Source organism: Schistocerca serialis, chromosome 2 (genome assembly GCF_023864345.2).
Source record: "Schistocerca serialis cubense isolate TAMUIC-IGC-003099 chromosome 2, iqSchSeri2.2, whole genome shotgun sequence".
Lineage (NCBI taxonomy): Eukaryota > Metazoa > Arthropoda > Insecta > Orthoptera > Acrididae > Schistocerca > Schistocerca serialis.
The window spans coordinates 230,424,083-230,684,167 of record NC_064639.1 but is presented as its reverse complement, the minus strand read 5'-3'; the positions used below and the strand labels follow the sequence as shown (position 1 = coordinate 230,684,167).

General features: G+C 41.8%; 2 protein-coding genes and 1 pseudogene across 3 annotated transcripts; 1 reads left to right on the top strand and 2 right to left on the bottom strand.

Moving 5' to 3' along the window:
* Window positions 1-7,127: 7,127 nt before the first annotated feature.
* Window positions 7,128-7,245, bottom strand: LOC126459653 (5S ribosomal RNA; annotated as a pseudogene).
* Window positions 7,246-34,785: 27,540 nt separating this feature from the next.
* Window positions 34,786-108,170, top strand: LOC126456981 (N-acetylglucosamine-6-sulfatase-like). Of its 2 annotated transcripts, none has more exons than XM_050092936.1 (9): window positions 34,786-35,151; window positions 70,211-70,270; window positions 86,647-86,850; window positions 94,595-94,753; window positions 102,912-103,082; window positions 103,536-103,737; window positions 104,070-104,383; window positions 104,619-104,735; window positions 107,675-108,170. In XM_050092936.1, the coding sequence occupies exons 1-9, from the start codon at window positions 35,017-35,019 to the stop codon at window positions 107,828-107,830; spliced, it is 1,518 nt and encodes a 505-aa protein (XP_049948893.1). In that variant the 5' UTR covers window positions 34,786-35,016; the 3' UTR covers window positions 107,831-108,170. The 2 variants fall into 2 exon arrangements, with proteins under 2 accessions (XP_049948893.1, XP_049948894.1); XM_050092937.1 differs by having other exon boundaries at window positions 35,027-35,155.
* Window positions 108,171-115,836: 7,666 nt separating this feature from the next.
* Window positions 115,837-238,063, bottom strand: LOC126455859 (N-acetylglucosamine-6-sulfatase-like). Its single transcript, XM_050091620.1, has 9 exons — window positions 237,932-238,063; window positions 179,031-179,090; window positions 167,025-167,228; window positions 163,782-163,940; window positions 159,537-159,710; window positions 137,767-137,968; window positions 131,778-132,088; window positions 123,027-123,143; window positions 115,837-115,993 (listed from the first exon to the last, which is right to left on the bottom strand). The coding sequence occupies exons 1-9, from the start codon at window positions 238,061-238,063 to the stop codon at window positions 115,838-115,840; spliced, it is 1,515 nt and encodes a 504-aa protein (XP_049947577.1). The 3' UTR covers window position 115,837.
* Between the last annotated feature and the right edge of the window lie 22,022 nt (window positions 238,064-260,085).

Sequence of the window (260,085 nt, the reverse complement as noted above, 5' to 3'; positions counted from 1 at the left end):
GTTTTTTTTTTTATTTTTTTCAAATACTTAGCTGTTGGGTACGTTGACACGCCATTGTTGCTGACAAATGGATGTTGTGGCACACCCGTTTCCTGTATTTTCGGGAGTCCATAGAGTGTAGGTGTAAATGGCAGTGTGGGTCATATTTCTTTGATGATCTTGTGAGACATGTCTGCTGCGTTCAATAGAGCCCTGATCTTGTTTGCTCTGCCCGGAATGTCATATTCCTAAAGTCTGTAGCTGGTCCTCCAGAAGTTGACGAACTTTCTGATCATTTTCGATCTGTTGAATAACGACTGTGGAGTTCCTTTTTTCTGCTGACAGAACCGCAATGCTGCTGCCTTCCCAGATCTTCTTGATATGCCAGACTGCCAGCTTCTCGGTAGTGGAAATGTTCGATTTTGGAGGTTTCGTCGTGGTGATCGCGCTGCATGTCTCCTGGCTGATTTCTTCTACCGTTTCTGGCTGTACTGCGAAGAAGGGGAGCAGATGGGTCGTTTGGTGACAGCCACTCATTTATACTCGAAAGCTGGCAGCTGTCGTCACCCAGCACAGAAGAATGAAGTTCTTAAGACATTCGTCCACATGACGCACACTTTGTCAGATCAAGATAGTTTGACTTCATAAACAGAGCATCTAAGATCAGTTTTCTACAATGATGGATACATGGTCAAACAGATTCAACCACGCATTCTGCCACATGATGGAAAGGAAGAACAAGATGAAGATGAAGATGGATTATCTGCCGTATGTGGGATCTATTTCTGGCAAGTTCAGCAGAAGTCTCAAGAAGCGTAACATGACCTGTGTTCTGTCCACCTAACAAAATTAGTCTACTGATAAATGTGAAAGATGACCTAGGCTTACGAAAACCGGGAATTTGTAATATACCTAGCCAGTGTGGCGTGTCGTACGTTGGCAAACAACTAGGACAGTGGACATCAGACGCCAAGACTGTCATTGGCACACCTGTCTGAGACAGGCAGCTAAATTAACCTTTATCGAACACTGTCGGAAGTTATAATATTCTTCTCGGGTGTGTAGCCGTATCATGAAGTCATCTTGACACAATATTTCTGAAGCCCATCTGGCCGCCATCTTCAGGTGAGTAAGCTGTTCCACAAACTCGCTGGAACTGAATACATACTGCGAACGGCAGTTCCTTTATACGCCGGAGAAGGCAAAGAGCGCATGCACAAGAAATCGTCATAACTGCCCTCTAGCGCAAGTGGGAGCTGGTGAAACTGATAAATCGCTATGAAAAAAAATACTATTTTGATAGCTGACTCTCCGCAGCTCGTGGTCGTACTGTAGCGTTCTCGCTTCCCACGCCCGGGTTCCCGGGTTCGATTCCCGGCGGTGTCAGGGATTTTCTCTGCCTCGTGATGACTGGGTGTTGTGTGTTGTCCTTAGGTTAGTTAGGTTTAAGTAGTTCTGAGTTCTAGGGGACTGATGACCATAGATGTTAAGTCCTATAGTGCTCAGAGCCATTTGAACCATTTGATAGCTGACTCAAAGACCGCTATTCCTCAATCTCTGACAAAACAGGTTCCAAATCTTACTTACTGGATAACGCTTGTTTGTCAGGCACTCGAATTTCAATGGATTCTTTTAAAATACAGTCCCAAGAGCGAGGCAGGGCAACCATTTGTGGCTCTTCACACAATGTTTTGTGTTCTTCGGGAAGACAGTGTTCTGCCACCGCAGATTTCTCAGGCTGAAACAAATCTGAAATCTGCAGCGGCAGAGCACTGTCTTTCCAAGTGATATAAAACGTTGCACGAAGAGATACAAACGGTTGCCCCTTCGTCTCGCTAATGGGACTGCGTTTTAAAAGAACCCATTGAAATTCGACTATCTGACAGTTTTAGAGACAGGGGTTGCCCTTTAAGTAAGTTTGGAACCCAGTTTTATCAAACAAAAAACGGTCTTTGATTAAGCCATCAGAATATTTTTCGATTTCGATTTGTCGATTTCGCCAGCTTCCATCACTGGGGCGCTATATGTTCACTTGCATTAGAGGGCAGTTACAATGATTTCTTGCGCATGCACTATTGGCCTTCTGCAGTTCATAAAGGAGCCGCCGCTAGCAGTCTGAATTCAGTACCGGTGAGTTCATAAAACAGTTTACTAACCTGAAGATGGCGGCCAGAAGGACTGCAGATATATTGTGTCCAGATGACTTCATAAACCGGTTGCAGACCGGAGAATAATATCAGCAGTTATTACGCTGGGAAAGCCTGCATAGTCACTACCTGAACTTATATATACCGTGATCTATGAAGGAACGAAGGTTCTGGCAAGACCCTAGATACTGGGACAGAGTTATAAGAGAGTCAACAGAGATAAAGATGGCTGAAAACCTCTTGAATCGTGAGACTGGCTACCAACTAAGCAAAGGACAGGACCTTGCAATGGAGTTGCTTATAACGCAAGTTTCAGCAGCAAAACTCAACAAGAAGGAGAAATGAGAGTCTGGACATGGGGCACGATTGCCAGACAGAGCTTCAGGTACAATGTACCGAGAACACAGCACCACATTCCACTGAGGCACACCAAACCGAAAACGGAACACCAGCTCCAAGCCAGGGGCACCGGACTGCCGACGGTGTGCCTAAAACCGTCCATGGAGGGGGAAGGCGGTAGGCATAAATACTGCCCCCGTCCCACTCAACGTAGAGGAGGACGCCGTTCAGCACCAGCCTGGTGAAGCTGTCCCAAGTCACTGGCGATATGGCGCAGTAGAGGGCGTAAAGGCAACGCATGCGTTGCCGCTCTGAATTCCTTTGTTACAGGGACGAAGCCACCGCAGCAGGCCCAGGAGAATCCACACGAGCCCAGCACGTACTACAGCACACCCAACTGCAGCACCGTTTAGGACTGATTTCTTATGACGAAACTTGGCATGACACGGTATCCGATTGCATGATACCTGCTTCTAACATAACCTACCCTTGCATGACCTATCGCAGTCAGCAAGACATCCGCTACTGCTCTTACTATCCGACCTAACTATCGCAGAGGTTTTTTCTCCCTTGGCGCTTGCCTTGTTACTTTTTGCCCTCTGCCCTTAAAGCCGCTACCCTTCGTTCGACTTTCGACGTAATCTATCTCCAGATGAGCGCGTATAAATGGCTAACCTTAGCCAGACGTACGCAAACATGGCAGTACCCACATCCTGCGACACCTCACTTTAGTAAACACTAACCCTTTATGCAGAGATGGCAGTAGACCTTTTGAGTTGGCCATCATACTGGTGTGGGCATGGAGGGGCTCCACCCCTTATTGTAGAGGGACTCAATTAGCAGCCAGATAAATTCGCGCAAGTAATTGTACTAGTGAAAGCCGCCATGTCGCTACTAGATAATGACCCTTAGTTGTAGAAACATCTGCATCTTAAATTGGAATGTATAACATTATGTGATTGCCTTATCATTTTAAATCATTCACTAATCGAGCAGTCGCTCGGCAACAGCTACAGTTAGCAAATAATGTTGCGAGAATGTAAAAGGTGAACGACCTGTGACGTAACTTGTTTATTGTCGAAGCGCCGTCAGAGATGCTGTGAGTTATTGACTTTGAAAACCGCGGCGCGAAAAACGGACAGAAGAAGAACACTTTTTTACACTTTTTTTTTTTTTGATGTACGAGATATTCTCGATGAACAGCGACTCATTCTTCTCTTGTCTCCTGTAACGTGTGTCGGACGCGCATGTCTTGCCGCCGTATTATTATTGTTAAAAATAATATTGTTCTAGTGTAAAGTAAATGTGTAATACTAAAAGTGCCTAGCAGTAGATTTATTGTGCGACGTCTATGTGAAAACGTCAAAGGAATTGTTTTCATTACGAGAAGTGCCAGTCAAAACGGCATCCATGTTAAATCCTTCATTGCAGTGTAAGTTCGTCTATTAATTGCCATAAATTCAGATTTAAATGGAACTGGTGTATGGACTATTTATTTAATATAGAATCTATGTCTCACTCCTTCATGAAGTTATTTAATTTTCTTTATGTTTCTGCCAAATATAGAGTTCACAGTCACGAATTCTTTCGTCGAAATCGGACGGAAGTTGTATGCGGCGAAATATTTTCTCCGCGCCATATTCTATTGGTAAATGCATGATAAACTGCGGTCCCTTAGGAAATTCATGTTGAGCTATCCAAAAATAATTATATTTTGAATAGGCATTTACTCTCTTCCGCAATGCAACTTCCGACTGACCAGACGATCCAACAAGAAACAGCCGCACACGGTCGGCGTTCGCAAATACGTTTCCACCGCTGATTATAGCTATATGTTACAGCACAAAAGTAAACATATTGTTATAATTAGCGGCTACGAACGGAGACATTTATAACTGTATGTTTATGTATACACATTACGTAAACATATCGTTATAAATGCCAACATCGTTTCTGATAAGACAACACAGTTACTGTCCTGTGTTGGCTGGCGTGCTATAGATGTCGCTTGCATTATGGAGACTCATAAATTACTGACCGATCGATTCAAGGTGAGCAACTACACTGACCTCAGGGTGGATAAGTTTCACTGTCACCACCACAGTTGAAGGGGCGACCGTCCTTGTGAATCGGAAAATCTGCCTCCAGACTGTCAATATAATGAATCTACTGACGGTTGAGGCTGCTAGTGTAGAGTTCAAAATAGGTAATCATGTCCTCACGATAGTTTCAACTTATAACCCTCCCCACAGTTACATAACCGCACAGGACCTTCAGGTTCGACAGGCAGTTTCAAGGTTGCAAAATAGCAGAGACTCTAAATGCCAAACATGGCGGGTTGCAGTTCTGTAAAAGCAAGTGGAAGGAGACTGAGACGGTTTGTCTAAAGCGATCCCTCCTTGATGATAGTCATTCCTGAGGAGCCTACACACATCTCCTACCAAGTTCAGTTCAGTCGAGATACCCTAGATATTTTCCCGTCCAAGGGCCTGCTGTGGAGGGCTGCATCCAAAGTCACTGTGATCTGGACTCAGCTACAGTCCAATTATTCTGGAATATGCCAATGCCGAAGAACCAGGCAGGAGGATGTCAAACATAACGTACATTACTAACTTGGGACAACACAACACCATGGGTGGGACATCATATGGAGAACCCACCGCCAATGTGGAGCGAAAGATAGATGGATGTGGCAGCTGAGTATTTTCAATTGTCCTCCAGACCTGTGTTTGAGAAACAAGGACCAAGCTGACCATCTAATCTGGAGATAGGGACCTCCATCCTTACACCTGCAATCTGACAAAGTGGCGCATGAGAAGGAACTGGCAATGCTAATGTGATCCCACCAATCGTCATTTACTTAGTCAGTTATGAGGCCAGGTGAAAGAAAAACTACAAGAGCGCAGTGGCCTCTGCTGGGAAGAAAAACTCAGAGATGGGGATCATAACATGAGCAATGTGTGGAAGATTACGAAATTGCAGAAGGCTATACCCAGGGCTTCTGAGCTCATGTTATCAAGCATGATGAGAGTGATAGGCAGGAAAGGGAAATGGCTCTGAGACAGATAAGATCAGAGACAGAGTTTATACCTGTTTCCGATCACTTTGTGTGTGACTGTATCAGATGTATAGAAAACAACAGAGCTCCTGATATCCAAAGGGATCACGTTCCCTTACTAAAACACCTATCTCCTTCTATAATTACCTACCTCGCCACAGCCTATTACCAGTGCCTCTTCCTAACCCACTTGTCAACCGTTTAGATAAGTGTTCAGATCATAACATTACTTAAATCCAAGAAAAACTTCCTCCTTCCCCAAAGCTTCATAGCCATTAAACTCCTGTGCTTTCTAGAGAAAGTACTGGAGTGTCTTATCCACAGATCTCTCACCCAGTCCCAAGACAAGTTCCAGAAGACAACAGCTTAATTGGCCCTGAGCAGTTTGGCTTCCATGCAGAGCACAGCATCATCCTCCAATCCCTGTGTCTGGTGGAACACATATGCAGGGCGAGAAACTGGAAACACATCACAGGAACAGTGTTTATCGGCATTAAGAAAGCATTTGATAGAGTCTGGCATTATGGCTTAATTTCCAAACTGTCCCAGTCAGACATTCCACGACACATTATCAGCGTGATTGATTCGTTGGGCCCCTTGAAAGTTTTTGGTACATCTCCTCCTCCAGCATCAACCGGATCTTCGCGTCATAGTCCGATCTTTTCATAATGACGGCTGCATTGCCCTGCCCTGCTGGTAAAACTACGATGAGAGGATCATTGGGGAGCTCATGAAGACCATTACACTCAGCTCTTGTAAAGTTCGAGGCTGGTGGCTTGGATGTTGAAAGAATACGACTCATTTCATGATGGATTTCTTCTGCAGTTTCACTGGGACACAACATGTAGAATAATTAACAAGCCGTCGAAGCTTCTAAAGTGGTCTTCACTAGAAGGGAATGTCATTAAAAAGCTGATTACTCAGGTATCTCGTCCACCTACTTTGTATTTCCTTCCCAAGGTTCATAAGGAGCACACTCCTCTGTGCCCCATCGTAAGCATAATTGGATCACCAATGTACCGACTAGCTAAACATCTGGCCAGCCTCCTTACTCCACACGTTGGTCCTTGTGAGCACCACATCAAGAATACGGCCGACTTCATCAGTCGAATTAAATGCTTAGATCTTGGAGAAGGAGATATGTCGGTTAGCTTTGAGGTGGTATCATTGTTCACTTGGGTTCCCATCAAAGACTCTTTATGTTTGCTCTCCCAGTTATTTGATGACACTGTTGTGGATTTATTTAAGCACACTCTGACTTGATAGTATTTTTTGTGTGACGAAGATTTTTTAACCAGATGGACGGATTCGCGATAGGAAGCCCATTAGCTCCAGTTATAGCCAATCTAGTGATGGAGTACTTTGAGAACATAGCCCTGGACATGGCTCTTGTAAAGCATTAAAGCACTCCGTCTTCAGGCCACGAGTGGCTACCGGGACCATCCGACCGCCGTGTCAACCTCAGTGGAGGATGCGGATAGGAGGGGCGTGGGGTCAGCACACCGCTCTCCCGGACGTTATGATGATATTCTTGACCGAATCAGCTACTATTCGGTCGAGTAGCTCCTCAGTTGGCATCACGAGGCTGAGTGCACCCCGAAAAATGGCAACAGCGCATGGCGGCCTGGACGGTCACCCATCCAAGTACCGACCACGCCCGACAGCGCTTAACTTCGGTGAACTCACGGGAACCGGTGTATCCACTGCGGCAAGGCCGTTGCCCCTGTAAAGCCTAGTCGCTTTTATCGTTACATCAACGACACATTCGTTGTATGGCCTCATGGGCGTGAAAAACTGAGAGAATTTTTCAGTCACATCAAAAGCATCCATGATAACATCAGATTCACTATGGAAGCAGAGACTGATGGTGCCTTGCCTTTTCTAGACATCCTCGTCCGCCGGAAATAAAATGGGTGTCTCAGCCACAGTGTTTATTGGAAACTCACTCACACAGACCAATATCTGCATACTACCAGCTGTTCTCAGGGCATTGGTGCAACGAGCGGAATACGCTTCAGACACTGAAAGCCTTCCAAAGAAACTGAGCCACTTACGGAAAGTCTTCAAAGAAAATGGCTACAACAAGTGCCAGGGTTCACAAGCCATGTTGCCAAAGAAACATAAATCAGGACACCCCTGAGGAGGGCACGAAGAAGCTTGCGTTTTTAGCCTTCTGTGGCTCAATGATTGGAAAGATTGGAAATTTGTAGTAAGTTCTTATGGGACCAAACTGCTGTGATCATCGATCCCTAGGCTTACACACTACGTAATCTAACTTAAACTAACTTACCCTAAGGACAACACACACCCATGGGCGAGGGACGACTCGAACCGAGCCTCACAAACTGTGGCAAGGCGTTTCGACAGCGCAGCTACCCCACGCGGCAGGAAAGGTTAGCTGTCTTCTAAAGAAGCACAAAATTGATACGGTTTTTAGGGCACCATCTGAAATTCGACATCTAATGAGACCTGTGAAAGACGGTGTTGGTCTCAGAATGCCAGGAGTATATAAATTGCCATGTGGGTGTGGACAGCTCTATATCAGACAGGCTGTACATACTATTGAACAGCGCCATGTGGAGCACAAGAGCTATTTTCACTTACAATATCCTTAGAAATCAGCTGTGGTCGGTCATGCTTTAAAGAATGGACAACGAATTGCATTTTCCAAGTCATAAGTTATTATGCGGACTGCTAATTTTTGGGACAATGTTACAAAAGAAGCCATCGAGTTAAAATTTTCTGGCAACACCCTCAATAAAGGCGGCGCCCTGCAGCTAAGAACAGCTTGGAACCCAGCCATCGGAAAGTTGAAGCGGGCGCGGCAAGCATGCAATAAAGATATTGCCATATATGGCGCTCGAGCGAGCACCAGTGACATCACTGAAGAGAGTGAGACTCTGTAAGGACAGCAACAGCAGTCATTCGACAGTCACCACTTTACAATGGCTGAGGACTACTCAGCCGAAAGCTTGTCGATTTTAAACCGCTGGATGCGGCTGGTAGCCCGAAAAAATTTTATCTGTATATAGCACAGTGAAACTATGCATTCGTATACAGCATAAACTTTTTGGTGGGGTTTCCAGGATCCTCCCTTCCTTTAAATATTTGGCAAATTGGGAATCCATATTTGTGTGTCTTAATACAACCCCTAAGTGCCAACGTTTTTGGGTTCATAACACGTAATTTCAGTAACTGACTACGAGGTTGAGATGTGGCAGGAGCCGCCTCTCATATTTCTATCTTACTCTGAGTAATTCGATTTGCCTCTCTGATTGCATGCCATGAAAAGTTGCTATTCCTTCACACGCGGACTTCCCACACAGCGTCTCTCGTCACCCAGGTGGTCTGGTGACAGGCGAGTTCTCCTGAGCTTGAAAGGGTTAAGCCTACGGGTGTGAGGGAGTCGAGTGGATGCTTTCCAGACATTGTCATAAGAGCGGGAGCGACACGCCCAGATGGGCCGGAAAGGGCGGCTGGGCTAGAGATTCCGTTACTTCGCAGAAACTTAGTGAAAACCGTTTCTGGCGGGCTACCAGCGAGGTGTGAGAATGACTTGTGTTCCCAGGCAGTCTTGGCGGGCAAATTCCCGCGTTTTCTGCAAAATCGTAACTTTGATTGGCTTGTTCAGGGCATAGTTCCGTGACGTAGCAAAATCGGTGCAGAAATTGGCGCCAAGAATCTCCATTGGTGGAATGGTAGTGCTTCGGCAATAGAGTGGAACTTTCCGCCGGTTTTCGAGTTGCTGATTGGAACGTTTAACCACGGCCACTGTCTTGGGGGCAGGAATGTGCTGCGTTCGGCTTGAGCGGGTGCTCTTGAAGGAGCGGCTCTCGTCTTTCGGTCGGAGTAGGCTACAAGTCTGAGCTCTCGCTGCTCTGAACAGCCTGCCTTCCGTTGGCTGTCTAATATACTTTTATTTAATTGTAACTGTTTGACGAAGTTGCTTAAGTTTAGACTTCAACGTAACTTTCGCAGTACAGTTGGCAATTGAGCGTTCTGTGTACAAGCGGCCTATGTTGTCTGTCTTGAGCGGTTTTGGCTAAAGTTGACTGTATCGGGGTTACTGTGTGACTTCGCTTGTTAAAATCAATCACTGTACCGTCAGTGATTGTGTGGCGAGCCCTCTTCATCTCCCTCAGAGGCGCATTTGTATTGCTAGGAAGTCTTTAATCTGGAACAACCAGACCAGGATAATTTGTTTCGGGCTATACTCGAAACATTATCACCATGACGGGACGTCGAAGCAATCAGCCATTGCCTCCGGTACGCCAGTTAAGAGGACAGCCTGGTAATGTATGTCCGCAGCACCGGCAGATTAGGGATTTTCCTAGGTGATAATCAGAGCTCAGCAGAGCGCGCCTATTGATCTTTTTCTAACTTTGTTATGTCTTGGGTGTTGGGTTGGCTGTGTGTTTCTCTTAAGATTTGAGTTGCAAGGAATTGGCTACACATACCATTTCGTCATAAATGTCACAATCTAGTTTAGGGACAACTTCACCTTCACAGCATTTATTTGAGTATCCAGTTTGAGTCAATTTGATGTATTGTAAATGTTTCATGTGTTTTGTTTATTATTTTAAGTTTAGTCATAATAAATCATATTGTTATTTTGGACAGAACTTTCATTCTGTTAATTGGTCGAGAACCCTTTCATTTCTCACTACATTAATGAAACTTTCCTTAATTTAATTAATTTATATCAAATTAAATTATTGCAGGTGACAAACTCTTGTCTACTCCACTTGCAGGGCCGATTACAGTGAGTTCGTGTTTCTTTTTAATCCATGTGCAAAAGCAAAAGTCGGAGTTAGAATAGGGGGGGGGGGGCTTAGAGCATCATTTACATATGAAGATTCTAGAAGAATTTAGTGTTAAATACACTGCTAGCCCCGGCACATCGCATAAAATCGGATCTTTCCTGTGAATCACTGATGAGCAAACAGTATTCTCAGTAGGAACATTCAAATTTTTTTTCTCTGCTTCTTTTTAATGATTAATAACCAAGTTCTTTTTCTTGTAGTTCCGTGATTAGTTTTAAGTAGCGGCACATGATTACTGTTTTTGTTTTCAGCGTATATATTTGTTGGTCTGTTCATTGTTTTATGTGTTTCTTTGATGTGGTGTCCGTACCACATCACACTTTGTCGGCTTTGTGTGCACTTTCTGTACCACAACAAATCGTGCATGTAATTACAACTTTAGAACGGTGTTGTTGAAATTTTATGTCTATGTGGAAAAATATATGGAGTAGATTATTTTTACTGTGCATTTTAGATAAATTTATTTTTCATGAATGACCACGAGAAGTAAGGCACAACTATTATCGAACGAAGCTGAAACAAAAGAGGATAGCATAACGGATAAGAGGCAGTTTACTGACGGGGATAGGTTCGGAGATGAGATGGGCACATTTTTAGCAGGACAGGACGACAGGGTCATTGATGAGGAATGTGATTTGGACGCGATCTTAGAGCAACGTCGCGGCCGTGATTATGATAGTGAGGTAGAGGATGAAACAGAGACAGGCACACAGGTCGAGACGGTAGCAGATGTTTATAATCAAACGAACGAGAGCAGACAGGGGCCAGCTCGGTCACGTCAGAGCTCTAGCGCACAGGTGTCCTGAGTTACATCGCCATGTGTGACGAGGATCAAAAAGATGACATAAACCCAATACTGAGCTTCATACGATCAATGAAAGAAGAAGCTGACGAAAAACGCAAGAAGGAGAAGGAAGAAGATGAGAAACAGCGTAAGAAGGAGAAGGAAGAAGATGAGAAACAACGTAAGAAGGAGAAGGAAGAAGATGAGAAACAACGTAAGAAGGAGAAGGAAGGAGCTGACAAACAGCGTAAGAAAGACACTTAGGCAATAATTTCGCATATAGGGGAAATTCGTGGGGAATTACTAACAATAAAGAAAGAATGTGGAGAAGCAAAACAAATGTCAATGGTAGCACAAAAAGTAGCAGGCCTAGCCAAAACGGCAGCAACAAGGGCAATGAAAATCGCAAAAGCAACTTCTCAACTCGAAGAGCGCTTGCGACGTGCGACACAAGCCCGCTCAAAATCCCTAGCGTTCTTAAAAACTCAAGGTAATATCGCGGTTACGAACATCACGAAACGAATCAAAGAAGTAGAGAGTCGGCTAGCAAAACTAGAGCGATACGGGCACACGAGCACTGCACGTTCGGATACCAATGATGGAGTACACAGAATTGTGTCTCCAAGGAAAAGCTCGCCGTGCTCTAGCCCAATGACAGAGTGCGGAACTAACAATGCATACGCAGAAACAGCGAGTAATAGCTCCAATAATTGCAGCCCACTTAGAAGAGTGAATGCTGAATGCCACTTCCAATGTGATCCAGAGGTAGCACATCACAGTTATCAAGAAGATAGATCAGGACACTCAGCAGACGTGCAAGTATCGGAAACGAGTGACAAAACCAGTGCGAGGATCGGACAGGATTTTGAATAGAATCACTTCCTGTCGATACTAATATTCCAGAAGTTCAAAGATAATTACCGTCGTCATGTCAACCCAGGCAAAATTAGAATTCATGTGTGGACACATCGAAGGCCAAGCCGCGGAAAAGATGCGGGGTGTGGCAGCGACGTGTCGGACTTATCAGGAATTTGTTGGTGCATTCCTGCGCACCTACTGGTCAAAGGAAACGCAAGACAGGATTAAAGAGGAAATAATATTTTGTCCTGAACTGGAAGTGCCCGGTCATAGGAGCGCAACCAAATTTTTTGATGATTTACTCAAGAAAAATCAGTTTTTAGATAGTCCATATAGCAACGGAGAAATCATTAAATTTTGCTTTTCCAAATTGCCATTTAGGTATCAACAGACACTTGTCGGGAAGTGTGGATCTGACATAGAAGCGTTCAAGAGTCTATTGCGCAAACTCGAAGTAGTCTTTGATAAACAAGACGCAAAGGACAGGAAGAAGGCGCAAAATAACAAATACCACGGGCCAACAAGGAAGACGACAACAGATCGCATAATCACACTGGTCAGTTAGGAAACCAGGGTTACGGAAATCAAGGTTACGCTATTCAAGGTTATGGAAACCAGAGACACGGAAACCAGAACGCCAGGGAACAGGGTCAATCTAGACAAGGAATCTGGGACAGGAGGAATAACGAACGGCAAAGCGACCGTAATTGGAGAGAGCGAAACCAAGGACAACAGGAGAACCAGGAGATTGAAATTAGACCTGCAAATCTTAATGCACGTTAGAGGAGGGGGAGTCTGACAAGGGATTGGCGCTAGTCCACAGGACTTCACCACATCTCTCACACAAAGAAGTTCGTGGAATAATAGTAGTTTAAGTGGTGTACACAGTAGAATAGGCAAATATATGAACCTTTCTTCGGGGAACAATAATCGTTGCATTAATAGATTAAGATTGTTAAAGTATTAACACGCTGCTTTTTCTCGCATAAGAATTTACTGCTGCTAACTTTTTGTTTTGTTTATGTTCGCGACTTCCAATGTCGATGGAGTAGGAGACACTACCTTTTCATGAGCAATGTTTTTGTCCTTTCTTGTCTGGTGTCCATGTTGAGGGATAATGATGAGTGAGGAGATGTAGCACAAACGGGCGCATACAAGAACGTGCTCTTAGAAGCGTTCTGAGAAGTCGAGATATGCTCCATAGCGGCCACAACCAGTTCGTGAGACGTTCATACCAATGCTTGCAGGCACGCAAGATTGTGGTATATTGCGTGATTTCGAGGATGAATATGGGCAGTATAGTTTTTACAGAGATGTGCCAGCATCGTTGTCTTGCAAGTCGGGGTGAACCTGTGAGCGTTTGACTCCAATGGTGCCCTAGACGGTAGAATTGCGGGCATAAAGCCTACCATGCCAATGTCCTAGTTGGGGATTTAGTGTGCTGCTCGTGACTGTCACAGATGAATAACCAAGGAATTATACTTGGAGATTCGTGACATACTGTGTAGCTGGCGTGCGGTGGGTGACGGAATCCTCAACAGGAACCAGTCCTGGCTCGGTCATATTACATCGCCTCTGGAAAGGTGCCCTTTGATCGCTAAAACAGCATCACATAGAAAAAAGAAGTTGCAACTATAAATTTATTGTCTTGTATAGCCATGGCTATCCCAGTCTCTGGAGTTTGTGAGGCGTAGTGAGAACTCGGAGGCCGTGTCGTACGGCGCTCACATCACTGTCGTCGTCAATAGCGGCGAGCAGCGAGACATCTCAGCGTAACAGGAATTATGTAAGACTATTGTATAAGGTAAAAAAAAAGGAGAATACCATATACTAGGATAAGTTAAACTTTAGGATTTAACAATAACTATATCATTAATATTGTGGGGGTTTTCTACCACAAGTGTTTGGCGCGCGCCTGTTCGGATGCTATTTTTCAGGTCTCCAAACCACAGACCCCGAGATGGAGGTACGACGGGCGAGGGAACGTAGAATAGTTGCATGTTCTTTATAACTCAGTAAAACTTCCACCTGCATAATAACATAATTTATTCAAAAGACATAGAATGTAGATCGTTGGCAAATGGTAGTTAACTCTTGAGCATGTCTACTGTCGCTCTACATAAGTAATAGTAATATTAGTGCGGGCCCGCACATTTAGTTGTTCATCCAATATAGCGTCACACACCATGTACAGTACTGAAATCAGTCTCTACACAAATATCAAGATAAATTATTTCCATGTCTAGATTAGATAGACCAAGATTTTTTTATAATGATAGCCATAGATTGATAACTATAAAATTAAAATAAGAGTGTCTGAAATGACAGACCATCAATGTATCGTTATGTAAATTTATTATAACATAGAAGGTCATGGCAAAATGTTAGGCATAAGATTTTTGTCAGAACTGTGCAGATGACGGGAATCGTGGCAACGCAGAAGCCAGCCCGAGCAAAAACAAGAGGTCATCGGCTATCTGCAAGAAGGGGAGCGTCAGCGCGCCACCTGACGAGAAGAGCGCGGGAGCATCCGGTCCTACAAGCTGACGGTCACCGGACCGTATACCTGAGGGATTAGGCGGCAGACAACCCTCGCCGGGCCACAAGTGAAAGTGAGCCTGGCCGTTGACACTGACATGCGACCAGGACGCAATAGCCAGCTAGCTCTCCGGACGTGGCAGCCGTTTGGAGGGATTCCCTGCGGCAGACCACGTTGTCGTGAGTACACAAAGAAGATCACGTACAGTGTCAGAACCTGCGCCTCATGTGCCTCAGGACAGAAAGGGACGCTATATACTCACCTGTTTGAGTTTTTACAACTCACTAGCATTGGCCGATCTGCATACACAATGCAGTATCATGCCACAAACTCTAGCAAATGAATTGTCTCATTTCTAACTTCTCCTCTCTATTAGAGAGCAGTTGTAGCAATTGTCGCTCCTAGTTAGATCATGTATGGATGACCTCACACACTTGTGGAGTCACTCCTCGTGCCATCATCCCTCGTCGAACTTCAATATTGGGAAATGTAAAGTACTGCCCAGGGAGAGAAGAGATCTGGACTAGTGATGCATCCCAACTAGTAGACCTCAGAGACAATTAATCAACGTGAGGGGAGCCTATCACTATGTCTTCCTACCGTACTGCCATGATCATATGCATGGGTCTTGCTGCAATCTCAAAAGTGTACTGCAGATGCTCCAGCACACCCTATTGCTGTTGCAACAACGTAGCAACAACACCCGACGTTTAGCCCTATGTGATGTCAATACTGTGGCCCCATCCCAAAGGCCCCCTCCAATGCCCAAGACATGGAACCACGTGCATCAATGCATATGACTCAACATACCAAGCCCCTCAGAGAAACTAACGAATTTGTGAAGTGCAGCCGGCCGGTGTGGCCGTGCGGTTAAAGGCGTTTCAGTCTGGAACCGCGTGGCTGCTACGGTCGCAGGTTCGAATCCTGCCTTGGGCATGGATGTGTGTGATGTCCTTAGGTTAGTTAGGTTTAATTAGTTCTAAGTTCTAGGGGACTGATGACCACAGCTGTTAAGTCCCGTAGTGCTCGGAGCCATTTTTTTGTGAAGTGCTTCGAATATTTCTAACAATGTGATTTAGTGCCTCATTCTCAGCACAGTTGTGAACATTGTGCAATGTGCAAGCACAACTTGACACCCCATGAACCTTGTTTTTTTTTTAATTTCTTTCTCTAGTGATGTTTTTGTAATGTATGTTATACCTTGTATGTGTTTGTGAATTTGCACTGTAATTCTTATGTAAGTGATACAGTATGGCACACAAATTACAAATTACTGTATTGTTCTCTACACCGTGTTTTTTTGTATTCAGTATTTATTGTTGTGTGTATGCAAACAGTGTGCCTAAAGTCACCATAAAATGAAGCAGATACCACCACTGTCATTGTGAATTGACCATCAAAAAATGGCTCTGAGCACTATGGGATTTAACATCTGTGGTCATCAGTCCCCTAGAACTTAGAACTACTTAAACCTAACTAACCTATAGACATCACACACATCCATGCCCGAGGCAGGATTCGAACCTGCGACCATAACAGTCGCGCGGTTCTGGACTGAGCGCCTAGAACCACGAGACCACCGCGGCCGGCTAATTGACCATCAGTTCAGGGAACATTTTGTAAAGGTTATTCTTACTGCATGGAGACAGAATGAATCGGGGGTTGTAATTAAAATCTGAAAGCTCACAAAGAGATTGTTAACTCAAATAGTACCATGTGTGATTGAGTTCAGACGCCGACATTGCCATAAGAGCGGGAGCGACACGCCCAGATGGGCCAGAAGGGGCGGCTGGGCTAGAGATTCCGTTACTTCGCAGAAACTTAGTGAAAACCGTTTCTGGCGGGCTACCAGCGAGGTGTGGGAATTACTTGTGTTCCCAGGCAGTCTTGGCGGGCAAATTCGCGTGTTTTCTGCAAAATCGTAACTGTGATTGGCTTGCTCAGGGCATAGCTCCGTGACGTAGCAAAACTGGTGCAGAGATTGGAGCCAAGAATCTCCATTGGTGGAATGGTAGTGCTTTGGCAATGGAGCGGAATTTTCCACCGGTTTTCGAGTTGCTGATTGGAACGTTTAACCACAGCCACTGTCGTGGGGGCGGGAATGTGCAGTGTTCGGCTTGTACGGGTGCTCTTGAAGGAGTCGGCTCTCGTCTTTCGGTCGGAGTAGGCTACAAGTCTGAGCTCTCACTGCTCTGGACAGCTTGCCTTCCATTGGCTGTCTAATATACTTTTATTTAATTGTAACTGTTTGACGAAGTTGCTTAAGTTTAGACTTCAACGTAACTTTCCCAGTACAGTTGGCAATTGAGCGTTCTGCGTACAAGCGGCCTATGTTGTCTGTCTTGATCAGGTTTGGCTAAAGTTGACTGTATCAGGGTTACTGTGTGACTTCGCTTGTTAAAATCAATCACTGTACCGTCAGTGATTGTATGGCGAACCTTCTTCATCTCCCTCAGAGGTGCATTTGTATTGCTAGGAAGTCTTTAGTCTGGAACAACCAGACCAGGATAATTTGTTTCGGGCTATACTCGCGACATTATCATCCCCACAATGGGACATCGAAACAACCAGCCATCACCTCCGGTACGCCAGATCGTGTTCTTGCAGTTAAGAAGACAGCTTGGTAACGTATGTCCGCAGCACCGGCAGATTAGGGATATTCCTAGGTGACAATCAGAGCTCAGCAGAGAGCGCCTGTTCGTCTTTTTCTAACTTTGTTATGTCTTGGGTGTTCATTGTCTGAGTTTTCACTACTGTAGCAGCAATTAATGTTGGGTTGGCTGTGTGTTTCTCTTAAGATTTGAGTTGCAAGGAATTGGCTACACATACCACTTCGTCATAAATGTCACAATCTAGTTTAGGGACAACTTCACCTTCACAGCATTTATTTGAGTATCTAGTTTGAGCCAATTTGATGTATTGTAAATGTTTCATGTGTTTTGTTTATTATTTTGAGTTTAGTCATAATAAATCATATTGTTATTTTGGACAGAACTTTCATTCTGTTACTCGGTCGAGAACCCTTTCATTTCTCACTACGTTAATGAAACTTTCCATTATTTAATTAATTTATATCAAATTAAATTATTGCAGGTGCCAAACTCTTTTCTACTCCACTTGCAGGGTCGATTACAATCAGTTCGTGTTTCTTTTTAATTCATGTGCAACAGCAAAAGTCGGAGTTAGAATGGGGGGGGGGGGGGCTTAGAGCATCATTTGCATATGAAGATTCTAGAAGAATTTAGTGTTAAGTACACTGCTAGCCCCGGCGCCTCGCAAGGTATGATATACAAGCACCTGACTAAGCAAGACCTCAGCTCCCTCACATAGACAGCCAAGCGATCTTGGTCTAATCTTTGTATGTCATTCTCTGCAAAAACAGACAGTACTTTGTCAATATACTTATTACGGTATTTTCTATAGAGTCATTATTACCTGATTGCCTCTGAGTAGCTTTAGCAATAATATCACTCTCTTAACATGTATCTTTTCGACTTTCCTCTTTGTTAGGGCCACATTTGTCTACTGCTATCTTCAAGTCAGCTGTCGATGCTGTAATGATTTTATCATCTCATTGAGCCTGATATTACTCTTTAACCCTTTCTCAAGTAATTTTGTTTCTTTATTGTTAAAGGAGGTTACAGTAAGGGTGACCAGCTTTGTCGCAAATGTAAACACACCTTTACCAGAGTGTGGGGGCAGCCTGTTGGGCCAAGTGTACGGTTGTGTAAGACCTTCTAGTTTATGTTTGTGCCCCTGTTCGATCATCTGGCCTTCCTCCCAAACAATGACATTAATAAACTGTATCATAACATCAAAAGTAATGGCATTAAGTAATGAAGCTGTGGAAAAATATGCATTGTAACCTATGACATTTGAACTAACATTCTTTACACACAATTGTCTGATTTAATTGGCAATTATAGTCTTAGCACATTTAAACATAATATGACTTGGGAATTGGTTCCTTTTTTATTCTAATAGACTTGTGCACATACACCGGAATTAGCTTTTTCTCCAGGCATTGTTTGTTAAATTTGATGTTCAGTGGTGCCTTCATAGTTTTGTATTTCAAGTTTTGTAGTTACGACACTCCCCCTATCTCTGCCCAACTAGACAGATTATTGTGAAACTTTTTTCCGTTCATCATGGGGTTGGCTCAGCAGCCAGTGTGTATGATATGAAAAAACAAGCAGTCTTGGTGTTAAAAGTTTTATTATTTCCCAATGATGCATTTCACCTTTATTGAAGCATCTTCGGATTGTCCTACAGAAGAAAAACAGAATTTCATAATAGTGGTGTGATCCGTTGTAGTGAGATTGGATCACCAAGGAAATAAAAAAGAACTTATTGACATTTGGTAGCGATCAGTACACGAGGTCATCATCAGTTTTCTGCTATAATAGCAGGGCCTTTGCCTCTCCATTTTCTGCGATCCATTGCTTCCTTCTTAAGTTTGCTGTATGTTGTACTGCCCATCACGTCATCCTGTATCTGTAATCTCTTCCTTCCTCGCTTCCTTTTTCCCTTCTACATGACCTTCTAAAACTGTCATTCTTTCTTCACATATTCCCAATCCAATTTCTTTTTCTTCTTTTTATTACATCTAGTAACTGTTTTTTCTCTCCCACTCTTCTCAGTACCTCTTCATTTTTTACTCTGTCCATTCAACCCATTCTTTCCATCCTCTGCCATGTCCACATCTCAAAAGCCTCGAGCCTTTCTCTGTCTTTCTTTCACAAAGTCCATGTTTCAGTGTCATACAGAAGAACACACCAAACAAAACATTTTATGAGTCTTTTCCTTAGTTCTCTGTCCACACTGCTGCAGAAAATTCTCCTTTTCTTATAAAGGGCCTCTTTTGCCATTGCTAGCCTTGTTTTAATTTCTGTGCTGCACTTCCAAGATTCCTAAAATTTTGTAGCTGTTCCAATATTTCTTCGTTCAGCATAATTTTTATTTCTTTATTTCCTCCTAGTACCAATACTTTTGTTTTCTTTGTGTTAATTTTCATTCCACAATTTTTTTCCATTATATTCATAGGTGTCCACTAAACCTGTAATTCTTTTTCCCCTGTGGCTAGAAGGAGCATGTCATCAGCAAACCTCAAACAGCTTACTCTCCTTCTTCCAATTTCTACTCCTTTATCATCTAATGAGCATTGGTCAATCATATTTTCCAAGTAGAGGTTGCAAAGGGCAGGTGATAGACAGAATCCTTGTCTTACTCCTTTTCCTAGTCCGATCCAGCCTTATTAAAGTAATGGTTGGCTGGGTTCTACAGGTACCTCTTAGTGACGCAGGCATCAGCGTAGAACTTAAAAACCTCAAACACTTTGCTATTAAGAGTGGCTACAGCGCTCCCATGTAAACAAACTCTATGAAGCAAAGAGGGTAAAGATCACGTTAGTTCTCCTGACAGCCCATCTGTTGGAAGCACTAACTATGTATGCTTGCCCTTTTTAGGCAACATTTGATATGATCCAGCTAAACTTTTCAGGAGAACAGACATTCATGGAGGTACCAATATTCAGAGTATGTACATACAAAATTAGACACCTACCAGAGATAAATTCCTGAGTTCAGGCATCTACTTGCTCGAATGTGATGAATGTCAAGCTGCATACATCGGCCAAACTGAAAAAACACTTAAATCTATATTTCAAGAACACCTTCTAAGTAAGGAAGGCCAAGTTAAGAAAAACTCAACCTTCACAAATCATGTAAAGTCCAGTGACCATCACCCTCCCACTCTGCAAAATTCAAAAATTCTCCACTGTGCTGAGAAAGACAAAAACTCAACATCATGGAAGAAATAAAAATAGCCAAGCACAAAGCGAACGCAGACAGGTGCTTCCTAAACCATCAGCTGGCTAGAAGGTACCAAATGAACTTCGACAGTAGGAGATTTTGTTTAATGTTTAAGAGCTAAGCCTTGGATGCTATGTAATTGAATCATGCCACCCACTACATTTTTCAAAAATTTATCCTTTTAAATGTCTTATTTTTAAAGTTTACTGATTTTTATTTTTAGTTCTTGCACCCTTTAGTGGATGTTCTATTATTATGCACACGGTGACATATAGCTGCCACTGGCTCTCTTCCACTGATGTAGCTCTTACATTTTTAACAAGAAGGTTCATTATTGTCTGAAAGTGGGATTTTTAAGATTAATTTCTGCTATCAGCTTTTGCTCTGAGAGGTCTCTGTGTTTTGTGCTGGGTGCCATATAGACAACCACAGCAGTTTTTTTTTTTTTTTTTTTTTTACATTGATGTGACTATATATTATATTTCATGTTGGTATTTGCATTTATCAGCATTCCACTGAAGTATATTTTACGACTTAGATGCCACACTTGTTTGGCACGTGGACAAGGCATTGACAATGTTAGTCAGTAGTGACAGATTTATGGAGATTCAGGTATGAACAATGTTGTTGGCTATAATACTAGTTGGGACACTCAAAACTGGTACTCGGAGATACCTATGTACCTTTATGCTTTCCCATTACAGCAATGTATTTTTTATTTGTGATATACATTAGTTTTTCATTGTTATTCACCCTCATTTCTAGCTATTAATTTAAGCATTTTATCAGAAATTTTAGAGCACCAGTCGTCGATAATAACTGTCATAGTTTGCTGTTATGACAAGATTTAGCAACTGAACACCATCGTAACTCCCAGCCAGCAGGTTTCACCTGCTGAGAGCTGCATACAGTAGTCTTAAGACTCTTGCATGTTTTCATTGAGTGTGATGTGTGCAGTCAGATTATGCACCTCTAGTATATTTCTGACGTACAGATTTACTGTAAGACCGAGCTTGCTTGGTTTGCACTGGAATGCACCACATGTTGTAAAAAGGTAATCTGCTGTTTCCTTTTTATTTCTAGTGTGCGATGCCAACGTAAGGACAAAGCAGGTTACATATTTTTTTAAATACTTTTTCGGCCATCTTCTGTTTTATTACACTTTACAAGACACCGTCCAGTGTTTTCAAAGCTTTGACAAGGGACATTTACCTGCTGGGATATTTTATGCACCAAATATCAGTTCTTTTAGATTTTTTTAGTAATCCACTCTCACTAAATGGGGTCACACAGCTATTATGAAATTTTGTATTTCTTCTGTAGGCCTGTCAGAAGATGCCTAAAGAGAGCATAAGGGAAATAATAAAAAAATTTAACACTGTGATCAACACTACTTGTTTCTTCACACGTAATGTGTTTGTAAACTGTTAATGGAAAATTTTGCATCCAATGCAATAGTTTTGAACTGACAACTATACTGTAGAAATTTCGGTAGAAGGTAAACAAATGAGTAAAACAAGCAGAATATAATGGTACACTACAACCGAGAAACATTGTTGTTGTATCCGAATGCCGCTCCAGCGACCGCTTGGTCTGAGTTGTTACTATGGATTGTGGCAATGTTAGTTTCAGAGGGTGGCCAGATGCCCTTCCTGTCGCCACCTCATACCCCCTGGGATGGAAGTAGTGTACCCCAGATTGCGTCTAGTGCAAAACTTTGAAATAGTGCAAAGGTGTTACAAATGTCTGCGAGTCGTGTAACTGAGGTGGGATGTGGGGACCAGCCCAGTTTTCACTAGTGGTATGTGGAAAACCACCTAAAAACCACATCCAGGCAGGCCAGCACACCGGCTCTATGTCGTTAATCCTTCGGACGGATTTGATACAGGGCCAGTGCGCCTACCCAAGTCCAGGAAGCAGCACATTAGCGCTCTTGGCTAGCCTGGTGGGTTATTCTCGCACTATACGAAAGAGGACCTGCACATTTCTTAATTTCGTATATACCAGAATTTTCAGATAAATCTACAAGATCACTGGTGCAATAAAAATTTCTTGCTACTGCCAGTACAAGGGCCTCAACACACACAGTTAAAATAGTGCAAGGCAACCTGAAATATACATATCTGAAAGGCCTGGAGGAAAGTAAGTAGATGTACACATCTCAGTACTGTAGATAAAAGTTGTGTGATAGGCTGCTACAGCTGAATATAATTTAGTAAAGATAGGTGATGTAAAACAGCAGCACAAAACATAACTGCAGCTCAAATCCAAGGATACAATTTTTACATCTACGCAGATACGCATGGTGGAGGGTACCCGGTGCCACTACTAGTCATTTCCTTTCATGCTCCACTCACAAATAGAGCGAGGGGAAAACGATAGTCTATATGCCTCTGTATGAACCCTAATTTCTCATATTTTATCATCAAGGTCCTTAGGTGCTATGTATGTTGACAGCAGTAGAACCGTTCGGCAGTCAGCTTTAAATGATGGTTCTCAAAATTTGCTTAACAGCATTCCTCAAAACATAGTCTTCCCTCCAGGGACTCCCATTTGAATTTCTTAAGCATATATGGAGCACTTTTGAACCTACTAGTAACATATCTAGCAGTCTGCCTCTGAACTGTTTCAATGTCTTCCTTCAATCCAACTTGGCATATATTCCAAACACTCAAGAAGTACTCAAGAATAGGTTGCACCAGGGTCCTATGTGCAGTCCCCTTTACAGATGAACCACATTTTCCTAATATTCTCCCAATAAACCTAAGTCGCCCATTCACCTTCCCTACCACAGACCTCACATGCTTGTTCGATTTCATGTCACTTTGCAATGTTATGCCCACACATTTGAATGATGTGACTGTGTAAAGCAGAACACTATTAATGCTGTATCTGAAAATTACAGGTTTGTTTTTCCTATACATCTGCATTAACGTTCATTGTTGTACATTTAGATCTAGTTGCCATTCATCACACCAACTAGAAATTTGTGTAAGCCATTTTGCATCCACCTACAGCCACTCAACTTCAACACCTTACTGTGCACCACAGCATCATCAGCAAAAGACAACCGTAGATTGCTGTCCACCCAGTCTGTCACATCATTTATGTATATAGAGAACAACAACAGTTCTAACACACTTCCCTGGAGCACTTCTCATGACAATCTTGCCTGCGATGAACGCTCGCCATTGCGGACAACGTGCTGGGTTCTATAACTTAAGAAGTCTTCGAGCCTATTCCATACGGTCATGCTTTCGTTAACAGCCTGAAAAAGGAGCTCCATGTCAAATGCTTTCTGGAAATCTAGAAATATTGAATCTGCCTATTGCCCTTCATCCACAGTTCGCAGTATATCGTTTGAGAAAAGAGCAAGCTGAGTTTCGCACAAGCGAAGATTTCTAAAACTAAGCTGATTCATGAACGTAAGCTTCTCAGTCTCAAGACAGTTTGTTATATTTGAAATGACAATTTGTTCAACAATTCTGCAGCAAACCAAAGTTAGGTATATTGGTCTGTAATTTTGTGGGTCCCTTCTTTTACCCTTGTTGTATACGGGAGGCACCTGCACCTTTTTTGAGCCAGTTGGGACATTCTGCTAGGTGAGAGATTTGCAATAAATGCAATACAGGTAAGGGGCCAATGCCCTAGAATACTCTGTAAAACTGAATTGGGATTCCATCCAGATCTGGTGACTTACTTACTTTCAAGTCTGTCAGTTGTTTCTCTGCACCAGGGATGCTTATTACTATATCGTTCATGCAGGAGTCTGTCCGATGTTCAAATGAGGGTATATTTATAGGATTCTCCTGCATGAACAATTTCATAAATGTGAAATTTAAAGCTTCAGCTTTCATTTTGCTATCTTCAGCTACCACACCAGATTTGTCAACAAGGAACAGGATGGAAGCCTTAGACCCGCTTAGTGATTCTAACAGGACCTCAATTTTTTCGGGTTCTCTGCAAGATCTTTTGCTAAGGTTGACAGTGGTAGCTGTTGTATGCTTCGCGACTAGGTCTTTTCACAGATGCATGAACCTCTACTAAACTTTGCTTGTCGTCATTTGTGCCTTCTCTTTTGAAACAAGAGTGCAACAGCCTCTGCTTCCTCAGCATTTTCCGAATTCCATTATGAAATCATGGTGGGTCTTTCCTATCTTTAATCCACTTACTATGCACATAACTCACCAGATGATGATTAACAATCTACTTAAACTTTCCACATAATTCCCCTGTGTCGATCTTACTGGAATCAAGTGATGTCAGTTCACTGCCTAAGTGAGACGCTAACAACTGCTTATCTACTCTTTCTTGAATAAACACTCTCGTAGCCTTCTTGATTTATTAACTTTCATAATCATAGTTGTTAAAATGACATCATGATTGCTAATCCCTGGTTCTACTCTGACACTGTTGATAAGGATTGGCCTATTTGTAGCTAAGATATCCCCATTACGTGTGGGCTGCCAAACTAGCTCCTCAAGACAATTTTCAAAAAATGTGCTCAAAAGCACTTTGTATGATGGTCTGTAGGTATCCTCTGCAATAGATCCATAGACATCCCAATCTGTACTCAGCAGGTTAAAGTCGCCTCCAACTAGTAATGCATGATTTCGGTATTTACAAGTTACTGACCGCAAACTTTCTTTGAATGACTCTAGAACTGTCACAGTGAGATCAGGTGGCTGTTAAAAACATCCAACAAGTGTGACCAGGTAACTTCACTGTCACACTCAACTTAGACCTCAGTAGGAACAATAAGTTTGTCAACTGCCATGAATATTTCCCCTCCTATAGCCTCTAATCTGCCTTTTCATTATACATTCCATGTCCTGCTAAATATTTCAGAGCTTTCCACTTCAAGTTTCAGCCACCTCTCTGTCACAAGAATAATTTCGGCGCAAGAATTTTCCTGGAGGGTAGTAAATTTGGGAACTTTGTTATGAATACTTTGACAACCTACTGATAAAATTTTGACAGTTTAGGTATCTTCACTCTAAATGCAGTCTGACTTCCCCTGCTGTGTATCGACTGACCAGTGTTCATCCGAGTATCTTAAACTACCACCTACACTAAAAATCCCGCCACAAGTACTCTGGTACCCAAGTAGCTGCTTCCTTTGCATAGTGCAACCCTGACCTATCAAGATCGATCGATACCCGGTAACACAGACCTATAAATCTGCAGCCATGACTGCCACAGAGTCAACGAAGCCTTTGTTTGAGACCCTCCACTAGATTCCAAATCAAAAAGACCCCAATCAACTCTGGGAACAATGACGCAAAATGCAAGCTCTGCTTGCACCTCACACGCAAGGTTAGCAGCCTTTACCACCTCCGCCAGCGACCTGTCAAACTGAGGGTGGCCTCAGAAACCATGCAACAGACGTGTTTGGTGCCAACATGAGCCACAACTTGCAGATGATTGCTCCCTGCACACTCAACAGGCACAGGCAGAGCTGCCTGTACATCTCAGATGAAGCCCCCTGCAGACATACTGAGTGCACACTGGCTTTCTTTCCAGCCCTGAACACTACATATCTAATGGGCTCCATAATATGTCTAACGTTGGAGCTCCCTGTAACTAGTGAACTCCTCTCCCCATTTTCCTGCTGGAACCTGCTGAAGCAGCAGCCACATGTCCACTCACAGGATGAAGGGACAAAGCCAGATGGCTAGTCTTCACATTCGCCCTCTGCTCCGAGCATCGTGAACGTGTTACCATCCGCCACTGTGTCAGGTACACTAGGACGTACCTTGGCAGCAGATCCCTTGGGCAAAACAAGCAGTATCTGAGCTGTCCCATGTGATGTGACAGATTCTTTGCCACCTCTACACCCCTAGGCAGTGGCTTGAAGGTGGCTGACCATAGCCAAAAGTGCTTTCAGTTGTTCACGAACTGTGCCTAGTTCCTCCTGCGTTTGCACAGTACGCACACATCCTACCCATCCTACCAAGTCTAAGTGCAAGACAAAATTGCAAAAGCAGACAGAATACTAGATGTGCAACTTGCTACGCTCCTGACGTGGCACCAAGGGATTCTGATGCATTAATGAGCTATTTAGGACTACAGAACGAATGAATTTACATGTATAAAAATGTGATTTGTGGAGATGGAGACTGTAAAGTACCACCTAGAAACATTGAGAAGGATGTTAGTCGCCAGAGTTCCAAATATTTTCAACTAATTTACAGAGTTACTGCTTGAATGTCATCAGTGGCTCTGAAACCTCAAGTTGTGACTTAACTACCGACAACACAGACACTCAGGATGACTTTGAAGCTATGAGAATAAATCGGTCTTTTCTCATGTCCTTAGCAACAAGTCTTGTTCAACTTTACTTGCACTTTTATCCAGAAAATACCCTAAATGCGATCCTCAGGAAGAAACAAAATGAAAGAAGAAAACAAATACACACAATCTGGACAAACACACACATCACGGATGACACATTGCCACAGCCCAAGAGTTGAGAAAAATGCAGATATGGACGAAAAGAAAGTGTAGAATATTGGCTCACAAAAATGCATCCAGGTTGGATTCCAAATGTTATGTCTTTTAGGATTGCTGATCCCGATTGTTTTCTTGCCACTATGTTTTCTGGTGCAATTGCAACACAGATCAATCCAAACAAATGTTGGAAGATAATGGACTAAAAAAAACGAAAATTATCAACAGGATTTATTACTTTTGCAAAAAGCCCCATTTTTTACCCTGCCAGTGCTGCATTCACTGAGAAAATGTCCTCCAACTAAGAACTTGTTTGATCAAAATGAAGAAATAATTTTGGGAGAGACAAGAGCTGAGGAATTAATTAAAATCTATAAATATCTGCATGATTCCAGAACGGGCTAATTTGTACTTTACAGCCATTACAATTCTGTATCAAGTTTTTTTTTCTTCCATTTTTTTCTGGAAGTATAAATGTTATTTAATCGTGTTTCTTATATTGCAAGACATGATACAACGCAATATTAGTAAAATAATTCTTGTGACAGTTAACAGTTGCCTTCAATAAAGGTGATCACTCTTTTTAATTTGTATAATGCTATCTATGTAATTTTCATAATCAAATACAGCTTCTTCTCTTAAAAAAACTCACTCATGGTTTTTTTGGGTCAGGTTAAACTGCAACACACATTAATCATACATCACAGTTCTAGAGCCAGTAAACCAACCACTACCACCGCCAGCAGCACAACCAGGTGAAGCGGCCACAGTTCGTGGCCTGCAGCCAATTATCCATGCCTCCTCGCAGCTGAACTGCAGTGCTGGAGAGTGACAACAGCAGCAAATCTTGGCATTGAAGACGTGAAGGACCTGACTGCAAAGTGGGCATAAATTACTGCTTTATCATCCATCTTCGTGTATTGACAGTAGTCTGGTGACAATATTTTTCCTTTCTGAGGTGTCAGGCTTCATTATACACAAACATGTCATCTCACATTTCCTTTTGATGGCTACATATCTTTTCTGAGGTTCACATTTAGAACCTTTACTCGACAAAAGTTTAGGTAAAGTTGACAAAGATTCCACTGGGCATTAGAGAGAACAGACATTTCCTGATGGCTTCATATGGCTCTTCAGATTTTTCTTCATTCAGACAGAGTTCAAATTGTTGCAAAAGCTGTTCTCGCATGTCTTCCAGGATTCCACACTGTCCTGCAGCTCCTTTGTTATGATGTGCTGATTATCACCGCTACATGACTCTCAGATAATCAACTCAGTGTCTGAGGACTCAGATTCATTCAACTTTTTCAGCTATAAATCTGCAAATGAAATGAATATATTTACAGACGTTGAATTTTATGGCTGAATCGATACAGCTACAGATGTATTTATGAATGCAGGCTTTGCAGTCTGAACAACATAGTTCACACGTGCAGGAACTGCCTTGTAACTTTTTTCACAATCTATGTCTCCATATTGGTTGGTACTGCTACTTTCCATACCATCTCCACAAATGACATGTTCAGGCTTAAGCTCCTCTGATGACTCACGCTGCTGCCTTATGGCTGACGTTTTGGATGTCACTTTTCCTCATTCAAATGTAAAGTGTCATACAAGTAGAGCACAAGCTCATGAACGGTCATGCCCAGTCACATTTTGGCTTCTGTCCCTTCAGACAAATATGTTTTATTACATAATGCATCCTTCCTAAGCGCATGTTGATGTTAAGGCCGTTGTGTTGTCTGTAACAACATATGCAATTTGCAATTGTGGCCTTGTAGTTTTTTTTTTTTTTCAAAATATATGCCGAATCTGGGTCTGTCTTCATGTAAAGTATGGTCTCTTCTAACATTTCCTGGAAACTTTCTCGGTCATTCATTCCACGAACACCCTGCTAAGCTTATAAACCTATACTTGATTTTCACGTCTCTATATCTCTAACACACATTTTTTCACCACACATTGTCAATGTACAGTGAACAAAACAATCAGTGCTGTGATGGAGTTGTGGGTTTTCTGGCTATAGCGACTAATCGCACACAGAAAACTCAAACCTATTACAGTCAGGCACTTTTATTAAGGTTCGTGTAGTCATACAAAACACGAGAAAAGCACTACAGAAAATCACAACACACAAACTGTAATCAAAGTCCATAAGACCGAACCCAAAGAACAGCGAGTCCCCAAAGACCGTTTACTCTGCACTTCGTAAGTGGCAGTTACTGGTAATCGATGGCCGCCACAGAGCCCCCCCCCCCCCCCCCCCCCGGGCATCTTCCTGTGTAGTGGTGTTGTGGAATGCTCGCTGGTTGATAGAGGTGTGTGTGGAGAATCCATGCTCTCTGTGCAGGGTGGACTTGCGCTGGTAGAGTCCCCCATCCAGTTTAGTGGCGGACTGGTCAACCTGCACGTGTGAACTGGACTGGCACAGAAGATGTCAGTGTTGCAGTACAGGCAGAGAGGGGGATGTGAATCTTGAGCATCCCGTCAGTGCTGAACGTTGCAGCTGTGCCAGCCATATCCACCCCTTGGTGATATTTGATGTGAGAGTGCACTCACGTGAAGTGTCCCCCATGCGAAGGATGAAGATGGATCCCTCGTGCAGCTGCAAGGAAAGCTCATCATGTGGGCACTCAGAGGCACTGATTGAGATACAAATCTCGTTGACAGTGGACATAGGGGGCACTAGGGGAGGTAGTGGGGAAAAATAACGTAGTTCAGAAGAAACACTGGAACACTCTGTGGGCGCATTGGGTGCTGACACTTGCGACGGTGTTATGTGACACGCAACATATGGTTGAGCCTGAAGTTGTGAATTGTCACACACAGTGCCCGAGTGAAATGAGGGTAGAGTATTGTCACATGCAACAATTGAGCTGCCCACAGGTGTAGGCTCACTGCAGGTATGATCATGGCAGGGCGCAGGGAGTAATAGGTCTGTGTGAGATCAGAGTCATCATCTGACACAGGAACACTCAAGATGGTGTGGTACAGATTCCTTGATCATCCTGACTGGTTTCACGTGTTGAAGGGAAGCTGTCTGCCAATGGCCACTGATGAGAATGTCCATAGTATTGTCCGTGTGAGCTACTACTCGATGTGGGCCAGAATAAGGTGGCTGTAATGCCAGTTTGACTGTGTCATCCCGTAACATAACAATCTCGCAAGAGTCTAGTGCCGAATGCAGAAAGACCCGAGTATGGATATGTGGTCATGGAAGGGGCATGCGGATTGCAGCTATGTGTGTCCAGACAAGCTCAACTAGAGTAGGGAGGCTGGACAGGTCGACGTCCCTTTCGTCATTGACAAACTCTGTGGGGAGAAGTAGGGTCTCACCATACATGAGCTCTGCAAGTGAAGCCTGGAGGTCTGTCTTACAAGCCTTATGTATTCCTAACATAACCCAGGGAAGGGCATTGGACCACTCACCACCGTGGCACATGAAAAATGAGTATGTCATCGAGGTATGTGTAACAATATGTGCAGTTAAACAGAAGTGAATCTATAAAACGTTGCCAAATTTTGGCCGTGTTTTGAGGCCGAAAGATGTGATCAACACTGTCTGGTATGTCACTCTGTTCAATGGGTATCTGCAAATATGCCTTGTGGCAGTCCAAGACACTGAAGATGCATGCTCTGCTAAGTACTTGCACGAAGTCTTGTATATGAGGTATCGGCTAATTGTCTAATACGGTGTGCACTTTGAGGCAGCGATAGTCGCTGCAGAGGTGCACTGTGCCATCCTTCGTGGGAAGTAAATGTACGAACAAAGACCAGTTGCTGTCCAACAGGCGAACAATACCTGCCATCAGAAGTTCCTCTGCTGCGGCCTTAGCAAGGTGTAGTTAGCAGTGGCAGCAGTCAGTGCACTTTATGACCCATCTGTTGTGACAGTTTTGTGTTGTGCAATTCGTGATAAGGTTCAGCTGGGCTGGCGAACCTGCTCGTGGGTTGTCACGAACGGGAATCAGTGGCATGTAACAGTCACTAACCTGATGTGCCAGGGAAGCTGTTCGTGTCGGCAGTGACAAAGTTCCACGAGGTGGATCTATGGTGTTGGGGGCAGCAGCATCAAAGACCCACATGGTGGGTCACCAGTGTTGGAGGGTGGTGGCATTGACAGGCATTGTACGAGGCATCATGCCTCAGTGAGAGTTTGCGTAGCCTACGATATGGTGCGGTTCAATTTGGTGTTGCAGTTGCGGAAATCACCAACTGCAGAGTGCTCAGACTGAAGCTGGGCGATGGAAGTTGCGAGGCTGTCCGTCAGTAGCTGGGCGATGGAAGTTGCGAGGCTGTCTGTCAGTGAAGAACACTCGATGAGAGCCGTGTCAAAATCGTCAATAAGCTGAGGGAGAGGGGGGCCGAGGAGCTGAATTAACAGACAATATGAGTGGATGAGGTGTGGTGCAATAATGCAACCGACTAGAAGTCTGGCAACAGTCCAAAATGAAAAAGGAAGTCAATGCCTAGTACTGGGTCTTCTATGTCAGCCATGTAGAAGGACCAAGTAAACTGTTTGCCAGGTATAAGTTCAATAGGTAACTTGGCCAAATTGTCGACACGAAATGGCAGTTTATTTGCTGCTTGAAGATACAGTTTGGCTAGTTTCATGTTCTTTACGGTAAATGTGGGAGCTATGACACTAATGTCTGCTCCGGTATCGACGAGAAAATACCGGCACGAACCTAAATCCAAGGCATACAGATGTCCTTGTGAGGTGGGGGATCTGACAGAATGCAATGTCTGTGGGCACCCTTGCATGTATCCAGGAGCCGTGGGGCCTACTGTGGCCCGTGTGCAGTATTTGGGAATGCACAGGGCAGGTGGTAGTTGTGAACAGCGTCCCTGTAAGTGGAGTGGAACCAGCATATGCATGAGTCAGCTGTACTCGCCCCACCTACTGAAGTGTCAGGCAAGGGGAAGGCTGAGGTGGGGAGGGGCTGGTGCTGGCCTGCTTGCGATGCCCTGTCTTGGCCACTAGATGTCTGCTGTTCCTTGTGCTGTCCACAATACGCACGCACCTGGCCTCTACCACCCAATGGTGGAAGTATATTCACAGGATTACTTACCTAGGCACTGTACTGCGTGGAGGGAGGTGACAGTGCTCAATAATGGCGTATGCCTGGTCTGCCAGTTGTAGTTTATCTGTGAGGAACACTGCAGTATGTGGATGCAAATGTAATTGTAGTTCTTGCAGCAGCTCTACAACTGCAATGCCCAAAGCACTAAGTACGGCCAGATCTCAGTACTGACTTGCGCACGCAAGCGTCGCCACCACAGTGAGGGGTTTCTGTCACCTAAAGTCTCGTCATACATAATTTTGTGAATTGTATTGGCTGTCAGATGAGAAAGGCATTCAATGAGTAGTGCGTGAGCAGAGGCATATTTCTTGCTCCTGGGTGGGTTCCACAACAAGTCACTGATGAGATCAAGGTGGCCCATGCAGGTGGTTCACTAAACACACAAAACGAGTGCTGTCATCTGCAATACCATGTATGTCCAACACGTTGTCCATGGTAAACCACATCACTGGGTTGTCTGGTTGTGACGGCGGCAGCTTCGGAAGACGACGGGGCACCAGTGCTTGTGGGGGTGTAGGGAAGGCACAAATTATACGGGGATTCTGCACGGTGTTTACTGATGCAAACTTTACCTCAGTGGCGGGCGATGTGTTGCATTGAACATCCGTTAGCTGTGCAGGTGAGAAGTGATATCCAGTCCTTGTAGGCAGGAAATCTGTATTACCACACGACGAGCACGGCACGGCAGGTGTGGAAGTATCAATGTCCGATGCAGACAAAATCTTGAGCAGAGGCAGGAAATCGTGACTGATCGCTGAGTGACAGGGTGGAACCACGGCAGGAGTGTCACCCGACGTGTGGGTGGGGTGGCAGGACGGGTAGGCATACACATGCCAACATGCAGTTGCACGAATGTCCTTTTGACTGGCACAGAGGGGGATACATTAAACGGTAGACCACTCTGAGGAGGGGGCGGCCATGTGTGTGGACCCCGAAACTGGACAGCTGCATGGTCCATGTGCAGTAGAAACTCGGGCTAGGGGTTTCCATGATCTTGTCTTGGAGGAGCATTCTGTCGAGTGTAGAATACCAAAGAATGTGGCCACACCAATGTGTACAGTGGCTGGTGTGGTGTGCCGATGAGGGTTAGCATCACTTGTCCAGTCGAAACAAACACCGGACATACGAACTTTCCTGGTGTATTAGTAGCACATGGGGTAAAGCATTGTGCTTCATAGTCGAATGTCCTTTCTGCAGTCATGGTGTCCTGCACTGCCGGAAAGACTGGAGTTTGTGACATTGTCTATTGGCACGAAACCAGTGGTACACAGCGAGTGAATACAATGTATTTTCGCGACTCAGGGTGACCAATGTGGTTTTTCTGGCTATAGCGACTGACCACACACAGAAAACTCCAAGCTATTATGATCAGGCACTTTTATTAAAGTGCATGTAATTACACAAACCACAAGAAAAACACTACAGAAAATCATAACACGCACACCGTAACCCAAGTCCACAAGACCAAACCCAAAGAACAACGAGCCCCCGAAGACCGTTTACTCTGCAGTTCGTAGGTGGCAGTTACTGGCAGTCAATGGAGTCATTCTTTTGCACCAAGCTTTGAAAAATACTTCTGTCATGTCAGACATCAGTTACATCTGTCTGCACTCGTACTTAAAAAGTATTTTTATGATACTTAAAAAAACTTCCATAACTTGACGATCTCGTGTATTCAAAAACATGAGTGAACATGGAAATCCCGGCAGTAATTCATCTAAAAAGTAAAGTTGTTAGTCAAACCCATATTCATTTAAATTGTAGGTGTTACCTATACAAAGAAAGTTACTTCCAAATTTGTTTAAGATGTTTTTTTGCATTTCATTCATTATTATAATTACAATGAAACCTTCATTTCGTAGATCATATGTTTCTGGCACAACACCTTGTGCTTTCGGAACTGGACTGTGAAACTGTTTCCTCCAAGTCCCTCACCTAAGATTTACACTAGTGCAATAGTCTAAGTGTCTTGTTGCCTCACAGTTTAAGTAGTAACTTTGTACTTCATTTTGTATATCTTTTCTTGACAACAAGTTAGGATGTTGCTAACTATTGTCTTGACCCAGATACCTAAAACAGTCACGAATGTGGTCAAATGTAATTTTTGATGCTGTTTTCCTGGATATTTCGTTTCTTTTACATTTCAAGGGTCTTAAATTGATTATCTCCCAATAATGATCCACACGTGTACCACAGAAGGTAACTTTAACTTCACAAGATGGGTAAAATGTACGTCCATTCTGGTTGAGCAGACCACCAATATAAATATTGGCCAACATTTTTTGTGACGTACATTACTTCCACAGAACTTGAACACCCCATCATAGTGTCACATAAAATATAACTTCGTGCTTTCATCTGCACTTTTAACTCACTGTCCTTACATCTATACAAACACACTCGGAGTTTCTTTTTCAACTTCGTGCTTCGTTTCATAAAACTGAGTTTCATGCCAAAATTCGTGAATATCTTCACAGATAGTTTGCTTATGTATCAAATGCTGAAACATTTCTTTACGTCGGGGCTACTAAATTGACAAAGCATACTGCACTTTACCCTCCCGATCCGTTTGGTGTAGTGTTCTCATGTTGCTCGAGAGAGTCTGCACAAAACACAAGTAAATTTTTCATCATGGGTAACTGGATGCTTGCAGCAGATGTGGCGATTCAAGTTTTGTTGCTGCCACATGTAGCAGTGTACCAGTTCCAACTATATTCCTCCATTCTCCAAATGAGACTGTAGCGATGTGGCTGTACAAATACAGACAACAGCCTATCAAATGCGCGCGAAGACAACAAACGTTACAGTACTGTGACTATTGCCGGTAGACTTTCGCTGTCTGCTACCAGAATGCGCTGCAAGCTGCATGCCCGAGCACAACCGATTGGCGCCGAGTTTTGCTGTCCGTAGTGTTTGTAAACATAAACACCTGTTGTGGCGGGTAATGCGAGGTGTCTAGAAGAGAACTTTTGGCATAATTCCGCTTCATTTGCTTTACGTTGTCAGTGACGTCGGTTTTAGGTTTAGCTTTCTGGAATGAGAACTCGCGAAAGTGTCGATAGTATTTAATTTTTTCTGACAATCGTGACGTGAAAGGATGAAGTAATCAGATTAATCAAGGTGAAGGACAAAGCATAGGATCGCAATGACAGCTTCAACCATTAAATTTTTCCTACAACTTACAGTAGTTGTAGCAATTTCACGATGCAGCAGCGAATCGACCAAGCCAAATTTCGTTGTTATTCTTACGGATGATCAAGACATAACCATTGGCGGAATGGTGCGTAAGTAGACGATACAACCTTTACGTCTTCCATCGCTTTTTCGTGCCCTCAGATACAAAATTGCTTACGCGTTCTTTAAACTGATGTTGTCATTAATCCCTTGAGACGTGAATAGTTAAAACGAGCGTATGAATGGCGTGATAGAACAGCAGTATGTTTTGTATATCTCTTTCTGTACGAAAACGTTAAATTATGTGAATAATTCTTCAGTTTCCAAAGAGAAAAGAATAATAAATTATATTATTCGGGCAACGAATGTTTTGAAACCGTTTGACTGTTGCCCCTCCTTTAGTAAACTCTGTTATGTTTCTGAGAATGTATTTCTTATAAAAATGGCAAAGTTCAGGCCCCGAACAACCATTTGTACTCCCTACAGCATTCCAGTGGTGGGTATCGAAACGTGGACAACAGCATAAGTGATTTTGAAATAAAATGTTGCTCATAAGTATGTAACTGTTCGTATGTTAAAACGAAGGTATGATCAGTGTATTTAAAATTTATCAATGCCCTGAAGATGTTTAAAACAACAACAACATGTGTCACTCCATTAAAAGCTTCAACTACATCTACATCACTTAGAAAGCTCACCTCCTGCAATTAACATTTATTTAATTACATGATTCTGCACAGTTCTGTATTTGTTTATGCTTTAAAGAATCATACAGTTATAAAGAAAACAACATAATTTTCGGATAGGCCTGACACACATTTATTTTGTTGATGGAGTCATTTGTAAAAGCGTGAATATGTAAGAAAGACTATAAGGCACTGCAGACAGAAATATTACATAACTGAGAATGTTATCCCAATTATGCAATGGGTATAACTCTATCCTTGTTGACACTTAGCAGTAAAGATTATCTGTGGAACGGGTGTTAATCTAATCTAGATGGCAAACCATTATTATAGTTATATTCTGAACATACAGTGGCACTCTTGAGTTTCTCTTTTTCTCTCAAAATATTTTGGCCACAGGCCAATAGTTCCCCAATTGACAGCTATTCACTATATTACACCTAGAAATTTCCAGACATGTATTTCATTACTAAGTACCACTGTCTTCCAGAGGGAGTTCTATTATTACTTTTTTTTCTGTGCATCTTGAAACTCACAGATCTGTGCTTATATATCACATGTAGCCTATATCTCATTCCTATCCTCATTTTCATGTAAGATTGTCAGTTTCTTTACTAGAAAACGTAAGTACCAGATTTACTATCACATCTACTTGGTGTAAAATGTAATATACATGTATCTCCTACATTTGTGCAACTGATCTCAAATTATTAACTCTCCATTGCTGATGTTTACAGTGAACAACATTATCAGTCAAAAATTTGCTTATTGGGAAGGTATAAGATTTGACAAATGCTTGAAAACTTCTCTTTTGTTACTATTTAATGAGAGAACATAAGCTACCCCAGAAATGCCCCTAGTGTTTCATTCAAAAGACCACCTCTGTGGTTTTCCCTCTAGGATGGAGAACTGTCAGAAAATGGTTGCACTCATGGCCAGGTGAAACTCAGATTTTGTGAAGAATGCAACACAGTAGTTTATTCTTTGAAGTGGGAGATCACATGTGTTCGGTGTTTATTGTGTTTCAGTTGTGGATATTGTTCGTGAGCTATATTTGCAGTGAGCTGTTTAGTTCTCATGGGTGCAGGCTTAGATTTTGTTGTTTATTAGGTTTAAATAAGCCTAGTGACGATAGTAAATGCATTGAAGTTCATGGTAATGTTGTTCTGCTTTGACCAGTGTTATTATTATTGTGTATCGTGGCAGTTGGCCCTGACCATAAACAAACGAGAACTTAGATTGTCCGAGGGGTGAGGAGCAGTGCAGGGGGATAAGCCCCGCCTTCCTGTCGAAGGGCTATCAGCCTATGCCCATGTTCTAGGCTTCCATGAAAGCAGAAGCATCCAATTCCACCCATCTGATTTGACCCATGATGTCATCAATATGAGAGAAATGGTTACTTCCAGCATATACAAAATGGCGACAATGATGCCACTACGTACACATGCCAACAAATGCGAACAAAAATAAAAATTAAACAGTAACATATCAATCCAAAAATAAAATAAAACTAACTGGACAACTGCAGAAAATTGGGGGTTTAGGTTGGGAACAAGCTAAATATACAACAATAAAAAAAACATTGCACCATTCCAAAACAAAAAGTATAAATTAAATTACAGCATTCCGCTACGCCAAAAAACCACAGGACTAGGACACTGACCTATATAGCTCAACTGCAGCTATCAATACCAAAAAATTAATACCTACAACACCGAAAAGTATAACCAAAATACCAACAGCTCAATTACCCGACAGTCACGACAACAATTAACACACATCCAACTTACCGTAAATATACAGCAGCAGGCAAAACATCACAATTACCAGGGAATAAAACCAAAACAAAAATTACTTACCAACAAAAGCCTCTGACAGTACCACTGTTGGGCACCACACGTGCACGCAGACACACACATACACACACACACACACACACACACACACACACACACACATGCACACAGAAAACAAAAAAAAAAAAAAAAAAAAAAAAAAAGAATCTCCTAAATCACCCACAACCTGCCACCCATAAATCTACCCCAATCCATCCGTTATCACCTTCGAAAAAAACACCACCAACAAAGAAAAAATACAATCAGTCACACCTTACAAAAAACAAAAACTGCAACCAAACTGGTCCTCTCCAACATAATTTCTAAACACCCTCCCCCAACCTATAACATATCCCATTAACCTCACAACCAATACTCACAGCTCCTCCATCCCTTACACACACATACCCAGCCCTCTCAACTCACCACCCTTGGCCTATATATCCTCGCCACAGCCCTCTAAAAGGTACAAAAAGTATACAAATTCTTAAGGATGATACTCATCTAAATGAGACTGTAGGTTGGAGAGTGCCTTTTCCCCCTCTCTATAACTGATTTAATCCCCCCCCCCCCAATCTGTCTATCATGTTAGTACAAGCACCAGTGTCATAATCCTTAAACTCAATTCTGTAGTTTACTATTCAATGATTATAGCCGCTCGTCTCATGAAAATGCGTCATAAATTATAGTACTACCTCTTCAATATATTGCTCAATCAGACCCACTAGTTCCCTTACACTTTGCCCCTGCAAAACCCTAAAAACACGATCAGCATACCCCCCCCCCCCCCCCAAAAAAAAAAAATATCAGCCCTCCCCCCCACCCTCAAACCAACCCAAGAACTGCCCCTCCCATACTTCTTCTTACCGAACTGTGATTCGTCAGTTTCAACAATCACCCCCAGCCCAGCTAATTTCCCTCTACACTTCATGTACTCCAAACAAACCTCTCAGCTAAATGAAAACTAATCCAAAACAGCCCTCTCATTCACACCAGTCTCATGTGCTCAATAACTTATAGAGGACCAATAACAAAATCAATAAGGAAGCAAGACAGTCTCCCTCATGGCCAACATAGTTTCTTGAACCAAGTACCACATCTTATCAACCACCTAATACTGTAACACCAATAATGCCACATATACATGTCACTGGTCTGAGCCGCCAGAAATTTCGTCAACCTCATGTTACCACAAATGTGACACTTAACATATTCAGCAATAAGATTGAACATCTACAGCAATTGTATGACAGACATCGTGTCATCACCCATCACAGAACGTAATGATACACTCGTGTACTTCACTGCCATATCCATACCTAACAAAAAAGCAATAAAAAAATTAGGCTTCCTTCTACACAACAAACACCAAACGAATCAGAGCATACGAAAATGGCAAAAACATTAAAGAAATAAAGAAAAACCCTTAATAACTCACTGAAATCACTTCCACAACCCTTGTTACTGCATCAACAATATAAACTCAAAACTAAGTTAGCAAGATGACAATCAGAACTCAAATGAACCCAATACTATGCATTAAACACCACTTGTCTACATCCACGACCAGAGGACACCATCAAGTACAACACAACATCTACAAAGTACGCCATAGTGACCTCACACACAACACCACCATTACGCCACAGGTCAAAGCAGACAGGTGGAATCAGACACTTCCATAGACTGACGTAACTGTCATAGGGATTGGTGATTCCTTTTGCTGTGGTGAGAGTCGCTTTCAAATCCCTTTATTCATCAGGATTAATCTCTTCACGCATTTCAAAAAAGAAAAACAAAAAGTCAGCTTTATGTGGGAGCATTAGTTAATGTTGCAATTATATAAGCATTGTTGTCAATCTGAGCAAAGAAGCGTCAACAGGGAAAATAATAAATGATAGTTTGTTAAAGTTGTTAAGTGGGTTTCTGAAATGTGCCAGCTGTAATGTTGGCAAAAAACTCATCCAGTTTCATACTGTCAATAATTCCCCACCTCCTGTTAATGTAGTGTACCAACAGAAAATAATAAACACAGTAAAAGGCACTAAGTTCTCAGGTGTCCATATTGGTGAAAACAGATGAGAACAGATAGTAGACCTACTAAAACATTTTGGTACAGCAGCTTTTGCCAGAAGGCAAATTGCCATCTGTAGGGCACAGAAATAAGTAAGTTAACATATTTTCGTATAGTGGCGGTCTATGGAGTAATATTCTTGAGTAAATTCTCACTTAGCAAAAAAGTATTCAGTGCAGAAAAGAAAGAAATGACAAGTGTGGGAGTTGTCATGTGCACATCTTTCAGGCGTCTGTTTAAGCATTCAGGAATATTAATCAAAGTACACATAACCACCCCCCCCCCCCCCCCCCGAGGGGGCTCGCCACTCTTTGCCGGGTTCGTGCTTGGCTACCACGGGGCCTCAGCCTTTGCAGCTTCTTTTCCCTTGTGTGCTGCATGTCTATCCTCTTGCTATTCTTTTTCCCATCCCTTGGGGAACGTGTCTGGGGTGTTATTAGGAATGTTCTGCATTGTCTGTCGCTGACATAAGAACAGTCTCACCACTGTTTTTCATTCCCTTTTCCTTTCTTTGCTTCCCTTCTGCTCTTGTTCCTCCGCTTCGGCATTTGAGGTTTCTCTTTTTCTTCTTCCTCCCTGTCTGCTCCTGAAGACCGGCTCACAAGTCTGATGTGTAACAGGTGACGGGGTTACGGTAAATTCCCAACCCCAGGTCAACAGGTAGGGTTCGCACATACACCCTGGTACAGGTCAGGCCCTGGGAGGGGTGATTGCCTGAGCTGCAACCCTCCCAAATTGCTGATTGGTCACTCTGTCAGGTGTTTGGGAGGTGTGACCTGAGATGTGAATGATCACCTAAGGCAGGTGTGCCCCCTTGTGAAGGGGGCCCCCAGTTCGAAGGAGTGCGCCATTGGAGATGCTGGCAATCATGGGGGATTTTCCCGCCAATCATCTTCCCACTCAATGTCTACGAAACATAAACATAATGAGGCTAATGATTCAAAGATCATTCCTGCTGCACCATGGTTCCTCGTGGTCTCAAGTACTGAAGACGGTCAGTCGTTTGCCACAGTGGATCCGTTTATTATTCAGAAAGGTGTTGATGCAATTGCTGGCCCTGTGAAATCCTGCTCTTGCTTATGGAATGGCACTTTGCATTTGGAGACTACTTCTGATTATCAAGCACAACAACTGCTTGCCGCCTCACTTCTCCACCGCTACCCTGTTTCTGTCGAGGCTCATAGAACTCTGAATTCTTCCTGGGGTGTTGTTTACACTAGGCTGCTCAACGGTCTAACCAAGGCCGAAATCCAATCTTACATCTCTGATCAGGGTGTCATTGCTGTCCATTGGGTGATGAAAAAGCTAGATTCCTCCTTGGTGCCCACCCACACTCTTTTCCTCACCTTTGATAGAGTGGTGCTTCTGTCCAAGATCAAAGCAGGCTATGAAATTATCACAGTCCCGACCATGCATTCCGAACCTGATATGCTGCTACCATTGTCATCATTTCAACCACACTAGAATGTCTTGTCGACACCCAGCCAATTGTGTAACCTGTGGTAGGGATGCACACGAGGGCGATTGTCTGCCTCCTTCTCCACACTGTATCAACTGCAAAGGCGGCCATGCCACCTCCTCTGGAGATTGTCCTGCGTATCTTGATGAGGGGGCTGTCCAAGAGATCCGGGTAAAGGAAAAAGTGCCTTACCCAGTTGCTCGGAGGTTATTGGCAAGTCGCAAACCCTGTGTTCTCCCATCTGGCACCTGTAGTTCTATTCTTGTTAACCCTTGCTCCATGAAGGACATGGCCATGCGGACATGTGATCTCAAATTCAGCTCTCAGGTTGTAAAATCGCCCAGTGTCAAGGTAGCATCACCATCCCCCCATCCAGCTATGCAACAAGCCACCAAACTCTCACCTCAAGAGGCGAAACCACCAGCTACACAACCGATAGACTGGAAAGGACAGAAGGAGTACTCCTGTGCAGACTTCGTACATCCCTCCAGCCAAACAACACCTGAGTCTTCCTCTGCTAACCGGAAAGGCTCGAAGAAGTCCACTAAAGGCAAACAGTCTTCTCCTTTGCCGACTTGAAGATCCTCTTCAACGGTGTTGCCATGTGATACCTTAGCTTGACCGACCTCTGTGTCGCCAGTGCGCATGACAAACCGTTTTTCAGCGCTGGACTCGCAGACTGACAGCACGCGCAAGCCAATGCTTCTGTGGATCCCATGGAGTATGATCCTCCTCCTTCTATGCCCTGTGGCAGCAACTCTTCACAGGCTCTCACTCAGCAACTGCTGAGATGACATCCCTTCATTTCTTTCCTCATCATGACCTTCCTCCAATGGAACGTTTGCGACCTTTGGTCCCACAAAGTGGATTTACAGCTTCTTTTAGCATAGCAGTGCCCCCTTGTACTCTGCCTTCAGGAAACGAAATTGCGTCCTAACGATCACTTTGAGCTTTCACAGACTTCCTTCAGCTTATTGGGCAGCGATCTCCCGCATTTTTGCTACTTGGTAACTTGAATGCGCATCATCCCCTTTGGGGTTCTCCCAGGACCTGTCAGAGAGGTGCCCTCGTGGCTGATTTTAACCAACTTAACCTCTTCTGCCTTAACGTTGGGGCACCCACTTTCCTTTCCAACTCCTCACACACCTATTCCCATTTGGACCTATCCTTCTGTGCTGCCCAGCTTGTCCATCGTCTTGAGTGGTCCGTTCTTTCTGACACCTACTCGATCGACCATTTCCCATGTACTATCCGTTTGCCAACTCCTACCCCACCAGCATGCACACCCAAATGGCCGCTTACTAAGGCTGACTGGCAGCTTTACTCCTCCCTGGCGACCTTCGAAGAACAAGATTTCCCCAGTTGTGATGACAAGGTGGAATATCTCACAAATGTTATCCTTACTGCTGTAGAACATTCCATTCTTCACACTTCCTCTTTACCACATTGTGTCCCAGTCCCTTGGTGGACTGAGGCATGCTGCAACACAATTCAGGCACAAAGACATACTCTCTGCATTTTTAACCGTCATCTTATGATGCAAACTGCATTCATTATGAACATATGCATGCAAAGTGTCATCGCATTCTTTGGGATAGCAAAAGAGCTAGCTGGATTTTATTCACTAGTTCTTTTAACAGTTCCACCCCTTCCTCTGTCGTGCAGACCAACCACCGATGGCTCTCTGTGATCAATATCCATTCCCCAATTTCCAGCCTGACAGAAGAAGACAATGTCATCATGGACACTATTCCTATCTCCAACATCTTGGACCACCATTTTGTGGACATTTCGAGCTCTTCCCACTATCACCCTGCCTTCCTCCAACGGAAATGAGTCGATACCCATCTCTTCTCTGAATCGTGAGTGCTACAATGCTGTCTTTAGTATGAGGGAGCTAGATCATGCTCTCAGTTCATCTTGATCCTCCACCCCAGGGCCAGACGCCATCCACATTCAGATGCTGCAGCACCTTTCTCTTGCGGGCATACACTTTCTGCTTAACATGTACAACTGCATCTGGGCAGAGGACACATTTCCCAGATGTTGGTGTGAAGCCACCATCATACTTATACCTGAGCCTGGTAAGGACAAAAACCTTCCTTCTTCTACCACCCCATCTCTCTCACCCTCTGCGTTTGCAAGGTGATGGAACATATGATTCATGCCCAGCTGGTATGGTGGCTCGAGTCTCACAATTTACTGACGAATGCACAGTGTGGATTTAGAGCGCAGTGTTCTGCAGTTGACCATCTCATTACTTCTCCCACCCATGTCATGAATGGTTTTCTGTGGAAATCCCAGACTGTGGCCGTGTTTTTTGATTTGTAGAAGGCCTGCTGGAGAACTGGTATCCTCTGTACTCTTTACACGTGGGGCTTCTGTGGCTGCCTGTCTGTTTTATTCAGCAATTTTTAAAAGACCAAGTTTTCAAGGTGCATGTAGGTTCCACCGTGTCGAACACCTTTATCTAGGAATTGTCCTCTTTGCCATTGTCATTAACCTTATAATGGCCTGTCTCCCGCCGGGCACCTTTGCCTCCCTTTTGTTGATGATTTTGCCATTTATTGCAGTTCTACATGGACCTGTCTCTCTGAGCGGCATCTTCAGCAATGTCTTGATCGTCTTTACTCCTGAAGCATCGACAATGACTATCCCTTTTCCACTGACAAAAACATCTGTATGAATTTCTGGCAGCGCAGTTGGTTTTTCCCACCATCTTTACATCTTGGGCTTGTTGCCCTTCCATTCTTTGAAACTATGAAATTCCTGGGGCTCATGCTCGATGGGAAACTCTCTTGGTCCTCCGACGTGTCTTACCTGGCAGCCCACTGTATGCGGTTCCTCAGTGTCCTGCATGTCCTCAATGGTACTTCCTGGGGTGCCGATCGAACCACCCTTCCCCATTTGTATTGGTCCCTTGTCCATTCGAAAGTTGACTATGGGTGCTTTGTTTATGCGTCTGCACGTCCATCCCTCTTACGCCATCTCAACACTATCCACCATTGTGGCATCCATTTGGTCACTGGTGCCGTTTACCATAGCCTGGTTGAGAGTCTGTATGCTGAAGCTGCTGAACTAGCACCGTCTGACTTTCTCCTCAGCAGTTATGCATGCCGTTTGTCTGCCATGCATGGCCACCCGTCCTATGCCTCTTTCTTTAATGATTCCTTTGGTTGCCAGCTTGGGGCGCGTCCCTCTTCTGTTACCTCCTGGATTCCGCTTTCGGCAATTGCTACAGCGGCTTAACTTCACACTACTGCAACTTTCCCAGTGGGTGTGAACCCCTGACCACCTTGGCTTCGTGAAGCAGCCCGTGTTAACTTTGGTCTTCATTCGCTTCCTGAGGACACTACTCCAGCCTTGCTCTATTGCCTTCAGTTTCATGACCTTTGCATGGAACTTCGCAATAGTGCCTTTGTATACACTGATGGCTCTTGGACTGACCGTGGGGTCAGGTGCACCTTCATCCTTGGCACCTGTGTCTTTTGGTATCAGTTTCTGGTATACTGCTCAATATTTTCAGCTGAGCTCTTCACCTGTATCAGGCCACGGAGTACATCCGGCGACACAGGCTTTTCAATTGTGTCCTCTGCTGAGGCTCACTCAGCGCTGTTCAAAGTCTATGTGCACTGTACATCACCCATCCCTTACTGCAGCGGGTCCAGGAAAACTGTCACTTGCTCACTCTTGGTGTAGCCAGTGTGATGTTTATGTGGGTTCCTGGTCATGTCGGTCTGTCAGGAAATGAGGCTGCTGACACTGCTGCCAAGGCTGCAGTCCTCGTACCTTGGCTTCCTAGTTCCTATATTCCCTTTGATGATCTCTGTGTTGCCGTCTGTCAGGAGGTGGTGTCTCTTCGGCATCGCCAATGGCCCCCTCTTCACGGTAATAAGCTCTGACTTATTAACCCTTTAATTGCCCTGGATGTGTTAACGCGCGCACCTTTGTACCTGCGTAGACACGTTCAGAGTACCAGGTAGGACTGGTGGTGCATGTAAACACATTCAGAGCACACAGGGACAGGTACAAAGGCACACGAGTTAACACATCCAGAGCAGTTAAAGGGTTAAGCCTCTCCCAGCGGCTTGGACGACCTCCTCTCGGTATGGTGTCTTTTTTCAGGCCTTTCTCCACATGCTTGTTTTTAGCTGTCTTCTCTTATGTCAATTGGGACTGACGTATAGCCATTTTTTAACTCCTCTCTGTCTTTGTGTTCTATAGTTTTGACTTGGGTGCATATGACTCCAGTTGGGTTTCACACCCTAAAGCAAAACAAAACCAAACAGTACATGTATTCACAGGTGAAATTTGTTACCCGCAACCCAGTGCAGTTTGAGGGCAATAGAGGTATTCGCAAATACAGTACTCAGAAGAATAATGATTTGCACTACCTTCAAGTGAACCTGCCTTTGGTTCCAGAAGGGAGTAAATTACACAGTTGTAAAACTTTGACAACACACAAGATACAAGGTATATAATCTATTTAAATGAAAGAGGAGCTTTTTAAATGCAAGAAGAATAAAACATTGTAAAAATTTGATCATGGTAGTCATATGAAACAACAAACAGAACTGTGTGTTAAGGTGTTAAATGATTATAAAGTATTTTTATACACAAATTATTTTAGCTTGATTATGTGCTGATATACTTTTTCCCCCCTCTACCGGGGATTCACTTTTGTCTTCCTCCCTATGCAGCTACCACACCACATCTGAAAATTGATAGGCCAGTACTGTCTTGCTACCATTAATGAAAGTGTGGACAATTTTATTGCTGTTTTTTCTTCTATTTGCTTACTTTCTCCATTGACAAAGAACGCACAAGAATGGGATTACCATATTTACTCGAATCTAAGCCGCACTTTTTTCCGGTTTTTGTAATCCAAAAAACTGCCTGCGGCTTAGAATCGAGTGCAAAGTAAGCGGAAGTTCTAAAAAATGTTGCTAAGTGCCGCCACAACTATATGTAGCGCTACATGGGCATGCTTTTCAGGCACAAAGATATACTGGTGCCAAAACCTCCGCGTCAGTAAATAAATTAAAAAAAAAACTGTGGAAGACGACCTTTCTTCTCCGCCCCGAGTTTCGACCACTGCATTTTATACATTATCCAACGAAGTAAATACAAATTCCATATTGTTCATCTTCGAATGTAACAGCATTTCAATGTACTATGAAAATCCAACTGGCAAGACTGTTTGGGATGTTTGTCAATATGGCCAACTCTACGTTCTGAGTTTTTTCCTACCTGTGAGAAGAGATGGTTGCTAATAGAAACTTTTATGAATTGTGAATCACATGCAGTATTCTCTTCGCCATAAGAATAATACGAATATAAACATTTTGCCATGTATTCTTTCGTGTTTGCTGCTATCTCATTTAAATCCTGTCTGCCTAATAAACTACGAAACTAGGATGACAGAGCAGCAAACGCGGAAGAATATACGTATCATGTCATGTTTATATTCATATTATTCTTATGCCTAATAGTGATACAGTTAGAAATGACGCACGGCAATTGACTAGATTTTTAAATCTAAGATGACCCTAATGTCTGTGCAGAATGTAATGTACTAAAGAGGCGCCTGCAAAGATTTTCAAACCGAGAAAATTTTTCGCTAAACTCTCGTTCAGAACGTCTTCTATCATAAGCAGTCTATTATTTGGTTCTTGTTGATCATTATCAAAGAAAGGAGCAGTGTAAGTAAAAACAAATAGCAGTCTCTTGCCATTGTTTTGCTAATGAGACGATTCCTCTCTTTTTTTATTGTAAGCGGCGGTAGTGCGCACAAAAGCAAGCCATGCAGCGAGCGGCGACAGGCTGTAAACACTCATTATCAGAAAACGACAAACAATGCATGGCCCAGTACAGTAATGCATTTTCAGCTTAGAGTGACGTAAACACCGATGACAAAGAGATCGGCACTTACCAGATCTAAGCAAAATAAACAATCAATTCAAACCAGACGAAGCACGTGAAAAAGGAAAAGTACCTGTATAAATACGGATGGAGCGCATGGCGCATAGCAATGGCTACCTAGTAAAGCTTAATTGCTAAGCTTACGACTCGAACCTACTGTAGCTGTATCTTCATTCATTCCACCTAAATTGTCTCTCATATTACAATCCCCCCATGAACCATGGACCTTGCTGTTGGCGGGGAGGCTTGCGTGCCTCAGCGATACAGATAGCCGTACCGTAGGTGCAACCACAACGGAGGGGTATCTGTTGAGAGGCCAGACAAACGCGTGGTTCCTGAAGAGGGGCAGCAGCCTTTTCAGTAGTTGCAGGGGCAACAGTCTGGATGATTGACTGATCTGGCCTTGTAACACTAACCAAAACGACCTTGCTGTGCTGGTACTGTGAACGGTTGAAAGCAAGGGGAAACTACATCCATAATTTTTCCGAGGGCATGCAGCTTTACTGTATGGTTAATGATGATGGCGTCCTCTTGGGTAAAATATTCCGGAGGTAAAATAGTTCCCCATTCGGATCTCCGGGCGGGGACTACTCAAGAGGACGTCATTATCAGGAGAAAGAAAACTGGCATTCTATGGATCGGAGAGTGGAATGTCAGATCCCTTAATCGGGCAGGTAGGTTAGAAAATTTAAAAAGGGAAATGGATAGGTTAAAGTTAGATATAGTGGGAATTAGTGAAGTTTGGTGGCAGGAGGAACAAGACTTTTGGTCAGGCGAATACAGGGTTATAAATACAAAGTCAAATAGGGGTAATGCAGGAGTAGGTTTAATAATGAATAAAAAAATAGAAATGCGGGTAAGCTACTACAAACAGCATAGTGAACGCATTATTGTGGCCAAGATAGACACGAAGCCCACGCCTACTACAGTAGTACAAGTTCATATGCCAACTAGCTCTGCAGATGACGAAGAAATTGAAGAAATGTATGATGAAATAAAAGAAATTATTCAGATAGTGAAGGGAGATGAAAATTTAATAGTCATGGGTGACTGGAATTCGGTAGTAGGAAAAGGGAGACGAGGAAACATAGTAGGTGAATATGGATTGGGGGTAAGAAATGAAAGAGGAAGCCGCCTGGTAGAATTTTGTGCAGAGCATAACGTAATCATAGCTAACACTTGGTTCAAGAATCATGAAAGAAGGTTGTATACATGGAGGAAACCTGGAGATACTAAAAGGTATCAGATAGATTATATAATGGTAAGACAGAGATTTAGGAACCAGTTTTTAAGATGTAAGACATTTCCAGGGGCAGATGTGGACTCTGACCACAATCTATTGATTATGAACTGTAGATTAAAACTGAAGAAACTGCAAAAAGGTGGGAATTTAAGGAGATGGGACCTGGATAAACTGACTAAACCAGAGGTTGTACAGAGATTCAGGGAGAGCGTAAGGGAACAAATGGCAGGAATGGGGGAAAGAAATACAGTAGAAGAAGAAAAGAAGAATGTGTAGCTTTGAGGGATGAAGTAGTGAAGGCAGCAGAGGATCAAGTAGGTAAAAAGATGACGGCTAGTTGAAATCCGTGGGTAACAGAAGAAATATTGAATTTAGTTGATGAAAGGAGAAAATATAAAAACGCAGTAAATGAAGCAAGCACAAAGGAATGCAAACGTCTCAAAAATGAGATCGACAGGAAGTGCAAAATGGTTAAGCAGGGATGGCTAGAGCACAAATTTAACGATGTAGAGGCTTATCTCACTAGGGGTAAGATAGATACAGCCTACAGGAAAATTAAGGAGGCCTTTGGAGGAAAGAGAACCACTTGTATGAATATCAAGAGCTCAGATGGAAACCCAGTTCTAAGCAAAGAAGGGAAAGCATAAAGGTGGAAGGAGTACATAGAGGGTCTATACAAGGGCGATGTAAAAAAAAAAAATGGCTCTGAGCACTATGGGGCTTAACATCTTAGGTCATCAGTCCCCTAGAACTTAGAACTACTTAAACCTAACTAATTTAAGGACATCACACACATCCATGCCCGAGGCAGGATTCGAACCTGCGACCGCAGCGAAGGGCGATGTGCTTGAGGACAATATTATGGAAATGGAAGAGGATGTAGATGAAGATGAAATGGGAGATAAGATACTGCGTGAAGGTTCGACAGAGCACTGAAAGACCTGAGTCGAAACAAAGCCCCCGGAGTAGACAACATTCCATTAGAACTACTGACGGCCTTGGGAGAGCCAGTCCTGACAAAACTCTACCATCTGGTGAGCAAGATGTATGAGATAGGCGAAATACCCTCAGACTTCAAGAAGAATATAATAATCCCAATCCCAAAGGAAGCAGGTGTTAACAGATGTGAAAATTACCGAACTATCAGTTTAATAAGTCACAGCTGCAAAACTAACGCGAATTCTTTACAGACGAATGGAAAAACTAGTAGAAGCCGACCTTGGGGAAGATCAGTTTGGATTCCGTAGAAATATTGGAACACGTTAGGCAATACTGACCCTACGTCTTATCTTAGAAGCTAGATTAAGGAAAGGCAAACCTACGTTTCTAGCATTTGTAGACTTAGAGAAAGCTTTTGACAATCTTGACTGGAATACTCTCTTTCAAATTCTGAAGGTGGCAGGGGTAAAATATAGGGAGCGAAAGGTTATTTACAATTTGTATAGAAACCAAATGGCAGTTATAAGAGTTGAGGGGCATGAAAGGGAAGCAGTGGTTGGGAAGGGAGTGGGGCAGGGTTGTAGCCTCTCCCCGATGTTATTCAATCTGTATATTGAGCAAGCCGTGAAGGAAACAAAAGAAAAATTCGGTGTAGGTATTAAAATCCATGGAGAAGAAATAAAAACTTTGAGGTTCGCCGATGACATAGTAATTCTGTCAGAGACAGCAAAGGACTTGGAAGAGCTTTTGTACGGAATGGACAGTGTCTTGAAAGGAGGGTATAAGATGAACATCAACAAAAGCAAAACGAGGATAATGGAATGTAGTCTAATTAAGTCGGGTGATGCTGAGGGAATTAGATTAGGAAATGAGACACTTAAAGTAGTAAAGGAGTTTTGCTATTTGGGGAGCAAAATAACTCACGATGGTCGAAGTAGAGAGGATATAAAATGTAGACTGGCAATGGGAAGGAAAGCGTTTCTGAAGAAGAGAAATTTGTTAACATCGAGTATAGATTTAAGTGTCAGGAATTCGTTTCTGAAAGTATTTGTATGGAGTGTAGCCATGTATGGAAGTGAAACAAGGACGATAAATAGTTTAGACAAGAAGAGAATAGAAGCTTTCAAAATGTGGTGCTACAGAAGAATGCTGAAGATTAGATGGGTAGATCACATAACTAATGAGGAAGTATTGAATAGGATTGGGGAGAAGAGAAGTTTGTGGCACAACTAGACTAGAAGAAGGGATCGGTTGGTAGGAAATATTCTGAGGCATTAAGGGATCACCAATTTAGTATTGGGGGGCAGCGTGGAGGGTAAAAATCATAGAGGGAAACCAAGAGATGAATACACCAAGCAGATACAGAAGGATTTAGGTTGCAGTAGGTACTGGGAGATGAAGCAGCTTGCACAGGATAGAGTAGCATGGAGAGCTGCATCAAACCAGTCTCAGGACTGAAGACCACAACAACATTACAATGGACCAACTTTGTTTCGATTTGGTGGTGCGGCCTAAAACTTTTCTCTCCCCTTGAATTTCAAGTCTCAAATTTCTTGTGCGGCTTAGATTCGGGAAAAATTTTTTTCCTTGATTTCGAGTCTCATTTTTCAGGTGCGGCTTAGATTCAAGTGCGGCTTAGATTTGAGTAAATACGGTATAAGTTAAGAATAGTAAGACCAGCGACTTCTGTTGAAATTATCATAATGTGCAAAAGCCTCTAGATTTGAAATCCACATTATTCTTCGTATGACTTATCATATTGTTAACAATTCATGATCTTCACTAGAACTTCTTTGTTGCATAACATTCACTTCACGTTGGTTTCATTTATGATTCTCCTATCATTTTAATTGGATGACTTCCTCCAAACAATGGAAGATCCAGGACAGAGTGTAACAATACAATGAAAAGGATAGTTGCTACTCACTATATAGTGGAGAATCTGAGTTGCAGAAAGGCACAACAAAAAGACTGTTGAAAAGTTAGCTTTCAGCCGACAAGGCCTTTGTCAAAAATAGACAACATACATACACGCACACACTCACGCAAACACAACTTGCGCGCACATGATCAGTGTCTGGCAGCTGGGCATTATGGAAGGGGCAACCGGGTGGGAGTAAGGTGGACGCTGCGGCAAGGAGGGGGAGGGATAACAGGGTAGGGATGGGGAATGATAAAGAGCTGCTGGCAGCCTGCAGGGATGAGGTGGAGAGTGGGACAGCTAGATGCAGTTGGAAGTTTAGATGGAGGGCGGCGGATAGAGGAAGGGGGTTAGTGGGAAAGGAGAGAAGTAAAAAGACTGGGTGTATTGATGGAATAGAGGGCTGTGTAGTGCTAGAATGGGAACAGGGCAGGGTCAAGATGGGTAAAGACAATGACTAATAAAGGTTGAGGCCAGGATGGTTACGGGAATGTAGGTTACATTGCAGGGAGAGTCCCTACTGCACAATTCAGAAAAACTGGTGTTGTTGGTAAGGATCCATGACTGTGAAGCAATCATTGAAATTAAGAATGTCACGTTGTGCAGTGTGTTCAGCAACAGGGTGGTTCAGTTGTTTTTTGGCCATTCACACAGAGAGACAGCGTGTTGGTTGTCATGCCCACGTAGAATGCAGCATAGTGGTTGCAGCTTAGCTTATAGATCAGATGACTTGTTTCACAGGTAGCTCTGCATTTGATATATGATGTTTTATACAGGACTGGAGTAGATGGTGGTGGGAGGATGTATGGGACAGGTGTTGCACTAGGTCTATTGGAGGGATATGAGCCATGAGGCAAGGGGTTGGGAGCTGGAGTTGTTTGGCGATGGACGAGGATGTTGTGTAGGTTCAGTGGGTGGTGGAATACCACTATGGGAGGTGTGGGAAGGATAGTGGGTAGGACATTTCTCATTTCAGGGCACGACGATAGGTAGTCGAAACCGTGGCAGAGAATGTAATTCAGTTGCTCCAATCCTGGGTGGTGCTGAGTCATGAGGGAAATGCTCCTCTGTGGCTGGACGGTGGAGCTGTGGGAGGTTTTGGGTGGCTGGAAAGATAATTCATGGGAGATCTGTTTTTGTACAAGGTTGGGAGTGTAATTATTATCTATAAATGCCTCAGTGAGATCCTCAATATATTTTGAGAGGGACCACTCATCATTACAGATGCGACGTCCATGGATGGCTGGGCTGTATGGAAGGAAAGTCTTGGTATGTGATGTGTGGCAGCTGTCAAAGGGCAAGTATTGCTGGTGGTTGATGGTACCTGCAGCTCAGGCCAGAATGCATCTATGAAGAGGGATGGCAGCAGCAGTCTGGAGGGGACAGGGAGAGGGAAGGGATAGTAGTGTATGGGGGCACAGAGGAACACTGTCTGGCAGCATGTGCAGGGACTAGAATACCAACAAGTGCAGGATCAGAAGGTTGTAGGGCAGGAAGGTGGGGCTACAGGAACGAAAAGGAGGGGAGTGGGGAAAAATGGGCAAGTGTGTTGGCAGATGGTGGCAAACAAAGAGGCTGGTAGACAGGAATAGGGAGGAGATGATAGGATGATAGGCATTGGAAACTGTTGGGTGGAGGGTGTGGGGGCAGTATGTTACCGTTGCTTGAGGCTGGGATGGTTACAGGAGTGGAGAATATGTTGTAAGGATAACTCCCATCTGCACAGTTCAGAAAATCTGGTAGTGGAGGGGAGTATCCAGATGGCTCGGAAAGTGAAACAGCCATTGAAATCGAGCATGTTATGCTCACTCGCATGTGCTACAGGGTGGTCTACTTTGGTCTTGGCCACAGGTTGGTGATGGCCATTCATCGTGGGACAGTTGGTTAGTACTCATGTCAATATAAAAGGCTGTGCAATTAATGCAACAGAGCTAGTAAATGACATGGCTGCTTTCACAGATGACCTGGCCCATGACGAGGTAGGATAAACCTGTGAGAGGACTGGAATAAGAAGTGCTCAGTGGGGTACTAGGCATATCTTGCACCTAGGTCTCTCTCAGGGATATGATCCTTGTTGGAGGGGGTTGGGATTGGGAGCATCACAGGGATGGACTTGGATGTTGTGGAGGTTGGATGGACAATGACACTACACTTTAGGAGAGGTGGAATGGGTCTCGAGTAGTGTGTCCCTCATTTCAGGGCATAGTGATAGGTAATCAAAGCACTGGCAAAGGATATGATTCAGTTGACCGAGTTTGGGGTGGTACTGGGTGACAAAGGGGACACTCCTTTGTTTCCGGTACATGGGAGCATCACATTCTGGCCCAAGCTACCGCAATTGGCAGTTGTGTGTATGAATGGTGTGTGTTTCTCTTTTGCTGATGAAGTCTGTGGCCACAAGCTTTGTGTAAGTCTTCACGTCTTCATTATAGTAATTAGCAATCTATCTGTCCGCCCCTGGTAGCTGAGTGGTCAGCACGACAGAATGTCAATCCTAAGGGCCCGGGTTCGATTTCTGGCTGGGTTGGAGATTTTCTCCACTCACGGACTGTGTGTTGTGTTGTCCTAATCATCATCATTTCATCCCCATCGATGCGCAAGTCGCCGAAATGGCGTCAAATCGGAAGACTTGCACCTGGCAAATGGTCTACCCAACGGGAGGCCCTAGTTACATGACATTTATTTTAGCAATCTGTCTTTTCCTACTTTGTTGATACTCCTACGTGAAGTTTCCATTGTTTGTATAAGTAAATGAATTATGCAAGGTGCCTAAATTGCAGCTGAATTCTTCAGCATTACGGTGAAATCTGTTACAGTTTGCTCTTTTCTTTTTCTTTTGGCTCTTCTCTGTTCCTTATATCAAATATAAACTGTCTTCCACTCACAGGTTCTAAGGTTCTTTTCCAAATATAAATAATAGCCACAAATTCACCATAACAGTGCAGACAGCCAAAATACAGACTTGATGGCTGGCAGACCATGACTGACAACATTTCTCCAAAAATTACTTCTATGCTTTCCTTATCAGGCACAGCCGTGAAATTCCTGTGGAGAGTGTTTTCATCAGTTTCCATAATTCATTTGGAAAAAATACAGCAAAATAGGTCATTTGCCACTACATCAAACCAAGAAACACTGCCTGAATTGTTACAAAAATGCTTCTAAGAGGATAAATACCTGTGACAATGTCATATCAGAAGGTGACACAAGCCTCGGCTTTTCATATTGTTTCATCTTCCGTACGGGGTAATGTTTTCAGGATGAGACCATTTTCAGCATTTGTTTTTCAGATTCTTTCTACAGTGACTCTAGTGTCAGAAACTCTCTCACATAACGATCTAGAAGAGTTATATCATTATTATTATGTGCTGATCAAAGCAAATTGAGAGAGTGCATCAAATTATGAAGCACACATTATGCTGAAGAAAATGCCTTCTCAGTGTTGCGGAACTTATCCAATGCCTTTCACAATCATTAATAACCTTAAGGTCAGGGTGGATAAATTACATTATCAAAACATAATTACACCAGTTACATCCACCCAGTAGGCTATACCCCGAGAGATCGTCATCTAAGAAAACGAGACTAGATGCCGTAAGGAATTGCAAGCTTTATTGAGAAAAGTAATTTATTAATGGGAAAGTTATCTTTAATGTAGCACTATTCCATGCCTTGAAATGAACTCAGAAACAAAGGAATAAAATTTGATTGGTAATAAAATGTAATTGACCTTGGAATTTCATGGAAGTGAGAGTATAGTCAGCACTACATTTCCCAACCTGTATGTCAGAGAGTCATTCGGTCTTAGCAATAATGCCTTTCAAAATGGTGGTAATGCAGTTCTTCGCCAGAAGAATTCAGACAGGCCTGCACAAAACAACCTATACTTTTGTCTCGGAGCTGTTAAATGTAGCACAGACTATTTTCAGTTTTGGAAGAAGTGTTAACAATAATTTATGCAGTGAAAAAAATTTAAATTTTTTTTCTGCAACACATGAAATTATTGATTTATTCAATGCAGATTTAAGATTGCATGAGACAGCTGCCCAAAAGCAGCAGTAATGGCAGATGTTCCTAAATAATTATAAAATATATTTCTGATGCTAGTAAGTATGTTGACACTTTATTGAGATTATCCACAGGTCCCACCCCAAACAGGCCAGAAATGTTTCCAATTAGACACAGACTTGCAAAATACTAGTCACCTTGGATGGCCCTCGTAGTAGCACAGTCAACAGCCACTGAGTTCCTACTAAATTCTGTAATAAAATGCATACAGTTTGGCCACAATAAGTTGATGATTTTTACTGGTGTGGCTTGTAGCAGAAAAAAATTGGCACTAGTTGTAAGATATTCATTTGCCTCCCAGTGCTGCTAGTATTTCTGTGTTTGTCATGTCTGGCTTTGTCTCATTACAGTACATGGGTAATAGAGCCAGCACTGTGGTAAGGAGATGAAGCTGCTTTGCCCTCACTGCTCCTCTCCTCTTGCCAATCATGATGTGTGGGCAAGGTGTGACTCGTACCATTCCTGATAGCCACCATGCGAATTGTCAACTTACTGTGGTCAATGTGCACAAGATGATCACAGGATCCTCCAGCTGACAGTCCAGTAGCTGAAACATTTTTTTCTTTAATGTAGATCCATCACACTGTATCTGTTTTTGCCAGGGATTATGGAAAGTCTATGAAATTCAAGTTTGTTGCTGATAAGACCAAGTGTAATAGTATATGAGATCTGTAACATCAGTCGAGAACTGGACAAGAGTACATCGAGAAGTTAAAGATGTAATGAATGGTTAAATAAACTATACACTGATCTTCTCAAAAGCTGAGAAGTGATTTCTTGTTTTCATTTTTAACCACCCTGGACCCTCACCTCAATATCCTATCATCTGGGATTGTGTGTGACTCCAGTGATTACATAATCTGTTACAAAGTGCTGTTGTGACCTGTTGAACTTGACTACTGATAGGCTGCACTACTAAAGCTCTATTGGCACAGTGCTAGAATAAAACAGACTTAAATCAATTTTACTATGTAGATATATTCTTAAAGTGCAGTTGAACTAGACTGCTGCAGTCTATTCAGCTGCACTTTATGAATACATCTACAATGAGAAATTAATCTGACATTCCATGTGACTGTGTATTATGCGTGTATTACCTACATCTGGATTGATTGTTGCCTGGTGAAGCACTATTAGGACTTTAGTACACCTGGCTTGAAAGTGAACTTAGCCACCAGAATTTACAACTTTTGGCCATCACCAGTATAATCCACACTCTAGAAAAACACTCCAACCTACAGTTTCTTCCCACAAGTAGAACAATGGATACTGTGGCCAAAGGAGTCTCTGTGCATTGAAATGTTGGCCTTGGAGCAAAACTACCAATTCCACCGAAAGCCATCTCATTGTCACTCACCCACTTGTGGTAGGGGCACACCTTTCATCATGGAACCACTGACAAATGCGATCTGAAGTTTTCCCGCCATACCAAATTACGCCAGGCCACTAAATCAGCCGTGGCTGACCATTGTATAAAGACTGGCCATACTATGGACTATGAAAAAACAAAAATACTCTGTCAATCCTCCTACTTCTGGGACTGCGTTACTAAAGAGGCCATTGAAATCCGACTACAGGACGATCTAATTAATAAAGACAGCGGCCTTCAACTTAGTCAGACTTGGAACCCTGCAGTCAGCCTGGAGAGAAAGATGCGGTCCCACCAGAGATCGAGGACCGCCCCCCCCCCCCCACCCCCCTCTGTCAGCGGCAGCAGGGAGACTGCAGACCCCAGTTCAAACCCAGGTGCCGCTTCCCCTACCACCTCCAGTAGCCGCCGCGCCGGCCGCACCAAAGACACCAGGAGAGGAACAGTGGAGGGGGTAACGGCTAGTATATATAGGGCACTGAGAGGAACAGCACAGCATTCGTCAGGAACCGCCTGAAGATGGCAGCATTTATGTCTCCCGAAATATTGTGGAGAAATTACAATGCTACCCTGTTGGATACCCAAAACTGTTCACATTGACAAATGTTCAAATAGTGTAGTCACATCTATCTCACCAGCCCTGTCACACAAATTTTTGGAATCTGCTCTGTGCAGTGCTTACAGAAAATACCCAATGACCAGACTAAGATTTGGCTGCAGCCCTACCTACTGTCGGCATTGCTTCAGTATACTTCCAGAGCTTCATAACCATGCCTCATGGTGGCCATTCAGCTGGTGGTGTGTCTGCATAAAAGAGAAGCCACAACTACCTACTATCAGTTTCTGGAGTGAAACACTTCCATTTTCTAGTAAGCAAGATTACGTTGGATGGCCGAAGGAAGAAGGTATCGAAACTAGATTTTCACAGGCGAAGAAAGGTTTCTTCAGTAAAACAGTGTTTCTGGTATCTAATATAGATCTGTAAATGATGTAGAAGTCAGAGAAAGTGTATGTCTGGAGCACAGCACTGTAGGGATGTGAAACATGGACTACAAAATATCCGAAGAAGAAGAATTGAGACATTTGAAATATGAGCCAATGAAAGGATGTTAATAACTAAGTGGACAGATAAAAATCAAAATTAACTGCTAGAATGAATAGGTGAGGAAGATATGGAAGACAGTTGTCAGAAGAAGGGACAGCTGCAGCATCCAGGAACACTTGACTTGTTGCTGGAAGAATTGGCAGATGGAAAAAAAATAGCAGGGATGGCCAAAGGGGCTGAGTATGAAAAACAGCTTGTAAGTGAAATTTAGTGCAAAAGTTGCATGAAGTTGAAAATAATAGCCCCAAAGGAAAAATTGGATAGCGTTAATCCATTCAGCATGCACCAGTTCTTGACCTACCTGAATGATTTATTGGAGACACTGAAGGATATTAATAAACACTTTTTTTTATTATCCTTTCTTTTCTTTTTCAACTGTTCCATTATATGATCAGCTGAAATCTACATTGGTTATTAAAGTGAGACTGTGTGTGTGTGTGTGTGTGTGTGTGTGTGTGTGTGTGTGTGAGAGAGAGAGAGAGAGAGAGAGAGAGAGAGAGAGAGAGAGAGAGAGTTTACCTGTAGTTAGAATTGTAAACACGCTTGAGACAAAGTGTCTTACTTCAATAACCACTGCAGACACTGTTGTCTATTTTGCAATTTGAAGATGGCCATTTAACTGGTCAAAACTAATAATTGTATCCTTCCTTGAGATCTTGGTAAATAAAAAATTTTCCAAAAGAACACTGCAAAACTTTGTTTAAGATAACCTCCTGCAAACTTTTAATGTCAGGCAGTTACATTGATGGAAAAAAATCTCACACCAAAAAATAATTAACATGGAGTAATAAAATTCCAGGAAGATGTTTGTGTAGGTAACATATTGAAGTGACTAATGTTTCAAAATCGCAGGTTAGTTTAAGTGTGAGATAAGCCAATGCAAATTTTAAATGCTGATACATTAATAACCAGTGTAACAGCCAGAATGTTCAATGCAAATGTGCATACATTGTGTTGTACAGGTGCCCGACGTGAGATTGTGGGATAGATTTCCATGCCTGTTGCACTTGGTCGGTCAATGCAGGGATAGTTAATGCCAGTTGTGGATGATGCTGAAATCACCATCCAATGATGTCCCATTTGTGCTGGATTGGTTACAGATCTCATAATCAAGCAGACCAAGGCAATATGTCAACACTCTACAGCATGTTGAGTTACAATGGCGGTATGTGGGCGAGTGTTAACCTGTTGGAAAACACCCCATGGAATGCTTTTCATGAATGGCAGCACAACAGGTCAAATCCCCAGAATGATGCATAAATTTGTAGTCAGGGTGCGTGAGTTAACCACGAGAATGCTCCTGCTGTCATACAAAATTACACCCCAGATCATAATTCCAGGTGTAGGTCCATTGTATGTAGCACACAGGCAATGTGGTTGCAGGCCCTCAACTGGCCTCTTTGTAACCAATACACGGCCATCACTGGGACCGAGGCAGAACCAGCTTTCATCAGAAAACACAACAGACCTCCAACCTCCCCTCCAATGAGCTCTTGCTTGACACCACTGAAGTTGAACATGGCAGTGGTTTGAGATCGGTGGAAAGCACACTACAGAGCATCTGACTTGGAGCTGTTGGTGAGGTAACATATTTATAATAGTTTCTTGTGTCACTGTGGTGCCGGTTGTTGCTCAGATTGCTGCTGCAGACACTGTACAATGTGTCAGTACCATGCACCAAACATGATGATCTTCCTTCTCAGTAGTGCCACCTGGCCATCCGGACCCCTATCTTCTTGTGACCATATTTTTGTGACCAACGCCACCATCAATCATGTACAGTGGCTAAATTCCTGTCAGGTCTTCCTGCAATATCACAGAAGGAACAACCAGCTTCTTGTAACCTGATTGCACAATCTCAGTCAAACTCAGTAAAGTGTTAATAATTGTGTTTTTGTCACTTAAACATATTCATGATTAACATCAACTCACCACATCAAATCTCAAAGGTAACTAACACTCATGACAGTTTCAGCGTGTATATCAGGCAAACCTGATTTGCATCCTCAAAGAGGCATTTCTGATACAACTCTTACGCGACTAGTGCGAAGTTTGAATAGACATCTTTCACTTGTAGAAACATGCTTACCAATTTTCGTTTGTCCCACAGTTCCTTCTTCGTGTTGTGTTTTGTTTTCCCGTCAGTGTATGTTAAAGTAGTGGTTGTAAGTACCTGTCTAAGTAGATTTTGTTGTTACAGTAGAGTCAAATAAATAAATAAATAAAAAAAGGTTGCAACACTCTACTTTCTTTTTTTACTGACGTGATAAATAATGAAAACATCATTGCAAAAGATAGTTAGGGGAGAGTACAGCTCAGTGACAAAGCAAACAACAATGCAATCAACACCGACGATTAGCTCGCTGCCCTGTTGCATGAACATCTGTTGTCAGTATGGCACTAAATACCCCGACTGCTGCTGGCTGCTACTGATCAAAACTGGGGAGTTCATAAGCTGCTGTAGTTCCCAGTACCTGTACTGTACAGCGTTGTGTGTCATTTTGTTTGTTGACTGTGCGTTCCATTGTACACCTTACAAAGATGAGTGCTGTAACAAAAAAGAGGAAATTTGTGCCTTTGCATCTAAAATTAGAAGCACTAAGACAACTTGACAAAGGAGAAACAATAAAAAAACTTGCTCTCGAATATGGTGTCGGTGAAGTTACTGTTGGTGACTGGCGAAGAAACCAACTTAAATTGGAACAGTTTTCTTCAAAGAAATGCTCACAGGAATCTCTCAGTCGAAGAAGTGTAAAGAAGCCAGACTTCGAAAAAACAAGTGAGGCATTGTTCATGTGGTTTACCCAACAGAGACAGAAGGGTGCTCCGATTTCTGGCCCAATCTGGCCCAATCTTGCAAGCAAAAGCTTTATTTTTCAGAAACCAGCTGCAGGAAGGAGCTAGTGTGGGCTGGCTCGACAAGTGGAAGATGAGGTATGGAGTGTGTCAACTAGACGTATGTGGAGAAAAACACTCTGGTGATGCTCAGGCCGTTTCAAAATTTATCGTCGAGTTTAAAAAAAAATCATAACTGATGAAAATTTGTCTAATGAAAAAATATATAACTGTGACGAAACTGGGTTAAATTTTAAAATGTTACCAGCGAGACCACATGCTTCGTGTGAAGTAAAAAGTGCTCCTGGGCACAAAAAAAGCAAAGAGTGGCTCACAGTTATGGCACCTTCAAATGCAACTGGAAACCACAAACTAAAACTAGTTGTGATTGGGAAGTCTGCCCAGCCAAGAGGATTCAGGAATGTATCCATCTCAGCTCTTATGGTTGTCTATACACATCAGAATAATGCCTGGATGAATCAGGAAATCTTCAAGAACTCATTTGTACCTGACTGCAAGAATTTTTTAAAAGAAAGGGGACTGCCATGTAAAGCAATTTTGCTCATGGATAATGCATCCTCACATCCAAGTGCAGGAGAACTGCAGTGCGACAGTATCCGCACCTTGTTTTTCCCACCAAACATTACCTATCTCATTCAGCCCATGGATCAGGGCGTTCTGGAATGTCTAAAAAAAAAGTATCGACGGCGATTGCTACTGTCAATCCTGCATTCCAAAGACAACGAAAGCATTGTAGGAGCTTTGAAGAAAGTGACTTTGAACGACGTCGTGTACTAGATTAGCGAATCTTGGAGCGAAATAAAATCGGACACAATTTCTAAGTCATGGAGGAAAATTCTACAGGAAAGTATGCCAGACACAGAGACTGAAGATTGAGCAGATGAGGCCGATCAACTATTGTGTAATTTAATCAGAAGATTGCGAGGGTGTGAAGAGGCAGAAGAGGTGGAAGTAGGCGAGTGGTTAAATTCTGACGAACAGTTGGAAGTGACAGACTCTTCTATAATTGACATGGTTAACATTCCATCACAGTGTGAGAGTGACGAGGCAGAGGTTGCACTGATGATGAGTCACACCGATGGTTACGCTGCTCTCGAGGCCGCCATATGCTATGTGGAACAACAGCCTGAGGCAACACCAGCTGACCTACTGCTCCTGAGACGGTGGCATGACTTTGCCACGAGGAAACATTGCAACTTCGCCAGACAAAAGACCTTCACTATTACTTGTCTAAATAAATAATTATTGTTATTCTGCCAATGCAAATGCATGTGTAAATACTTTTATTTTGATAAAGTTCATATTTTGACCCTTATTACTTACAATATCATAATATTTCTTTTTCCCATTTAAATTTCGATAGTCCAAGTTTTCGATGGTTCGAGGTGGTTCCGGTCCCATTCACCTCCAACTATTGAGACTCTACTGTACCATCCTTCAAAGAAGTTGGTATTAGTATATGCTTCTGTCTGTCAATGTATACAGTATCTCATTCCACACTACTGAAAGCTCTTCTCAATGTTGGGACTTGCAGAATACAGTGTGTGAATGAATAAATGAATGAGTTTGTAGAAACAGTCAGGACCAATGGAGAAAGCAAAAAGAACACTTAATGAAAAAAGAAACTGAATGGAAATAAAATAAAAACCAGAGGCTATAGAACACAATGACAGTGGGAGACTGAATCAGACGAACCACAAAGTCAGATGGTGCTGGCTGTGCACAGTAGACAACATGAGGAAAGTTCATTTTGTACAAAAACATATTCTCATGTATAGCATAAACCATATCTACTTCTAAGTTAAGTGAATGTCCGTTATCGAGGAACCAGTAATTTTACTGAAATTTTATTTACCATTCTTTCCATTCATGAATCCTTTGGTGGAAAAGACTATGACATTCTTATCTGCATCATTTTATTTATTTTTATCATATGACATACATCATTATAGTCCACCTTTGTAGCTGAGGTGTTGGTGTGCCTAGCTGTTGTGCGGAAGATCCGACTACTAGGTCAAGAAAGCCGACAATGGCTGAGAGATAGGTGTACTGACCGCATGGCCATCGAAATGATGCCACTGCCAGAGTATGATACGGTGGTTGGTTGGTTACGTTGGCCCCTCTGGGCTGGAATGTGGTGCTTTGCTTGCTATTTTTACGTAATATACATGTATATTCATATAAAAATAAATTCAACATAGTTCATGTTTATGTGTGCGTATTATGTAGCAAACTTGGTCACAAATTAACATCGAATCATTGGATATAATTGATCGCCTCATCTTCTCCTGCAAGGAAATCAATGAAGGGCCCATTTCAGAATTGTAAAAAATCAGACGGATACTTTCCATCTCTTATATTTTTCTCCCCCCCTCCCCCCCCCCTCCCCCCTGCCCTAGAATTATTATTAATTACTGTTGTTATTATTATTATTTCTTTCCTTTCTCAGATGTTATGTCTGGTTAAAAATGGAAAGTGACGCGGACCTTGATCACGCATGACTTCCTTTTAACTGTACGGTATATGTTACATTGCATTTAGGAACTTTCAGGAAATTGAACACGTATCAATAATTACAGATTTCTGTAGTTTTATATATATGTTTGGATGTAGCTGTATTGCGTTGATGTACTGGTGGATATTGTGTGGTATGATTCCTGTAGTTGATAGTATAATTGGTATAATGTCAACTTTATCCTGATGCCACATGTCCTTGACTTCCTCAGCCAGTTGGATGTATTTTTCAATTTTTTCTCCTGTTTTCTTCTGTATATTTGTTGTATTGGGTATGGATATTTCGATTAGTTGTGTTAATTTCTTCTTTTTATTGGTGAGTATGATGTCAGGTTTGTTATGTGGTGTTGTTTTATCTGTCATAATGGATCTGTTCCAGTATAATTTGTATTCATCATTCTTGTATGTGGGAACGTGTTGTTTTATTAGTTTATGTTGTATGGCAAGTTGTTGATGTATTATTTTTGCTACATTGTCATGTCTTCTGGGGTATTCTGTATTTGCTAGTATTGTACATCCACTTGTGATGTGATCTACTGTTTCTATTTGTTGTTTGCAAAGTCTGCATTTATCTGTTGTGATATTGGGATCTTTAATAATATGCTTGCTGTAATATCTGGTGTTTATTGTTTGATCCTGTATTATTATTATTATTATTATTATTATTATTATTTACTTTTTAATTTTTCTCCAAATATTTTAAGTATTGTCATTTATATGGAATGTGCATAGTACATAAAAATATCTGATATTAACCCAGGATCTAGCCAACTTAACTTTAGTACCTATTACAGTCTGTTTATTATTTAGAATCCATAAGTGCAATTAGTTTACCTAAAAACTGTGCTACTTACAAAATACCAGTAATCTAAAACTTCATTATCATTGTTCATATGTAAATATATATATCCAATTACCACCTTCCTGATAGAGTAGATGCAAAAGGTATGTAAGTAACAGCAGCAATTGTACAGCTAATTATGAAAACATGTTTGTGAGATTTTCCCTCATTTAGTGTCAGTGTAATTAGCTTCTTTAGTTAAAACTGTTACTGGAATAGAATTCCACAACTAAGCAAACTAGTCAGCTTAATTCAATAGAGATTATTATTTTATCTAAAAGTCCTCATTCAGAAGAATATTCCTCTACTGTTCATTTGCTCAGAAACATAAACCTTTAATTTTAATTTGGGAAAACTTAGCAAACATCAATAGCTGAATTTTCAAATTATTGCAGACTTATAGAAAAGTCAAGGTGGAAACCATTTTCGTCAGTCTCCAGAAGGTTGTGATATCAGCAAGAGCTGTGCCCAAAATTACTGGACAATGTACCACAGACAATTTAGTACAGTTTACAAGTCAGAAAATGTACCACAATTTATTCAAATTTAGAGTCTGAGAGTTCGCTCCATGGGTCCAGTGACCATTTTTTGGCGACTGATTGTGAACTAGTAATTTTTGTCATCAGTGGCGTTAATCTTCAGTAATGATCATCATCTACTGTGACAATTGGGTCAGACTGTGAATTGAGTTATTTCCAAAGTATTTTTACTGTGCACATCATTTTTATATTGATTTGACTGTTAGATTTCAAGGACAGTGAAGAAATGGCTTCAGTGACTGCATTAATAATATACATTTGCCACATGAGTACTATTGTGAATAATCATGTCAGTGTTAGGTTAGTGTGCTCGAACAATCACATCACAGATCATCAACCGAGAGTAGTATGTGGCTAGTCAATTATCTGTGCATAATTTAAGTAAATGAGACTCGGTCAGGCCATAAACATTAGTTTCTTTAGTAATCAAAGTGTAGTTAAAATGTTTGAACTGTAACCTTTGTTTGGAACATATCATTTAATATAGCCTATTTTCAAACACCAACTTTTGAGCTAGATTTGACGGAGGCAAATTTGTACAGACAAATATGGTTACACTGCAGGCTTGATTTGTACGTTCTTTCACCCTGTGTCAGGTAATTTGCTTTTTGGAGATGGTATCTCCTCCCATTTATGGAAGACATCGGCACTTCTGGTGTGGCCAGTGGATATTCAGTTTGGTGTTGTCTGCACTTTACATGATTGGTTGAAACCAGGGGGCTTTTGTGTGACTGCAAAACTCTGACACTGTGGTGGGCAGTGCTCATGTTATTGTTGTTTACAGACATTGTGAATGTCGGAATTTGAGCTTGTCTTTTCTTAGTAATGACTAATGACTAACGTTGGCCACCTTGATTTTAGTTATTTGCAATCCAGGGCAGTTATGCGTTATGCATGTGTAGGTGTCACTTATTATTAATCTTGTGGTACTCTCTAAGAAGAACATTGTTACACCTTATCTCCAGTGGTGGAATACAGCTCTAGGAGAGCAGCCATGCAGTAGGGGTGGATTTTGTTGTCTTTCTGATAGTGTCATTTAGCTCCACGTCAGTCTTTTTCAAGTGTGATCTAATGATCCGTATATAGGCACAGTGTTTCAATACCAAATAGACAAGCCCAATTGCTGATGTATGAAGTGTATTTTTTGTGAAGCCCGAAGAGGTGACACACCAAAGAGAACTATACTGAGGACCAAAAGTCATGGCAAGTTACTGGGTGTGATGTTAATAGGGATTGGTTCCTTTACGAGCCCTCAAAACTGCAGTAACGGACTGACGTATGGACTTTATAAGGTGATGGATTTGTTCTGAACTGTTTATCAAGCCACCTGCATGCATTCACTCAGCATTTCTGTCAGGTTACTCTAATTCCAGAAAAGGATGTAGATGACCTGCAAGAATGTTCACATAATGTGCATCTGTCAGTGATTCTTACTACAAGACAGTGGGCCTAATTGTGACTATGCGAACACACCCTGGGCCAGAACTGAGCCACCTCCTGCCTGGACACAGCGTTGTTGAGAAGCATGGTCCATAACTTCATGATTTATATGCCACACTTTCATAAATATATTATTTCAATGTCATTGAGACTAAGATTGGTATCTCAAAACAGTTGAGACTAAGGTTGGACCATGCCACATGCTGCCACCATGAGATTACCAAAATATTTTATCAGTCGAACCACAAAATTGTGTTTGGCAAAACTAAAATTTTATGGTATGAATCACACCCCTTTTGTTTGGATGGAGTTTTACCTTAGTAACAGAAAGCAAAGAATCACATTAACAAAGTCCACCCCAGAAATAAAGTCAAATTTGAAATGGTGCGAAAATAAAATATGAAATCCCACAAAGTTTGTCAGTGAGGCCATTCCTGATGCATTCATCATGTTCAGTAGGTTCTTTCATGAGGGAAAGTGAAATGAAATGAGATCTGCTTTAACAAAATGAAGCAGGGAAACATGAATGAGTTAATGAATCAACATAAAGCTACTTCATGTGGGCTGAGAGAGAGATATGCACACATAAAAAAATAAATTTCAAGCCAATTAGGAATGCACACTGGGTATTTTTGATACAGTTCCTTTCTGTTCATATAGTCCCTTCCTTCCTTCCTTCCTTCCATTTGGGTGGCTTATTAGTAATCCAGCCATGAATGCTGCAGCTGTTGCGAAATACATTCAGATGAAATAGTGCCTCTTCTGTAAGAAAACATTCCACCAAGGAACATCCTCACTATTATAATACATTTTGGCAGGAATATTGCGTACTCAGCTATAAGTACCATCATAATACTATCACTGTCTCTCAAGCAACAGGGGCAGTATGGATGATCAGTGGTTTATATCATGTGAGGCTAATATCAGGTAGTGACAGCCAGTCAAGTTAGAGGACTGACTTACTTACAGCACCACATGCAAATCCAAAATTCAAGAAACTGCTGTATATGAGGGAATCAAATATAAATTGGAATTTTAGTTTTGTAAAACTTCTCGTAAGTAGAGAGCAGTGCGATCTCTGCTCATTGTTGCTTTCATTCCCAGTGATTGTTCTCCACAGCTAGAGCATTGTCATACCGTTTCTTTACTCATAAACATAGTGTCAGAGCAAGAGGTACCAATCTCTCTCTCTCTCTCTCTCTCTCTCTCTCTCTCTCTCTCTCTCTCTCTCTCTCTCTCTGTCTCTTTTCAGATGCACATCACCATTTGACTGTGTATTACTGTAATTTTTCTTCTGTATAAGCTAGATTTTGGCTTTTACGTCATTATTGTGTACATTTTGCCTGATAGCAACGTAAAATCCGAAATCTAGATTTACAGAAGAAAAATGCAGTAATATACAGACAAATGCCAGTGCATTCTTTCAAAAAATGCTTTATGACTGGGGTCAGCACCATCAAAAACTTTTTATGCATCATCTGTTACATGATGCATTAAAATCAATTTTATCACAACAAAGGTCATTAAACTGTCCAAAATTTTGGAAATTTGTAGCAAAGTTGAGGGACAACTCTCTGAAAAAGACTGAAGGACAGTTGGTACAAACACTTTTTATGAGATCCAGAAACTATTGAGAAAGCAGCTTACTGATGTTGCCCAAGGACTAGCGTGACTCAGGAGAATATTCACACTGTTAGCTAGCTTATTGAAGATGATCACCAAATAACAGTTGCTGAAATAGCTATTGAGGTTGGCGTAAGCTACAGTAGTGCTCAGGTGATCATTACTGATAGCCTTAGATTTCAAAAAATGGCCGCAGGGTGGGTGCCTTGTCTTTTCACTGCAGAGCACAAAGTGTGTCATCTTTAGGTGTGCAAACAGCTACTGACACACTACCAAACTGAAAGGGAACAGTTTTTGTACCATATAGTGACTTGCGGTGAAACATGGGTGCACCATTCATCTACATCTACATTTACATGGTGACTCTGCAATTCACACTTAAGTGCGTGGCAGAGGGTTCATCGAACCATTTTCATACTACTTCTCTATCATTCCACACTCGAATGGCGCATGGGAAAAAGGAACACCAAAATCTTTCCGTTCGAGCTCTGATTTCTCTTATTTTATTACGATGATCATTTTTCCATGTGTAGGTGGGTGTCAACAAAATATTTTCACATTCAGAAGAGAAAGTTGGTGATTGAAATTTCGTAAATAGATCTTGCCACAAAGAAGACCGCCTTTGTTTCAGTGACTGCCACCCCAACTCGCGTATCATATCAGTGACACTCTCACCCCTATTGTGCAATAACACAAAATGAGCTGCCGTTCTTTGCACTTTTTCGATGTCCTCCATCGATCCTACCTGGTAAGGCTCCCACACTGTGCAGCAGTATTCCAGCAGAGGATGGACAAGTGTAATACAGGCTGTCTCTTTAGTGGGTTTGTCACATCTTCTAAGTGTTCTGCCAACAAAGCGCAGTCTTTGTTTCACCTTCTCCACAATATTATGTATGTGGTCTTTCCAATTTAAGTTGCTTGTAATTGTAATTCCTAGGTATTTAATCAAATTGACAGCCCTTAGATTTGTGCAATATATTGTATACCCAAAATTTATCAGATCTCTTTTAGTACGCATGTGGATGATCTTGCACTTTTCTGTGTTTAGTGCCAATTGCCAGTTTTCGCACCATACAGAAATTCTCTCTAGATCATTGTGTAATTGGAATTGATTGTCTTATGATTTTACTGGATGGTAAATTACAGTGTCATCTACAAACAATCTAAGGGGGTTGCTCAGATTATCACCTAGATCATTTATGTAAATCAGGAACAGCAGAGGGCCTATGAAACTACCTTGCAGAACGCCAGATATCACTTCTGTTGTACTCGATGATTTACCGTCTATCACTACGAACTGTGACCTCTCTGAGATGAAATCACAAATCCAGTCACACAACTGAGACAATACTCCATATGCGCTCAATTTGGTTAATAGTCACTTGTGAGGTACGGTATCAGAAGCCTTCTGGAAATCTAGGAATATGGAATTGATCTGAGATCCCTTGTTGACAGCACTCATTACTTACACCCTGAAATAAAAAAATAGCAGCATGGTGTGACACAAAAACGACAAATCTACACCTGCCAAAGCCAAAAGCTGTCTCTTTGCTGGGAAAGTTCTCTCAACATTCTTCTTGGGTTTTAAAGGTTTTCTTTGGATCATTTTTTTCCATGAACACCATACTGTGAACACTGTGTACTGTTGTCAACTTTTTGACCATACAAAACATGCATATCTTTTGAAAAGACATCTATTTCCAATCTGGGATGTGATGGTGCACGTAACAAAAAGTTCAGTAGCTGTTGTGGACCACACTATAACATCCTCCCAAGGATCTGGAGTATCACCCTGTGATTTTCATTTACTTGGACCACTAAATGAAGCAGTCAGAGGACACAGATTTGATGATGATGATGGCGCTGTCGATGTGTTCATGTGCAACTGGCTGCTCTAACAGCCTTGTTCATTTTACAAAAGCAGGACCAAGAAACTCCCTATCCTCTGGGAAAAATGTGTTTCCTGTTAAGGAGACAATGTGAAAAAAAAAAAGTTCATGTGTATAAATTTTTGTTAAGATTACGTAAACTTATTGAAAACATTCCAGTTTATGTTTGAGTCACTCTTGTAATTCCTTTTTTGAACTGTGTGGTTACTTTTCACATACTGTGTGTTATATCTATTTGTTACTGCATTTATCTTCATTCCAGTGGTTCTATCTGTGTTCTTCAATTGAATTTAACCTAACAGTGTTCTTATATGTAACTTATCTGTGTTTATGTGCCCTTTCTGCCCTGAATATCATAAGACGGATTCACCTGGAATGACCTGACTACTTGTCAACAGATTCTCCAAATTTCCTCTGGTCTCTCCCTCTCCCTATCTTCCCCACCTCCTCACTGTTCCTAAAAGTGAAGCATTGTTTTCTTAAGCAAATGATACAGTTTTCATTTATTAGATGTTCATGTGGTTGTGAGAAAAAATTTACTCGTACTGAATAGATGAGAAAAAAGATTGTATTCAGCACTGTAAATAAGAAAAAAGGTCTTATTTCTGCAAAGATGTGCAGACAGTTGTTCAAAGTTCCATTGCACATGCATTAGGTGAAACATGTCACGCAAATAATAAAGTATGAAGCACTTTCTTGTCAATGGAAATAAGTTATTTGTCTTCTTTTTTCTTATTTCATTGGTCAAATAATGACTGGTGGCATGTGATTTAAAATTGTATTTGTGCAGTATAACATGAAAAAAATCCGAGTCACTCAAGCTGATTTTGTTTTATTTTCAGACTCCCATGAAGAAAACACAGAAACTTATAGCCAACGAGGGAATTACCTTCCCTAATGCGGTAAGACTTCTAAGAACAGCTAGGTAAAAAAGAAGTTATAAAATTTGATATATATACACACAAAATTCAAGCTTTCGCAACCAACGGTTGCTTCATCAGGAAAGAGGGAAGGAGAGGGAAAGACGAAAGGATGTGGGTTTTAAGGGAGAGGGTAAGGAGTCATTCCAATCCCAGGAGCGGAAAGACTTACCTTAGGGGGAGAAAAGGACAGGTATACATTCGCACACACACACATATCCATCCGCACATACACAGACACAAGCAGACATTTGTAAAGGCAAAGAGTTTGGCCAGAGATGTCAGTCGAGGCGGAAGTACAGAGGCAAAGATGTTGTTGAAAGACAGGTGAGGTATGAGCGGCGGCAACTTGAAATTAGCGGAGGTTGAGGCCTGGCGGATGACGAGAAGAGAGGATATACTGAAGGGCAAGTTCCCATCTCCGGAGTTCTGACAGGTTGGTGTTAGTGGGAAGTATCCAGATAACCCGGACGGTGTAACACTGTGCCAAGATGTGCTGGCCGTGCACCAAGGCATGTTTAGCCACAGGGTGATCCTCATTACCAACAAACACTGTCTGCCTGTGTCCATTCATGCGAATGGACAGTTTGTTGCTGGTCATTCCCACATAGAAAGCTTCACAGTGTAGGCAGGTCAGTTGGTAAATCACGTGGGTGCTTTCACACGTGGCTCTGCCTTTGATCGTGTACACCTTCCGGGTTACAGGACTGGAGTAGGTGGTGGTGGGAGGGTGCATGGGACAGGTTTTACACCGGGGGCGGTTACAAGGGTAGGAGCCAGAGGGTAGGGAAGGTGGTTTGGGGATTTCATTGGGATGAACTAAGAGGTTACAAAGGTTAGGTGGACGGCGGAAAGACACTCTTGGTGGAGTGGGGAGGATTTCATGAAGGATGAATCTCATTTCAGGGCAGGATTTGAGGAAGTCGTATCCCTGCTGGAGAACCACATTCAGAGTCTGATCCAGTCCCGGAGAGTATCCTGTCACAAGTGGGACACTTTTGTGGTTCTTCTGTGGGAGGTTCTGGGTTTGAGGAGATGAGGAAGTGGCTCTGGTTATTTGCTTCTGTACCAGGTCGGGAGGGTAGTTGCGGGATGCGAAAGCTGTTTTCAGGTTGTTGGTGTAATGGTTCAGGGATTCCGGACTGGAGCAGATTCGTTTGCCATGAAGACCTAGGCTGTAGGGAAGGGACCGTTTGATGTGGAATGGGTGGCAACTGTCATAATGGAGGTACTGTTGCTTGTTGGTGGGTTTGATGTGGACGGATGTGTGAAGCTGGCCATTGGACAGATGGAGGTCAATGTCAAGGAAAGTGGCATGGGATTTGGAGTAGGACCAGGTGAATCTGATGGAACCAAAGGAGTTGAGGTTGGAGAGGATATTCTGGAGTTCTTCTTCACTGTGAGTCCAGATCATGAAGATGTCATTGTTGTGGACTGGCAAGACAGTCAATCCACTATGACAGGAAGCCGATAGGCACGCGTTTAAGCTCACACAGGCTGGCGTGAGGTCTGGAACAGGACAAGGAATTGAGACTAGCAAAAATAGTACGTATCTGTTGGAATACTTAACTTTAATCCATAATTGGTGAACATCTCTCTTGACGGTACATGTTTTACAGCATCAATAGTAACTGGTAATGGCGCCTTGCTAGGTCGTAGCAAATGACGTAGCTGAAGGCTATGCTATCGTCTCGGCAAATGAGAGCGTATTTTGTCATTGAACCATCACTAGCAAAGTCGGCTGTACAACTGGGGCGAGTGCTAGGAAGTCTCTCTAGACCTGCCGTGTGGCGGCGCTCGGTCTGCAATCACTGATAGTGGCGACACGCGGGTCCGACGTATACTAACGGACTGCGGCCGATTTAAAGGCTACCACCTAGCAAGTGTGGTGTCTGGCGGTGACACCACAGTCATCAATAAATCTGTACCAAACTTTGGGTTGGCAGGCCTGGGTAACCAAGAAGGCTTCCTCTAAGAGACCCATGAATAGGTTGGCATACGAGGGGGCCATCCTGGTACCCATGGCTGTTCCCTTTAATTGTTGGTATGTCTGGTCTTCAAAAGTGAAGAAGTTGTGGGTCAGGATGAAGCTGGCTAAGGGAATGAGGAAAGAGGTTTTAGGTTGGGTGGCAGGTGATCGGCGTGAAAGGAAGTGCTCCATCGCAGCGAGGCCCTGGACCACCGGATCAACATAGACCAGCTTTAACCAACACTTTTTCGCCTTTTTTCACACCAGATCTCCAGTTGCTTTCTAGTTCACCTTTATCTCTCCCCATATATTTTTATTTTCATTTTCATTTCAGCCTCATGTTACACTTTCCACCTTCTAATACCATGTCACCCTCACAACACCCCCACAACGGCCCCATTAAGTTTTATTTACATTCCCTCCGCAAACATGCCTTCGCCCTAGCCAGATTACGGTCCCATATTTTATTTTCTCAGGCTTGTCTGACATTTGGCATTACCCCCAAAGGCCTCACACTTAAAGTTCCCATCTCTGGCTGCAACCCTTCTTTCCATCAGTCCCTATACCAGTTCCAAACTGAACAATCCATTGCCCTCACCCACCTAATCCTTCACCTACACATCAACTCAGCCAATGAACACACCCGTCAGCTCCTATCCCTAATAAAAGTCCTCAATCTTTCCTCTCCCACGTCCACACCGGCTGTTCAGAGCATCCTCCTAGAGGCCAACCGCAAATTAGAACAGCATGTCACCCTCCACCTCAAAAAACTATCCAATCTCCTGGTTTCCCACCTCTGGAAAGATAACTCACTCACCCTTCACAACCTTTCCAGCGAACCTCAACCTCCTCTCATTGCACACAAATCCAGTCTCTCCCATCTACTCAATCTCCCACTTCCAGCTCCACTCCCTCCAAAATCTCAAAATTCCAATCAACACAATCTGGAACCACAACACCCTAATTCAGTAGTTAACCTTTCCTCCAAACCTCTCTCCCAATCCGAAACCTCTGTCCTATCCAAAGGCCTCACCTTCAGCCCCACTCCCAGATTCAATCAAACAGCCCTCGTCAAAGATTTACTGTCCTACACTCGTACTCTCTGCTGGAAATATCACTTTGCCACAAATGATTCTAATCCTACTCCTAATGATCCAACTCCCCAAGACACTATCCAAATTGAACCCTGCCTGGAACAGTTCCATCCTCTGTCAGAGCGGGACCCACCTCCTCTTCCTCAAAATCACCCTCTCCAAACCTTCCAGGAATTTCTGACTTCCAGCCTTGCCTCTCAATCCTTTTTAAAAAAACCTTAATCCTACTCCCAACATCACCACTGCTGAAGCCCAGGCTATCCGTGATCTGAAGGCTGACCAATCCATCGTCATTCTTCCGGCGGACAAGGGTTCCACGACCGTGGTACTTGATCATCGGGAGTACGTGGCTGAGGGACTGCGTCAGCTTTCAGACAACACCACATACAAAGTTTGCCAGGGTAATCCCATTCTTGATGTCCAGGTGGAGCTTCAAGGAATCCTCAGAACCTTAGGCCCCCAACAAAACCCTTCACCTGACTCCATTAACCTCCTGACCCCACCGACACCCCGCACCCCTACCTTCTACATTCTTCCTAAAATTCACAAACCCAATCATCCCGGCCGCCCCATTGTAGCTGGTTACCAAGCCCCCACAGAACGTATCTCTGCCTACGTAGATCAACACCTTCAACCCATTACATGCAGTCTCCCATCCTTCATCAAAGACACCAACCACTTTCTCGAACACTTGGAGTCCTTACCCAATCTGTTACCCCCGGAAACCATCCTTGTAACCATTGATGCCACTTTCTTATACACAAATATTCTGCACGTCCAGGGCCTCACTGCGATGGAGCACTTCCTTTCACGCCGATCACCTGCCATCCTACCTAAAACCTCTTTCCTCATTACCTTAGCCAGCTTCACCCTGACCCACAACTTCTTCACTTTTGAAGGCCAGACATACCAACAATTAAAGGGAACAGCCATGGGTACCAGGATGGCCCCCTCGTATGCCAATCTATTCATGTGTTGAAACTTCCTGGCAGATTAAAACTGTGTGCCCGACCGAGACTCGAACTCGGGACCTTTGCCTTTCGTGGGCAAGTGCTCTACCATATGAGCTACCGAAGCATGACTCACGCCCGGTACTCACAGCTTTACTTCTGCCAGTATCTCATCTCCTACCTTCCAAACTTTACAGAAGCTCTGGAAACATCCCGTAGGCTGTGGCTAAGCCATGTCTCCGCTGTATCCTTTCTTTCAGGAGTGCTAGTTCTGCAAGGTCCGCAGGAGAGCTTCTGTAAAGTTTGGAAGGTAGGAGACGAGATACTGGCAGAAGTAAAACTGTGAGTACCGGGCGTGAGTCGTGCTTCGGTAGCTCAGATGGTAGAGCACTTGCCCGCGAAAGGCAACGGTCCCGAGTTCGAGTCTAGGTCGGGCACACAGTTTTAATCTGCCAGGAAGTTTCATATCAGCGCACACTCCACTGCAGAGTGAAAATGCATTCTGGTATTCATGGGTCGCTTAGACGAAGCCTTCTTGGTTACCCATGCCTGCCAACCCAAAGTTTGGTACAGATTTATTGATGAAATCTTCATGATCTGGACTCGCACTGAAGAAGAACTCCAGAATTTCCTCTCCAACCTCAACTCCTTTGGTTCCATCAGATTCACCTGGTCCTACTCCAAATCCCATGCCACTTTCCTTGACATTGACCTCCATCTGTCCAATGGCCAGCTTCACACCTCCGTCCACATCAAACCCACCAACAAGCAACAGTACCTCCATTATGACAGTTGCCACCCATTCCACATCAAACGGTCCCTTCCCTACAGCCTAGGTCTTCATGGCAAACGAATCTGCTCCAGTCCGGAATCCCTGAACCATTACACCAACAACCTGAAAACAGCTTTCGCATCCCGCAACTACCCTCCTGACCTGGTAGAGAAGCAAATAACCAGAGCCACTTCCTCATCCCCTCAAACCCAGAACCTCCCACAGAAGAACCACAAAAGTGTCCCACTTGTGGCAGGATACTCTCCGGGACTGGATCAGACTCTGAATGTGGTTCTCCAGCAGGGATACGACTTCCTCAAATCCTGCCCTGAAATGAGATCCATCCTTCATGAAATCCTCCCCACTCCACCAAGAGTGTCTTTCCGCCGTCCACCTAACCTTTGTAACCTCTTAGTTCATCCCAATGAAATCCCCAAACCACCTTCCCTACCCTCTGGCTCCTACCCTTGTAACCACCCCCGGTGTAAAACCTGTCCCATGCACCCTCCCACCACCACCTACTCCAGTCCTGTAACCCGGAAGGTGTACACGATCAAAGGCAGAGCCACGTGTGAAAGCACTCACGTGATTTACCAGCTGACCTGCCTACACTGTGAAGCTTTCTATGTGGGAATGACCAGCAACAAACTGTCCATTCGCATGAATGGACACAGGCAGACAGTGTTTGTTGGTAATGAGGATCACCCTGTGGCTAAACATGCCTTGGTGCACGGCCAGCACATCTTGGCACAGTGTTACACCGTCCGGGTTATCTGGATACTTCCCACTAACACCAACCTGTCAGAACTCCGGAGATGGGAACTTGCCCTTCAGTATATCCTCTCTTCTCGTCATCCGCCAGGCCTCAACCTCCGCTAATTTCAAGTTGCCGCCGCTCATACCTCACCTGTCTTTCAACAACATCTTTGCCTCTGTACTTCCACCTCGACTGACATCTCTGGCCAAACTCTTTGCCTTTACAAATGTCTGCTTGTGTCTGTGTATGTGCGGATGGATATGTGTGTGTGTGCGAATGTATACCTGTCCTTTTCTCCCCCTAAGGTAAGTCTTTCCGCTCCTGGGATTGGAATGACTCCCTACCCTCTCCCTTAAAACCCACATCCTTTCGTCTTTCCCTCTCCTTCCCTCTTTCCTGATGAAGCAACCGTTGGTTGCGAAAGCTTGAATTTTGTGTGTATGTTTGTGTTTGTTTGCGTGTCTATCAACCTGCCAGAGCCTTCGTTTGGTAAGTCACATCATCTTTGTTTTTAGATATATTTTTCCCACGTGGAATGTTTCTCTGTGCATGCGTTTGTGTGTTTTCTTATTGTGTCTATCTACAGACACAATAAGAAAACACACAAACGCACGCACACACACACACAAATTTCAAGCTTTCGCAACCCACGCTTGCTTCATCAGGAAAGAGGGAAGGAGAGGGAAAGACAAAAGGATGTGGGTTTTAAGGGAGGGGGTAAGGAGTCATTCCAATCCCGGGAGCGGAAAGACTTACCTCAGGGGGAAAAAGGGACAGGTATACACTCGCGGGCGCGCGCGCGCGCACACACACACACACACACACACACACACACACACACACACACACACACACATATATATCCATCCGCACATATTGGTATGTGTGGGGATGGATATGTGCGTGTGTGCGCGAGTGTATACATGTCCCTTTTTCCCCCTACGGTAAGTCTTTCCACTCCCGGGATTGGAATGACTGCTTACCCTCTCCCTTAAAACCCACATCGTTTCGTATTTCCCTCTCCTTCCCTCTTTCCTGATGAAGCAACCGTGGGTTGCGAAAGCTTGAAATTTGTGTGTGTGTGAACATTAAAACCGCTAGTGGTTCTTACTCCCCCCCCCCCCCCCCCCCCCTCTTCCCAAAAAAAGTCATCATCAGACTTATGACTGGTTTAAGGCAGTCAACCATAAATTCCTCTCCTGTGTCAACCTTTTCATCTCAGAGTAGCAAATGCAACATACATCTTCAATTATTTGCTAGATGCATTCAAATCTCTGGCTTCCTGTACAGTTTTTACCTTCTGCAGCTCCCTTTAGTACCACTGAAGTTATTCCCTGATATCTTACCACATGTACTATCATCTTGTCAATGTTTTACAAATGTTCCTTTCTGTGCTGATTACTGTGGAGAACCTAATCTTTTCTTTCTACCTGATTTTCAACATTCTTTTGTAGCACTGCTTATCAAAATGCTTGATTCTCCTCTGTTCCAGTTTTCTCACAGTCCATGTTTCACTACCATATAATGTCATTCTTCAAATGTACATTGTCCGAAATTTCTTCCTCTAATTAAGGCTGATGGTTGATAATAGTAGACTTCTAATGGCCAGGAATGCCATTTTTGCCAGTGATAGTCTGCTTATTATGTCCTTAATGCTCCATCCATCATGGGTTAATTTGCTGCCAAAGTAGCAGAATTCCTTTGCTTCATCTACTCTGTGATCCCAATTTTGATGTTCAGGTTCTTACTGTTCTCATTTCTGCTACTTCTCATTATTTTCATCTCTCTTCAATTTACTCTGTCTGTATTCTGTACTCATTAGGCTGTTCATTCCATTCAAAAGCTCCTGTAATACATCTTCACTTTCACTGGGGATAGCAGTGTCATCAGTGAATCTTATGACTGATACCCTTTAATCCTGAATTTTAATCCCACTCTTGAACCTTTCTTTTAGTTCCATCATTGCTTCTTCAATATACAGATTGAACAGTAGTGGTGGAAGATTACATCCTTGTCTTACACCCTTTTTAATATGAGCAGTTTGTTCTTTGTCTTCCATCCCCTCTTGGTTCTTGCGCATATTGTGTATTACCTATCTTTCCCTGTAGCTTACATCTATTTTTCTCAGAATTTGGAACATGTTGCACCACTGGAATGAATAATGGTATGGCATTGATGGCCAGGAGTCACCACATGGGTAAGTCCAGCTGCCAGGTTGCAAGTCTTTTCAGTTGACACCACATTGGATGACTTGCATGTCAGTGCTGAAATAATGATGAGGACAACACAACACAACACCCAGTCCCCAAGTTGTGAAAATCTCCAACTCAGCCGAGAATCAAACCCTGACCCACTGCATGGCAGTTAGACATCGAAGGGAGTGGACTTGCACAATTTTATGCTGTTGAATACTTTTTGTCTTGATTTTTCTTTAGTCTTGCTTCCATTGTCAGCTGCAATGTCAGAATTGCCAATCTGGTGCCTTTACCTTTCCTAAAGCCAAACTGATCATCTAACTGATTCTCAATTTTTTTGTCCATTCTTCTGTTTACTATTCTTGTCAGCAACTTGGATGCATGAGCTGCTAAGCTGATTGTGCAATAATTCTCGTACTGATAGCTCTTGCTATCTTTGAAACCAACATGAATAGTGGTTTTGTTGTCACTTCCCCAATTATTTCAGAAATTCTGGTGAAATGTTGTCTATTCGTTCTGCCTTATTTGATCTTCAGTCATCCAAAACTATCTTAATTTCTGATTCTAATATTGGATTCCCTACCTCACCCCTGTCGACTCCTGTTTCTTCTTCTATCACATCACATGACAAGTCCTTCCTCTCATAGAGGTCTTGAGTGTACTTTTTCCACCTATCTGCTCTCTCCTCTGTATTTAACAGTGGAATTCCCATTGGATTCATTATGTTGCTGCCCTTATTTTAATTTCACTGAAGCTTGTCTTGACTTTTTTATATGTTGAGTCAGTCTTTCTGACAATCATTTCTTTTTCAATTTCTTTACATTTTTCAAGCAGCCGCTATGCCTGAGATTCCCTGCACTTCCTGTTTATTTAATTCCTAAGTGACTTGTATTTCTGTATTCCTAAATTTGCTGTAACATTTTCATACTTCCTTCTTTCATCGATCAACTGAAGTATTTCTTCTGTTTCTTCACAGTTACCTTCCTTGTGCCTATGTGTCTCTTTCCAACTTCTTTGATTGCCCTTTTTAGAGAGGTCAATTCCTCTTCAACTGAATTGCCTACCCAGCTATTCATTATTGCAGTATCTATAGCCTCATAGAACTTCAAATGTACAAAGGACATTAAAAAAGTTGTCTCTAATTTTTTTATTTTTTCCAGGAGAAGAATGAGTGTTTTTGTGAACATACTTGGAACATTTAGCTATACATTGAGCTTACTCAATTTAGCCTCCATCAGCTGTCACACATCTGACCCAACGTTCTTTCCATGATGTAAATGCACTTCGGTAAAATTCTATGGATTGACTTTTACACCATCGCTTGACACAGGAAAGAAGGTCTTTCTCACTATCAAATGTTTTACCACACAGGTAGGCCCTGAGATGACCAAAGAGGTAAAAATCATACGGAGCCAAGTCCGGACTAAGGAGGATGAGGACCAATTTTCCATCCCATTTTCCTCATTTTCTCATGCATCATAAGGGCTGTATGGGGTTTGGCCTTGTCGTGGTGTAGTCTGATGAACTGATTCTGAAGCTGTGGTCTGTGGGTCTTGATGGCACGTCGCAGCTTGTCCGATGAGAAACAGTAACGGTCCCAGTTAATTTTGAAGCCAGGTTTCAAAAAGTCAGTGAAAATGACACCACACTGATCCCAGAAGAAGGAGGCTATCACCTTTCAGCCTGCTGTTTGTGAAAGTCTTGGTTTCTTCTTCTGGGGAACCCAGATGACATCACTCCATGGATTGGGTTTTGCTCTTGGGTTTGGACAAAAAATGACCATGTTTCATCCTGAGTAATGACGCCGTCAAAACACTGTTTCCACTCTTGAGTAAAGGTCTTCATGAGACCCTCGCACACATTCTGCCTCATTGTTTTCATTTCTCTTGTCAGTTATCTAGGCACCCAGCATGCACAGATTTTTCTGTACCAGTGATATCATACTACCCAATGACAAACGAGTCATTTCAGCAAGCTGTCACGTTGTCACACATCTGTCATTTTGGATGATTTGATCAGTGGTCTCCTTATTCACATCACTCACTGCCGTCAATGGTCTACGGCATCGTGGATTGTCCAGTAGAGGGAAATCACTTTCTTTAAACCTCTGCAACCACTGCTGGATACTGCTGCGATCCACTGTATCCTCCCCATGAATAGGGAGCAACTTCCTGTGAATCGATGTGGCAGAGTCATCGCCGGTCTTGAAGAGGAACACCATCACCGACCATTGTTGCAACCTGACATCTACTTCACGGTCCATTATGGCTCAGCTGTAAATAAATAAAATACTTTTATATACCAAGTTATAGCTAAATGTTCCAAGTATGTTCACAAAAAATTTCATTCTCCTCCTGCAAAAAATATAAAAATTACAGAAGACTGTGCAAAACTTTTTGAATGCCCTTTGTATCTCTTCATTACTTAGCATTTCTGTATCCTGTTTCTTTGTTCATTGGTTCTTCCTGACTAGTTTGTTAAACTTCAGCCTACTCTTCATCATTACTGAATTGTGATCTGAGTCTATATCTGCTCCTGGGTGTGCCTTACAATCAAACATTTGATTTCATAATCTCTTACTGACCATGATGTAATCCAACTGGAACCTTCTTGCATCTACCGACCTTTTCCAAGTATACCTCCCTCTCTTGTGTTTCTTGAACAGAGTGTTTACTATTATTAACAGATATTTAATGCAGAACTAAGCTAGTCTTTCACCCCTATCATTCCTGTGATGAACATCACCTGCAACCCATTCTTCTAGTCCTTCCCCTAGAGCCACATTCCAGTCCCCAGTGACTATTACATTTTCCTCTCCCTTTACTTACTGAATTACCCTTTCAGTATCCTCATATACTTTCTCTGTCTTTTCATCCTCTGCTAGTGATATCAGCATGTATACCTGCACTATGGTAGTTGGTGTTGGTCTGCTGTCGATACTGATGATAACAAACCTATTACTGAACTGTTCAGCGTAACTCACTCACTGCCCTGTTTTCCTATTCATAGCAAATTTCACTCCTGTTATACCATTTTCTGCTTATGTTGATGTTACCCTGTACTTGCCTGACCATAAATTCTTGTCTTCTTTCCAGTTCTCTTCATGGACCCCACCGTATCTAGATTGAGCCTTTGCATTTCCTTTTTCAGATTTTCTGTCTTTTCTACCACGTTCAAACTTGTGACTTTCTGTGTCCCTACTTGTATAAAGTTATCCTTTTGGTGGTTATTCGGTCTCCTTCTCATGGTCATCTTCCCCTTGGCAGCCCATTCCCCAAGGTCTGAAGGAGAGCTAGTGTGGAATCTTTGCCAGCGGAGAGATCATCATGACATTTTTTCAGACACATGCTTTCTGCATTCTCAGCCATTGATCATTGCTGATTCTTCTTCCTTTTAGGGGCAGTTTCCCACCCCAAGGGCAAGAAAGTGCCCTGAACTGAGTGCGTTCAGTCGTGGAGAGACAGATGGGCCTCCTGTATTTACCTGCAGAAGGCAGTACTCCAAGTACTGCTATACATGAAAATAAACAGTAGCTCTCCATGTATCTTTCAATCACAAGCTCTTTCTCCTAGAAGAAGAGAGGGAGAGGTCAAGTGAGATCAGACCGGGTGGTGGTGGTGGTGGAGGTGGAGGTGGTGGAGCAGCTGTAGGTTTCTCAGAACTCCACCTAAGATGGCTTTCGGGATGTGAAAGAGTACAAAGATCTCATACAAGATGGGTAACAATGAGCCAGGACCAAGTTACAAAATAATAATAATAATAATAATAAATCCATAAATTCATCTTAAAACGTACTTGTTCTTAATTGGGTAAAAATATAAATTTTCTCTGTGGATAATGATGTAAGGAGAATTTAGTATTTTGCACAACACGTATAGTTCATGTGAGAGTGAGAAGCGGAGTTATTTATAATTTATCTTGATTGGGGTGGCCGAGCAGTTCTAGGCGCTACAGTCTGGAACTGCGTGACCGCTACGGTCGCAGGTTCGAATCCTGCATCGGGCATGGATGTGTGTGATATCCTTAGGTTATTTATGTAATAAGTACAAAACATCATTTTCTGATTCCTTTTACTCGAAACATTTGATTCACAAATTGCACTTTAATCAAACTGCATACTGCTCAGCAGTTCCAACTATCCTACTCTTACAACATGCTGTATGACATGGGCACAAATTACTGTAACTGTGCTCCTTGACAATGTTAGTGCCAAAACTTGTTCAGGTCATTGTCTTATTTCAATGCTAATTTTTGAAATTTACAAATGTTTTCCGGTTTTCTGTGTTTGTATTTTACAACTCTTTATTTAGTTGCTTATCAACTGATGTTATGATCTTATTATGTGTGTATTCAGTTTTACATTAATTTCAACAAATTGGGACCCATATGTCCATATATTTTATGAATTTTATTCTAACTCTTATAAAAAACACAGTTTATAGATTGTATTCCATAAATTATACCAAAAGTCACCAGCTGCATAAGAAACAGCAAAACATAAGTGTTTTGTTATAAAATCTGCTACATATATAAATTTGGGATAGCTTCTCCATTTTCAAAGAAAACACCACCCCCACTGTCATAGAGATGAATGTTGTTATACTAATGAACATCTGCTGATGTATAACTTCCATATGACAGTTCGGACAAATAATTCACACTCTGTCTTTTGTTCATCTTCTTCCAGCAAGTTCTTTGCAAGCATTTCTGTTAGCTCTTGCGGTAGTTGCACCTCATGAATGTAAGCTGTGGTCAAGAAATTTGTCAAATAAATTTAACAAAATTATTTGTGCAGCTTAATTAATTTAGTATAGTGTACTTATTTTATGGGGCCAGAGAGCAGTTCTCAATGAGGGTAAGGGAGCATGAATTGGGAGGATGTGATAGGACAGAAGGGATGGAAACTGTAGAGTGGAGGGTGTGGGGACAGTAGATTACTATACGTTGAGGCCAGGATAATTTCAGGAGCAGAGAATGTGTGCAGTTCAAAAAAGATGGTGGTGGAGAGGAGAATCCAGATAGACCAGGCTATGAAGCAGCTATTAAAATCAAGCCATGTTATATTCAGCTGCATGTTGTTCCAAAAGGTGCTCCACTTCACTTGTGGCCACAGTTTGGCAGTGGCCATTCACCCCAGTGACAGCTGGTCAGTAGTCATATCTGTATAGAAAACCTGTGCAATCATTGCAGCTCGGCTGCTATATGACATAGCTACTTGCACAAGTGGCCTGACTTCTGATGGGATAGGATAAGCTTGTGACAGGGCTGGAATAGGAAGAGCTGGGTGTGTGGATTGGGCAGGTCTTGCATGGGTCTTCCCTATAGCAAGGGGTTGGGTTTGGGAGTGGCATAGGTGTGGTCTAGGATGCTGTGGAGGCTTGGGTGGAAGACAGAATAATTCTTTAGGAGGGCTGGGAAGAACCTTGGATTAGGATGTCCCTCATTTCAGTGCATGATGAAGATGATAATAATAATAATAATAATAAAGCCATGATTAAGGACATGGAGCAGTTATTCCAGTCTGGGTGGTATTCAGTGTCAAAAGAGGTGCTCCTTTGTATCTGGTTCTTTGGGGGGGGGGGGGGGGGGGAGGATTTATATGTAACAGGAAATCTGTTTGAGGACTAGGTCTGGGGGTAGAACCTGTCTGTAAAGCCTTTGTCATATATTCAGCATACTGAGCAAGGGAGTTTTTGTCACTGCAGATATGCTGTCCCAGAGTGGTCAGGCTGTATGGGAGAGTTTATTTTGGTATGGAAAGGATAGCAGCTGTTGAAATGCAGGTACTGTTGGTGGGTCGTGGGTTTAATGTGGTCAGAGGCATGGATGAAGCCATCAAAGAGGACCTGGCCAACGTCAAGGAAGGTGAGGAGGACCAGGTGAAGCTGATGGAAGAGAAGGTGTTGAGGTTGTGAAGGAATGAGGATAGGGTATCCTGGCACTGAGTTCAGATCATGAAGATGTCATCAATGGACATGAACCACAGCAGGGATTTAGGAGGCTAGAAAGGTTTCCTCTAGATGGCCCATAGACAGAATGACATAGAATGGTGTCATTGCTGTGCTGCGGATTTGTTTATATACCTTCCCTTAATAGCAAAAGTAATTATGTGATAAAGTAAAGGTGTATATGGAATGAGGTAGAGGATTTGGAGTCAAAGGGACTTTTGGAGAGTTAGTGTTCATTAGCGGGAAACTATGAGCATGAGGGATGTTTGTGTATAGGAAAGTGATGTCAACAGTGACGTGTAAGGGTCCAAGAGGTAAAGGTGTGGGGATGGTGGGAGTCAGTGAAGGAACTGGTTGGTATCTTTGACATGGGAGGCTCGATTGACTGGAAGTGTTGGTCAATGGGGGTCAAAATTCTTTTAGTGGGAGTACAGTAACCAGCTACATTGTGTCATCCAGGATTGTTGGGTTTGTAGATTTTGGGGAGCATGTAAAAGGTGGATGTGTGGGGTGTCATAGGGGTGAGAAGGGAAATGAATTTGGGGGATAGGTTCCGGGGGGGGGGGGGGGGGGGACACCTAAGGCTTTAAACGAGGGTTGGATGTTACGTGAGACTTCTGGGATTGGATGACTATAGCAGAGTGTATAGGTGGAGGAGTCAGACAATTGGCAGAGGTCTTACACCATGTAGTTACTGTGATTCTGCAATTCATAATGTCTTGCCACCATCAGCCCCTCCATGCTCTGCCAAGCATTGCTCACTGCTACCCTTTCACCCTTCCCCTTCCATTATACATTGCTATCCTTCCTCTTTCTCCAACCACACTCCGAGTTCCTGCTTCGGTTCAGATAGTGGTCATGTGTGTGTGAGGTGTGCTTGTGCAAATTTGTGTGTTTGCTTTCTGGAGAAGGCTCAGGCTGAAAGCTCAATGTGTAACAATCTTTTTGTTGTACCTGTCTGTGACTTAACATGTCATCTTTATGGTGAGTAGCAATATATCCTTTTCATAATATTTTTGATATTCCTACTTGGACTTTCCACTGTCTGTACTCTTAATATACTTGATAAAGGGAGCTTTCAGACAACATATTGTCATTTCTGCATGTGCAAAGAAACTGAAAAAGTGATTATTGACATACATTTCTGATGTGTCATTTTGAAACATACACTCATCTGGAGGACAAAGTAAATTTTTAAAGTAGGGCACTTTACAAGAAACTCTGTTTTTGTAGTCTTATTACAAACACATACGTATTCATTCTGTTTGGGAAAGCATTTGGCACACATGTCAGAAATGTCATTTTTGAAGATGCAAATATAGTTTATAAAGAAGTGAACAGAATGTGAGACTGGCTGAGTGCTGAATTTCTATCGCTACAGTATATTTCTATGCCCAACTGTGTGAGCTAAGTAACACCTTGTGATAGTTTAACTAGCACTTCTCCTTCCATCATACAGTACATTTAACAAAACCAATTTATGGAAAGTACTTGTCTGAACATGTTAACATACACTGATGAGCCAAAACAATACGACCATTGTCCAAAAAAGAGACTGAATGCTGGTGAAGTGACTATGACAAATTGCAGATTGTTATTACCCAGCATTTGTAAACCAAACTTTCAGAAACAGCAGAGGTGGTCATCTGTTCGCATGCTGCTGTGGTGAGCATCTATGGAAACTGTTTGAAAGCTGTTAAAACCACGAGTAGGTGACAAGGTGTTGGTTGTCAACACATCAGACTGATTGTGAAGGTTGGAGGCTTGCCTGCACTGTAAAGCAGGATAGATGGTTAACTGAGGCAGACCTGATCACAAATTACAATTCTAATGCAGGCAAAAGAATTTCAGAGTGCATATTTTTGAACATGCGGCTCCGCAGCATGTGCCTATGTTCACCCAGCAATATCATCAATTAAGACTTCAGTGGGCATGGTATCATTGAGTTTGGACCATTGCTCAATGGGAATGTGTTGCCTGGTCAAGTGAATCATGTTTCTTGTTACGCCAGGTTGGCCACTGGAGACTGTATTGTACTGTGGGGGGCATTCACCTGCCCTTCCATGAGACCTATGATAGTAATCGGAGTCACCATCACAGCTGTGGATTATGTGACCATTATTGCAAACCGGCTGCATTCCTTCATGTTTGATTTTATTCCCAATGATGGTGGCATCTTCTAACAGGAAAACTGTCTGAATCATGTTAGACTGGTTTGAGCATCCTGATGGTGAACTCGTGTTGGTGTCTTGGCCACCAAATGTGCCTGATCTGAACTCACTGGAACACATTTGGTACTTTATCAACTGATAGCTCCATGCTTGCAAACCATCATCATATACTTTAAGGGAATTGCATGACCTGTGGATAGAAATCTGGTGCCACATAGTTCCGCAAACCTACCAAGGACTTGTCAAATCCATGCCATGCAGAATCATGGACCAACACATTAATAGGCAATTGGTCATAATGTTTTGGTGCATCATACCTTTAGATTGAAATTATGTTTGTAACACAGAACATAAGAAAAGTTTAAATAAGTGTAAGAGAAGCTTGTAAATAGCAACTATGTTTCACTGCTTGTATAGATAGGACTGAAGGACTCATTGTAACCTGCCACTGTTTTGACATTTACTGTTGCCTGCAATGAAATGACCTGTTGAGTTCTTACAGTTCGTTACGACACCTATATGCTGTCCCAGCAGAACATCTATTTTAACGGGCCTTTACCAGCATAATCATCGCACTGTGAACAATTCATTTGAAGGGAATTGTTTTGGGAGGAAATGGCAAAATGAACTGGAACCATATGCTTTACCAGTTCCTCTGAGATCTCTTGGTTATAAAACATTTTATGCTGGAAAATACCTCAATCAGGTCAGTAAGTTATCTGTTCTCTTTCAAGAACATACTCATTCTCATTTGTGTCTAGGAAATCAAGATAAATAACAATAATATGGAAATTTTACTAAGTTGTTTTTAAATTAGCCTGATACTAACACTGTTCATCGTAAGTGTAGCATAATAAATACTTAATCTTAATGGATTTGGTTAACTAATATTAAAAGTACTTTCAATTTCGTTATGACTCTATTCTGCTGAGAATTACATACATGTTTGACTGAACATAGATTTGCATAAAAGAAACATACTTGGATTGCAGTATGATAAAAATATTTTGACAGGCAAATTGCTGTTCAATGTACTAGCAGTAGCGCTATTAGAGAGAGTATGAGCTTAGATAGGACATGCATGGCACATGAAACTGACTGTTGCTTTTTGCAAGGTATCATGCTGTCAGTCAACTTTAGTGATTTGGGGAAAGCATTAGAGACATTACTGTGGGTGGCTAGACAGGGAGTAGAATAATATTCTGCCCATTTAAGTGTCTGATGCGTCACCTAGTTTGTGATACCAAAAATTGTGTTTGGACTCTTGTCATTCTCTGTTGTATTATTTATGATACCCACCAGTTTATAAGTTTGAAAATGATTTATAAACTATTTCTTTTTGTGGTAATGTTGAATTAGTAAAAGTACATGAAGAACCAAATACTGAGAGAATGCCATCGTTTTGGATTAGTTATCATTAAGAATTATCAGTAAACTCATATTGGGTTAATGTACTGGCCAGTAAATGTTTTATCAACCATTGTGTATTGAGCACCTGCCATCATACAACATTGGAAGCACATGTGGTGTTGAACATGGGATACTTGTGCAAAACAATGCTTACAGACTTATAAATGTCACTGTCTGTTGTGTGACATCCATTGTCATATACAGGCCTTCTCTGTACTTCCCCATACATTAAGTCTTCAGCTGTATGCATTCATGTTTCTTCTGCCCATCTTCTGTCACATACTCACTTTCCATTAATATTGTTACCTCGATTTTATCTTGTAGAATTTCATGTAGATACTTACCTTGTCCACCTCAATTTCATTTTCAGTTCACTGTCCTAGGAATTCCTTCCGTGTATCCCTCCATTGTTTACTCAGCCAACCCTCAGTTCTTGTATTCTTTCATTGTGAAACACAACTATCTGTTTATTCATATGAAGTGTTGAGTGCTAATGATAAGGGATTTCAAATCGATTCCATATTTCTGGATTTCCGGAAGGCTTTTGACACTGTACCACACAAGCGGCTTGTTGTGAAATTGCGTGCTTATGGAATATCGTCTCAGTTATGTTACTGGATTTGTGATTTCCTGTCAGAGAGGTCACAGTTCATAGTAATTGACGGAAAGTCATCGAATAAAACAGAAGTGATTTCTGGTGTTCCCCAAGGTAGTGTTATAGGCCCTTTGCTGTTTGTTATTTATATAACCCCCATCCCCCATGAACCATGGACCTTGCCGTTGGTGGGGAGGCTTGCGTGCCTCAACGATACAGATAGCCATACCGTAGGTGCAACCACAACGGAGGGGTATCTGTTGAGAGGCCAGACAAACGTGTGGTTCCTGAAGAGGGGCAGCAGCCTTTTCAGTAGTTGCAGGGGCAACAGTCTGGATGATTGACTGATCTGGCCTTGTAATGCTAACCAAAATGGCATTGCTGTTGTGGAACTGCGAACGGCTGAAAGCAAGGGGAAACTACAGCCATAATTTTTCACGAGGGCATGCAGCTTTACTGTATGATTAAATGATGATGGCATCCTCTTGGGTAAAATATTCCGGAGGTAAAATAGTCCCCCATTCGGATCTCTGGGCGGGGACTACTCAATAGTACATCGTTATCAGGAGAAAGAAAACTGGAGTTCTACGGATCGGAGCGTGGAATGTCAGATCCCTTAATCCGGCAGGTAGGTTAGAAAATTTAAAAAGGGAAATGGATGGGTTAAAGTTAGATATAGTGGGAATTAGTGAAGTTCAGTGGCAGGAGGAACAAGACTTTTGGTCAGGAGAATACAGGGTTATAAATACAAAATCAAGTAGGGGTAATGCAGGAGTAGGTTTAATAATGAATAAAAAAAATAGGACTGAGCGTAAGCTACTACAAACAGCATAGTGAACGCATTATTGCGGCCAAGATAGAGACAAAGCCCATGCCTACTACAGTAGTACAAGTTTAGATGCCAACTAGCTCTGCAGATGATGAAAAAATTGATGAAATGTATGATGAGATAAAAGAAATTATTCAGGTAGTGAAGGGAAATGAAAATTTAATAGTCATGGGTGACTGGAATTCAACAGTAGGAAAAGGAAGAGAAGGAAAAACATAGTAGGTGAATATGGATTAGGGCTAAGAAATGAAAGAGGAAGCCGCCTGGTAGAATTTTGCACAGAGCATAACTTAACCATAGCTAACACTTGGTTCAAGAATCATGAAAGAAGGTTGTATACATGGAAGAGCCCTGGAGATAGTAGAAGGTATCAGATAGATTATATTATGGTAAGACAGAGATTTAGGAACCAGGTTTTAAATTGTAAGACATCTCCAGGGGCAGATGTGGACTCAGACCACAATCTATTGGTTATGAACTGTAGATTAAAACTGAAGGAAGTGCAAAAAGGTGGGAATTTAAGGAGATGGGACCTGGATAAACTGACTAAACCAGAGGTTGTACAGAGTTTCAGGGAGAGCATAAGGGAACAATTGACAGAAATGGGGGAAAGAAATACAGTAGAAGAAGAATGAGTGGCTTTGAGGGATGAAATAGTGAAGGCAGCAGAGGATCAAGTAGGTAAAAAGACAAGGGCTAGTAGAAATCATTGGGTAACAGAAGAGATACTGAATTTAAATGATGAAAGGAGAAAACATAAAAATGCAGTAAATGAAGCAGGCAAAAAGGAATACAAATGTCTCAAAAATGAGATTGACAGGAAGTGCAAAATGGCTAAGCAGGCATGGCTATGGCTAGAGGACAAATGTAGGGATTTAGAGTCTTATCTCACTAGGGGTAAGATAGATACTGCCTACAGAAAAATTAGAGAGACCTTTGGAGAAAAGAGAACCGCTTGCATGAATATCAAGAGCTCAGATGGAAACCTAGTTCTAAGCAAAGAAGGAAACAGGAAGGTGGAAGGAGTATATAGAGGGTCTATACAGGGGCGATGTTCTTGAGGACAATATTATGGAAATGGAAGAGGCTGTAGATGAAGATGAAATGGGAGATATGATACTGCGTGAAGAGTTTGACAGAGCACTGAAAGACCTGAGTCAAAACGAGGCCCCCGGAGTAGACAACATTCCATTGGAACTATTGACAGCCTTGGGAGAGCCAGTCCTGACAAAACTACCATCTGGTGAGCAAGATGTATGAGACAGGCGAAATTACCTCAGACTACAAGAAGAATATAATAATTCCAATCCCAAAGAAAGCATGTGTTGACAGATGTGAAAATTACCAAACTATCAGTTTAATAAGTCACAGCTGCAAAATACTAACGTGAATTCTTTACAGACGAATGGAGGAACTGGTAGAGGCCGACCTCGGGGAGGATCAGTTTGGATTCCATAGAAACGTAGGAACACGTGAGGCAATACTGACCTTACGACTTATCTTAGAAGAAAGATTAAGGAAAGGCAAACCTACATTTGTAGCATTTGTAGACTTAGAGAAAGCTTTTGACAATGTTGACTGGAATACTCTCTTTCAAATTCTGAAGGTGGCAGGGGTAAAATACAGGGAGCGAAAGGCTATTTACAATTTGTACAGAAAGCAGATGGCAGTTATAAGAGTCGAGGGACATGAAAGGGAAGCAGTGGTTGGGAAGGGAGTGAGACAGGGTTGTAGCCTCTCCCCGATGCTATTCCATCTGTATATTGAGGAAGCAGTAAAGGAAACAAAAGAAAAGTTCAGAGTAGGCATTAAAATCCATGGAGAAGAAGTAATAACTTTGAGGTTCGCCGATGACATCGTAATTCTGTCAGAGACAGCAAAGGACTTGGAAGAGCTTTTGTACGGAATGGACAGTGTCTTGAAAGGAGGGTATAAGATGAACATCAACAAAAGCAAAACGAGGATAATGGAATGTAGTCTAATTAAGTCGGGTGATGCTGAGGGAATTAGATTAGGAAATGAGACACTTAAAGTAGTAAAGGAGTTTTGCTATTTGGGGAGCAAAATAACTGATGATGGTTGAAGTAGAGAGGATATAAAATGTACACTGGCAATGGCAAGGAAAGCGTTCCTGAAGTAGAGAAATTTGTTAACATCAAATATTGATTTAAGTGTCAGGAAGTCGTTTCTGAAAGCATTTGTATGGAGTGTGGCCATGTATGGAAGTGAATCATGGAGGATAAATAGTTTAGACATGAAGAGAATAGAAGCTTTTGAAATGTGGTGCTACAGAAGAATGCTGAAGATTAGATGGGTAGGTCACATAACTAATGAGGAGGTATTGAATAGAATTGGGGAGAAGAGGAGTTTTTGGCACAACTTAACTAGAAGAAGGGATCGGTTGGTATTGTTAGTCATCAAGGGATCACCAATTTAGTATTGGAGGGCAGCATGGAGGGTAAAAATTCTAGAGGGAGACCAAGAAATGAATACACTAAGCAGATTCAGAAGGATGTAGGCTGCAGTAGGTACTGGGAGATGAAGAAGCTTGCACAGGATAGAGTAGCATGGAGAGCTGCATCAAACCAGTCTCAGGACTGAAGACCACAACAACAACAACATCTATATAAATGATTTGGGAGACAATTTGAGCAGCTATGTTAGGTTGTTTGCAGATGACGCCGTTGTTTACCAACTAATAAAGTCATCAGAAGATCAAAACAAATTGCAAAACGATTTAGAAAAGATATCTGAATGGTGCAAAAATTGGCAGTTGACCCTAAATAACAAAGTGTGAGGTCATCCACATGAGTGCTAAAAGGAATGGTAAATCAGTCTAATCTAAAAGCCGTAAATTAAACTAAATACCTAGGTATTACAATTATGAACTACTTAAATTGGAAGGAACACATAGAAGATGTTGTGGGAAGGCTAACCAAAGACTGCATTTTATTGGCAGGACACTTGGAAAATGTAACAGATCTACTAAGGAGACAGCATACACTACGCTTGTCCATCCTCTTTTAGAATATTGCTGCGCAGTGTGGGATCCTTACCAGATAGGACTGACTGATTACATCAAAAAAGTTCAAAGAAGGGCAGCACGTTTTGTATTATCATGAAATATGGGAGAGAGTGTCACAGAAATGATACAGGATTTGGGCTGGACATCATTAAAAGAAAGGCATTTTTCGTTGCAATGGAATCTTCTCACGAAATTACAGTCACCAACTTTCTCCTTCGAATGCAAAAATATTTTGTTGACACTGACCTACATAGGGAGAAACAATCACCACGATAAAATAAGGGAAATCAGAGCTCGTACAGAAAGATATAGGTGTTCGTTCTTTCCGCACGCTGTGCAAGATTGGAATAATTGAGAATTGTGAAGGTAGTTCAATGAACCCACTGCCAGGCACTTAAATGTGATTTGCAGATTATTGATGTAGATATAGATGTAGATTCATTCATTCATTCATTCACACATTGTGTTTCATCAACCACATCAGGAAGGAGTCCCTTTAGGGATGTGGAACGAGTCAAGTTATACATTAACAGCTAGACACGAACAACTGCTGGATACTTTGGTGAAGTGTACTAATAACAAATTATATCTAGTGCTAAACTACTCAAATTGATAATTATAATAATTAGTTCTACAACACTTTATACATGTACTTTATGAGAAAAATAGCTATTATTTAAAACAGGGGAACAATGGCTACTATGAAAAAAGACCACTGCTCCTCCTCCTGTAGTACTCAGCTGCTTTTATCTGATACTTGTAGTTCAAACAAATCATTTTAACTGTACTCAGACCACTGTTAGCTTTCTATATGGTGGAGAAACTGGGATCTGATGGTTTTGCATTGTAAGTCCACATCTCACTATCCTCAAGTCACAACTGGTAATACAAACTGATGACAAACTTTCCGTTTCAGGTACATCGAAAGTTTAGCTTGAGTGAAGAGGTGCAGTGATTGAAACATTTGATTTATGTTTGGGAAAGTCAAGTTCTGAAACCCTGTTTGGACACTCAGGTTTAGCTACTTCATGGTTTATCTAAACTGATTATAGCATATGCCAAATTGGTTTCCTTAAGTAGTGTGCAGCAGATACCTCATATTTGTTACATGAGAGCTTGTGCATTGTATCTGAAGTTGAATAATGTAGGAAAGAAGGGTTGGAAGGAGGGAGGGGGGGGTCAATGATAGGTTGCTCAGAACCCAGGACAACAGCAACTCCTGATGTGCTTGGAGAATCAAAAATGAGGTGGCCTCTATAAGACTGTAGTAATGGCACTATAAGCATACTATCATTCAGGTAATTCATCATCTACAATCTATGAAGACAATATATATTTGATTTGTAATTTTGTTCTTCATTTGTTGCCAAAGGTCCTAAATCAACTTTCATAGCCAGAAGGTAGCCAGGTCATATTTTGATTTTAGAAATTGTTGCCATTACCAGTGTGTGGCAAGCAGAGGTTTAAGAATGTTGTCATGTAGTTTATATGCTTGTCATTGTGTATAAAAGCCTTCTGTTAAATACGACACACACCTGCAGTTTTATGTGCTCTGTATACTGTTCCAGAAAAACGTTTACTGGATAGGTATATTAACCTCTATGGCTCCCCTCTTGCTGATTCATTTCCATAGCAAAAATACATGTAAAACTGTTAAAATACATGATTATTACAAGTCATAGCTTTCAAGTGAACCTCAGAAAATTACATTTAAGTGCAAGTTACTTGGTGCATTTCACCCTAAAAATGTCTTTATCACCAGTTGATTAGCAGAAATTATGTTTAAAATGTTTTCATTCTGTGGTATCACATCATGTTATATGTTTGAATAATTTATCATCCAAGCAAAAAGTAATTAGAATGACAGCTCAACATATACATGTCTTGCAAGTTTAAATGTTTTTCTCTGTTGCCTCCACTCCTTGTCATCCTAACACTTCTTGTTGCAGTCTGTCCTTTTTTTTATGTCTTCCCTGTCTGCTACTGATAGTCTTACACCTTATCAGGTTGCATCTGTTGCTACTGTCATATCATTATTTCTCTCTGTGTGTCATGATTGTTCTAATTTGAACTGCATTTCTGGGTAACTGCAGCATTTAATCTTCAAAAACACTGATATCCTCCAACCATCCCCACTTCTCAGGCAGTAAATGGCATATGTTTGCCAACTTGTGATATAAATTTTATAAGAAACTGTTGTTGAAAGGTAAAAGTCCCTGTAAAGGTCATAAATGTGAGTTATGGTTGTGAAACAAAGTACTTTGCATAGTGATATAGGCATCCAAATAGTACCATTGTTTTGTGGTCTCTTGTCTGAATTGTAAACTTAGTTGGGTCAAAATTTAGTCAACTGTACGTTTTTGTGTAAGTAAAGCTTTTCTTTTTCTGAGGCAAGAAATTTAAAATATTTATTTTGTGTTTTGCATTGCAGTATCACAGTGAAAATATTTTGAATCAATTATTTAGTAACAAGTTTGTGTGAAAGAAAATGAAAAAGAAATAAGTGAAGCATAAATTATAAAATATAAAAATTTGAAAATGTACATGTTTTGTCTAAGTGTATGATAGTACATCTGTTGTATCCATTGCAGTATGGCAGGAAAGAGAAGGGAACTGCACATGTTCCACCTGGATGGGACTGGTGGATTGGACTTGTTGGAAATTCCCGTTATTATAACTACACTCTCTCTGTCAATGGAAGCAGAGTTCAACATGGAGATCAGGAGGGTGATTACTTGACAGATGTGATTGTGAGTATCTTTCTAAATCTGAGATATCACATGAGGTAGGCTGACTTGAAAAACTTGTTGATAATTTGTTATATCCAGTCAGTACCCAAGTTGACCAGCTTTACAATGATAATTTGAAACTCAAACTGTAGAGATTTTAATACAGCATTTTGCTGCATTAGTTCAACAGCTTTTTGAGGCACATGTTTGTTTTGTTCTAGTGGCAAACTACTGCTCACTCAGAAATCCTCAGGTCTTGAATGGTTTTTGCATTTAGATTCCTTTTCTGACTGTGATAATAAATTAAAATGGGTAATACACATTGCTGACAAACATGGCAAAGTGTTCATTACAGAAACAATGTGGGCTATATCTGTGGAACGACCCATTGAAAATGCCACAAGATGCCAGAGGACAGAATGTTTATTTGATAATTAGCTCCAGTCTAACTGAGCAACAGCCAGTCAGTCTACATTAGGAATTGAAGAAATCAAAACACAATCCTGCTATTGAGGCAACATGAACACATATAATAATGAAATTATTTACACACACAGCTAAAGGATATATTCCTTCATCCATCCATCCATCCATCCATCCATCCATCCATCCATCATGTTTCATAAATACCACCAAGAAGGACAACATTCTTGAATGTGGAATAACACAAGGTATACATTAACTAAATGCCAGGAAATCACGGAAATTTAATTTCTGTGCTATATCAACAGCAAACTATCATTGTAATGCTTAATGCTATTTATGCTTATGATAGCTAAATTTAACTGAGTAAACGAGAAAGCTGCTAATTCAAAAAATATTGTTACCATATCCGTTGTGCTATATAGCTGATGGTATTTGCTATTGATAGCTTAATATTTACTTGACTACAACAGTATGTTTTCAAAGAAAATATTTACTTACATCTGTAAATACTGAGTCCAATTTAAAGAACATTATTACTTGTCATGCAGCTTTACAGTGAAATCATATTAAGGAATAAGTGTATTGGTAGGTGAATGTAAGAATTCCAAGATCCTTAAAAAGGCTTCTGCAAGATATACGGTTAGTTACTTTACACAGAATTCTTAATGCTTGCACCTGCTGAACAAACACCTTATTTGGTTAAGGTACACTGTCCCATTGCTCATGTCTGCTAAATAAACACTTTATTTACTTTCCACCTCTTCTGTCCTATCACCTCCTCTCAACTCACGTTCCCTCACCTCATTGTGCAGTGCTCTCTGCCAGTGCACTCACTGATCTTTTCCCCTTCTCTGGTCCTCTCCTTTCTGCTCTCTTTTTTCCCCTTCCCTCCCTCCCCCTCAGCTTCTCAACTCTACACTAGACAATCCTGTCTGCCACCTCTAGTCTCTACACACTCCACTGTTCCCTGTTCTCTCATCCACACCCTGCTATCCTCCCCCTTCCCCATTCCACTACACACTACAGATTGTTGCTCCCATTCAACACATTACAGTTGCAGTCTGGCCTAAGCAGCCAGAGATAGCAATCATGTGCCTGTGAGGTGTGCTTGCTTATGTGGATGCATATGTGTTTTTCTTTTCTGATGAAAGCTTTGGCCAAAAGCTTAATGTGTTGTGCCTTTCTGCAACTCAATAAGTTCTCTTTACAGTAAGTAACAATCTATTCATTCCATAATTGTTGTCTTTATTTACTTTAGGTATACTGCCTCAAAATATAGTTCTGTTAGACAAGGAGTGAAAATGAGCTATGCCCTTGTCTTTAGATCAATACATTGAGAGATAATGGCATATCATGCTGAATTGAGCTTCTTGATCTAATTATCAAGACAGTCAACTGTTATAACCTTTAATCACCAATAATTGCGTGGATATTCAAACTTAGAAACAATAGCTGGTTACATGATAACAACTCAGTCTCTCGCATACGACTGCCGTGCCGTGACAGGCGGCCAGCGCCTTTCGTAGCTAGGTGGCGCTCCCGTGCACAGCCGAGTTGCGGAGCGCCTCTATCGCCATTTGCGCGTACTGTCATGGTGGCACTGTTAAATGTTGTAGCACTGTCACAACACTTTTCCCCCCTTGAAAAAAAAAAAACACTCACTTCCTTGGAGTCATGGACAGTGCGGAGACATCCATGGCCTCTTGTGAGGCCCGGAGAAGATCCCGCGAAGAGACATGAGAGTATGGTCCGAAATGTCCAGGACGGAAGCTCGTGCGTGGAACGTGCCTCCTGGACGAGATGATGGGTGAAAACTCCGGAGCAGCATCCATAGGTGTCGTGGACCTGGGGGTGTGCTCCAGCGAGATGGGTCCCGGAGAAGGCGGCGTCGCGACTGGGGCCGGTTCCGGCGTATTCGGAAACGGTAGTGACGTCGGCTGCATCATCACGGACGGTAGATCGGCAGCAGCGACAGGACTGGCTTCTCGGGCTGGTGGGGGCGAAGGAAGGGGCGGTGGCACCGGCGTGGCCACCACACGTGGGCGCATCTGGTCGTAATGGCAAACAACCATGCCGTCGTCCATACGTATTTCACAAAGCCGGCGGCCACGAAGAGCCTTGACCACCCCTGGAATCCATTTAGGGCGAGATCCATACCCTCGTGCCCACACGTCGGCGCCCACCGAGTATTTTCCCACACTAGGGGACACAGCACAAGACCTGACAGGGTGAAGCAGGTGCAGTAGAGTGCGCGGTTGGCGGCCATGCAAGAGTTCCGCAGGGCTGCGATCACCCAGAGGCGTGAACCGATAAGAACTCAGAAATTGCAGCAGAGCATCATCTGTGGAAAAATCACAAAGGAATTTTTTCATCTGGCTTTTGAAAGTGCGGACAAGGCGCTCGACCTCCCCATTCGATTGTGGATGGAAGGGCGGTGCTGTATCGTGATGAATCCCTTGTCCAGTACAAAAATCACGGAAGGCCTGCGAAGAGAACTGACGGCCATTGTCCGTGACGATCGTGGATGAAAGACCTTCTAGTGCAAAGATTTTGGACAAAGCCAGCGTCGTCGCCGCAGTGCTGGGTGATGGACTTCGAACAACAAACGGAAACTTCAACAGTAGCCAATAAGTACCGAAGAAGGAGCCGGCAAAGTCAGCATGCACCCGTTCCCATGGCTGCGCCAGATCAGGCCACGGAGAGGGCATTGTACGAGGTGCAGCCAGTTGTTGAGCACACTGACCACACGCAGCAACCATGTGGGTGATGTCCGAATCAATACCAGGCCAATAAACGTGCCTGCGGGCCAGGGACTTAGTCCGAGAAATCCCCCAATGGCCTTCATGCAACGGTTTGAGAACATCTTTTCAAAGAGAGGCTGGCACCACGACCCGTGGAGATGCGCCATCCGTCGCCAGAAGAACAACACCATCATGAACAGACAGACGAAGGTGCAAGGCATGGTAGTTGCAAAGGGGATCCGATGCCCAGCCCTTTGTTCTGCCCGGCCAACCCCGTTGAACAAAACCAATCATGTGACGCGGGACCGGGTCCCGCACAGTAGCCGACGCGACCTGCGAACCTGTACGTGGAAAACCCTCGACTGCACGACGTTCTTCCTCATCAATGTGGAAACAGAGTAGTTCATCACGATCGAAAACTGGGTTGGGGCCCATCGGCAATCGCGACAATGTGTCAGCGTTGGCATGCTGGGCCGTGGGGCGATAGTGAATCTCATAGTGAAAACAAGACAAGTATAAGGCCCAACGTTGCAGGTGGTGAGCTGCCTTATCCAGAAGCGATGCCGATGGGCTGAACAGAGAGACCAGCGGCTTGTGGTCGGTGATGAGGTGAAACTTAGAACCATACAAAAAAATGCGAGCGCCTCCTTTTCGATTTGAGAGTAACGCCGTTGCGCATCGTTGAGGGTCTTGGAAGCATAGGCGATGGGTTGTTCCGACCCATCCTCATACCGATGGGCGAGAACAGCCCCTAGGCCATACTGTGACGCGTCAGTCGCCAGAACCAAGTGCTGACCCAGACGGAATGTGGCAAGACAAGGCGCCGACTGCAAATAAGCCTTCAGGTGGACAAAAGCCTGCTCACACTCGTCGGACCAACAGAAATGGACGTTTCTGCGTAATAGCTGATGCAGAGGATGAGCTACCGCCGCCGTGGATGGAATGAATTTGTGATAATAAGCAATGTTGCTTAGAAATGCCTGAAGTTCTTTGACTGTAGATGGCCATGGTAGAGCGTTAATGGCCGCAACGTGCTGACGTAGAGGACGTATACCCTCATGGGACAATTGGAAACCAAGATACACAATGGAGGATTGGAAGAACTGTGACTTGTCCAGATTGCACTTCAACCCAGCCGAATGCAAAACCTGAAACAGTGAACTCAAATTGTGAAGGTGCTCCTCAGTGGAGGCCCCCGTGACAACAATGTCATCGAGATAGTTTATGCAGCTGGGAATGGAAGCCGTGAGCTGTTCCAAAAACTGCTGAAAAATGGCCGGCACGCTAGCGACGCCAAATGGTAACCGCTGGTACTGATACAACCCACAAGGAGTGCTGATGATGAGAAATTCCTTGGAAGAAGCACCCAACGCAACTGATGGTACACCTCCAATAAGTCAAGTTTGGAAAAGAACTGGCCCACAGCGAGTTTGGTAAATAACTCCTCAGGACGGGGAAGAGGATAAGTGTCAATGAGTCTCTGAGCGTTGACGGTGGCTTTAAAATCACCACAGAATCGCAGACTCCCGTTTGGTTTAGAAACCACCACGATTGGGGATGCCCATTCATTGGAGGTAACAGGAAGGAGAATCCCTGAAGCTGTTAACCTGTCTGTCTCAGCCTTGACAGGTGCACGCAATGCCACCGGAATAGGGTGTGCCCAGAAAAACTTAGGGCGAGCTGTAGTTTTAAGAGTAATGTGGGCTTCAAAATCCTTGGCACGACACAGACCAGCAGAGAACATGGACGAAAATTCAGAACACAATCCATCCAGCTGTTGATATGGAATATCCTCAGATATGAGCTGCACATCATCATCAATGGAGAACCCGAACAACTGGAAAGCATCATAACCGAACAGGTTTTCAGTGCCCGCATGATCCACCACATAAAACGTGAGGGGCCTGACAACAGACTTGTCTGCATCTACATCTACATCTACAGCTACGTTTATACTCCGCAAGCCACCCAACGGTGTGTGGCGGAGGGCACTTTACGTGCCACTGTCATTACCTCCCTTTCCTGTTCCAGTCGCGTATGGTTCGCGGGAAGAACGACTGTCTGAAAGCCCCCGTGCGTGCTCTAATCTCTCTAATTTTACATTCGTGATCTCCTTGGGAGGTATAAGTAGGGGGAAGCAATATATTCGATACCTCATCCAGAAACGCACCCTCTCGAAACCTGGCGAGCAATCTACACCGCGATGCAGAGCGCCTCTCTTGCAGAGTCTGCCACTTGAGTTTATTAAACATCTCCGTAACGCTATCACGGTTACCAAATAACCCTGTGACGAAACGCGCCGCTCTTCTTTGGATCTTCTCTATCTCCTCCGTCAAACCGATCTGGTACGGATCCCACACTGATGAGCAATACTCAAGTATAGGTTGAACGAGTGTTTTGTAAGCCACCTCCTTTGTTGATGGACTACATTTTCTAAGCACTCTCCCAATGAATCTCAACCTGGTACCCGCCTTACCAACAATTAATTTTATATGATCATTCCACTTCAAATCGTTCCACACGCATACTCCCAGATATTTTACGGAAGTAACTGCTACCACTGTTTGTTCCGCTATCATATAATCATACAATAAAGGATCCTTCTTTCTATGTATTCGCAATACATTACATTTGTCTATGTTAAGGGACAGTTGCCACTCCCTGCACCAAGTGCCTATCCACTGCAGATCTTCCTGCATTTCGCTACAATTTTCTAATGCTGCAACTTCTCTGTATACTACAGCATCATCCGCGAAAAGCCGCATGGAACTTCCGACACTATCTACTAGGCAGTGGAAGCATCAAACTGGCCAATAATAGGAATTTTCTGTTTATTATAAGTTCTCAGATTTCGCGTAACTGGAGACAAGGGAGGGGAGCCCAACTCCAAATACGTGCGAGAATTAATGAGAGTTACTGCAGAGCCAGTGTCCACTTGCATGCGAATGTCTTTATCCAGAACACGAACAGTAACAAACAACTTATTTGTTTGAGAAAGCACACAGTTAACATCCATGTCCGAGGCCTCGTCCCGTCGACAGGAACCTTAGGGGACTGACACACAGAAGCAATGTGGCCTTTTTTCCTACATGAATTACACGTGGCCCAACGTTTTGGACACACGGCCCTGTCATGCTGTACGAAACAACGTGGACAAGAAGGAAGTGCGGAACGAACCTGCTTCTGTGGTTGCTGTTTTCGCTGCGAGTGTGGCGGCCCAACGCGACGTTGTTGACGCGAGTGAACTGCCGCCACATCTTCGTTCTCCTGGGAAACAGGCAATTTGTCCATGTCGAAAGTTGACTGTACAGCGCCTACATCACACCACGCGTCTATTTTCACGCCAGCAGCGTGCGACACTTCAAAGGATTGAGCAATGCTTAGAACTTCCGACAACGGCGGGTTTGGCAGTTGTAGGGCACGTTGCCGAACTTCTTTATCAGGAGCAAGCCATAGAATAGCATCCCTAACCATTGAATTAGCATAAGACTCATGATGAGTGTCCGTGACAAACTGACATTTCCTACTCGGACCGTGTAGTTCCGCCGCCCAAGCCCGGTAAGATTGATGGGGCTGTTTATGACACCGGTAGAACGCCACGCTGGCGGCAACGACGTGGATGTTTTTGCAGTAATAATTAGACAATAAGTCACACATTTCTTGGAAGGACAGGGAGGCAGGTTCCCGCAGAGGGGCTAACTGAGATAGCAGCTGATAGATCCGTGGGGAAATCCAAGATAGAAATAACGACTTACACATAGGAGCGTCGACAACGCTGAAAGCCAAGAAGTGTTGCTGCAAACACTTCTCATAATCCTCCCAGTCTTCAGTGGCCTCGTCGTAAGGAGGGAAGGGAGGCGAAGAAGAGGAAGACAGACGGTGAGTAAGCGACGTCGACAACGCCTGAATAGCAGCCGACAGCTGTGTTTGCTGTGCTGTCAGCTGTTTTTGTTGTGCCTGAATAGCAGCCGTCAGTGGTGTTTGTTGTTCAATGAGTGCTTGCATAAGCTGTTCCATGTCTGCCCCATCACGAACACACAAATCCACAATGCAGTGAAAAAAAAAATATCCGACCTCGTCGCCTAAAAGTGTTATAACCTTTAATCACCAATAATTGCGTGGATATTCAAACTTAGAAACAATAGCTGGTTACATGATAACAACTCAGTCTCTCTCATACGACTGCCATGCCGTGACATGAGGCCGGCGCCGTTCGTAGCTAGGTGGCATTCTCGCGCTCAGCCGAGGTGCGGAGCGCCTCTATCGCCGTTTGCGCGTACTGTCGTGGCAGCACTGTTAAATGTCGTGGCACTGTCACAACATCAACATGTTATTTGCTCATTTCACTCATGAATTATGATGTTGTAATTTGTGTAAATCTTCCCAGTCATCCACGCCTGAACGCCTGACTACTGCGGACTCGCTGAAACCTGTGTATTATGACATACTCCATGGCAATGTTTGGCTGAATATCTGGCTTTGTAGGATGGCTAGACATCTGGTATCTGACCAAACAGCTATCTATTTCATCTTTGGTTTACATGTGTGAGGGAAGTCATGGAGATAGCCACTTCCATGGGACCAGATGATGGACATGTCATCCACATAATGGAAATACCAAGTAGGTTTTCCACTTGAGTGACTTCTGGGCTTCTTTCTATGGCAGTTTGCTTCACAGCTACATGCCATAACAATTATTTCAAGAGTGCCATGTCTTCAGCAAGGCACCTACCTTGTATCTAGGATTAAGTTTCTGATCTGCCTGTTTTTGCAAAATTTTTTTTAACAAAATTTAGTTTCATTGTGTGTCAACAATGAAAGATAAAGACCAAAGTGAAAAAAGTGTATATCTGTAAATTCATTTATTTATTTTATTTTATTTGTTTATTTTTTTCATTGATTTGATGTGCATAATTTATGCATATAATATGAGCATGAGCCATTGCTTTCTTGTGTTAAAATTTTCTCTTTTGTATTGAAAAAGAAAGTAAAGGTTTTCTAAAAATTTGCAGACCTCATACAGCTTGGAATTCTTAAAGCAGAAAGATGTTCTGTCCTCTGGTTTTTTTATGATGCTGGCTCCACCAGCACCTCATGCACCATTCACACCTGCACAAAGCTACAGTGGTTACTTCAAGCATGTCACAGCCATGAGAACAAAAAATTTCAATGTTCCCAGCAAAGTAAGTCACATAAAATTTATTATCAAATTCGTTCTACAGGATGCTCAAAAAGTATCTCCACAGTGTCGTATGATTGTTAGCCATGCGTGCACTTTCGACATTTAATGTGAAAATTTGTAAGTAAAAATGATTATTCAATAAATTAATAACTTGTAATTCACTGAGTTTAATTTCAGTATATTCACTGCGGCATACGGCACCTGTGGCTAACAATCATAAGGCACTGCGGAGAGACTTTTTTAACACACCGTTTAAAATTTATGTTTTTTATTATTCCTTAAGCAATATTGTATTTCAGTCTAAATTCTTTTTGTATTAAAATCCAACTTTGCCCTGTCTCCTTTAACGCGTCACTGGATGCAACTGAGAACTAAATGTCCTGCAAAAGGACATTGTTTCTGTTGAGTACTCATTGTGTATTTGTATCTAATTTCTCCTCTTTTTTATCTTCAGCACAAGCACTGGCTTCTACGTATGCCTCCTGAAGAGCTTCCAACAACTACCTTGAAAACACTTGATACATATTACCATAAACGATGGGAAACATTGTTATCAGTGGATGATATGGTAGAGTCAGTAGTAAACACATTAAATTCTATGAATGTACTGAACAATACATATATTATTTACACATCTGACAATGGATTTCATATAGGTATGCATTCAAGTTATTACATGCATTGCTCTCAATTGAGAGATTTTTTTAAAAAAGTGGAACATAGCATATTATTGACAACAGTAAATGAGTGAGCTGTACTTACTTCAAGATCAAATGAGTAATGCTGTTTCCAATATTTAGGATCAACAAATCTTTGCTTAAGATGTAAATATTTTTTATCTTTGTCTACTGGTTGCTTTGAGAGAATTCTAGCAGTAACCTGTACTTCACGTATGTTAACCTAATTTGATATCTTAATTGTGTTGCTACTCTACAAGCAACAGATTCTTTACTGTTTGTCCATATATCAAGCCATGTTTCCTTTGCAGGTCAGTTTGCTCTACCTTGGGATAAAAGGCAGCCATATGAATTTGATATCAGCGTCCCTATGTTAGTTAGGGGCCCAGGTATTCCCAAGAAAAAGGTTATTTATGATATTGTTTTAAATATAGATTTGGCACCAACCATTATTGATATTGCTAATGCTTCACCTTTGATAAATATGGATGGAAAATCATTTAAACAGTTATTAATATCTGTGAACAAAACTAACAAAAGAGGTTTTCTTGTGGAATATGTGGGTGAAGGAAATGATGAAACGATTGATCCAAAATGCCATTTACCAGTGGATAATGATATCAGTGTAAGTATGTTCCACATTGGAAATATATTGTCTTCATTATACTACTCTCACAAACATTAATTTTCCAATGCAAGCTCAGTATTGTGTACTGCTCTGGATCAGGAGTTGATTCATTGGGGACAATAAATACTGTTGCAGTCGATCTTTATGACCTGATGAGAAATGTAACAATTTAAGAAAGACCACTTTGATGTAAATAAGTTTAACTTTTTTTTTTTCAAATTTTATGTTATAGCAATGTGTTCAAGCAGCATCCTGCAAGTGTCAGGATTCACGTAACAACACTTACACCTGTCTACGCTATATGTCTTCAGCAGAGAATATTATTTACTGCCAGTTCAGTGACTCAGAGGTAATTATATCTCGGTATATTCTTTAAGAGCATGCATATTTAAGCTGTGGATAGGACAAAATGTTCCCTAACATGACATACAACACTCAATCTACATGACACTGCAATGTTGCTCAGTGTCCCACAATGTGCTGCATAACATTTTGCGACACATTGACATGATGCAGAACATGTTGCAAGCTCTCGCTCTAAGAGGGAGTGCATGTGTCGTGTCAGTTCCATGCCATTTGTTGCAGAGTGTAATTGCGTGTGCAAGATGACCCTCAACATGTATGTAGTGTGGGGAGATGAAACTGTGCTTTTACCTAAAGTTTCTGAGAAAAGAAATAGAAGTCTGATTGCATACACTCCATTCATAATTTATCCATGAAAAATAACAGAAAGTAACATCTTCAAAACCTACTGGTGGCAGACAGGAGGATATGAAGTTCAGTGCATGGTTTGCGTATGATGCAATGAAGCTTTTGCTGAAGGGGACAACAACTTCTGGTGACTTTGACATGTTGGAGACACACACAAGTCATGTTTTAATTATTTATTGTGAGAATTTACATAAAGGATGCTACAACAATTATTTTATTGTAGGGTGGATCATGTTCAATAATCAGAATTGGTAGAATTTTTTCACTCATTCTCCAAAGAAATATTACACATAGAGAGGATAATGCCCCCCTCTGAAATCCCTTAATTTTGTTTTTCATATTTCCATCCCAGGACAGATATCTTATATTATTTATTGTTTGTTTTGCATTTCTCCCAACTAGAACAAAAAAACTAAATATCTCTATTTATTACTTCGTTTACAGTAATCACACAAATCTGATTCCATATTTCTAGATTTTCATAAGGCATTTAACACTGTTCCCCACAAGCAACTTCTACGACTTTTAATCAAATTGCATGCTTACAGAATTATCATCTCCTCTAAGTTTTTGTTACATAACAAATCACACAAATCTAAAAGCACTGAATTGAGCTAAATATGTGAAGATCACAATTTTGAATAACTTAAATTGGAATGACCACCTAGATAATGTTGTGGGAAAAGTGAACCAAAGACTGTGATTTATTTCCAGAACACTTAGAAGGTGCAACACATCTATGAGAGAGACTGCCTATACTACACCTTGCCATCCTCATCTGGAGTATTGCTGCATGGTGTGAGATCTGCATCTGATAGGACTTAGGAGGCACATCAAAATAGTTCCAAGAAGGGCAGCTCATTTTCTGGTGTCACTAAATAGGGAAGACAGTGTCATGAATGTCATACATGAGTTGGCATCACAGTCATTCAAACAAAGGCATTTTTATAGCAGCAGATCTTTTCATGTAATTTCAGTCACCAACTTTGTCCTCCGAACTTGAAAAAAAGTTTGTTGGTGCCCTTCTACATAGGGACAACTGATAATTGTAATAAAATAAGAGCAGTCACATGGAAAGATTTAAGTGTTTATTTTTCCCATGCACTGTTTGAGAGTGGAACAGTAGAGAAATTGCTTGAAGGTAGTTCGATGAACACACTGCCAGGCACGAAATTGTGAATTGCAGAGTAGGCATTTAGATGTAAAATTACTAGGATGGAGACTGGCTAGCCAATATTTATTTTCAGGGGGTGAAATTTCAGTAAATACATTTAAAAGTGTGGATACTATTTTTAGCTTTTGAAACTGTTAGGTCCTTCCTCTAGGAGGGACAGGTTTGAGCAGGTCACTCAGACATTGTGCTGAGAAGGACACACTAACTTACTTTGTAGAATAAACACCAAACTAGTATCTAATCTCATTTCTCTCGTAACATGTCTAGTTTTGGTTGCCCTAAGTCATTGCCATCTCTACTAGCCATCTTCTTTCCTCTACTATTTGTATACCACTCACATTTTGTTGTGCCCCCACCCCCTGCTCTCTACTTTACAATTCATAACACCCTATTCATCCATACATTCATTCATCAGGTTCGATAGACTTTTCCATTTAGAAGTTGATCCTTCAGGGATGTGGAATGAGTCAGAGTATACATTAGCAAAAGACAAGCAAATCGCAGAAACAATGTGTGTGCTGTATTAACAGTAACTATCACTGTACTGCTCAATGCTATTCGTGTTTTTGCCAGATAAATTTAAATAAGGAAGCTAGAAAGAAAGCTGCAACAGCAGAAAAATGCAGCTGCTTTCTCAGTTACACAAAATAGCTGCTATTTATCTCCTGTTGTTAGCTTAATATTTACTTGATCACATTAGTATTTCTCAATTACATATGGTAATTGGAAGTCCTGTTGGAATGTAAATAATTTAAGGAGTAACCTGACAACACAATGAATAGTAGATGTGTTGAGTCATCAAAAGGGACACAACTAAGACTGAGGACCTTTTTGTATTCAGGCAAATTCTTTTTCTAGCTCAGAAGTATTCTTCCAAAATCTATAAAAGCTCTCTGTCTTATTTATGTTTCTTTTGAAGACTCAACACTTCTACTGTTTGTGGAGTTATTACCTTTACTCCTTAAATTATTAAAATAGTTACCTACATTTTTAAATACATAAGGCTCTTAGCTCTGGGAACTACATTCTTGAGAAAAGTTTTATTTTTGTTCCAGTAAATTATTTTAGTATGCTCATTCTAAATCAGCCTTTGCAACAACTTATAAGTGTTTGCTGGAGAAGAAAATGGTATCAAATCTCCGACATTCCTAGAAGTGCTCCTCCTGTTCAGCTGTTCAAACATACCTCACTTACTAATTCAGAACTTGAGTTTAGATGCACCTGTAACACTGTAATTACCATCTCAGTTTCCCACAAAAGACAGGGATTTTAGTTCGAGTCTAGATTTAGCACACAATTTTATATCATTAATAGTCATATCCTCAATAGGCAGTACACTAATGCATCTAAAATTGCTTTCAGTTTGATGTGGTTTTAATAATTCATTTTTGTTTATATTTCAGAACTACAAAGAAGCTTACAATCTGAATGCTGACCCATACCAGTTAACAAATCTGGCATACAATTTATCCTCAGATTCAGAATCGTGGTATGTGAAAGTACTAAAATATCTTTCATCTTGTGTGGGACTGAAATGTAATTCCTTAATGACCAGATGACACATTTCTTAAAAACTCCAGTTGATCAATGTTTAAGATAATTCACTGAGAAAATATTAGCAGAACTGTTTGTTGTGGTGGCAACACCCAGTAAATTACTGTGTAATTACTGTCGTTTTGTCTGTATCCCATCTAATATGATATGCTGTCTCTACTTTTTCCCCACGGTCAGCTAGATGTTGAGCTGGCTCTCACAATGAGCCAAAATGCCTTATCCACAAACATATGTGTTTTGTGGAACCAATAGCTCACTGTGTAAGCTCATTTGAAAATAATGTGATGATTTCTTAATATTATTTGGCATTAGTGTTAATAAATTTTGTGAGTGATAACACCTAAACTTTGGTGTTTTTTCTTATCTGAATGTACACAGTGTAAACCAATTCTGATGTAAAAAAACCATTACACATAGTGTGTGTGTGTGTGTGTGTGATTGTGTGTGTGTGTGTGTGTGTGTGTGTGTGTGTGTGTGTGTCCTTCCCCGTCCTTCTCTAATCAATGAGACCGATGACCTTGCTGTTTGGTCTCTTCCACCAAATCAAGCCAACCCAATCCAAAGCACCACATTCACTTTCAGAATTATAATACAACTGGTTTGTGAGACTACATCAAGTTTTTGATTAAATTTTATAAAGTTGATAAAAACCAACTACATCTTCATACTTTGTTTTACTGCTCAAGATGGCATTTAGTGCAGTTGTGTTTAATGATCAAGCAAATAGAAATTACACTTCTGCCATAAAAAAGGGAATTTGTAGGAATCGTAATAGTGAAATTCTGAAACTAAACAAACACACTTCAAGTTAACAAAAAGCTGTGGAACTTCTAAATAGTGTTATTTTACATCTAAGAAACAAAAATTCTGAGTTGCAGATATCACAACATTGTTACTAACAATAAAACAAGTAAATTGCAAAATGGGAATCAGAAGACTTACGAAGAGTGGAAAGGAAGTGCCAAACAGGTATCAAACTTAGCAAATGAAATGATTGATGGTCGTGGGTAGAAAGAGAGGCAGTGTGCTGTCACAAGTAATGATGATTGTGAGAATGATGACGGATTTTGCAAACAGCATGTTAACAGAAGAACAAACCAGTTCACAAAGGGGGGAAAAAAAGCAGAAATCAGTTTCCAGTCATGAAAGGTAGTTAACTTGTGGAATTAGATGGAAAAAAGGCTGTTAACAAATCTGGTAAAAAGAGTTAAGGTAACAGCAACTGCCCTCAGATATCATCAACGAAGTACAACATACTTTTGTTTTCTGACAACCGTGGAAGAAAGTTAGCTGATACTCATAAAGCCACAAAACTGAAGTTAGCAATGTGGTGTAGCAAGTAGCAAGAACAAAAAGCATTGCAATAAAGGAGATTTAGAAGTGACAATCTTGCATGACAATGATTTTGCTGTTAGTGTAACAACTGCAGAAGATGGGGCATTTAATGAAGCCAATATCTGTATTGAAGGTTTAGCTATGTTCTTAGATTGAAACAAATTGGGAAACATAACTTTTGCTATCATTGTATGCAATGCAAGAATTACAACAATGTGGGAGAAGGCAGATTGCTACTTGCTGTAAAAAAAGACATGTTAAGTTGTTGACAGATACAATGAAAAGACACTTACATAAAGCATTCGGCCACAGCCTTCATCTGCAAAAGAGAGACACATACCATTCATACACACAGGCAAGCATGTCTCATACACACATGACTGCTAACTCCAACATATCAATGACTGCTTCACAGCCTATGCCGTCTGGATCCTTCTAACAAACACCAACTTCCCTGAACTGTGCAGGTGGGAACTGTCCCTGGAATATATTCTATGTTCCCATAACCCTCCCAGCCTCAGCCTTCATTAATTCATTAATCATTGTCACCTTCGTTAATTCGTTAATCATTGTCCTTACCCATCAGCCCCTTCCTGGTTCCCATTCCAGCACTACACAGCTCTCTATTCCACCAATGCACCCACAATCTTCCTGCTTTTCTCCTTTTGTGCCCCCCCTGCACTTCGTCGAACCTCCCAACTGCAGCTAGCTGCCTTACCCTCCTTAACCTCGTCCCTTAACACTTCCACCAGCAGCTCATACTCCTAACCTGCCATCCCTCCCCCTAGCTGCCCCAATCTCCTCCTTATCCCCACTACTTGGCTGCCTCTCTCATCATATGCTACTCGCATTGTAGCTTCAGCAACCAGAGACTGTTTTTTTTTTTTTTTTAACTCATGAGCATTAATTTACATTTTCGCCTCATTTCAACAAAACCAATACATTCCGTTGTGGAATGTATCGTGAAAATTTAAAACTTCAATTTTCCTTTTGCTGTCTACTCTTGCCACAATTGACTGGTCTAAGAGTAGCCTTGGATCCACTCAGCTGTTTTACATATTATCAGTATTTTCTAGGATTCTTAACTATCTCTTTCACTAATCTATGAGTGTGGAAGTTGTGTGGATCACACCTTTTACAGATGCATAAGTTTCTACCAATTTTTGAATGTTGACATGTCTAAGTTCATTTTTGAACCAAGAGTGCTACAACAATCTGTTTTCTCACATTTTGTTATTAAACCACAGTAGGTCTTTTCCATCCTTAATCCACTTACCAGATACACAGTGCTCCAGAACAAGATTAACAATCGATTTAAGCTTTGCACATAATTCCTCTATGTCCATCATATAGGAACTGAATGATGTCCATTCATTGTCTAAGCAGGATGCTAACAACTTTTACGTGCTCTTTCCATCATAAAATCTTCCCAGACTTCTTGATAGGTTTATTAACTTTTTTAATTATTTCAGCTGTAATACCACGATTGCTAATCCCTGTGTCTCTACTGACACTGTCGATAAGTTCAGGCCTGTTTGTAGCTTCTCTAGGTAATAAATATTTCCGTTATGTGTGGGTTGTCTCACTATTTGTTTGTTTTTAGAGAAAGGTTCAGAACTGCACAAGGTTATCTGTCTGTACCATGTGCAGCATCCCAGTCTCTTCTTGATGGGTTAAAGTCACCTCCAACTAATACTGTGTGATTAAGGTACTTCCACTCTGCTGAGTATAGACTTTCTTTGAATGATTCAACAGCTGTTATAGTGTAATCAGGTAGGTGGTAAAAAATTAGATGATTAATTTGAGTTGACCTTGTCTGGTTACTCATGTTCAGATAACTTTGCAATGAGACACAATTTTAGAGACATAATCTTTTTGTTGACTGCCATGAACACTCCCTCTCATATGACGATATCCTGTCGGTATATGTTCCATGTCTTGTTAAATATTTTGGAGCTGTCTACTTGGCTTTTGTTCACCTTTCATTTCAGAGTATACTCTGGGTATGACAGCTTTTCTGGAGAGGTTGGTAAATTCAGAGCAATGTGCTGTTAAAATCTTGGTATTTCAAGTGCCTGTACTTTGTACATGATCAGTTTTGCACTCTGCATATTTTGACCGGTGAGCCTTCTATCAGAAGACCACAAAGTATGACCTAGCCTTAAGTAAATGTTTCTTCTGTGTAGTGCACTCTCACCTATCCAGAGGAATCCTACAGTTCTCTCCCACCAACTTTCCTTCCTTCTATTAGGAAGAAATGGCATAATACTTTCGCATAGCACATATAGAAATAATGAACTCTCAGGAATGTCTTTAAAGTTCCATAATACTGTTCCCCAGATCGTACCCTTGTACCTATTTACATTTTATAGACAAATGAATACTGGTTCATCACTGAAAACAAACCTCCACAGCAGAATACAGAATCCTGTCTAAATTTTAAGAATCCACTCTAAATTTTAACAAGACAAAGTCTATTTGAATATTATTTTTCTGTTATTGTGGTTGTACAAATCAGAGTTAAACTGAATTGTAAGGCACTGTTAATCTTAACTATGCTTGTGGGGGTCCTTGATTGAAACAATTGAGGAAGACAGTGAATGATCTTCCCACAGCCACTGTTAGGACAGTTTATTCACTTGACTGGTTTTTATACTTTAAATCTCATTACCACATGTTTTGTTATTTTGTTGTATATACTGAAATCAGACATCTAACTGTTACAATGCAGATGAACATTTTTGTTTAAATTATGTGTTACATTAGTGATATATGTCTTCTTCTGCATCATTATCTGTTTCTCCTTCATCTTCTATGTGGAATACAGTGGGCAGTCATTTCACTGGTCAGAGACACATGTGTATTACATTAGTAGGATTCCAATTTGATTACTCTTCCCACAAAGAACAGAACCCAAAAGGAAAGGAAGCTGCCAAAATGATGCTCAAAATGACTAAATAGAAGCTGCACTTCCAGCTGTGTATGTTTTAACATGAAGGCAATGTGTAGGAATTTGTGAGCCACGTCATCAACTTGACTTGCCTTGGCGTTGATGCAACCATCTCATAGACAGTGATTCTCAACCTGTGGGTATGGGGGGGGGGTCATGGTAATGCTAAATGGTTAGGCACGAGCTTATAGAAAAGAAAAAAATGTGAATTCATAAACTGATCATATTACTGAAAGAAAAGAAAAGCAGTACACATTCTGATAAAATAAGAAATTAAAATTCATATTTATACTGATATAACCCACTTATAAAGAGGACTGTAGCAGTATTACACAATGCATCTAATAATTAACTTAGTACTACTCTAAAAGCAGGTTTTATAATTATTAGTTACTCCATAGGGCCAATCTCACAGAGCAAAGTTTTTTGAAGGAGGATTTGGTGTTAGAAATAATCTTTCAGAGTTCTTTTTGTGTGTTTAGCTAAGATCTGTATTTTGTTTTCAAACCAGCAAATGCAGAAATCCCAGTTTTGAAAAAGTAGGGTGTTAAAAATGGTAACAGTACATAAAGTGCTGTTGTTTTGAATGCAGAAAACTCATCAATCCACCCTGTCTAAAATTCAGAGAGCTTAGTATTACTAAATTGTCTCTTAATTATGCCACTTGCTGTGAACTCAATGAATACTTCTTCTTTGTCAGGTAAGATAACTTCAGGAGTATTTTCATATGCACGCCCCCTCCCACATGCACGCAGAGGCGCGCGTGTGTTTGTATTAAAAAAGGTTATATTGCTACGACCTTTCGGAGCAGTGTATTTTAAATTTAGACTTCCTAAAGCAGTGTTTTAATCTTTTTCCGTACATTTTAAAAGAGCAAATACAACATTTGTACTGGTAAAAAATAAAGTTCTGTTGTACCACATCTCAAAATTTGCATTTATGCTTTTTTTCAGAAGTTCTGGTGCAGGATTCCGGTACATACCATCACAAATCAAACAGTGTATTTAAATATTGTTATCATATGAAACAAAATGGGGGAAGGGGTGCGATGAAAACTGTGATTGAGAATTGGTCCATGAATAGGGAAAGGCTGAGAAGCACTGCCATAGAAATCAGGAGAGCAAAAGAGGCAGTCTGTGCCCTGGTGGAATGGAGAATGTCACTCTAGTCCATCAAGAGACAACTATTTGCCTTTTAGATAAGGAGGACCAAGTCCTGGGAAAAAATCAGAAGTGGAAAGAATTCATCTCATTAGTTTCTAAGTCCAGTAAATCATTCTCTTCCAGCCACAAGAGAATAGTAGCCGATCACGAAGATTGTTGAGGGAAAGGTACAATTATAACAGCACCTGTACATTGAAATGGTGTTCTTGCATGGTCACCACATCTAACTGAGTGGAGAGTGGTAGAATGTCTGTATAAAGAACATTTAGTGTGAGACAACATCACAACACCGCCAGCAACCATGGAGAAAAGATGCTCATGTCTGTGGAGTTTGAATGCCAGTAGAAGTGTTTAAACTCAGAAGAGTGTTCCTGGAGCCACTGTGTAGCAATTCGGGACATGCTGGAATAGCCCATGTCTGTTGGAATACACAAAGGACATGAATGGATGCAGGTGATCAGACAGGGTGCTTACGTACATGTCATGTGTCAGTCATATCTAGACATATCATGGATCCCATATCACTCAAATTGCATACCCCCGGCACCATTACAGAGCCTTCACCAGCTTGAACAGTCTCCTGCTGACATACAGGGTCCATGGATTCATGAGGTTGTCTCCATACTCGTACACATCCATCTGCTCGATACAACTTGAAACGAGACTCATCTGACCAGGCAACATGTTTCCAGTCATCAACAGTCCATTGTCAGTGTTGGCAAGCCCAGGTGAGGTGTAAAGCTTTGTGTCATGCAGTCATCAAGGGTACACGAATGGGCCTTTGGCTCCAAAAGCCCATATCAATGATGTTTTGTTGAATGGTTCACACGCTCACACTCGTTGATGGCCCAGCATTGAAATCTGCAGCAATTTGCAGAAGGGTTGCACTTCTGTCATGTTGAATGATTCTCTTCAGTCATCGTTGGTCCCATTCTTGCAGGATCTTTTTCTGGATGCAGTGATATCTGAGATCTGATGTTTTACCAGACTCCTGATATTCACAGTACACTCGTGAACTGTTCATACAGGAAAATCCCCACTTTATTGCTACCTCAGAGATGTTGTGTCCCATTGCTCATGCACTGTCTATACCACTACATTGGAACTCACTTAAATCTTGATAACCTGCCATTGTAGTAGCAATAACCAATCTAACAACTGTGCCATACATTTGTTGCCTTATACAGGCATAGCCGAGCACAGTGCTGTATTCTGCCCGTTACATATCTTTGTATTTGAATATGGATGTGTCTAGGGAATTAATATCTGTCTTGTCTGTTGAAAAGAATATACTACTTGGCCCTGGCAGAATTTGTGGGGCAGGTGGGGGGGGGGGGGGGGCAGGGGGTACTGCTACAACTGAACCCTCAAGGAAATGAAATGTCCGAGGAACTTTTTAAAGGGATCTGGGTAGCTGGACAGTTTACAAAATCCTGTAAGAAAGATATTGTGATTTTGCCAGCATGTGAGAGAGACTGTTTTGCAGATGATCATCAACAGCCTTGTTTGGCTTCTGGGAAAAAAATAATCTTCTGAATAACTTCCAAGGTAGACACAGAAGCTGCCATTCTAGTCTGAGCAACATAATACAACTGGAAGCAACATAAAAAGGGTCTCTCCTTCATATCAGATACCTCCTCACAGCAAGCAACTAAATGTCATCAGCTGTAGCTGATGCTGAAGAGGTTGAAGAAAAGAGCAAAGAATACTGGTATTAAATTTTTCATGAATAAAGCTGTGCATGTCAATTTTAATGTGTTCCTGTATTGTTTCACCACACATAACGTGCCCTGAGGAGGTCTGCTCCAACTTCTAAGGGTTTGGTTAGGTTCCTGTAACGAGATGGGAAGAATAGAGAAATATTTTTTGGTCCCACCTCAGTTGTTGTTGTAGCATATTTGGATTCACACACTCTTCATATCTTAAAAAGATAAATGCCATTTATCAAGAGAGCATTAGATTGACTACTGAAGATTAGAGAACAAGCCCCCATACTCATCTCCGTACTGAGGCTGGGAAGCCACTACATTCCATCCAGCAGATGCTCCTCATGACGTGACATTGGTGCAGATATTGTGCTGTCACCTGCACATTCATCAGTTGCTCGTTCACATTTTGTGTGCATGACACCCATTCATCATGAAGACTTTTGTAGTTCAAATGAAGCATCATTTACCTGACTTAACTGTACCAAGTATAAGTATTTTTTCTCAGTATTGTTCTGTTAACATTAAGTGAGATTGCATAGTGGTCAGCATGCTGTACTCACATTCAGGAGGATGATGATTTAAATCTGTGTACAATTATCCAAATTTAGGTTTTCTGTGCTTCCCTTAAATTGCTCCAGAAAAATGTTGGGGTGGTTCCTTCAAAGGCATGCCCAATTTCCTTCCCCGCCCTTGACAAACTCCCAGCTTTTGCTCTATCTCTAGTGACCTCAGTTTTGATGGGATGTTAAACCCTAATATTCCTTCCTTCTTTTTCTGTTCTGTTATTAGGTGAAATTTATTATTACGTAAAAATTGTATTTATTTTGCACATCATTGTACAACTGTGCAGCACTCTCATTGTTTTGGTGGACTGTTGCATGCTGCTCCTGCACATGTGGACATGTACTGCAGTGTACTTTCATATTCACTCACTACATTTGCACTCAGCTGGTATGCTAAGTTGTTTAATTGATCTGGGTCTGCATTGATGTCATATGCTTCCTTGAAAGCCTGAAAACCAAATAAAAATAAATCAGATTGTAAACTCTTCACATCATAAGCAATATGTAAAATAAAAACTTTCTGCTCTAATCTATTAAGTGTTCATGTTTTCTCAAAGACAACTATAAACAGTACAGTTAAGATAGCTCATACATATTTTCTCATGTTATTTGTACATGTTGGGAATATAGAAAAAATAGTAGCAGTTTGATTTGTTTCCTTCACTGTTGGATGAGGTGGGTTCTGTTCACCAGTTTTCAAATCATCGTATTTAGATTATTTACGCACATGCACAGTAAGTACTCACTTGTTTACTAAATGAAAATAAAAACAAAAGGCATTCCATGCATACATAACCAGATGTTTATGAAAGCTATGAGGTTTCAGTGCTCACGCATTGCTAGGATACGCTTTGTGTGAAGGCTTAATTTTGAACAATCATTAATGAATGATGTTAAAAGCTAGGCATTGTTGTGAGTGTCATTGTAATAATGTAACCTGCAACCATAATGAGACTGTGAGAGCACAGAGGTGTGAAAGGTCAGAGCAGGAATGTGGATTTGCATGTAGTGTATTTGCTATTGTTAGGTCCTTTCATGTAGATAAAGTAAAATGTCTAATGCTGTGGCATCAATCAATAATTATTTCATTTAATTTAAGTGGAATATACAAACAGCACCTACCTGTCTTTTATTGCAGACCAAAAGTTACTACAAATAAATGTCAGTTATTAATTTATATCTGGATTTCATAATTTTAGACTGTACTAATGTGGAACTCATGGAAGAGTTAACTAATCCCACTCCTGTGACAAATGCAACAGTGTTGTAAAGTCACACCTTAGCACCAGTCTTGAAGATGTATACTGTCACAAAGGTGGTGGACAAAACAATGTGGACAATCTTCAGTTATGGTCAATCACAAAATATCTTTGTGTAGTGAATGAGCAGTATAAGCACAACAGTCTATTGGTAGAATTTGAAGTCAATGTTGCACAGGATATTTAATAGTGACTTTGAAAGTGTTCATTAATATACCATTATTACAGTGACAATCACTGATAATTGTGACAGGATGTAGAAAAACAGAATTGATATCAAGTGATATGGAAACAGTAAATATAAATGTAGAGTGTAGGGTGTATAATAATGAATAAACACTGCAATGTTACAAAGCTAATTGGCTAAGATCAAGGATGCATAAATGCATACAGAATGTGGCAAAATTTAACTTCTCAGAATAGGCATAACTAGGATAGTGGATTTAAATATCTGTTGTCTGGAATGGGTTGAAAACAGTCACCTTTGGATACAGTAGGTCTTATTAATTGATAGGCTTGTAAAGAAAAATTGAAAATTCCCATCCCATGCAAGGCATAATTAATTTATCTTCCTTTTACATATTCATGGTTCATCACTCTATGTGCTATCTTCAGTGATTTGTTTGTTATTCTGTCTGAAAATGTTTTTTGACCTGACAACATATTCTGGACTTTCATATGAATTTTGCTTAGATATTTCTGTATAAAAAGAGTTGATTATTTGACATTAATTTAAATGAGCCTCAGGGGCTCAGACAGCCTTGCGACAGTATTGGATGCAAATTTCTTGACCTCTGCTATCAGGAGCAGAATTGTAGGGTTCCCCTTAATAGGTCAAGTGTGCACTACATGCAGGAAGCAGCTACTACAATAGCGGAGTATGTGTGGTGTGCACATGGGAGCAAACACGCTTTGCCTGTAAAATCAGCCACAGCAACCTCAGAGAATCTTGGTCCTCACAGTTAAGAGATAGAAAAGATTAGTATGATTTTAGTAAATTGTGGGAGCATCTAAGGAAAGGTCCCAGAATTTGCATCACTTATTGAAGGTTATAATGCACAAATAGCATTGGGAACAGAAAGCTGGTTGAAGCCAGACGTCAGTGACAACGAAATCCTAAGTTCAGATGGGAATGTTTATCGTAAGGATAGGTTAGTCACCAATAGTGGCATGTTTATTGCAGTAAAAAATTTGATAAAATCTAGCAAGGTTATCACGGATTCTGAATGTGAATTTATCTGGATGAAACTGAGTATCAAAGAACGGTCAAAAATGGTGATCGGATGCTTTTATAGACCACCTGGGTCAGGATCTGTAGTTGTAGAATGCTTCAGACAGAGCTTGCAGAATATCATTAGTAATTTTCCTGATCATGCCATTGTAGTAGAGGGTGACTTCAACTTGCCAGGTATAGATTGGGAGTGTTATGGCATCAAAACTGGTCCCAGAGACAGGGAATCGTGTGGCCTTGTTCGGGATGTCTTGTCCAAAAATTACCTTGAGTAGATAGTTAGAGAACCAATTCGTGACAGTAACATCTTGGACCTTCTGGCAACAAACAGACCTGAACTTATTGAATCAGTTAATGTAGAGGAAGGTATCAATGATCATAAGTCTGTGACAGCATCTATGACGACAGGTCCTACAAGGAATGTTAAGAAATGTAGGGAGACATATTTGCTCAGCAAGGGTGACAGGATACAAATTTCAGAATATCTCAGCAATCAGCATCAAATATTCGGTGATGGGGACGAAGATGTGGAGAACAAATGGAAAAATTTCAAATGCATCGTTCAATATGCCCTAGACAAGTACGTTCCGAGTAAGGTTTTAATGGATGAAAAGCTCCACCATGATTTAATAGCCATCTTAGAAAAGCGCTACACAAATGAAGAGCACTTCATGTCAGATTTGTGAGAAGTAAAAACCTAGATGAACAAACAAAAACCGAACAAAGTGAAAATGACCGTAAGGAGAGCAATTAGAGAAGTGTTCAATGATTTCGAAAGTTAAGACATTGTCAACCGACCTGAGTAAAAACCCTAAAAGATTTTGGTCATATGTAAAATCAGTAAGTGGGTCAAAATCATCTATTCATTCTCTCAGCGACCACACCGGCACCGAAACAGAAGATAACAGAGAGAGGGCCAAAACACTGAATTCGGGTTTCCAAAGTTGTTTCACCACGGAAGATTGTAACACTGCCCCTCCTTTCAATTGTCGTGCGAATGTCAAAATGGCAGATATTGAGATAATCGATAGCGGAATTTCAATGCAGCTACAATCGCTTAGTAGTGGAAAGGCTTTGGGACCAGATGAGATACCTATAAGATTATGCAAAAGAACTTACTCCCCTTCTAGCAGTAATTTATCGTATATCGCTTTAGCAACAAAAGGTACCTAAAGCCTGGAAAAAAAGTGCAGGGCATTCTCATTTTTAAGGGAGGCCGTAAGACAGATTCACACAATTATAGACCTATATCGATGATTTCAATCTGTTGTAGAATTATGGAACATGTTTTATGCTCAAGAATTATGACGTTCTTGGAAAATGAACGGCTCCTCTATAAAAACCAACACGGATTCTGCAAACAGAGATCCTGCAAAACTTAGCTCGCTCTGTTCCTCCACGAGATCCACAGTGCAGAGGACAATGGTGCTCAATCTGATGGCATGTTCTTTGATTTCAGTAAGGCGTTTGACACCATCCCGCATTGCCATTTAATGGAAAAAATACGAGCTTATGGAGTATTGAAGCAGACCTGCAATTGGATTCAAGACTTTCTTGCAGATAGAGCTCAACACGTCACTCTTAACAGAACTAAATCGACAGATATAAAGGTAATATCCGGAGTAACACGTGGAAGTGTGATAGGACCGTTGCTGTTCACAATATGTATTAATGATCTAATAGAAAGCATCAGATGCTCTTTAAGGCTATTTGCAGATGCAGTTGTCTATACAAACGTAGCAACGCCAGAAGATAGTAAGAATTTGCAGAATGACCTGCAGAGAACTAATGAATGGTGCAGACTCTGGCATTTGACCCTGAACGTAAATAAATGTAACATATTGGGTATTCATAGGAAAAGAAATCCACTACTGTACGGCTGCACTATTGATGACAAACAGCTGGAGACAATGTCTGCCGTAAAATATCTAGGTGTCACTATCCAGAACGACCTTAAGTGGAATGACCATATAAAACAGCAGACACAAGACTCAGATTCATCAGAAGAATCTTAAGGAAATGTAACTCATCCACAAAAGAAGTGGCTTATAAGGCACTTGTTCGCCAGATTCTTGAGTATTGTTCATCTATCTGGGATCCCTTTCAGGTAGGACTGATGGAGGAGATAGAGAAGACACAACGAAGAGCGGCGCGTTTTATCACGGAATCGTTTAGCAGGCAAGAGAGCGTTACGGAGATGCTAAACAAACTCCAATGGCAGACGTTACAAGAGAGATATTGTGCATCACGAAGAGATTTGCTACTGAAATTTCAGGACAGCACTTTTCAGGAGGAGTCAGACAACATATTACTCCCCCCCCCTCCCCTCCACATACATCTCGCATATTGACCACAACAGGAAATTCGAGAAATTAGAGCCAATACAGAGGCTTACCAACAATCGTTCTTCCCAAGAACTATTCACAAGTGGAACAGGGTTGGAGGGATCAGATGGTGGTACTGAAAGTACCCTCTGCCACACTCCATTCGGTGACTTGTGGAGTATGATGTAGATGTATAGATAAAAGTTGAAGTTAGATGTAGTGGGGATTAGTGAAGTTGAGTGGCTGCATGAACAGAACATAAAATTGGGGAGAAAAGAAATTTGGGGCATCATTTGACTAAAAGAAGGGATCAGTTGATAGGACACATTCTGAGACATCAAGGAACTTAGTGTGAGAGGGCAGTGTGGCGATTGAAAATTCAGAGGGAAACCAAGAGACAACCACAGTAAGCAGGTTCAAATGGATGCGAGTTACAGTTGTTATTCAGAAATGAAAAGGTTTCCATGGATAGAGTAGCATGGAAGGCTACGTCAAACCAGTTTTCGGTTTGAAGACAACAGCAGCAGCTGAAGAATATGATACATATAACAACACAGTAGCTGATATCATAAGCTTTTTGTTTTCATGGTGAAGTAAAATAAAATCTGCATATACTAGTTAAACAGCATTAGTGAAGAAAATATGTGTCTTGACACATCTAATACAGTAAGATAACTGTGCCAAAATTTGTAAAACCCTAAAATTGCAATATGATATAGCAATTTCGAGTCTGAAATGAAAGAAAAATAGAAAATATCTTGTCATTTTCAGGTCACAAGGAACACAACTGATAGCAAAGTGTAGCAGTACACCTTTCTTATTTTGCCAAACAGTAGTGTGGTATGAAATTAGAATTATATATTAATACCTTCAGCTGCTGACAGGCATTGATACATATGAACAGGGACAGGTGAAAATGTGTGCCCCGACCAGGACTCGAACCCGGGATCTCCAGCTTACATGGCAGATGCTCTATCCATCTGAGACACTGAGGGCACAGAGGATAGTGCAACTGCCAGGAATATCTCGCGCACACCTCCCGCGAGACCCACATTCTCACCTTATATATCCACACACTACATTCGTAGTGTCCCTAAGCAGCACACTCATTACTCATGGAAGACATTCTTACCAAGTCCCGTAAGGGTTCGGGTAATGTGTGTGCATCCGCACAGAGAGGAAGGTCATGGCCAGTATTGCCAGAACTATATACTTATATAGATATGGCGTCTGTTCTTTCGGACATTAGCACTATATATATTTATGTCTTCAACTGCTGATGGGCGTTGATATATATCAATGGAGACAGGTGAAAATGTGTGACACAATCGGGACTCGAACCCAGGATCTCCTGCTTACACGGCATGTCTGAGGGATGTATAGTATTTCATGGCTTGACTGTCTGACATATGTTGCAGCTATCGATATGTTGCAGCTGTTGATACACACACACACACACACACACACACACACACACTGACATAAATTAATCATCAATTTGTTTTGTGTACTAATAGTTTTCAGCAGAATTCACATAAATCTCCTCAAAATGTTATCTTATTTAAGGCGGAAATATTCAACAAATTTTTGAATGTGTTGGCAGATTGGCAATACTATACTTCAAGTTGTTTTCTTACTTGTGTGTCCATCAGAACTGAAGTCAGTATCTTACTTTGCAAAGTTCCAAGTGATTTACATTAACAACCGTTAACTGAACGATCTCAGCATGTTGTGCAATATCCACCAAGCAAATCAGCATGAAAGTTTATCAGAACTAATACACAGTATACGTATAAATTCAATATCATTGTAGGTGTGAAACCCTACTCTTCCTTCCTTAAGTACTATAATTCACAGAGAGCCAGATGATGTTGTTCCAGGCTTACTGCCCATCTGAATAAGACAAGTCACTTTTTTATGATAAATTGTAGCAGCTTGAGATCTAACAATTCACATGGATATGAATGTCAGGTCCAGAATATCTCTCAGATGTTCAAGCATTTGTTCTCTCTCTCTCTCTCTTCCCCCCCCCCCCCTCCCTTCCTCCCTCCCTCCCTTCCTCCCTCCCTCCCTCCCTCCCTCCCTCCCTCCCTCCCTCCCTCCCTCCCTTCCTCCCTCCCTCCCTCCCTCCCTCCCTCACCCCCATCCCCCACAAGCAGTGGAGGCTGTGGTTAAGGGATTTGCAGAACCAGAGTATGTGGCAGAGGACAGTGCCCAGCTACTGAATGTGATGCGAGAAGGACCCAAATGGCACAGCCACTGAACCAGCAGCTGAGGTCACGAGTGTGATGGCATGATACTGCTGGTCCCAGTTTGGTGGTGGCCATTAATGGGTTAAACATCTGGAAGTTGTCAAAACCTCACGTGCGCAGTAGTTGTAGCACAGTTAGCTATGGGACAATTGCACCAGGTATATGCTCTTGGGCATGATGTATGTGTGTGTGTGGCGGGGGGGGGGGGGGGGGGGGGGGGGAGAAGGGGGGGTGACATAGGGATGGACTAGGAGGACAAGGATGTTGTTTAGGTGGATGTGCGATGGAATAGGTTGAGGTCATTAGCATGGAATAAGCTGTATTTCAGGTGGCTACAGTGTATTTGTTGACATATAAACATTGTTTGGTTACAAAGCACAATAAATAGGGGGAAAAAAGCAAAAAGGTACTTTACCTCATCATCATCAAACTGGCAGTACAGGATATTTTCTGCAGCTGATATACGCCGCAGACAGCTATAAGTGTTATTACGTGAATCCTGGCATTTACAAGAACCATCGACGGAGCAATACTGTAAAATTTATAGAGAATTATGTACTTTGGTGCATATGAAAATTGATTTACATTACGTACTATTATTAATGGCAATACCTGTTTAAATACTGACTTTTCATGTCATTACAGAGACAAAAATTTTAAATATGGATGATGATTGTCATAAATCCTATTCTTCTCATCAATTTTCAAGATTACCCAGTCTTACCATAAATTAAAAAAGATATGGTGCTGGTGTAATATTCTACAATATTGTAATATATAATATTGTACAATATTGCACCAGTGATGTGTGGTTTTTCATTCATAATGTATAAAATATTCTACCAAAGACTGACAGATCCGTCAGTTAATGCAATAACTGAGCCTCATAACAAGTGCTCCACTGTAGTATTAAGTTAAAGTATCACCCAAATTATCCTTGGATTAATATTTGCCTTTCGTAGAAACATATAGCTTACTTAACCAATTAAATTCTTTAGCAATAAACTAAGGTAGATAAAAAAGGCCCTTAAAGACAAGATACAAAGTTATAAAGCTCTGCATCCTGTCCAAGATGGGTAAATTAGGATTGATTGACTGCCATGTCATCCACTGCCAATGGCATCATTGGATGTGGTATGGAGGAACATGGGGTCACACACCACTCTGCTGGCTGCTGTTGGCTTTTTTAACCTCAGAGCCACTATTTCTCATTCAAGTATCTCTTCAGTTGGCCTCATGAGGCTGAGTGTACCCTGTAACCAGTCCACCCACTAAGGAAAAATCCCTGGCAGTATTGGGTATTGAACACGGGCCTCTGTGTTGCAGCCAGACATGCTGACCACTGTGCTATGGAGCCAGGCCCAAAGCTATAAAGGCTCATAAAATATGCAATATAGCAGACATATTGCTTGATAAGTAGGTCTGACATCTAAAGGATCGGTGAAATAAGGGTACCGCCCAACCATTCCCAATGTTCCATAGAGCTCATCATAGATGAGGATCTCTGGGATGCAGAGTGTTTATAATATAATAGATAAGGCCTCAATGTGTACTGAGAAGGGAGTGCTGCATTCATTTCACTGCAGGGGAAAAACAGATAAAAGGTTGACAGGCAAAACCAAACAATGGGAAGGCCAGGATGGAATAACAAAAATATTATGAGCTAAAATGCGTGGCAGTCTTTATAACTGAATGTACAATGGTCTTTTCATTGTGCCTGTCTGTGACTCCTCATTTCCTCTGTATGGTGAGTAGTGATCTATTGTTTTCAAAATATTGTTATAAACAGAGCAATTGAAAATTAGTGACCTATCCCTGGCTGTAGCTGCTCATGTAAAAACACCCATGAATGTGTCTTTTCTTTGGTTACCCAGCATATGAATTTCCTTGAACCAAAGCCACTTCCTAGACCATCTGAAATCTGTGCTCATCCCCCTTCACTCACACATTACCATTCATTTCTCACTACACCAAATCTACCACATGGTGTAGCTACCATGAATCAAGTGTGAGCCAAACCTCACTTGAAAGTGTTTCTCCTCACCTTAATCAATTTCTTACTTAACAATGTCTTGTCCACACACATACACACAAAATTCAAGCTTTCGCAACAAACTGTTGCCTCATCAGGAAAGAGGGAAGGAGAGGGGAAGACGAAAGGAAGTGGGTTTTAAGGGAGAGGGTAAGGAGTCATTCCAATCCCGGGAGCGGAAAGACTTACCTTAGGGGGAAAAAAGGACAGGTATACACACGCACATATCCATCCACACATACAGACACAAGTCTGTCTGCTTGTGTCTGCTTATGTCTGCTTGTGTCTGTATGTGTGGATGGATATGTGCGTGTGTGCGAGTGTATACCTGTCCTTTTTTCCCCCTAAGGTAAGTCTTTCCGCTCCCGGGATTGGAATGACTCCTTACCGTCTCCCTTAAAACCCACTTCCTTTTGTCTTCCCCTCTCCTTCCCTCTTTCCTGATGAGGCAACAGTTTGTTGCGAAAGCTTGAATTTTGTGTGTATGTTTGTGTTTGTTTGTGTGTCTATCGACCTGCCAGCGCTTTTGTTCGGTAAGTCACCTCATCTTTGTTTTTATATATAATTTTTCCCACGTGGAATGTTTCCTTCCATTATAAAGGACATTAACTAATATATGAACTGTGAAGCAGTTGTCAAAATGTGAAGGTTTTTAAAGTGGTCTTTGAAAAATGTTGTAAGACCAATATCAGCTGTGGCACAGCAGAAACATGTCAGACAATGGATCCAAAGATCTCTGGTTCAATCCCTAGCCAATCTTAGGAGTTTTATCTCTCTCCAATCAGTTCTTTCATGCCTGGCAAAGTTTATTGATGCGAAAAATGTTGACTCGTGGCTTGGTTCAAAGTCCACATTAAACTGTAAGCCCACATGTAACTGCCAAGGTAAGTCAGTTCAAAGCTCAGAGGAATGGACAGCAGACTACCTCCAATAGGATCATGCCAGGTAAAGCTCTGTGTTGTTAACAGATCTTCAAAATGCCTCAAAATACTTCTTATAATTTCCCTCTAGCACAAGTAGAACTCAACATATCATTCTCCGTGGGATTAAACCAAAAGAAGTAAAAGTAGCCGTGGGAGTACTCCAAGGCAGTATTACAGGGCCATTACTATTTAAAATACATATAAATGATTAGCAGATAACATCAGATGCTCCTTGAAGCAATTTGTGGACAATCCAGTTGGCTGTAAAAAGGTTTCAACATCAGAAAGCTGTAGCAAATGCAGGAAGATTCAGAGAACTGACAATTGGTGAGGGATCTGGCAGTTGACAATTAACACAAATAAATGTAACATATTGCACATAAATTGGCAGAGAGACCCATTACTATTTGGTTACACTATTGATGAAACATCACTGAAAATGACAACAACCATAAAAATATCTAGGAGTAACTGACTAAAGCGGCATAAGTGTAATGATCATGTGAAACTAGTTTTAAGAAAAAAAGATACCAGGCTGATATTCATTGAAAGAATCTAAAGGAATCTGAAGGAAATGTAATTGATCATGAGAGAGAGAGAGAGAGAGAGAGAGAGAGAGAGAGAGAGAGTGGTGTGTTTTGTCACGAGTTAATGTAGTGATTATGAGAGCATTACAGAGATGCTCAGCAAACTCCAGTGGCAGGTGTTACAAGAGTGTTGTTATGCATCACTGAAAGAGATTTACTGTTAAAATTCCAAGGATGGGTGTTTCCAGAAAACTTGAGCATGTATTGCTTCCTTCCAGACAAGTCTTGTGAAATGACAACTACTAGAAAATCATAGAGTTCACGCAGAGGCTTACTGATACTCCCTTGTGTCTCATACCACTCATGAATGGAGAAAGGAAAGGGAAATGATTGTCATGCATGAAGTACCTTCTGTCGCATCCCACAGTGTGGCTTGAGAAGTATAGATGTAGCTATATTCCAAAAATATCAGACCTGGAAGCTGAATGTCACAAAAAGGATTTCTGTACTTCACTGTTGAATTCAGTTATCCAGAATAAACTGATTTCTAATTTTTTAAGTCATACATATTGAAAACATAAATGAACTAAAGCGTTTATTAACTCTACAATGTCAATTAAGATTGAGATATCTCTGTAGTCTCCAAAACTGGATGCTATATACTTCTTGTATTCCATTATTGGGGAAGCAATTTTTATGGCTTGCGGAGTAACTGAATTGTAAGTATAAAACATTGTAAAAATTTAATGATAATCTGTGTATATAAAAACCCTGACACACACTGTGTCTGATTGTCTGAAATTCCAAGTGCCTGTTGCTATGTTACTGACCTGGAGCTGAGCCACAGTTTTTGTCACACACAAGGCAAACACCATGAATCTGCTGTGTCTGCTTTTCCATCCTTGTATCTGGGAAGCTACTACCAGTGCAGCAACACATATCCAATTGGAAAATTATTTTCAGCTGAATTTCTTGCAATTAGGAAGTAGCATCAGGAAAATTATTTGCTGTGACTCTCATCACAGAAAAGTAAGGGTTTAATCACATTGATTATTGCTTGGATCTGTTCCTGACATTCTTAAACAACCCACTGATTCTTACAACAAGCTCTACCACTCTATTCACTGAACAGAACAGAGGGAAGGTTGCCTCATCAGTAGTGAAAAGATGCTTCATGCATTATAATCAGAATGTTCATCACAAATTCCACATGGTTTAGATACATGTGAATTAAGTAGTTTGATGTCCTTAAACACATGACCTTTGTACATATACAGCTTTAGTTTTTTTGTTGTGAATGGATAGTTCCTGATTAGTATATTGGGTATATTTTGGTTGGATATGGGTAAATGTCTCCTCTAACTTCATGCAACTAATAAGGATGGTGTACATGTTCCCCGTCAGTTAGAGGGTAGGACAGCTAGGAGCAGTTGGGAGTTTAGACAGAGGGTTGGGAGATGAACTAAAAAGACTGGGTGCATTGGTGGAATGAGGGCTGTGTAGTGCTGGAATGGAAACAGGGAAGGGGCTGGATGGATGATGACAATTACTAACAAAAGTTGAGGTCAAGAGGGTTACAGGAATGTAGGATATATTGCAGGGGAAATTCCTGCCTGCACAATTCAAAAAGCTAGTGTTGATGGGAAGGACCCATATGGCACAGGCTGTGAAGCAGTCATTGAAATGAACGATGTCATGCTGGGCAGCGTGCTCAGCAACAGGGTGGTCCACTTGTTTCTTGGCTACAGTTTGTCGGTGGCCATTTACATTGACAGGCACCTTGTTGGTTGTCATGCCCACATAGAGTGCAGCACAGTGGTTGTAGCTTAGCTTGTAGATCACATAACTGGTTTCACAGGTAGCCCTCTCTTTGATGGGATAGATGATGTTTGTGACCGGACTGGAGTAGATGGTGGTGGGAGGATGGATGGGACAGGCCTTGCATCTAGGTCTATTACAGGGATATGAGCCCTGAGGTAAAGGGTTGGGAGCAGGAGTTGTGTAAGGATGGACGAGTGTATTGCATAAGTTCGGTGGATTGTGGAATACCACTGTGGAAGGGTTGGGAATGATGGTGGGCAGGACATTTCTCATTCCGAGAGGTAGTCAAAACCCTGGCAGAGAATGTAATTCAGTTGCTCTAGTCCTTGGTGCTACTGAGTTATGAGGGGAATGCTTCTCTGTAGCTGGACAGTGAGACTTTGGAGTTAATGGGAGACTGGAAAGATAAGGCATAGGAGATTTGTTTTTGTACAAGGTCTGTGAAGGCTTCAGGGACCACTTGTCACTGCAGATGTGATGACCATGGGTGACTAGACTGTTTGGAAGGGACTTTTTTGTGTTGAATGGGTGGCAGCTGTCGTAGTGGAGGTATTGCTAGTGGTTAGCAGGTTTGATATGGACAAAGGTACTGATGTAGCCATCTTTGAGGTGGAGGTCAACATCTAGTCAGGTGGCTTGCTGGGTTGAGTAGGACCAGGTGAAGCAAATTGGGGAGAAGCTGTTGACGTTCTGAAGAATTGTAGATAGTGTATCCTCACCCTCAATCCAGATCACAATGATATCATCAGTGAATCTGAACCAGGTGAGGTGTTTAGGATTCTGGGTGTCTGGAAAGGATTCCTCTAGATGGCCCATGAATAGGTTGGCATAGGATTGTGCAATGCGGGTGCCCACAGCCATACCTCAGATTTCTTTGGAGGTAATGCCTTCAAAGGAGAAGTAATTGTGGTTGAGGATATAGTTGGTCATGGTGACTAGGAAGGAAGTTGTTAGTCTGGAGTCTGTCAGGTGATGGGGACGGTAGTGTTCAATAGCAGTAATGCCATGAGCATTAGGGATGTTAGTGTAAAGTGAGATGGCATCAACAGTGATGTGCAGGGCACTGTGTGGTAAAGGGACAGGAACTGTGGAGAGTCAGTGGAGGAAATGGTTGGTATCTTTTATATAGGAGGGTAGGTTCCCGGTAATAGGTTGTAGGTGTTAGTCTACAAGAGCAGAGATTCACTCAGAGGGGGCACAGTAACTGGCCACAATGGGGCATCCTGGGTGGTTTGGTTTATGGACTTTCGGAAGCATGTAGAAGATAGGAGTGCTGGAAGTGATAGAGGTGAGCAGAGAGATGGACTCTGGAGAGAGGTTCTGGGATGGGCCTAAAGATTTGAAGAGTAACTGGAGATCCTGCTGGATTTCTGGAATTGGGTCACTGTAACAAATTTTGTAGGTGGATGTATCTGATAGCTGGCAGAGTTCTTCTACCAGGTAATCCTTGCAATTCAAAACAGGTAGGATTATAAGGCTGGGATCAGTTTTTAGCTGGTGGTCTGTGGTTCTCCCTGTAGATGTATGGTTAGTTTCCATGTTGAGGGATTTGGGGAATGATGGTGAGGCAAGGTTCAAGGTTAAGAAAGTTATTGGGGTGATTTGGGGGCAGTAGGGATGGATCACAGATGGATGGAGGAGTGATCTGAGTCAGTCAGGGTTCAACATTGGTCTTTGGTTGACTCTAATTGATAGGGTTGGTGGTGAAAAAGTGTTTTCACCATAGGGAGCAGAGGAAGAACTGAATCACCAAATTTGGGAGTGAGGCCTAAGATGAGGCCTTTGGAAAGGGCTGATATTTCTGTGGGGCTAAGGCTTCTGGAGGAAAGGTTCGTGACTGTGTTTTGGGTTCTGGATTCTGTGTGATGGCGGGAGGGAGTTATGGAGGGTGGGGTAAATGGAGTAGGTCTGAGAGACAGGGTTTGTCATCTATGAGGGGAGTTGAGAGGAGAGGAGAGGGGGGGGGGGGGGTTGGAGGTTGTTGTAGAGGTGGTGGACAGCAGTATTCCAAGGCTGGAGTAGGAAGTGAGCAGGGTGGAGAGTTTTTTGAGGTGGTGTTGTGCATGTTGCACTAGTTCCTGGAAGATAAGAGTTTCAATGTTTGTTATGGGTTCCAGGAATTTGGGATTCCATAGCAAGAGAACTTTGTGGATGGAGAGAAGGTACTGCAACCCCCCAATCACCACCTGCCCTCTGTCTAACTTTCTGACTGCACCTAGGTGCTCTACCCTCTCTTCACACCATCCCTGCACACTCCCTAGTAGCACTTCACTGCTCCCACACCTACCCTACTATCTCTCCCTGTCCCAGCCTCCTCCTTACCCCCACCCACTTGCCACTCCCACCATGCATTTGTGTTTGCAGAGTGTGTGTGTGTGTGTGTGTGTGTGTGTGTGTGTGTGTGTGTGTGTGTGTGTGTGTGTGTGTGTGTCATCTATTTTTGACAAAGGTCTTGTAGGCCGAAAGCTTATTTGCGACAGCCTTTTTGTTTTGAAACTTGGTTAGTTTCTTAAATTGTTTTAACCAATGCTTGAGTGACAGTTCTGTGGATGGATCTTATTAAAGTATGTTTTGTGTTGGCAATGAAACACCACAGGTTGTGCACCAAAGTCAAAATAAAGAAGCTGCCTTTTTTTGTACTGTGACCTCACTGAGCATATGGTACTCACTGTTCCCAGTTTATGCAAGAAAAGAAGTCGTTTCAATTATCATTATCACAAAATGCCATTGTAATTGAAAATTCTTTTCTCTGTTTATTTATAATATAGCAAACAATCTGTGGATAACCTATGCTTTCAGTTACAATATAATATAATGGAATAATTTATGTAGATATCAAACCCTGGTTATGTGACTCAAGATACAAGAGAACAATTTTTGCACAGTAGGTTAACTCCAAAGGAAGCAAAGCAAATAGAGTTACTGTCCACATATACCATCATTTGGTTCTTTACTTTGTACCTGTGTATGTGGTTATGTTCTTCTGTTAGTTTTGGTTTAAGCAGTTGTTTTTAACAATTAAAATTTACATTACATAAGAGATATTTCCTTAAAAGTATAGCCATATAGATGCAGCTTAACTCTGTGTCACATATTAGAAGAGCACTTACCCAGTTACCAAATCAGGATAAATTGGAGCAAATCTGATGGCACAAGAAAAAAATGAAGTAAAAGAAAAACTAGATGCTATATTCTAAGCTTCAGGAGGAAGAGCTGTATTCAAAAATAGGAAAAATATATGCAAATAAACTAGGGAAGGTAAAGTCAGTCTGAGCTATCACTCACATATGACTGTAGGAAGAGAATCAGGTGCAACCCTAGTTATTTTTTTTAATTTCCTCCTTCACCTGTATGTCTTTCTATTGCCTCCATCCTTGCTACCCTCCCTGTTTTCCTTTCCCTGTTGCTTCATAACCTGGGTTGTGAGTAATTGAATCCACTTTCCCTTTCTTTCCCCTCTCTCCTCCCTGATGAAGGAACATTTATTCTGAAAGCTAAGAACGTAAATTTTCGGTTCTGTTTTTTGTGTATCTATCGGCTGTACTGAGCTGAGGTAAATACTGGCCAGCCCCTCTATCTCTTTGTTAGTATTTGTCTTTCTATTGCCTTTTTTTAGAGCCTAGATAATTTTTCCTCACAACAAAGTCATTATTTTTCAGTTATGAAAGCTCTAGGTTCTGTGTCTGTTTCTCCCATTTTTGATTTGCATTACACCCATTCTTCAGTTCTTGGTATTTCAGTACTTGCACTTAAGTCACTTTTTTATGGATCTTGATGTTCACAATCAATTCTTTAAACATTACCTCCTTCCATTTTCAATATTTATGTTCAACCAAATATGTATTAATAAGTAATGCACTTACCATGAGCTTATTATCCAGCACTAGAGGGCATTCTTCATCAACAGTGAGATCAGATCCCTCACCTACATATTCTATTACAAATTCTCTCCCAGTTGTGTTCTGGCCTGCTAAGGATTCCTTAAATGATTTGCCATCCAGTTCCACCAGAGATGAAAGATTTGCAATGTCAATAACAGTTGGTGCAATGTCTATGTTTAATACTGGATCAGATATAATCTGGCCCTTTGGTACACCAGGTCCCCTCACCAGAAGAGGAATCCTAATATCGAACTCATAGGGCTGCCGTTTGTCCCAAGGCATTGCAAACTGACCTGTAGCAGAAAAATGTAATATCTATAAACCATTTGTGATTCCTGTAATTTTTTCTTGCCACATCTGGTGGTATACAATAGCAATTTTTTTATTATGAAAAGATAGTTTTCACATTTATGATTGCACAACAAAGATAAAAAGTTAATCATCAACTGCATAAGAAAACCTTTGTTTGGTTCATTTTACCAGTTCCAACAGTTTAAATTGTGATCTTCAGAAGTGAAATAGGCTCAAATCATTGACTCTGCAGCTGCTCAACTACAGCTATGAACAAAATCATTTATGATATTGTCTCTAATGCAGGATATTAATTGCTTTTTTAACAATTCGAAAAGGACACTTTGAAAAAATGTACTTCATTGGCTTCATCTATACTTACCTATCACCTGTTGTAAAAAGGAAAACTGTATAATGAGTTCAACAACTTTGAAAGTTACTAGAAGGAGACAAGAGTCTCACACATGTGTGACATGCATTGTCTGTCACTCAGGCATGTCATACATGCACAATCTGCACTTGAATACTGCTAGTAAAAGGACACTTGTGTGACAAATTTCCTGTAGTATCTTCTTTGATAGCGTTTTCCAACGTTTTCACTAATTCTTTTATAGGTTAAATTATTGGGAACCCATAGCTGCTGGGTGAATATAGTTACTAACCAAACCAAACCAGCTACTAACCAAACCAAATACTGCAGTTTGAGCAAAATCATGGCATGGATGAACACTCATTAAGCATCCTCCACAAAAAAACATAAGAAGTCTCAAAATTAAAATGATAGATTATTAAATTCAACACAAGAAAATAAAGATAGAAGTGGGATGTCAGCATACATATTATGGTTTTCAGAGCACCATTTGGAAATCATTGACACTGAAGTGATGTATCTAGAAGATAAAAGTTAATTCCATAGAAAATTATTAAAATCTCCTCTGTGTGAATCTAGCCTTTGCTAGTGTATACTGCTGATGAAATCTTCATGGACTTCCACTTGGATGGCTGCACTGAAATTCTATTATGTTTTAATGAGTGCCAGTCTCATCACTTTCTTGCAAAGTGTTGAGATGATGTGAGCATCCTTGAGTGGTGGCCACCTCTCCTCAATTCTTCCTCATGGTGCAGGCACGGTGACCCATGATGGTGGAGGGGGGAGGCGCAGACTGTCATTTAACTCTCAGCACATTCGGTTCCATCCAGACTCCCAAACAGCTAACTGCTAGGCACTGTCTCAGTGTGTAGCTGTTAATGTTAATGCAGGGTTCCATACCAAACTTAGCTGGTAGCCCTCATTCCTCTTGATGAGACTTTCATGGAGCCTTATCTCAATTGATTCTTCATAATACTCTGCCAAAAGCCACCAGATCAGCACAACATTTTTGTTTTCTCAAATTTGAACATATGTCCCTCATTGAGTCTGTGTTCCGCCACTGTCAACTTACCTTTATGCCCCAGAAGTGGGTATCTACTGTGTTTCTTGCAGTGTTGCAAGATGCAACACTGTGTTTGCCTGCTGTGTTGGAGTCCACCCTCATAAGCGATGATGTATGCACCAGATAATTGAAGTTTCAGTTTGGCCTTTACCAAGCCAAACATATCTTTCATTTTTTATATTGATCAAAAATTAGTTTTGAAGTTGTTTTTTCTCATGAGTCTAACAATTTTGGCTGAAGGATGCTCAATATAGTGGTTAAAAGCAAAGGCAAATTCCTGTTGCTCTACCTTGTATTTGCAGATAGCTTTGTTGCTTGTTTTCTTCAGTGCACATGTGATCTGCACTTGCTTTATCTATTTTGACAAAGTGTCTCTTTAAGATGTTGCAACTCGGCTGGGAAGCTGTCTTTGTTGCAAATAGGGAGGTGCTGCAAACTAGAGTTATTAGAATATTGTACTACTGTGCTGAATGATGACAGTTCATTGCATGGAGCTACATATCTGTGTGTGTCTCATTTCTTTTTAGAAATGGAAGGCATCCATTCTGTTCTAGCTCCATCATGAACTGTATGTTTTGACAGATATTGCTGAGGTGGTTCAGGAACTAATTCAGTGTGTTTCTGCCATGTTTCCATGCAATGAATGTGTCATCCATGTAATGGAAGAAGTTTTTAGATTTGAACCATGCAGTTCTTAGAACCATCTCCTCAAAGTTCCCCATATAGAGACTGAGAATCCCAGGGGCAAGTGACAAGCCTATGACTACTCCAACAGCTTGTTCTTTTAAGTCCCCACCACATCTCATGTAGGTTGTAGTTTTCCTGTTTGGGGCTGAGAAAGATCTTCTAAGACTACAGAGGTCTTAGTGATACTTGTGTGAAAAGAGCTAAGCTAAGCTAACAAGCAGGTCACTCTTCTACAGCCACATCCCTTTTAGTGAGGTCATGAATTGAGCCAAGATCTTCCCATGATGAGTGCAATGTTCACTATTGCTTTCAGAAGGGAGGCTAGATACTCAATCGCTCCATACATGGGCAAATTAAAGGTGTTGACTATTGTCCACAGTGGTACACATTCTTTGTGAATTTTAGGCAGTTCATACAAGCATGTTGCTCCTCGAACTTTGAGAGAGAGCAGTTTCATATCTTCTTTTGTTGCAGCTGACACGTAAAGCAAAACTATTATTTTTCTTGCTCTCTTTGGTGTTGTGTCCTACCTTAATTTCCTGTTGGCTGGATCCTGTAGCAGAGAGCTTGTCTTCCAGTGGTAGTCTGCAGCACACAATAGAAATGTAACATGTCCTTTTCAAGCACATAGGCCTATTGTGTTTTATCTTCTCTTAGCAATCAGTGGTTTCCATTCTTTTGTGTAATATTTGATTTTGGAACTTGGGATTTGTTCATGATCCTGCATGTTTCTTGCCTAATTCCCTAGGCCATTTCCACTGGCAGGCCACAGACTGCTTCTTCATCACGAACTCATGACCATATGCAAAGGAATGCTGCTGCAGAAGGATGACCTGCCTCTGACCTTCACATGCCCACCACTTCAGTACAACTTGGTAATCTCATCAGATGTGGTGGGGATTTCTATGTACAAGTTGATGGAGTACCCATAGGCTTCTCAAAGCTAAAATCTTCTTCTGTTATGTGGATGACACCTTCATCATATTGGAACATGGAAGAGAGCTATGAATAAGTTCCTGGACCACCTGAATGTGTCCATAAAAACTTACAGTTCATCAAAGAGCTACAATAGAATGGAGGTCTTCCACTTTTAGAAAGAAAGAAAGAAGTCCCACACAGATCTTCCAGCTGAGCTACAACATTTTGAAGATAAGTTTCACCAAAAGGGATGTAGTTAAGCACAAATTAAATGTATGTTGAAGAAAACGAGTGACACGCAGCTGGGGCAAAAACTTGATAGAAGCGACCCCCCCCTCCCCCCCCACCACCATGGAGCATTTTAGATAAGACATCACAAACTGAAAAAATCAGTTTTTCAAACGTATGTTCATTTTGTAGCCCACATCTTCTGAAGAGTGTGGAACATAAAACATATGTGTTTGAGGAAATGTAAGACATATTATTTGGTCTTAAGTGTGCCAAAGAGCAGTGACATGCCTCTTCACACAGCATTCTTCTGTCCCACATCACCATATTTTGCTTTGTGGAATTTAAAAGTGTATATTTTATAATGGAAGCCATTAATTTGCTGCCTCTCTCGCTCCCAGCTGGACAGTGTGATGTCCTAATCCCCCTAAAAAAAACTCAAAATTGCTACTGAGAAGGATTATTTGTCACCAGGAGAATAGGAACTCACAATTAATACTGTGTAGGATTATTCGTGACTGGGAGAATAGGAACTATTCTGAAAATTTACATTCCTTATTGCCTATTAACTAATAACTTTCTCTTTTGTGTAACATAAAATTAAATATAGGAAACATAAAACAAATAAAGACAAAAGACAAGCAAGACAGTAATTTCTTCTATTCTTAGGTCCCATCATTGTTTTCTCTCTAATCTTGCTACAGTTTTACATGGAGTGCTTTCCTTTCTGCAAAAGAATCTCTTACCTCATAAAAGTTTGTCAAATGTTTTGCTACATGAAAAATCAAACTATCATTATCTACTACTGAAAAAGCTGTTAATATGAATAGTTTCTCAATCTGATTACATCTATTTTGTCACTGTCTGCTAGACAAAATGAAATAGACCTTTCTAATATTGTAGCAATTGTAACACATGCCAAATAAATGAGACTGTTTTGGCACTAATGGTCATTTTTGTGAACCTTGTTTACATAAGTAACATGACAGAACATAATTAACAAAATACCAATATCAAATGGTTAATAGGCCTACTATAAGCAAAAGTTTTATGTTAGGAAATAGTTTCACATTTCATTCATATGCTCCATTTTCTCAAGCATAAGATCAAAAAGTAGTAGTATGAAATTTATTTGGTATTGTCATATTCATCCATATAACTTTTGTCATGTCCCCATTTCTTCTCCTTCCTCATTCGAAAAAACAATCTTTTCATCAATAATTCTGTAGCTATTCCTGCCATTGTCAAAACTTATTCTCTGGTTAACTTCACTAACCCTGCCAGAATCACCTGTTTAGTTATCCTGCATTTATTCTCCAGTTAGGCATTATTACTTGTTTGTACAATGCATTTTCCATGCTTATCCAAGAATAGAACTTAAGCTGCTTGTAACTGGGGACTGTACAATGGGCTCCTAGTAGTGTACCATCCTGGCAAAAGTTTTCTGTCAAAATTTCATTTTCTTGGGCACACCGAGGAACTAATATGTAATTTTTCAAACCTGTTATTTCTGTTAGTTTTTTATTTCCATTCTGGTAGTCTGCAATCACCTGTTTGAGTTTATTCGGCTCGACTTGTATAGCCTTGTCCCCTTTGGCTGTAGGAAAGTTTGTTATTTCTAGATGCCATGGGGATTCCCCTGGCAGAGACACCATATACACTATGCACACATTCAAAAATCAACTTACCATTCATTCAGAAATCAGCTTAGAATGTGTTCAAAGCTGTTCAAAAACCAGCTGGGATGCATTTCAAAATCATGTGAATAATCGATAGACCAATGTGCCCTGGATGCTAGGTGCTTTGTGAAACAAGGTTATTTTCTTCAAGCATATGACTTTGGTGCCCCCTGAAATTGCTGCCCGGGGCCGACACCCTGGTTTTCCCCCCCTCGCCCCTCACCCTAGATCTTGGCCTGTTGACACAGCCATGTACAAACAAGAAGTAGAGGAAGAGAAACTCAGACCTACTTCATGCACTTGCCATGAGAAGAACCTCTGGTTGTTAGTTCAGAAAAATTAAGTGGAAAAATATAAAATTATGAGTATTTTGGTTAGTTCTGGAGATGTGCTTGTATGATCTGATTTTTTATTCAAATCCTGGTGTGGCACAAATTTTCATTTCCCACATTTACTACATTACAAGTCCAGCATTCCAAAATATATTTCATTTATATCATTTCATGCTGTTACATTTAATTGATTTCATGTCAGTAAATTTAACTGCTACAAGAATAGCTTAGATATTCTAACACAATGTCCATTAATTGGGTGAGAAGTGTGACATGGAACAGGCAAACAAATTAGTTTTGTTGTTCAGTACTTTTCATTGCTGTATCTTTAACTTTATGGAAGCATGTTAACATCAATTTAATGAGACAGACAAGTCAACTATTAATAAAATAAAACTCTTACCTATATGAAAACCATGGTCTGAAGTATATATTATGTAAGTATTGTCTAACACTCCTAATGATTCAAGCTCCATTATTACACTTTCTATTAGATCATCCACTGATAGTAAAGTTTCCCAGCGGTTGCGATAATGTGCATCTAGTATTTCCAGTGTAGATTCTGGTAAGACACTGGGTGACATGCGTAAAAGCCAGTGTTTATCCTGTACAAAAGGAAAAACATATAAATGTTCATATGCAAAATTATTATCATGTTTTAGCAGTTGGAAATTTGTTGGCTGACAGTACTGGCAATAATGGAAATTTCTAACACATTAGCAAATGTATTCAAGTTAATAGACACTCATTACTGATTTATATTTTACCTGGATGGTATGGATCGTAAATGCAAGGATAGGCAGTAGTGATTTTAAATCTGTCACAGAGTTGTAATTCATCATAAACATCCATTAACACAATTGCTAGAAGTCAACAACATCAGCCACAATTATCTATTAGCAAGCATTTTAACATTTATTACAATGGAAGATTTTATAATAATGTGTAGATACAGTGCAAGCTAACTAAGAAAGGAAACATCAAGGAATAAATTTCAGAGTACATAGAAAATTGCTCTAAATTTCATTATTCTGTATCAGACATAATTAGGAATTGGAAAATACCTACCAAAGAAAATATCATGATATACAATTCATTTTATCTATCAGTTTTGACCTATGGATCAGAATGTTGGACATGGACAAAGAAAGATCTGAGTGAAATACCAGCAACAGAGATGATCTTTCTATGAGGTATGCTGGATTGTATGAGAAAGGACAAGGCTATGAAATGAAACAATATGAAACATGCTTCAGATCAACCCATAAAATAAATTCACTATACTACACCAAAATCAAAAAGAGAAGTAAATTTAATAATTTTGTGACCAACAGTAGACTTTTTGATTCGTCAGAAGCTTTTGGCAATGATATTAAATAAACTGCAGATTTATGTGTTTACAGAAAACTATGTGGAATTACTGGCATCTTAGTACTAGAATGTAGAAAGTTATTAATAGTCAAGAGGATGGGAACTTGCTAGTGCAAGGTTTGTTACTAAGTGTAATCTTATTTATTATTTATATTAACAACTTGCTATATAACATAATTAGACCATCTATGTGCAGTTATTTATTTGCTAATGCTTGTAACGCCGGAAATGCATATCCTCCTATTTCCATCTATTGTACTATTATTTTTTTCCTTGTTTTGCTACCGCAAGATATGACATTTCTGTCTCTTTATATATTGTAATTGCTTTACTGTTTGGATATATATATATTTATGCACTTATGTCGATCTATAATTGGTTTGTTTCGTAAATATTATTTGTATTTTTACGCTGGGTCTTGCCTAGGGAAAACTGCTATCGAACGATTACGTCGATAGGTCGTGTGAAGAATCAAAGTGTGTAGGATCTTTGGGTAGTGTTAACTCTGCCGCGTGGAGCGCGGGCTGGGCAGAGGAGTCTGGCGGGAGTAGCGAGTGGAGCAGGTGTTGTGTGACGCTCCCGCGAGTTGCCGCGCTTTCGGGGTTTGGCAGCATGTAATTGCGCTCGACTCGCGATGATAGTTTCTGACATGGTGTCGCGGACGGGAAGCATTAGCTGGCGCACATCAAGAGCCCGTTTCGCCTGGTGACCGTGTCGAGAAGAAGGCGCGCCAACATCCAGCTTCTGCAACAGCGACGGCCGACAATGAGTGACTGTCGCCACCTCCTCGATCGACGGCTTCAAACCTTCAATCAACCAACAAGGAAGACTAAAAGCACGTAAAGTTTCAGAACTGTATGGCAGACCTCAGCTTTTCAAATTGTTCCATTTGCCTCGCAAAATTACAGCAACTTAGCATGAACCTTTGTTGCTCATTGTCCCAATTGCATTGCCAAGCAGGGTCCCTTCCTTTTCCGAAATGAACCCGAGTGTCGTTGAAATTCAAACGCCAGCATTAAAATAATATAATTAGATTTCACTGCTTTAATTTCAAAGTTCAGTAGCTGGCTACAATATTTAGGTTACACGAGCACAAATTAAGAGTGCGAGTTTTGTTACCGTATTTTAGTTACCTGTGACTGCAGCTCAGCTTGGTACGTACTAAATTTTACTATTGTTAATTGTTCAGAATCATTTAATTCAAGTTCAAAGTTAATTCTCTTATTTCTAAATTGCGTAGATTCAAGCAGCTTTTGAAATGATTGTTGAGGTAGTCCAAGACTAACCTTATTTTACTGAATGTCGATGTGCTTCAGAAAGAAAGCTCACTATTAACTTCAGTCACTAAATTAACTTTCGATTTTCCGGTTTCATTAATTCTTTTGCTAAATTAAGTGTAGCGAAATTTATTACTTCTGACAAACTTTCAGTTTTCACACTGCACGTGTCAACCTTCAGTTGCCACGCCTCTAGTGCTAATTATATGTGTAATAACCTTTCTTTTTCAGTTATTATAGTAATTGTCCATAGGACTGGCGACCGTAATTTCCCCCAAATCTCAAATATCTAATTACCGCTAGTTGATTGTTAACGTAACGGCCGCACATTTACTTTCTTTATTAACTTTCTCCCTATTTCAAAATTATTTTCCACCAGTTTCACTTGCATTTTTCCTTTCATTTAGATGTAACCCTTTCCTCCCTCTTTACCGACAGTGACGATTGCTTTTCCAAAATTACCATTAGGTACACGCGGTTTAATTTTTCACTGTCATTAAGGTCGATAAGTAAGGGGGGAGGTTACACGTGGCGACCTGGTGACAGGACAATCTTTGGATTTGAGGTTGTTCTGGACACGAATTTGGCATTGTGCAAATCTCGTAACAAAGTACTGGTTACGTACAGGCCGTTACGTCAGCGAGAATAAGTAGTGGGAGTAATCCTAATTACATTTGAGATTTGTCAGTTATATTGAAAATTATTAAAATGAGTGAAGGCAACAATTGCCAAAATTTGGTAGACTTGGATACGGAACAATCGGTCGAACAGTGGGAAACGCGCACCGCGGTACCCATTGTTCAGGGGCAGGCGGCTAGCATGAAAGACGCGACCGCCGAAACGCAACAAAGAGCAGAAATGGAATTCCAAACTTTAGAAAATGTTTCGGAATCGGAAGCGAAAATCAAATCTGTACCCCTTGATGATGAATACGGGGGAACATGTATAGAGGAACCAGCTACGGAAGTAAAACCGGTAGTCTCCGGGAATTTAACTGATTTATTGAATGTTTTGATTAATGAAATCAAGAGTCAATCGGCAGAAATTACAGCTCTGTCTGCCAAGCAAGAAGCTCAGTCTGAAAAGATTGAACGAAAGCTAGACAATCAGAACAAAGCTATTAATGTTGTTAACAACAATGTTGGAGTTGTTAATACAAAAGTTGATAAAATCAAAGAAGATATTGTTGTAATTAATACCGAAATCGGTAATCTTAAACAGGAAATGATTGGCGTTCAGGCGGAAATTGCGAGCATAAATACTCGTTTTGATTCCGAAATTAGCAGAATCGAGAAAAGTGTAGGAGAAGCAGTTGCTCCGATCATCGAGAATAAGGTGACGGAACAAATTCAATTAGTGAAAAAAGAGGATCAACAGAAGGTGGAAACTTTAAAGGCTTTAGTGTCCGAAGTAGACACTAAAGTGAGGGAGCAGGCTAATACCTGCGAAGAGAAAAAGAGGGAAGTGGAAACGCTTGCGACAACCACTTGCCAAGTAATTACGAGAGTGTCGGAATTAGAAAAGAAACTTGACGAAAAACAGAGCTATGTGCCAATCTGTGCACATAGTTCGGAATTGTTGACGAAAGAGGAGCGGTTCGACCCCTTGAAAAAAGGCGGTATACACGCGACGGATTTCATTAAAAATTGTGAAAGAGTTTTACCCAGATCATGGACTAATGAGAGAAAAATTAATGCGGTTATTGATGTGTTGGCTGGTGATGCCAAGCGTTGGGGCTTAAACCTCAACATTACGAACCTGACTTTTGACGAGTTTAAAAATTTGTTTCTGGCTGAATACTGGTCAGAGCAAAAACAGCAAAGTGTCTGGCGCAAATTTGTCGTATCGAGGCCTTTCGATGCGAATTCGCGCGGCTCGATGAAGGAGTTTTGTGAGGGCTGGATCCGCAAGTTGGAATATTTGCGTGATCGCCGCTCGGAATCCGAAATAGTCTGGGAACTCTACAAAAAGCTTCCAGATGATACAAAACGCTACGTAGGAAGCAATTACAGGACAATCAATGATTTCCTGGAAAGAGTTGAGGACGAGGACAATTGGCGCAATAATCGCGACAGTGGTAGAGGCCGTGGTAACAACAACGGGTACCACAGCAACCACAGCAACGATAACCATGGGAATAATGCATACCGCAACCATGGCAGCAATAACAATAATGGTTCGGACCGTAATAACAATCGGTACAATGCAAATAATAACAGGAATGACGGAAACCAGTATCACACTAACGTGATACGGGCTTCACAGAATAGTAATAACGCCAGAGGGTGTGATCAGCCGCCTCAGCAGCATCCGGGGAGCGTATCTGCTGGGACGAGACAGGGAAACCATTAGCCGCGCCGGTGAGGGGCCGACCAGGCGTGGAGAAATTTTGGCGGCCCAATAACAGTAGAAAACCGAGGTGTCGTCGTTATGGAAATTCCGTATGGAATAATCAACGGCGGGAGAGTGTGCCAGTATTAGGAGAAAGGAGTGCGCCCACAAGTAGTAGATCAGCTGTAGACACGGCAGTAGAAAATACATTCACTGTCAGTGAGAACAATTTAAGTAGTGTTCCGGAAATCGACTATAAAGTGGCAGCTGTAATACCCACAGCGGAACTGGAGATTGAGTTTAAGAATGATTCGCAATTGTTGAGAGAAGATCAGATGTCGGATAAAACGTCCGTCGTCGAGCGAGGGGATGCAGAGAGGGATGAGGTCTGGTTAAGGCAGTTCGGTCGCTTATACGACGAACTAAGAGATTATAGGGGCCTGTACGGGAGGAGTGTTTATAGGGAGCGCGGGCAGGATTTGCCGCGTCTCGTCCCACAGGAAGATAGTATTTGTGAAGTGATGGAAAGTTCTGGCCCTAACCGGCAGACTTTACCAGAAATAGTTGATGTTAAGGGGGAGCACGAGCAAGATTCGTCGTGTTTCGTCCCGCAGGAGTTAGATGTTGAAGTAGTAACGGAAAGTTCTGGCCCTAACCGGCAGACCTTACCGAAAGTTGTAGTGGTAGTAGTAGCCGACCCATCCGACGCAAACCTCCAGTTTAAACATTGCGAGAGTATTAAGGAGAAAGATTACGAAAATTTTAGTGATAGCCGGACACGATTGGTAGAAAAGCACATAGATTACAGCGTGTATGAGGTTAGAGTTGACATTATACAGTCAGACGATAGCAGTGTGGGTTGCGCAGATCCAGAGGAAGTAATTGCAGATACTACTGGGCACATTTCTCCAGGTAGATTGGCAGATGAGATCAATCTGACCAAAGAGGAATCAACGAAGGTGACAATTAGTGAATCGATAGCAAAGCAACACTCACTAGTTGACGAGTTACAGGAAAAGGTTTCGGTATTGGAGGCGAAGCTACAGACTAAGCCTCAGGACAAACGTGTTGAAATTAAAACTGTATGTGAACAGAGGCTGAAAAAGCCGCCAGATAAACCGGATTTAGGATCAAAGCCGGATGGTTTTTTCTGGAATGACCTGGATATAGACGAGGATTTACTGTGGGAAAATAAAGAAACAGTCGAGGACAAGTGTAGACAGGCAGTAGTGTCTGTTAATATGCACGACCTACAACTAAACGTGTTGATTGACACCGGTGCAGAATTGAGTGCTGTATCTGGGAAAATATTTGAGTTACTGAAAGACAGACCTGGCATCGTAGTTATGCCAGTAACAGGAGTGAAAATTATCGGTGCTACTGGGAAGGCCAGTAAACCGGTCACAAAACAGATTTTTGTCAACTTCGAGATATGTGGGGCACGATTTGAACAAGAGTTTGTCGTCGTGCCAGACTTAACTACGGAAGTAATTATCGGGTTAGATTGGCTATTAAAGTACCGTGCAGTGATTAATTGCGAAAGCAAAACTTTGACATGTACGTCCCAAGATAAAACAATAGTAGTTAGTTTTGACGAGGCAGGAGACGGTGTGCATAGGCAATACCAGCCTATACACATTGTTAACTGGCCGGATGGTATTGATGTAGGTATGAATTTGAACTGCCGTAAAGTGAGGAATCTCGGCATTGACAAAAGTGTAGAAAGTTTAGTGGAAGAGATAATCAAATTCCCTCCACGGATTAACATTAGTACTGGTGTGAAAAAAGATCGTTTGCGAGAAGTAATGAAGTTAAAAGCCGATGCTCGCATACGTCGTCATGACGCTAAAGCGCGTTTTGCTAAGTTTGCGATCGGAGACTTAGTACTTGTAAAAGCTCATGAGAAATCGAGCGAGATAGACAATGAAATCTCTAAATTTAAGTTTGTTTATAATGGACCATATAAAGTCATTGGTATACCTCACACAAATGCTTATTGCTTAGAGTATCCAAGCTCTGGAAAGCTATTAGGTATACGAAATATAGTAGATTTGAAATTGTACCAACCTAGGATCGATTAATACCACACAATGGGTAATTTGTACAATATGTAAATATAGAGTGTAAGATTTAAGGTTTGCTAGATTGCCATGCTTTTGACTGACCAAGGTCATTAAAGAAGTTGTAATTAATAAGTAATTAATTTTGATTAATCAATTTAATTTTAATCAATTTAATCATGATCTAATCAACTGAAAAATCCAAGCTGCTAGTTTAAGTTTTCAGCTGAGTCACAGTAGATTAAGCAATGTAAATATGATTTTGTAAATAGCTGTAAGATTTCATGAATATGTGATTTACTAGTCATTGCCGATGTACTTAGACGCTGTTTTAAGTTTCAGGCTAGTACATGCGTGTGATGATGGACAGTGTTGAGTTATCCACTGTGATAGTGTTTATGGACTCCTTGAGATTACTCGGGAGTGAGTTTTTCCTAAAGAATTCAGTGAAACGGACGTTCTGGAAACGCCGTCATAAGGGCGAGTGAGATCAAGCGTGCCGCACACGCGGGCGCAACAATACTGGCGAGGCGAGCCGCTGTCGGCTCTTGTGCCGCTGTTGGCTCTTGGGCCGCTGTCGGCATTCTTTGTACTTGCGAGTACGGAAGGCGGAATTGTTTTTCTTCCTGGACAGCTGAAAGAATTCTACTGTCAATATTTATGTTTTTTTCGATCTGATGTGTGTTATTTTCTTGTTTAGCGTTTAATGGACTCCCATGACGAGAATATTAATTATGAAAGGGTTATGTAGAAATGTGTATTCTATGTAATTAATTATTAATTTGCGTATTTTGATCTACCTGTTTTTATGACCATGTACTCTGATTAATTTTGTAAATAGTATTCCATTTCTTGATACTGTTGGGAATTTTGACAATTTTAGAATAGCTAAACCATTTTCTATGTTTTCTATGAATTTTAATATGTTGTAAACCTGTTTTATTTTGTGCAAGATGACAGAGTGGAATAAGATTAGGAGTGTCTCCACTCAATTATTATGGTCTAAAAATTGATTTATGCTTAGTTAGACGAATGCTAAATTTTGTTGATGTTTTGAGCATATGCATTTCCGCTGTTTCTTTTTTGGGACATTTTCTGAGTCTGTTTACGTTACACGAACATCCTCAGACAATGTGGGGCACGTGTAACGCCGGAAATGCATATCCTCCTATTTCCATCTATTGTACTATTATTTTTTTCCTTGTTTTGCTACCGCAAGATATGACATTTCTGTCTCTTTATATATTGCAATTGCTTTACTGTTTGGATATATATATATTTATGCACTTATGTCGATCTATAATTGGTTTGTTTCGTAAATATTATTTGTATTTTTACGCTGGGTCTTGCCTAGGGAAAACTGCTATCGAACGATTACGTCGATAGGTCGTGTGAAGAATCAAAGTGTGTAGGATCTTTGGGTAGTGTTAACTCTGCCGCGTGGAGCGCGGGCTGGGCAGAGGAGTCTGGCGGGAGTAGCGAGTGGAGCAGGTGTTGTGTGACGCTCCCGCGAGTTGCCGCGCTTTCGGGGTTTGGCAGCATGTAATTGCGCTCGACTCGCGATGATAGTTTCTGACATGGTGTCGCGGACGGGAAGCATTAGCTGGCGCACATCAAGAGCCCGTTTCGCCTGGTGACCGTGTCGAGAAGAAGGCGCGCCAACATCCAGCTTCTGCAACAGCGACGGCCGACAATGAGTGACTGTCGCCACCTCCTCGATCGACGGCTTCAAACCTTCAATCAACCAACAAGGAAGACTAAAAGCACGTAAAGTTTCAGAACTGTATGGCAGACCTCAGCTTTTCAAATTGTTCCATTTGCCTCGCAAAATTACAGCAACTTAGCATGAACCTTTGTTGCTCATTGTCCCAATTGCATTGCCAAGCAGGGTCCCTTCCTTTTCCGAAATGAACCCGAGTGTCGTTGAAATTCAAACGCCAGCATTAAAATAATATAATTAGATTTCACTGCTTTAATTTCAAAGTTCAGTAGCTGGCTACAATATTTAGGTTACACGAGCACAAATTAAGAGTGCGAGTTTTGTTACCGTATTTTAGTTACCTGTGACTGCAGCTCAGCTTGGTACGTACTAAATTTTACTATTGTTAATTGTTCAGAATCATTTAATTCAAGTTCAAAGTTAATTCTCTTATTTCTAAATTGCGTAGATTCAAGCAGCTTTTGAAATGATTGTTGAGGTAGTCCAAGACTAACCTTATTTTACTGAATGTCGATGTGCTTCAGAAAGAAAGCTCACTATTAACTTCAGTCACTAAATTAACTTTCGATTTTCCGGTTTCATTAATTCTTTTGCTAAATTAAGTGTAGCGAAATTTATTACTTCTGACAAACTTTCAGTTTTCACACTGCACGTGTCAACCTTCAGTTGCCACGCCTCTAGTGCTAATTATATGTGTAATAACCTTTCTTTTTCAGTTATTATAGTAATTGTCCATAGGACTGGCGACCGTAATTTCCCCCAAATCTCAAATATCTAATTACCGCTAGTTGATTGTTAACGTAACGGCCGCACATTTACTTTCTTTATTAACTTTCTCCCTATTTCAAAATTATTTTCCACCAGTTTCACTTGCATTTTTCCTTTCATTTAGATGTAACCCTTTCCTCCCTCTTTACCGACAGTGACGATTGCTTTTCCAAAATTACCATTAGGTACACGCGGTTTAATTTTTCACTGTCATTAAGATCGATAAGTAAGGGGGGAGGTTACATGCTGTAGCACTGTCTATAACTTCAGAGACAATAGAAATGTTTGAGTATGAAATAGGTTGGATGACTGATAGTTTTGAAGCTCAGTGTAGTACAAACTCCCTCTGTATCAATCAAGGTGGAGCACAAGACCTCCATATTAAAGAGAATCATAAGACACCAATGGACAAGAACTGAGTGCTGTTAATTTCCTTGAGATAACAATTGATTCCAAATTTTCTTGGAGCTAAGTAGTACAGAAGGAAGAGTAGTGACCTTTTTCAAAATAGTTGTTTTTCTCCCAACATACACATCTGAAGTACTCTTGAAGTAATTACCGTAATTAACAGTTTGAGTAGATTGGCACTAGTGATAATTTGTTGTTAGTATTTCACGCTGCTTGGTTAGTAATCAAAACTTCTTCGGTTCTGCGTCCGACACCCACCACAACTTAAATATTGATTAATAATCAACATTGGCAGCTGAAGACTTTTGGCATAAGAAGTCACCCTCATTCTGCCAACAGCCTTGTCAAAAGAGGGCAGAGGAGCAGACAGAGGTTAAGGACACTCTCTTGCCACTATCTTGCCTGTGGTGGTGGTGGGGGGGAACTGCCCTTTCAGGTGGAAGAATCAGCAATGATCAATGGCTTGAGGATGCAGAAGGCATTGGAAACCTCTGCATTAAAGACACATAATGTGTATCCACAGGACATGTGGTTTGTAATTGAAAAAAGTGTCATGAATATCTCTCCATTGGCAAAAGATACCAGAATAGCCCCCCATTCGGATCTCTGGGAGGGGACTACCAAAGGGGAGGTGACTGTGAGAAAAAGACTGAGTAACAACCAATGAAAGGATAATGTTTTATGAGTCAGGGTGTTGAATCATAAGCTTGAACATGGTAGGGAAGCTAGAAAATCTGAATAGGGAAATGCAAAGGCACAATCTTAGATATAATAGGGGTCACTGAAGTGAAATGGAAAGAAGACAAGGATTTCTGGTCTAATAAGTATTGGGTAATATCAACAGCAGCAGAAAATAGTGTAATGGGAATGGGATTTGTTGTGAATAGGAAGTCAGGGCAGCGAGTGTGTTACTGTGAACAGTTCAGTGATAGGGTGTTCTTATCAGAATTGACAGCAATCCACCATTGACAACAATAGTTCAGATATATATGCCAACATCGCAAGCTGTAGATGAAGAGATAGAGAAAGTATATGAGGCTATTGAAAGGTTAATACAGAACATAAAGGGAGATGAAAATCTAATAGTCGTGGGAGGCCTGAAATGCAGTTGTAAAGGAAGGAGTAGAAGAAAAGGTTACAGGAGAATAAAGGCTTGGGACAAGGAATGAGAGAGGATATAGACTAACTGAGTTCTGTAAGAAATGTCAGCTAGTTATAGTGAATTCTCTGTTCAAGAATTGCGAGAACAGGAGATATAAATGGGAAAGGCTGGGTGGTATGGGAAGATTTTAGTTTGAGTAAATCATGGTCAGACAGAGATTCCGAATCAAATACTGGATTGTAAGGCATACCCAGGAGCAAATATAGACCCAGATCACAAGGCAGTAGTGATGAAGTGTAGGCTGAAGTTTAAGAGCTTAGTCAGGAAGAATCAATATGCAAAGAAGTGGGATACAGAAGTACTAAGGAATGACAAGATAAATTTGAAATTCTCCTAGGCTATAGATACAGCAAGAAGGAGTAGCTCAGTAGGCAGTACAGTTGAAGAGGAATGGATGTCTCTAAAAAGGGCAGTCACAGAAATTGGAAAGAAAAATATAGGTACAAAGGAGGTAACTGCAAAGAAACCATGGGTAACAGAAGAAATACTTCAGTTGATTGATGAAAGAAGGAAGTGCAAAAGTGTTTAAGGAGATTCAGAAATGCAAGTCACTGAGCATGAGAAATTTTAAGAAATGAAAAAAAGAAATGAATGTCAGAAGGATTTATTCAGCACTCTGGAAAGTCAAAACAAGCTTTGATGAAATTAAAAGTAAGGGAGGTAACGTTAAGAAAGCAATAGGAATTCCACTGTTAAATGCAGAAGAGAGAGTGGATAGGTGGAAAGATTACATTGAAGGCCTCTGTGAGGGGGAAGATTTGTCTTATGTTATAGATGAAGAAACAGGAGTTGATTTAGAGGCGATCGAGGATCCAGTATTAGAGTCAGAACTTAAGAAGCTTTGGAAGACTTAGGCAGAAGGGATAGCTAACATTCCATCAGAATTTCTAACATGACTATCCATGTCCATTTGTAGAATATATGAGTCTGGCGAAATACCATCTGACTTCCAGAAAAATATCACCCAAACAATTCCAAAGACTAGAAGAGCTGACAAGTGCAAGGATTATTGCACAATCAACTTAATAGCTCATGCATCCTGACAAGAATAATATACAGAAGAATGGAAGCAAAAATTGAGGATGTGTTAGATGACAATCAGTTTGGCTTTAGGAAAGGTAAAGGCTCCAGAGAGGCAATTCTGATGTTGCAGTTGATAATGGAAGCAAGGCTAAAGAAAAATCAAGACATGTTCATAGAATTTATCAAACTGGAAAAAGCATTTGACAATTTACGAGTAAAAGGGTGCAAGTTGCACCAAATTCTGAGAAAAATGGGGTAAGCTATAGGGAGAGATGGGTAGAATACAATATGTACAAGAGCCAAGGACGACCAAGAACAAAGTGCTTGATTAAAAAGGGTGCAAGACATGGATGTAGTTTTTTGCCCCTCGTGTTCAATCTGCACATTGAAGTGTCAATAATGGAAATAAAAGAAAGTTTTAGAGTGGAATTAAAATTGAAAATGAAAGGATATCAATGATACAATTCACTGATGACATTGTTACCCTGAGTGAAAGTGAAGAAGGTTTACATGATCTGCTGAATGAAATGAAAAATCTACTGAGTACAGAAGAAAGACAAAAGTAATGAGAAGTAGTAGAAATGAGAAGTAGTAGAAATGAGAACAGCGAGAAACTGAACATCAGGAATTGGTTACAAAGTAGATGAAGTTAAGGTATTCTACAACTTAGGCAGCAAAATGACCAATGACAGATGTAGCAAGGACATCAAAGGCAGACTAGGCATTCCTGGCCATGATAAGTCTACTAGTATCAAACATAGGCCTTAATCTGAGGAAAAAATTTCTGAGAATGTATGTTTGGAGCCTAGCAATGTATGGTAGGGAGACACACACACACACACACACACACACACACACACACACACACACACACACACACACACACAACCTGCAGTCTCAGAGATCTGAAACCACACTGTGAGCGTCAGCACCTGTGCATGATGAGAGTGGTGACTGGGTGGGGGTAAGGAGGAGGCTGGGATGGGGAGGGGAGGGGGAGGGATTTTATGGTGGGAGTGGTGGACAGTGAAGTGTTGTGGTTTAGATGGAGGGCAGGAGAGAAGGTTTGGAAGGAGGAGAGAAATAAAAATAAAAAAATAAAAATAAATTAAAAAACTGGGTGTGGCAATGAAATGACGGATGTGTGGAATGTGCTGGAATGGGAGCAGGGAGGGGGCTGGATGGGTGAGGACAGCAACTAACGAAGGTTGAGGCCACAATGGTTATGGGAACATAGGATGTATTGCAGGGAAAGTTCCCACCTGCACAATTCGGAAAAGCTGGTGTTGGTGGAAAGGATCCTCAAATCCCTCAACATGCAAACTAACCTTACATCTGCAGAAAGAACTGCAGTCCACCATCTAAAAACTGATCCCGACCTTATAATCCTACCCGCTGACAAAGGCTCCACCACTGTTGCTTTGAACCACAAGGGTTACCTGGCAGAAGGACTGTGTCAGCTGCCAGTTACTTCCACTTAGAAAACATGCCACAGTGATCCCATTCCAGTAATCTAACAGGATCTCCAGTCACTACTCAAATCCTTAGGCCCATCCCAGAACCTCTCTCCAGAGTCCATCTCTCAACTTAACCCTACCACTCCCCACACTCCCGCCTTCTACATGCTTCCTAAAGTCCATAAACCCAATCTCCCAGGAAGCCCCATTGTGGCTGGTTACTGTGCCCCCACTGAGAGAATCTCTGCTCTCGTAGGCCAACACCTTCAACCTATTACCCGCAACCTATCCTCCAATATATAAGATAGCAACCATTTCCTTGACCGACTCTCCACAGTTCCTGTCACTTTACCACACTGTACCCTGCCTGTCACTATTGATACCTCCTCCCTGTACATTAACATTCCTAATGCCCATGGCCTTACTGGTATCAAATACTACCTTTCCAGACGCCATATGGATTCCAAACCAACAACCTCCTTCCTGGTCTCCATGACCAACTATATCCTCACTCACAATTACTTCTCCTTTGAAGGCATTACCTGCAAACAAATCCACGATACGACTACAGGAACCCACATGGCATCATCCTATGCTAACCTATTCATGGGCCATCTAGAGGAATCCTTCCTAAAAACCCAGAATCCTAAACCCCTCACCTGTTTCAGATTCATTTATGACATCTTTGCTATCTTGATTGAAGGTGAGGACACCTTAGTCACATTACTCCAGAACCTCAACAACTTCTCCCCCATTTGCTTCACTTGTCCTACTCAACCCAACAAGCCACCTTCATAGCTTTTGACCTTCACCTGAGAGATGGCTACATCAGTACCTCCGTCCATAATAACCACCAGCAAAACCTCCACTTCGACAGCTGCCACCCATTCCATATCAAGAAGTCCCTTCTGTACAGCCCAGCCACCTGTTATTGTTGCATCTGCAGGGACGAGCAGTCCCTCTCAAAATATACCAAGGGTCTCACTGAAGCCTTCACTGACCGTAATTATCTTCCCATCCTTGTACAAAAACAAATCTCCCGTGCCTTACCTTTCCAGTCTCCCAACACCTCCCAAAGTCCCACAGTTCGGCCACAGTGGAGCATTGCCCTCGTAACTCAGTACCATCTGGGACTGGAGCAACTGAATTACATTCTCCACCAGGGTTTTGATTATCTCTCGTCATGCCCTGAAATGAGAAATGTCCTACCCACTATCCTTCCCACCCCTCCAACCGTGATATTCCACTGTCCACCGAACCTACACAATATACTTGTCCATCCTTACACAACCCCTGCTCCCAATCCCTTACCTCATGGCTCATACCCCTGTGATAGACCTAGATGCAAGACCTGTCCCATACATACCCCTACCACCACCTACTGCAGTCCGGTCGCTAACATCACCTGTCCCATCAACGGCAGGGCTACCTGTGAAACCAGTCATGTGATTTACAAGCTAAGGTGCAACCACTGTGCTGCATTCTACGTAGACATGACAACCAACAAGCTATCTGTCCGCATGAACGGCCACCGACAAACTGCAGCCAAAAAGCTAGTGGACCACCCTATTGCTGAACACACTGCCGAACATGATCTCCCTCATCTCAATGACTGCTTCATGGCCTGTGCCATATGGATCCTTTCCACCAACACCAGCTTTTCTGAATTGTGCAGGTGAGAACTTTCCCTGCAATACATCCTACATTCCCGTAACCCTCCTGGCCTCAACCTTTTTTAGTCACTGTCCTCACACATCCAGCCCCCTCCCTGTTCCCATTCCAGCACCACATAGCCGTCATTTCATCACCACACTCAGTCATTTAATTTCTTTTTATTTATTTCTTTTTATTTCTCTCCTTTCCACTACTTACCCCTACCCCCTCTTCTGCCCTCCGTCTAAGCTGCAACACTTCACTGTCCGCTACTCCCACCATACTATCCCTCCCCCTCCCAACCCCAGCCTCCTCCTTCCCCCCACCCAGTCGCCACTCCCATCATGCACTGGTGCTGCTGCTCGAAGTGTGATTTCAGCTCTCTGAGACTGCAGACATGTGTGCAAGTTGCGTTTGCATGAGTGTGTGTGTTTACATATGTGTATGTGTGTCTACTGCTGACAAAGGCCTTAATGGCCAAAAGCTATAATTGTGTGAATCTTTTTGTTGTGCCTATTGTGACCCAGCATCTCTGCTATATGGTGAGTAGCAACTTTTCTTCAGTGAATGTTGAAAAGTAAATGGACTGATAAAGTAAGGAATGAGGTGGTCTGCGCATAATCAGAGAGGAAAGGAATATAGGGAAAACATTGATAAAGAGATGTGACAGGATGATAGGACATCTGTTAAGATGTCAGGGAATCAATTCCAAGGTACCGTACTAGAGGGAGCTGTAGAGTGCAAAAATTGTAGAGGACAGCAGAGATTGGAATACATCCACCAAATAATTGAGTATGTAGGTTGCAAGTGGTACTCTGAGATGAAGGGGTTGACACTGGAGAGGAATTCGTGGTAGGTCACAACAAACCAGTCTGAAGACTGTTGACTCAAAAAAAAAAGTACACTTGATAGAAATATTGATCAGTGATAGCTTCTGACCATTGATGTGTAACTTGACATGTTTCACTATCCCTGAAGTGTGTCCTTCTTGGTGGGATTGATGAAACACAATGAATGAATGAGTGAGTGAGTGAGTGAGTGAGTGATTGAGGTAACTGCACAACAAAAGAGATATGTATATACTCACCCAGAGGGAACTATACCTTTTTGTTAGTATTCTGATGATGAGTGCTGTCTATTATGCCTTTATATGTAGTCATATAGCATATTATACCATTAAGTGGGCTCAGGAAAAAAATGTGACCAATGTATTTAAATTATAGAAGAATACAGTGAGGATAAAGGACACAAACCTAGCTTCAAATAATTAAAGACACTACCATTGTTATCTATGATGGAAGATTGGAAAGTAAGCACAGTAATTTTATGACTAAAACCTTTAAAAAAATCACAAATGAACTTAAATCTTGTACCTACTTTTCTACATGGTCACCAACATTTACAACACATTTCTCTGATTGCATTGTTTGTAGAAGTTCATTTGGTTCAAGTGTAGTCATCTGTGGATCACCAATTTCACTTCTGCATCTGTTGTGAAGCATTGGCCAGCCAGTAATTTCTCCATGGGACCTTAGAGATAAAGTACAATACTACAAGGTCCAGGCTGTATTATGGATGCTGGAGTGCCTTCCATCAAAACTTGGCAATTTTCTCACCAATAAGAGCAGCAACAAAGGGGCGAGCATTATCAGGAAGAAGTTTGACACCATTGGCACTAATGTTGTGATGTTTGTCACAAAGGACACTATGCAGTTCAACCAAAGTTTTACTGTAGGCTGCAGCATTCACTGTAGTCCTGTGTTCATCCAAGTTCATCAATAACACACCATGTGTATCCCAGAACGCTGTCACAAGTACTTTGAAGTTATCTGTACTGGGGAACCAGGAAGTTTTCACTCCACAGAGGACTGCTTGGTTTCAGGCATGTAGTGATATGCCCATAATTCATCACTAGTGATGATTACTTTCAGAAAGTCATAACCCTTTGGCTGCATGGTGCATTAAGTGATCATGTCTTCATCCGATGGCTCTTCTGGTTGTCTGTCAAGTTCTTAGTCACCCAGCAAGCACTATCTGTACAAAATTTCAACATGTCATGAACAGTACCATACACTGCTCCATAGGAAATGTTGAACTGCTGTGATACAGTTTGCAGTTGCACATACCAGTCATACAAAATTGCTGCTTCAATGGCTCTGGCATTCTGTGAGGTTGCAGCTGTTACCAGCTGCCCACTGTGTGGTGCATCACTAAGGTTCACATGCCCCTCTTTAAACAATGCACACCACCTGAAGATATTAGTTGTCCTAACACACACACACACACACACACACACACACACACCATGTATGTCCCTGTGAATTTTATTTGGTTTGCCCTTTGGTCCACAAATATCAAACTACAGTTCACTGTTCTTCACAAGTTGTTGATAGTAACATGCATGCCATGTTTGTTTCTTAGTTCAAGCTTCTATCACTAGAACTGCACATGAAAACAGAATGCTGTCTGTAGTACAAATTATATCATCAAGAAATTTCAACATTCCAGCTGTAATAACAGAGGAGAAAAAAAATTATTGTGCATTACTTTCCTAACTCCCTTCGTATTTTACAACGTGTAATGCATACCAAGGAGAACTACTATGGATACTAGCAATACGACTTGCCCTACTTACAGTACCAGAAACAAGCATTATCTGGTATCATTCCAATGTAAATGTATAGAAAACAGATAGAAGTGCTTCGTTAACAAATTAACCAAACTTTTCACTCTCATATTTCAGTGTATCAGGTTGAAGATTGGGAAACACTGAAAAGGAAGGGAAGGTCACTCAGCCACAGGATGAAGAGACCCACCTCTAATGAGGAATTTAACCAATATAAAGTTCCAAAAATGAGGCCGCGTTCATTGTCAATACGTCCCAGAGATGGCAGCACCGTACAGCAGATGGAATTTTACCGCCAGCGGCGAGAATGAGAACTGTTTTAAATACTTAAAATGGCGACGTTTTCCTTACTTGAACAGCGTGCAATCATTTGTTTTCTGAATTTGCGTGGTGTGAAACCAATTGAAATTCATCGACAGTTGAAGGAGACATGTGGTGATGGAGTTATGGATGTGTCGAAAGTGCGTTCATGGGTGCAAAAGTTTAATGAAGGCAGAACATCGTGTGACAACAAACCAAAACAACCTCGGGCTCGCACAAGCCGGTCTGACGACATGATCGAGAAAGTGGAGAGAATTGTTTTGGGGGATCGCTGAATGACTGTTGAACAGATCACCTCCAGAGTTGGCATTTCTGTGGGTTCTGTGCACACAATCCTGCATGACGACCTGAAAATGCGAAAAGTGTCATCCAGGTGGGTGCCACGAATGCTGACGGACGACCACATGGCTGCCCGTGTGGCATGTTACCAAGCAATGTTGACGCACAACGACAGCATGAATGGGACTTTCTTTTCATCGGTTGTGACAATGGATGAGACGTGGATGCCATTTTTCAATCCAGAAACAAAGCGCCAGTCAGCTCAATGGAAGCACACAGATTCACCGCCACCAAAAAAATTTTGGGTAACCGCCAGTGCTGAAAAAATGATGGTGTCCATGTTCTGGGACAGCGAGGGCGTAATCCTTACCCATTGCATTCCAAAGGGCACTATGGTAACAGGTGCATCCTACGAAAATGTTTCGAAGAACAAATTCCTTCCTGCACTGCAACAAAAACGTCTGGGAAGGGCTGCGCGTGTGCTGTTTCACCAAGACAACGCACCCGCACATCGAGCTAGCGTTACGCAACAGTTTCTTCGTGATAACAACTTTGAAGTGATTCCTCATGCTTCCTACTCAGTTGACCTGGCTCCTAGTGACTTTTGGCTTTTTCCAACAATGAAAGACACTCTCCGTGGCCGCACATTCACCAGCCGTGCTGCTATTGCCTCAGCGATTTTCCAGTGGTCAAAACAGACTCCTAAAGAAGCCTTCGCCGCTGCCATGGAATCATGGCATCAGCGTTGTGAAAAATGTGTACGTCTGCAGGGCGATTACGTCAAGAAGTAACACCAGTTTCATCGATTTCGGGTGAGTAGTTAATTAGAAAAAAAATCGGAGGCCTTAGAACTTGAATGCACCTCGTATTATATATTTTTCCTCTTGAAGGTAAGTACTGGTCACCAATTCTGTCTCACAATTTATTAGTTTTCACAATTGATTTTTTATTTGAACCAATACAAAGTCAACCAAACACAATGCATAATTTACATAATTTATTTTAATGTCATAAATGTTCTGCCAATATTGATATCATTTATGTACTGAGGTATGTAATGCCACAAGAAGTAAAAATTTGTTGTATATGTAACTATATTGACACGTGACCCAGGTGCAAGATCTGCCCAATCCACGCACCCAGCACTTCCTATTTCCAGTCCTGTCTTAGATTTATCCTACCCCACCAAGGGCCACGCAACCTGTGAAAGCAGCCATGTCATTTAACAGCTCTGTCGCAACCATTGCATAGCTTTTTATGTTGGTATAACTTACAACAAGCTGTCCACCAGGATTAATGACCACTCCCAAACTGTAGCTTAGACCAAAGTAGACCACCCTGTGGCACAATATGCAGCTGAGCATAACATGCTTAATCCCAATGTCAGCATCACTACCTGAGCCATCTGGATCCTCCCCTCCACCACTAGCTTTTGTGAATTGCACAGATGGGAGTTATCCTTACAACACATTCCCTGCTCCTGAAATTATCCTGGCCCCAACCTATGGTAACACAGTAACTGTACCCACACCCTCCAACAGTTTTCACCCTCTCTGTCCTATCATCTCCAATCCAATCCTGTCTCCCAGTCTCTTTGTTTGGTGCACTCTGCTAATGCAACTGCCCATCTTTCCCCACTCCTCTTGTTTTCACTCCTTTTTGCCCCACTTTCCTGCCCCACAGCCTCCTGATTCCATGCCTGTTGGCACTGTAGTCCCCGCAGACTGCACTAAGCAGCATTCCTCTGTCCCCCCACCTGCACACTACTATCTCTTCTCCTTCCCCGCACCCTCCTGATTGCTGCTGCCACCCCACATGATAGTTGCATTCTGCCTGAGCTGCCAGAGTTGGCGGTCATGTGTGCATTAGGTGTTGTGAGGTATGCTTGCTTGTGTGTATGAATGGTGTGTGTTTCTCTGTTTGTCTTTTGCTGATGAAGTCTGTGGCCAAAAGCTTTGTGTGACTTTTAATTGTACCTATCTGCAGCTTAACATGTCTTCCTTATGATACATAACAATCTGTCTTTTGCTACTTTGTTGATATTTTTACATAATGACAACATGTACATGAAATGAAAATATAGTCACAGGTCCATCATTAAAATCATAGCACTGTAAAAGTAGTGGATAATGTATGCTCAATATAATCAAAAGAATGAGAAAAAGATGCTGACTTGGGAAAAATATAATCTGCTCATATCCTCATTTAAACTGAAAATGTGCCAGTCTTCTTAAAACGAAATACAAGGTGTATCCTCACTGTATTCTTCTATAATTTGGCATGTTTATATTTCTGAAACTAATAAACATGTACTATGGATTTTTTTTTTTTTTTTTTTTTTTTATGAACAGAAAACTCAAAAAGTTTTTTTCCCAATACCTTTTCGTAGGTGTTCAATGTGCCTCTCTTGAGATGCACGGCATATGCCAATGTGGTATTTAAATTGTTCCCACACTGCAGCAAGGGTATCTTGAGTTACAGCTTCCACAGCTGTTATTAAGCAATGTCACTTCATTCATTGTTGTTGGTAATGGAGGCATATAAACAGAGTCTTTTATAAACCTCCACAAGAAATAATCACATGCAGTCAGGTCCGGTGACCTTGTAGGCTAGTGATGTAAGGCTAAATCATTTGGTCCAGTGTGCCCGAACCATCGTTCAGTAATACTTTGATTTAAAAATTCCAACACTTCCAGAAGGCAATCTGGCAATCTGGTGGTGCCACATCCTGTTGGTAAATGAAGTCATTTGAATCAGACTCCAACTGTGGGAAAAGAAGGTTGTCAAGCATATCAAGATAAGTGCTTCCTGTGACAGTGTTCCTGGCAAAGAAAAATTGACTCTCCTTTACACAAACAATTTGTTTCTCAGAATTGTTGATGCCATTGTCTAATGTTTTGTACTGTAGGAGGATCTGCATCGTACTTAGTATGAAAGGCACACTGAACAATTATTACTGACCCGTACTGTGCCAAACATAGAAGACAAAGTGCTTTCTGTTGTCCTGATACCATTTTTACTAGAACTGAAGTGGGTGCACACTGCTGCTACCTAGCAGTAACCATGTAAAACTGGAGTGTTTGCTCTTTCCAACAGTTTGTTGTTCATGCAAATATCTCAAATAATGTAATAGTTACAACTTTTTAAAATCAGAAGACTCTTTGTGATACACCCCGTATAATATAGTAAAATGAAACTCCTACCCTGTAATGCAAGGTAAAATTTTAGATGTTTTTCAGTGGAGCATATTATTTATTGTTTACTACAGTAATGGAAATTGAACAGAGAAAACAATAAATAAAAATGAGGGATGACAACCCTTCACAAATAGATAAATCATGTGTGTAGTATTTGAACCATTGTTTCTTTCTTGTGTAAGTACATACTCTCACAAACACAACCATACAAAATATGAGTGCATCCATCCATGGTGGGAGACAGTGGAGTTGCAGTTGGCTGAATTTGAGTGTCTGTGTTGTTGTGTGAGAGATTCAATGTGTGCTCTTACACTAGTAGAGTGTTAACTCAGAGGCTGTTTAAATTTCTATATTATTTTGTGTCTCTCTGTATCACATGTCAATCATCTATAGGTAAATGGGTGCCTTTCCTAATTTTTACATATTGTTCAGTGGTACAAAACTAGTGTTCACAACTTCTATTAAAAGCCAAATTTTACACTGAATATTCAAGAAATGTGATCCAAATTAAAATACTTACCTCACCAACAGGGAGATTGAAGTTCTGTGTTTTCATAGCTGTAACATTCCTGAAATAGTCTGTATACTTTTTGGAAGGTGTGAAAGGAGCATGTGCAGAAGGGGGGCACAGCATCATCATGAACCCAGAAGAGAGAATGTCACTCTGTCTTAGAAAATCCAAGCTGTATGAAGTCTGCAACATGAACATATATTGTCTCTGTCATCAAATTAATACAAAAAAATAAGTTTAATACTTCCTAACAATAATGTACTTACCTTTAGGAGACAGTGGAGGATACACGATAAATGGTAGGTGTAATTATACAAGAGGACAATAACAGACTTCTCTGCCTCTAAGTTTGACACTAGTACTTCTTTCGGTCAGGAATGTCCTTTTTGCCGGTGTTGGTCTTCTTTTTATGTCCTCTTGTTCCATACACAATGGGTTATTTTGCCGCCCAAGTAGCTGAATTCCTTAACTTCATTAAATTTGTGATCACTAATTAAGATGTTAAGTTTCTCACTGTTCTCATTTCTGCTGCTTCTCATTACTTTCAGTGTTCTTCGATTTATTCACAATCCATATTCTGTACTCATTAGACAGTTCATTCCATTCAACAGATCCTTTAAATTTTCTTCAATTTCACTGAGGCTATCAAAGTCATCTGCAAATCTGATCATTGCTATCCTTTCACATTGAGTTTCAATCCCACTCTTGAACCTTCTTTTATTACCGTCATTGCTTCTTCGATGTATAGACTGAACAGTAGGGGTGAAAGACTATATTCCTGTCTTAATCCCTTTTCCGTTTGTGCAATTTGTTCTTTGTCTTCCTCTCTTGGTTCTTTTATGTATTGTATATTATCCATCTTTCCTCATAGCTTACTGCTATTTTTCTCAGAATTCAAACATCTTGCACCTCTTTATACTGTTGGTTGTTTTTTCCAGGTCAACAAATCCTATGAACATTTCTTGATTTGTCTTCAGTCTTGCTTCTATTAAAAACTGAAACATCAGAAATGCTTCTCTGGTGCCTTCACCTTTTCCAAAGCCAAATTGATCATCAAACAGAACTTCAGTTTTCTTTTCCATTCTTCTGTATATTATTTTTGGCAGCCACTTTGATGCATGAGGTGTTAAGCTGACAATCATAATTCACACACTTGTTAGTTCTTACAGTCCTTGGGATTGTGTGGATGATATTTTTTTCTGAAAGTCTGATGGTATATTGCCAGTCTCATACATTCTACATGTCAATGTGAATATTTGTTTTGTTGCCACTTCCCCCAATGATTTTAGAAATTATGATGGAATATTACCTATCACTTCTACCTTATTTGATTTTTAAATTCTGATTCTAATACTGAATCCCCTGTCTCATTCTTATTGACCCCCATTTCTTCTTCTGTCCTCCCCTCATAGAAGTCTTCAATGTAATCTCCCCACCTATCCACTCCTCTGCATTTAACAAAGGAATTCCCATTGCACTCTTAGTATTAATGTCCTTGCTTTTAGTTTCACCAAAGGTTGTTTTGACTTTCCTATATGATGACTCACAAGGGGAGGCCGCCAATTGTGAAATTCAGATTCGATTCATACTGCGCATAATTAAAGCTCATGGCCAGAGGTGTAATGTGGCTAAGCACCAAGATGCATTTCTCAGCCGTTGTCGAGAAAATCGACAGTTAAAAGAAACCGTTGCGGTGAAATACTCTCTACGATTATTAATTTTCTACAACGGCTGAGAAGTGCATCTTGGTGCTTTGCCACATTACACCTCTGGCCATGAGCTTTTATTATGCGCAGTATGAATCAAATCTGAATTTCACAATTGGCGGCCTCCCCTTGTCAGTCCTTCTGACAATCATTTCATTTCTGATTTCTTCACATTTTTCACTGGGCCATTTCAGCTTAGCTTCCCTGCTTTTCCTATTTATTTCATTCCTAAGTGACTTGTGTTCCTATATTCCTGAATTTCACAGAACATTTTCATACTTCCTCCTTTCATTGATCAACTGATGTATTTATTCTGTTATCCACGTTTCTTTGCAGTTATCTTCTTTGTACCTATGTGTTTCTTTCCAACTTCTGTGACTACCCCATTTAGGCGTGATTGTTCCTCTTCAACTGAACTTCCAACTGAGCTATTCATTATTGCAATATCTATAGCCTCGGAGAACTTCAAGTGTATCTTTCCATTCCTTACTATTTCCATATCCCACTTCTTTGTGCATGATTCCTCCTGACTAGTTTACAGCAGCCTACTTTTCATCATTACTAAATTCTGCTCCTGTGTACACCTTACAGTCCAATTTCAGATTTTTGAATCTCAGCCTGACAGTGATGTAATCTGACTGAAATCTTCCTGTATCTCCTAGCCATTTCCAAGTATACCTCCTTCCCTTGCGATTCTTGAACAGGGTATTCGCCACAACCATCTGAAATTTATTCCAGAACTCAATTAGCCTTTCTCCTTCCTTATTCCTACTACCAAGCCCATATTGTTCTGTAATCCTTTCGTCTATTCCTCCCCCTACAACTGCAGTCCGATCCCCATGACTATTAGATTTTCAATTCCCCTTACACAGTGAATTACCCTTTCAGTATCCTCATATACTTTCTCTATCTCTTTATCTTCTGCTTGCAACATCAGCATATATACCTGAACTGTTGGTGTCAGTGTTGGTCTGCTGTTGATTCTGACAAGAACAACCCCATCACTGAACTGTTCAAAGTAACTCACTCTATACCCTATCTTCCTATTCATAACAAATCCTACTCCTGTTATGCCATTTTCTACTGCTGTTGATATTGCCCTATACTCATATGACCTGAAATCCTTGTCTTCCTTCCATTTCACTTCACCTACCCCCACTATATCTAAATTGAGCCTTAGCATTTCCCTTTCCAGATTTTCTAGTTTCTGCATCACAGTCAAACATCTGATGTTCCACATCCTGACTCATAGAACAGTATCCTTTCATTGGTTATTCAGTTTTTTTATCATGGTCATCTGCCCCTTGGCAGTCCCCTCCTGGAAATCTGAATGGGGACTAGTCTGAAATCTTTTGCCAATTGAGATATCATCATGATACTTTTTCAGATATAGGCCTCATGTCCTGTGAATACACATTATGCATCTTTAATGGGGTGGTTGCCATTGCCTTCTCCATCCTCATGCCATTGATCATTGCTGATTCTTTCACCTACTTGGGCAGTTTCCTGTCTTAAGGGCAAGAGAATGCCCTGCACCTCTGCCACTCCTCCACCCTCTTTGACTAGGCTGTTAGCGGAATGAGGGTGACATCTTATACCAGAAGTCTTTGACTGACATTGCTGATGATTTTTATTCAAAAATTAAGAATTGGTGAGGTTCAGACACAGGACCAAGACTGTTTTGATTACTAATCAAAGACACTACCCCTAGACCATGGATATTCACTAATTACCAACAATTAATTTTTTCACATTCTATTTTTATTCATTCTGGAACCCTACTTTTTATCACTGTATTGCACATTGATTATTCACAGATATATTATGTAAAGACTCATACTTTTTTCCTACACCATAACAGAATCATTGAAACTGAAAGAAAGTTATAGGAAATTCAGAGACTTGAAAACCGTGTGGAAGATCCTTTTTTTAAAAGAAGAAAAAAATAAAAAAAAATAAACGGACACTGAACTAACTTGTCAGTAGCATATAGCACAGCATCTTTCAGTGTATAACTGCTTAATTTGGTTATTTTATTGTTAAAATGTTGCAGATCTACATTTCAAACACAGATACATTAAAATGTGTATGTTTAAATTTACCCTGCAATGGAAATATGATTATCATTTGTCGATGAGCATCATTTTCAAAATTGTTCTTATTATTTGTGACATTTCATGTATCAAATCAATGAGCATCACTTTCAAAATTGTTCTTATTATTTGTGACAGTTCACGTATCAACAGTATGAGGATGATAACAATAGTAAAATAAATATATTTGGAATTTTGTCTCAGTTACACAGCTGTGTATTTGTTCTTGTTCTGATGTTGCATTCTCCAAGTTAAAAAGATTACTTCATTCTTGTGTGGGTAACTGCCTTATCATTTGTGTAGTAATTTGCAGAAACATTGATACAAAAATTAAATGATTAAACACTACTGGTATTGAATGTACTTGTAAGCCAAACCGCATAGTTTCCACTTTAGAATAACACTATATGTTGCAATAAACTTACATCACTACCTCGTGTAAAGAGTATACTTACAATCAAATCTGTTAGATAATCTTCCTCTGAATCTCCATGCTTTACTTCAGTGCCATTCACAGAGAGGCTGTAATTGTAGTACTGAGAATTACCAACAAGTCCAATCCACCAATCCCATCCAGGAGGTACATGTGTGACACCTTCACTTGTATACCCATACTGAAAACATTATGCAAGAGCACAGACTGATTTACACCAATAAATTATGTGATTTCTTACTTTATTGTATAATAAGGCAGTCATAAAATTGAAATTCTAATTGAGAATAAATGTATTTGTATATGAATTAAAATACAAAGATTCTAGAGATATTTTCTTTAGCAAAGAAATACTCAGTTACTTCCCCTGCAATACACTACAAAATAATTCTGTAAATGTACATTCAGTAGGACCAGATTAAAAATATATTGGAATTTTTACTGTTGTCTGCATGCTAGAAGTAATGATTCTGTCTAACCCATCAAGAAAGTAAACCTTTTTGAATATAAATCAAGAAAATAACAACTCGGAACATGTCTTGCTGTACTATTACATGCACCATTATATAAGTACATTGGAAAGTGGCTCATTATGGCATACAAAGTGAGATGATTCCAAAGGGAATGCTGCTATGTAATGTTAGGCTACTTACAATGTTAGGCTTCCTACAAAAAATAATATCATACATTATATATTTGATTTACAAATTTCCAATGAAGAAAGGAGGATAAGATCCGAGAGAATGAAGAAGTACTGAGCTGACAGGAAACTGAAAAATTCTTTGTAAAGGTTGGCTAGAGTGGCCCCATGAAGGCTATAAAATGTAAATAACAACAACAGCAACAACAACAACAACAATAATAATAATAATAATAATAATAATAATAATATATTTGATTTACAGCCAAACACATCCATTCCAAGAGCATCAAGGCTATGATAAATATGAAAGTTTTGAAATTAATTAGGTAACAGTTACTGATCATCAAAGACACTTCCACAATGAGAGATTAAGCCTTGTGCTTTGAGACATAGTGAAAAACCAAAATTATCAGAACTGTTTTCATCACTATCTGCAACGAAATGCTGGAGTATACCTTTACTGGTTATTTCCTCAAGGACAATCTCTGTCTGGCTTCACAGGCCTATTTTCATTTCAAAGATGTAAGTGCACCTCCTCAGAAATCTTAAGCAAGTAATTTGTGGGCAGGTGTAGATCTGCTTATTTAAGCTCAAGCATACTTCAACCCAAAACTCTTGGTTGTGAAATCTATCTTTGAAGATAAGTCAACAGTGGAAATAGGAAATGTTCTGCATGCCAAATTTGATGTCAGTTAGGAGAATTAAAAAAAAAAAATCTCCATTTTTGCATAACTGATTTGTATTTGATGAATTGAGAAGATATAACAATGAAAACAATCAATTATTGACAAAATTATTTAATTGGATAGAGAAAAGAAAATCCACATACCAATGAATGGCAGAACAAAGATGTAAAAGAACACATAAAATATGGTTGTAACCGGCAAGCTTTTGGAGCCATTGGCTTGTTCTTCAGGCAGAAGGATTGAAGGGAAAGGAAGAGTGGTGAAGGAAAAGGGCTGGAGAGGTGTAGGAAACTGGGTATATTTTCGGAAAAGTCACCCAGAACTGTGGATCAGGGGAGACTTACCATACAGGATGAGAAGGAAAGATTGATTGTTGGGGACTGCATCAGATGAGATTTGACATTTTCAAATCTTGTCTGATGCAGTCCCCAACAATAAATCTTTCCTTCTCATTCTGTGTATGGTAAGTCTCCCCTGATCCACAGTTCTGGGTGACTTTCCCAGAATCTACCCCTTTTCCTAGACCTCTTGAGTCCTTTTCCTTCACTCCTCTTCCTTCCCCTTCAACCCTTCTGCCTGAAGAAGAGGAGCCATTGGCTCCAAAAGCTTGCCAGTTACAACTGTCTTTTATGTGTGTGTTCTGCCACCACTTGGTGAGTAGAATTGAGAAGATAGTCTGATGCCACAGAATTATGCAGCTAACCAAATGATTGCAAAAAATAATGAGATTTATTAGAAACAGAAACTGTATTAATAATATGCTCAGGAAACTGACTGGTTCTAAGTGTTAATAAGAAAGTTTTTACATGTTGATTCTTGCAAAGAAGACAACAGAAACTAGAAATGATTAATAACGCTATTGTGTTTCTGCAAATTGTACCATTTCCAGTTTTGAACTGACAGGTTCACCTTCTGATGGCTGTTCATGTTTATATGTGCATGTATATTGTTGTTTACATTAGATGTTGGCTGTTTTTTTCCCAACAGCTACTGTAAACAACAAAAAATGCAATACAAGCATAAACAGCTATCTGAAGATGAACTCATCAGTTGAAAACTAGTAATGATGTGATTTGCGTAAATAAATATCATTATTGACAGTGGCTGATTGCTGTTTTCTTCGTGTGCCAGAATCAGCTTATATATTGTACTCAGCCACAGTCTCAAAAATGTAATTTTTCTACAAAATATCAGGAAAGAAATTTCGATGCAAGTGCCATTAATACTGAGGCAATACATTTTATTTGTGATGATACAAGTACACAAATGAAAATACTACTCCTCATATCTTTTTAATTTTGGAACTCCAGGTTGATACAAAGACAATGTGCCATCCACTAACATATGTTTGAAAGACTTTCTTTGTGGCTTTTCACCTTGCTCAAGTCTAGGGACATGGAACAAAGTAGTGAGAACACAAAAGCACTGAAAATGCATTTTGTGAAAAATGGCACTTAAAATGTTTTCCATTTCCATTTTCCCAAGTTTTCCACGCTTCTTTGTAGCAGTAACCTACATCATCAGCCACTGTGTGAAAATTCCAATCCACAATACCTTTGGAGCATCCAAACTCCTATTGAGAAATAGAATTTGTATGCAACATACAAAACATCATTAGCAATCAACAGTTTCAGAGGACATTAGAGTAAGTACAGATTATTTGACGCATTATTTTGATGTTCTTTTTCAGTTAAGTTGTGCAGTACTACTCTCAACAAAATTTTCCATCAAAATCATTCATGCTAAAAGAAATACATTTCTGAGGAGGAATTGAAACTATGGCAAAACCTCTGTTAGCCTCTGCATGTGATAGAAAGTGAAATTAGTAAAAATTGCCATTATGGGTTACTGGGTCTGCATCAAATCTTGTGCAAGAGATGTTAATTTTATGTTCACTGCACATCACATTTTATGATGGTGTAAAATTTGTACTTACCATATTGAGATATTTTCCTGCATAAAATGTTCTATAGCCATCTGAATTTAGAACTGTAGGAAACGCATATGGCTCAACCTCCTCTCTCCATCTTTCTCCAAAACAGTTTCCTTCCTCTGTGTTGTTAACTGTTCTATGATTGTGCTGGTAAAGTCCACTGATAATTGATGTTCTGCTTGGGCAGCAAACAGGAGTTGTAACAAACTGGAAAAGAAAAGTGACTATTGTATTTCCTACAATTATAGTAACAGGTTCTAAATAAGTTCTTTGTCTACCTTTTTATCTCTCCTGTTCCTTATCTTCCCTTTTCTCTTTGGTCCTGGCTCATTCTCATCCAGTATCTATGAAGTATGTATGTACAGCAATATAATGAGAGCCAGTACATCACAGATAACTAAAGTCTCCTACAACTTCTAAGTTGTGTACAGGGTGCTGATCTGATAATGGTTTGAATTGGAACTTTTGTGTGGAAACTAATGATTTTCATGCTGCAGCAACAAATATGTAAAACAATGCATTCCTCTCACCTACATCAGCTAGATTAAAGTGTTACAGTAATGTACTTGTTCCATTTTTTTCCGTAGGAAATGCTGCTCATTCCACCATCTGGAATTGTTGCTGAAAATACATGATTTGATGCCTTTAATGTATTGTTTACAATAATAGTAACACAGAACTCACCTTCATTGGCTGTATCATAGTTGTACTGAACACTACAAATACACTTCACAACAAAAGTTTGATAAGCTGGAAAAATATTGTCTTGTAATATTTTCTTTCCTTTATTTGTTGAATTTAGCTAAGTATTTAAATATTCAAAACACTCCATTGATACCCTATTGGTGTGGTATTACTTCTCCTATCCACCTCTTTTTTTTTATGAAATCAAACACTGGAAAATCCAGGATGGAATGTAACAATACGAGAGAAGGAAAGTTGCTACTCACCATATAGCGGAGATGCTGAGTCGCGATAGGCACAACAAAAAGATTCACACACAGCTTTCGGCCATTAAGGCCTTTGTCGGCAGTAGACACACACACACACACACACACACACACACACACACACACACGCACACACACTCTCACTCTCACTCAAGCACAACTTGCACACTCGTCTGTGGCCTCAGACAGCTGAAACTACACTGCGAGCAGCAGCACGAGTGCATGATGGGAGTGGCGACTGGGTGGGGGTAAGGAGGAGGCTGGGGTGGGGAGGGGGAGAGATAGTATGGTGGGAGTGGAGACAGTGAAGTGTTGCAGTTTGGATGGAAGGTAGGAGAGAATGTGCAGAGGGGGGGAGGGGGTAAGTAGCAGAAAGGAGAGACATAAAAATAAAAATAAAAATAAATTAAAAGACTGAGTGTGGCAGTGAAGTGATGGCTGTGTAGTGCTGGAATGGGGACAGGGAAGGGGCTGGATGGGTAAGGACAGTCACTAACAAAGATTGAGGCTAAGAGGGTTATGGGAACATAGGCAGTATTGCAGGCAAGGTTCTCACCTGCACAATTCAGAAAAGCTGGTGTTGGTGGGGAGGATCCATATGGCACAGGCTGTGAAGCAGTCATTGAGATGAGGGGTATCACGTTTGGCAGCGTGTTCAGCTACAGGGTGGTCCACTTGTTTTTTGGCCACAGTTTGATGGGGACCGTTCATGTGGACACACAGATTGTTGGTTGTCGTGCCTACATAGAATGGAGCACAGTGGTTGCAGCTTAGCTTGTAAATCACATGACTGGTTTCACAGGTAGCCCTACCTTTAATGGGATAGGTGATGTTAGTGACCGGACTGGAGTAATTGGTGGTAGGAGGATGTATGGATCAGGTCTTGCATCTAGGTCTATTACAGGGGTATAAGCCATGAGGTAAGGGATTGGGAGCAGGGGTTGTGTAAGGATGGACGAGTATATTGTGTAGGTCCGGTGGATGGCGGAATACCACGGTAGGAGGGTTGGGAAGGATAGTGGGTAGGACATTTCTCATTTCAGGGCAGGACAAGGAGTAATCGAAACCCTGGCGGAGAATGTAATTCAGTTGCTCCAGTCTCAGGTGCTACTGAGTTACGAAGGGAATGTTCCTCTGTGGCCAGACTGTGGGACTTTGGGAGGTGGTGGGAGACTGGAAAGATAAGGCAAGTCGGATTTGTTTTTGTACAAGGATGGGAGGAGAATTATGGTCAGTGAAGGCTTCAGTGAGACCATTGGTATATTTAGAGAGGGACTGCTCATCACTGCAGATGAGACAACCACGCGTGGCTAGGCTGTACAGAAGGGGCTTGTTGGTATGAAAAGGGTGGCAGCTGTTGAAGTAGAGGTATTGCAGGTAGTTAGTAGGTTTGATATGGATGGAGGTACTGATGTAGCCATCTCTGAGGTGGAGGTCAACATCTAGGATGGTGGCTTTTTGGGTTGAGTAGGACCAGGTGAAGCAAATGGGGGAGAAGTTGTTGAGGTTCTGGGGTAATGTGAATAAGGTGTCCTCACCTAAAATCCAGATAGCAAAGATGTCATCAATGAATCTGAAACAGGTGAGGGGTTTAGGATTCTGGGTTTTTAGGAGGGATTCCTCTAGATAGCCCATGAATAGGTTACCATAGAATGGTGCCATGTGGGTGCCCGTACCCATACTGCAAATTTGTTTGTGGGTAATGCCTTCAAAAGAGAAGTAATTGTGGGTGTGGATGTAGTTGGTCGTAGAGACCAGGAAGGAGGTTTTTGGTTTGGAATCCATAGGGCGTCTGGAAAGGTAATGTTCGATACCAGTAAGGCCATCGGCATTAGGAATGTTAGTGTACAGGGAGGTGACATCAGTAGTGATGGGCAGGGCACCGTGTAGTAAAGGGAAAGGAACTGTGGGGAGTTGGTCAAGGAAATGGATGACTTTCCATTTCAGTGTTGTGAATAGTGACAGAGATGCAGATGGTTCTCTTGTCTGTCCATCAGACTGTTGCTACTTTTTCTCATCTCAAAGACAGCATTTTAACTCTTGTGCAAGTTATTCTGATGTAAATACAGAGCCATATGTCTTGTGCGTCTCACTTTTGTGAGCAAAAAGTGGGTGATATCTAATAATCGTCAACATTCAGGCAATAAAATTTGTTTAGTTGTTAATAATAATAATAATAATAATAAACCCTGTGGAGGCCTGGGAAAAGTATAGGCCTCTGGTATGTTCTGCCAGTCGTAAAAGGCGACAAAAATAACAAACCACTAATAGGGCTAACCCCTCTATTAGTGTGATTAGTTGGTTCAGGACAGAACTAATGAAGCCTCGGACAAGCGCTGTCATGGTTGGGGATAACGCTTGAACCCTATGCCCGTCCACAATGATAACGACACTGCTAGCCACACGGAAAATGATTTAAATCCAAATAGAGGTGTTTTGCAGGATATGCTTCCTGCAACCACTCTAGAAGGAAAAAAAAGACAGAGGATGAGATGGTCAGATGAAGTTAACCAACACCTCGTGTTCTGTTATTACCAAGCAACCAACACAACTAGATACAGATCACAAGTATACACAACATAAATGTTGTGTGTTACCAGATACCCAGAATTAAAATTTTTAACAAACAACGACTAGCTGATCAGATCCATGTAATAATCAAAAATAATGGGATACCCCAGTCAGAATTAGAAAACATCAAACAACAAGTACAACAAATACTGGAACAAAATAATGTGCAATCAGAAGAAGAAGAAAATACAGTAATGGACTCAAACATCCCAGAGCGAACAAACAAAGAATAACACACATCAATTAAACAATCATAGGAAAACGAAATCTTAAGACAGCCACCAGAACAAGCACAAATAGAACACGAAGTGACACACATGTTAGATGTAGAAGAAAAATTTCAGCTGACATATATAGAATACAAAGACAGAAATACAGACATTAGACCATTCTTGCATAGACCACCAAATAACCCACAAGTCGAAACAACAATAACAACTATCAACACAATTATACACAACAAAATAAATGGAAATACAGCTATGGAAGAGTTACAACTACTGGTTTATATACGAGCACTCACTACACTAAATATATGCACTAGGCAGAGATCAGAACCAACCAATACACAGAAGAAACCCAAAAAACCAGCATGGCAACACAGGCTACAGATCAGAATAGAAAAACTGTGAAAAGACATCGGACAGCTAACACAATTTATAAGAAATGAAATATTAGACCAAAAACGTAAAAGGTTAGGTAAAATCTCACAACAAGAAGCGATAGAGCAATTAGATTAAAAGAAGCAGAAATTACAAGCATTGGCCAAATGACTTAGAAGATACAAAAAAAAAGTGAAAATAGAAGGAAACAAAAGCAAACATTCAACACAAACCAAAAGAAATTTTACCAGACAATAGATAACACACACATTAAAATAGACAATCCACCAAACATAACAGACATGGAACACTTCTGGATAACATATAGTCAACCCCGATACAGCATAACAGACATGCACGGTGGATACAAGCAGAAACAAACACATACAAGATGATACCACAAATGCCTGAAGTGATAATTGTGCAAAATGAAGTCACCCGAGCAATTAATTCTACACACAATTGGAAAGCCCCTGGAAAAGATAAAACAGCAAATGTCTGGCTAAAGAAGTTCACCTCAACACATTCACATCTAACTAAATTATTTAACATGTGAATATAATAGAGGGAAACATTCCATCTAAAAACAAAGATGATGTGACTTACCAAGCGAAAGTGCTGGCAGGTCGATAGACACACAAACAAACACAAACATACACACAAAATTCAAGCTTTCGCAACAAATGATTGCTTCATCAGGAAAGAGGGAAAGACGAAAGGATGTGGGCTTTAAGGGAGAGGGTAAGGAGTCATTCCAATACCGGGAGCGGAAAGACTTGCCTTAGGGGGAAAAAAGGGCAGGTATACACTCGCACACACACACGTATCTATCCGCACATGTACAGACACAGGCAGACATATGTAAATGCAAAGAGGTTGGGCAGAGATGTCAGTTGAGGCGGAAGTACAGAGGCAAAGATGTTGTTGAATGAAAGGTGAGGTACGATCAGCGGCAACTTGAAATTAGTGGAATTTGAGGCCTGATGGGTAACAGGAAGAGATAATATATTGAAGAGCAAGTTCCCATCTCCGGAGTTCTGATAGGTTGGTGTCAGTGGGAAGTAACCAGATAACCCGGACAGTGTAACACTGTGCCAAGATGTGCTGGCTGTGCACCAAAGCATGTTTAGCCACAGAGTGATCCTCATTATCAACAAACACTGTCTGCCTGTGTCCGTTCATGTGAATGGACAGTTTGTTGCTGGTCATTCCCACATAGAAGACTTCACAGTGTAGGCATGTCAGTTGGTAAATCACATGGGTGCTTTCACACGTGGCTCTGCCTTTGATCGTGTGCACCTTCCGGGTTACAGGACTGGAGTAGTAGGTGGCGGTGGGAGGGTGCATGGGACAGGTCTTACACCAGGGGCAGTTACAAGGATAGGAGCCAGAGGGTAGGGAAGATGGTTTGGGGATTTCATAGGGATGAACCAAGAGGTTACGAAGGTTGGGTGGATGGCTGAAAGACACTCTTGGTGGAGTGGGGAGGATTTCATGAAGGATGGATCTCATTTCAGGGCAGGATTTGAGGAAGTCATATTCCTGCTGGAGAGCCACATTTAGAGTCTGATCCAGTCCCGGAAAGTATCCTGTCACAAGTGGGGCACTTTTGGGGTTCTTCTGTGGGAGGTTCTGGGTTTGAGGGGATATGGAAGTGGCTCTAGCTAATTGCTTCTGTACCAGGTCGGGAGTGTAGTTGCGGGATGCGGAAGCTGTTTTCAGGTTATTGGTGTAGTGGTTCAGGGATTCAGGACTGGAGCAGATTCGTTTGCCACGAGGACCTAAGGTGTAGGGGAATGACCGTTTGATATAGAATGGGTGGCAGCTGTCAAAATGGAGGTTCGTTAGTGGGTTTGATGTGGACGGATGTGTGAAGCTGGCCATTGGACAGATGGAGGTCAACGTGAAGGAAAGTGGCATGGGATTTGGAGTAGTACCAGCTGAATCTGATGGAACCAAAGGAGCTGAGGTTGGAGAGGAAATTATGGAGCTCTTCTTCACTGTGAGTCCAGATCATGAAGATGTCATCAATAAATCTGTACCTAACTTTGGGTTGGCAGGCTTGGGTAAAGTGTTACACAGTCCAGGTTATCTGGATACTTCCCACTGACAACAACCTATCAGAACTCCGGAGATGGGAACTTGCCCTTCAATATATTCTCTCTTTCCATTACCCACCAGGTCTCAACCTCCGCTAATTTCAAGTTGCCACTGCTCGTACCTCACCTGCCATTCAACAACATCTTTGCCTCTGTACTTCCGCCTCAACTGACATCTCTGCCCAACCTCTTTGCATTTACATATGTCTGCCTGTGTCTGTATATGTGCAGATGGATATGTGTGTGTTTGCGAGTGTATACCTGTCTTTTTTTCCCCCTAATGTAAGTCTTTCCGCTCCTGGGATTGGAATGATTCCTTACCCTCACCCTTAAAACCCCACATCCTTTCGTCTTTCCCTTTCCTTCCCTCTTTCCTGATGAAGCAACCTCGGGTTGCGAAAACTTGAAATTTGTGTGTGTGTTTTTGTGTTGTTTATTGTCTCTATCAACATACCAACGTTTTCGTTTGGTAAGTTATAGCATCTTTGTTTATATATATATATATATATATATATATATATATATATATATATATATATATATATATATATAAAACAAAGATGAGGTGACTTACCGAACGAACGCGCTGGCAGGTCGATAGACACACAAACACAAACATACACACAAAATTCAAGCTTTCGCAACAAACTGTTGCCTCATCAGGAAAGAGGGAAGGAGAGGGGAAGACGAAAGGAAGAGGGTTTCCTTCTATTTTTATATATATATATATATATATATATATATATATATATATATATATATAAAAAATTGTTTAACAGTTACATTGCAGACCCATACATGGACCCTGATACACTTACACAAGGAATAACTTATCTGAAACCTAAAGATCAAGCAGACACAGCAAACCCAGCAAAATATCGCCCCATAACATGCCTACCAACAATATACAAAATTAACTTCAGTCATTACACTGAAATTAATGACACATACAACACTGAACAAAATTATAAATGAAGAACAAAAAGGCTGCTGCAAAGGAGCACGAGGATGTAAAGAGCAACTGATAATAGATGCAGAGATGACATATCAAGCTAAAAATAAACAAAGGTCACTACACTACGCATACATTGATTATCAAAAAGCTTTTGATAGTGTACCCTCACTCATGGTTACTACAAATATTGGAAATATACAAGGTAGATCCTAAATTAATACAGTTCCCAAACATAGTAATGAAAAATTGGAAAACCCCACTTAGTATGCAAACAAATTCAAATAATATCACATCACAGCCAATACAGATTAAGCATGGAATATGCCAAGGAGACTCATTAAGTCCTTTCTGGTTCTGCCTTGCTCTGAACCCACTATCCAACATGCTAAATAATACAAATTATAGATATAATATTACTGGAACATACCAACACAAAATCACACATTTGCTATACATGGATGATCTAAAACTACTGGCAGCAACAAATCAACAACTCAACCAATTACGAAAGATAACAGAAGTATTGAGCAATGATATAAATATGGCTTTTTGAACAGGCAAATGCAAGGAAAATAGCATAGTCAAGGGAAAACACACTAAAGAAGAAGATTACATATTGGATAACCACAGCGACTGCATAGAAGTGATGGAAAAAACAGATGCCTCTAAATATCTAGGATACAGACAAAAAATAGGAATAGATAATATAAATATTAAAGAAGAACTAAAAGAAAAATATAGACAAAGACTAACAAAAATACTGAAAACTGAATTGACAGCAAGAAACAAGACAAAAGCTATAAATACTTATGCTATACCAATATTGACCTACTCATTTGGAGTAGTGAAATGGTGTAACACAGACCTAGAAGCACTCAATACACTTACACAATCACAATGCCACAAACATAGAATACATCACATACATTCAGCAACAGAAAGATTCACATTAAGCAGAAAGGAAGGAGGAAGGGGATTTATTGACATAAGAAACCTACTTTATGGACAGGTAGACAATTTAAGAAAATTCCGTATAGAACGAGCTGAAACTAACAAAATACACAAAGCAATCACTCATATAAATACATTGGCTACACCACTGCAATTTCATAACCACTTCTGCAACCCTTTAGATCACATAAAATCAACAGATACGAAGAAAGTAAATTGGAAAAAGAAAACACTACATGGCATGCACCCGTATCATTTAACACAGCCACACATCGATCAAGACGCGTCAAACACATGGCTAAGAAAAGGCAATATATACAGTGAGACAGAAGGATTCATGATTGCAATACAGGATCAAACAATAAACACCAGATAATGCAGCAAGCATATTATTAAAGATTCCAATACCACAACAGATAAATGCAGACTTGGCAAACAACAAATAGAAACAGTAGATCACATCACAAGCAGATGTACAATACTAGCAAATACAGAATACACCAGAAGACATGACAATGTAGCAAAAATAATACAGCAACAACTTGCCATGTAACATAAACTAATAAAACAACACATTCCCGCATACAAGTATGCACCACAAAATGTACTGGAGAATGATGAATACAAATTATACTGGAACAGAAAATTACAACAGATAAAACAACACCACATAACAAACCTGACATCATACTCATCAATAAAAAGAAGAAATTAACACAACTAATTGAAATATCCATACCCAATACAACAAATATACAGAAGATAACAGGAGAAAAAATTGAAAAATACATCCAACTGGCTGAGGAAGTCAAGGACATGTGGCATCAGGATAAAGTTGACATTATACCAATTATACTATCAGCTACAGGAGTCATACCACACAATATCCACCAGTACATCAACGCAATACAGCTACATCCAAACATATATATACAACTACAGAAATCTATAATTATTGATACATGTTCAATTACCCGAAAGTTCCTAAATGCAATATAACATATACTGGACAGTTAAAGGGAAGTCACGCTTGATCAAGGTCCATGTCACTTTCCATTTTTAACGAGACACAACATCTGAGAAAGGAAAGAAATAATAATAAAAGTGTCTGCACATGGTTTACAGAATTGATAGCTAGAAAAGTAAAGACACGTCTCTAGCATCAAAAAGCTGGTAGACCTCAGAACCTTTCAGAATATTGAATATTTTGCCCATAATATTTAATAGTCTAGCTTCTTCACAAAGCTTTTGCAACACAGATGAATTTTTATTCTATTCTATTTCTGATAGTGTCTTTTCCCAAAAAATAAATTTTTCTAGTGTGTATGTTTCTCTTTGTGACAATAATGTTTACTGTCTTGCTAGCAACAAACTGATTAACATAATTTGTGATATTGTCCACCTAATGGTACAGTGCCACATAACCTCACTTCAAGTGACACTGAAGAGAAATATGGAATTTAGTTCAAGATCGTTGTTATTGTTGTTGTGGTTCCGATATGAAGAGTGGTTTGATGCAGCTCTCCATGCCAGTGTGTCTTGTACAAGCCTCTACATCTATGCTAAACTGCTGCAGCCTACATCCTCTTGAAATTACTTACTGTACTCCAGTATTTTTACCCTCCACAGTTCTCTCCATTACCAAGTTGACAAGTACTTGCACTTTAGGTTATGTACTAAACCAGCTGATCCTTTTTTCTCCAGTCCAGTTCAGTCCATCTCATTAGTTATTTGATCTACTTTTCAACATTCAGTTTTCACTGTAGGTTTTATTCTCTTGTTGGGGGAATTGTTATCATCTATGTTCCACTTCTATACAAGGCTGCTCTCCACACAAGTACCTTGATAACTGACTTCCTAACACTTAAATTTATATTCAATGTTAACCCATTTCTATTTTTCAGAGATGCTTTTCTTGCTATTGCCAATCTATATTTCATATGCTCTCTTCTTCTTCAATTTTCAGTCATTTTTTCACCCAAACAGCAAACTCATCTATTCCTTTTAGTTTCTCATTTCTTAAACTAATTCTCTCAATGTAACATGATGTAAGGTGATTACATGCTATTACCATTGTTTTACTTTTGTTTGTGTTCATATTATAAACTCTTTTCAATTAATAACCATTCCATTCAACTGCTCTTCCAACTCCATTGCCATCTCTAGCAGAAATACAATGTCACCAGCAAATCCCAAAGTTTTTATTTCTTCTCCCTTAATTTTCATTCCCTTTCTGAATTTCTCTCTGTTTTCCTTAACAGTTTGCTCAGTGTTTAGACTGAATAATGCCAGGAGCAGGCTACCACCCTGCTTAAATCCCTTGTCAATTCCTGCTTCTCTTTCACATCTACAGACTCCTAATTGCAGTCTGGTTTCTGTACAAGTTATGGATAACCTTTTTCTCCCTGTATTTTACACCCTGATACCTGCAGAACTTCAAAGCATGTATTACAGATATCATCATCAAAAGCTAATGCTATAAATATTGATTTGCCTTTCTTCAGTCATAGGGTCAGTATGGCCTTGCATCTTCCTACATTTCCCAGGATCCAAACCGATTTTCCCTGAGCCCAAGATTATGTTGTCAATTGTTTCTTGTGTTCCTACATTTCTCTGGAATCCAAATTCATTTTTCCTGATCCCTGTATTATACCATTAATTTTCTTAATTATATGGCAAGCACGATCAACATATTGACACAAACTCTGGTGATTTATAATTTTGTGTCTCCCAGCTCTCCACAGGTATGAGCATAAAATATTTTAACCACCAGGATTCAAACTGGCTGTCTCTGAGTCAAGGGCCATTGTAAAAGTGTGTGTTAGTGACCATAGCTACTGAGACAGGTTTCCAAAAAGTCATCAGAGGCAGGATCCATCATGAAATCTAATGTCATTCCATGTTAAGTGGTATGAGAAGGTGATCAGATGTCATATGCTGTGGTGGGAAGGGCAACAAGAACAGTAAACTCATTAAATGGTCATATTAGAATAGTCTGTTATCAAGTAAAAGAAGGATCATAAAGGGCTGCAATCAGGATGAGAATAGAAACCTTGGTGACTGTGAAAGATTGTGGTAGTTAGCAGGAAAGAAGAAGGCAAAAAGAACTGATTGGCTTAGGAGCCATTTAATGAAGGAGAAAGAGAGGAATAGAAGGGCTAGAAGAATACCACTAAGTAAAATGACATCATGAAATTTATAACATGCATAACATAACAACAATGATTATGTGAACAAATATTGCAAAAAGATGATAAATGATACTGGTGCAAGAAACAAGGAAAGCCAGAGAATAACTGGGATGGATGGAGAGCACAATAGAGACTACTTAGATAAAATAAATTCAGACCAAGCAGCCTGTAGGAATGCATTGTGTGTCTGGTGTCAAACCTGGGTATGAAGTATGAAAAAGCTGATAGCAACATAAATTTGCTCATTGAAACAGGAACAAAATATAAAGTAAAATTAATAGTTTTTATTGATAAGGTACATGATTTCTAAAAAAATGTGGTAAATTACAAATTAGAAGATCATAAACACACACACACACACACACACACACACACACACACACACACACACACGCTCACGCGCATTCGCGTGCATGCGCGAGTGTCAAAAAAGTCATTTACAAAATTGTAGAATGTTTAGAGAAGGTACAAATTGAACTGCAATAGTAATTTGGGATTCATATATGTCTCACAGTTTTTCTTTCACTTGGTTTTCTTTATGTGTGAAAATTGATTAATTCCCAAATTAAAGGCATTCTAATACTATTCACTTTTAAAACTTAACTCTTAACCTGTGTGATACCGAGTTTTCTACTATTTTTTACTGCAGTTTTCTTACCATTTAAAGAGAAACAACTATTTATATCTTACCGCATTGTTAAATGTAACTCCCATGTCTCCAATTAGGGACTGCGCTTTCTGCATTGGTGTCTGGAACAGAAACAAAGAATTGCAGGAAATGAAAAACTGAAATTGAAGGATGTGTTTATTATTTCTTTGATAAGAGATGTGTTTAGAAACATAGGTTAGAATAGACATACAATAGTAGATGGATTATTTTGTAGTTTGTAAGCAATATGTAAATGTGGTCTTGTTGACATGCCAAACCGATAGCAGAAGCCTTACTTCATATAACATGGTAGACAAATGGGATTTTGTCCATATCCCTGTGTGCTTATGAACTGGGAGACACCAAAATTGTTTTATTTAATTAAGTCATTCCTTATTACAATTAAAATGTTCTGCAAACTTGAGATTCAAACCAACTGTATTAGTTTCTGTACCAAAGCATTGTCCCTGATATTCATAACATTGAACTTCACAGAAAATGAATATGACTAAAGCAGTTAGTAGTCTACAAAACAGGAACTCCCCACACCTATGAACCAGGAACCTTGCCAAAGTGAGATGGCTTATATGCCTCAGCGACACGTAGCTGTACCATAGGTGCAGACACAATTGAAGGGTATCAGTGGAGAAGCCAGAATAAACTATGCTTCTTGAAGTGTTTCAGCAACCTTTTTAGTAGTTGCAGGAACAACAGTCTGGATAATTAACTGAATGATTAATGGAAAATCTCATATGAGATGTGAAACAAATACTAACAAAGAGATAGAGGGGCTGGCCAGTACTTACCTCAGCTCAGTACAGCCGATAGATGCACATAAAACACATAAAACAGAACCGAAAATTTACGTTCCTAGCTTTCAGAACAAATGTTCCTTCATCGGGGAGGAGAGAGGGGAAAGAAAGGGAAGAAGGGAAAGGAGATTCAGTTACTCACAACCCAGGTTATGAAGCAACAGGGAAAGGAAAATAGGGAGGGTAGCAAGGATGGAGGCATGGTTGTCAGAGGGAAGCCAAAGATATTCTACTGTAAGTACTGTGCCAGCTTCAAACCAAAGAGGATGCATACAGAAGTAAAGAGGTATATAGTGTAAAGATAAACACAACTATGTAGGATGAAAAGATGCGTGAATGGCTAAAGAGGAAAGGGAAAGAGAAGAAGACTGAAGAGTAAATGGGATTGAGGTTGTTTAACGTAGGTTCAGTCCAGGGGGATGGCGGGATGAAAGGATGTGTTGGAGTGCAAAGCTGTTACCCAGGATCCCATTCCCTCCATCCAGACTGAGCTGCAAAAAATCCTAAAAATCCAAGGTCCCTCACAAGGCCTCACAATGGCTTCCATAGACTTACTCACTCCACCTGAGCCACGTACCCCTACCTTCTACCTATTACCCAAAATCCACAAAGAGAACCATCCTGGCCATCCCATTGTAGCAGGCTTCAAAGCTCCAACCGAACGTATCTCAGCTCTGGTAGACCAGCACCTCCAACCTATCACCCGCAGACTCCCATCCTACAGCAAAGACACAAACCACTTCCTAGAATGCCTCAAATCCATTCCCACTCCTCTCCCACCTGAAACCTTTCTTGTCACCATAGATGCTACATCCCTTTACACAACCCCCCTGCAGGTTCAGGGGTTAGAATAGGCCTGTGGTATTCCTGCCTGTCGTAAGAGGCGACTAAAAGGAGTCTCACATGTTTCGGCCTTATGTGATGGTCCCCTCTCGGGTTTGACCTCCATCTTTCTAAATTATTCCGAAGAGCGAGCCAATTGGGGAAGGGCGCCTTACATGGTGCACTGTATCCGTCGTGCAATTAGACCTTTAGCCGTCTTTCTCGTCGTTGCAATGGTGTCCCGCTCGTTTTCGATCTCTTGGGCGATTACCACGCTGCACTCTGCAGTGTTTCTTTTAACTGCGACAATGACCTTGGCCATTTTTGCACCTAAGATCCAGCACGGTAGCCAGCCCGTTGTGGTGGGGCCGCCATGTACCCTCTTGGTTGTAGCCCCCTGACAACACAGGGATCGCTCTACTGATGCCTGCGCCGTTAACTCCCCACGTATGCCAAGGAGTAGATGCCCATCTCCTTGGGGCATCAGGACTCCCAGCAATGGTCGTCCTGCCAGGTGGCTATTGCTGCGGCTGGGTGGCGCCCGTGGGGAGGGCCCTTGGTCGGAGTAGGTGGCATCAGGGCGGATGACCCGCAATGAAGCGTGGTACATCATCTCTCGCTGGCGGCCAGCCGCCAGCAGTCTCTAAGCGTTCTCGGGCTCAATTTAATGCTGAAAAGTACAATCCCAAAACGTTCCCCTCTCTGGCCCCGCCGTGGGAGGAATGTAAATCTCAGGTTGGCAGTAGCAATTATTCGCCCCGATTCTTAGTTTGTACGAGAGCTGATGGGGAGTCTTTTCTCTCCACAAAGCCTCAGTTCTTCGTCGAACATTTAGAGGTTGGGGAGGTGGAGGGCTTGTCAAAAATGCGCTCTGGATCGGTCCTGATCCAAACGGCATCCTCTGCCCAGTCACGACGGTTACTTGCTTGTGACAAGTTGGGGGATGTTGCTGTTATGATCACACCGCATAAGAGTTTAAATATGGTCCAGGGAGTTATTTACCATAAGGACCTTCTTTTGCAGTCTGATGACGAGCTGCGCGCCAACTTAGAGCGCAGAGGTGTACATTTCGTCCGGCGCGTTCATCGGGGTCCGAAGGAAAATCAGATAGCTACTGGTGCCTTCATCTTGGCCTTCGAGGGTGATACGTTACCGGAAAAGGTCAAGGTGATGGTCTACCGATGTGACGTCAGGCCCTATATTCCTCCCCCGATGCGGTGCTTCAAGTGCTGAAAGTTTGGCCATATGTCTTCCCGCTGCACTTCCAGCCTCACGTGTCGAGATTGCGGACGCCCGTCTCATCCCGATACTCCATGTGCCCCACCTCCCATCTGTGTCAACTGCGGGGAGCACCATTCACCTTGCTCGCCAGACTGCAGAATCTTCCAGAAAGAACGCAAAATCATGGAATATAAGACCCTGGACCGACTGACTTATACTGAGGCCAAAAGGAAATACGACCGATCACATCCCGTGAGAATGACATCATCCTACGCCACTGCTGCAACACCTGTGCTCGCCCCATCAGTTTCGCGACTTCCGGCCGGATCGCTGAGTGGTACAACTCCTCCTGCCCCCTTGCCAGTGGGGGGCTCTACCCACCGGGTTGCTCCTGCACCACCTACCTCAGGGGCAACACCATCCCCCCCATCAGGGACGTCCGTCCCTGCTTCTAAGCCGGAGAAGTGTCCAACTTCTTCGGCTACTCACGCTCGCAAGGGGTCCCTTGGGTCCCTCCCTTCCCAGGGTTCCACCAGTGGGAAGGCTGACGACCGACAGTGGCGTAAGTGCCCGCAATCAGCTGGTCGACGGGCTTCACGATCCTCCTCAGTCCCGGAGACTGAATCGGTGAAGCCCTCCCAGCCAGTTAAACCCAAGGAGCAGCGTGAGAAATCAAAGAAGAAGAGCTCTAAGCCCAAGGAACTCGCGGTGGCAGCCACCCCACCGCCACCTTCCAGCTCTGCGTCTGAGGACGAGGTGGAGATCCTGGCGTCCGCTGAGGACCTAGATCTCGCCGGTCCCTCAGACGCCATGGATAGCACTAGCACGGGTGCTCAATCGGAGGCAGCAGGTGACCCAGCGGCGTAATCTGCCTTCCCCGTCCCGTCACGCCTTTCTCCGCTATGGACAATACCATCCTCCAGTGGAACTGCAGCGGTTTCTTCCACCATCTAGCTGAGCTCCGCCAGCTTATCAGCCTTGATCCTTTCCTTTGCATTGCTCTGCAGGAAACTTGGTTTCCGGCAATGCGAACCCCCGCCCTCCATGGCTATCGGGGTTATTATAAGAACCGAGCAGCTTATGAAAGGGTGTCTGGTGGCGTCTGCATATATGTCCTTCACACTGCACAGCGAGTCTATCCCTCTCCAGACGCCTTTAGAGGCTGTCGCTGTACGCGTGTGGACACCACAGGCTATTACCGTCTGCAGTCTTTACCTTCCACTGGATGGTGATGTCTCGCAGCATGTCCTGGCTGCACTGGTCGCTCAATTGCCGCCACCTTTCTTGCTATTGGGCGACTTCAACGCCCGTAACCCTCTGTGGGATGGGTCAGTGGCCACAAGTCGAGGCGCCATCGTTGAGCATTTCTTGTCGCAGCTCGATCTCTCGCTGTTAAATGATGGTGCCTTCACACACTTCAGTGTGGCGCATGGCACCTACTCCGCCATTGACCTTTCCATCTGTAGCCATAGCCTCTTACCGTCTGTCCAATGGAGTGTGCATGACGACCTGTGTGGTAGTGACCACTTTCCGCTCTTTTTGTCACTACCACAGCGTCACTCTTCTGGGCGCCCTAGCAGATGGGCTATGAATAAGGCTGACTGGGATTTGTTCTCCTCCACTGCCGCTTTTGAGTTTCTCTCTACTGATGACATTGATGCGGTGGTTCAATCGGTCACCACCGGCATCGTTACTGCCGCCGCGTCTGCCATTCCCCGTTCTTCTGGGTCCCCTCGGCGGAAGGCTGTGCCTTGGTGGTCCCCTGAGATCGCTGAAGCGATTAAAGATCGCCGGCGGGCGCTCCAGCGTCACAAGCGACATCCCTCCTTAGCCCACCTTATCGCCTTCAAACGGCTGCGTGTGCGGGCCCGCCTCCTCATCCGCCAAGGCAAGAAGGAGTGCTGGGAGCGGTATGTGTCCACCATTGGCCTCCATGTCACTCCCTCGCAGGTCTGGGCCAAGATTCGACGCGTCTACGGCTATCGGACCCCTGCCAGCGTCCCTGCGCTCTCACTGAATGGGGCCGTTTGTACTGACTCCGACGTCATTGCAAATCGCTTAGCAGAGCATTTTGCTATGAGTTCTGCTTCTGCGAATTACCCCCAGGCCTTCCGCTCCGTTAAAGAGCGGATGGAACGTCGGAGCCTTTCTTTTCGCACCAACCACCCGGAATCTTACAATGCTCCATTCAGTGAGTGGGAATTTCGCCGTGCCCTAGCTGCTTGCCCTGATACCGCTCCTGGGCCAGATGGCATCCACTGTCAGATGCTGAAGCACCTTTCAGTGGCCTGCCAGCGGCGCCTTCTCGATCTTTACAACCGTCTTTGGGTCGAGGGGGAGTTTCTGTCGCAATGGCGGGAAGGCATTGTCATCCCCGTTTTGAAACCTGGAAAGACCCCTCTGGAGGTGGACAGCTACCGTCCCATTAGCCTCACCAACGTTCTTTGCAAGTTGCTTGAACGGATGGTGAGCCGGCGCTTGCATTGGGTACTGGAGTCTTGGGGCCTTCTGGCTCCGTCTCAGGGTGGGTTCCGTAGAGGCCGCTCCGCCACGAACAATCTGGTGAGCCTGGAGTCGGCCATCCGTACTGCTTTTGCCCGCCGTCAGCACCTGGTCGCTGTCTTTTTCGACATGCGGAAGGCGTACGATACGACATGGCGTCATCACATTCTTTCTACGCTTCATGGGTGGGGCCTTCGGGGTCCTCTGCCGATTTTTATCCGCAATTTTCTGTCGTGTCGTACCTTCCGCGTGCAAGTCGCGGCCTCGTATAGTTCCTCCCACGTCCAGGAGAACGGTGTGCCACAGGGCTCTGTTTAAAGTGTCTGTCTGTTTTTAGTAGCCATTAACGGGCTTGCTGCGGCCGTGGGAAATTCTGTCTCCGCTTCCCTGTATGCTGACGACTTCTGCCTTTATTACAGCTCTACTGGCATTGCAGCTGTTGAACGTCAGCTACAGGGCGCTATCTGTAAGGCGCAGTCTTGGGCTGTAGCGCATGGGTTTCAGTTTTCGGCGGCCAAGACCCGCGTTATGCATTTCTGCCGGCGCCGAACAGTCCGTCCTGAGCCGCGGCTTTATCTTGCCGACGAACTCCTTGCTGTGGTGCAGACCCACAGGTTTTTGGGGGTGGTTTTCGATGCCCGGTTGACTTGGCTGCCTCATATCCGGCAGCTTAAACAGACGTGTTGGCGGCATCTAAACGCTCTGAGATGCTTGAGCCACACCCGCTGGGGCGCCGACCGCTCTACCCTGTTGCGGCTCTACCAGGCGTTAATCCAGTCCCGTCTGGATTATGGGAGCCTGGCTTATGGCTCAGCATCCCCATCTGCGTTACGGGTGCTGGACCCAATTCTCCACAGCGGGATACGCCTTGCCACTGGTGCTTTCCGCACCAGCCCTGTGGACAGCGTACTAGTGGAGGCAGGTGTACCTCCACTGCGGTTTCGACGCCAACGTTTGCTGGCCGCTTATGCTGCCCATGTTCTAAGCTCGCCCAGGCATCCAAACTATCGTCTCCTGTTCCCGCGGTCGGTCGTCCGTATGCCAGACCGTCGGCCCCGGTCTGGTTGTACAATAGCGGTCCGCGTCAAAGAGCTTCTCTCTGGGCTCCAGGGTTTCACTGTTCCACCTCCTTTCCGGGCTACTTTGCATACACCCCCATGGTGTGTTCGTCGCCCTAGCCTTCGGCTCGACTTGGCACGGGGCCCTAAGGACTCAGTCCCTCCAGAGGCCTTCCGCCGCCGCTTTTATTCCATCCTGGCCACGTATCAGGGCTCTGGTGTTGTTTACACTGACGGTTCGATGGTTGCTGGTCGTGTCGGATATGCGCTCACTCTAGGGGACCATTCCGAACAACGTTCCTTGCCGGATGGCTGCAGCGTTTACACTGCTGAACTGGTCGCCATCTTTCGTGCCCTAGAGTATATCCGCTCCTGCTCAGGTGAGTCCTTCGTTCTCTGTAGCGATTCCCTGAGCGGTTTACGAGCTCTCGACCAGTGTTTCCCTCGTTCTCGTCTGGTGATGGCTATCCACTAGTCTCTGCATACTCTCGCCTGTTGCGGCCGCTCTGTGGTCTTTGTGTGGACCCCTGGTCATGTCGGTATCCCGGGTAACGAACATGTTGACCGCCTGGCGATAGAGGCCACCAGTAAGCCATCTCTGGACGTTGGCCTCCCAGAGACTGATTTGCGGGCAGTCTTCCGCCGCAAAATCTTGGCGCTATGGAACGATGAATGGCGCGAACTGACAATGCGCAATAAACTCCGTGCTGTCAAGGAGACGACGGCTGTGTGGCGGTCATCCCTGCGAGCCACTCGCAGGGACTCAGTAGTTCTTTGCCGGCTCCGCATTGGCCACTCCCGGCTGACACACAGTTATTTACTGCGCTGGGAGGACCCTCCTCTATGTCGCTGTGGGGCAGCTTTGACAGTGGCCCACATTTTGCTGGCCTGCCCCCTTTTAGCTGTGGTCAGGCAGACATTTGCGCTGCCTGCTACGCTCCCTGCCCTTTTAACAGACGACTCCACTATGGTTGACTTAGTTTTACGTTTTATTTGGGCAGGGGGATTTTATCATTTACTCTGAGTGTTTCTGTTTTATTTTATTGTTTTGTGTTGATTCTGGCCTTTGGCCTATGGCTTTACACTGATTTTTTAATGTGTTTCTAAGTGGTTGGCCTTTCCTTTTTTATGTCTATGGTCGGCCAACCACCGTCACACTCTGTGTGGTTTTAGTTTGTTTTGTCTTGTCTTTGTCTCAGTATCTCTTGTTCTGTATCGTCTGTTATCTCTTCTGTTCCTCGTTTTTATTCTCTGTGGGTGTTCTTTGTCTTTGGAAAAAGGGACTGATGACCATAGCAGTCTGGTCCCTTTAATCCCCCAAACCAACCAACCTTTACACAAACATCCCACATACCCATGGTCTCTCTGCCCTTGAGCACTACCTCTCCCAACACCCACCCGAAGAGCTTCCAAAAACCTCGTTCCTTATCACACTTACCAACTTCATCCTCACCCATAATTACTTCACTTTTGAAGGCCAGACCTACAAACAAATCAGGGGAACAGCCATGGGAACCAGGATGGCTCCGTCCTATGCCAACCTCTTCATGGGCCGCATGGAGGAGGCTTTCCTGAAGACCCAACAGCTGCTTCCCCTGGCCTGGTATAGGTTTATAGATGACATCTTTGTGGTCTGGACTCATGGTGAAGAAACACTCCTTAATTTCCTCCATAACCTCAACTCCTTTTCGAATCTGAATTTCACCTGGTCCTTCTCCAAAACCCAAGCCACCTTCCTGGATGCTGACCTTCACGTTGTTGAAGCTCACATCCACACCTCTGTCCATATCAAACCCACAAACAAACAACAGTACCTTCACTTTGATAGCTGCCATCCTTTCCACATCAAACGCTCCCTTCCCTACAGCCTAGGTATTCGTGGCAAACGTATCTGCTCCAGTGACGAATCCCTCAACAATTACACCAATAACCTGACCAATGCATTCCTCTCCCGCAACTATCCTGCAGACCTTGTCCACAAACAGATTTCCCAAGCAATACATTCCTCCCCGTCCAACAACAATGTTCCTACCCCCAGACCACACAGAAGCATCCCCCTTGTCACCCAATATTATCCTGGCCTCGAAACCATCAACAAATTACTCCGCCAGGGATATGACTTTCTCAAGTCAACCCCTGAAATGAGATCATCCCTTGACAAAATTCTCCCCACACCACCCAGAGTTGCCTTTCGTCGCCCCCCTAACCTCCATAACATCCTTGTTAAACCCTACAATATTCCCAGACTACCTTCTCTACCCAGCGGTTCCTACCCCTGTAACCGACCCCACTGCAAAACCTGCCCCATGCATCCCCCCACAACCACCTACTCCAGCCCCGCTACTGGTAAAACATACACAATTCAAGGCAGGGCCACGTGTGAAACTACACATGTCATTTATCAACTGACATGCCTGCACTGCACAGCCTTTTACATCGGCATGACAACAACTAAACTGGCTGAGCGCATGAACGGACACAGACGAACTGTCCGCCTAGGAGATGCCCAATACCCAGTAGCGGAGCATGCCCTCCAGCATAATTCTAGGGACCTAGGAACCTGCTACACCGTATGTGCCATTTGGCTTCCCCCACCCAACACCAGTCCCTCTGAACTGCAGAAATGGGAACTTGCACTCCAACACATCCTTTCATCCCGCCATCCCCCTGGACTGAACCTACGTTAAACAACCTCAATCCCATTTACTCTTCAGTCTTCTTCTCTTTCCCTTTCCTCTTTAGCCATTCATGCATCTTTTCATCCTACATAGTTGTGTTTATCTTTACACTATATACCTCTTTACTTCTGTATCCATCCTCTTTGGTTTGAAGCTGGCACAGTACTTACAGTAGAATATCTTTGGCTTCCCTCTGACAACCATGCCTCCATCCTTGCTACCCTCCCTATTTTCCTTTCCCTGTTGCTTCATAACCTGGGTTGTGAGTAACTGAATCTCCTTTCCCTTCTTCCCTTTCTTTCCCCTCTCTCCTCCCCGACGAAGGAACATTTGTTCTGAAAGCTAGGAACGTAAATTTTCGGTTCTGTTTTATGTGTTTTATGTGTATCTATCGGCTGTACTGAGCTAAGTACTGGCCAGCCCCTCTATCTCTTTGTTAGTATTTGGATAATTAACTGTTAAGACTTGTAATATTAGCCAACATGCTGTGCTGTGAACGGCTGAAAGAAAGGGGAAACTATAGCCATTATATTTTTTTAAGGACATGCAGCTTTCTTGTATGGCTGAATGGTGATGGCATCCTCTTGGATAAAATATTCCAGAGGTTAAATACTCTCCCATTCAGCTCTCCAGGTGGGAAGTACTCATGAGGATGTCATCATGAAGGAAAAACAAATTACAGTTTATGGTTCACAGAATGGGATGTTAGATCTTCTAATCCGGTAGATATGGGTATATATGTTAGAGAATTTAAAAAGGGAAATGGATAGGTTGAGCTTTGTTGTTGTGGGAATTAATGAAGTGCAGTGGCTGGAAGAACAGGACTTCTGGTCAGTTAGTACAGGGTTATCAACACAAAATCAAATAGGGGTAATGTGAAAGTAGACCTAATAATCAATAAGAAAACAGGAATGCTGGTAAGCTACTATGAACAGCATAGTGAATGCATTATAATAGCAAAGACAGATACAAAGCCAACACCTACCACTGTAGTACAAGTTTATATGCCAACTAGCTGTGCAGATGATGAAGAGATTGAAAAAATATGTGATGAGATATAATACATTATTCAAATAGTTAAGGAAGATGAAAATTTAATTGTGGTGGGGGACTGGAATTTAACAATAGGAACAGGAAGAGAAGGAAAATTAGTAGAAGAACAAGGACTGGGAAAAAGGATTGAAAGAGGAAGCCACTTTGCAGAGAGCTATTAACCTTTGCTAACACCTGTTTAAGAATCTCATAAAATAAGGGCATATACACAGAAGAGACCTGTAAACATTAAAAGATTTCACATTGATTATGTGATGGTAAGAAAGAGATTTTGAAATCATATTTTAAATTGTAGGACATTTTCAGGGACAGATTTGGACTCTGTCCATAATTTATTGGTTACGAACTGCAGGTCAAAACTGAAGGAAACGCAAAAAGGTAGGAAATTGAGGAGCTGTGATCTATATACAATGAAAGAACAAGATGTTGTTGAGAGTTTCAGAGATGGCATTAGGCAATGAATGCTCAAAATAAAAGAAAGGAATACAATAGGAAACAGGTTGGTAGCTTTGAAAGATGAAAAACTGAATGCATCAGAGAATCAAATGCATAAAAAGATAAGACCTATTGTACATCCCTGGATAACAACGGAATAGCAAATTGTGGTTTATTCATTTGCTGTTGTGTATCTGCAATCAATTTGATTTGCATACAGGCGATATATACATACTTGTATCCAGCTCAAATTATGAGTTTCTCATGTATGAATTCATCCCCTGAGTAATAGCATTTCAGTATCAGTACCTTCTTTTCAGTAGTCCTAAATTCATCTTCCTTAACTTGTATCTTTTTAAATCACTATAAGTTTCATTCCCATAGATTGAGCTGCCTGGGCATACATTTTTAAGTGGTGGGTGGTAAGCATAAAGTTTTCCTTGTTTCTGAGAGTGAAGAAACTGATTTTTATATTTGCACACACACACACACACACACACACACACACACACATATATATATATATATATATATATATATATATATATATATATATATATACAAAGATGGAAAAGATGTTGTTGAGAGTATATAATTTTTCCCACGTGGAATGTTTCCTTCCATTATATATATATATATATATATATATATATATATATATATATATATACACACACACTCCTGGAAATGGAAAAAAGAACACATTGACACCGGTGTGTCAGACCCACCATACTTGCTCTGCACACTGCGAGAGGGCTGTACAAGCAATGATCACACGCACGGCACAGCGGACACACCAGGAACCGCGGTGTTGGCCGTCGAATGGCGCTAGCTGCGCAGCATTTGTGCACCGCTGCCGTCAGTGTCAGCCAGTTTGCCGTAGCATACGGAGCTCCATCGCAGTCTTTAACACTGGTAGCATGCCGCGACAGCGTGGACGTGAACCGTATGTGAAGTTGACGGACTTTGAGCGAGGGCGTATAGTGGGCATGCGGGAGGCCGGGTGGACGTACCGCCGAATTGCTCAACACGTGGGGCGTGAGGTCTCCACAGTACATCGATGTTGTCGCCAGTGGTCGGCGGAAGGTGCACGTGCCCGTCGACCTGGGACCGGACCGCAGCGACGCACGGATGCACGCCAAGACCGTAGGATCCTACGCAGTGCCGTAGGGGACCGCACCGCCACTTCCCAGCAAATTAGGGACACTGTTGCTCCTGGGGTATCGGCGAGGACCATTCGCAACCGTCTCCATGAAGCTGGGCTACGGTCCCGCACACCGTTAGGCCGTCTTCCGCTCACGCCCCAACATCGTGCAGCCCGCCTCCAGTGGTGTCGCGACAGGCGTGAATGGAGGGACGAATGGAGACGTGTCGTCTTCAGCGATGAGAGTCGCTTCTGCCTTGGTGCCAATGATGGTCGTATCCGTGTTTGGCGCCGTGCAGGTGAGCGCCACAATCAGGACTGCATACGACCGAGGCACACAGGGCCAACACCCGGCATCATGGTGTGGGGAGCGATCTCCTACACTGGCCATACACCACTGGTGATCGTCGAGGGGGCACTGAATAGTGCACGGTACATCCAAACCGTCATCGAACCCATCGTTCTACCATTCCTAGACCGGCAAGGGAACTTGCTGTTCCAACAGGACAATGCACGTCCGCATGTATCCCGTGCCACCCAACGTGCTCTAGAAGGTGTAAGTCAACTACCCTGGCCAGCAAGATCTCCGGATCTGTCCCCCATTGAGCATGTTTGGGACTGGATGAAGCGTCGTCTCACGCGGTCTGCACGTCCAGCACGAACGCTGGTCCAACTGAGGCGCCAGGTGGAAATGGCATGGCAAGCCGTTCCACAGGACTACATCCAGCATCTCTACGATCGTCTCCATGGGAGAATAGCAGCCTGCATTGCTGCAAAAGGTGGATATACACTGTACTAGTGCCGACATTGTGCATGCTCTGTTGCCTGTGTCTATGTGCCTGTGGTTCTGTCAGTGTGATCATGTGATGTATCTGACCCCAGGAATGTGTCAATAAAGTTTCCCCTTCCTGGGACAATGAATTCACGGTGTTCTTATTTCAATTTCCAGGAGTGTGTGTGTGTATATATATATATATATATATATATATATATATATATATATATATATATATATATATATATAAAACAAAGATGATATATATTTCCTACGTGGAATGTTTCCCTCTATTATATATATATATATATATATATATATATATATATATATATATATATAAAATAGTGGGAAACATTCCACATGGGATATATATATCTAAAAACAAAGATGCTGTAACTTACCAAACGAAAGTGCTGACATGTTGATAGACACACAAATATACACACAACATTCAAGCTTTCGCAACCAACGGTTGCTTCATTAGGAAAGAGGGAAGAAGGGGGAAAGACAAAAGGATGTGGGTTTTAAGGGAGAGGGTAAGGAGTCATTCCAATCCTGGGAGTGGAAAGACTTACCTTAGGGGGAAAAAAGGACAGGTATACACTCGCACACACACACATATCCATCCGCACATACACAGACACAAGCAGACATTTATAAAGGCAAAGAGTTTGGGCAGAGATGTCAGTCGAGGTGGAAGTACAGAGGCAAAGATGTTTTTGAATGACAGGTGAGGTATGCCGCGACTCTTACCTCACCTGTCATTCAGGTTCTGTGGGGGCTTGGTATCCAGCTACAATGGGGCGGCCGGGATGTTTGGGTTTGTGAATTTTAGGAAGTAGGTAGTGGGATCAGGAGGTTGATGGAGTCAGGTGAAAGGTTTTGTAGGAGGCTTAATGTTCTTAGGATTCCTTGAAGCTCCACCTGGACATCAGGAATGGGATTACCTTGGCATTTGTGCCACATATGTGGGAGGGTGCATGGGACAGGTTTTACACTGGGGGCAGTTACAAAGGTAGGAGCCAGAGGGTAGTGTACTTCCGCCTTGATTGACATCTCTGCCCAAACTCTTTGTATTTACATATTTCTGCCTGTGTTTGTACATGTGCAGATGGATGTGTGTGTGTGTGTGTGTGTGTGTGTGTGTGTGTGTGTGTGTGTGCGCGCGCGCGAGTGTATACCTGTCCTTTTTTCTTGTTTTCCTCCTAAGGTAAGTCTTTCTGCTCCCGGGATTGGAATGACTCCTTACCCTCTCCTGTAAAACCCACATCCTTTCATCTTTCCTCTCCTTTCCTCTTTCCTGATGAAGCAACCTTGGGTTGCGAAAGGTTGAAATTTGTGTGTGTGTTTGTGTGTTTTTTATTGTGTCTATCTACCAGTGCTTTCTCGTTTGGTAAGTCACAGCATCTTTGTTTTTTATATATATTTTTCTCACGTGGAATGTTTCCCTCTATTATACATATATAAATTGAACCATTCATGTATGGATCACAGAAAGAATGGTTGTTTAAATGCCTCTGAGAGTGCTGCAATTAATCTAATATTGTCCTCACTGTCCTACAGGGTTGTTATGTAGAGGTCCAGTCCTTGGAACTTTGTAAGCAGGCTTTCTCAGGATAGTTTATGTCTATCTTCAAGAGTCTTCTCCAGTTCAGTATCCTCAGCTCCTCATCGTCTCTGTGACCCTCTCCCAAGGCACAAACAAAGCTGTGACCATTCATGCTACCCATTTGATAAATAACCAGAAAAGTTTTATAAAAATAGTAAACTTTGACAAAGTCTGTGTTTCTTTGTTATTTTTTAGTGGTGTCTATCAGCTGGGGTTGGCACACCTGACTCTTGAACATGTTGGTGAAAATTGGTGAAACAAGATGGTGGGAACCGGCAAGGGTCCCACTAGCAGTAGAGCGTCATTACATTTCTATTAGCTGAAGGGTTGAAACCAATGAAAATTCCCTGTTGGATGGCAGTGAAATATGGTGAAAGTTGTTTGAGTCGAACACAAATGTACAAGTGGCCAGATAAGTTCAAACAGGGTGTAAAAAGTGTTGAAGATTCACCATGCCCAGGACGCTTCCTCTGTGCAGTTATGGAGAACAAAATTGTGAGAGTTGATGAGTTGATATGGGAAAACTTGTGTAATTATGGTAAACGATATTGTGGTACTGATGACATTAGTGTCAGATCAGCCTGCCATATTGTTCATGATGTACTGGTGTTCAAGAAATTGTTTGTGAGGTAGGTTACAAAACATCAGAAATGAAGGAAAGATGCATGGATGTGTGCAGGGAGACCTGAAATTCATCTACTTGTTCCAATATTCCCTGGATCTGGGACCTTCAGATTATTGCATTTTTAATCCACTGAAAGAAGCTCTTTGTGGCTCAAGATTTGCTGCCAATGAGGAAGTGCAGGCAGTGGTGCATAACTGGTTACGCAAATGCCCCCAAGACTTCTTTGCACATGGAATTGAGAAGTGGGCCGACACCCGCATACATCCGTAGAACTTGAGGGGGATTATGTTGAAAAATAAATAAATTGTATTCCATTCTCATTATAGGTCTTTTTATAAAAATCAGGTTTTTTATTAAAGGACCCTTGTACATCTCATATCGCATGTGAGTCATATTTAGTACCAACCCCACACACTCAAACAGTATTCAAGGATGGGTCACTTGAGTGATTTATAAGCAATCTCCTTTGTAGCCTGATAGCATTTCCCCAGTAGTTTACCAATAAACCAAAGTCTACCACCTGCTCTATCCACAACTGACACTACATGCATGTCCCATACCATATTCCTAACAAATTATAAACTGTTACACCCAGGTAACTGTATGAGTTACCAGCTTCCAACTGTGACTCACTGATATTATAGCCATAGGACACTGCATTTTTTTCATTATGTGAAGTGCACAAATTTACATTTCTGATTTAAAGCAAGTTCCCAATTTTTATACCACTTTCAAATCTTATCAAGACCTGACAGAATAGTTATGCAGCTTTTTTTGGACATTCATTTCAGATAGCTGCATCATCTGCAAGAAGTTTGAGGTTACTATTAATGTTATCTGCAAGATCATTAATATACAACATGAACAGCAAGGATACTGATGTACATCCCTGGGGCACACCCAAGCTGTTCATGACTTTCCATACAAGATAACTTGCTGCATCCTCTCTACCAAAAAAATCCTCAATGCTGATACAAATTTTGCTTGATATCCCGTATGATTGGCTTTCGATGGTAAGTGTAGATGTGGTACTCAGTCACATGCTTTTCAAAAATCAAAAAATACTGCATCTGCTTGATTTCTTTGACCCAAGGGTTGCAGTATATCATGTGAGAAAAGTGCGAGTTGTGTTCAGGTGATTGATGTTTTCAGAACTGTTGCTGGTTACATGGAGGAGGTCATTCTGTTTGAGATGCATTATGTCTGATCACAGAATATGTTCTAAGATTCTACAATAACCTAGATATGCAATATATCTAATCAGTACTCACCATTGATCCATTCATTTCATTTAAACATATTTAATTCATTCTTAATCTCATAGTACTGTTGAACTAGTCAGAGACAATGGAGGGTTCCTGTATATTCCAAAATCAAAGTAGGGTCAAGACCAACTGGCTAGTTAATAGTCTGTTGAATAGTTGTTTGAATGATGTGCCATAATAGTGGATCTGAAAATATACAATTTGGTATTACTGACAATCTTAAGGCTGCTTTGATGAGGTAACATTTCCAGCCAAACTCTAGCACTCCAGGCAGCCCATTCACATGATGACATGTGGCCTGTATAGTTAGCTGCTGTGCTTCACTAGAGTTCATGTGAAAGTAAGGTTTCACACTTGTGTTCACTTCCTATGCTTGCTCACAGTCCAGCAAATGACAAGGGTTGCTCTACTGAAAATGCCATTTACACATTCACTCACCAGATTTTACAACCATAAAATAATAAAGGTTGGTATTTTCTGCAATCTCTGTAAAGGATTTGCCATTGTGAATCACAGTATTCTCCTAGATAAATTGGCATTTTACAGGATTGATGGTATACCCGACCAATGGATAATGTCACATGCAACCAAAAGAATGCAGAAAGTTGTTGTACTTAGTAATTCATGCAACATAGTCCAGGGGCATAATTCTGACTAGAGAGAAATCATGTTCCTCACGGTTAAATCTCAGATCCACTACTGAACCTCAAATATGTAAATAATCAATCAGAATTGACTCTTTTTGCAGATGCCACTAGTATTGTAACCAGTCCAAGTGCATGTATGGAAACAAAAGAAATGGTAAACAAAGTTCTTAAAAGTATCATTGACTGGTTTTCTGTGAATGATCTCACCCTAAATTTTAAAAAGACATAAGTTATTCAGTTCTGCACATGTATAGGTACTACACCAGTGGTAAAAATAACAAATGCTGAGGAAATAATAAATAAGGTGGAAACTTCAAAATTCTTATGGGTCAATATTGATGAGAAATTAAATTGGAAAAACACATTTGGAACTCCTATAAACAACTTAGTTCATCAACATTTGTGCTTAGAATCATTGCAAATCTTGGGGAGAGACATAAGAGACACAACAGTAAATAACATATTTTGCATATTTTCATTCGATAATGTCATACAAAATAATGTTCTGGGCAACTTATCTTTAAAAAAGAAAGTCTGCATTTCCTAAAAAAGACACTGTAAGAATAATATGTTGTGCTCACCCATGATCATCTTGTAGGCATCTGTTTAAGAAGTATATTAATTCCCTCATGACGTTTGTTGTAAATAATCAAATACAGTTCAAAAGGAACACTGAAGTACATAATTACAACACCAGAAGGAAAAATAACATTCTTTACTCCACAAAAGGTTGTCTTTAGGACAAAAAGAGGTGCACAATATTGCAACAAAAATTTTTGATCACTTACCTAGTGATACAAAATGTCTGATAGACAGCAAAGTTGAATTTGATAGCAAACTGAGAAAGTTTCTCCTTTAGAACTCCTTCTATTTTGTAGAAGAATTTCTATCATTGTAATGTGTCCACATCATTAGGACCCATCCTGAAAAATGTTCCATGGAACGTAACTAACTAACTAAGTGAGAGAAGTTCTACCATGTCTTTTGTGCCCATTCTTGAAATCCAATTCCTTGGAAGATTTTTGTTGTGGTCCTGCAAGGTCTGGTGCGATCTAGCCCAGTTCCTCCTTCCTGTATAAGCAATTGGCTTACAAAGTGAAGTGAACAGATTTAGTGCAGTGAAGCTTAGTGAGGGCCAGAAGTACCAAGCAACTTATGTTACCATTTCCTTACTGGCCACTCCTTTACTCTTTGACCACAAAGTGTGCCCAGAAATGAGTTTCTTTCATCCAACAGCCAAGTCTGTTTTTGTCCTGGTTCCCCCTTTTTGTGTGCATATATTTCACCTTTAAATGTTCTTCCAACAGTATCATATAGTAATGTCCCCCACTCTCCCCCCTTCCTTTGGTATTTGTTCATTTAAATTGCCAAATGTTGTCACACCAGATACTGGAGAATGCTAGTAGCTTTCCCTGCTCAAAGATTCCAGCATGAGTGAGGGCTCCTCCTAATCCCAAAATCTAAATTCATTGCATTTTGTTATAATAGTCAGTCTTTATGAATAAAAATCATGTAAATCCGCTAACATATTTCCTTTTATACATTCTGTTAATAGTCATATATTCTTGCCAATTTTATGTAGGCTTGGAAACTTGCAAGCCGTTAATGATGAAGTAGGAAACATTAAGCTGTCCCTCAGTACTCAATGTGTGCATACAGACCTTATTATTTATCCAAATTTAATCCTAAGAATTTGACTGAGTCAACTTCTTGTAAATAATCTTGTTGTAAATAATCTTAATCTGCTCACATTTTGAATGTTTGGTTTTGAACTGCTTCAAGTGAGTCTTAGATTTGTTTAGATTCAATCTATTCAGCTGAAACCAAATTATAAGGGCCAGTTTGTACTTATCAGTGACTTTGGACTATTTTCTAAATTCTGATTTTCAACTAACACATTGGCATTGTCTGTGAACAGAACTGATGGATAGTTGATATTTAATGGTAAATAATTAACACTGAATGGAAATACTACTGGGCATAGTATGGAGCCTTGTAGGGTACTCTGAGGTATTATTAGGCCCAGATCTTGTGGGGGAACTGGGACATCTACCCCAGGTGGAAATTTCAGGTAGCACCAAATTCATATTCTTGAAGAAAAAAATCTAAAACACCTAGCATCCAGTGCACATCAGTCTATTGACTATTCACATGATTTTGAAACAAATCCTTGTTACTTTTGGATATTTTTGAACACATTCTAAGTTCATTTCTGAATGAACCATAAGCTGATTTTTGGTTGCCTGCATAGTGTACCTGATATCTCTGCCATCCGTAGCTCTGTCAGGTCTAGAAATAAAAAACTTTCCTGCAGACAAAAGGGGATGGGTCTGTATGAGCTGAGCTGAATAAACCCAAATGGGTGAATGTCAATCACTGTTTGTTTATGTGGTTGATTGGGTGTGCAAATGATCACCATTGTTAGAATTATCAGCAAAATCCATATATTGAACCTATCAGAGTATAAACAAATTATTAAGAGGAATAATAGCAAAGAGAGATTATATATTAATCTTCTCATTGTATCCAAGAAAATGAAATTACCTGGTTAGTGACCACTTAAGTTTTATTCTCGAAATAGAACAGAAAACCTGTTGTATGAACATGTAATAATGCCTAACGAGAGAAGAAATGCGGGATAACTAAACTGGTGATTCTGGTGGGGTTTGTGAGGTTAACCAGAGAATAAGTTTTGACAATGGCAGCAGGAACGGTTACAGAATTAGTGATAACGACATTGTTTGTTAGAATGAGTAAGGAGAAGAAATGGAAACATAACACAAATTATATGGAAGAATATGATGATTCTGAATTTATAAAAAAAAATTTCATACTGCTACTTTTCTGTCTTGTGCTTGAGAACTGGAATGTATGAATGAAATGTGAAACTATTTCTTAACGTAAAACTTTTTGCTTTTAATAGGCCTAAAAGGCATTTGACATTGGTACTTTGTGAATTATATTCTGTTGTGTTATTTATGTAAATGAGGTAGATAAAAATGACCATTTGTGCCAAAACAGTCTTGCTTATTTGGCATGTGTTACAATTGCTACAATATTAGAAAGGCCTATTTCATTTTATCTACCACACAGTGACAAGGCCTATTTCATTTTATCTAGCAGAGAGTGACTAATCGAGGAACCACACCAGCCTTGTGTACCTTACATATTAACAACTTTTTCAGTATTAGACAACGACATTTTGATTGTGTAGCAAAATGTTTGATGAACTTTGATGAGGTAACAGATTCTTTTGAAGAAAGGAAAGCATGCCATGCAAAGCCATAACAATACAAGAGAAAAAAAAATGCTAGGTCCTGAGGGTTGAAGAAATGTGTACTGTCTTGCTTATTGCTTGTCTTCACTGGTTTTATGTTTTCTATATTTAATTTTATGTCACACAAAAGAGAAAATTGTTAGCTATGGGCAATAAAGAGTGCAAATTTTCTGAAGAGTTCTTGTTCTCCCATTTACAAATAATCCCATGCAGTATTAATTTTGTGTGTGTGTGTGTGTGTGTGTGCGTGTGGGTTTTTTTTTTTTTTTTTTTTTTTTTTTTTTTTTTTTTTTTTTTTTTTTTTTTTTTTTTTTTTTTTAAGTGGGGTACGATGTCAAACTGGCCAACTGGTAGCAGGAGAGCACCACAGGACATTTTAATTTCCACTGTCCTGAATATAGGTCTGATGGCTTCCATTACAAAGTATACATGCTTGAATTCCACAGAGTGAAATACAGTGACATGCTGTGTGCAGAGGCATGTGGATTGCATTTAAGACTAAATAACATGTCTTACATTTCCTCGAGCATATGTGTTTTATATATATATCTGACCTTTGACAAGGACGTGCACTACAAAATTACCATATTTTTGAAAGATCAAGCTTTTAAAAAATTTTTGATGTCCTGTCTCCAATGCTTGAGGGGGAGGGGAGCACTATGTTTGCACCAGTTTTGAAATATGATAGATCCAGGGCTGAGTAACATTTTCCAGTCAGAATATTAAGAGCACTGTTGGCAAGCCAGTACTACGAAAACAAGGGAAACTTGAATGGTGGAACAATTACATAGAAGAGCTATACAAGGGAAATGAACTTAAAGGCAATGGTCTAGAAAGGGAAGAAAGAAACAGAAGTAGATGAAGATGTGATGGAAGACAGGATACTGCTAGAAAATTTGTCACAGCATTGAATGACCTATGCTACAACACCACCACCCTGGGAGTACACAACATTTCCTCAGAATTACTGAGATCCTTGATAGAGCCAACCATGACAAAACTATTTTACCTGGCGTACAATATATATAAGACAGGCAAAATACCATCAGGCTTCAAGAACAATCTATTAATTCCAATTCCAAAGAAGGCAGGTGCTCGATCTGTACAAGATATTACATTACACAAAATATTACATGACATTTATTTATTTATTTATTTATTTTTGTGGGGGGGTTGGGGAAATTACCCACTTACTGTATCCAAAAATTCATCTAATGAGTAGAAGGAGTTGCCATTAAGAAATTCTTTTAATTTCCTTTTAAATCTGTCAGACTTTTGATGCTATTTGGTAAGTGACCAAAGACTTTTGTGGCAGCATAATTTACGCCCTTCTGAGCCAAAGTTAGATTTAACCTTGAGTAGTGAAGATCATCCTTTCTCCTAGTGTTGTAGCCATGTACACTGCTATTACTTTTGAATTCGTTCGGATTGTTAATAGCAAATTTCATAAGTGAATATATATATATTGTGAGGCTACAGTGAAGATCTCTAGCTCTTTAAATAAGTGTCTACAGGATGATCTTGGATGAGCTCCAGCAATTATTCTGATTACACGCTTTTGTGCAATGAACACTCTTTTACTCAATAATGAGTTACTCCAGAATATGATGCCACATGAAAGCAGAGGATGAAAATAGGCATGGTAAGCTAATTTACTGAGACGTATATTGCCAAAATTTGCAATGACCCTAAAAGCATAAATAGCTGAACTCAAACGTTTCAGCAGATCTTCAGTGTGTTTTTCCCAGTTCAACCCCTCATCAATGCATACACCTAGAAATTTTGAATATTCTACCTTAGCTACTGATTTCTGATTGAAGTCAATATTTATTAATGGTGTCATTCCATTTACTGTGTGGAACTGTGTGTACTGTGTTTTGTCAAAGTTTAATGAGAGCCCAATTGCAGAGAACCACTTAATGATTTTCTGGAAAACATAGTTTACAATTTCACCAGTTAATTCTTGTCCATTGGGTGTGATAGCTATCTGTACTTGTATCATCGGCAAAAAGTACTAGCTTTGCATCTTCGTGAATATAGAATGGCAAGTCATTAATATATATTAAGAACAGCAGAGGACCCAAGACCGAACCTTGCGGCACCCCTTTTTTGATTGTTCCCCAGTTTGAGAAATCGGCAATTTTTTGCATATTATGTGAACTGCTTATTTCACTTTTCTGCACTCTTCCAGTTAGGTATGATTTAAACCAGCTGAGTGCTGTCCCATTTATACCACAGTACTTGAGCTTATCTAGAAGTATTCCATGATTTACACAATCAAAAGCCTTTGAGAGATCACAAAAAATCTCAGCAGGTGACTTCCGGTCACTCAGAGCATTTAATATTTCATTAGTGAAAGTATATATAGCATTTTCTGTTGAAAAACCTTTCCAGAAACCAAACTGACATTTTGTTAAAACTTTATTTTTACAAAGGTGTGAAGCTGCTCTACAATACATTACTTTTTCAAGAATTTTGGATAAGGCAGTCAGAAGAGAGATTGGGCGGTAGTTGTTGACATCAGATGTATTCCCTTTTTTGTGCAGTGGTTTAACAATGGCATACTTCAGTCTATCTGGAAAAATACCCTGCTTCAGAGAGCTATTACATATGTGGCTAAGTATCCCACTTATATCTTGGGAAAAAGCTTTTATTATCCTGCTGGAAATGCCATCAATTCCATGTGAGCTTTTATTCTTGAGAGAGTTTATTATCTTCCTAATTTCAGAAGGAGAGGTGGGTGGAATTTCAGTTGTATCAAATGGTGTGTGTAAGAGTCAAAGGACGTGGAACGGAAGCAGTAGTTGAGAGAGTAAAGAAAGTAGTGATGCAGGATTTTATCTCATTTCCAATGTTGTTCATTCTGTACATTCAGAAAGTAGTGAAGGAATTATAGTCCTGAGAGAAAAAATAAGAAACTTTGAAGTTTTGCTGATGGCACTGTAATTCTATTAGAGACGGCAGAGGACTTAGAAAAACTGTTAAATAGAACAGATAGTGTCTTGAGAAGACGACAGAAGATGAACATCAACGAAAGTAAAACATCGGTAATGGAATGCAGCTGAATTAAATCAGGTGATACTGTTGTGATTAGGCTAGGAAATTAGTCATTAAGAGTAGCAGACGTGTTTTACTATTTTGGCAGTAAAAGAAATGATATAGCCAATGTAAAGAAGATAGCAAGAAAATAATTTTTGAAAAAAGAGGAATTTGTTAACATGTAATATATATTTAAGTTTTAGGAAGTCCTTTCTGAAGGTATTTGTCTGAACTGAAGCCTTGTTTAAAAGCAAAACATGGATGATAAGCAGTTCACACAAGAAGAGGGTAGAAGCTCTTGAAATATGGTACTACGAAATAATGTTTAAGATTCCATGAGTGTATCAAGCAAATAATGAGGAATCACTAAACCAAATTGGAGAAGAAGCAATTTATGGCACAACCTGTTTAAAAGAAGGGAGCATTTGAGAGGGCACATCTTAAGACATACAGGAATTGTCAGTTGATGGACAGTAGTGTGAGGGGTAAAGTTGTAGAGGGAGACTAAGAGATGAATACAGTAAGCAGATTCAGATGGATGTAGGTTGCAGTAGTTATTCAGAGATGAAGAGACTTGCATAAGACAGATTAGCATAGAGACTGCATCAGACTTGTCTTCAGACTGAAGATCATGGCAACAAAAACAACAACAACAACAACAACAACAACAACAACAACAACAAAACAGTAATAATTTTATCTTTTGAAGCACCAGAAGTCACATGCATTGATGAAAATATGACATCCATAGTGCTACATCATTACAGCAGATCTAGGACATCAAAGTGAGATGATATGGCTATTCTTACTGGGAGCTGCTTAACTAGCAAAATTAGAAAACTGAAAATAAATTTGCAGATAGCAGCATTTTGTCTGTAAGGTGTATGTATGCAGTGTAACTTGTTTGGGCATATTGCATCATGCACAGAATTGGTGCCTCTAATCTGTCATATGTGTCACCGGTATGGCCATTTTGAAAGGCAGTGCAGAGAGTCTAGGTGGCTCGTGATTTAACATAAAGAGTAGTTTGTTATGTGATCGCTGTAAGCTTATTGACACCAGTGCTTACTAATTTAAGTTATATATTACAGCACTGAAGATGGTCACTAAGTGACCGAAAATCGATTTTGCGATAATAAACAAAAATATACGACCAATGCTGTCTCTCCTTTCAAGTATATCCTTAGGTTAGTTAGGTTTAAGTAGTTCTAAGTTCTAGGGGACTGAAGAACTCAGATGTTAAGTCCCATAGTGGTCAGAACCATGCAAGAAGCAGAGCAGAGGGCACTCAGTGCCTTTCTGAGGGGGGGGGGGGGGGGGAGAGGGGGGTTGCCATCATACATGTGAAGAAGGTGTATACAGGAGCTCCAAAGAATCTGCATTCTGCTGTTAGGTTAGCAATGCAAGGCAAAGAAACTGGCATCTCAACAGGAATATGGGATAGATAAGGGGTATTTTCTGTGAACATTAACTGTAACAGATGTGGACAAAAGGGGCATTTACAGAGGTAGTGTCACTAGTCACAGGGAAGTAGAGGAAATGGAAGGTATCAGCAGCAGTGCTTTAATGATGATCATAGGGGTGGATGAGGAGGCCATAAGCAGCTCTTAAATGCAATGGGAAACCCAAAGTCCATCTAAAGGTCCTCCTGTTAAAATTAAATTAAATGAGTATTTATGCACAGGTTGAGTGCGCAGTGTTGTAAGAGGTAAAGAGTACTAGTTTTTGTTGGATGCAGTGATGCATTTGGTGGTTGCCAGTGGAGACTTGGTAGATCAGAGGCAATGGAACCCACCGCACTGTAAGTTACATGGGGTCAGGGATAATGATGTGAGGTCACTGGAATTAGTGGACATAGATTTTAATATGAGGCTGATTTGGTTTAATCAGTGTGTGTAGGTGTTAAAACATGTAATCAAGGGTTACTGCATTATGCTGGGCTTATATTTTACGTATCAATATTGTTCTGAGACTGACCTTTCCCAATATATGGTAGAACTCAGTGGAATGACATTCCATCTAGGAGAAGCTATTGCCAGAGTAGAGCTGTCACAAGGGGTGTCTAGCATATTAGAGAAACCAATTGAAAAGCATACAACTGCACTACGGCTTAACTTCAATGATTGTGTGCTGGGTGCCACCAGGAAGTCACTTTGGATGAATGTGGAGCCACATCTAACTGTGGGTATGTCTTGTAGAGCCTCTGGAACAGAATAATATACTGGATCCAGCAAGTTGTTTCATTAAGAGAAGAGTTGTGCTGTGCATGTACAAGAGATGAATGTTGGGAGAGTGGTGTCCATAAATATAGATAATTTTGGTTCCAAAGAAATGAAGCTAATAGCAGGGATGTTAACAGCAAATTTGGACTTTCTGGATGAGTTGTGCACAAGGAGTATCAGCCACAATCAGCTGCAATCCATAGTTAAGGCAAGTTATGTAGGCAAGTGGAGCGTCTAATGGGAGTAAAGAGAGAGTGCTGATGGATGAATTGCTGTTTAAATGGGGTCCATTGCCAATAATGCTCCTGACTCAACATGAAATACCAACAGGAAATGAAGCAGTGGTCTATTGGAAACTGTATTGGATACCATGATATCTGCAGCCAATTATGGAAGATTTTATTAACAAACAGTTAGTTGATGGAACAAGAAAAAAGTCTAAGGGTGTTTCTAGAAAATGCTGGTTCTGCTATAATACCCTCACCTGAAGATGAAGCAGATCCATACCCCATCCCCAACATTACTGAGACCATGATAACTTCTGACAATGTCGGCACTTTTCTACCACCGATGTAAGGTATGATAACCATAATTTGAAGGCTTTTCCTGAAGACTAGCCAAAGACAGCATTTTCCTACCATGGGAGTACTATCGGTTCAGAAGAATGCTGTTTGGACAGAAAAATATGCCTACAATATTTCAGAGGTTATTAGGTGGGGTAATGAGAGGTTTGAAAGTGTGCCAGTGTCAAGTTTAGCTAGATGATACCACTGTATTCTCAAAAGACATGGAGCAACACAGACAATTTCTGAAGGAAGTGTTTAAGAGACTAAGGGCCACAGGTTTGATGTTGAGCACAGATAATGGCAATTTTGTACAACGTTTGAAGGAAGTGGTTGGGAGACTGAGAGTTGCACGTCTGACTTTGAGCACAGGGAAGGGTCATTTTGCATTAGAAAAGGTAGGGTATTTAGGCCATGTAATCAGTAAAGACAGGGTAAGGACAGACCCGAGGCGAGTGCATGGTGTATGAGGGTTCTGATCACCTAAATCGATTAAGGAAGTACAATCTCTTTTGAGGATCTCAAATTTTTACAGAAATTCATAAAACGGTTTTGTGACATAGTATGACCACTCATGCAGTTACCAAGGAAAGGAGAATTGAAGAGAGTCAGGGGATGTATAAAGAATTAAAGAATTTGGTTCTTGTATATCCAGACTTTGAGAAGGAGTTTATAACTTCATATGATGCATCTAATCATGCTTTGAAGATGTTTCCTAAGTCAGGAGATTAACAGTGAAGAGCACGGTGTAGCTTGTGTTAGCGTTCCGGCACTGTACTTGGTAGGGCATGGACGCCCACATTGAACAGACCATGTCACAGGGTTGCACATATGCAGAGAACCAATCCGCTCCGCCACAGACACTCTCTGTTTGGCTTAAGACTCAGTCACCAAGGCAACAAGTGCACATAGACTTTGCAGGACTATTTTGGAACACTCCTTGGCTCATAGTGGTAGACTCTTTTAGCAAGTATCCATTTGCGGTGCCAATGAACTCTACCACATCACATAGCACCTCCATATTTTGCATAGAAGGTTTGCCAGAAGTATTTGTGTCAGACAATAGACCACAGTTCACTTCACTTTATTTTGAACAGTTTTTTGAACGAAATGGCATTCGTCATCTAACAAGTTCTCCGTTTCACCCGCAGTCCAACAGAGAAGCAAATTGCTTGGTACGCACTTTCAAGCAACAGATGACCAAGCTTCGCACCACCCACGCATGGGAACAGGTGCTGCAACTCTTTCTCGTCTCCCATCGCTCCCATCCACGAGACGGAACATCACCGGCGGAACTTCTACATGGCCACTCTGGTACTGCGCGCCGCGGAATTTGAATCCGCGCCAGACGTCATAGACGTTGAAGACCCATAGAGGTCTCTGCACCATCCCGCCATAAGCTGTGGCAGTGCGTGCCTCCTGGCCCGCTTTTAGTGTGAGGGCGCCACAGTTGAACACGTCCCAGCAGCCAATAGCTGCGCCCCCGATAGCATACTTGAGCGCGTGCCTTGTGCTCAGCCAGCAGTCTAATATTGCGTGTGTCTCAGGACATATCGCCTCAGACAGCATCTTGACTTCATGTTTCTATTCCAGTGGATGTGATTGTCTTGTTTGGTTCGTTTCTCTGTTGTCTGTTCTTGTTGTGTCGTAACGTCCTCCGTTGGTTGTATCCGTCCTCTCCCATTGTGTTGTTGTTTGCGGGCCGCTCCGCAGGTCCCGCTGCGTTTCTGTCACTACTACCCCGCGACCGTTCCGGTTGCCGTTACAACAGCCACCACCATCAGATGCTGTTACACTTGCTACACCCACCGCAGGATCCGGCGCCGCCAATGGTCCGCAAGTGTCACTTTGCGTCGCGCGATCTTATTCTTTTCAGGTTTATGGCAACTGTGGGCGCTGGGAAAGAGGCGTGATCCAGGAATGCATTGGCTCATACATGTATTTTATTGCAGGTCTCAATGGTTTGCAGCGCCGCCACCAGAACCAATTTTGCGCATGTCATTTGACCCGTGAGTCTGCTGCTTTTCTTCCCCCAGATTTATGGCCTCACGGGACTGCACAGTCTTTGCAGCTGCCCGTTGGTGCCACCACGGCACCACAGGAGGAGCAGATGGACGATGAGCCCTCGCCTCCGCCCTGCCCGCCTCCCACCCATGGATCTGGACTCGCCATCGCCCTTGCCGTCATTGCCCCAGGACCCACTCTCAGGCCTAGATGTGTGCCCTGGCAGCAGTTTTAGGAGCAGGGGAAGCTCACAGAGGCCGGACGGATTGAGCTTAAGAGAAGAGGGTTATTAATCGATGGACATGACAGAGTCAGCTTTCCATCTACCAGCCACGGTTATGGGAATCACGTAACTGAACATATCAGGACCACAACTGTATTGGCCAGATGTACCTTTGGAATTATTGCCAGCACCGAATATAACATTTCTAAATCAAGCTTTAGAACCTGACTTAAACTATTCCCTAGATCAATTCACTGCCACACAGGAAGGGCGCATTTCAGCCGAGCGGTTAATGCAGCCTGCAGGGCAGTGAGAGAATAACAACGATGCACGACAGGGATTTTGAGTGCCGGAATACCAAGTGCCACAGTACTCTAACTCTGCTGTGCGTAGCTTTCGCTCTTCTGAGGTGGAGAGCTGACCGTCAGTGTAGACCACCGACAGTCTTGATTCCTTTAGAGTGCGAGAGTGTAATCTTGTTGTGTCAATCCGGAAAACGTGTAAATTTATGGCTAAGAGGAAGGGAAGCGAAATCACTGGCGGTAAAGGTTAAAACTGGCTGACGCGTAAAACAAGAGTGATAAATAGAATATAAGTAGAGTAGCAATAAGCAGTATAGAACGTAAGATTGGATGTGGTATCTAACCCATGTGACCAAGCCGGCAGTTGTTCTGGTTATATGTTTTTGTTTTTGTATTTTTGACGAACATGTTGTATAATAAGAAAATGCTCCTCCTAACTATCAGACTTCACGGTTCTCTGGCATACCTTGCCGAGATTATTATGGAGGTGGGAGACGAGGTACTGGCTGAGGGGATACTGTGAGGGCGAACCGTTTTCCGTGTTCAGGTAGCTCAGTCGATAAAGCTCTTGCCCGCAAAATGCAAAGGTTCCAGTCAGTCCGTGTTAGGAGGCCATGTCGTGCGGAAGTATGCTGCCGCTTTGTGCATCAGAACGCTTGTTTATTGCGGAGCCCCCGTTGTGCTAAAGGGAACCGCGGTAAGTAAGATTATTTCCTCGAGGAGAGAAATATTGGTATGTAGTTTTGAGAGAAACACCGAAAATCCTACGCATCTCGCTATTCGCAAATGGATGACTGACGATGCGAAGTTGCTTGTTGAGGAATTGATAGATATTCAGATTAACAGCGCTGTTAATTGTGTTTGCAAAAGGTACACTACTGGCCATTAAAATTGCTACACCAAGAAGAAATGCAGATGATAAACGGGTATTCATTGGACAAATATTTTATACTGGAACTGACATGTGATTATATTTTCACGCAAATCGGGTGCATAGATCCTGAGAAATAAGTACCCAGAACAACCACCTCTGGCCGTAATAACGGCCTTGATACGACTGGGCATTGAGTCAAACAGAGCTTGGATGGGGTGTACAGGTACAGCTGCCCATGCAGCTTCAACACGATACCACAGTTCATCAAGAGTAGTGACTGGCGTATTGTGACGAGCCAGTTGCTCGGCCACCATTGACCAGACGTTTTCAGTTGGTGAGAGATCTGGAGAATGTGCTGGCCAGGGCAGCAGTCGAACATTTTCTGTATCCAGAAAGGCCCGTACAAGACCTGCAACATGTGGTCGTGGATTATCCTGCTGAAATGTAGGGTTTCGCAGGGATCGAATGAAGGGTAGGGCCATGGGTCGTAACACATCTGAAATGTAACGTCCACTGTTCAAAGTGCCGTCAATCCGAACAAGAGGTGACCGAGGCGTGTAACCAATGGCACCCCACACCATCACGCCGGTGAAACGTCAGTATGGTGATGACGAATACACGCTTCTAATGTGCTTTCACCGCGATGTCGCCAAACACGGATGCGACCATCATGATGCTGTAAACAGAACCTGGATTCATCCGGAATAATGACGTTTTGCCATTCGTGAACCCAGGTTCGTCGTTGAGTACACCATCACAGGCGCTCCTGTCTGTGATGCAGCGTCAAGGGTAACTGCAGCCATGGTCTCCGAGCTGATAGTCCATGCTGCTGCAAACGTCTCGAACTGTTCGTGCAGATGGTTGTTGTCTTGCAAATGTTCCCATCTGTTGACTCAGGGATCGAGACGTGGCTGCACGATCCGTTACAGCCATGCGGATAAGATGCCTGTCATCTCGACTGCTAGTGATACGAGGCCGTTGGGATCCAGCACGGCGTTCCGTATTACCCTCCTGAACCAACCGATTCCATACTCTGCTAACAGTCATTGGATCTCGATCAACGCGAGCAGCAATGTCGCGATACGATAACCGCAATCGCGGTAGGCTACAATCCGACCTTTATCAAAGTCGGAAACGTGATAGTACGCATTTCTTCTCCTTACACGGGGCATCACAACAACGTTTCACGAGGTAACGCCGGTCAACTGCTGTTTGTGCGTGAGAAATCTGTTGGAAACTTTCCTTATGTCAGCACGTTGTAGGTGTCGTCATCGTCGCCAACCTTGTGTGAATGCTCTGAAAAGCTAATCATTTGCATACCACAGCATCTTCTTCCTGTCGGTTAAATTTCGCGTCTGTAGCACGTCATCTTCGTGGTGTAGAAATTTTAATGGCCAGTAGTGTATAAAAAAATGAAGTTTGTGAATGGATAGTCGGGAACACTGATGATAGCTAAAATTTAAGCATGATGATTGTTCTATGAGCACAGTCTTAGTAACTTCAGCAGGTGTTGGCTTGTGCTTTGTGATAGTCTGTAAGACACCGTTCTAAATGTCGCTCGAGGAGATAAGAGAAGTTCTTGGCTTACACGGGACAGTTTAGTTTATGGCGCCAGAGAAGAAGTGTGGCCTGAATATTTTTGGCATGGCAAGTTAAATGGCAATCGAATAGCTTAAGCAGAATTACAAAAGCACGTACCCACTTATGTGCCTGTCTGTGGTCATATGGCGTACTTCTGAATGAAAACCAACGCTGCACATGGTCCGAATCATATTTCACAGAGCTCCTGAGGGAAAATTATGCCGGTGGATGCCCAGTGCAATGCATACTGAAACACGTCCACCAGGTCTAATGGCATGGGCAACTGCTATGTTATGTCAGACTGACTGCACTGTGAATACATCAGGACCTGAAAGTGGGAGAAATCTGAATGAGAATGTCACAGAAACTATCGCCAGAGAGCAAGGGAGCGTAATGGTGAGCGACTACAAAAGTAAGTCAATCAGCGAGGTTGCTATCAGCGTCTCTGATAACATACACGATGCGAAACATCTGAGTGCGTTTATGGAAGTGCGCGCGGAGATGGCAGCAAGCGTTAGTGAAACTATCGCCGAAGAGCAATAGAAGGGGGTGGAGAGAATGACATAGTAGCCAATAAAAATAAATCAATCGATGGAGATGCTATCAGCATTATTTACAGTACACAAGATGAGGAACATCAGAATGCGAATATGGACACGGGAAAGAATATGCATATGGCAGTAAGCGTTAATGAAAGCAAAACAAACTGAACTGCAGGAAAACTAGCTATTCTGAGCATGTAAAAATCAAATGCAGCTTCAAATCTTGGACCGATGAGAGCACAGAGCTTCAGTGGAAACATAATTTGTCCTGCTGTTTGGGGACTGATGAGCTCAAATGCTAAGTCCCATAGTGCTTAGAGCCATTAGGACCATTTGTCCTGCTGTTTCTGACTGCTAAACCTGTTTTTCATCTGTTTTTTCCTTTTTCGCTGCGAAGAGTGTGAATGATACTAGACGAGGACTTGTAAATTCAAATGACATAGCTTCTTTCCGTTCATTCTCCAAAGAAACTTGGTGTTCTCCAGTCATGTGCACCCTAAGGACGCCACATTGTTTAAATGTATTAGGTTGGTGCGTTAAGTTCATAGAGCTACTGTTTTGCATGCTGGTATTCCGGCTGCTACAGGTTTATTTATCGATTGTCATTTTTGTATTTGTAGTTCACTGTTGCTATTTGAGTTTACATATTGTCATAAAGAGAGCAATGAGAGAAGCATTCAACGAATTCGAACATAAAACATTGGCAAACAATCTAAACAAGAACCCTAAAAAGTTTTGGTCATATGTAAAATCGGTAAGCGGATCTAAATCCCCTATTCAGTCACTCGTTGACCACGATGGCACCGAAACAGAGGACGACCGAAGAAAGGCAGAAATACTGAATTCAGTGTTCCGAAACTGTTTCACTGCGGAAAATCGTAACACGGTCCCTGACTTCAGCCGTCGCACGGACGCCAAAATGGAAAATATTGAAATAAACGATATCGGAATTGAAAAACAACTGCTATCACTTAGTAGCGGAAAAGCATCCGGACCAGACGAGATACCCTTAAGATTCTACAGTGATTATGCTAAAGAACTTGCCCCCTTTCTATCAGCAATTTATCGTAGATCGCTGGAAGAACGTAAAGTACCTAGCGACTGGAAGAAAGCGCAGGTCGTTCCCATTTTCAAGAAGGGTCATAAATCAGATGCGAATAATTATAGGCCTATTTCGCTTACGTCAATCTGTTGTAGAATAATGGAACATGTTTTGTGTTCTCGTATTATGACGTTCTTAGATAATTCAAACCTCCTTCATCATAGCCAACATGGATTCCGCAAACAGAGATCATGTGAAACTCAGCTCGCCCTATTTGCCCAAGAAATTCACAGTGCCGTAGACACTGGCGAGCAGATTGATGCCGTATTCCTGGACTTCAGGAAGGCATTTGATACGGTTCCGCACTTACGTTTAGTGAAAAAAATACGAGCTTACGGAATATCGGACCAGGTTTGTGATTGGATTCAGGATTTCCTAGAAGAAAGAACACAACATGTCATTCTTAACAGTTCAAAATCTGCAGATGTAGAGGTAATTTCGGGAGTACCGCAGGGAAGCGTGATAGGACCTTTATTGTTTACAATATACATAAATGACTTAGTTGACAACATCGGTAGCTCCGTGAGGCTATTTGCAGATGACACGGTTGTCTACAAGAAAGTAGCAACATCAGAAGACTCGTACGTACTCCAGGAGGACCTGCAGAGGATTAATGCATGGTGCGACAGCTGGCAGCTTTCCCTAAACGTAGATAAATGTAATATAATGCGCATACATAGGGGCAGAAATCCATTCCAGTACGATTATGCCATAGGTGGTAAATCATTGGAAGCGGTAACGACCGTAAAATACTTAGGAGTTACTATCCGGAGCGATCTGAAGTGGAATGATCACATAAAACAAATAGTGGGAAAAGCAGGCGCCAGGTTGAGATTCATAGGAAGAATTCTAAGAAAATGTGACTCATCGACGAAAGAAGTAGCTTACAAAACGCTTGTTCGTCCGATTCTTGAGTATTGCTCATCAGTATGGGACCCTTACCAGGTTGGATTAATAGAAGAGATAGACATGATCCAGCGAAAAGCAGCGCGATTCGTCATGGGGACATTTAGTCAGCGCGAGAGCGTTACGGAGATGCTGAACAAGCTCCAGTGGCGGACACTTCAAGAAAGGCGTTACGCAATACGGAGAGGTTTATTATCGAAATTACGAGAGAGCACATTCCGGGAAGAGATGGGCAACATATTACTACCGCCCACATATATCTCGCGTAATGATCACAACGAAAAGATCCGAGAAATTAGAGCAAATACGGAGACTTACAAGCAGTCGTTCTTTCCACGCACAATTCGTGAATGGAACAGGGAAGGGGGGATCAGATAGTGGTACAATAATTACCCTCCGCCACACACCGTAAGGTGGCTCGCGGAGTATAGATGTAGATGTAGATGTAGTGAATAGAGCTGTGGACGCTAGAAAATCGAGTGACAAGTGGAGGAATCGGAACATTTCCGACGTAATCTTCTGTTTGAGTTCAGTAGAGGGCTGACGGCAGCGGAGGCAGCCACAGACATTAACGATGTGTATGGGACGGCATTAAAATGGTTTTCTCATTTCAAGGAGAATCGTTTTGATATTAGGAAGACCTTCGAGGTTTGATGATGATCGTTTAAACTCATTAACCCACAATGATTCATGTTAGTGTGCTCGAGAACCGGCAAATATAACTGTGATCATTCCACTATCATGCGATATCTGTATGCAACGGGAAAGGTTCAAAAATCGTGTATATGGGTACCGCGTGCTCTTAGCTAAAATCACAAACATCATGTGCTGACTACACGTGGATCTTTGTTTACACGTCAACAGTTGGCTCGTGAACAACACCAACCATTCCTATCCTGTATTGTTACTGATGATGATAAATAGCATCTTTATAACATAAGGAAAAGAAAGGAATGGCTGAGGTCAAACAAAGCAGCAGCTCCCTCTACCAAGACCTGCGTGCATCCACAGAAGATAATGTTATGTATCTGGTGGAACAGCGACTGTGTGGTATAATACGAATTGCTTCCCCGAGGTCTAATTGCTGACATTTGCTGTCAACAACTGAGATGCCTTGCAGACTCAAACCAAGAATAACGACCAGGAAGACTGAGTAAAATGATGGTACTCCACGATAATGCACGCCTGCCTTCCGTTAGACTGACAAAACGCGCTATACAAGTGTTGGGCTGGGAAGTCATTCAACACCCACCTTATTCACCTGATCTTGTGCCTTCAGATTTTCACCTTTTACCCTCTCTATCGAACAACCTCCAAGGAAATTTCTTTCCGGGTGAAAATGTGCACCGAACATGACGAGTTCTTCGCCTCAAAACCAAGTTATTTCTTCAGACGCGGAATCGAAAAACTTCCTCAGCGTTGGCAGTCTGTGTAAATAGTCTAGGAGAGTGGGTTATTGATGACTATCTCTTACATGTATCTCTTGTGTTTATTAAACCTACTCTATGGAAAAACGCTACGAACTTATGCATCAGTCCAATACTTACAGATAATGCCATGAAGGTTTCAAGAATTAAGGTACGCCACCAATCGCTTTTCTTAAAATATATTTATTAGCATAGTGACGAAACAGAAATGTTGTATTGGGCTCCAATGTTTGATCATAAACCTTGTGGTAGATCATTCGTGGTCCTGATTCCGTAAGAAGCATGTGGGTGTACGGGTTTTTTATGTCTGTAAAAGCTGTATGAAGTAATAGCTGACACACTATCCTAAAATGTAGAAAAGTGTTTTAATAATTAAAAAAACAATTAACAGTTTTCTTGTGAAGGGTAAAGGTCCCAGTTTCGAGTCCCGATCCAGCATACACTTTTAATCTGCCTGGAAATTTCAGAATAGTTGAGTTGCACACACAAATGTATCCCTATAGGCGGTGTCCAGCAAGAATGACGATTCAGCGAACGTGCAAAAGATTTTTATTGGGTGATCACTAGGATACTACGCAAATCGTAAGGAGCAAACCTGCGCTGAGCGGGGCGAACGGAATACATGCTTTGACAGTTGTTGCTCATAACTGACATGTTAGCTCCAGAGAGATTCGAATGCCTCTGGAATAAGTCGCATTTTGCGCGCGAACAGCTTCCAACCACTTCGTAAGTCGCTCACCATTAGATTAATCAGCGGGACTGCATAAGCGCATAGCACTCTGTCGCTCGCCGGCCGCGGTGGTCTCGCGGTTCTAGGCGCGCAGTCCGGAACCGCGCGACTGCTACGGTCGCAGGTTCGAATCCTGCCTCGGGCATGGATGTGTGTGATGTCCTTAGGTTAGTTAGGTTTAAGTAGTTCTAAGTTCTAGGGGACTGATGACCACAGCTGTTAAGTCCCATAGTGCTCAGAGCCATTTGAACCATTTGAACTCTGTCGCTCGGTTCTGATGCGACAGTAGGACAATAGATTGTTTCTTCTAAGATTTCTCATTATCAATGAAGCAACCCTTTCAAATTATTGGAAGCTGCATGTATGAAAAATGCATTAGTGTGCCGCTGAGGATCCTCACTGGCTGAGACGGGTTAAACATCAGAGGCAGTGGATTGTGAACGTTTGTGCGGGGTTATTGGAAAGTGTCAGTGGTCTTAATACATTGAAGAAACTTCTACGGGTAAAAGGTACGCACCTTTTCTTACCGAAGTGCTACCCGCTCTCCTAGAACACGTGTGTAGGACCATCAAGATCAGGGGTCTCCAAACTACGGCCCGCGGGCAGAAATCGGCCCGCGTTAGCTGGCCGGCCATCCCCGGTATCCGGCCCGCCAAATATTTGAGGTGGTACCTATACTGCCAACAGTTGAGTTTCGATGCCTATCGCGACCAATACACCGCGACATTGGCTCTGCTACTCGCTACAAGACTACATAACTAAACTTGTTGTTGCACCGCTTGAAATAATAATGCGTTGACATACTCTACCTCTGTTACGTCTTGCAGTAATAGTGTTGCTAACAATGATTTTGAGATTTCGTTAACTTTGCAGGACGCTTTCGTGAAGAATGTGCAGTGACATACTTTTTTGTCGGTGAAATTCGCCAAAATAAAATACGCCAGAATTTCGGTCAGGTACTTCCACCAATCAAAATTATGTAATTAAATAAAAATCGTAGTTCGTTTCAGTGCTAGCTATTCTACAACCTTAGATTTTTGCCATTTCATCTTTCCTTTAGCCTTAGATTACGGTGATCATGCTGCTTTAATCCCACTAGGTAGATCTTGGCCCTTATGACTTCCTGGAGGAGTCAATGTGGCCCGCGGACTAAAAAGTTTGGAGACCCCTGATCAAGATGGGTGCCTGGCTCAGTACTCGCTTGTGGTTCCGAAAGCGCTCATGCAGCCCTTTCCGGTTAGATAGATAGGGCGTGAAGCCGTTATGTTGTCTTTCTGATCCGATGGCACTACACCTCTTTCTTTGCGATAAACTCTAAGATGAAGACTATATGCACAGGTTCCAACGACCCAAGAAGATTTAAAACATCGCATTGTTGCAGCATATGCAATGGAATCGAAGGAACCTCTTCATTGTTTCCAGAAGTCTTTGCACCAGCGATTACAAGAGTGTATTGTGGTAGACGGTGGGCATTTCGAACACCCGATGTTATAAATGGAATTTCAAGGTAGTGTGCTGTTGCCGATGTAATTTTGTAATGAGTTTGTATCTTGATATTACGCTCATGACAAAAAGTTTTTTCTTTAACAATTTTCATTCCTCAGTCCCTTGTTTTCACACCCATTCAATTTTTGACGTCCACCTTCTTTCTAGGCTGTGACAGATACAAAATCAAAACTGTTGCCATGGTTAACTGACGAGTCAGCCTTAGATGCCATGTCATTTGCCTTCCAGTCAGAGTGCCGGTCCCACCACATGTAGCGACTGGTTTGTTTTCTATTAATATTTTATTCCACTGTTCCTCCTGTGAAGTAAACACTCTTTAGGTATGTCAAGCTGGAAAACTCCACCAGCCTGACGCGAAAGCTCCATGTAACAGCACGAACTACCGCATAAGGCGTCAATCGGTTTCGTACTGAAAACAGATTAACGATAAAATTATAAATAGTGTAATTTCTACGAAAGCGCTAACTGGATTTTGAAGAGTGAAACGCCGTTGAAGTCTTTTCTTTGGGAAGTTGGATGCTGGCTGTAGCACCACTGCATTTACATTTGAAAAAGCGAAGCTGCTGCCAGTGTCTCTGTAATTAATGAAGCTATGAAAAGAGACTGAAGGTAGTTTAGTGAGTAATTTGACAATTCATATGGAAGAAAAGATAATTACGATATCTTAAACGTTCCCAGAAATATCTAAAATGAACAGCTTAGCTGAACCACACTGTGTTTGTTTGGTAGCCATCTGTTCACGGGAAACTATACTGTTTTCTTAGAGCAGCAACGATTTCGGCGCCGTCCTTCTACACATAGCATGCGAATTTTTACAGAGAATTGTTGAAACAGGGTCCAGAGTCGTTTCTCTGTCGCTTTCTCGTACAGCCGTTACTGAGTGGTAGAAAAGTTGGCATGCGGATTCCGATGCTATACCCCGCGCAACATAAAAAGTCTGAAGTTTACTATATGCACTATACACTGAGGTGACAAAATTCATGGAATACCTCCTAATATTGCATCGGACCTCCTTTTGCTCGGTGTAGTGCAGCAACTTGATGTGACATGGACTCAACAAGTCGTCAGACGTCTCCTGCAGAAATGCTGAGCCATGGTGTCTCTATAGCCGTCCATAATTGCGAAAATGTTTCCAGTGCAACAGTCATGTCCGGCGATCTGGGTGACCAAATCATTCGCTCGAATTATCGGTACCGTTCTTCAAACAAAATGCGAAGAACTGCAGCCTGACGACATGGTGCATTGTCATCCATAAAAGTTCCATCTTTGTTTGCAGTGGCGGATTTACATAAAAGCCCACTAGGCACCGGCGTAGGGGCGACACCTTAAGGGGTGCGGCATTTTTTGCTCTGTGCTCATTTTAACCTTTTACACTACTGGACATTAAAATTGCTACACCACGAAGATGACGTGCTACAGACGCGAAATTTAACCGACAGGAAGAAGATGCTGTGATATGCAAATGATTAGCTTTTCAGAGCATTCACACAAGGTTGGCGCCGGTGGCGACACCTAAAACGTACTGACATGAGGAAAGTTTCCAACCGATTTCTCATACGCAAACAGCACTTGACCAGCGTTGCCTGGTGAAACGTTGTTGTGATGCCTCGTATAAGGAGGAGAAATGCGTATCATCACGTTTCCGACTTTGATAAAGGTCGGATTGTAGCCTACCGCGATTGCGGTTTATCGTATCGCGACATTGCTGCTCGCGTTGGTCGAGATCCAATGACTGTTAGCAAATATGGAATCGGTGGGTTCAGGATGGTAATACGGAACGCCGTGCTGGATCCCAACGGCCTCGTATCACTAGCAGTCGAGATGACAGGCATCTTATCCGCATGGCTGTAACGGATCGTGCAGCCACGTCTCGATCCCTGAGTCAACAGATGGGGACCGTTGCAAGACAACAACCATCTGCACAAACAGTTCGACGACGTTTGCAGCAGCATGGACTATCAGCTCGGAGACCATGGCTGCGGCTACCCTTGACGCTGCATCACAGACAGGAGCGCGTGCGATGGTGTATTCAACGACGAACCTGGGTTCACGAATGGCAAAACGTCATTTTTTCGGATGAATCCAAGTTCTGTTTACAGCGTCATGATGGTCGCATCCGTGTTTGGCGACATCGCGGTGAACGCACATTGGAAGCGTGTATTCGTCATCGCCATACTGGCGTATCACCCGGCGTGATGGTATGGGGTGCGATTGGGTACACGTCTCGCTCACCTCTTGTTCGCATTGACGGCACTTTTAACAGTGGACGTTACGTTTCAGATGTGTTACGACCCGTGTTTCTACCCTTCGTTCGATCCCTGCGAAACCCTACATTTCAGCAGGATAATGCGCGACCGCATGCTACAGGTCCTGCACGGGCCTTCCTGGATACAGAAAATGTTCGACTGCTGCCCTGGCCAGCACATTCCCCAGATCTCTCACCAATTGAAAACGTCTGGTCAATTGGTCAATCAATAGTGGCCGAGCAACTGGCTCATCACAATACGCCAGTCACTAATCTTGATGAACTGTGGAATCGTGTTGAAGCTGCATGGGCAGCTGTACCTATACACGCCATCCAAGCTCTGTTTGACTCAATGCCCAGGCGTATCAAGGCCGTTATTATGGCCAGATGTGATTGTTCTAGATACTGATTTCTCAGGATGTATGCACCCAAACTGCGTGAAAATGTAATCACATGTCAATTCTAGTATAATATATTTGTCCAAAGAATACCCGTTTATCATCTGCATTTCTTCTTGGTGTAGCTATTTTAATGGCCAGCAGTGTATATTTTAAAACAACTGCGCTTACAAAAGACAAACATTTCTAACATTGTTAAACAACTTGCTAGTTTAAATAAGCGTTAAGAACGAAATTCGACAATACGAGCTTAAAAATATACATAGTTTACTTGATGACTGAGTGGAAAACTAACATTGGGTTTCTGTCTGGTATCATCTTCACGATTGTTAAAAATATTTTGAAGTAAGCTTTCGGGATGGCTATCTGCAATACAATGTTTGAAACGATATTATTCCGAGAATGTTGTTAGCTTCTACTTAGCAATACCATATTTTCCCCGTGAAAATACCGGGACCCCTGGAAAGCTGTGGTAAACTAATCAGCAGTTTCTTAAATACTGTAAGATGTATGGGCCTCAGTATGTGAAACCCGACTCTACTTAAATTTCTTGTAGAAAATGCGGGGAAGTATCAAGTCAACCCTCCATTACTGTAATTAATGTGAAAGCTCTGTCGTCTTCAATATCTGAGTTTGGATTTAATGACACCCGTTTAAAAATGTAAAACATTCCCAGTATCAACATGTTTTGTTTATACGAAAAGAACATAAGCAGAATATCTAATAATGTGCGAAATACACTTCACAAAAATTTGAATATTTTGTTTATATATTTACTTAGTTACTTTCTTTGGCGAAGAAGAAAAAAATCAACTTTCGTTTGTCTCATTTATTGTGCTGCAGCCTGCAGGATATCAAAGTTCCCACTCTGTGCAATCGAATAGTATGTGGCATTCCAAATTTTATATTAAACTTCTTAACTAACATATTTTTCTTCGAGAAAAGTTTATTTTTATTTTATGTTGGAACAAAAGGTGCATTTGCGTGTAGACATAACACCAGTGTAAACACAAATTACAACACACCACATCAACTGCCAAGATGACTACTTAAACTTTGTAGTCTGTCCTCTCTGCCCACAGAAACCGCTAAAATGTTATAAGAATAAGTGGGATAAGAGACAATCTAGCTCACCTCACTGCCAGAAATTGCAAAAATTATTTCCTTTTTAAATTAGAAAGACAGTGTCAAGAATATTCAGAACATATTTGCGTCGCAGCTAAAATTCCGGCGACCCGCGAGACAGAAGCCAAAAAGGGACTGTCCCGATTTCTTTACGAGACGAATTCCAGCCGGCAGGTGTACTTCTGCTGTTCACTGACAACAAAGAAACAGGCGGAAATGAGATTAAATTATTCTGCATTGTCGTTCTTTCATAGCACAGTTGTTGTTGTTGTTGTTGTGGTCTTCAGTCCTGAGACAGGTTTGATGCAGCTCTCGATGCTACTCTATCCTGTGCAAACTTCTTTATCTCCCAGTACTTACTGCAACCTACATCCTTCTGAACCTGCTTAATGTATTCATCCCTTGGTCTCCCTATACGATTTTTACCCTCCACGCTGCTCTCCAATGCTAAATTTATGATCCCTTAATGCCTCAGAACATGCCTTACCAACCGGTCCTTTCTTCTTGTCAAGTTGTGCCACAAACTCCTCTTCTCCCCTATTCTATTCAATACCTCCTCATTAGTTACGTGATCTACCCATCTAATCTTCAGTATTTTTCTGTAGCACCACATTTCAAAAACTTCTATTCTCTTCCTGTCCAAACTATTTATCGTCCATGTTTCACTTCCATACATGGCTACACTCCATACAAATACTTTCAGAAACGACTTCCTGACGAATCTATACTCGATGTTAACAAGTTTCTCTTCTTCAGAAAGGCTTTTCTTGCCATTGCCTGTCTACATTTTATATCCTCTCTACTTCGACCATCATCAGTTATTTTGCTCCCCAAATAGCAAAACTCCTTTACCACTTTAAGTGTCTCATTTCCTAATCTAATTCCCTCAGCATCACCCGACTTAACTCGACTACATTCCATTATCCTCGTTTTGCTTTTGTTGATGTTCATCTTATATCCTCCTTTCAAGACACTGTCCATTCCATTCAACTGCTCTTCCAGGTCCTTTGCTGTCTCTGACAGAATTACAATGTCATCGGCGAACCTCGAAGTTTTTATTTCTTCTCCATGGATTTTAATACCTACTCCGAATTTTTCTTTTGTTTCCTTTACTGCTTGCTCAATATACAGATTGCATAACATCGGGGAGAGGCTACAACCCTGTCCCACTCCCTTCCCAACCGCTGCTCCCCTTTCATGTCCCTCGACTCTTATAACTGCCATCTGGTTTCTGTACAAATTGTAAATAGGCTTTCGCTCCCTGTATTTTACCCCTGCCACCTTTAGAATTTGAAAGAGAGTATTCCAGTCAAAATTTTCAAAAGCTTTCTCTAAGTCTACAAATGCTAGAAACGTAGGTTTGCCTTTCCTTAATCTTTCTTCTAAGATAAGTCGTAAGCTCAGTATTGCCTCACGTGTTCCAATATTTCTACGGAATCCAAACTGATCTTCCGCGTGGTCAGCTTCTACCACTTTTTCCATTCGTCTGTAAAGAATTCTTGTTAGTATTTTGCAGCCAGGGCTTATTAAATTGATAGTTTGGTAATTTTCACATCTGTCAACACCTGCTTTCTTTGGGATTGGAATTATTATATTCTTCTTGAAGTCTGAGGGTATTTCGCCTGTCTCATACATCTTGCCCACCAGATGGTAGAGTTTTGTCAGGACTGGCTCTCCCAAGGCCGTCGGTAGTTCTAATGGGATGTTGTCTACTCCCGGGGCCTTGTTTCGACTCAGGTCTTTCAGTGCTCTGTCAAACTCTTCACGCAGTATTGTATCTCTCATTTCGTCTTCATCTACATTCTATTCCATTTCCAGAATATTGTCCTCAAGTACGTCGCCCTTGTATAGACCCTCTATATACTCCTTCCACCTTTCTGCTTTCCCTTCTTTGCTTAGAACTGGGTTTCCATCTGAGCTCTTGATATTCATACAAGTGGTTCTCTTTTCTCCAAAGGTCTCTTTAATTTTCCTGTAGGCAGTATCTATCTTACCCCTAGTGAGATAAGCCTCTACATCGTTATATTTGTCCTCTAACCAACCCTGCTTAACCATTTTGCACTTCCTGTCAATCTCATTTTTGAGATGTTTGTATACGTCGAGTAATCCAAGTTGGTCAATTCATCGCTCCGTGTTTAAAGGAAAAGTCTTTGTGCTCGGGTGCCGTATTTAAAGTGAAAAGCTTTGTGCTCATGTGCAGTGTACTACTATCGGAACTGGATACAGTCTTTCTTTCTTTCCTTTTACAATTTTTTTCTTTTGTTTTGTCTGTTGTTTTGACAATTTTGTAAGTGCCTTAACATGAATAACAGTGAAAAAGGCAAATGTGCAAAATTAAGTGGTGCAGCATTTCAGAAATTATCGAAGGAAAGGCGATAACGAGAAGCCAACGCTCTAAAAACGCTTGGCAGAGTAGATAAATTTTTCCCAAAAAATGCTGCTGGTTCGACTTCAAGTTCAAGCAGTACGGATGATATTTCCAGCACTGCATCTGTTGTAAAAGAAGTAAATAGTGTGTGTACAGTACCGCCGTTGCTATCGACCCTCGTATTGTACAGGATTTTGTTTGTTTGGTTAAAACAGCTTAGTGTCGGTTAGACCGTAAGTGAGAGAGCATTTCGATTTCCCGTGCTCATAAGGAGAGTACACTGCTCGTCTGTTGCATATTTTTATGAGCTTCAAACAAGAGCGACTGCAGTAATGGATAGGAACTGTGATTGTTGTATACAGATGCCAGCTGAGCTGGCGACTCTTCTCTCACAGCTCCAGGGTGCTTTGGCTTCCATCACACAGCTTGAGGCTGCTGCCAAGGGGCGTCACTGTGGGGGATTTAACGTGGGGATGTGAGGGACGTCGAGCACGTCCCACATGTCCTCTGCTCAGTCCACTGCTGTGGCTGCCCTGGGTACTGCCTGCACTGAGGTTGACCCCTCACCCATGGTCAAATGGGAGATCATTCCAAAGTCTGGCAAGCAGCGAAACACTTTCCGAGGGGGCGATCATAGGGCCTCCCTGGTTCGTTTGACAAACAGGTTTCGGGCGTTAACTGTGGCTGACTATGTCTCTGAGCTGGATGCAGTCGTCCAACCTGTTCCTGAGGAAGCTTCTCAGCCCGTAAGGTCTTGGCAGTCACAGAGGGTGGGTTTGCTGGTAGTTGGGAGCTCCAACGTTAGGTGCATACTGGGGCCCCTTAGGAACATGGCTGCCAAGGAGGAGAAGGAAGCCAGTGTGCACTCCGGGTGCATTCTGGGGGGAGTCATTCTGGATGTGGAAAGGGCGCTTCTGGATGCCATGAAGAGTACAGGGTGCAGCCAACTGCAGGTGGTGGCTCATGTCGGTACCAATGACGTGAGTCGCTTTGGATGGGAGCAGATTCTGTCTAGTTTCAGGTGGCTAGCAGAAATGGTAAAGACTGCCAGTCTTCCTTCTGAGATTAAGGCGGAGCTCACCACCTGCAGCACCGTCAATAGAACAGACTGTGCTCTTTTGGTGTAGAGCCGAGTGGAGGGTCTGAATCAGAGGCTCAGGCGGTTCTGTGACCGTGTGGGCTGCAGATTCCTTGACTTGCGCCATCGGGTGGTGGGTTTCTGGGTTCCGCTTAATAGGTCAGGAGTCCACTACACACAGGATTCGGCTACACGGGTAGCGGGGGCTGTGTGGAAGGGACTGGACGGTGTTTTAGATTAGAGGGTCTCAGGGAACCACAGAGGAGACGTCCGTCTAAAAGTGGGCGGGTAAAACACAGTAAGGAAGTTGTAGAAACCATTGGTATTGTAGTTGTAAATTGTCGTAGCTGTGTTGGGAAAGAACCAGAGCTCCAAGCCCTAATAGAAAGCACTGAAGCTCAAATAGTTGTAGTTACAGAGAGCTGGCTAAAGCCGGAAATAAGTTAAACCGAAATTTTTTCAAACGAACTAACAGTGTTCAGAAAGGATAGATTAAATACAGTTGGTGGTGGAGTATTTATTGCTGTCAGAGGTAGTTTGCCTTGTAGCGAAACTGCAGTAGATAGTTCATGTGAAATAGTATGGGTAGAGGTTATGCCTGACAATCGGACTAAAGTATTAATTGGATCGTTTTACCGACCCCCCGACTCAGAAGATATAGTTGCTGAACAATTCAAAGAAAACTTGAGTCTCATTTCAAATAAGTACCCCGCTCATACAATTATAGTCGGTGGTGACTTCAATCTACCCTCGATATGCTGGAAAAATTATACGTTTAAAGCCGGCGGCAGGCATAAAACGTCATCCGAAATTGTACTGAATGCTTTCTCAGAAAATTATTTTGAACAATTCGTTCATGAGCCCATTCGAAGCGTAAATGGTTGCGAAAGCATACTTGACCTTTTAATAACAAATAATTCTGGACAAATAGTGAGTATTGTGACGAATACAGGGATTAGCGACCACAAGGAAGTTGGTGCTAGGCTGAATACCGTAACACCTACAACCATCAAAAAGAAACGCGAAGTATATCTATTTAAAAAAGCTGATAAAAATGCTCTTAATGCCCTTTTAAGAGACAGTCTTCACTCCTTCCGATCACATCATGTAAGTGTAGAAAAGCTGTGGAATGTTTTCAAAGAGATAGTAAAGACAGCAATAAATTAATAAGTAATGGTACTGATCCCCCATGGTACACAAAACGGGTCAGACCGTTGTTGCAGAAGCAACGAAAAAAGCATTATAAATTTAAAAGAACGCAAAATCCCCAAGATTGGCAAAGTTTTACAGAAGTTCGAAATATGGCGCTTACTTCAATTCGAGATGCTTTTAATAATTTCCACAACCAAATTCTGTCTCGAAACCTGGCAGAAAACCCAGAGAGGTTCTGGCAATACTTAAAGCACATCAGTGGCAAGACGCAATCGATACCTTCACTACGCGATAACAACGTTGAAGTCACTGATAACAGTGCCACTAAAGCAGAGTTACTAAACACGGTTTTCCGAAACTCCTTCACCAAAGAAGATGATGTAAATATTCCTGAATTCCCGTCAAGAAAAACTGCCAAAAAGAGAAAAAACATAGAAGTAGAAATCCTCGGTGTAACGAAGCAACTGAAATCAGTTAATAAAGGCAAGGCCTGTGGTCCAGATTGTATACCAGTCAGGTTCCTCTCACAGCATGCTGATAAAATAGCTCCATATTTAGCAGTTATATACAACCACTCGCTCACAGAAAGATCCGCACCTAAAGACTGGAAAATTGCTCAAGTCACACCAATACCCAAAAAGGGAAGTATGATTAATCCGCTGAATTACAGGCCTATATCACTAATGTCGATTTGCAGTAGCGTTTGGGAACATATACTGTAATCGAACATTATGAAGTACCTCGAAGAAAACGATTTAGTGACACATAGTCAGCACGGTTTCAGAAAATATCGTTCTTGTGAAACACGACTAGCTCTTTATACTCATGAAGTAATAAGTGCTATCGACAGGGGATGTCAAATTGATTCCATATTTTTATATTTCCAGAAGGCTTTCGACACCGTTCCTCACAAGCGTGTTCTAACCAAACTGCGTGCCTACGGAATATCGCCTCAGTTGTGCGACTGGATTCGTGATTTCCTGTCAGAAAGGTTACAGTTCGTAGTAATAGACGGGAAGTCATCGAGTAAAACAGAAGTAATATCCGGCGTTCTCCAAGGAAATGTTATAGGCCCTGTATTGTTCCTGTTAGCAACATAGGAGACAATTTGAGTAGCCGTCTTAGATTGTTTGCAAATGATGCTGTCATTTACCATCTTGTAAAGTCATCAGATGATCAAAACGACTTGCAAAATGATTTAGATAAGATATCTGTATGGTGCGAAAAGTGGCAATTGACCCTGCATAAGGAAAAGTGTAAAGTTATTCACATGAGTACTAAAAGAATTCAGCTAAATTTCGATTACGCAATAAGTCACACAAATCTGAAGGCTGTAAATTCATCTAAACACTGATGGATTACAATTACAAATAACCTAAATTGGAACGATCACATAAATAATATTGTGGGTAGAGCAAACCAAAAACTGCGATTCATTGGCAGAACACTTAGGAGGTGCAACAGGTCTACTAAAGAGACTGCTTACACCACGCTTGTCCGCCCTATTCTGGAGTATTGCTGTGCGGTGTGGGATCCGCATCGGGTGGGACTGACGGAGACATCGAAAAAGTACAAAGAAGGGCAGCTCGTTTTGTATTATCGCGAAATAGGGGAGATAGTGTCACAGACATGATACGTGAATTGGAGTGGCAATCATTAAAACAAAGGCGTTTTTCGTTGCGACGGGATGTTCTCATGAAGTTTCAATCACCAGTTTTCTCCTACGATTGCGAAAACATTCAGTTGGCACCCACCTACATAGGGAGAAATAATCATCACGATAAAATAAGAGAAATCAGGGCTCGCACAGAAAAATTTAAATGCTCGTTTTTCCCGCGTGCCGTTCGATAGTGGAACGGTAGAGAGACAGCTTGAAGGTGGTTCATTGAACGCTCTGCCAGGCATTTTATTGTGAATAGCAGAGTAATCACGCAGATGTAGATGTAGTCGTGGACTTCCCCTACGTGGACACATTGGAAGATTCCATTCATTACATAATGGTCAATTTATGATGTCTCTTGAACTAATAGCCGAGTTTGATCCTTTGCTCGCAGAGCACAATGAACGATATGGAAATCCAGGGCAGGGACACACAAGTTATCATTCTTCAATAATCTGTGATGAAATAATAGAGCTTCTTTCTGAAGGAATAAAAAAAATTTTCATAAGTGAAGTAAAACGCCAAATATTTCTCTATAATAGTATATTCTACTGCGGACATTTCACATATTGATCAATTATCTTTCATATTAAGATATGTGAACGAGAATGGTGAACCTGTTGAATGTTTTCTTCTGCTTTTACCAAACATATGACACAAGTCCGAAAACTTAGCTGAGGCCGTATTAAAAGTCCTGTCTACAAATTCCATTGATGTTACTGACAGTAGAGGCCAGTCATATGACAATGCAAGCAATATGTCAGGAACCTACACTGGTTTGCAGGCACACATTAAAGAACGAAATCCGAGCGCGCATTACGTGCCTTGTGCAGCACATTCTTCGAATTTAGTCGGCACTAGTGTTGCAAGCAGTTGTCGAGAAGCATTTTCATTTTTCGATATAGTGCAAAACCTTTATAATTTTTTTTCTGCTTCTACACAGCGCTGGGATAAACTTATTTCTTTCTTGAAACCAGGAAGCAAAGCGGTAAAAAGTTTATCAGAAACACGTTGGTCAGCAAGAGAGGAAACATGTGTGTAAGTCTATATGAAAACTGGGAGGGCACTATCAATGCCCTCGCACGCAATGCCAATGCGAAATGAGGCTTCAGATTTATTGAATCAACTCAGCAGACTAGAAACAGTATTCATGATGACAGTTTGGAAGGACATACTCCAGAGATTTAGTAGTGTAAATATGAAATTGCAAAGTGTAAATATTGATCATACTAAAATAATGCATGAATTATATGAATCACTTGTAGGATTTATTGCATCTATTCGTGGCATGTTCGACTATTATGAAAATAAACCCAAGGAGATTGTGACTGATGTAGACTATGAATGCACCTATAAAAGATCACGAAAACGCAAACTTCATTATGACGAAGAAGTGGACTCTGAAGAAGATTTTTTGACTGGAAGGGAAAAATTTAGAGTCGAAACATTTCGCCCAGTACTCCACAACTTGAATGCCGGCATAGTGAGGAGGAAGGAAAGCTTTAGAACACTGTTGAACTCCTTCACAGTTTTCAATAACCTTAAGAACAGTTCACCTGACGATATTGCTGAACGTGCAGCAAAACTCCAAGCGTCATATGACACAGATTTAGAGCCTTCCTTCCCTAGTGAATGTGTACACTTCGCGGAACTTCATAAATCTTCTGAGATTAGTTATATACCAGTCGAAATGAGTAAATATTTACGAGAAGAGAGGTTACAGTACGTTTTTACGAATGTTGACATTACTCTTAGAATATTTCTATGTATGGCACAAGTTGTTCAGCAGAACGCTATTTTCGGCTCTTAAAAGACTGAAATCGTACCTACGTTCTACGTTGTCTGCGGAGAGATTGAACGCCTTGTCCATTCTTCCCATCGAAACCGACCTTCTAACTGATAACCGTCTGAACTATGTAGATATGATCAACGAATTTTCTGACGTCAAAGCCAGACGCAAACTTTGCTGACTGGAGAGTTTGTTCATTTATTCATTTTAGTTTTAAAAATGTAAGATTATAAAGTGATTTTTATTATAACTTAGAGCACATTCATTGGATTTACAAACTACGTATAACCTTAATGAGATTTTCACTCTGCAGCGGAGTGTGCGCTGATATGAAACTTCCTGGCAGATTAAAACTTTTAATCTGCCAGGAAGTTTCATATCAGCGCACACTCCGCTGCAGAGTCAAAATCTCATTCTGGAAACAACCCCAAGGCTGTGGCTAAGCCATGTCTCCGCAATATCCTTTCTTTCAGGAGTGCTAGTTCTGCAAGTTTCGCAGGAGAGCTTCTGTAAAGTTTGGAAGGTAGGAGACGACATACTGGCAGAAGTAAAGCTGTGAGGACCGGGCCTGAGTTGTGCTTGGGTAGCTCAGTTGGTAGAGCACTTGCCCGCGAAAGGCAAAGGTCCCGAGTTCGAGTCTCGGTCCGGCACACAGTTTTAATCTGCCAGGAAGTTACCTATTACCTGTTTATTTTACAATTGTCGATGGCAGAACGCGGAACTAAACCTCGTTTACGTGCAGACGTGACCGAAGGCGTCCGACAATGCTAAACAATACCCTAATGACCCAGGCCGCTCGGCGCTGTACAGTCAAGGCATACTGACACTGTAGTATATTACAACTGATGCGTATTCTTGGTGTCTGATGAAACGTATAGTTATCGCGGCATTACACGTTATCGGAGAGTACGCTCAGACGAAAAAGTGTTAATAAATAACGTAGTTCAGTTCTGTCAATAAATACGTAAAAGCTTTGTTAATACCGTTAGAAAGAGCTATGGTGAGGACAATAGCTGCAGTTCAAAACTGTTCAGCCCTTACATGGATTAAAGGTATTGTGTACATTTATTATGCAACATCTAGCTACACAGACCCTAATGCTTTACACGTTAACTATTAGATTTGATTTTTCCACACTTGTCTGTAAAATTATGTAATAGCAAATCCAGTTCTGTGTTTGTTCGTCTGTATTTAGTTATTAGTTCGTGCACCGAGATCCTATTTCATTTCCATTTCTTACGCTTTCCTATAGATTCACTTATTTATACCGAACGTGATTTTTTATTATCTGCTACACATGCAAGTTATTAGATCGTAAAACGACAATTTACTTTTAATTTTGAACACATCTCTGCAAAAGTACGTATTAATTTCTAATGTATGACACGTTCGCTTCAATTTTTAGATCGTAACACAACATTTTACGTTCATTTTCAACGGTTTCGTGTAAAAGAACATATTAAAAGTGAGTGCATAACAAAAATTCGTTGTCTACTACACGCTCTGCTGAATTTTTAGGCCATAAAAGAAAAATTATTTTCCTTGTGTTCGTTTCTGTTGTCTTTCGACAGAAGAATGTGTTAACACAATGCAGTTTTAAGTTTGTTTTATCCACTGCCGTACACCATGTACAGTTCAGGAACCATATTACATTTTTATTGAGCGCGACTAGACCGCTGACGCGTCCTTCAGAACAACGAATAGGAGAGTGCGGAAACAGCTCACAGCGCTCCCACCCAAAACGGCAATTGTGAAGTGATCGGGTAATAGTTATTATTTAAAACATGTTTCTTTTGGGGAGGATGATGATGAGCGTAGGGAACGATGCGGGAGACGCGCACAGCCGACTAGGCAAGGTCGTAGCGGAGGTGGTTTGCCATTGCCTTCCTCCGACCGAAATGGGGATGAATGATGATGATGGTGAAGACAACACCACAACATCCAGTCATCTCGAGACAGGGAAAATCCCTGACCCCGCCGATAATCGAACCCAGGACCCAGTGCGCGGGAAGCGAGAACGGGCGCATATAATATGGTGTGCCTAGGGGCGCCAAATTTTTAAATCCGCCACTGGTTGATTGGGAACATGAAGTCGATGAATGGCTACAAATTGTTTTCAGGCAGCCGGGCATAACCATTTCCAGTCAATGATTAGTTCAGTTGGACCAGAGGACCCAGTCCATTCCATGTAAACACAGTCCATACCATTATGAAACCACCACCAACTTGCACAATGCTTGGTCGGCAACTTGGATCCATGACTTAGTGGGATCTGCGCCGCACTGGAACCCCGTCATAAGCTCTTACCAACTGAAATCGGGACTCATCTGACTAGGCCACAGTTTTCCAATTGTCTAAGGTCCAACCGATATAACCACGAGCCCGGAAGAGTCGCTGTAGGTAATGTGCTGTTAGCGAAAGCACTCACATTCGTCGTCTGCTGCCATAGCCCATTAACGCCAAATCTGGCCGCGCCGTCCTAACGATTTCGTTTGTCGTACGTCCCACATTGATTTCTGCGGTTACTTCATGCAGTGTTGCTTGTGTGTTAGCAGTGACAAATCTACGCAAATGCCACTGCTCTTTTGTGTTTTTTTTTTAAATTCCACAAAAACAGTAAAAAATTGGCAAGCTTGCTCTCGGTCGTTAAGTGAAGGCCGTCGTCCACTGCGTTATCCTTAGTGAGTGGCAATGCTCGAAATTTGGTATTCGCAGCAGACTCTTTACACTGCGGATCTCGGAATATTGAATTTCCCCATCCATTTCCAGATGGAGTGTCCCACGCATCTAGCTAGCTCCAACTACCATTCCGCGCTCAGTGTCTGTTAATTCCCGTTATGTGGCTATAATCACTTCGATAATTTTTCCACATGAATAACCTGAGTACAAATGACAGCTCTGTCAATGCACTGCCCCTTTGTACTTTGTGTACGCGATACCTACCGCCATCTGTATACTTGCATATCGCAATCCCGATAATTTTGTCACCTCGGTGTATAAAAAATGGTTCAAATGGCTCTGAGCACTATGGGACTTAACTTCTTAGGTCATCAGTCCCCTAGAACTTAGAACTACTTAAACCTAACTAACCTAAGGACATCACACACATCCATGCCCGAGGCAGGATTCGAACCTGCGACCGTGGCGATCGCGTGTTTCCAGACTGTAGCGCCTAGAGCCGCTCGGCCACTCCGGCCGGCACCTCGGTGTATAAACTGGCCCATTTCTGCGAAGGATGGAATCGGCGGAAGTCGGAGTAAGTATGAAGTTGGAGGCAGTATGAAATGTTTCGGCCCGTTGCAAACCTTAACTGCTAAACAATACAACACGCCGTAGCATTTCAGTAGGCACTGTGACTACAGCGTTGATTCTAGTGTGCTGCCAGCAGTGCGAGAAAGATGCAAGGCTTCTGTCATCCACATCTCCCCCCACCCCCACCCACCCCCACCCCTCCCTCCTCCTTCCCTCCTTTCCCTCCCGTATCATGACATATAGGCCGCGATGAGGTGTTTCCACTCCCTGCATCCATTGCAAAAGCATGAAATTATATTCGGGGATAGTACCAGCCCCAAATACGTCCCCAATCCTTAAATGGGCACCCTTCTCCCTAATGAAGTGTTTTCGCCTATTGCCAACCTTAGCTACTAAACAATACAACAAGCCTTAGCATTTTAATAGACACTGTCACTGCAATGTTGATTCCAGTGTGTTGCCTGCACTGCGAGAAAGAGGCTGGGCTTGTTTCATCGACACCTCATCTTCACCAGTAGTAATACGTAAACTAGGAGGCGATATTCCCAGAAACCGCTGTAAAAGCGTCACAGTTACATTGTAGGTAAGGTATAGTACCTGCCCTACATACGTTCCTAATCCCCGCAAGCTGCCTGCTCCCTGCGCACTCACTACTGCACAACTTTGTCACAACAGCTGTTTCCCATTTGTCTGTGGCCAAAGAACTGCCCCAACAGCTTCCTAATTCTACATCCCTTTCAACACGGCATAGCTATTACAATAGACCCTAAAGGACACTGACATACAATACTGTAGGTGGATGTCTATACATCTATGAACCGAGATGCATCGATAGAGAAGAGAGGGAAAAAGTTTGTGATTTCGACGTCGAAAAACATGTCATCCTCTGCAATTGGAACATACTCAAAGTCTTTGGGGTGTAACACGCTGCAACATGTAGGCATAACGTTACAAATTCTACAGTCCATGGGCATGGCTGTACAGTGTATCAAACTGGGGAGACAACGATCACCTTGATTCAATACTAGGCTTGAACCGACCAGTTGCAGGGTGTTTTTGGAAGGTTTCCCAGCGTGTTTTTTAAAGTTTGTTTTCTCTTTCTTCCCTTTCAGAAGTATTAATTTAGCATTTCTTGCTGGTTATTTTGGTTGCGGTACAGCTCACTATTTTCATCGTTCAATTTTTTTCTATTTCATTTTTTTTTATTTTCAGTGTCAAACTAACATTAGTATACGAATGTATTTTTTTTAATAACTCATTGGATTTACTCGTAAGAAGGATGTAATTTCAGAGCGCTGAACTAATATTCATATTTACAACATAAAAAGATGCGTTTCGCTTATACTAATTAAAACTGATCAACATGTAGGTATCAAACTGATCTACTTCAATAGTATTAAGCGGATACCTGTCAACTTTAAGTCTTAAACATTCCATACTCCCGAATCAGTTGTATCAAGGATGGTAATTTAAACCATTGCCTCTTCTTCGATAAATCTTTACGGGCGTCCACGGTACTTGGTGGATTTGTCAGTTCAAAATTCGGAGGAATGCGATGGCAGTACATCCCGAACTGAACCATTACTAGTAAAGCGTTGGAATTTAAACCAACCTCCGAGTTGACAGCTTTATTTTTATGTTAAGGGTTATTTCTACACTTATAGGTCTACAATGGTACTGATTCTGTGTTCTCCTCTCCATATTTTCGGTGACAGCTACCCCATCTAACTGCATACAGTCCGAGTCGAGGATCAATGACAGTTCAGCGTCCTGTCGATCTTGCACGTGATGGAGCAAGCTCGTGTAGTAGTCGGTTTTGTTTAGGGCATCAACCTGACATTCACCTCAAGTTGTTTACGAAAAATAAGGAAAACGCAGTAGACGCTACAATAGTGCTTTTTGACCACTGCGCCACTTCCCGCGGCGCTTGTCAACGATTGATAGCCAAGGTCCGACTGTGGTCATTATAAGCTGCTCCTCCGGTCGCTGTGATAAAGATCTCGCTAGAAGGAACAGAGAGCAATGATAAGAGACAGGTGCCGTCGGGAAATGTGTAAACAGTGGAGGTTCAAGGTTCCGGCGTGCGAACCATCCGCCAGTGGCAGTGAATAGAAAAGAATAAAATTTCTGCATCAATGAAAGACTTGTACTCCTTCCTCTTCGATCTTGTCACCGAATCTGTATCACCGCACGGGGTACCCGGTAATGTGATAATCGAAGCGACAAATTCCCGGGAAGACGCATGCCGGTGTTACTGTACATCGCTTGTTGCATTAGATGGGAGCTGCCTCCAGTAGGCCAAAGATTAATGTTCATAGTACATCACAACATAGACAATCACCAAAACACTTTTACTGAATGTCATACTGGCTTCTACAGCTTAGGCTCACACAAAGATTTGCGTGGTTTTTAACGCAATTTACCTATTCGCCCTGTAATGAGATCGGTTGAAAGTAGTAACAATACTTACTCCACCACAGATTTCGAGCTCATAGCTAGTGTGACGAATGCCTTGGAGCATCTGCGATAGATTTTCAACTCAAAGAATCATGTCATCGATGAAAAAAAAAAAAAAGTATGGACGTAACATGAAAAGCTGCCGAAAATATCACGTGACGATGCATTCGTTTATTGTGAAATTCTTATTGTGTTCAAAATTCTTATTAAACAAACAGAGATATTCAGAAGCTGAAAAAATCTGTTAAAATCACGAATACTATTCAGACATGTGTGACGTATAAACATGTAAACGAACCATAGCTATTATAGCAATCATTATTTTTATGTTGCGCAATCCTAGAAAAATTATATGTAGTTATGGTTATGTGGTTATGATTTGAGCTAACGCTTATTCTTCGTGTTTAACATCCAGTGAAGTTTCACCATCTTCAATGATTTCATTTATCCTCTGTCAAATAAAATCTAAAGAAATTTTATATAAGCCATACGTTTTGAGATTATGGTATTTATTTTTATATTCATTAGCAGGAAAAATATAAACCTTAATAATACATACTGATGTGTGTGTTGCAGCTGTCTCAAATTTGCAGTACAGCTGATATTTTGCTGTCATATGCAATTAATCAGGATTTATTCAATATAATATTACGTTATGTAATGAATATGGGAAACCTGGAATAAGGGTTATGAAAGAATCTCCCCAATTTGGAACTGGTTTTATAGTCAATGTGAAAATAATAGATTCGATTATCTATTTTCAAGCCATCTCCCCTAGAATTGCAACTTTGAGTTTAAAAGCATCCAACAAAATTTATACCATCATTAAAGCCCATGCCCCTACTAATGAAAAGAATTTTCTATCAAAGACTAGGAAAGAAGTGGAAAAGTTTTGAGATCCCCTTGACCAAACAGTAAACCAAGTAAATATTAACAATGTTAAGATCCTGTTAGGGGACTTCAATGCCCAACTTGGAAGAGAAAGGAAATACCGGGATATCATTGCGAAATGGGCTCCACATAAACAAACAAATAAGAATGGCCAAAGACTTGTTGAACTATCTAGGGAACACAAACTGATCTTAAAAAGGAGGCCAAACAAATTTAAAACTTGGAAACATCCTGGTTGCAGAAAAGGAGAATGGCAGCTGGATCATGTATTTATGGACAAATTCTTCCACAGAGAAATCTACAATGTTAAAGTATTAAGAGGGGTAGATACAGGTTCAGATCATTACATTGTCAAAATAAAAATTGAGTTCACACAACTAAAATAGAAACCAAAATGCAATAAACAGAAGAGGAACTTCGATCCCCACCAATTAATTAGAAATGATAGAGAAATCACACAAAACATAAAACTGACAGATAATTTAGAAGAACTGGTTCAAATTCTCAGGCAACAAGCAGAAAATTTAGCCCTATTGAACCCACATAAAAGACATGCTGGGGGAACTGATAATGCGACAAAATTCATGAAGAAAGACATCACTCATGTTTAAAATTTCAAACACACAAAACAGAAGAAAATGCAACTAACCTCAAAAATATCAGGAAAAAGTTCACACAAATTATCAGGCAAACCAAGAAACAATCACAGAAAGATCTAATCAACTCAGTAGTACAAATTTACCATAAAATAAATTCCAGAGACTTTTACAAAATGTTTGGAAGACAATTACAAAAATTTGCCCCTCCCACGTTAATGCTGAAAAGGGAAGATGGGAAAACGACACATAATGACCAGGAAAATGCCGAAATCATGGCAAAAGCATTCAGTAAACTTTTGAATTGTGAAAACCCAGGAATTTTTAGCAATTAATACAGATACACCCATCAAGATTCTACCTGCTCTCATAAATCCTCCAACAATCCAAGATGTGGAAACGGCACTCAGAGAGACGAAAAATAATAAGGAAACCGGAGAAAACAAAGTATTTGCAGAAATGTGGAAATATGTCAGTGATACAGTTCGAACATCCTTAAACATAGGTCTAACAAGAACCTGGACACAGAAAAGTTTCCCAGACATTGGACCTCAGCCACAATCCACCCACTCCACAAAAAAGGAGATAAAAGCAACCCAGATAATTACAGAGGTATCTCTCTCTCTTAGACTGCACATACAAGATTTTCTCCAGAATCTTATACAAGAGGATCAAAGAGCAACTAGAGGAAGAATTAGGTGAATACCAAGGAGGCTTCAGACCTTGGAGAAGCTGTGCAGAACAGATCATCACTTTAAAATTAGCCATAGCATATTACAAGAAATGAAATAAACCTCTTGTAATAACCTTCAATGTTAAAAATCTTAAGATATTTGGGCTCCATACAAAATTAATCAAATTGATAGAACTCACCTTAACCAACACTGTATCAAGTTCAGGGGGGAACTTTCTGAGCCATTCATTATAAAAACAGGTTTAAGACAAGGAGATTGCTTGGCACCCCTGCTGTTCAACTGTGCTTTAGAATACATAATGAAGGAATGGTGCAAGATTAACTCAAAGAACATCCAAATTGGAAGACCCAAAGACAATATAAGTGTAAATTGTCTAGGATTTGCTGATGACCTTGCTCTCTTGTCCAACAGTATTCAGGAAACCAAACAACAAGTTATCTCACTACAGGAAACAGCACAGAAAATTGGTCTTGGAATATCCTTTGAAAAAACAGTCATCATGTTAACTGACCCTGTGGTGTCACCGCCAGACACCACACTTGCTAGGTGGTAGCCTTTAAATCGGCCGCGGTCCGGTAGTATACGTCGGACCCGCGTGTCGCCACTATCAGTGATTGCAGACCGAGCGCCGCACTCGCCCCAGTTGTACAGCCGACTTTGCTAGCGATGGTTCACTGACAAAATACGCTCTCATTTGCCGAGACGATAGTTAGCAAAGCCTTCAGCTACGTCATTTGCTACGACCTAGCAAGGCGCCATTACCAGTTACTATTGATGCTCTAAAACATGTACCGTCAAGAGCGATGTTCACCATTTACGGATTAAAGTTAAGTATTCCAACAGCTACGTCCTTTTTTGCTAAAGTCTAACATCCTTGTCCTGTGCCAGACCTCACGCCAGCCTGCGTGAACCGAGCGAGGTGGCGCAGTGGTTAGCACACTGGACTCGCATTCGGGAGGACGACGGTTCAATCCCGTCTCCAGCCATCCTGATTTAGGTTTTCCGTGATTTCCCTAAATCGCTTCAGGCAAATGCCGGGATGGTTCCTTTGAAAGGGCACGGCCGATTTCCTTCCCAATCCTTCCCTAACCCGAGCATGAGCTCCGTCTCTAATGACCTCGTTGTCGACGGGACGTTAAACACTAACCACCACCACCACCAGCCTGCGTGAGCTAAAACACGTGCCTTTCGGCTTCCTCTCATAGTGGGTTGGCTCTCTTGCCAATCCACAACAGACCCACCACTTACAAACATAGGAAACCAAGAAATGAAAATTGTAGATAAATTTAAATGTCTGGGAGAAATCATAACATATAACCTCAATGAAAAGCCAACATGGCATAACAGAATAAACAAAATGAGCACAATATATCACCAAGAACACCTACAACAAAAAGAGCCTGTCAATAACAACAAAATTAAAACACTGCAAAACAGTCACTCAACGAGAAATAACATACGCAAGTGAAACCATCTTCAGAACAACTAGCGCTGCACAAATAGACAAAATACTCAAAATAGAGTGAAGAATCATCAGAACGTGCATCAACAAATCGTACCAGAAAGGTGGACACTGGAGAGTAGCTACAAATGAAACAGCCCACTAGGAAATAGAACTGGTAACAAGTACAATCAGGAAGAAACGCATTTCATTTTTCGGACATCTAATCAGAACACCAGAGAACAGGATCATCAGCAGAATAACAGGAAAATTGTGGAATAGTAAGTGCAATATTAAGTGGATTACAGAAATTAAGGAGGATATGGATGAGCTACAGATTACATTGGAAGACCTAAGAAACAAAACTGACAAAATCAGGAAACTCACGGACAAACAAACCAGACTGCAAACGAGAATCAACAAACAGACAATAGGAAGGGTGATTTCCGATGAAGAAAGAAGGATGAGATCCGAGAAAATGAAGAAGACTGGGCTGAGAGGAAACTGAAAAATTCTTTGAAAAATTCTTTGTATAAAGTAGGCTAGGGTGGTCCAATGAAGGCCGTAAAATATCAAGAAACAAATAAATAATATTACCTATACTCACCAAAAAGTTAGGCCTAAGACGAAACTATTACATTTTTCTGCGTTTTAATTTTATAGTAGTATTGTCAAATATATATAATGACAATATTACTATAAAATTAACTATGGCAGTTAACGTGTAACTAGTAAATGCTGCGAGATTAGCCTGTTATCCACCAGTTTCAGAAATGAAACTCAAATTTTACGATTGATAACTTCACTTGGTTGACAAGTAGTTAACGTCCAAATAACATTTTACATACCATGCCGCCAAGTGTGATATCCTGGTCGTCCGTGAGTATGATGACGAAATTCGGTTTGTTTGCCCCACCCCATTGCAGCAACAGGGCGAAGGCAACCAGTTTTAGGAAAACACTGCCAGCCGGCTTGACCATTGTGATCTTATGAAACTAGCCTTTTTACGGGCAGAACAGCTTTTAAATACCTCTCATCCGACTGCAATCAAAAGATAAGAGGCGTTTTACGTGATAAGAGTGGATGGCGAACATAGTAGTTTAAACAAACTGCCCTAATGGATCTGTGTAGCGGATTTTAACGGTTGTTTTCATTTTGTGATGAAGGAAAGAAAACTCTTATCAAGGCCTTCAGTATGTGAACTGCGACACGATCAACTGAAATGCTGCATTAAGTCACCGTGCGTGTATTTGGGAGACTGGTTTTCAAATTCCCATCAGACCTGGCTTTCAAATTCCCATCAGACCACCCCGATTTAGTGTCTCGTGGTTTCACTAACACACTTCACTCTAATTTCGGGATGACTGTGACACTAAGGCAAACTTCGTATTCCATGTTCTAAAAAGAGGATTGACGTAGGTGCGCATGCTTGTCGTCCAGGTGTTAGACAATAGTAGCACAAGAATTCACTGACAAGGAGCCATCTCAAACTGCAAGAAGATCACAGCTTTACTTAGCAGAAATGTAGTAATCAGACTGAGCTTACAACGACATATAAGTATTTTTCTTGTTTTGCTTCTGTTAACAAAATTACTTTTCTACTGTGAATTACGACAATGGCGATACAGAAGATTCTTGCACGTAAAACATGAAACAATAATGTTTTCAATTTTGAAGAATAAATCGCAATTATATTCAAAAATGGCTCTGAGCACTATGGGACTTAAATTCTGAGGTCATTAGTCCCCTAGAACGTAGAACTACTTAAAGCTAACTAACCTAAGGACATCACACGCATCCAAACCCGAGGCACGATTCGAACCTGCGACCGTAGCGGTCGCGCAGTTCCAGACTGAAGCACCTAGAACCGTTCGACCACTCCGGCCGGCGCAATTATACAGGGTGATTCAAAAAGAATACCACAACTTTAGGAATTTAAAACTCTGCAACGACAAAAGGCAGGGCTAAGCACTATCTGTCGGCGAATTAAGGGAGCTACAAAGTTTCATTTAGTTGTACATTTGTTCGCTGGAGCGCTGTTGACTAGGCGTCAGCGTCAGTTGATGTTAAGATGGCGACCGCTCAACAGAAAGCTTTTGGTGTTATTGAGTACGGCAGAAGTGAATCGACGACAGTTGTTCAGCGTGCATTTCGAATGAAGTATGGTGTTAAACCTCCTGATAGGTGGTGTATTAAACGTTGGTATAAACAGTTTACAGAGAATGGGTGTTTGTGCAAAGGGAAAAGTTCTGGACGGTCGAGAACGAGTGATGAAAATGTAGCACGCATCCAGCAAGCATTTGTTCGCAGCCCAGGAAAATCGACTCGCAGAGCTAGCAGAGAGCTGCAAATTCCACACTCAACTGCATGGAGAGTCCTACGAAAAAGGTAAGTTATGAAACCTTATCGTCTGAAATTGGTTCAAGCACTGTCTGCAGCTGATAAGATTAAAAGAATCGATTTCTGTGATTTTATCCTTGCTCAAATGGAAACAGATGAATCTTTCGTTTCAAAGATTGTGTTTAGTGATGAAGCAACTTTCCCCACTAACGGGAAAGTCAACCGTCACAATGTCTGTATATGGGGCACTGAGAATCCGCGGGAAACAACTCAGTATGAACGTGACTCGCCTAAGGTGAACGTTTTCTGTGCCATTTCAGCCAATAAGGTTTTTGGTCCCTTTTTCTTCGAAGGTGCTGCTGTAACTGGACTACAGTATCTGGAGATGTTAGAGAATTGGCTGTTCCCTCAGCTCGAACAAGAAGCACAACAATTCATATTTCAGCAGGATGGAGCGCCACCACATTGGCACTTATCTGTCCGTAAGTACCTGAACGTCAACTACCCGAGGCGATGGATCGGCCGCAAGGCAGCCCGTGACAGAGCACTTCATCACTGGCCTCCAAGAAGCCCTCATCTTACCCCCCGCGATTTTTTCTTATGGGGGTATGTTAAGGATATGGTGTTTCGGCCACCTCTCCCAGCCACCATTGATGATTTGAAACGAGAAATAACAGCAGCTACCCAAACTTTTACGCATGATATGCTACAGAGAGTGTGGAACGAGTTGGAGTATCGGGTTGATATTGCTCGAGCGTCTGGAGGGGGCCATATTGAACATCTCTGAACTTGTTTTTGAGTGAAAAAAAACCTTTTTAAATACTCTTTGTAATGATGTATAACAGAAGGTTATATTATGTTTCTTTCATTAAATACACATTTTTAAAGTTGTGGTATTCTTTTTGAATCACCCTGTATTATCTTTGTAAGATGTTCACTATCTTTTTTATGACCTACTTCTTTTGTTACTTCCTCAAGGCATTGATCTGTTAAGGTACGAGTTCCAAACATGATAGCATTAATGTCAAGGACATGGGGAAGAGAAATAATGCAGAATCATTTCAACTGAAACACTTCTAATGTGCTACAACGGTACATCATACCATTACATACCGGTACCATTTCTGCTACACAATGGGCTCAATATGGCGCCCATCAGCGTCCAGAAGAGTCTGAAAGCGCAGGACTGCATTCTGCACAGCAGAACGAACTATGTCCGTAGGTATGCTGACCATACCTCTTGGTGTGCTGCTCTTCAGGTCAGCACCTGTGTGAATGTTCCCCTGGAAAACCCTGTGCTCCAGTTAGCTCCACAACTAGAAATCACAGGGAATGAGATCACGTGATCGTGCCGGCGAAGCATTTGGAAACGATCGGCTGCTAGTTCGATCGTTTCCAAATGTGTTTCGAGGAAGCAGATGAACTTCACGAGCGATGTGTGGTGGGGCCCCAACTTGCATGGAAACGGCTTAGTTCAATGCGTCTCTCTCCTGTAGGGCGAGCATGGCATGCTAGCGAAGCATATCACAGTAATGCTGGCCAGTCACACTGCGCGTCTTTGGTCCTTGAGCGCCAACCTGTTCAAAAATGAATGGGCTAATGATGAACGTAGCCGTGAAGCCACATCATACTGTGACACGTTCGCCATACAAAGGAACTTCATGCACAGTGACTGGAGGTGAAGATCCCCACACTCGGCAGTTCTGTGTGTTCACCTCCCCCGTCAGACAAAAATGAGCTTCGTCTATCCTCATCAGCTTTAGTCCTCGCGAGAAAGTGGAGAGCGAAGTCAACAAGTTGTGCGTCCTGTGGTGCAAGTTGCTGTACGATATGGATCTTGTACGGATGTCATTTGAGAATGGTTCGAAGAACCTTCCGTACAGTGGACCACGGGATTTTCAACTGTCGTGACACAGCACGCACGCTGCCTGACGATCGGGAGTTGCGCGCAGCGTCGTCTGCCATACCAACAGCGATTTCACCAACCACTTGTGGTGCAACCGGTCGTTGGCCTCTTCGCGGAGCGACGTCCAGTTCTCCAGTTGATTCGAACTTCTTCATCATGCTCCGCACAGCAGGTGGAGAAAGAGGTCCCTTCAATAATCCTTTCAGCCGGCGATATTCTCAAAGTGCAGCTGCCAGCATTACTGTTGTTTTAATAATAAAGCTTCACCAATAATGCCCTTATTCTTAGGTCCAAGCTCACGTTGACACATGAACAAGTGCACTGCGACTCGTCAGGTGTGTGAGACTGTGAATCGTATTGACTGATCACGGCACCTGCTGGCCATAGTTGGAACTGGACAGTGGCGCTGCGACGCATGTAAATCATGCACCCCATACTCTGGACATTAATGCTACCAAGTTTGGTACTCGTACAGTAATTAGTTTCCGTGTTATTACGTGTAAAATAAGGACAGTTCAATTATAACCACCCGATATGTGCCAATGTAAGTTCCTATGAACGAGAGTTATTACTTATTTTCGTTCAAGCATTGACTCATATTTTATTATATGATACCACTAATCTCATTCATATGTTACTGACAGGTTTCAAGTAAAAGTGTGGTTAAGCCTAATGTATGAACGGAAATAACCGACTTGGGCGATATCTGTTTAGCTGCCATTGCAGTCATCTCACAGAGATAACTATACTTTGAGCTCCTCCGTCCGAACAGGCTGTGGAAGGCCTAACTGTACCGACCGATCGCCGTTTCATACTCAGCCGAAGGTGTCACTGGACAATCCCTTCTTAAATGATGCCTACAGTATAAGATCTACACCCTCTCCGAACTTCAAGTTTCTATCCTTAGTAGTCTGGGCTGGGCGATGATGTGTCAGTGAAACATTCTCACCCTATTTCACCCCCTTAGGGATTGAATTTCCAAGAACTGTGAAACATGAATTTTTCATCTCCAACCGAGAATCCGAAGACCGATTATCAAAGATTTAGCTTTAAAATTGCTTTCAAAACTAAGTATTTTCATAAAACGTTTCGCCCCCAATTTCATCCCCTTAGGGATTGACTTTCCAAACACAATGACATGCGTTTGCTTTATTTCTAACAGGGAAGCCAAATACAAAATTTCATAGATTTGGCTTCAAAAATTCTCGCACAATGAACTATTTCCACTTAAACTTCCATCGCCCATTTCACCGCCATAGGGACTGAATTTCCAAAAACAGTTAAACACGTATTCTTTTATTTCTAACTGAGCTGCCAAATTTAAATTTTCATAGATTTAGCTTTAAAAATGCTTTCATAATAAAATATTTTCATAAAAAATCTCATCCCCTAATTCACCCCCTTTGGGGTTCAGTTTCCAAAAACACTTAAACACGTATTTTATTATTTGTAACCGAGAAGTCAGATATCAATATTCATAGATGTAGCTTAAAAATACTTTACCAGTTCTTTAATAATTATACAGGGTGATTCAAAAAGAATACCACAACTTTAAAAATGTGTATTTAATGAAAGAAACATAATGTAACCTTCTGTTATACATCATTACAAAGAGTATTTAAAAAGTTTTTTTTTTTCACTCAAAAACAAGTTCAGAGATGTTCAATATGGCCCCCTCCAGACACACGAGCAATATCAACCCGATACTCCAACTCGTTCCACACTCTCTGTAGCATATCAGGCGTAACAGTTTGGATAGCTGCTGTTATTTCTCGTTTCAAATCATCAATGGTGGCTGGGAGAGGTGGCCGAAACACCATATCCTTAACATACCCCCATAAGAAAAAATCGCGGGGGGTAAGATCAGGGCTTCTTGGAGGCCAGTGATGACGTGCTCTGTCACGGGCTGCCTGGCGGCCGATCCATCGCCTCGGGTAGTTGACGTTCAGGTACTTACGGACAGATAAGTGCCAATGTGGTGGCGCTCCATCCTGCTGAACTATGAATTGTTGTGCTTCTTGTTCGAGCTGAGGGAACAGCCAATTCTCTAACATCTCCAGATACTGTAGTCCAGTTACAGTAGCACCTTCGAAGAAAAAGGGACCAAAAACTTTATTGGCTGAAATGGCGAACAAATGTACAACTAAATGAAACTTTATAGCTCCCTTAATTCGCCGACAGATAGTGCTTAGCTCTGCCTTTTGTCGTTGCAGAGTTTTAAATTCCTAAAGTTGTGGTATTCTTTTTGAATCACCCAGTATATTGTCAAGAAAAGCTTTCACCCACTGTTTCACCCCACAGAGGATTAAATTTCCAAAAATGACGAATCTCCTGTTTCTTTATTTCTGACCGAGAACACAAATATCAATTTTCGTAGTTCTAGCTTCAAAATTGCCTTAATAGCAACAATTTTCAAACAAAACCTTCACCCCTTATTTCACCCCCTTAGGGTTGGAATTTCGAGAAATCCCTTCTTAAACGATGCCAATAGTACGAGATCCACACATTCTCCAAAATTCAAGTTTCTATCCTTAGCTGTTTGGGATGGGTGACGATGGATCAATCAATCAGTCATGACATTGCCTTTTGTATACAGAGATCTGAAAACGTAATCAAATTGTGGATGGCGACAGTGTTAAATGAGAAACAATCTGTAGAGTTATAGAAATAGTTTATTTTAAAAAATATTTATTCAAAAATATTCCAACTTTAGCAGTGGGGGTGGGATCTTGTTTGAGCTGTAATACCGGGTGATCAAAAAGTCAGTATAAATTTGAAAACTTAATAAACCACGCAATAATGTAGATAGAGAGGTAAAAATTGACACACATGCTTGGAATGACATGGGGTTTTATTAGAAAAAAAACAAACAAAGTATTGCTAGACGCGTGAAAGATCTCTTGCGCGCTTCGTTTGGTGATGATCGTGTGCTCAGCGCCCACTTTCGTCATGCTTGGCCTCCCAGGTTCCCAGACCTCAGTTCGTGCCATTATTGGCTTTGGGGTTACCTGAAGTCGCAAGTTATCGTCATCGACCGACATCTCTAGGGATGCGATGCTGAAAGACAACATCCGACGCGAATGCCTCACCATAACTCCGGACATGCTTTACAGTGCTGTTCACAACATTATTCCTCCACTACAGCTATTGTTTAGGAATGATGGTGGACATATTGAGCATTTCCTGTAAAGAACACCATCTTTGCTTTGTCTTACTTTGTTATGCTAATTATTGCTATTCTGATCAGATGAAGCGCCATCTGCCGGACATTTTCTGAACTTTTGTATTTTTTTGGTTCTAATAAAACCCCATGTCATTCCAAGCATGTGTGTCAATTTGTGCCTCTCCATCTACATCATTCCGTGATTTATTCAGTTTTCAAATCATACTTACTTTTTGATCAGCCGGTATATACTAGACTGTGAATAAATGCACGAACTTAAATAAAAAATGCTTCATCTCAACGCTACAGACAAAAATGCTTAATCTCAACCAGTTGCCGCCATTTGTTATCTGCCTCTTACATGTTCTCGCCAATTTATGTTAGCGTAGCAGTTTTCACCGATCTCCAGGTGCTTCGTCATCCAATATCCGTGTTATAAATGCATTATTAGATTCAAAGCGCTGTTGGTTATATTCTTCGTGCGACACCTTTGTGGCTTCAACAACTTACAGAACTGGTACCGGATAATGTATAAATATGTATGTACACATGCAAGTCAAATAACAGTCAGTACTTCCAAAGAGTATGACGTTCAACCTCACTCCTATTCGCAACGTAAATTATTGTGCTGTTGCCCTGCACTTACGGCATAACATATTGAACGAATACCTAAATAATATGCACACACACACACAACACGCAAACGGAAGAGATGGTGCGAAAAAAATCGGCAGTTACACATCTTATGAAATGCTTGTGGCGTTGTTGGGGAGTAGTCTCATCATCGTCATCAACATCATCCAGCATTATCAGCCACTCAGCTGCAGGCATTTCGGCTGTAATGCATATGGAATGAACCATAGTGAACACATACACACACACACACACACACACACACACACACACACGCACACACACACACACTGACTTTTAGATGCATACCTGAGGACTTTTGCTCTCATCACCACCAGACTGGATGTAATACCGTTTTACGGTTATGGATAACAGACACTAACTCTGTGGTGAGCTCAACCAGAGTAGCTGCGCACTATATACTAAGTGTGACGGCAGGTTCATGGTTGCATTGTGTGTTCGCAGGGATTAGTGGGATGGATTCTCGCCAATCCTCCCGCCTTTCACCCTCCCCTAAAAAAATTACATTGCCTTTTGGAAACACACACTTTTCTGAGACTTACCAAAGCATAAAAACATATCTCCGAATCACCAGAGTGTAATGTTTATAGCTTGTTCTGTCTTAATTGAAGGACAAAATTATAGGAACACTGAAATACATTGTAGTGGAACGGATGCTGCTGCAATCAGAAACCCTTGGGCGCTCCTAATTAGAAAAAAAGAAAAGCTATCAAAAAAGGTCTGTCTGTTATTTGTGTACGTATGTCTTCCGAATGAAATTTGATGTGTTGGCACGAACCTCATTATACAGAACGTGGATAATAAATCTGTAGTGGAAACACTAGAAACTGCTGTCTGATACTGGTATGTAGCACGAATCTCATTAAGCTGTAGCATCTGGTTACTCCTCTTCATGATATGTCAATCTTAATGAGCGTGTTTAGGACCAACACGCGTTGTTTCACCAGAGATCTCGAGCTGTCGCTGAAGGCAGCTGCAGGCACACGTTTGCGTCCGGCGGACATCGATGTCACTGCATCGCCTTTCGGAAAAGTGCCCACATGTTGGCGTACTTGTAAAATACATAAACGCTAAACATGTGAAATTATCGTAGTGTTTCCCGATCCTCCTCTAATATCTAGTCCTTTCACATCTCATATCTCACACCACCTAGCATTACCGCTGTCTGATGCGCAGTGTCGTCAGACTTTACAAGGAAAATGTTGTCATAAAGCTCTGGAAACTTACAAGAATTCGTTACAGCAGTCGTTTGCTACTATACTCAATCTTATGACGATCCTTAGCCACTGTATGAAGTACAGCGTGAATCCTAACAGTGGACCTGTCTACAATGGTCATTCGCAGACTTATGTAAATGAATGGCTGCTGTTGATCTCTATACTGTTTTATAAACATAGGCAAAAGTAGAAATGAAAGTCACTTTTGCTAGGTGGTCTTGGCGTGAGATTTGCCAGAAATCAGTAAACATAAAGCTGTATTTCACGTAACACACTAACCTATGATGCGCTAAATAACGTGGATTATTTTCCTGTAAAATATGTAGAAACTCCTGCACTAATTACCATTCTGTAACCGACATTTGCCTTCATCTGACATGTAATCTAAAGGAATTTTATCGTGACTTCAGTGGCGGTTAAGACAGGTTACTTGAATTCTACGTAAGATCATGACACACATCTTCCTGACTTAAGATCGTGGTATTAAGCTCTGTTAAGTCACATCTATTCCTAGTAAAAAGTAATAGTATTTATGATGGTATTAAACCCATATTACAGCTTGTGAAAATAATCAATTTATTAATTTTTTTTAGTTTCATCTCATCCATAGTGTTATACGAGGCAAACCACGATGGAATTGATAAGGAACCTAAATAGAAGCAGAAAAGTTCACATACACAAATAATCACTTTTTTAGTTTCTTACTGCCACATTTTTTTGTTACATGTTTGCTTCGTTTCAGATTTTCAGGTCGGTTCTACAGGTATTTTTTCTTTTGAAATGTTATCTTCTAATGGTTAAAAGAAATGCTCAAAATGTCTAGCATTAGCTCTCACACAAGCGTCTAAACACCGCAACATGGACTGTCTTAGTCGCTCCCATATTATAGGTATCTGCTGTATCAGCTGAACACCTGGCGAAGAATATCAGCATTAGCAGTACGTCTTTAATGCCTCCAAAAATAAAAATCCATTCGATTGAGATCAGGAGATCGAGAAATCGAAGATGTCGCTACCCCACAACCACATATTCTGACGTAAGTGTAGCGGAATGTCTTCCAGCAAAACATTTAAAAGTGTGGTTAAAATTCACTATAAGATGTCCCAGTCAGTTCCATAGGAAATGAAAGATCCAATTAATCGGTCTCTAATTGTACCAGCCAATACCCTAATCCTAAACTGTTGTTAATGTCTTATTTCCAAAACTATAAAAGGATTTTCCGCCCATACATGAGTGTTGTGAAAATTCGGCATTCCATTCCTGGTAAACTTTTCTTCTTCAGTGAATAGTATGACAGACAGACAGACAGTGTTGGTCCTGAGCATATACCATCAATATCCAAGCACGAAAACATTTTCTGGATTGAAAATTTGTTTCAATAAGACCCTGTACTCTCTGAAGATGGGATAGGTAAAGGGGTTACTCTCATAGTACTTTCCACACTGTCACACGACTCACATTCTCAGTTTCTGCTATTCATCTGCTCGTGCTGCCGATTGATCGTCCTCAATATGATGTAGCACTCGAGCTTCTAAATCAGGCGTTATAACACTTTTTAGTTTCTCAGCATGAAATGGCCTTTTCTCAAAAGAGCCTGTCTCCGCTAGACGTTCATGCACACTTTGAAACGTCTTATTGTTTGGTAAATGTCGATTAGGAAATCATTCAGCATACAGACGTCTGACTTTAGACGCGTTGCAATTTGTAAGTCCATACATCAGGTGCATATCCGTAGTGTGCTGATTAGAATACATTCCAGCCAGAAACACCCAGTACACACTAGTTCAATAACAATACAGGCGGGCAGGAGTCACGCTGATCACTGTTAAGTCAGACAGCACGTCGCTGTACCGCTGAGGTCACCAATGCATGCTTGTTCTATGGTGTCCTTCTCAGAACTAGCTGATTACATTCCTGTTGGCAGAAGAATGTTCAGCACACACTAAACACTAGTCCAGTAAGAAATGTAGAACAAGATTCAACTACTGATTGTGTTTTCAATACCAAAAGGACTTGTTTGTATACTAGTTCCATGGCAGTTAAGATAAATATAAGAAGGTTTTGACTTCATAGTTCCAAAACAAACAGCTTTTTAAATGGAAAAAATAAGTTAGAACCAAGCTCGTAAATTTGAAAACGAAAAACAGAAACGAAACAAAAATGTAACACCAAAAATGTGTTTGTAACTAAGAAGATAAAAACATTACCATACGTGTATCTGAACTTTTTTACTTCTTTTTAAGTCTTCTATCCATTTTCCAGATGTTTCCCACATGTTAGTTAACACCATGTATATATACATAAAGAATTCCCTATCAATGTGGCAACATTGTCCACTTATTGAAACTTTAATTATCCTAGTACCACTTTGGTCAAATGATCCTTCAAGCACATTGGAAATATCCCCTTGTTTTGAAAACGGTTATTTTCAAAATATATGATTTTATCTGGTCAATGGTATCCAATGAAATTTTTTTAATTTTTACACTTACAATACATTAAAATTTATTCTTGGCTTTTCCACTGACAAGTGTAAGGCCTCAGATACGGCTCATATTTGGTACCTACATGAAAGACTCTAAGATATTTTGGTTCAATACCTCCACCCCCTCCCCGTTTTTGAGAAACCCACCGCAAAAATTCACGACGCGCAGTCTACTCTGAATTGACGAGATCAATAGATGATTGGAAACTGAGCATTGTTCATCACACATATGGCGCCCGCAAACGCATATTTTCCTCGAAATCCGGGAAAGAAGCTTTTTTTGTCTGTACCGTTGTTCGATTTCCAAATACATTTTTATTTGTATTTTTTTCGAAATTGGTAGGAATGGGAGGAGGGTTAATAAGTTAAGCAGGCTCAGTCAGTAAGGAATAATAACAAGGTAGGCAAATAAATTTCTCATTCGACTGGATTAAGAAAGAAATGAAGCTTTAAGAAAATTGTTGCCTGAAGTTTTCCTGTCCTTATATGGAAAAAATGATTAATCTGGTACTCGGTTCAAGTGGCTCTGAGCACTATGCGACTTAACGTCTGAGGTCATCAGTCGCCTAGAACTTAGAACTAATTAAACCTAACTAACCTAAGGACATCACACACATCCATGCCCGAGGCAACAGTCATGTATGATAGCATGTGTATTGATGGTCAGGGTCAACCGAATTGCACGGTAGAAGTAATACCGCCGAACTGCGAGCTGTGTGCCAGTCACCCGATGTTCATTTTTGTCGCCAAGTTAAAAAATTGCAATCTGCTTCTGGAAAACCATCTGGGATCTCACAGCCGCACGAATGCAATAACGATTCTCAGCATAATTCATGATCAACTCTCAGCACCGATTTTTCAGGCACTACTATTCGTGTACGTGGTACACACAAAATTAATTTCCGAAGATGAAATATTTTTAAATGTAAACCAAGTCTGTTTTCCGCCTAATCTTCGAAAGGAACGATTTAATTGCGCGAAGACTGCTTTCATGAGACGTTCTTGATGCCGTGAGTATATAAGCTTCAAATGTTTATGTGTCAGTATCCATTAGTTGTTCGAAAGAAATACAGGAGACGTAACAGAGCGAGTGAAAGAGCCATTGTAAAGTAAACAGGTTCAAATTTTTAATTCATTAGTAACCCAAGTCGTTTGAAACATTTATTTGTCTACATTTTTATTTTTCCTTTTTGGTTTATTTGCATTATTAACCTTCCTATTCCTTCCAATTGCGAAACGGAAAAAATACAAATGGAAAAATGCACTGGGGAACCAAACACAGGTTCTCTGATCGCTAGCCAAATGTCTTGGTCGTTACGCCAGCTGCGCTTTCATTGTACAGCTTCATTTTGGATACATCGGCGACAGTTTAAAAACAGTGTCTTTTCTCGATCTCTAGGAATGTACGCGTTTTTGTGGACTCCAAATATGATACCGGTCGTAGGTTGTGTTCCAAAAATGAACAACATAGAGACAGAAGTGATGACACTTTCTGCAGGACCTGACCATCATTTTGCAGGACAATGCTCAGGCATGTACAGTGCAAGCTGTTACTGATTTGTTTGACTGATGGGGCTGCTAAGTGCTATACCACCTACTGCACTCCCCTGACTTAAGCCCCCGTAAGTTCAACTCTATTTATAAACTGAAGGAAACACTTCACGGCATTCCCTTCGTCGGACAATAGACGGCGCCGCTCGAACTATCAACACAGCTGGCACTACTAAAAGTAACCTACGATTTCCACATCGCTGGCACCGGGTTATACACAATGCTGGTGACTACTTTGAAGGTCAAGTAAAACTTTGAAACTCGTATCTATTTTGTACGAGCTGTAAATAAGTAGTTGCCACTGTTAAAGTTCCAACCCTCGTATATTCTTCCTGTTATACTGTCTACGCACAAGTAAAATTACGTTATTTGGTATCCTTCGCAATGTTCCAATTTTAATGCCCAGTAGTGCTAAATATGAACGAGCGTAGATCGACAAGATGCAAGAGCAAATTCAGTGCTGTTTACTGTGCACGACACCCATGTCACTGGCAACAGATCGAGTTATGACTGAAGGCTACTAATTCTTGCCAGCTACCAAGGTTTCTGGCTTGTCAGGAGTCCTCACAGACCTCGTTGGTAGTTATAGCATGGTATCACCTGCCCTGCTTCCCTTAACGTTGGCGCGAGCCTCAGGCAAGAAGACTCATTGCCATAAGAAGACCATTTGCAAAACACCTCGGTGCCCGCTTGGGTACCGCCGCTCAAATGGATGTCGAAACCACGGACTCTTTTGCACGCAACAAGCCAACTTTGGCTCTTACAAATACTGGCCGTTGAAGCAGCGAGTCACCTATTCGGCGTCTGCTGTAGTGTCGGCTTCCTCTATGAGGCCACTACCAGCTGCAACCTCATCATGACGAAACTGAACTGCCTGTCAGGTTGGTCCAGCCACAGCATTGATGGGCCTGGGGTCGAACTGAGGCGCTTCGGGCCACCGAGCCAAGAGGTGCCCGCTAGCGACAGACAGCACCAGCCAGATGCCAGTCTGCAGTTCGTTCCCTTGATACCTACGCCTCTGTCATTTGCCATGATGGGCAACGTAACAACTCCAGACTGTCGTGTCAGAGCCTGACGCAGCACCGCCGAGTTATGCCAACCACGCAAGCCCGCTGCTCCCCTGGGCCTAGCGGGGCTACTGGGTCTTCAGGACAACACTTGAGGCCAAAATCTGTTTTTTTTTTTTTTTTTTTTTTTTTTTTTTTTTTTTTTTTTTTTTTTTTTTTGCCGTATAGAGCGCCCACTACATGTGGGCATGAGCTACTAATAGAGCACTCCGTCTTCTAACAACCCTACCACAACAAATGTCAAAAATGAATTATGCTTGTAGTGTTGCTCACGCTGCTAGATATTGCATTTTCGGGCAACAACAAAGTTATATTATGTGGCAGGTGTCATTAGAGCACAGTTAATAAAGTCATTTCTTGAAATAATGGATAAACTAGGCACTCATATTTTCGTGTTTCCCACGCTGGTCTCGTTGTGAACTCATGGCTGAATCGCCGAAAATCTAGATAGTGATGATTCCAAGCTCGGATGCAAAGAGGCCTAGGTGTTATTCTGCGATATTCAAAAGATTTATAGATGCGCTTCACAAACCATTCTTGAAGATTAAACCTTTGGAAGTTAGGACAATGGTGATGTAAAATAGTAATCAGCACTCAGAATTTAAGTTACACTTCTTTTTTAATACTTTTGTTGCAACATCACTTCACAATATAAAACATACTTGAAAATATCTTCCTCACTGTTAAAGTTCACATTTCACAAAGTGACTACAATTTGCGTCTTTTCAATATGACGATCAACACTTGACTCTCTAATAACCGCTTACGCACCCAAAAATCAGTTACAAGTACGTCAATGATCATAGTGACAAAAGAAAGAATACAATAAGAATACTATCATTGCAATATAAACATATCGATGTATCAAAGTACCTCTACATTAATGAAATCAAATCTGAATGTTGTCACAGAAATAATGTTAACTATTTTACAGAAACACAGTAGAATATTGCTGGTATCGAGAAGTAGAGGTGAGGTGCTGTAATGGTTACGTAATTCAAGTACCATTCCAGTATTCAGGCCACAAGTGGCCCATCGGGACCATTCGACCACTGTATCATCCTCGGCTGAGGATGCTGATAGGAGAGGCGTGTGGACCGCCCACCGCTCTCCCGATCGTTATGATGGTTTTGTTTGACCGGAGCCGCTACTATTCGGTCGAGTAGCTCCTCAATTGGCATTACGAGGCGGAGTGCACCCCGAAAAATGGCAACAGCGTATGGCGGCCCGGATGGTCACCCATGCAAGTGCCCGCCACGCCCGACGGCGCTTTACTTCGGCGATCTGACGGGAACCGGTGTATCCACTGCGACAAGGCCGTTGCCTCAGCTACTAATAGAAGGAGTAGAAAAATAAGAGATTTTGCTGTCAGCGAGTGGCTTTTGACTTACACCAATCCACACACACTACCCGCCACCAGAGGACAATCACACCTGTTACAGCTGGAACAGTATTGGGTGAGCACTGGATGTCTTCTACGTCGAGACCTGATGTAAACTGCCAGCTTCCCTCCGGATTTTTCAAAATTGCTATCGTGCAGTATGAAAGTGATTCCCTTCAAATGCAGTCTCCTAGTGCAATCCTGCGAGGTCTATTTTTATCGTCACGTAAAGAATAGGATCAAAAAGTTTCAAAGCTGCTCTTACCTCATCGAGAGGGAAAAAGAATTCGCGTCCAGAGAAGACTATATCCAAATATATTCCACTGCACTTCACCAGCTATCCTCGCCAATATTTGGCTAAATGATGCGTTACGTGTTTTTTGGTGTGAAATTGGAATGAGAGAGAACCTAAACTAAGTTTGCTTTCTATAGAAATTCTGAAACAGCTTGTAATAGTAAAAATGCGTCGTCTGTAGAAATAACGAGAAAATTATTGCTGACGCGCAGGATTAGCCGAGCGGTCTGGGGCGCTGCCGTCATGGACTGTGCGGCTGGTCCCGGCGGAGGTTCGAGTCCTCCCTCGGGCATGGGTGCGTGTGTTTGTCCTTAGGATAATTTAGGTTAAGTAGTGTGTAACCTTAGGGACTGATGACCTTAGCAATTAAGTCCCATAAGATTTCACACACATTTGAACATTTGAAAATTATTGCTTCCCCTGTTTTTATGATGAATATCACCCCAGCACGGGTAAATCATAAAATGTAAAATAATAAAAGTATCTAATTTTAAATACGAAGTTCCAGTGAACGCCTTTCAATCCCTTCATGGAAATTGGTTTGCAATCCCGAGTTTTCCTCTTCTTTCCTTCTTATGCCTTTTATGAAAATATTAATAAGTACAATATACTGATAATTATTTTGCCTTGTTCACAATGTAACGGAAAAACTGAAAATTTAAAAAGAAGTGGCTGCATAGGGACTCGAATCAACGACCCTCAGAGCACCGTTCTGTATTTCTTCCGCTGCGCCAACTGCTACCTGGAAACTACGCTGACACAAATGGCTCTCACCTTGCCCGACGCTCTCCAAAAAGGCTGTCCTGCTTGTAGTTCCTGTCCTGACTTATGCATAAGTACCGCTACCTTACGCAGGCTCGGTTGCCTACTTAGCGTCAGCAGTGGTACTACATTGAGTAAAAAGTTTGTAATTACTTGCTTATTAGTTTTATTTCTTTATTAGTTGTTTATTTGCATCTTTACAATTATTTAAATTTTTTCATAATTTATGTCCTCCATAATGTCTTTAAGGCAGAAATTTGATGACAATTACAGGAAAAGACGAAAAACAGAGCAGGAACTGGTTGCCAAAGTAGCCGGAAGTCTTGAAAGATTTATTATGAAAATTGTTAATAGCATCAGCTCTGTGTGTACACCAGAATTTACATGTTCATCTATTCTAGAGTCCGTAAGCTGTTCACCCTCTACAGTAGATGCAGAGACAACTTTGCCTTAAGACCTTCAACGTCTGCTGAGAAAATCTCTCTCTCGGAGCAGATTGATTAGGAAGTACAACTGATAATATTTACTGGCCAGAAAATGTAGCGAGGATTGAACATTGCACTTGTTAAGAAAGGGACGTGTGAACTACAGAATAAATACGACATTTTTATCAGCAGAGAATACTCGCAGATCATTTTCTGAGTATTAGTTTTATACGAAGTTAGAAAATGGCTAGAGGGCTTTAAGGTCATGGTTTGTTGTACATAGCGCTATTCCAGTTTTAGACTATTTCCCCTGCAACGTGTCACAAATTTGTTCTGTAAAGTCAATAGCTGGTTCCCCATGCAACGGAATGAAATGTGACTTATATTGCTTGCTTTGTATCCCTTGCTAAAAATAAAGGAACAAGTTCTTTTGTACAGCCAAATGGTTTTAAGACATGGGAAAGCTTAACCCCAGAGTCTTAGATGAATGTAAAAATGAATCAACAAGAATTCTTGATTATATATTGTATCTATACAGGCAATCCTTATCCTTGCGTGGACAGTCAAAATATCTTCGTGGACATGGTAACTGGAAAATTCCTTGAAATTTTCAACCCACTTTCTAAGTATGACCCAGCTGCGAGTCGTCATCATCATTAAGTTCAGCAAACAGGTGGCTATGTTATCTCTTATCTTTCTCCACGAAGCCAATATGAATTCATCAAACTAATTGGTGATCAAGTCAGAATAGAGGTATTTAAGGAAATTTCTAAGGTTAATTATTTCTCCATCATGCTTGATACTGCGCACATTTATCGCATACCGACCATCGAGTAACGCGTTGTGTACATACTGAAGGCTCAAAAATCACAATACCTGAATCTTTATTGACTTCATTCCGTTGCATGGGAAACCTGCTAATGACATTACAGAACAAATTTGCGACAAGTTACCGGAGAAATAGTCTAAGACTGTAGTAGCGCTATGGACAAGGATGTGATAATGCTAATGGTTTCTAATGGCTCTGAGCACTATGGGACTCAACTGCTGAGGTCATTAGTCCCCTAGAACTTAGAACTAGTTAAACCTAACTAACCTAAGGGCATCACAAACATCCATGCCCGAGGCAGGATTCGAACCTGCGACCGTAGCGGTCTTGCGGTTCCAGACTGCAGCGCCTTTAACCGCACGGCCACTTCGGCCGGCTGTGATAATGCTGTGACCATGGCTGGACACATTAGTGGTGTTTAGAGACGTATTTTGGATATAAACCCCAAAGCAGTGTTTGTGCGATGTAACAGTCACTCCTTTAATCTTGCTGGACTACATGCGGTTGCTGTTGGAACAAAATCAGTGACTTCTTTTGGCGCTGTGCAAAATGTGTACATATTTTTCTCTAGGCATTCACATACGCAGCATGTTCTTAAATAATATGTTCTACTTAATATGAAGCGATCCTGTCACAAAATGGAGTTCAAAGCATGAATCGGTACACGTGTTTTCTGAACACATTGAAAGCATAACGGATGCTTTGGAGGTCTTAAGGAATGGATCAGAGGAAATCCCAGAAACCAAAGGAGATGCAGTTTTTTGGTTTGCGTTACGACCTATAAGTTCTTTACATTCCTTTGATTTTGCTTACTGAAGTGAATTACGCCAGGCATATGTACAACAAAGAGGATTTGGACTTGATCAATGTGTTCGAAAGCTGAAACCACTAACTCCCATTTGTGAGGAAAAGAGTGATTCTTTAGTCATAAAAGCATCCGAGAGAACCATGCAGGTATGCATATTTCAATCGAAAGACGATAGTAAAAAAGTTTGGTGAGGAAAGCATCATATGGCCAGTGGCTTAAATGTAATTCAGGAAGCTCTTCGGATCTCCGGGCGGGGACTACTCAAGAGGACGTCGTTATCAGGAGAAAGAAAACTGGCATTCTACGGATCGGAGCGTGGAATGTCAGATCCCTTAATTGGGCAGGTAGGTTAGAAAATTTAAAAAGGGAAATGGATAGGTTAAAGTTAGATATAGTGGGAATTAGTGAAGTTCGGTGGCAGGAGGAACAAGACTTTTGGTCGGGCGAATACAGGGTTATAAATACAAAGTCAAACAGGGGTAATGCAGGAGTAGGTTTAATAATGAATAAAAAAATAGGAATGCGGTTAAGCTACCACAAACAGCATAATGAACGCATTATTGTGGCCAAGATAGACACGAAGCCCACACCTACTACAGTAGTACTGTAGTAACCACAACCAACAGCAGGAACGCCTTGGGCTGTGGATCGGAGCCGCCAGACGGGGAAGCCGCCGGTTGTGGAGCATGCACCACTGGGTAAACACAGGACGAGTCGGACGACAGACCAACAACAACTGACAACGACCGACCACTACCGACTATGAGCGACACAACAAGGAAGAGATAAACAACGGAGGCTAGTGGAACCCACAACACCAAACACCAAACGTAAATCCACTCGGAACCAGAGCCAGGCAAATGTCAACAACGAGCAATGACCAGAACGCAGTATCGCCGAGATACAAACGAAATCCAGAGCGAGTACCAGACTGTCTGGACTAGGTTTTTTTTTTACTTTATTGTTATTTTAAAACCTGTACAAATCAGGTAGGCTGGCAGCGGCACACTACGCCGCTCTTCAGCCATAGTGTTTACAATAGCATAAGAACGGGGAATGATAATGAACATAATGACGGGCAAAAGAGAGAGGTCACAGAGACACAAAAAACACGGAGTCGTTTACACGTGACGATAACAACACTGAAAACACGTTGGCACGGCGCACAGAACACTGATGAATCCGACGGCACAAGTGAACGTAGTAGTGGGACGGCAGACACCAAAAACACTAAACGACGTCACACACACGAGACACAGAAGGCAATGACCTCCGGCGTGCGAATGTTCACTATGCGTGTGCGAGTCCGGGGACCTGCCAAGACAGGAGGAGGAGGAAGGAGAGTGGGAGAGCGAGAGGGGAGAGCAGAGATGCCATGGGCAGGGGAGATAGGGGGGTGGGAGGAAGGGGGAGAGGAAGCCCGGGGGAAGAGGGGTGAGGGAGGGGATGGGGAAAAGGAAAAAGAAGGGAAGAGAAGAGAAGGGAGGGAGGGTGCCGAAAGGAAAGGACACCGGAAGTGGGGGGCGGGGCAGGGTCAAAGTTGATAGGAGGGGTAGATGGAGGGGATGAGGACATCATCAGGGAGAGGGAGCTGGCGGAAGCCACCTTGGGAGAGGGTAAGGAGGGTGGAGAGATGGAGACCGGGCGGGACGTGGGAATACAGGCGCGGCAGCGGTCGGGGCTGGGAGAGGATCGGGGATACGAGCGGGTGAGGAGGATCAAGTTTACGGGAGGTGTACAGGATCCGTATCCTTTCAAGGAAAAGGAGGAGGTGGGGGAAGGGGATGAGATCATACAGGATCCGCGTGGGGGAGGGGAGACGGATGCGATAGGCAAGGCGGAGAGCATGGCGTTCAAGGATTTGGAGGGATTTATAAAAGGTAGGGGGGGCGGAGATCCAGGCTGGATGGGCGTAAAAAAGGATAGGGCGGATGAGGGATGTATAGGTGTGGAGGATTGTGGAGGGGTCCAGACCCCATGTACGGCCGGAAAGGAGCTTGAGGAGACGGAGTCGGGAACGTGCCTTGGCTTGGATCGTCTGGAGATGGGGAGTCCAGGAGAGGCAACAGTCGAGGGTGACGCCAAGGTACTTAAGGGTGGGAGTGAGGGCGATGGGACGGCCATAGACGGTGAGATAGAAATCAAGAAGGCGAAAGGAAGGGGTGGTTTTGCCTACAATGATCGCCTGGGTTTTGGAAGGATTGACCTTGAGCAACCACTGGTTGCACCAAGCGGTGAACTGGTCAAGATGGGATTGGAGAAGGTGTTGGGAGCGTTGCAGGGTGGGGGCAAGGGCAAGGAAGGCGGTGTCATCGGCAAACTGGAGAAGGTGGACGGGGGGTGACGGCGGCGGCATGTCCGCCGTGTACAAAAGGTACAGAAGGGGGGAGAGGACAGAGCCTTGGGGCACACTGGCGGAGGGGAAAAAGGTGTAGGAATCTGTGTTATGGATGGTGACATAGGAAGGACGGCGGGAGAGAAAGGAACCGATCAGACGGACGTAGTTAATGGGAAGGGCGAAGGTTTGGAGCTTGAAGAGGAGACCGGAATGCCATACGCGGTCATAAGCGCGTTCGAGGTCAAGAGAGAGGAAGATTGCGGAGCGACGGGAATTGAGCTGTTCGGAAAGGAGATGAGTGAGGTGAAGGAGAAGATCGTCGGAAGAGAAGGACGGCCGAAAGCCACACTGGGTAACGGGAAGGAGGCGGTGCTGGCGGAGATGCTGGCGGATGCGTCGGGTGAGGATGGATTCCAGGACCTTGCTGAAGACCGAGGTAAGGTTGATGGGACGGTAGGAGGAAACGGCGGACGGCGGTTTGCCAGGTTTAAGGAACATGAGGATATGGGAGGTTTTCCACAGGTCGGGGTAGTAACCGGTGGACAGGACTACATTGTAGAGACTGGCCAGGGTGGAGAGAAAAGAGACAGGAGCTTCACGAAGGTGACGGTAGGTGACACGAGCGTGACCAGGAGCGGTGTTGCGTTTTGTGTGGAGTGTAGCAATGAGATCCTGTGTAGTGATAGGAGTATTGAGGTCCGTGTGTGCAATGTTGTCCAAGTACTGGAAACCAGGAGCGAGGGGAGGGACAGAGGTGTCAGTCCGATCGCGGATATCCGGGAAGAGGGAGTAATCGAACTGGGGTTCATCGGGGATGGAAAACACATCGGACAGGTAGAAGGCAAAGTGACTGGCCTTACTAAGGGAGTCAGGGAAGGGGTGATCAGCATGGGGAAGAGGATAGTAGGGGGAGGGCTTAGTTCCGGTAAGGCGACGGAAGGCGGACCAGAACTTGGACGAGTTTATAGGGAGGGTAGCATTTAAACGGGTGCATGTCTGTCGCCAGTCCCGGCGTTTCTTAGCCGTGGACTAGGGCAGAGCGGATCCCTATATACGAAACTGGAGGGAGCGGCTATTGGCCGCTGTCTGCACGTGGCTTAGCGGTGGCGCCCTCGCTGCGCGGAATAGCCGCCGCGGAGGCGGAGCCCTCTATGGGCTGACCACATCCATTTGTTCTGCCGCGTGTTCGACTTCCGCGGCGGAAGGTACTAGAAGTACAAGTTTATATGCCAACTAGCTCTGCAGATGACGATGAAATGGAAGAAATGTATGATGAAATAAAAGAAATTGTTCAGATAGTGAAGGGAGACGAAAATTTAATAGTCATGGGTAACTGGAATTCGGTAGTAGGAAAAGGGAGAGAAGGAAACGTAGTAGGTGAATATGGATTGGGGCTAAGAAATGTAAGAGGAAGCCGCCTGGTAGAATTTTGCACAGAGCACAACTTAATCATAGCTATCACTTGGTTCAAGAATCATAAAAGAAGGTTGTATACATGGAAGAAGCCTGGAGACACTGACAGATTTCAGATAGATTATATAATGGTAAGACAGAGATTTAGGAACCAGGTTTTATATTGTAAGACATTTCCAGGGGCAGATGTGGACTCTGACCACAATCTATTGGTTATGAACTGTAGATTAAAACTGAAGAAACTGCAAAAAGGTGGGAATGTAAGGAGACGGGACCTGGATAAACTGAAAGAACCAGAGGTTGTACAGAGTTTCAGGGAAAGCATAAGGGAACAGACAGAAATGGATGAAAGAAATACAGTAGAAAAA

Coding starts and splice junctions, on each gene's coding strand:
- LOC126456981 (XM_050092936.1), top strand. CDS start 35,017: ATGACAGCTTCAACCATTAAATTTTTCCTACAACTTACAGTAGTTGTA. Junction 103,738..104,069: donor TGACAATGGATTTCATATAG/GTATGCATTCAA, acceptor TTTCCTTTGCAG/GTCAGTTTGCTCTACCTTGG. Junction 104,736..107,674: donor GCCAGTTCAGTGACTCAGAG/GTAATTATATCT, acceptor TTTATATTTCAG/AACTACAAAGAAGCTTACAA.
- LOC126455859 (XM_050091620.1), bottom strand. CDS start 238,063: ATGGTCAAGCCGGCTGGCAGTGTTTTCCTAAAACTGGTTGCCTTCGCC. Junction 132,089..137,766: donor AGACCATGGTTTTCATATAG/GTAAGAGTTTTA, acceptor TTTCTGCTACAG/GTCAGTTTGCAATGCCTTGG. Junction 123,144..131,777: donor TGCTGGATAATAAGCTCATG/GTAAGTGCATTA, acceptor TAAATTTTACAG/TATTGCTCCGTCGATGGTTC.